Source organism: Lemur catta, chromosome 15 (assembly GCF_020740605.2).
Source record: "Lemur catta isolate mLemCat1 chromosome 15, mLemCat1.pri, whole genome shotgun sequence".
In the NCBI taxonomy this organism is placed as follows: domain Eukaryota; kingdom Metazoa; phylum Chordata; class Mammalia; order Primates; family Lemuridae; genus Lemur; species Lemur catta.
The window spans coordinates 39,354,445-39,626,094 of NC_059142.1; the positions used below are offsets into that span (position 1 = coordinate 39,354,445).

General features: G+C 48.4%; 11 protein-coding genes across 24 annotated transcripts; 2 read left to right on the top strand and 9 right to left on the bottom strand.

Annotated features, from left to right (window-relative positions):
• Nucleotides 1-4,098: 4,098 nt before the first annotated feature.
• DHX58 (DExH-box helicase 58) lies at nucleotides 4,099-17,461 on the bottom strand. Of its 5 annotated transcripts, none has more exons than XM_045526558.1 (14): nucleotides 17,367-17,461; nucleotides 12,524-12,642; nucleotides 11,617-11,785; nucleotides 11,210-11,411; nucleotides 10,687-10,877; nucleotides 9,894-10,010; nucleotides 9,149-9,275; nucleotides 8,814-9,005; nucleotides 7,902-8,155; nucleotides 7,193-7,342; nucleotides 6,938-7,099; nucleotides 6,068-6,258; nucleotides 4,952-5,048; nucleotides 4,099-4,672 (listed from the first exon to the last, which is right to left on the bottom strand). In XM_045526558.1, the coding sequence occupies exons 3-14, from the start codon at nucleotides 11,782-11,784 to the stop codon at nucleotides 4,487-4,489; spliced, it is 2,037 nt and encodes a 678-aa protein (XP_045382514.1). In that variant the 5' UTR covers nucleotide 11,785; nucleotides 12,524-12,642; nucleotides 17,367-17,461; the 3' UTR covers nucleotides 4,099-4,486. The 5 variants fall into 5 exon arrangements, with proteins under 5 accessions (XP_045382514.1, XP_045382511.1, XP_045382512.1 ...); XM_045526555.1 differs by having other exon boundaries at nucleotides 12,524-12,690; nucleotides 17,367-17,454; XM_045526556.1 differs by lacking the exon at nucleotides 17,367-17,461 and adding an exon at nucleotides 14,339-14,353 and having other exon boundaries at nucleotides 12,524-12,690.
• A 412-nt stretch (nucleotides 17,462-17,873) lies between these two features.
• On the bottom strand, nucleotides 17,874-25,582 carry KAT2A (lysine acetyltransferase 2A). The gene is made up of 18 exons (XM_045526561.1): nucleotides 25,063-25,582; nucleotides 24,802-24,925; nucleotides 24,314-24,459; nucleotides 24,122-24,211; nucleotides 23,661-23,842; nucleotides 23,368-23,559; nucleotides 22,366-22,472; nucleotides 22,071-22,181; nucleotides 21,842-21,978; nucleotides 21,549-21,757; nucleotides 21,193-21,319; nucleotides 20,199-20,309; nucleotides 19,628-19,771; nucleotides 19,244-19,358; nucleotides 19,118-19,154; nucleotides 18,971-19,034; nucleotides 18,758-18,842; nucleotides 17,874-18,605 (listed from the first exon to the last, which is right to left on the bottom strand). The coding sequence occupies exons 1-18, from the start codon at nucleotides 25,489-25,491 to the stop codon at nucleotides 18,412-18,414; spliced, it is 2,604 nt and encodes an 867-aa protein (XP_045382517.1). The 5' UTR covers nucleotides 25,492-25,582; the 3' UTR covers nucleotides 17,874-18,411.
• Nucleotides 25,583-26,478: 896 nt separating this feature from the next.
• On the top strand, nucleotides 26,479-27,239 carry HSPB9 (heat shock protein family B (small) member 9). The gene has a single exon (XM_045526562.1). The coding sequence runs from the start codon at nucleotides 26,661-26,663 to the stop codon at nucleotides 27,141-27,143; it is 483 nt and encodes a 160-aa protein (XP_045382518.1). The 5' UTR covers nucleotides 26,479-26,660; the 3' UTR covers nucleotides 27,144-27,239.
• A 712-nt stretch (nucleotides 27,240-27,951) lies between these two features.
• Nucleotides 27,952-50,237, bottom strand: RAB5C (RAB5C, member RAS oncogene family). 2 transcript variants are annotated; one of them, XM_045526565.1, is made up of 6 exons: nucleotides 50,092-50,237; nucleotides 32,587-32,840; nucleotides 30,760-30,911; nucleotides 30,399-30,521; nucleotides 29,405-29,498; nucleotides 27,952-28,867 (listed from the first exon to the last, which is right to left on the bottom strand). In XM_045526565.1, exons 2-6 carry the CDS (start codon nucleotides 32,750-32,752, stop codon nucleotides 28,752-28,754), a joined length of 651 nt encoding a protein of 216 aa, XP_045382521.1. In that variant the 5' UTR covers nucleotides 32,753-32,840; nucleotides 50,092-50,237; the 3' UTR covers nucleotides 27,952-28,751. The 2 variants fall into 2 exon arrangements, with proteins under 2 accessions (XP_045382521.1, XP_045382522.1); XM_045526566.1 differs by lacking the exon at nucleotides 50,092-50,237 and adding an exon at nucleotides 50,002-50,020.
• Nucleotides 50,238-52,757: 2,520 nt separating this feature from the next.
• Nucleotides 52,758-69,423, bottom strand: KCNH4 (potassium voltage-gated channel subfamily H member 4). Its single transcript, XM_045526563.1, has 16 exons — nucleotides 69,348-69,423; nucleotides 67,261-67,494; nucleotides 66,800-66,946; nucleotides 66,546-66,673; nucleotides 65,632-65,875; nucleotides 65,148-65,305; nucleotides 62,059-62,266; nucleotides 60,416-60,610; nucleotides 59,775-59,974; nucleotides 57,869-58,118; nucleotides 57,088-57,332; nucleotides 56,426-56,464; nucleotides 55,903-56,255; nucleotides 55,519-55,625; nucleotides 54,841-54,914; nucleotides 52,758-53,567 (listed from the first exon to the last, which is right to left on the bottom strand). Exons 1-16 carry the CDS (start codon nucleotides 69,421-69,423, stop codon nucleotides 53,172-53,174), a joined length of 3,054 nt encoding a protein of 1,017 aa, XP_045382519.1. The 3' UTR covers nucleotides 52,758-53,171.
• A 2,660-nt stretch (nucleotides 69,424-72,083) lies between these two features.
• HCRT (hypocretin neuropeptide precursor) lies at nucleotides 72,084-73,462 on the bottom strand. Its single transcript, XM_045526567.1, has 2 exons — nucleotides 73,355-73,462; nucleotides 72,084-72,552 (listed from the first exon to the last, which is right to left on the bottom strand). The coding sequence occupies exons 1-2, from the start codon at nucleotides 73,373-73,375 to the stop codon at nucleotides 72,178-72,180; spliced, it is 396 nt and encodes a 131-aa protein (XP_045382523.1). The 5' UTR covers nucleotides 73,376-73,462; the 3' UTR covers nucleotides 72,084-72,177.
• Nucleotides 73,463-75,664: 2,202 nt separating this feature from the next.
• Nucleotides 75,665-80,012, bottom strand: GHDC (GH3 domain containing). The gene is made up of 10 exons (XM_045526568.1): nucleotides 79,924-80,012; nucleotides 79,658-79,744; nucleotides 79,196-79,476; nucleotides 78,752-78,873; nucleotides 78,118-78,619; nucleotides 77,532-77,724; nucleotides 77,358-77,429; nucleotides 77,151-77,284; nucleotides 76,710-76,795; nucleotides 75,665-76,450 (listed from the first exon to the last, which is right to left on the bottom strand). The coding sequence occupies exons 3-10, from the start codon at nucleotides 79,461-79,463 to the stop codon at nucleotides 76,232-76,234; spliced, it is 1,596 nt and encodes a 531-aa protein (XP_045382524.1). The 5' UTR covers nucleotides 79,464-79,476; nucleotides 79,658-79,744; nucleotides 79,924-80,012; the 3' UTR covers nucleotides 75,665-76,231.
• Nucleotides 80,013-87,063: 7,051 nt separating this feature from the next.
• STAT5B (signal transducer and activator of transcription 5B) lies at nucleotides 87,064-145,556 on the bottom strand. Of its 5 annotated transcripts, none has more exons than XM_045526571.1 (19): nucleotides 145,464-145,556; nucleotides 109,774-109,911; nucleotides 106,114-106,270; nucleotides 104,478-104,567; nucleotides 103,389-103,563; nucleotides 100,316-100,446; nucleotides 99,911-100,062; nucleotides 99,274-99,429; nucleotides 98,665-98,844; nucleotides 98,234-98,321; nucleotides 98,017-98,139; nucleotides 97,355-97,447; nucleotides 94,874-95,080; nucleotides 93,606-93,700; nucleotides 93,385-93,515; nucleotides 92,358-92,528; nucleotides 88,155-88,206; nucleotides 87,767-87,871; nucleotides 87,064-87,313 (listed from the first exon to the last, which is right to left on the bottom strand). In XM_045526571.1, exons 2-19 carry the CDS (start codon nucleotides 109,899-109,901, stop codon nucleotides 87,187-87,189), a joined length of 2,361 nt encoding a protein of 786 aa, XP_045382527.1. In that variant the 5' UTR covers nucleotides 109,902-109,911; nucleotides 145,464-145,556; the 3' UTR covers nucleotides 87,064-87,186. The 5 variants fall into 5 exon arrangements, with proteins under 5 accessions (XP_045382527.1, XP_045382525.1, XP_045382526.1 ...); XM_045526569.1 differs by lacking the exon at nucleotides 145,464-145,556 and adding an exon at nucleotides 145,094-145,302; XM_045526570.1 differs by lacking the exon at nucleotides 145,464-145,556 and adding an exon at nucleotides 120,725-120,978.
• Nucleotides 145,557-153,648: 8,092 nt separating this feature from the next.
• Nucleotides 153,649-174,220, top strand: LOC123620959 (signal transducer and activator of transcription 5A). Its single transcript, XM_045526574.1, has 19 exons — nucleotides 153,649-154,354; nucleotides 155,140-155,277; nucleotides 155,612-155,768; nucleotides 156,876-156,965; nucleotides 159,519-159,693; nucleotides 164,020-164,150; nucleotides 164,404-164,555; nucleotides 165,036-165,191; nucleotides 165,621-165,800; nucleotides 167,946-168,033; nucleotides 168,134-168,256; nucleotides 168,637-168,729; nucleotides 169,173-169,379; nucleotides 169,980-170,074; nucleotides 170,161-170,291; nucleotides 170,714-170,869; nucleotides 171,504-171,555; nucleotides 171,838-171,942; nucleotides 172,863-174,220. Exons 2-19 carry the CDS (start codon nucleotides 155,150-155,152, stop codon nucleotides 173,023-173,025), a joined length of 2,382 nt encoding a protein of 793 aa, XP_045382530.1. The 5' UTR covers nucleotides 153,649-154,354; nucleotides 155,140-155,149; the 3' UTR covers nucleotides 173,026-174,220.
• A 1,266-nt stretch (nucleotides 174,221-175,486) lies between these two features.
• STAT3 (signal transducer and activator of transcription 3) lies at nucleotides 175,487-231,495 on the bottom strand. 5 transcript variants are annotated; one of them, XM_045526575.1, is made up of 24 exons: nucleotides 231,206-231,495; nucleotides 200,915-201,065; nucleotides 199,852-199,996; nucleotides 199,125-199,223; nucleotides 196,002-196,097; nucleotides 195,754-195,835; nucleotides 195,461-195,555; nucleotides 195,139-195,290; nucleotides 192,403-192,561; nucleotides 192,157-192,249; nucleotides 191,304-191,363; nucleotides 187,648-187,677; nucleotides 187,455-187,548; nucleotides 187,304-187,351; nucleotides 185,352-185,435; nucleotides 184,504-184,602; nucleotides 184,275-184,410; nucleotides 183,489-183,541; nucleotides 183,168-183,262; nucleotides 182,898-183,037; nucleotides 182,194-182,406; nucleotides 178,584-178,626; nucleotides 178,186-178,298; nucleotides 175,487-177,588 (listed from the first exon to the last, which is right to left on the bottom strand). In XM_045526575.1, the coding sequence occupies exons 2-24, from the start codon at nucleotides 201,040-201,042 to the stop codon at nucleotides 177,533-177,535; spliced, it is 2,313 nt and encodes a 770-aa protein (XP_045382531.1). In that variant the 5' UTR covers nucleotides 201,043-201,065; nucleotides 231,206-231,495; the 3' UTR covers nucleotides 175,487-177,532. The 5 variants fall into 5 exon arrangements, with proteins under 5 accessions (XP_045382531.1, XP_045382532.1, XP_045382536.1 ...); XM_045526576.1 differs by having other exon boundaries at nucleotides 182,197-182,406; nucleotides 231,206-231,426; XM_045526579.1 differs by lacking the exon at nucleotides 175,487-177,588 and having other exon boundaries at nucleotides 178,186-178,248; nucleotides 182,197-182,406; nucleotides 231,206-231,426.
• Nucleotides 231,496-242,349: 10,854 nt separating this feature from the next.
• On the bottom strand, nucleotides 242,350-257,654 carry CAVIN1 (caveolae associated protein 1). Its single transcript, XM_045526581.1, has 2 exons — nucleotides 256,795-257,654; nucleotides 242,350-244,687 (listed from the first exon to the last, which is right to left on the bottom strand). Exons 1-2 carry the CDS (start codon nucleotides 257,473-257,475, stop codon nucleotides 243,989-243,991), a joined length of 1,380 nt encoding a protein of 459 aa, XP_045382537.1. The 5' UTR covers nucleotides 257,476-257,654; the 3' UTR covers nucleotides 242,350-243,988.
• Between the last annotated feature and the right edge of the window lie 13,996 nt (nucleotides 257,655-271,650).

Sequence of the window (271,650 nt, forward strand, 5' to 3'; positions counted from 1 at the left end):
ACAGTCTCATCCCCTTGGCCCTGCTGACTCCTCACCCCACAGGGAAAGGGAGGTGGGAGGAGGCCACAGTGAAAGCCCATGAAAGCACCCAGCTTAGGGCATGGGCACTCCCTCCCTTGCCCAGGTTTAAGGGTGCTACTGAACCCAGCCTTCCCTGGCAGCCTCCAGAGCTCAGGCCAGGGTAACTTGGACAATCACCAAAGAGGACTGTCAGTCACTTGTGCTATTTATCTTCTTGGAAAAATTCAGTGCAGCTTGAACCCAATTTGTAGATTTCTGGAGTTGGGGAGGGCAAGGAGGTGATGACAACAGGGCATTTTTTTCAGGTTGAGTCTCCAAGCCAGAGCTTGTTCCACTGAGGCACAGCCCCACATGGGCTCCTGCTGCTACTGGTCCCTGCCCTGGTGGGGCCTCTCTCCCCGCCCTGGAGACAAAAGGCAGCACAAATAGGGCAACTATGAGAAGAGGGGTGAGGGGACCCGGGCAGCCCAGACAGGTCCAGAGATCCAGGGACCAGCAGGGAGCAGGGGCTGGTGGTGCAGGCAGCAAAGGGCATCGCTCTCTCTGGCCAGGCTTTAAAAAAACTTAAACTACCCTGCCCCGTACCCCCCCGCCATCACCCCCCGCAGATGGGCTTTGCTGTCCTACACATGAGGGGACACTTATACTCCTTGAGCCCTCGCCAGGCGCCAGCACTGTGCTAAGCGCCCTACATGCGTATTCTCATTTAATCCCCGCAGCCACCGTATGAGGTGGGTTCTATTATTATCCCCATTTTACAGGTGAGGGAGCAAACTCAAAGAGGTTAAGTAAATTGTCCAAGGTCACACAGTAGGTAGAGGTGATAGAACTCAAGTCTAACTGGCCCCAAGGCCCCCACTCTTTCCACTGTAGCACATTGCCTCCCAGAAGCAAGAAGCTAGCACAGAAGCAGATGGGATGAAGGTCAGATATGAGAAAGAACTTCCTGATAATGATGGTTTGTGTGATGGAAGAAGGCAATGGAATGGGGACTCTAAATAGACAAGGAAGCCCTCCTCCCCCAGTTGTCACTTGTGTCTGTCCAAAGGCTTGTGATGATCTCAGGAAGGTCCCTGGGGTCTCCAGATGGGAGCATCCTGACCTCCTTCTGTTCTACAATGCAGGGTCCTCTGCTCTACCCCAACCCAGCACAAAGGCACAAAGACTCAAAGGCTACCTCTCCTTTGTGGCTCAGACCTGTCAGCCCAGGTCCTCCTCTTCCGGGAAGACTTCCTTGAGGTGCTGGGGGACAGAACCCTTTTCCTACAGTCCCAATCTCAACACCAAGTGCGCAAACGCACCCCATGTCTACAATAAGGCCCACTTCTGTGATCATGTCCTCCCCTTCTCCCTGGGCTCTAAGACACGGACACAGAAAAGATCTACTCAGTTCCCAGGTTCTCTGGGGTCCCCAGGCCATCAGGTGATCCCCTGCTCACCCTCTTCATCCAAACACATCTGTACCCAGTTGTAAGTAAATGATGCAGGTGCCCCGGGGATTCACCAGAAAACCCAGGCCCCAGCTCAGCGGCTCTTACCTCATTTGCCCACAGAACAGAAGCCGGTGGGTCACCGCATCGCTCCGTGCCGCGGGGAAAGATGCTGCACTTGGACGAGGCACAGAGCACTCTGAGGTTCCTTACTCCGGAGTCACCGTCCCCAACCTGCTCTCCTCCAGAAGCTGCGTGCCTAATGCCCGGCTCTGTTCTTCCCCACCCCTCGGAGCCCGCCTGGCCTCAGGGATAGTCAGTCGGGATCTTCTAACTTCCCCAGAGTTTAGTCGCACCCAATAGATGCCCAACGTGGGCGCGCAAAGCCGAGATAGGGATGTTCTCACTGTCCCTTGGGGTCCCCAAATTTTGACACTAGGGGACTGAACAGGTGGAAGGGGCTGCCTTGTTCTCCCGCGCTGCCCTCGAGGTCCTCAACGTGGACCAGCCCGCGTCGCTGTCTTACCTGCGGGGCAGAGACGGAGCCCGCCGCGGCCACCTGCTCTCGCCTCGCTCGGAGCGCGGCTGCTGCAGGCCAGCCGCGGAGGGGGCGGGGCCAGGCCGGGGGCGGGGCCGGGAGCGGGGGCCGCGGCCCCGCCCCTCCTCGAGTCTCCGGCGGGTGGGGTGGGCTGGCTCACCCAGGTGGCGAACAGGGGGCAGGAGGAGCATCCGGGCCACTACGGAGGGCCAAGAAGTTAGGACACCTGGGTCCCCAGGACCTCCGTAAATCCCCTCCTTCAGGCAGCCTTGCCCAGATGCCCTGGAGCTAGTGACTTCATATAAAGACCCCTCACCGAAGAAGAAGCCCAAAACCTCTCCTTGCCCGAGTTCCCCTTCCATCTGAGCTCAAGAAAGCTCTCCGGGCCTGGCAGGCTGGGTGGGAGATGGGACACCTCCTCTAAAGGTAGGGTTCCCCCTCCGATGGTCAGCGGTGTAAGGGCTTAGGCCACTGAGGGGACCGTTAGGCGGCCAGGACGTCTTTATCCTCAGCCCATCTCTCTCCCTGCAGCACAGCTCCCCCTCTGTCCCCAGTGCCAGCTCAGGTCGCTCAGCTGTCACTGTTTAGCCCTGGAATGACAGGCGTCCGGACTCCGTGAGTCTAGCCACATTCAAGGCCATTGAGCTTAACACCCCTGAGCCCCTGCCCCCCTCCCTCTGCCCCTAGTCGCTAATTTTATTGACACGTAAAAGGCAGGTTGCTGGCGGGGGTGATAATAACTGAAGGCAACGTAGGGAGCAGATGGGCCTCAGCGTGGAGGTGCAGATGGGACAGGAGGAAGCAAGAGGGGGACCCCTGGAGCCAGGGCCAAGGACACCTGGAGAGGAAGGCGAAGAGGGGCCCTGGGAAAGGCAGGTACACTGTCTGCGGAGATGGAGGCCAGAAAGATTGGAACTGGAATTTCAGCCCTCAATCAGAGAAGAGGCCTACTGAGAAAACAAAATGCTGGGAGAAAGGAGGGTGCGTTATTTCATACCTACCCCAAGGCAGGCCCAAGGATGTAGCAGGAGGGAAGCAAGTTAGATGGCAGAAAGGACTGGCATCCTGCTCTCACATCTCTGCCCTAGCCCCCTTCCTTCCTCCTGAAGGTGACTCCTGCCTGCTGGGCCTTTTACTACAGAAATAGCCCTTTCCCTGAAGAATCAACCTAGATCTTGCTTTTCTCTTTATTTTTTTCTTGTTAAAATGAGAACAGAAAATTTAGGCCTTTGTAATTCTCCCCACCCCCCCTGCCTACCTGAGCCCACCCCTCAAATCCCAGATCTCAGCCTCTCCCCAGTCCAAGGGAGATGACCTGAGGGTTAAGTGAGGATGGACAGGGGAACATTGGGGTTGGAACCTATTATGGGGTGGCAGGGCAGGAAGGCCTCACATTCTTGATGGGCCTCAAATTTAGACGGCTGATGCTTTCGGAATAAGGCTATAGCATAGCCGTTGTAATGAGTTATCTCACTTGATTGTTCACAGTCAGTTACAGATTGAACTTCTTGTTCTACTACTTTCCCTTCTCACTATTGCACTTGTAAAAAAAAAATTCATTTTTATTTATTTATTTATTCTGAGACAGTCTTGCTCTGTTGCCCGGGCTAGAGTGCCGTGGCGTCAGCCTAGCTCACAGCAACCTCAAACTCCTGGGCTTAAGCGATCCTCCTGCCTCAGCCTCCCGAGTAACTGGGACTACAGGCATGTGCCACCATGCCTGGCTAATTTTTTTCTATATATATTTTTAGTTGTCCAAATCATTTCTTTCTATTTTTAGTAGAGATGGGCTCTCACTCTTGCTTAGGCTGGCCTTGAACTCCTGACCTCGAGCGATCCTCCCGCCTTGGCCTCTCAGAGTGCTAGGATTACAGGCGTGAGCCACCGTGCCTGGCCCAAAAAACTTTTAACACAAAATTACCACAGAGCACTTCAGTGCCTTGGGGAGGGGCGAGAGGTGGAGAAATGTGGATTGCGATAGGGAATGAAGAAACTGTCTCGATTGTGGAGGAACATACACACATTAACACTTATTGAATTGCACACTGTAAATATGTGCAGTTTACTTTACATCTCAATGAAGTTTTAAAAGTATCACACATTTCTATCTCATTTTTCCATTTCTTTATTTTTAATTTGTGAGGAGCCTGAAAAAATAGAAGCAGTCTTGGCAGGGAAGGGATGTCATGATTTCTGGTACAATGTGGCAATTCTCTTGCCTCGGCCTCCCCCTTCCCCATCCTGTGCAAATGAAAGTTGTCTATGTACATGAGGTACCTCCAGGGTTGAGTTGTGGCCCTCCACTTGCTTCCTCATTTGGGGAGCCTAAGTCAGCCTGGGCACCCAGGGCTCCTCTGAGGCTGGTCAGCTCGGTGCCCAGAGCTGGTGACTCAGGAAGGAGGGGCCCAGACCCAGGGTTTGTCCAGGGGAAGGTGATGGCTGCTGTGGACTACCCTGCCCCCTGCAGCCTGAGCGGAGCACTGCAGCGACAAGGTGGTCAGTCCAGGGAGAGGTCCTGCAGGTTCTGGGCACAGTGCTGCAGGAAGTCGAAGTCAGGCACAGGGAAGGGCACGCAGGACCACTTTTTGGCCTGGATCCGCCCTTGAGGGGTCTGCAGCAGCATGCTGCGGACTTTGAGCGCTGGCAGCTTCACGGACTTGTAGATTATCTGCATACCCCAGCCCTGGGGGTGGGACAGAGAGGGTAGGGTCTAGGTCTCTGCCTTCAAACTGGGCTTCTCTCCTCATATTGGAGTTCCATGCATACAGGGCCTGCATCTCCCACTGAGACTGAGAGTTAGCATCTCCATCACACTGTGGGCTCCCTTAGGCAAGGGCAGGACCTCCTCAGACTGGGGATGCCTGTGGCAGGGTTGTCCTCCCATCCTAGTGAGGGCTCCCTGAGGGCCTCTGAAGACTGGGGCTGAGGAGTCTGGTGTCTAGGACATAGCCCAAGTACTTGCCTCCCCACAGTTCCTGCAGCGAACAGCACCCCCGGGCTTCCAGTCCTTGAAGACTCTGTTGATGACCACAGGCTCCTGGGAGACAGTGTAGTAGATCCTGGAGAGGAATGGGGGTGGCCACAGACCTCATTGACACCCCCCCACCCCTGCCCCCAGATCTCATGCCCTCCTGCTGCCTGAGCCTCCGCCCCAGGGCCAGGAAGTCCAATCTTCTGCAAGTTCTGCTTATGCTGCCTCCATTGCACTCCCTTCTGCCCAAGTTCAGGCCTGAGCATCACCCACCTGGATGAGCTCCAGTCTCCCAATGGATCTCCCAGCCTCATCCTCACTCCCCAAACCATCCTTCCACTGACTGCTAGAGGGATCTGAAATGTCAATCTGCCCTGACATTCCCTTGTTCAAAATCCAACCAAGATTCCTAACTGGGGAGCCTCCTGGATAAAAGGCTAAACATTGAGGCCTAACCTTCAAGATCTAGTCTGTCTCCTCCTGAATCTCATTATTCACAGTCCCTTCCTCACAGGTCACCTGGAGTCACCCTGTCCTCTGCTTTCCATCGTCCTTACCTGCACTCATCTTCTACTTATCTTTTCACATTCAAACCCAGCCCACCATCAAGACCTAGCTGAGATGCCACCTCCTCAAATGAGAGAACCTATGCGAAGATCCTTGGCACAGTGGCCTGGCACACAGTGGGTACCGAGCAAATAGTCACTTAATGAATGGATGCAGGATGGGGGACGGTTACTGTCTAGGAGACAGAGCATGGGGAGTGGTTCAGGGACAGCCAGCTTCTTCTGATGTCCTCAGAGCAGCTAGGACCAGGGGCCCAGTGTGTGGCCTGTCAGCATTTGGTATCCTGAATTCCAGTCCTTATTCAACCACATATGGCTGTGGGAACTTGGGCAAGCCCCTCTAAGCCTCTATTTCCTCACCTATAAAATGGGGATCGATACAAAACCTGTCTAACCAGACTATTGTGAAAATGCAATATCAGTACTTGTTAAAATGCTTTCACCTCCCAAAGCTTCAAAGCACTTCCTGGGTGGGATGGATTCTTAGTCCCCATCCTACACCTCCTCCCCCATCCTGACAGCCCCTTCCCACAGGTCTCACGAGAAGTTGGGGTTCACATTGACGTGGTGGGCACCCTCCACCTTCTTCAGGTCACTCCCGTGGCCCACGGCCACCATGCAGTTGATGCAGAGTAGCTGCACATGCTCTGCGGAGAACTGCTGCCGCCGACTCTCCCGCTGGGCCACCTGGGCTGCCCGCTTGACCAGGGCTGCCTGCTGCAGATCCCGGATCTGGGGTGGGAGGGGACACCTGGGTAAGGCTGGGACCTAGGAGAATGCTTTCAGGAAGACAAAGGGCTACCAAAGACCTCAGATCATTTGTACCCTGAAGGGACTTTCCTTAGCCCTCCATGGAGCTTTTAGAAGCAGCTCAGTGGAGAAGAATATTATGGGAGCGGAGGCAACAGTGGGTGGGGAGCAAGTTTTCTTGCTGAATCTTTGTCCCATCTTTGGCAGATTTCAAACCTGCTTCTTTGAGTCTGTCCTGTGGCATCATTAATAATAATTACGCTGGGACAACAGGGGTAACCAGGGACCACTGGACAAGGCTGGATGACAGTGACCCTGCCTCAGGGCCACTGATGGTAGACGTCCTGGTTCTGGACTTATCTAATGCGTGTGTCTTTGTTTGCCCCCTGCCTGGTTCCAGCAGGGCTGTAAGGCAGCTCTCGCAGATACACAAAGTACCTGGTGGCAAGGATAAATTCAAAGCCGAGGACAAGACCTGTTCCCAAGGCCTTTTGGAGACCAGCCACTGCCTTCTCTGGTGGCCCCAGCCCTGGCCTCTGTCCTTCCCTGTCTTCACACCTTCCTCAGGTGGCCCAACTTAGCCTTGAGAGGTAGAGGGCCTGGAGGAGTGCACGTGTGCAGTCAGCACCCTCCCCGCAGGGCGTGCCAGCTGCCCGCAGACCTTGGCCTGGTACTCGGCCTGGTCCATGTTCTGCACAGCAGCCACTGCCTGCTCCATCAGCGTCTCCAGTGCCTCGTTGGTCAGCTCCCGCCGCAGCTCCCGACTGCCCTCAGCCGCTACAAAGGAGTACACGCTCTGACCCGCCCGGGCACGGCCCCTTGCCTGGGGAGGGAGATGAGGAGGGTCCTGAGTGGGGCTGGAGTCCCGCATGGGATCCTACAAGGGCCGCTTCAGGGAGGGGCGATATTTGAGCACCTGGACCATGGAGATCTCATTGGTCAGGAGCCCATAGCGCACCACCACGTTGCACTGGGGGATGTCCAGCCCCTCCTCCGCCACGCTCGTGGCCACCAGAAGGTTCAGGGTGCCATCCCGGAACTTCTGGATCACTTCTTCCTGGTTACTCTTAAGGGAAGGCGGGGAGTAGAAAGAGGCTGGCACATGAGGTGGCTTCAGCCCTACCCACCTGCCAGAGTGGCCTCTCTTGGTTCAGCACTTATTCACAATCTTGGCCCATATCTCTCTAGGGACTTTGATTCCCACCTTTATCCCCAAGAACCCCCAGGATCTTGCCCTCTTCCCAGGTAACCATCCAAGCCCTATCTCCCCCTAGGGTCTCCTAAGGGAACCTGCCCCTTTACCCTAGGGACAACTCCCAGGCCCCATTCTTTTCCTGCGAAGGACCCCAGACTCCTGATCCTCTGCCCCAAAGAACCATATCACCCACGTCTTTCCCTACAGACCCCCAAGCCCCTGCCTCTCTGGCCCCCAAGGACCCCCAGACTGGGGGAACCTTCAGCCCCGGGGATCTCAGTGTCTGCGCCTCTCTCTCAGCTCTCTGTGTGGGGATATTCAACCCCCTCTCTCCCCCAGGGTCTCCCTGCCCCCATCTCTGTGTGCAAAAGACCCTGTTCCTCCTTCTGTCCTAGGGAAATCCCTCATTATCTTTCCCCAAAGCCCACACCTGGGTCATGTGGGTGCTTTGGCTGTTGTTCCCGGCCCCAATCAGCAGCTGGGCTCTGATATCCATGGTCCGCAGGCCCGGCTGCTGGTGGAGCCAGAGCAGGAGGGAGTGAGCGCTCTGGCGGGTGCGGGTGAAGATGATGCCCCGGGGGCTGTTGGGGCTTGAGAACTGCTTTCGAAGGATCTTTTCCAACATCTCCAGTTTTGGATTCTCTGGGCCGTGAGTTGCCAAGCGGGCCAGTGCATTCTTGTGGTCTGCCAAAAACCCCAAAGCAGAGGCACAGGACTCAGGTCTGGGGGTGGGTGAGGCACCAGGAGGGGTGCTCACAGGAAGGGGACGGCAGGAGTTTGGAGGGGCTCCGGGGAGGACACCCATTCCTGCTTAGTTCCCCCAGAGCAGGTACCAAGAGCACATTTAAGGACACCCTGTGCCACACTCACTGTCAAGGCTGGCCTTATACCAGGGGCGCACGGTGCAGAATCCTCTGCTCACATACCTCAGACCAGCACCCCTCTTCAACCCAGCTACCAAGGTGACCACGCAGTTCTTCACGCTGACCTCTGCCACCCAGGATTGACTCGACCTCAGGTCTGTTGAGCTAAATTCACCCTCTGACCTTCAGCCTCACTCCCCCAGTCTAAAGGAACCACACAGCCCAGACTTTCAGGGGCCATTCCAACTAAATGTTTTTAAAAAAATCTTTGTCAATAATGTCAATTAATTTTTACAATTATGCAGACTTTCAGAAATGAGCAAATAAATCCGTCATATCCATGGCCTTAGATTTTGGTTAGAAAAACAGGTTCCCAGTACCCTCGCCGGCACCTTCCTATCCCTCGTGGGCACCTGAGCCCTTTCTGGCCTCCGACTGCTCATCCAGTTCCCATCACCCTGCCCCAGCACGGCCCTCACCATGGAACAGCGCCAGCAGCCAGCGCTCGGCACACAGGATCTGGGTTTTAGTGATGCGCTCCCTGTCGTAGAAATCCTGCAGCGTGTCCAGGGCGTCCACGGCGCGGACCGTGTCGTGGATGAGCAGCGCGTCGTTGTAGCGCCGCAGGTGAAGTGCATGCACGCGCCGCTGCTGCAGCCCGGCCTTAGCGGCTGCGGGCAAGGGGACGGGGTCTGAGCAGCCCACTGCCGCTTGCCCCGCCCCCGCCCCGCCCCCGAGCGGCTAGGCCCCTCCCTGAAAGTCCCGCCCCTGACGGCCCCAGCAACTCCCCCTGGCTGGAGGGCCGCCGTCTCACCGTCCTGACTCAACTCCATCACTCGCTGCTCATAAGTCTGCGTCCCAAAGTCCCGGCTCAACTCAGGCATCTCGAGGTGGTCATGGATTTGGCCCATGAGTTCCTTTAGCAAGTCCCCAAATGGATCCTGGGCAAGAGGAGTGAGGGTGTGAGGGGATTCCCGTGCACACTGGAGGATAGGCACCCAGTGGGAGCGCTAACCCCGGCTTGCACCGCACGCTACTGCCATCACCCATCTGTCTCAGCTGAGAGGTGAGGGGTGGGGGCTCCAGAGGGAGGCTGGCTGGTATGGGCAGGAGTCCCGGCTGCAGGCAGGGACCAGGTACCTGCACCCGACTCCTGCTCTCTCACCTGCTATGTCCCCTTGCACCCTCTGCCCTGGGCACAGTGATGCCTAGTCCTTGTCCAGCCCTGTCACAGCAGATACCAGGCAGTGTCCACACTGAAGGAGAGGGCTTGGTACAGACTCAGTACAAAGTGTCCTAGCTCTGTGGTTTGCAGAGCACTTCACAGCATGTCAAGGGCTGTGACAGACAACCTTGATGCCTTCTGAGTCAATCCAAACAGCAGGCTGTGGGCATGGGCTGCATCTGCCCCATTTCACAGAAAGGAGAAATGGAGGCTCAGACAATAACCAAGTGCCCTGAAGTCACAGAGCTAGTGAGGGTGGAATCAAGGCTCAAGCTGAGGTGCCCTAAGTTCACACGGGACCCTACTCCCACCCTGTGCTCCTCCCCTCACACACCTGGCTGCGCCTGTTGCAGAGGTCATACTGTTTGCAGGGCCGCTGGTTGTGCTCCTGCAGCTGGGGGCGGGAGTTCTGGGGTGACATGATGCGCCACGTGTCCAAGTTGGCACACAGCTGGGGACAACAGAGAGGGCTTCACTGGAAAGGGGGGTCCGTGGGGACAGCAGACTTTTGGGGCAGGATGGATCCCAGCTGAGAAGAGCAGAGCCTGAGGCAGGGCCACTGGGGGTGTGGATTCATTCACTCTGTGCCAGCACTGTTCTAGGCGCTGGGGATTCAGAGGCATGTAGGTTGGAGTTAGAGAGACAGATGATGAACCAGCAAAGAACAACAGAATGAGGAGTTTCAGACAGTGTTGACAAGCGCTGAAGAGAATAACGGGATGGGATGGAAGAAAGTAGAGCAGGTAATCAGGGAAGACTCTGAAGAGGTGGCATTTAAGCTGTTCAATGAATGACAAGAAGGAGTCAGACGGGTAAAGTTCAAGGCGAAGGGCATGCCCGGCAAAAGGAATGGTAAGTGCAAAGTTCCTGAGATGAGAACAAGCCTGACATGTTCAAGATATAGAAAGGCCAGTATAGCTGTAGCACGAAGGGGAGGGGTAAGGGGCTCGGTCACATGGAGCATTGTAAACCAGGGCAGAGAGCTGGGCATTTATTCTACGTGCCATAAGAAGCCATTGGAGGCTGGACTCCTCCAAGGAGAGCCTGGGTAGGGCTTGTGGGAAAGGGTAGAGGCAGGGAGGTCCCTGATGGCCTGGTGGTGGGAGGGCCACAGGGGACAAGCTCACCTGAAGGATGTGGTCAATGGCCCCATCGAGCTTAGAGGCCCTGCCGGTGCCTGGGGAGGCTGTGAGACCCAGCACCTGGGGTATAGGGCATGCCCTCCAGAGTTTGTTCTCTAGGTACCGGCTCAGGATGACATTGTAGACAGTATCCTTGTGCGTGTGGTGACACTCATCCACTATGAGCAGGGAGAAGGCTGGGGGCACATGGGGAGGCCGTGACTGACGTTTGCAAAGCCCCTCCTCCCTGCAATTCATCCAGGAATCCCTTCTTCCTTCCACAACTTGCAGCCAGGCTCCAGGATGAAGAGCTAGGCAGGGATGGTTCCTCTCCATTTTACAAACTAGTAAACTGAGGCTCAGCTGAGGGAAGGGACTTGCCCAAGAGCCTACACTGTAGCCAGGTCTGTTTCCACTCAAGCACATGCTGGATGGGGTTTGGTGAGTGGAAAACCTCTCACTCCCACAAACACCTGTACTAGAGGAGGTGCCCCAGGTGCACATCCTTTCCCCTGCCCACGGCTCTCACCGGTGAGCTCCACGTGCTCCTCCTCCTCAGTGCTAGTCAGTGCCATCTGCAGCAGCTGAGCTGTGCAGATGAGCAGGTCGTGGCACCGGGCCAGGTGGCCAAAGCCAGCACGTGGCCCCATGTCTCCTCGCAGGGTTGTCATGGTCCAGCGTCCGTCCAACATGCGGCTGAACTCTTCACCGTGCTGGGTCACCAGGTGCACCTGAAGGTGGAGAATGAGATGGGGAGAGAAAGCTGGATTCAGGGCCAAGGGAGTGGGAAGGAGGTAAGGTGACCCTCAGGACATGGCTGGGTCCGGGGCCAGGGTGAAAAGACAGGTGAGTTTAGGGATGGGCACAACAGCTCTGGAGTGCTGGGGGGGCCTGAGAGCCACCTGAGATCTGCTGAGGGGAGGGCTGACCACTCACCCTATTGACCAACACAACGACCTTGGCTCCATCCACAGTCTCTAGATGCCTCTTGGCCACGTAAGCAGCTGCCCGGGTCTTCCCAGCACCCGTGGGCAGCCATATGATGATATTCTTGCCCTCCAGGGCAGGCATGATCACTTCCCATTGATAGGGTCGCAGCTCCATTCTGGGAATGGCAATGGACTCACATTCATAGCACCTACACCCCCCTCTACCCCTTCCAGCTCCTGGCCCTGGTGCAGAGACCTCCCTTTGCCCAGGACTCCACCCCTCTTGAGGAAGGGCAGGGAACCCTCAGGACCCAACAGGAACCAGCTCTGGCCGAGAGACGGGAGTAACACAGTCTATGATAAGGAAAAGCCCCATCTATAACTTGGCGCATCAGCCACCTGAGACCCCCCCCACCCCTCACGGAAGACCCGCATCAGCATAATACTAACCTATCACCTGGCGTATCTACATAACACTAAACCTATTACCTGGCTCATCAACTAACCTATTACCTGGCTCATCAACTAACCTATTAACTGGCGGCAAGTTAGCCACCTGAGACCTCCACCCCTAGGACCACCCCAGCTTAACAAAAGTGGGAAAAATCAGGTAGATGGGGCTCAGAATTTGGTGGTGAGACCCCTCTGAGCCCGCCGGCAAATAAACTTTGATTCTCCACCTCTCTGTGTGCGGCCTGGTTTGTCCTCGGGACCACCCACTGTAATACTTGCTGTAACATTTTGGTTCCCTGACTGGGAAAACTGACCACGCTGGCCCCTTGAAGCCCCTGGTTCGGGCCGGGCACAGTGACCGACGGGACCTCGGTGACAAAAGCGAATGGGTGCCAACCGCCATTTTGCAGCATATCTTCACTCCTCAGTAGCTCCCACCGGCCACGGAGTCCCAAACTCACCCGGACACGCCGGAAGGACGGACAAGTCAAATCAGGTCTGGAAGCATCGGACCAGGTAAGGTCCCGGGACCCGTCCGAGGCAGGCCCATCAGAGGATGGAAGAGGAGCTGGATCACCTCCTGAGTGCAGGGAATTCCCAGGGGGGGGGATGTGTAACCTCTGCCTGTCTGAATGAGTGAGTGAAGAGGGAATGCAGAGTGACTGTGGTTCCATGGCTATGGCTATGGAACTTGAGTAGGTCCTCACCTGAGATTCTGCAGCAGCATCTTACAGCATAGTTCCCCTAAAGGGAGCGACCAGGCCCGGGGTTTATATGGGCACACCTTTGCCAAGACTCACCTAAGTTCCCGAGAGGGATGCAGCCAGGCGGACACCTGAGAGAAACCCCCTTTTGTGAAGAGTGACTGTTTGCAGTTCTATGATTACGGCTACGGAACCTGAGTGGGTCCTCACCTGCAGTTCCGCAGGGGTGTCTACGTCATAATGGTGATTCTCTCCCCTAAAGGGAGCGATGAGGCCTGGGGTTTATACGGGCACACCTTTGCCAAGACGCACCTAAGTTCCTGAGAGGGACGCAGCCAGGCAGACATCTGAGACAAACCACCTCCCTTTGTTAAGCTGCAACACCATTCCAGGGTCTAGGATGGGTAGCGTAGAATCTAAGCCTACAGTCCTTAGATGCATGTTAAAGAACTTTAAGAAGGGCTTCACAGTAGATTACGGTGTCATAATGAGTCCCAGTAGACGTAAGGTCCTCTGTGAACATGAATGGCCCACATTCGGGGTCTATTGGTCCACAACAGGAACCCAGACCTCCCCACCCTGCGAGCAGTTTGGAGAATCGTGACCGGGACTCCCCGCCACCTGGACCAATTCCCTTACATAGATTCACGGCTAGAGATTGCTCAGACCCTGCCCCCTTGGGTCTGGTTCTATGCTAATAAGGGACAGAGCAGACTTTTTGTGGCCCAAAGGACCAGAGACTCCAAACTGTCCAAACCCATCTATCAGGAAGCTCCTGAAGAGGATCCACCACCACCGCCCTACAACCCTACTGTGACACCTCCTGAAGTGCCCCCGAATCCATCAGACACCTTGCCACCATCAGTCTCCCCATGGCCAGTTCCAGACCAAGCAGGTACCGGCACTCCCATCACCCACTGGCTATGGTCAGCTCAGGCCCCGAGTTCAGCCCTCCAGATGCCCTTGCATGAGGTGTGAGGTCCGATGCAGATTACGGATGATGGGTCTGTTCAGCCAGGTCAGCTGGTCCTGTACTACCAGCCCTTCTCCACCACTGACCTTCTGGACTGGAAGCACCACACCCCGCCTTACTCTGAAAAACCTCAGGCCCTCATTGACCTCCTGGAATCCATCTTTCAGACCCACCATCCCACTGGGGAAGACTGCCACCAGCTCCTTCTGACCCTTTTTAACACGGAAGAATGACACCACATTGTAGCTGGGACCTGGAGTTGGCTCCAGGACCAGGCTCCAGCAGGGACCTTGGACGTGGAGCAGTAGGCACAGAGAGCAGCACCTGAGACCAATCTGGATTGGAATTTCAACTCCCCGAGTGGACACGAGGCACTCGGAAGGTATCGGGAAGCTCTCCTCCATAGGGTCTGGGAGGGAGCCAGAAAACCAACCAACATGAACAAAGTCGCTCTGATCACTCAGAAGCCAGAGGAATCACCAAGCGAATTCTACGAGCTCCTCTGTGAGGCCTACCAAGTCTACACACCCTTCCACCCAGAGGCGGCCAAAAATCAGAGGATGGTGAATGCCACATTTGTTGGGCAGTCCTATACTGACATCCGACAGAAACTCCAGAAACTTGACGGGTTTGCAGGAATGAACATCACGCAGCTGATGGAAGTAGGGTGCCGACCAGTAACATTCATGGTGGACACTGAGGCAGAATATTCGAATATTCGGTGGTAACAACCCCGGTGGCTCCACTTACAAAGCGGGAAACTGCCATTGTGGGAGCCACTGGAACTCGAGTAGCTCGACCCTTCTGCCAATCCTGAATATGCCAGATGGGGGGCCACCAGATAAAACATGAATTCCTATACATGCCAGACTGTCCTGTGCCCCTCCTAGGTCAAGATCTCCTGAGCAAACTAGAAGCCCAGATCACCTTCCATCCGGAAGGGACCGTAAGCCTCATGCTCGGCGCCCCAGAGATTCTCATAATGGCGGTCACCCTGCCCCGGGAATCAGAATGGAAGCTGTACAACGAGGCTAAAGAGGAACAGAACCCGTCTGACTTCCGGCAGAATTTCCTGTTGGTATGGGCAGCGGACAACCCCTCCACTCTTGCATGCCAACATGCACCCCTGGTGATCAAGATGAAACCAGGAGCCCAACCGACCAGGAGACGACAGTACCCCATCCCCAAGGAGGCTCGAGAGGGAATTCAGGAACACATCGATAGGCTGGAGCAGGAGGGGATTTTGGTGGAGTGCCAATCCCCATGGAACACTCCCCTCCTGCCAGTCAAAATGCCCAATGGAGGTGGATAGCGGCCCATCCAAGACCTGCAACTGATTAATGAGGCTGCAGAGACTCTCCACCCAATGGTACCAAATCCATACACCCTCCTGGGCCTCATTCCTCCTGATGCTGCCTGGTTCTCCTGCCTGGACTTAAAGGATGTCTTCTTCTGCATGCGGCTTGCTCCGAAGAGCCAGCCCCCGTTCACCTTCCAGTGGGAGGATCCTCAGATTAGAAGGAAAACCCAGCTGACCTGGATGAGACTACCACAGGGATTTAAAAATTCACCAACTCTATTCAGGGAGGCCCTAGCCACTGATCTTGGGGTTGTAGTGACCTTACTGGAGATCGGACTCTTCTCGGTAGCTCCGGGAGATTGGACTAGACTGCAGAGGGCATCTCTAACTGTGGTATTTTGGCTAATTATAGGATGTCTACTCCTGCCTCAGTCCCTACCCTCCTCCTGGTTGGGGCACTCGCCCTAACAACTATGGCAGAGAAATCCTGCCCTGAGGCTTGTTATGCTAGAACTGGGATCCCTCCATTAACGGGATTACTGGAGACTTATGGACCATCGGAGGTTTCACAGTCTGCACCTACATGCCAAAGACATGTTATAGTCAGGCTCAGGTGTGCCACAGCGGGGGAACCGCTGGCACTGGACTGGCATCATTACAGGTGATATTTGAACCTGTATAGCCTCAAGGGGCAAACCAGCTTGTTGGACTTACTACACCCACTGGGGGATGTCTGATGGGGGAGGAGTCCAAGACCAGGCTGGAATCCAACAGGTGGAAGACACAAAGGCTCAGCTAATTAAGATAGCCTCAGTAACTGAGTCAACTTATAAGAGGCCAGATCTTACAGGCATACGAAAGATCACTGAATCCCTGGAAACCTCTTCCCTAATAACCTGGTTCCTCAATATGACCCTCCAGGCCCTACCCAAACATACTTCATGTTGGGTCTGTTTACCCCTCCAGAAACGAGTCTATATTGGGGTCCCTGTGCCTCTGGGCTGGAACTCCAGCATCTTGATCCCAGGCCCAAACAAAACATCCCTGGGGAGTCGAGTAGCATACAATGTCCGCTTAGCCGTAACTTCCCACCTGAATATCACTTGCATTACTAATGCAGGAGAGAATGAAATACTGGGATTCATGCCAGGTGAACTCTGCACAAATAACCAAAGCTTACCCAGGAATGCCACTGCCACCTGCTCCTGGGATGGCATATTCTTTCTTTGTGGAGACATTGCCTACGTCTGCCTCCCAGGAAACTGGACCAGGACCTGCACCCAGGTCTTCCTCAGCCCAGATATTTCTATCTTTAAAACCCAGCAACTGGAAGCTGCACTAAGCCCCCACCCAAACACCCGGAAAAAATGGGCCTTACTAGCATCAATCCTCATAGGGAGAGGAATTGCTGCTGGGATAGGAGCAGGAGTAGGAGGCCTAGACACATCCCTGAGCATCTACCCCAAGTTATCCCCAAGAGCTAAATGAAGACATGGAACGAGTAGCAGATTCCCTACTGGCCCTCCAGAGTCAACTGAACTCAGTAGCAGCAGCAACCTTACAGAATAGACGGGCCTTAGACCTACTCACTGCTGAAAAGGGGGGGACCTGTATATTTCTACGGGAAGAGTGCTGCTCCTATATAAACCAGACAGAAGTAGAAACCACAAAAGTCAGGGAGCTAAGAGAAAAAATCCAGAAAAGAAACAAGGAATTAGAACAAACCTGGGGTTTTGACTTAGGACAATGGATTTCATGGCTACTGTCTCTGGCTAGGCCACTAAGAACTATTCTCCCTGTCACTCACTGTAGGCCCCTGCATACTGAAAGCGATTATAAAATTCGTAGAGACAACTGTGACCCGGAGAGCAATAGCTCACATGATGGCCTTACGAGGCTGTCACCCACTGGGAAATGATGCCCTATAATAGATATGACATCAACGGGGAGAATGATAAGGAAAACCTCCATCTAATACTTGATGCATCAGCCACCTGAGACCCCCACCCCTCACGGAAGACCCGCATCAGCATAATACTAACCTATCTCACCTGCCCCATCAACTAACCTGGCACATCAACTAACCTATTACCTGGCGGCATGTTAGCCACCTGAGACCCCACCCCTCGGACTACCCCAATTTAATAAAAGTGGGAAAAATCAGGTAGACAGGGCTCAGAATTTGGTGGTAAGACCCCTCTGAGCCGGCCGGCAAATAGACTTTGATTCTCCAACTCTCCCTGTGCTGCTCAGTTTGTCCTTGGAACCACCCACTATAACGCTTGCTGTAACATCTACACCTGACCCCTGCCCAGGCTGGGTCTCACCTGTACCACCGGCTGGGACTGGCCTGGCAGCCCCACTTGGCGTAGCCTGCTGGCTCCCGGCTGCTAAGCTCGGCTCAGAGGTGGGAAACGGAAACTGAAACCGAGGGGAGGAGCCAGCCGAGTCGACTGAGGAATCTCCCGTTTCTGCCCGCAGAAAAAGAACCGTGTATGCTAAGAGGAAAGCACTCTCCTCTTGTGGCTCTGGAGTCTCTGCCCCTTTTACAGTCAACAGTAACCACGCCCACCCAGGTTGAGGTTAAAGTGGGAGGTGCCCCTGGCATCTGGACCAGGAGCAGCTGGGAGCAGAAGTGGGTGGGGGGCCGCAGCCAGGCAGGACCCCAGGAGCACAGGACTAGGCCTGAGGCTTGCTGGGGAGCACAGCCCCAGCACGGCGTGAGGCTTAATAGGCTCCAGCTTGCACGTTGCACGAGATATTGGCTAAAGGGAGGTACTGGCGGCAGTAAGCCTGCTAAGCCTGAGACTACTCCAAAGAAACAATCACACAGATGGAAAAAAAAAGTTTTATTGTTCCCTCCAAGGGATTAATGCCAGGGAATGAATGGTCCCTAGGCCCCCTCACCCCTGGGGGATAGGCTGACTGAACAGTGCAGGGCAAGGTGTGGCCCCTGCAATCAATGCAGGCTGAACTTCCAACCCCTGTAGCCCAGTCATTCAAGCTAAAATTAGCAGTCTTGGCCCTCGGGGAGACAGCCAGCTGGGCCAGGCCCAGGACTCCAAGCCCCTGTAGCTCTGTGGGGACCAGGTCTGGGGGCTGCCAGGGCTGGGCAGGGTTCATCTTCTGGCCACCAACCACTCTAAAGGGGCTGGGCCCCAGACCCAGGAGACCTTGCAGACACAGTGAAGGCTGGGACAGGGCTGCAGGCTTGGGGTGCCTGAGGGTCCAGAAAGGGCTGCAGGATCAGGGCCCTTGGCTGGAGCGTCTCAAGCTGAGAGTCGGGACCCGGGGGGTCAGGGCACCCCTAAGAATCGGATCAGATCCGAGGTGAAGACATTCGAAGTCAGGGCTGTGGTCCCAAGCTGGGGACTACTTGTCAATGAGCCCTCCCTCCTTGAGCTTGAAGTAGAAGAACTTCTCCAGGGCACTGGCGCAGCGGCAGTACTCGCTGTCCGGGGGGTTGTACTCGCGGCAGTTGGCGATGACTCGTTGCAAGTCAGCCACAAAGAGTTTCCGAGTCACGTAGTAGCGGCTGCGCAGCCGCTCGGTCATGGTCTTCAGGTCTGGGGCGCAGGAGGGGAGCACAGATCTCAGAGGCAGCGGCGAGCAGCAGGCTGCCCGAGCGGTGGGCCCCAGGTGCACGGCCCAGGGAGGGCAGGAACAGTCAATTCGGGGGCAGAAGAGGAAGGAAGGGCAGGGAGCGGAGGGTCCTCACCGATGGGGAAACGGATGACCTCGTAGTAGTCAGGGGCCTCCGACTTCTTCACAGGCTCCATGAAGGGCCAGGCACTGGGGTGCGACTGGAGAAGAGGGCGGAGCTGGGACAGCCCCACTCTGCCCGTGCCAGCCCATGACTCCCACCCACCCCAGACTGGGTCGTGAAGCCACAGGTACAGGGACCCCCAGAAGGGGAACTTGTTCTCCCCACCTTAATCTGGGCCAGCAGGTTTTTGAGGGTTGTGTAGAGCTGGTCAGGGTCCTTCAGCTCCTTCCTGGCACGAGAGACACCGAGTCTGAGGCTCCGGGTCCCTCTGCCTTCCCCGCTCCATCCCCACTCCCTTGACGGAACACTCACCCCTTCTCCTTCCCCAGTGGCTTCCAGCCTGTCTCTCCTGCAAAGTAGGGAGAACGTCCCTAAGAATGCCCGTCCACACCCCGAGCAGTACGCCCGCCTGCCCCCTCAGTCAAGTCCCCTGCTCACGAATGCCAGGGACGCTCTCCACGGGGATCTGCCTCACACCCTCCTTGAAGCAGCTGAGCCCAGGGTAGACCTTGCGGATCTGGGCCTGTTTGCGCTCAATCAACTTCTTGATGATCTGAGGGAAGGAGGCGTCTGAGGGGCCAACTCCAGCCCCAGCAACAACCCCTCCCAGGGCCACCGTCAGAGCCCACAAGGGGAAAACCCACACTGCACTGCCACCGAATCCAGTGCCTCCCCTCCTAACTTCCCCTACGAGGCCGAGCAGGAACCAAAACCCTGGTGACACACACACATGCACGTATGCACGGTGTAGGTCTACACGCATGTGTGCACCCTCCACATGCATTCACGAAAACCCTATGGACGCGCACGCGGGCTCACAACCTCTTTCTGCTTCTTGATGATGTGGGACAGCTCCGTGTAGGGGATCCGGGGGTTCAGCTCACACTCCATCAGTGTTGCTCCCTCGTAGTCCTTGATGTAGCCCAGGTAGCGGCTCTTGGGCACCTTGATGTCCTTGGAGAAGCCCTGGGGAGTGGATGGTTATGACCTAACCCATCAGCAAGCATTTCCCAACTTTCCTACTCTACGCCCACACCCCGGCCACCAGGAACACCTGTAGGGCAGTGCATGCCATGTCCCCTCTCCCCTCCTGAACCTCCTCTTATGGTACTGTGAGGGCTCAGTCTGTCCCTGGAAAGGTTCCAGGTCAGCTGACACCTCCCAACTCACCCCAAGAGCCTCCCAGTTCTTCTGGCCTGCCCTACTGGCCCCCCAGGCCCTATTCTCCACTGGGGCAGCAGCAGGAGGGAAGGTGGGTATGAAGGTCCTCTTCACAGGTGTCAGGTGGGATAGGGGTCACAAAAGGACTCCCACTCCATCCACAGCAAGGGGCTGGACAGAATGACCCCTGGCTCCAGGCAAAGGATAGGTGTGGGGTGAGGCCAGAGGTCACCTGCTTTTTGAAGTAGCCAATGGCGTACTCGTCGGCGTAGGTGAGGAAGTAGAGGATGTTGTGTTTGATGTGATACTCCTTCAGGTGGTTCATCAGGTGGGTCCCGTAACCCTGCAGGGAAGGGAGCAGGACTTACAGGGGAAGGGGACAGGCCTGGCGCTAGAGAGGTCTCAGGAGGGCCCAGAGCCCAGAGAGGAGGGGGCAGACTAGAGAGGAGGTGGAGAGAGCGAGGGGATCCAGGGCAGGGAGGCGGAAAGGCAACCGGTGGAGGAAGGCGGTTCGTGGGGAGAAAAGTTAAGAACTCTGGAGTTCTAAGTGCCTGCGCTGGGCCAGGTGTGGTGCTTGCTGCTTTACAGCACGCTCTCGAGTTAACCCAGGAGGCAAGTGTCATTCCCTCTATCTTACAGAAGAGAAAACCCGAACTCCACTATGTTAGGCAATGTGTCTGAGGTCAGGCAGCCAGCCACGGCACCGCCAGGTCCCAACCCAACACAGGCCACTGATTACCAGTCCTGGGCCTCGGAGCTGGGGGACAGGGGAGAGGCCTGCTCATGGCAGCATCCGAGCCCTGAAGTGGCACTGTCTCCCACACGTCAGGACCAAGCAGGCACCACACAGATCCAGGGTAGGTGACACAGGGGAACAAGGGACCCTCCACGTGGGTCTGTTGCGACAATTAAAGGACAGAAGCCAAGACTTTCAGCATAAGGATAATGTAATGACTGCTCATTCCCTCCATGTGTGTAAATGTCCTCATGATAAAAACACAAGTCCACAGGTGCGTTCAAGTGTTGGTGATCCTTGGGTGCCACTTGTCAACAGGTGTTTTCCTAACCCAGTTATCAAATTACAGCTGCCACCTTGTGAGGATGTGAAGAACTGTCCGGCCGCTAAAAACAGACAGAGCTGAGGGCTGCTGCCTCCCACAGTCCGGCTGCCCTGACCTGGTCCACACTCAGAAGCCGGCGGGGGCAGGGCCAGGCGCTGCGCTCACCTTGACCTGCTCATTGGAGGTGACGGCACAGAAGACAATCTCCGTGAAGCCCTGGGTGGGGAACATGCGGAAGCAGATCCCTCCGATGACCCGTCCGTCCTTGATCAAGGCCAGAGTCTTGTGCTTCCTAAGAGAGAGGGGACTCGTCACAGCCCCTACCTGTCCCCGCTGCTCCCCAGGTCCCCACACCTGAAGGCTGGAGCTGGAGTCAGAGCTGGGTACTGAGGAGCAAGAATGCTCCAAGGTTGGGCCTTGGCAATGGGGGGAAGGGGCCCCCAATTTTGAGGGCTGGGGGGCCAAGGAAGAGAGGCCCCGGGTGTGGTGTCCCTGGGGTAGGGACTCTCCTGGGGACGCACGGGTCAAAGACGAGGCGGGCGATATACTCCTTGGGCATGCGCGGCAGCTGGTGGGAGAAGACGTTCTGCAGCCCCACGAGCCACAGCAACACCCGCCGGTTGGCCTTGGGTGTCAATGAGTTGCCGATGACGTGGAACTCGATGATGCCGCGGCGCTCCTCCAGGCGGGCCGTCTCGTCCCGGGCCGCGTTGGCCGACAGCAAGCTCGTCTAGGCCCAGAGGAGGGGCGATGAGCTAGGGCCTCAGGTGGGTGAGGGCCCCTCCCCCTACCGGTCAGCAGGCCGGCCACCCACCTCAGGTCCCAGCATGGCAGCAGGGTCGGTGATGGTCAGCATGACCTCATTGACCAGCTCCATGGGGATGTCACCCATCACACGGAGCCGCTTGGCATCCTCCAGGGTCAGATTCTCCGGGAGCTTCCTCTTCTCGCCTGTTGGGGAGGTTGGCAAGGTTGCCCAGGGACAGCAAAAAAGGTTGGGAGAGGGGTGAACGACAGTCAGAGGTCAGGGGTCAAGCACCTACCTGGCATGGGCTCGGCCCCTGCAGAATCCAGACTCAGCGAGCTGTTGCTGCCGCCCCCCATGGTGGGGCTGAAGATGGGGGCGCTAGGAACAACCGCTGCACTGACCGTAGCTGAGAAGGAGAAGTCAGGAACAGGGGGCCGAAGCTGTTGGCAGATGCCTTAACAGGATCCAGGCCCTCCGACCCAGCTGAGCCACCCTGCGTTTCCCCACTGTTGCCATTCCCAGCCCCTCTCCTACCCAGGGGGCTTAGCTCAGTCACGAAGGGCAGGCAGAAATCCCGCAGAGGCACATACCTGGCCGGGGCACCAGCTGTGTCCCCTCTGAGGGTGGCATGGTGAACCCTGACTCCCAGATTGGAGAGTTTGCCCCATAGATCTCCTCCTCCAGCATGGACAGAAATCTGTAGGGAGGGTACAATCTGTCCCACAACTCTGTCTGCCAACCAAGGATGCAGGCTGGGCCAGGCACCAGAGGGACTGCAGGCTGGTCAGAGACAGACCCTGCTCTTAGGGAACTGGGAGCCTGGAAGAGGAGGCAGCTTCTGCCCTCTGGGAAGCCCTGGTCTGAAGGGGGAGGCACAGGCCCTTGCCTTCCGGGGTCCTCTAACTGAAGGCAGGTCTCCAGATGGAGACCACAGAGGCCCAGTTGTGCCATGCTGCCTGGCACAGGGGGACACCTCTGAGCTGATGCCCTCCCGCACTGTGTGGCCAGGCAGGGCAACACATCACCTTAAGTCCCCTCACTTCCCTCCGCACCAAACAGGCTCAGAATCCACCCCATCTTGCTACCTCTTGTTCCCACCTAGTACCCGGGGGCACTAGATGGCCAGGATTAGTCAGTAAAGGCTTTTTGAACAGCAAAGTTATGACCCAGATTTAAAATGGGAGAAAGGTATGGCAGAACAGAGGAAAACTGTACAGAAAAGACTAGAAGAAGAGTGGAAACTGATTTCACCTCAAGTGTAAGCTCTGGTTCTTGGGCTACTATGGTGGGAAGGATTCTGAAGCTGTGTCCAGGCCCCCACGGGAAGCAATTAGTACCGTCTGCCAGGGGCATGGGAGGGGGTAGCGTTAGCTCGGGCCATGTACCTGCCATCCCCAGACTAGTACGTGCAAAGGCAAATACTAGCAAGTTGCTTCTGGGCCATGGGCAAGTCTGCCAGGTAGACGCCCAGATCCCAGAAGGCCCATGGAGGGAGAGGAGGGACCAATCCAGGAAGCCTTCCTGGAAAAAAGGGGACAACAGCGAGGATGTGAACTTGGGGCAAAATCCCAACAGGCCAGAATGAGCCTTACTTGGGGAAATGAGTGAGGATGAGGGTCCTCTTCTCGGGCACCAGCTTGTCCTTCTCCACTCGGAACTTTTCCAGCAGCTGCCGGCGGGTAACGGTGAAGATGGACCGGAGAAGGCTTCGCCCAAAGACGTGAGTAGTTTCGTAGCGGGGGAGGCTGTCGCAGCTCTGGGGCACATGGCAGTAACAGAGCCATCTGGGGTGGGGGAGTGGGGACGGTGGCAGGTGAGGGTGGAAACCACTGGACCCAGGCTGGGCCTACAATCCTCCTCCCAACCTGCCCCTGGCTGGGCCTACCTGGTGTAATTGACCTTGTAGGTAGCCACATCCTCGGCCTGAGACCTCTGCCGAAACTGGGCAGGCGTCTCAAGCTTCCAGTAGTTAAGGCAGAGCAGGAACATCTTGGAGAGCTCGAACATCGTCTGCCGCTCCCGGGGAGCCAGATGACTAAATTTGTACTGCACAAAGTTCAGCACACCCTGAGAAGCGGTGGGCGAGGGATAGAACGAGCAACAAGGTGTGAGCAGCCAGCAGGGGCTTCTTGTCCGAGGAAGCTGCTACCCGAGGGCAGGGACAGGGCTCTCCGTGAGGGGAGCTATGCCCCCTCCCTACTCCCGCTTCTACCCTGAGGTTAGCACAAAACATCCTCCCTCCTCTGGGTGTCTCCCCTGTTCTCAGCTTGAGGGGGATGGCGAACACAGGCTCCCTCCTCCTCCAAGATGCCCTCAGTTCCCCTCTTACCACTTTCCCCAGCCCACCTGCTCAATATTAGGCTTCTCAAATGGGGGGCTGCCCAGGGACCCCTCCACCACGGGCCGGGTCATCTGCAGGATGCATTTCCGCAGGAGCTGGAGGGGAGAGCAAGGGGGAGTAGAGGCACAGGGCTCAGGGCTGCAGATCCCCCAACGCCTCACCTCCTTCACTCACACTCTCCTTCCGTGCAAGCTCACCTTGAAGAGGTAGAAATAGACCTGCTTGGTGTCCGTGTCCTCCTCCTTGTGAACAGACATGAACAAATTCTCCACGTCCACCACCATCCCCAGCAGCCGGTTAATCTCATCCTCTGACACATTCTCCAAGTGGGATACATGGTCAGCTGCAAGACAGACAGGTGGTAGAGTTGGGGAGAATGGAGAAAAGAGACCAACTAGGCTCTTGCACCTCTTCACAGCCAGCCAAGACACACCCTCAGTCCCTCTGACCACTGTGACCAACAGTGAGACTGACTGCTCCTACAACAGCCCTTGGGTGGCCCTCGCCTCTTCTGGGCTGGCAGATTTCCTTTCTCCTTCCCTGGGGAATACATACCAACCCACTCCACCCCTAGGAAGCATCTTTGGTTTTTCAGAGATGAGGCTTTGTGGCACTTAGGTCACCCTAAGTAGAACCCAGCACCTGCTCTCTGCACCCCCAGCTCCAAGGGCGCTGCCTGCCTTACCCAAGGGGTGCTCACAGCTGCGGCACAGCTCACTCAGGTTGGCAGCTGGCTGCTGCAGATCCATGCGGGGTGCGGTAGGGGGTTTGGGGTTTTTCCAGCCATTACACTTACAGGTTTCATTGGTCTGGAGGCAGAAGGATCAGTCAGTGACCTGTATCCCTGGGGCAGGAGCCGTTCCTCGGCCAGAGGTTTGCCCCGCTTCCCACCCGAGCCCTAGGATGCCCCAAGCCCCGCCCCTTTCACCCCAGACCCCGCCCCCACCTTGCAGGCGGAGAAGACCCCTAGCTTCTCAAGCTTCTTGGCGCGCGGCAGACCCCGGACTTGCGCCTTCCTCTGGCTGGCGCGCTGCTGCTGACTCAGGCCAGGTCGAGCCGGATCCCCCCCGCTCCCGGTCCCCCCACTTCCTACCCCGGGCCCCCCAGTCCCTGTGCCCCCGGCTGGGGCTGCAGCTGGGGCGGGGACTGGAGCCGGAGTGGGAGCTGGAGTCGGGGCTGAAGCCGGGCTGGGCGCAGGAGTCGGAGCTGGGGCAGGGGCTGGGGACTGGAGGGGCCGGGGCTGCGCGGCCGGGGTCGGGGCCTGGGAAGGTTCCGCCATGGCCTCCCCCGCAGCGGAGCGCGGCGCCGCGCTCCCAGCCCTAGGGCCGCATGGGCAACCGGCACTCAGTGCGCAGGCGTCGCTGCGCCGGCGCATGACGGGAGTTGTAGTCTCCTGCCGCCGCGCCCCTCTCCGTCAGCTTCCAGACTTTTCTGTCCTGTCTCTTGGTCTCAGACAGCCAAGTGAGGTCTGAGCGAGCCCCTCAGATTGACCCCTCCCCACTTCTAGTCTCGAAGTCGTCCGGGGTAGTCACGATTGCTGTCCTCTTGGGTGCATGGAGGCGCGTCTTGGGGGGACCGAGGGCTCCGCCCCTCTCACAAGCCCCCAAAGGGAAGCGGGGGCCTGGGGTCAGCTTCCTGGCGCTCCTCTCTCCAGCCCCCACCCGCACCCCCGGTTGCCCCTCGCGACTCCGGACGCGGAATTGCAGCTACAGAAGAGATGAGATGTAGCCACACTGGTTGAACTGTGTGGTGGTTACATGGGTGTGTTTGCTTTGTGACATTCAACTGTACCCTTTTGTGCACTTTTCTGTGTATCTATGTATATGTTATACTTCAACAAAGAGTTTATTATCAAAACACTGAGCACCAGAGGTGTAGCCCTACGAAGAAGGCCACTGAGGTGGAGGGTGAGGCCGAGGAGAGCCGAACCTTTCCTGCGTGCTGGGCGCGGCCCTCCGCGTGTCCTCAAGCCCCCAGCCGGCCGCACAGGAGGGCCCAGGGGCGGAGGAAGTAAAGACGCCGGAGAGACCCCAGTCCCTGGGGTTGGGCACAGTCAGGGAAAGGCAGGGCGTTTCAAGAGTGGATGGCCGGGAAGGTTGCTGTCCCTTGGCTCTATCCGGGGAACAATCCTTCTTGACCCAGACCTGGTTCTTAGCGGGCAAGACAGCCCCCTTCCAGCCTGGGGCTCACTCTGATGTGGTCTCTGCCTGGGTGACTGACTGCTCTGGGATCCGGCTCCCGCCCCGTGTCTAACCTCGTTCAGTCGATCCGCTTCCGTCACAGCTTCGGCGCCCGGGCCATTGGCAGGTGGGAAGGGCAGAGAAAGAGGCAGGCTGCGGGATAAAAGCAGCCGCAGCGCTGACAACCCGACCCTTGGAGGTAGGACGGGCACGGCTGAGCCCGGAACTCCCGCCTTGGTCTGCAGAAGCCGAGGGAACAAAGGGGAACAGAGCTGAGCGCGACGGGGACCGCGTGGGAACCCTCCTCGAGCCGAAATCCGTGTTCTCGGAGGCTCGCGCCCCTGGACAGCAGTTGCTCACTCGGATGCAGCAGGTCGGTAACAGCTTCCCCACCAAGAACCGGGTGGCGTCCAGGCGGCCCAGCGTGGCCCTAGCTGAACGGAACCAGGTGGCCACGCTGCCGGTGAGGCTGCTCCAGGACGATCCGGCAGCTGCGCAGGGAAACCACCATGCCGAAGACAGTTTCCAAGTGAAGATGGACGCCCATGGCTTCACCCCCGAGGAGCTGGTGGTGAAAGTGGACGGCCAACGCCTGATGGTGACCGGCCAGCGGCAAATGGAGGCCAGCGACCCAAAAAGGGGCAGTTACCGCATGTCGCAGAAGGTGCACCGGCAAATGCGCCTCCCGCCCGACCTGGATCCCACCGCCATGTCCTGCTGCCTGACCCCCTCCGGCCAGCTGTGGGTCAGAGGCCAGGGTGGGGTGCTGCCTCTCCCTGAAGCCCCAGCCGGACCGTCCTCCAGACTCCAGAGCCGCGGCTCAAAGGAGGGTTCCAACCTACCCTGACCCAGTAAACAACCCCGGCAGTGTGCAGCATCCTTAAAAGCCACGGCTCAAAAGAAGGTTCCAACCTACCCTGACCCAGTAAACAACCTCCGCGGTGTGCACCATCTTTAAAGCCCGTTGTCTTTTCTGGGGATGGGGTCAGAAGTGGAGGGACTGGAGCCACAGGGAGGGGGAGGCAGGAAAGGAACCTCAAGGTGGTGGTCCACTGGGAGTCAGGCCTTTGTGGCCCCAGAAGGAACTGCAGGGGACAGTGTGCCCCTAGCTGAGAGCAGCAGCTCCAGCAGGGAGCAGCAGAGAGCTGGGAGCGCCCAGACCGCCCGACTGCAGAACCAGCAGAGGGCCCTGTGCGATCCAGAGGGAATAGCTCAGACCTGGCCTGGGGTGCTGCAGCCCCACGGGTTTCCTTCCTCTTCGGGGAAGAGAGCAAGAGGATCCAGTCCCTCATAGGTGTGGTACAGACCAACCAAAAACTCCAAAGAGGCTGTTCAGAGGCCAACAGCCTTCAAACACAGACTGCACATCACCCCAGTGTAATCTGGCAGGCAGGGAGGGGGCGGTGGAGGAACAATTGCAAGACCCTCAACTTCAAACCTGCTCAGCCCAGGTCGGTCTGGCCCCACCCCCACCGCATTAGAGCTGCTAACAGTAGGGGCCTCTTTCTCTTGGTTACCATGACCACCAGCATCTCCTCACATTAGGGAGGGAAGCTTTTGTTTAAAAAGATTCAGTGGTTCATTTTAAATTAACTTCAAGTAAACTAGAGAGGACATGGTCTGATAAAGACAGAGAAAGACAAGGAAGACAAGTGTGAGGTCGATTGATCGGCTGACTATATTGACAAGATACTGATTGGTTACATGTTGAAGAAAACATACAATACAAAATACAGAAAAAGTTGGTTCCATCCCCTCCCACTCCCCCCCTTCCCCGCCCCACCCCCCAATACTCATCATCGTGATTTGGTCAGAACAGGGCTCAGAGCCAGAGGTCAGGGTGACCAAGGGTGGAGGGACTGTGGGCAATGGGTTTGTGGCTGTCACAATAATGCTGTGGTAATGCTGTGGCTTCTCTCCCAGCTGGGAGTCAGGGGTGGGGAGGGGACAGCAGCCTGGTGACAGCCAGCTGAGAGAAGAGCTGCCTATCCCTTCCCCAGCCCCAAGGCCTGCCCACTGCCCAAAACCAAGACCACTCCAAACTAGGTGAGGATGCCAATGCTCCTGCTGAGTCTGCCATTCAGCAAGAGGGAAAGGAAGGGTAACTGCTCCATCCCCTGCCCCCATATAAGGGTGGGGGGAACAGAGGCATGTGGCTACTACCAGCAAAGGAAAAGTGGGGGAGCAGTAGAAAGGGGAGGAAGTGGGGAGAGCAGAAGATCATATATATTAAAAAAGTGACTTAAGACTTAAAATTGAATTAGTATTTGTACAGAAAGGTGCAGGTGGAATAACTCACTCCGGCCTATGATCAAAATTATATGGAGAAATCATGGTGGACCCCTCCCTCTGCCCCCCCAGTAGTGGCCCGAGTCGTTAAGTGCGATTGGTTAGAGTGGATTCCAGTCGGGTCATTCAGGCGGAGGAGGCGGGAGCAGTGGGCAGGTGAGGGGGTTCAGTTGCTGCAGCACTGGCTCCGGCTGGCTGGGTTGTTCTCCTGGAGGTCCACTCCTCGGTTCCGGCCTGGAACACCAGCTGCATTCTGGGGCTCGTTCTTGGGAAGTTTCTTAGCTGTTTGGGAGGAGAGGGAAAAAATACACCTGTGGGGATACCCCAATATTTTCTCCCAATTCCACTGGAGCAGAATCTGCCCTGTGCTACCCAATCAGTGATCACTGACATACTGAGGGCTTCTAATGCGCCAGGTACGTTCTGAGTATTCCAGGAAACTGAGGCAAAGAGAGGTTAAATAAATTGCCCAAGACCACAGAGCTCCTAAGTGGCACAGCCAGAATTTGAACCTCGGCAGGATAACTCCAGAGCCAAGTGAGCTAAAAAACTCCTAGGAAGTGGGTAAGGGAGGTGACGGTAGGCTCTGAAATGGGTGGCAAGCTAAAGGGTGAGAGTGAAATGTTGAGTTTGGCCCAGGCGTTAGGAACCTCTGGGGTGAACTACCCACATCTGGGAGTCAGATGAAGAAACCAATTTTATCAGAATGTTGAAAATGGTGAAAGATCTATTGGTGAAGACACCCCACAGACCCAAGGAACAGCAGACAGGTGACGTGTCCTTGGTGGTGGGGGGGGGAGGGAAGGAGAGGCAACTTACCTATTGCCATGAAAATTTCATTCACATTCATTGCAGTCTTTGCTGATGTCTCCATGAACAGCAAACTGTTGTCGTCTGCATAGGCTTGCGCTTCCTGATTTGCATGGAGAAAGAGGGTGGGAGGGCAAAGTTGATGGGGCGGGGCCCAGAATAAAACCCTTCCCTGGGCACAGTGCCTTACACACAACAGAGACCAGCTGGACAAATGCAGGGGTTTTCAGACCTAAGGCTCCCCCACTCACACACAGTACCTCTCGGCTCACAAACACCGGCCAATGTCTTACATAGGCTTCCCTAGGTCCACTCTGCCTTCTTATTCTTCAAAATCACTAGGGTAGGAAATACTTCTAGAAAATTTTCCTACAAATACATTTGCACATTTGGACAAAAGTATGTGGATGTTTACTGCAGCACTGTTTTCAGTCTTTTGCTATTACAAACAATCTAGAAGTCTAGCAATTAGGGACTGGTAAAAAATGGTAACGAATTATAATATGCAGTGTGTACACATATTCCCATCTATGTAAAGATGGAGATTCATAAACATGTGCCTATTTCTGGAAAGCCAAAAAACTATGGGGTTTCTTCCAGGCTTAAAGGTGTCAAAAAAAAAGATAAACTATGGGGAACTTAGGGGTAGAGAGGCTGAGTTTTCAGGTTAGAAGACTTAAATTTCATTGTATATACCTTCTTGTAGTGTTTAAATTTTACTATGTGTGTGTATTACATGAAAAAAGTATTTGTTTTTCAATAAGTTTAATGAAAAAGTCAGTTTATAAGAAAAAATAAGCACAAGCTTCACTGTCTATACACACACACATTACCCCCACTGCCGGGGAACCAGAACAAGGGAGAGGCAGGTGACAGTCCTTTTAGACCCGTGCTTGAGTCATGAGAGGACAGCAGATGGAAGTCCCCTGCTGCCTCCCAGTGTGGCCCAGGGAGCTGGGTGGAGCTGGCTTATTCCTTGCCCCAAGACTGGCCATCTCCCCACCTGGAATTCCACAGCTCTCTTGCTGGCCAGGTCCGCCTTGTTACCCGCGAGCGCAATGACGATGTTGGGGCTGGCCTGCCGCTGTAACTCCTTCACCCAGTTCTTGGCCCGTGCAAACGTATCCTGAGGAGACAGGGCCAGAATGTCAAAGGTACAGAGGAGGCATTCTGCCCAGAGACACTCACTATAGAAGCTTGAGCTGGTACAGCCAGAGTAAGACACTGTCACCCAAAGATTCTGGTGAGATGTCCCCAAATAATAGAGAAAACCTGCCCACACCCCACCCAGGAACAGAGGGTGGAGAGGCCTGAATCAGGGCTTCGAGAAGATGAAGGGAAGAGAGAGAAGGGAAGATCTTTACTGTGTTGGTGATGTCATAGACCACGATGGCAGCTTGGGCCCCCCGATAGTACATGGGGGCCAGGCTGTGATACCGCTCCTGTCCAGCTGTGTCCCAGATCTCAAACTTGACCGTTGTGTCGTCCAAGCAGACAGTCTGTGTGAGGAAGGCCGCTGGAGGAGAGAAGGTTGTGTCAGCAGGCAGGGAGGAGCTAGAGCCACCCCCACAAATTTCCACTATTGCTTCCAGGCTCTGGCACTGAGAAGCTTGCTGCTGAGATGGATGAGATAGACACAGAAAAGCCCTCAACCAGCAATGCAGGCAGAGTTTGTATTTTTTTCTCTATTTTCTTTTTTTCTAAGAGACAGGGTCTTACTATGTAGCCCAGGCTGGTCTTGAACTTCCAGAAGCGATCCTCCCACCTTAGCCTTCCTAGTAGCTTGGACTACAGGTGTGTGGCACCACGCCCAGCTTCTTTTTCTTTCTTTACAGAGGTAATCGAGTTAGAGTTTGTATTTTTATGTACATGTCTAGGGGACGGGGACTGCACAGGCCTTACAGCCTCACCCCAGGCAAGCCTGCTGCACTAGGCCATGTCGGGAATACTCCCAGAAGAGGAATCCAGCAAGCGGCAGGAGGGGGAAAGCCCAGGGGAAACCGGACTCCAGGCACAGAAGGGTGAGCACCCCATCCTCCTCTTCCTCCTCCTCCCGCCACTCAGAGAGAACAGTCCAGATGGAGACCTCTCTAGTCCTTCAGCTTGCTCCAGCCCAGGGGTGTCACTGACCTTCGGTTTCCTGAGGACACTCTCACACGCTTAGCTATGCTGGGGAAGTACACACTGTTCCACTGCCAGGCTCAGCCCGGGTGGCCGGCTTCCCGACTGCCACTGCCATCTCTAGGCGCTCTGGGTAGCCACCACCCCCGGCTCTGACCCACACCCATGCCTGTTTGGCCACCCTGTGGCCTGACTTGCTGGGGAGCACAGTGATGCTATCTCAGGGAACACAGGGCACTTGTGAGTATGCTTCAAAGGAGGAGTCCTGGAGCTGGAATCGACAGGTGGAGTCCCCTTAGTCCCCACGGCTGTATGGTAAAAGCGCTCTCCTTATGTGCCCTCCCCTGCCTCATGGAGGGGCCTGGGGCACCGCCTCACTTCCCCTCTCCAGCTCCTGACCCCAGCGCTGAGGAGGCAGCGGGGAGACTGCTGACACGGCCCATTTCATTTCCAGCTGCCTGGAAACCTCCTACCAACCAAGAGAGTACAGAAAGGATGACTCAAGTCCAAGGTTGGCCCTGGTCTCTCGAGGTTTGTCCTGGTCACTGAGGCAGAAGGCTGAGTCTAGACCCTTATTCACATCCTAAACGCTGACCACTGGAGAATCGACAACAGGCTCTGAGCTCCAGAAAGGGTAGAGGTCAGCTTCAGAAATGCCAGCCTATCACCCCACTACGACTCACCGGGCCATTCCCCCTTTTGGAAGCAGGAGAGGTCAGGGCGTATGTACTGCCCGTTACAGTAAGAAGGACCCTCAGAGATCCAGAGCCAGCCTCTCCTTCCCCACGTCCAGGTCAGAGGAAGGGTTTTAGTCAAAGGCACACAAATACAGAGGCAGAGCCCAGATGTGAAGCCCGTTTTCAACTCCCAGCTAATTCCTACCCGCAATGCTTGCTGGGCCTCTGACACGGACACCAGCTATTGGATTCGATTCCAGGGCCCAGATGAGGATGAGGTGCTACTGCCCCAGGTGTATTTAGTCTCTGTGTGCAGGCAGCTTCCCTTCTCCTTAAGGTCAAGGCATCTCTCTCACATCCCTGGGCCATCCCAACTCCCTCGTGCCCACTCACCTCCAATTGTGCTCTCCTGGTACTCGTGGAATTGTCCCTTGACAAAGCGGAGGACGAGGCTGGACTTGCCCACCGCAGACTCCCCCAGTAGAACCAGCTTAAACTGACAGATCTTGTTCCCAGCGGCTGGTCCGTTGGGTCGTGCTGCGCCTCCCCGACCCGCCATTGCCCGTCCAGCTGTAGAGGTACCAGAGAGCGTGGGGGCGGGGCCGGTGCTATGCAAAGAGGCACTTAGTGGGGAGGAGGACCTCCAACTGCAAGGGAGAAATGAGAAGGACTGGGTTAGTTCAGAGACTGTCGCCCAGCAAGGCCTCCTTAGACCACAGGTCTTTCCCTGTGGCCTCCCTTATGACCTGGCTGACTGCCTCCCATCACCTCATGCCCTGCCCTCCACCCCCAGAGGCTAGGAGAAGAGCCCTCACTAGGCTGCACTAGGTATCTACCGGTTCTACAGCCATCTGAGTGGTAAGAGGGCTCCCAACTTCAGGCTCATGGTTCTGAGCAAACACATTGACTTCCTGATCCCAAATATGTACATTCACCTACAACTGAACACACACAGGAGAGGCATGGATACACACCAGCCTGGTGACAGCTAAGTCAACAGGCTTTTTGGGCTACAGGATAGAAAAAAAAGCTCAGGAAGACATTATGACTTAGGTCAACAAACAATGAACTTGCAGTGTGGTAGCGCTCGCCTCTGTGCAGAGCCACAGTGGGTGGTGAGGCAGACAAGGGTACAGAGAGTCCTGGTGCAAAGCTCCTCAGATAAGGTGGCTGGCCAACCTTGTGGGTCCTCGGGGACCAGGGCCAGGCCAGTGCAAGCCATTATCAAAACAGCCACTTTTCAGGAGGATTGGTGGAGCCCAGGAGTTTGAGGTTGCAGCGAGCTATGATGACGCCACTGCACTCTAGCCCGGACAACAGAGCGAGACTTGGTCTCAAAAAAAAAAAAAGCCATCTTTCTCCTGCCACCTCCAGAAGGACTGTCCAACTTGCTCAGTCTCAGGCTGGGCTGTGCACCTCTGTGCACCAGAGCATGGCTCCCTCTCCCCCATGCTAAGCCTCTTGCCCGGTTCTCTCATGTTTGATGGGCCAGAAGTCTCACACACATTGAAAAACAAAACACACACAAAAACAAACACACACCAAAGTCAGCTCCACCGGCAGTCAGAACAGCTGCCAACTTTCCCTTTTAAATACAGACCTCAGTTCCATTCTCTGCTGGCAGAGGCGGGGGTGACGCAGAGACAGAATCAGGGGGAGGTGTGAGGGGCAGAGGCAAACACGCGGGACACCAAGACCTGCGCGCCCCCAACAGAGGGTGTTCCAGACTCGACATCTTAGTCACTCAGTTGGTGACAGCTTCGAAGGCTCAAGCTTTTTTTGTTGTTGTTTGTACATTTTGGAATCGCAAATAAGGATGAGCAGCCTCTCTCTAGAAGCCGCCGGAAGATTTATACCAAAAGATACCAGAACATATACAGCATGTTTTACAAACAAGTACCGTGAGTAGGTATCAAGTACTGAATGCTCTGTTCAGCGTCTGAACCCAGTGTGGAAAGAAAAGGTTTTTATTAGACTGCTCTTCGCATAATGGAGTCTAAGATCCCAGGGAGAGCCCAACCTGCCCCTGAGCGAGGGGAATGCATTCCCTTAGTCAGGGGACAGGGGCGTGAATGAACAGGGGGTGTTTGTGGGAAGCAAATGGTCCAGGCTTATGCAAGAAGCTGACAGCAAAGGGCTTGCTTTGTTCAGCCTCAAATCGTTTTCCACGTCCAAGTTCTCCCAGCAACTCGGTTTAAAAAGTGAGCTTCAGGAAGAATGATTCACTAACCAGGAACAACGGTTTCCTTTCTGGACAGCACCAAAGGAAAAGAGGTTTGAAATGGGGCCCACCTCTTCCCCAAAAGTATAAGGAAGGAAGTAGGAGGGGGTCTCAATTAGTAACTAGAAATGCCATGTAAATATGTCACAGTTATGCCACGTCACTGATTCGTGGTTTAAGATGCTTGCTCATTTCACCCCCATCCATGAGGCAAAGTCTGTGCTTTCTGCTTCTTAGAGACACCTTCCTCGATGCCTGTGTCCATACTAGGAACTCAAAGAGTGCTTACCAAATGAAATAAGTTTGAAACACAGCTAACATTTACTCAGCACTGCCAGACCATCATCTCCTTTAAGCTTTACAACCTCCCATTTTTCAGAGAAATAACTTGACACTCAGGTACTAAATCCTCTGCTCAGGGCCACCCATCATATAGGTGACAGAACCCGGAACACTGCCATCCTCCCTGCTGCGGGAGAACAGTGCAGGCAATGCTGCCCTCCCTGTTGGGCTTTGGGTTGCTGGGTGAACGAGACTCTCTTTTTGAGGCAGCAGCTTTGCTGGCCCAGCAAGGCCTGGCTCCTGCGACAGTCACAGTGATCTTGCAGTCCTTGAGTACTCTCAACAGTGGGAGGAGCCGCCAGAGCCAGGCAGGGTGACAGTGACAGAGGGGAAACCACAGTGGAATTACAAGTTGGTCATTACCATGAATCCACGTGACACGCAACCTTGGCTGGGCGACAAAGAGTGGCTGGGGCACTAGAGGAGGAGGTAAGAACGAGTGGGGAGGGGGGACAGACAACCTCGTCCTGGATTCCAGAACACCAAAGCAGCTGGCGGTGAGGGCTACTGGCTTGGGAGTGTCCAGCACCTGCCGAGTCAAGAAAAATAGAGGTAGCACATCTAAGTCTTATCCCTACCAAGTGGGTTTCCAAACCTGCTCAGACAGAATCTGATTTTCTTAACAAGCCAGAAGGGGAGACAAACAGCTCTTACGCGGTGGTTCTTAACCTTGTACATCAGACAAGGACTCCTGTCTGTACATCAAAGTCATCTGTGCAGCCAGTCCCTGGAGATTCCCATTAAGCTTTGGAGCAGGGCCCATTATCTACAAGTGCCACTGAAGCACAGTCGGGGCTAGAGCATCGGGCACAGACCAAACGAGCACAGGCCCTGGCTTTGGACACCACAGGTGTGACTCTGTCTTGCCACTTCTGGGTCACCTGGTAGAAGCCACTTGAGCTGAGCCTTAGTGTTCTCATCACTAAAATGGGGTGCACCAGGGTTCACAACAGTGTTGGCCAAGCGTCTCTCACACACAATGTTGAATAAACAATAGCTAATAGTATTGACGTGATTATTTATAATGCTTACTCTTAGACTATTGGCAAATAGACCCTGGCCAGCCCAATGAACCAAGACAGGCTCTACCTGGCATAAACTGGCTGGTGACATGTCCTGCCTGGTCACTGGTCCTGCCTTCCGGAGATACCTCAGCAGGCACACACAGCACTTTTTACGGTCTGCTGCCTCATGGTTTTCCTGGCCCTGCTTAGTGATCACATGAGCAGAGGTGTCCAACCTTTCCAGGCAATAAAGCGCCGAGAAAGCCAATTTTGCCATGAAAAGTACACACAGATATACGGGGGTGTCTAAGACAGGTGAAGGCCAGACCCGGGGCCCTAGGAAGCTTTATGCCCTCCCCTCCCGAGACCGGGAAACAGAAGACAGAAGACGTACCCCTGGCAGGTCGTAAGGTGAATTCATTCACTGAGCTGTCCTGTCTCCCAGGGTGGCCTCTCACTGGGAATCTCTTCTCCTGAACCAGTGGCAAAAATTATCCACCGGGACAGTTAGGTGATGGGATTATAACCAAAAATGGCATAGTAAAAGTCTTCTTTGAGACAAAAATCAAATTTTCCTTAGGAGCTAGAGTCAAAATTTCCTCTAAGATACGGAATGGGCCAAAAAGATTCTTTGCCAGGAGTGTCATGGCCACGGCAAAGCTTTAGACCCTGGGTGAAACACCCCGGGCCACGACCCACTCCCGCCCTCCCAATCAGACCCTAGTTTGTTCAGAGGCCATTGAAAATGGGCACTGGGTCCTGACCTCATGTCTTCCACAGAAAGGGGGGAGAATGCAAGGACTTGGGGACACCGTGTTTGGTGTGCCTATTCCCACACTGCACATGACAGGCAAAAGAGATCCAAGGCCCTTATACACCCCGGCGTGCACAGACAGAAGAAAGAAAAAAGGACACTGCTCTTCCTTGTCCTGGGGTTTCCTCTGCTCTGGACGCTACAGGTCAGTGGGTCTCAAACTCTTTCTCATCAGAATCGCCCGGGGTGTTTAGAAAATAACCCTGACCAACTGAATTAGAATCTCCACAGGTGGAGTCCAGAAACCAATGTTTTAAGTATAAGTTCCCCCAGTGATTGTAAGCAGCCGATCAAAGCACGAGAGCTACAGTTGACACAGGAAGCGGGGAGAAATCCAAGAGACAGAAAGGCAGCCCAGATCAGCACCGTCGGGTCACAATACAAGTGGATCAAAAGTGGGGGGGTTCTTCAGGACCCCAAGTGCTGCAGCAGTGTCATCCCTGCCCCCCTCCATTTGAGATTTTCATCTTTCTCTTCTCTAATCCGTGAAGCTACCCACTTCATATTTTTTGTCCTTCCTGGTAAAAGGGTGAGCAATTCCAGCTGATGAGTGTCTCTTGTGCTTCCTGTTTGCTTTAGAGACTTCCTCTAGCTGAGAGCCCAGGCACAGCCTGGAGAGTGAGCTGATTAGGAAAACCAATCAGACTGTTGACCAGAGGGTAGGTGGTTAGCAGGGTGGCCAGAGAACCAAGTGACCCCGCCCAGGGCCCCTGGAGGTGGCTCTAGCCAGTGACCCTTCAGCTGCACTTCACTCAGGGGAAAAAGGCATTCCTGAATATTTAACACCACAAGAATCAGGCAAGAGAAGGCAAGAGCTAGAACAGAGGGAAACAAGGGACACAGGAGGAGAGGAAATTACGTTCCAAGGCTAAAGTGGAAGACATATTTTTAAAAAGACAAATGAAGCCAAGGTTTTGCAAATGCTTCACAGGCTCAGATTAGTTGGGGAGATGATTTACCCACAGATTCAAGAACACAACTATTCCTCAAAAGGGAAAACCACCACTGCTGGCACATGGGAATGGAGGACAGACTCACAGCAGGACTGCCCAGGTTTCTAGCCGGTAGCAGACCCAGAGGAGAGAAGAATCTGACGCAACACAAGCCATGAGCCACACAAGGTACCCACACTCTTTCCCCAGCATGACCAGCAGGTTAGGGCTTGGGAGGCTGAACTGGGTTTGGCTCAAGCCTGGCTCTACTGTTTAATAGCTGTGTGACCTTGGCCAAGTCACACAAGTGATCATTAACAGCTTCAGTTCTTTATCTAAAAAATGTCACTATTTAATACTAATTGCACAGGGTTGTAGTAAAGGTTAAATAATGCAGAAAGTGTACAGCACATTATTAGGCTGAAGGTAAGGTTCCGACAAGTGGCAGGTTTGTTATACCAGAGGCTAGCTTAACTAGCTGTGACTAGTTAGTTGAATGTCAGAGCTCAACAGGGCCTTAAAGACCTGATCCTATTCTTGACAACTACAGAGAAGGAAACGAAAGTGAGGTGAAGTGGCCTGCCCAGAGTCACACAGCCAGTTGGTGGCAGAGCCCAACCCTGCCCAAGACTCACAACAAGCAAGGCTTCCCTATCAGAAACAGAAAAAAAACCCAAGAATATTAACAACATCATTACATCTACTGAGAATAACGGGGGCTGCGACCTTCTATGGATGCCTTAATAAAATATGGCTTGGCTTTTAGCTAGGGAAAAATGAGTTTCCATCAACCTAAAAAAAGCACACTGATGGATGGAAAAGTTTTATATCTTGATTTGGGAGGGAAAACACATAGATGTAAACAAATGTAAATATCCATCGAAGACTGGCTGGGTGCAGTGGCTCATGCCTGTAATCCCAGCACTTTTGGAGGCTGAGGTAGAAAGACCCCTTGAGGGCAAGAGTTCAACACCAGCCTGGGCAACATAGTGAGACCCTGTCTCTACAAAAATAATTTTAAAAAAATTAGCTGGGTGTGGTGGGGCACACTGATAGTCCCAGCTACTCAGGAGACTGAGGCAGGAGGATCACTTGAGCCCAGGAATTCAAGGTTACAGTGAGCTATGACTGGGCCACTGCACCCCAGCCTGGATGACAAAGCAAGACTTTGTCTTAAAAAAAAAAAATCCATTGAGCTGGACCCTTAAGATTTGTGAACCTTATTAGACCTGGAGAGGGTGACAGAGTAAGCTTCACCCTGGAAGCCAGAGCTGACAGCTCAGGTTGAGGTTTGGTGAGGACTCTGACGGGGTGTGTTGGGCCAGGACTGGGGCTCCTTATCCCACCAGTAAGTAGGATGCTCACCTGACATGGCAGCAGGGGGGAGGAAGGAGGAGCTGCCTTTCCACACCCATAGAAGGATGACACCCTTTCCAGGGGAAAGTAAAATAAACCATCCCAGAGGGGAACTCAGGGTGAGCTGGGTGCCCTACCACGAGGACAAGCCCTTGAATCTGCAGGAGCACCCAACTCCCTTACCTGGGATTGGTTTCATTTCATTCCCCTTTCAATGATGAGATTTCTGAAGCCGAGTGCCTAGACTTCCACACCACAGCCAGGCCCCGGTGGAGTCCACCAGAGCCCCAGGTGTGGCCACCAACTCCATCAATGCCTGCGAAGGGAGCCAGTGTGCAGGGGCACCGAAGCCTTAGCCTGGACACACATTACCAGGTGGTCCTTCACCACGCACTGTCCATGCTCAGCCTGGAACTTTGCCAGGAGTCAGCCAGGACACAGCAGCACAGCTGGCCCCTGCAGCCTGTTCCCCTGTGCAGTAAGGCCTGCTGTGTCACTCAGGGCAGATGACAAGCTGAGTCAGGTAGAACACACGCTTGAGGGACAGACTCCCAGCTTCCCAGGACCCTGCCCTAGGAAGAACACCATGAAATCCTTCCCTGATCCCTGAGCTGCCATCCCAGCCCTCGATGACAGATGGGCTCCCCGGAGAGGAAGAGAGTCAGCACTGGATGGAGGCCTCCAGTGCCTGCTCCCTCCTTCTGTGCCCACAGGGAGGAAGACTGCTAAGAGTGGGAGGACATCTCCATGTATCTGCTGAGACAGCGTGGTCAGTGTGGTCTGCCTGTACCGTCCACAGAAAGGGCCCAGGATTCACAGGCAAATCTAGATTCTCAGTTGTCAGCCCTGCTGGCCAACAGGCGAGTCAGTGGGCTGGGAGGCAGGGTGGTGGCGAAGGCCCAGACAGGGGACTGCCTGCAGCTGCGCCAGGCAAGGCTAGTTCAGCCCACTGATTGTAACAGGCACTGGGGGGCCTGGGCCCTAACACTGATATTCGAGAGACACCACTCTCCCTAAGAGGCCCTGGCCTCCGACTCAGCACACCTCAGTCAGTAAGGTTGTGGCATATTCTCTGCCCCTGTCCCAGGCTGCTCTATAAGCCGCCTCCAGCAAGAGCTCAGCTTGACATTCAGTACTTCCTGCAGCCCAAATCCACACACGTCTCCAGCCACACAGCATAGTGAAGATGACAATGTGGACATGGGGTAGCTCACACCCCACCACTCGGCTCTTCACCTGCCAGTGACAGGTGGGATGCTAGGAAGAGAGTCGGCCAAGACAAAGGTTCTTCCCTGTCCCCAGCCTACACCTGCTGCTGTCCCAGGATGGGGGCAGGAGTCACATGGAAGCCAGTCCGGACTCATGCAGGATCCACAATCCTCGCAACTACCTTGCATTTGTTTTGCTCTTGCAGTTACTACGTGGTTGTTTTTTTTTTTTTTTTTTTTGAGACAGAGTCTCGCTCTGTTGCCCAGGCTAGAGTGCCGTGGCGTCAGGCTCACAGCAACCTCAAACTCCTGGGCTTAAGCAATCCTTCTGCCTCAGCCTCCGAGTAGTTGGGACTACAGGCATGCGCCACCATGCTTGGCTAATTTTTTTCCATATATATAATTTTAGCTGTCCAGACCATTTCTTTCTATTTTTAATAGAGACGGGGTCTCGCTCTTGCTCAGGCCGACCTCGAACTCCTGACCTCGGGTGATCCTCCCGCCTCGGCCTCCCAGAGCGCTAGGATTACAGGCATGAGCCACCACACCCAGCCTGCAGTTTACTATTTACTGAGGACATTTCTAACTGGAATTTCATCAATGCAGGGCTCCCCCTCTATCTCAGGAGGGGCTCTCCAGGGGCCAGGAGTGCCAACCAGGACATCTGCCACTTCTGCTGCTGCCCCAGGCCCAGAAAGACTCCAGGAACCTCTGGCTGAACATCAGGATAGCCAGCACCTGCTCATCCAGCTACTCACACCAACTGCCACCTCTCACAAGCCAGTTTAAGTCATTGCCATGGTTGTCTTGCCTTCAGCACCTAACTAGAGAGCAGAGGTCACGTTTGAGAGGGAAGCAGGGGAAAAGAGAATCAGGTATCAGATACTAGCAAACAAAATGCCTCCTGCTCAACACCACACACACACTGTGGTCAGAGGCTGCCCAATTAACTAGAACGGAGTCAAAGTTCTCACTGTGAGATCTGAGGGACAATGGCTGTCCTCAGAAGCCTGGCTGCCAAAGAACAATATTATAGACAGGCTAAATTTTGCTGAACAAACTGTAGAGTGGTGCCAGGTAAAGAGATCAGGCAATGAATGGGTCCAAACAAGTTGTAATGAGTGAATCACACGTCTGCTTTCATGGCCCCAAATTTTCATAAGATTACTGTAGGTGACAAGAGGTTGGAGAATTGGGGGGACTGAGGGTTGGGAGTGAGAAAGCAAGAGAAACTAAGGGCACTGTTGCAGATGAAAGGACATTACTAAATTCTCAAAGCCTGGACTATGGGTTTCCTTTGTGTTAACTGCACACAACATCAAGCCTGACACACAGTGGGCACTGTGTGTCACAAATATGGTGAACGGAGCATATGATATAGGTACTGCCGGGACTGCTTAGGCTTAGCAAATGAATGGGAGAGTTGAGGGCTTAAATATGCATCCACCTGCCAGGTGGCTCAGATTCCCCAACAGAGCCCTAGGCCAGCCAAGGAGCTGCCTCACTCCCCCAGGTAGGACTTGGTAGGTCCCTACTGCACAGGGGTTAAGAGCACAAGTCAGAAAAACTTCAGCTCAAGTCCTGGAACCACTCACTAGGGTGGCCTTGTGTTGTGTCACTGAACCCATTTCCTTACATGCAAAATGGAGAGACTAGTACCACCTGTTTCCCAGGGCTGTTGGGAAGACGATGCATGTAAGACTCTTAGCACAGGCCCCAGCTCACAGAAGCACTCAGCAAATGTTTATGGGACAAGGAAGCCCCTGCTCTGAAAGTCCCTGTCAGGGGAGTGTACTCCTCAATCCAGACGTTCAGACACCATTCTTGCATTCCTTTTATCTCCAGGTGCCCTAGACCCCATTCTTCAGCACCCCTCATTTAGAGAGAATGCTGGTAGGATGTCTTTCGTCTGTTTCCTAGAAGAGCGATCCCCAGCCTTTTTTGGCACCAGGGACCATTTTCATGGAAGACAATTTTTCCATGGACCAGGGAAGGGGGGAATGGTTTCGGGATGATTCAGGTGCGTTACATTTATTGTGCACTTTATTTCTGTTATTATTACATTGCAATAAATAATGAAATAAATCTACAGCTCACCATAGGTTGGGACCACTGTCCCAATGTCCGGGGCAACCCCAACACCGCAACCTTGTATTCTCTGAAGACTGGCTCCCAAACCACAATAATGGGGGGACCCATCTTCCAATAAATCAGCCTTGAGTTGAAGCCGCAACCAGGCAAACCATAACCTTTATTAAAAAAGCCCCAGAACACCAAGTATCTTAAAGACCAAATACCCTTCCTTCCATCTCAAAGCCTCTTTCAGGAAAGGGAAGAAGCAGTTCAGTTGTGGAGAGGGGGTGGGGACAGGAATAAGGCAGCTGACAAAGAAACTAGAGTTCCTTTTAAAACCCAGGCTGAAAATGCTGGAGGTTTGGAAATTGGGGTCATTAATCACCACGGCTATCTGAGCAGCTCAGAGAGCAATTTGATGACTAGGAGAACAGCCAGGGGTTAGGGAGGCCACCCACACCCTCCTCCACCCCTGGGACGCCTCTGCTAGAGCCACCTGCAGGGGACACACATAGAGCTATGAATAGAAGGCAAGAGGCTTGTAAACCAACTCCTGTTAAGATCCCAAGTGAGTGTTTCCAGCAGGGCTCAAGTTACACATTTTCAGAAAGATGACAGTAGAACGGAAGGATTTAAGCTATTCAATGATTCAGGATCACAGCTCAAAGTGACAGCCTGCCCTGAGCCTACCCTGAGCCAAAAACCCTGCACAAACCCTCCCCAAAGGGGCAGTCCACTTTTGAATAACAGCAAAAGATGCTGGCCTAGACCATGTGGAATCTCCTACGAGACTCAGAGTCCAGGAAGGTTTGGCTGGAGAATTTAACACCTGAAATACAGAACAATTATGTACATATACCTCCTCTTCCCAACTGGATAGTAAACTCCAAAGTAAATACCAAATCCGACCATTTTTTGGACTAGTCACAGTGTAAGGCAAGGGTAGAAGTACAAATGAGTGAGCAGAGGGGCAACAGCCTGCTACTGGGATCAACTCCCAGGACTAGAAGTTGATTCTCACAGCATAAATTCCCCAGGTACCTCTCCACCTTACCCAACTCTGGAGTCTTCAGTGACTATGACTAACCATCAAGAGAAGAAACAATGTGGCCCATCCACATAACTCCATGTCAACATCATGTCAAAAAGTTTGCTAAAAAGGCAGTGGTCTTGGAGAGCCAGCTGAACCTAGGACTGGGGCATCTTGTAGTGCCAAAAAGTAAGGAAGTGCTCAAAAAACAAAAACAAAAAACCTCACAATGACCAGGGTAGGTCAAAGAGAGCTGAAAGAGCAGCCAATGACCAAAGCTGAAACAATCTGAGCAAAAAAATAAAGTAGTACCGCAGTATAAACCAAAGTGTCAAATAAATATCCATGAATTCATATGGATATAAGGAACTGAACAAATAAATGAAGGGGAATAGGCAAATCTCTTGTGTAGAACAATTTAATAATTCACGTAGATACTCCACCTTCAAGGAGGGAAGCATAACTCCCCACTCCTTAAGTGTGGACCACACATAGTGACTTCCTTCCAAAGGGTACAGTACGAAAAGGGAAGGGGGGAGAACAACTTTACAGCAAAGAAAGCTGACAAACATCATCTCAGCCACGTGATCAAGGTTGACATTAACCATAAGTCATGTTATGTTGATTTTATGTATCCTTGACATGATGTGATGAAAGTAGCATTTTACCTTTGGGGTCTTCCTCCCAACAACTCCTAACCCCTAGTCACGAGAAAAACATTGGATAAATCCCATCGGAGCAACACTCTATAAAATACCCTTAAGTACTTTAGGAGGCTGAGTTGGGAGGATTATTTGAGGCCAGGAATTCAAGACCAGCCTGGGTAATAGCAAGACCCCCATCTCTACAAAAAATTAATAAAAATTAGCCGGGCATGGTGGCTCACGCCTGTAGTCCCAGCTACTTGGGAGGCTGAGACAGGAGGATCATTTGAGCCCAGGAGTTTGAGGTTGCTGTGAGCCATGATGATGCAGCTGCTCTCCAGCCTGGGAGACAAAGCAAGACCCTGTCTCAAAAAAAAAAAAAATTAAATAAACTAAAAAATAAAACCAAATAAATAAAATACCTGACCAGTATTTCCCAAAACTATCAAGATCCTCAAAAACAAAAAAAGTCTGAGAAACTGTCACAGCTAAGAGGAGCCTAAGGAGACATGAGGACTAAATGTAATGCAGGACTCTAGAAGAGAAAAAGGACATCAGGTAAAAGCCTAAGGAAATCTTAACAGAGGATGAACCTTACTGCAAACTATATACAAATATAAGATGTTAACAATAGAGGGAAACTGGGTGTGGGGATTTGTGAGAAAATATGTATTACCTTCAGAATTTTTCTCGAACTAATCTGAAAGAATAAGTTTATTAAAAAAAAAAGGCAGTGACCCATCTTGTGACAAAATGAGATCCAAGGACTCCAGTTCTCATCAACTCCCGTTGTTTTTTTTTTTTTTTTGAGACAGAGTCTCACTTTGTTGTCCAAGCTAGAGTGAGTGCCATGGCGTCAGCCTAGCTCACAGCAACCTCAAACTCCTGGGCTTAAGCGATCCTACTGCCTCAGCCTCCCGAGTAGCTGGGACTACAGGCATGCGCCACCATGCCCGGCTAATTTTTTCTATATATATTTTTAGTTGGCCAGATAATTTCTTTCTATTTTTTAGTAGAGATGGGGTCTTGCTCTTGCTCAAGCTGGTCTCGAACTTCTGACCTGAACTCCTGACCTCGAGGGATCCACCTGCCTCGGCCTCCCAGAGTGCTAGGATTACAGGCGTGAGCCACCACGCCCGGCCCAACTCCCGTTCTTGAAGATAAGGTAACTTTACATGGAGCTGGGCTGAGGGGTGGTGGGAAGGGAGGGTTGGGAGGCAGAGCAGCAGTTTCTGGGCGAGCAGAGGGTCATATCCAAAGGAGGCAGGCTCGGGAGCAGGGGAGTTTAAAAGCCACACCTGCGGAATACACACAGGCGGGCCCCTCTCACCACCAGCAGATCTAACAGCTGTTGCTACTACTTTCTCAAGGCCACCCTCGCTCAACAACGAGCCTTGTGCAGACACACAGAAGAGCAGCCATGGACAGAGTTAAGTCACTTCCACTGATCCCTGCGCCAAGCACTGGCCTGGGGTTGGTGCCGCCTCACCACACACAGCTGCAGAAGTTCAGCACGTTCCGCCTTGCCATCAGATACGCATGCTGGAGAAGCTGGTCTACAGGATTGTGGACAGCCAGAGCCATGCCCGCCTTCTCCTATTTAACCCTTCCCTGGAAATGGAGATTTGGAGAGCTTTCCCTACTGGAAATTCAGTTTGTGACCTGCCATCTCCATCATCTGTACCGTAACATTTATTCTATTTACCTCTTTGCTCTCCTATTTGTCTGTGAGTAATTTTTTGGAGGCTGGACCAAAGGTATGGCTCAAGCTTTAGAATCAGAAGGCTGGAAGTCTGAATCCCAGGTGTGTGAGTTTAAGAAGAATGTGTTAAAGGGAGAGGGCAGGCATTTGCTTCAAGCAGGTTTGAATATCTGTCCTTTCCTTTAACAACTTTAGTGGGGAGTCTACTGTGCTAAGTACTAAACATCTAGAGATAAAACAGGGCACAACTGTGCCCCTAAAGGGCTCATACACCAGGGAAGGAGGTAGACAAGGAACAATGAAGACAGCAGTGAGATGAAGCCCACAGCCTACTTGGGGCAAGGGAAGGCTTCAGAGAGGAAGTGACATTCAAACTAAGCTTGGGGAGAAAAGTAGGGAGAGGAAGCTTCCAGGCAGGTGAGGTAGAGAAGAGCCTTCTAGGCAAAGTGAACAGTACACATTTATTTAATAGCCCAGAGAGGGTACAAGGAGAGGTTGTATTGCAAAGTGACACAGGCACGGACTTTCCATTCTAACCCCTGCTCTGCTACTTACAACATTGTTCCTTGCTACAACATGGGGATTAAACACGGTACCTGGGGTGGTTGTGAGGACTAAATGAGTCAATACATGCTCAGAACTCTGAAAAGTACCTGGCACATGGTAGGCAAAGCTCAAAAAGTTTAGCTTTTATTTGTATTACTGTTTCTGTATACAGAAGACAGGGCCCTTTACTCTGAAAACTAATCTCTTATAATAGCTATTAATGCAGAGGACTCCTTCAAAAACACTGAATGCTCGTCTGCCAAGGTTCTTGAAAGCACTATTACCTGGATTTGGGGATGTCCTAAGTTTATAGATCCTACCTGAAGCAGTGCTTCTCAAACAGCCAACAAAAGTACCTCTGACTCATCAAGGGAGAGGAAATGCAAAAACCCAGGAATCTGAGAATTGAACCCAAAGCAGCCTGCTACAACCCAAATATTGTCTAAGTTTCCTGTTTTACCTTAAATTTATGCAAACTTTGTATTCCATCTATAATCGATCCAGAACTGTTTTAATATGAAAATGCTTACAACTGAGTAAAGACTGAAGTCCTAGAACATGCAAAGACCTAATTTAGTCTGTGGCTCTGAGAATCCCAGTGGGAGAAACACTGTTACAGCCTTAGCGTTCTTCTCCGTAAAATGGGAACACAACTCACATCGATTCTGTTCAACATCTACGAAATGAGACAATGTGTGAAATCATCAAGCATTGCCAGGCATCATAGAGGATATTTGGTACAAATGTTCAATCAGAATCCTTGGGTTGAATTGCAATGCACCTTCGAAACTCCATTTACTCACCAGGGGCAATTGCTATTTGGTGGGATCTATTATGTGCCAGGCTCTGGACTACCTCCTTTACCCTTTATTTCTATATCTGCAAGATATTTAGTATCCCCATTTTACTGGAAGAAACAGAGGCTCAGCGAAGTCAAATAACAAGCCCAAGGTCACACAACTGTTAAGTGGGAGAGTCCAGATGAGAACTCAGGTCCAACTGACTCCAAAGCTCTCATGCCTCCCACCCCACCACACTGCCTCTTCGTTTACGGACAAGAGTTAGAAGAAAAAGGTTCTAAGAAGTACTTGCTTGGTGGGGCTGAATTTAAATTTTTGAGCTTGCTCTGTTCCCATGTAAATTCTCATGATAGGAGCTCCAGGTGGAGAGCCACATTCTTCCCCCGTGCAAGCAGCAGGCAGCACCAAAGTGGAATCAGAGGGCTAATCAGAGGGAGGCCATCTTTGCTGGTTTCCTACCCCCTTAAGCCTGCCTCGCAGGACCCCTGAGTCTACCCACTTTTACTTTCGTTTTCTAGCCATCATGACTTTCAGGATCCCAAGAAATTAACAGTATGCAGATGTCAGCAAACTCCTGGGCCCTGAAGGGAACTGACTTGGGACTCCTAACCGTCATGGTCCCCAGAGGCAGAGGAAAAGAGGGTCAAGACAGAGAATAGAAGGTTGGGTAGAGGTGGAGGAAGAAAACAGAAGTAGAGGAGGAATGCCAGAGATGACGAAGGCTGAAGGGCTGAGTCTGCACTTGTGCCACTGCTTGCTCAACCTTCATGTTCATTCATTTAAGAAACAGACCAGACCAATGGAGGGCCCACTATTAGAAAAGATGAGGTCACTTCTGACCCCAAATCCCAAGCTCCAACTCTACCACTTTCTAACTACATGATCTTAGGCAATATATTTAAGTTCCTTCACTATCATCTCTGAAGTGGGATACAAATCTCACTATCTCCCAAGACACTTGTGAAAAATGTGTATGGAAAGAACTCTGCAACTTTAAAATGATTTATAAAAATGAACTGTCAGCCGGGTGCAGTGGCTCACAGTGCCTGTAACCCTAGCACTCTGGGAGCCCAAGGTGGAGGATAGCTTGAGGTTAGGAGTTTGAGACCAGCCCGAACAAGAGTGAGACCCTGTCTTTACAAAAAATAGAAAAATTAGCCGGGCATATTGGCACGCCCCTGTAGTCCCAGCTATTTGGGAGGCTGAGGTAGTAGGATCGCTTGAGCCCAGTAGTTTGAGTTTCCAGTGAGCTGATGACACCACTGCACTCTAGCCCAGGCGAGAGAGCAAAAGACTCTGTCTCAAAAAAAAAAAAAAAAAAAATTGTTATCACCCCTCTACAATATAACGGCCAACTAGTTGTGAGAGGCAAGAATGGGGAGAGGAACAATATGTTAAAGGAGGGGTTTCTGTCCTGCACAGAGCCCTGCCTCTTTCTGCCAAGCAGTGCAAAACCTCTTCTTGGAGTCTGTAATATCTGGATGCCAGAAGTGGCTGCATAACCACCCAGAGCACTGATGCCTTTCTTGTTTCTCTGAAAGGGAGAGCTTCTCCTTCAAAAGTCTGTTTCCGAGTCAGAGCTGGGAGAGCATGTCCAGACAAAGCAAAGAAGGTCCCCTTGGATGACTGCTCAGCCCCATCCCAGGACTTCCAAAGAGTGGCAAACCATAGTCCACTCTAAAGAGGTAAGTCTGGTCAGAGACCAATGGCTGGTGAGCACTCAGGCCTCTCTGCCTTGTTCCTTAGAGGCACAGGCTGACCAGATCAGAGACTCTCTCGTTCAAAAGATTGAAAGAATCAGACACTAGAAACCGTCCAGAAGTATAAGAAGATCTCAAGGCAAAAAACTTTAGCACTTGTAAGTAGCATCTGAGGGTGGTAAGAGTGGCCTAGAACACTGAAGAGCTGCAGAAATTCCCAAGGATTGCATGGCTTTCCCTCCCTTCCTCCACTGTAGATAGCAAGGGTCAGTCGTGGCCTCAGAGTCAGGCTGTTCCTCATTAAGGTACAGTCTCCGGCCTGTACTTTGGCCACATAACAAAGAAACTTCCAGTTTGGTCTGAGACAGCAGCTATTTCATATACCTAAGTCCCAAGAAATAGACAAGGATCATATGTCAAATTGGTTGAGGGAATGAACTTGTACTTTCTGGCATGTATGGGAATTCTTTGGAGTACAAAAATTAGCACATTAATAATCCAAAGCTGCCACTGTGAACTTGACTTATTCCTCTGTATTAAGTCTAAGCCCAGAAGGGACTGGAGACAGACCTGGTGTGGTGTGAACCTGTTGCTCAGGGTGGTTGGTGTATGTGCATGTGTTTGGGGGTGGAAAAGAGTTGGCCCTTCAATTCCAGACTCCTCATTTTTGGCCTTATTCTCCTCTTTATAGACCAGCAGACAGCAGTCCCAGGAGGAGCAGTCCCTCTAAGGCAGCTTGGAACCACTCACGTGCTCTGGGAGGACAGAGCTGAGCCTGGAGCAAGGGGGGAGGAGGAGGGGAGAGACAAGATAATGAATGGGCAGATCCACCCTGATCTGTGATCTGTAGCTAGGATTGAGCAAATCTCAGCTAAATTCTTCAGAAGCAGGAAGAGATACACACTTAGAGAAAAACATAACTAGAGGACTGGCTCCGACAAGAGGACAGTGCATTCCTAATAAGTGACCCAGATTTCAAACTCTACTGAGGTCCCGGTTGGCTTTCTGGCTCGAAAAAAGAGAGGAAGTAAAGAGTTGTGGAAGCGCAAACACACTTAAGTGCGTGTGGAACGGTCTCACCCAGACCACCCCGCCCCCAAAGGAAATCAAGATATTCCTCTAAGGCTGGAGGGGACACCAGTTCTGAGGGACGGGGGAAGGAAAACGGCGACAGACAGCACTCACTGCCACCTCTAAAGGAGAAGGGGGACAGGTTCCTTCACACCTTGGCAAAGATCCTCCAATTCTGGGAGCAGGGGCAACGAAACTTAGGGTCCCTCTCTCCCACAACTGGACTAGACAGGCCAGAGGAGAGCCATGGGTAGTTCCCCAAGGCTCACGAAAGGCAGGTAAGCGAGGAAGCCCCCTCCCCCTTTTGGTCCGACGCCTGGGGAATCCCTTAAGAGGGGGCTACGGGTCGGGGGAGGGGTCAGTACCCCCTAAGCTGGAGTTCGGCGGAAGGAAGGGCTGCCCTGGAGAGGCTTGAACGCAGGCGAGACACTGGATCCCGGGCCGGGCATACTCACGGCGGCTCCGGGGCGGCGGCGTTACTTGGGGCCGGGTCTCGGGTAGGCTCCGCTTTTCTTCCCCCCGGCGGTGTCCCAGGCTCCGGCCTCCACTTCCGCCTTTCAGCCGCTCCGGATCCGGATCTCCACCTTCTCCCCGCCCCTCTATACTCCCGGGTGACTGACAGGGCGGAGAGACCAATGGAAGGCACTCTTGGCCGACCCTGCAAGTGACGTCAGTGGGGCGCGAGAGAGAAGGGAAGGTGCGCGCGAGGCACGGCGGGACTTGTAGTTCGCAGCGCTGGAAGGAGCCGCCAGCTGCCTGGGACTCGGGCTTAGGGTGGAGCCGGCTGCCGGCGAGGCGGAGCCGCGCCAGGAACTTTTTAAGGCCAACCGTGCCAATCGCGTTACCGCGAGTTCCAGGCGCCCCGAGGGAAGGCGGGTGGCGGAGCGTTAGAAGAAGACAGAGAACTCTGTGCACAGCATTAGGAAGGGAAAAACATGGTGTGAATGAATATGCACAGGAGGCCGCGTGGACTAGCTCTGTGTACTCGCTAGCGCTAGCCAGGAGAAGCCCCTGTCCGCACTTGCCGGCCAAGTCAGCTCTAGGAGCCGGAATGCTGGGGGCTTTTGTGATCGGGAAGGCAATGAAGGCGCTGTAGGAAGGGTTCTCTGGAGGATACTGAGTGAGATCAAAGGGAAAGTTTCTGCCACTGCCTCCTACTTTGCCTGGGCCCCTAAACACACCAGGACCACCTCTGCCTCTGCCTCCACTCCTCCCAATCAGAGTCAGCTCTTCTCTCTGATGCCAAATACAGAGCTGGACAACCTCTGCCTCGGCCCTCCTCATGCATAAATATAGACTAAACCCCCACTCCCACACTATACGGATCAGGACTATTTCTGTTTCTTCTGCTCCCCTCAATATGGATCAGAGCCATTTCTGCCCACCCCTGTCTCCCAACACAGGCCAGTACCTCCGCTCTTTTGCATCTTACCCCACTCCCGGCAAGGAAACTACTCAAAACCTTTACAGAATCAAAGCTAACCCCACAGACAGCTGTGGTTATTGTGCCTATGACACTGGCCAACACCAGTTGAGTCTTGGAGCCTGAGAAGCAGAAATGACCTATCTGGGACAACCTGCCACAAAACTGCGCACATCTGATTCCATCGGATCACCAGGGTGCTTCTTTTTACAACATCCATAACCTCCCCTTCCCCTGGCAGTGATCCTCAAAGAAGTGAAAGGCAAGAGGGGAGAGAGGTCCTGGGAGGGCAGAGGGGATGGGGCACAGTGGCATTCCTAGGAGGTTCTTGGCTAGGACAAGCTCCTCCCCAGCCTGTGCCCTACGTAGCCCTGCAACAGTTCCTTATACAGGAAGGGTGGGGAGTCCCCTGGGCCCACCTTTCCAAGGAGGTGGGCCTGAGCCAGGACTGTGTGTGTGTATGTGGCCGTGACTGGGGTGGCGGGGAGAAGGGGGTATAACAGGCCCATAGTGACTCATTAAGGTTTCTCCCTCATCCCTGGGGCCCATTGGTGGCGTGAATATGGTGCCAAGTGGATTGTCTGGTGCCTTTGCCCTTCCTAGAGACAGCAACAGGGCCCTGGGGTATGGTGGGGGAGTGACTGCTGTGTTGGCTCCTCCAAAGCCTAGGAGCTCTCAGACCAACCCCCAGAAATGGCCAGAGCCAACAACTACAAAAATAAAGAGTTTATTTCCTATCCAAAAGTGAGCCCAGGGTCTTGGGTGGTTAAAGGAGACCTGGAGACCAGGGCGAGTTTTGGAGAAGTCCAGGCCCTGAGTGAGACCATGTTGGAAGAGGGGAGAACAGGCTTGGTTGAAGTCTGGGGGCGGAGGAAGGATAGGGAATGCTTCTGGGACTGTTTGCAGTTGCTGGCAGCAGAAGAGACCACCTTGAGTGACAGCCTGCAGACAGACAGAAACAGAGATGTTGACAGACCCAGGGCCAGGAGTAGAAGCAGACATTACTGAACCCAAAAAGCACCAGCCGGGCATAGGGACCTGGGAGCACCCTCTAAGGCAGCGGTTGCAAACTCAACCCCCAGCCCCACCCCAGACATTCCAAATTGGGTGGGGCCCAGGAATCTGCATTTTAATAGGTTCTCAGGGAGTTCTGCTAGACATTCAAGTTTTGGGAACTCCAATACCCACAGACAGCAGACAAAGATTTCAAAAGAGGAAAAGCAACTGGGTGTTAGGAGATGGTCCAGAAATGTGATGACTACGAAGTAGTCTAAAAAGGACAGTGGCTACCCAGCCCCAGCCGATTGCTGATTATTGCCGGTGGAATGTTGGCCCAGGGTGCTCAGATGTCCTCAGTTTTTTAGAGAACATGGAATACGTTCTGGATTTTTATGTGACCTGTCCTGATTTTTAATGTTGACAATTAATTCGTATTTTGAAAATGCTGTGAGAGCCAAAAAATACATGTCTGGGGCCTTCAGTTTGTTTCCTGTGTGGGCTACAGGACAAGGTGAGCCCCTCCAGCCTGGGCTGTTTGTGGGCAGCCTAAGAAGTCTTGGGTTATGGAAATGCCAGCCAGAATCTTAAACCTATCCCTCTCTGGACGACATGGCTCTCGGGGTCTCAAGCAGAGACCTGGGAACTGGGACAGAAGAGCTCTCGGTATCACTAAGCTATCTCCAGAACAGAATCCTGCAATCTATTGTAGTGGACACTGAGATCCTGCCCAGTCTTGCCTCAGCCTTCACCTCCCAGGTTGGATCTAGGGCCTTTGCCCATCCCCTCTGCTTCCCCATCTCTACCTGCCTCCAGGTCCTGGGGAAAAAGTAGGACATCTCGTCTGCCCAGCCCAATGGGCGCCGCGGTCCATCTCATGCCTGCTGGGTTCTGCAGCCACAGGCGGCTCCCCTCACAGAGGGGGAGGGTGGGGAAGGTTTGGAAAAGGGGACAGGGTCAGAGGTGACCACCCTTTGTGAAAAAGTCCAGAAATACACAGCCAACCAGACCAGCTGGTGGCTGGTGACCTCGAGATAGGAGGCCAAGGGACCCAGTTCCTCCCTGGATGGCAGGCAGCAATGCCCACCCCAGACAGGCCTGGGCCCGGGGCCAGGGTCAGTGGAACGTGTCTGACCTGGACCGAAAACTGTGCCTTGTAAGGCTTGGGGTCGGGGGTGAGGCCTCTGGCACTGGGGAGGGCCCCAGAGGGTCAGGTTCTGAGGGGTAGGGAGGCAGCATGGAAGGTCTCAGGTCCAGGGGGGCGGCCCCCATTTCTGCTGTCCCCACAGTGGCCGGGCAGTGGACCTCAGCAAGTGTAGTATCCTGGAGGCTGGGTGGTGGTCTGGACACACAGGGAGAGATGCGTGGTGGCCTCAGCTGGGGACAAGGAGGGCCTGGGGGCCAAGCTGAGACTGTTGGATGGCCTGAGGGACACAGCCTGGCCTGCAGCAGACTCATCATGTGCCGCAGCTCCCGGCTAAGCTGAGACACTTCCTGATTGAGACGGGAGATCTGTTGGAAACACATCAAGCTGTTTCACAAGTGCCACAATAACCAAGTGCACCCCCCTCTACAGTTTACAAAGCTCTTTCACAACCACTTGCAACTCAGGGCCACCCTGGGAAAAAGGCAGGGCAGGGGTTATTTTTGCCTAGATGTAAATACCTCAGTCTCTTTCCAAAGAGGATTTGGGGCAGCAGATATTGCCATTAACTACCCCCTTTTATGAGATATAGAAAAATGTGCTCACAGAGGCCACACGACTGTGAAGTGACAGTGACAGCCTTACTTTAGACAATCCCATCATACAAGCTTAAGTGTCTATATTAGTGGTTTTCAAATGTTAGTGAGTACAGAATCAACTGAGAAACTTTTCAAAATGCAGATTCCTGGGCCCCACCCTAGATATTCCAAATTGAGTGAAAGGTCCAGAAATCTGCATTTTAATAGGTTCTCTGGGAGTTCTGATAGACACTCAAGTTTGGGAAACACTGGCTTAGAAGAATTGGGGGATGCATGGGGCAGTGAGCAGAGAAGCGGGATTTGCCCTTGATCTCGCAGAACAAGGGCTGGCCCCACCCCAGCCCCAGGGCCCGCCCCAGCCCTCTGGGAAGCCCGATGTTTATCAGAACAGAAGAAAGGCGGACTCCCAGAGGCTGGGCCCGCTCCCTCTGTGATGACAATTCTGAGATCCCTCGGGGAGAAGGTGAAGGCGGCACCTGGCATATGATCTGGGCTCTTCCTGGCCGGGATTCAGACATCTGGGTCCAGGTCCCCTGGGTCTGAGGACCTCTCAGCTTTCCTGTCCTCTGCCCCCCACATCTGCTTAGCTCTCATTTCCCAGGGCTGGGGTAAGGGGAAAGGACTTGAGCATCAAGACTTCGTATGGGCAAGTAGGGTCCCCGGCAGGAGAGACTCCCATAGGGGTGGAGAGGGAAGAGGTCCTCTTTTCAGGTGGGAAAGCCTGAGCCAGTTGGTGGGGAGGCGGGGAGGAGAAGCAACTGTTACTGAGCATCTGTGATGTGCCAGGGACTGGACCAGGCATATATGCACTCTCATTTCATCCTCAGGACTCTGGGAAAAATATAATATTATTCTCCTTATTTTTAGATGAGGAAACTGAAGTTCAGAGCGGTTGTGGGACTTGCCCAGGGTCATCTAGCTATGGTGAATATTTGAATTCAGGACTCTGGCTCCAGAACCTGAAATGCTCTTATATCAGGCACTTCTCTGATCCGAAGATGATATTCTCCAAGATTGGAGGGGAGGAGCCAGGCCAACCCACCTCCTGGTTCAGCCTGCAGACCTTCTCCTTCACCTCCTCAGCCTCAGTGGCCATTTCCCAGCTGGGCCTGGTCCCTGCAGGCAGAATAGGATGAGCGGATGCAGGTGAGTTCACGGAGCATGAACACCTGAGCCTGTTACTTGGGCGGGACCCCTCCTGTCACTGGGTAGGCAGACAGCAAGGGGAGAGAAAGCTCTGGGGTCAGGGATATGAGAAATCCAAACTCCTTAGGCTGGTTTTGAGGCCCTATAACTCCCCCAGCCTCATCCTCTGCACCCCCTAGATCCGGGTACGAAGCTTCTCTTTGGAACCTGAACACAACACAACATCCCTTTGCCTTTCAACAACTGTCCTGCTCCACCCTTCAAAATCCTACCTACCATTTAAGAAGCAACCCATGTGTCCTCTCCTCTAGGAGGAAGAGTTAGGGGCATCTTCCTCTCCTACCACAGAGTCCTGTTCTTGTCTCAGTCATGGTATTTAGCACCCAGTCCTGGGATTGTTTATCTGTTTACACAGGTGTCTCCCCTGCTAGCCTGATGTGGGCCAGGCCTGGCTTATCTCAGTATCCCCAGAAGGCCTGCTCCTGCCCAGGTGCCACACCCGGTGCATGGTAGGCTCCTACTATATGTGGGACGGCTGGATGAATGGGTAACTGAGTTGAAAGCTGGTCCTTACCTGTAGGGGGGGCCTGTGAGCGGGGCCTTGGGGGCTCAGGCCTCCTGCTGAAGCGGAATGTAGAGGCCTCAGCTGTGCAGCCAGAATCCTCAATGCCGTCCACTATCCTGGGGACAGGGCAGTGCTCATCAGCACCATCCGGAGGGGCAAGGGCCAGAGCAGGGCTGGCAGGGGCTGAGTGGGAGCAGCAGTGCCAGGGGCAGGGGCTGGGGTGGGAGCAGTGGCCAAAATGGGATGGGGTTGCAAGCTGTGGCTGGAAGGGTGGGGTGGGCAAATGGGGCAGAGACAGGAAGGACCACTGTTTGGAACCCTAGGGAGAGAGCCCAGAGAAGGTTCTGGAAGCCAGTAAGGGTATGGGGAAGGCAGGAGAGGCTGGTGTCTCACCGGGGACTGAGGTCCGGAGGTCCAAAGGTCCCCAGTGGGGGAATGAGAAGCTGTGGGGGCTTCCAGACAGCAGAACACCTGGGGGGGCCGTGAGGGGAGGGGCTGTGGCCCTGGCCAGCCAGGGCAGGGGAGGGGGATGGGGATAAGGAAGGAGAGGAGACCAGGGCCGAGAATGGGGGCAGCTCCTCGCCCAAAAGGCTGACCAGGGAACCCCGAGGCCGTGCCGGGCTGAGGTTGGGCAGCAAGAGGGGCCGGCGCGGCCTGGGACCACCCCCAGGCTCCGTGCCACCCTCGGCCTCTGTGATGGATGGCAGCGTCTTGTCTGAGGAGGAGCCAAGGCTTTCTGAGCGGGGCTGTGGGCAGAGGGGGCAGCTGATGTCGCAGGATAGTGAACAACAGACCCCTTCGCTAAGCAGCAGCCTTCGCCCCATCCCCTCCCCCTTCTCCCTGCAGCAGAGGAGCCGCGGAGAGGTCCGCCCCCCACCCTCTGTGCAACTCAGCCCGCCCAGGAACGGGGTGTTACCTGGGAGAGGCGAGGGGATCGGGAAAAGCGGCCAAGGCCCTGTGGGGACATAGTGGGGTTCAAGCCGACGCCCACCTCCCCACTGCCCTGGGGCAGCCCCTCGTCCCACTCCACAGTGTTATGGGGTTTAGAATGGGAGCCCTTCTGTGTAACTGACCAGACACCCCAACTCCAACTCAGAGGCACACTGAGTAGCAAAGGGAGATTGAAAGGCAGCAAAAGACACAGCCCCGGGGTAGAGTATACAGGCCCGGCCCAGAGCCTAAAGCAAAGTGGGCTCAGGAAACATTTGGGAGTGGAGAAGAGGAAGTCCCAGCGGACAATGCCCAGTCCAGAGAGGACTTGAAGGAGGAGCACAGGAGAGGCGCTGTTTCCAAAGGGAGGGTCCTGAAGGAGTCTGGAGTGAGGTTGGGTTGTGGTCACAGGAGGTAGGTCAGTAGAGTTGGAAGTGGAGGGTGGTGAGAGGTGGGCCATGGGGCTGGGTGATGGCCAGTGGAGTAGGGTCAGGGAATTAAACACATAAGGGGCATTGGAAGAGGGTGCCTGGGTTGAGAATGACATTTTCAGGGTGGAGGGACATGCATGAGCCTCTCTGGCCAAGGGAGGTCTGCTTTGAAGGAAGGGACCTTGGAAGGGGTGGAGGCCATAGGGGGTCTACTCACACTGGTGTCAGAGCCCTGGCGCAGGTTGAAGGTGAGGTCCCGGGGCAGGCCGGCCCGGAAGGCAGCCCCATACTCAGGATAGAGCCTCAGGACCTCAGCCAGCCCTTGGCTGCTCAGCTGCTGCAGGCCACAGTAGGTCAGTGCTTTCACATCAGCGCTGGTCTTCAGCACGCAGCTTGGGCCTGTCCCCCACCCAGGCTCCTGCCCCGGCTCAGGGATGTCTGCCCCAATCAGGTCCCCCTTCCCTGTGGGGAAGAGATGGGCATAGTCAGCAGGGGCGGTGGGACCAATAGGATATTAGGGGGAGGTGGCCAGTGGATTTGAGAGGTGGTCAGTGTGTTTGGAGGGTGGTTGAGGTGGGACAATCAATGGGATTGGTAATAATCAATAGAGTTGGGAAAGTGTCAGTAGAGGATGACACTGGCAAGGTTGGGAGATAGTCAGTGGAGGATCAATTGGATGATCAATAAACAATGGCCAGAGGGGTCAGCTGAAGGGTAAAGGTCAATGGAGTTTAGAGTCATTGGAAAAGGATGGACTGAGTTGGGGGACAGTCACTAGGGCAGGGTTGATGGGTTGAGGGATGGCCAAGGGGATTAGGGGAGAGTCATAGGGGAAGGTCAAAGGGGGATGGTGGTTGGTGAAGGAACCCAGAAACAGTACTCCTTGGCAGGAATTCCAGGTACCCACAAGGGGTGTGCTGTTCCCTAGACTCCTGACCATTCCCAAGACCTCTGGGGAGGGTTCCGGGGTAGCTGGTGGGCGGTGGTGGGGTCCTCACCCAGGATGGCCAGCACCATGTTGTCTCGGAGCACCTCAAGTGAGCCGGAGCAGACGTAGTAGTGCGCCTGCAGGGCGTCCCCACGGCGCAGCAGGTACTCGCCCGGAGCACAAAATGAGGTCTTGATGTGCAGCGAGAGGGCCCGCAGGCAGCCCCTGCTTGCTGCTCCGAACAGCGGCAGCTGCAGGATCTCCCGATGCAGGTGCATAGCAATGTCAGCTCTCAGCTCGTCTGGGAAGTCACGCAGTAACTGCATAAGGGGCATAGGTCACTCTGGCCATCCCCTTGCAGCTACTACTCGGGTCTAAAAATGTGCTGATCTGTCTTCAATGAGGGAGCCCCAACTTGCCTTCTGCTTTGAAGTCACCCATTCCGGACCTTCAGAGTGGCTTCCATGTGTCTAACCTTAATTTTGCTTGCTATGTGGACCTCCCAACACGGTGTCTGGGCCACAGACCAGGTCTTCCCCCATCTGTTCACTGCCACGGCTACACACACTGGTCACTCATGCATGTCCCGGTTACTCAACCCCACACATTCCAGAGCCATCCCTGGAGGGTCAGCCTTCAACAAGGAGTCAGGAGACTAGGAGTCAGCTCTGCTCTTAGATCCCTGTGGCCCTTGGGCAATCCAGTTCCACTCTCTGGGCCTCACACCCCCGTCTGCGAAACGCAGAGTTGTACTAGGTCTTGAGCATCACCACTGACCTCTTAGGGCCAAACTGAATGTTCACATCTCCATCCTGATATAATGGAGCCCCTCAGCCACTCTGGCATGTTGACCTCTCCCTCTTGTCCTGCCTGGGCTCCTCTGAGGGACTCCCTCCCTGTCCTCCTCCCACCGCTCCGACTGCTCTGTCCTCACTTCCTCCCCAGGCCCCTCTTCCTCAGCCTGCCCTCTCCTCTTCTCAATTTCCACACTGCCCCTGCATCATGGCAGTGGCAGCCCTCTGTCTCCTCACTGCCTGGGCACCCGGAGGCCTAACTCTGGGTCCAGACCTGATTTCCAAATACCTACTGGCCAACCTCTACCTGGACCTCCCCCACCCTCTTCGTGGCCCAACCCCTGACTCCCACGTTCGTCCCTAAGCCCAATCTTCCCCCTGGAATGCCTCCATCCCACCCCCTTGCCCGAGCCAGAAACCGGGAGTCACTCTGAGCTCCTCCCGGCAACCAGCTGGAGATCACCAAGTCCCATGGCTCCCACCCCCAGAAATACCTCAGCAATCCCAGATCCTGCCACCCTCCAGCCTAAACATTTTGTAGGATACAATGTAAATCCCAGGCCATCCAAGAGCTGGGCCTCCCTCCTTCCTCACCAGCATTTACGCCATTCCTGAAGGCTCACTGAACTACTTTCAGTTCCCTCAACTCCCTCTGCTCTTTTGGGGCACCACTTCCGGGCTTGTGTTCCCATTGTTCTTTCTGCCTGGAATGGCCTCCCAGTAGCTGGCGAATTTCCTTCTCATCCTTCGTGATGTTCCCTCTATTGTGTGACCCTCCATGACTTCTCCCCCCCAGACATGATCAGGGCCCTCCTGCACCCACATCCCTCCTTCTCAGCCCTATGCACTGTCCAGCTCTTTGGTCATCGCCTGCCTCCCTCACCATTCTGGGGTCTGAGGGCCAGGGCTGAGTGTGATCATCTCTAAGCTCCCTGTGTCCAGCACTGAGGCTGGCCCAAAGCAGGTGCTCAGGAAATGTCGGCTGAAGAGGCCTGAGCTCCCTTTCAGATCCCATATTCAAGTGCAAAGAAAAAGGGATTTGGGTGGGCACGTGCCCTTGTGCACAGCATGTCATCGCCCTGGGCCCCATGTGCCTCCATTCCAAACCCGAGAGGCGGCAACCCTTTCCCCCCTGCACTGCCATGCAGTGGGCCAGTGCTGGCTGGGGACCCTGCACACTACCTCGTTGGCGTCGATGCCGCTGTTGACAGCCCATGTGGTCTGGAAGTACTCAAGCATGCGCTGCTTGAGTGGTCGTGGCAGGCGGTGCACACGGATGAAGTCCTTGAGGTCCTTCATGCGGCTGTGGTAGAGCGAGCGGCGCGAGTACATGCGCTGGATGATGGCCGTCACATTCCCGAACACCACGGCGTGCATCAGGGCTGCAGCAGTGGCAGCGGGCAGCCGGTCAGGGGAAGCCACCCCTCCAGCCGCCTCCCCTGCTCCCAAACCCACCCTGTCTTGGATGGGTCTCTGGGTTCCTGGGGAGGGGCAGGAGAACTAGTGGGCTCCTGCGTGCCTACCAGGTGCTAGGTGCTAGGTAAGGGGTGGGGAATAATAGAGAGTTGTCCAGAGTTGGGTCAGACCCAATGCACCTCTCATACCACCCATTAGGTCATGAACTTGGGTTTCCCATCCCCTTCACAAGAGGCCAGGCCTGTTTGTAGCATCCCCCAGGGCCAGCACATAGTGGGCACTGAGGAAATGTCAATGGATGAATGTCTGGACTTGGGTAGACACCTTGCCCTCTCTGTGCCTCAGTTTCCCCATGCTCACACTGGGCTTCACAGAGGCCCCCTGGGGCGTGGCGGGTCTGGCCTCACCGCCTATGAGCATAGTGCAGATGGAGAAGATCTTCTCGGCGTCGGTGTTGGCGCACACATTGCCAAAGCCCACGCTGGTGAGGCTGCTCAGTGTGAAATACAGCGCAGCAATGTAGGCGCTGCGCCGCGACGGGCCGCCCGCAGAGCCGTTGACGTAGGGCACCTCCAGCCGCTTGCCCAGCTCGTGCAGCCAGCCTGCAGAGTGGAGGCATGGAGGAAGCCCTAGATGCGCCAGCGGTGGAGAACTGGGATTCCCCGAGCTGCTTGCACTTGACCTTGGGCCAGTATTTACACGGTCTGCACGGGGTGGCACAGGAAAGGTTTGGAGCAGCCTGTGCCTGTGCCTCCCACCATGAACTGGTTTCAGTCGCAGTCCAAGGCCACCAGCTCCCTACACTGCTGACTGCTCAGGGGTCCCTTAAACTCTGCAATATTTTATTGTGCACCTCCTGTGTACAAGGTGCTGGGACTTGACCAAGCCAGACACTCTCCCTGCCCTGGTGGAACTTAAAATCTGGAGGGGAGAGTGACATGAAATAAATCGTTACAGGTGGGAGGTGAGTTACTAAAAGGAAAATACTGTATAGGGTGTGTTAGGAATCCTAACAGGTTAGGGAGAGCCAACACAGTTGGCAGTAGGGGGGTGTGAGGGATGGTTCCTGGGGGGATCCCTTAGGACAGGGCATTTTGGTTGAGACTGCAAGGAACAGAAAAGTCACCTAGGTGAAGAGAGGAGAGACAAAAGAGGGAGGATTCCAGAGAGGAAAACAGCACGTTCAAGGCCTAAGGCGAGAAAGCAGTACATCCTTGGTCCAGGAGGGAGGCCAGCGTGGTGGCATCACAGGGAGCATGGGAGAAAGGGAAGCAGGTGGGGACAGAGAGGGTGCAAGGCTGCCCAGGGTGGGTACTGAGAGTGGACTTCCTTTGGAGGGCAGTGGGGAGCCACTGAAGGAGTCCAGGCAGGGGTGTGGCAGGTAAGCGTTGATTCTTGGAAGACCAGTTTGGCTGTGGTGAGGAGGGGTTGGATGGAGATGCGAAGGGGGCAGGGAGGTCAGTAGGAGGCTATTGCACGAGGCTGGGTGAGAGAGGGAGGTAGGTAGACAAGGAAGGAACAGAGGGTGGGGAGAAGAGGCCAGACCCAAGGGATAGCCAAGCGGTGGTATTGACGTGGTGGGCTAGGAGTGGAGTGAAGGAGAGGGAGGTGTCAGGGATGATGCCCCGGATCTGACATGCCTTTCAGGGGGACACTGAGGGCCTGGGGCTGTCTCCTGGCCAGTGGCCATTAAGCCTAGAGAAGGAGGGCTTGATGCAGGCGGAGAAGGGACAGGCCAGACTTTCTGGGCTTTGCACATGCTGCTCTCTCTGCCTGAAACATACCCGTCTGCCATCAGAGTGTTTCCTACACTGTATTTTGATCACCTATTATTGGTCTGGTTCCCTTGCTAGGCTGTGAGTTCCCCTCAAAGGCAGAGCCCTTGTCTGCAAATCAATATTCCCACGCCTGAGCCAGCAAGTGCTCAGTGCATGTTTGTAGGGTGAATGGAGGCATGTGGGATGGTGGGTGTGGGTCCTGGTGGGGGCATCAGCTTGGGGACAGGACAGATAAACAGATGGTCAGTGACAGTCTGGGGTCAGTGGCTCACCAATGTCCCAGAGCAGCGGGTCATTGGCCTCCATCTCCCGGCGCCCGATGACATACCAGATGCAGGCCATCCAGTGGGCAAGGAGCGCAAAGACCGACATGAGCAGCGTGAGCACCACAGCACTGCACTGCGAGTACCGCTCCAGCTTCTGCAGCAGCCGCAGCAGCCGCAGCAGCCGCACCGTCTTCAGCAGGTGCACCAGCGAGGTCTGCGGGGTGTGGTGGGGTGCGGGTGTCAGCAGGCACGGCTCCTTGGGGCCCTCACACCCTGTCCCCTCCCAGGGCCTTCCCACCAGACACCCTGGAGCCAGGGGAGGCTGCAGCAGGAAAAACATCCCCACTGTCCTGAGAAAGTGGCCAGAAAATGCAGCAGGGAGAGAATAATAATACAACAAATAGCAGCTAACACCTAATACTCCATAACTGCATCGGCACTGTGCTAGCGTTTGTAATCCTCACTAAAAAGTTTCAAAAAAAAAAAAAAAACACTTATGCCTTTAGTTCAATTATCACTGTAATTCCCAATTTGTAGATGAATAAACAAAGGCTCAGAGAGGCTAGTGACTTGCTCAAGGTCACATACCAAGGAAATGATGGAGTCACCCATTTGGGACTCAAGGTGGGTATGTTTGGGCTGCCTGATGCCAAAATCCATTTTGTGCTATGCTGCCTCTAAGCACTGTGGGATGGCGGAGGAGCCAGTCCTGGTCAGAGCCAGGATGATCTCTGCAGAGCGCCTGCTCAAAGCCTTAGCTAGGCACAATCAGCTGTGGACAGGAGCTAGTTGTCAATGATGACAGTTAGCAATGGTAATGGGGACTGCCCTGGAGACACGGGGAAGCATGGTGGAGTCAGGCCAGGCAAGAAGCTTGAGGACTGGGGAAGGTCTAGGGCCCCATCCCCTTGCGGATCAGCTGCAGACGACAGTCACAGAGAAGAGCTGAGAGCAGGAGAACAGGGACTGAGGGAGCCTGGGCTGCACTAGGGGACAATGGAGCTAATGGCACCTAGTAAGGGTCCTGTAAACATTTACTTAATATCACTGCCACTACTATCTTAATTGTAATTTATTAATACTTCAACTAGCCCTTCCAATCTTGGAAATGAGGAGGGAGCAGGTGGGGGCTTGTCTTCTGGGTGGGGGCAGCTTGGCTGCTAGGAGTGGAGGCTCCGGGGCAGTGCCCAGGAAACTTGGTGTGAAGGCACCTCACTGTCCCTTCTAGGGCCTCTGGGAGCATCCCCTGCACCCCTGGCCCTATGCTGCTCCTGAACCACCTTGTGCAATTATCTCTAATTTCAGGTGAAGAGCTGGGAAGGAGGTGGCTCTGATTTCCACGTGGACCCTCTCCAGGGTTTAATGCCTGCCCCCAGCTCCCAGAGCTCCTGGCTGCAAACTTGAGTCCTTCAGAGATTCCCCAGTCAGCTACCCTGGGCCCCATCCCTTTGGGGACTCTCCTCTCATTCTCATGGACTAGAACGTCCCAGGCCTGCCTCCATCTAGTCTGCAGCTCTGCCAGTGCCTACTCATCCTGTCTCTGTCCGCACCTCTCTGGCCCCCCGTGTCACTCCTCATCTCACCTTAAGCCAGACCATCCACTCAGGCACCCTGGCTACCTGGGAAGCAGGGTGGTATGTTGCAAAGAATACTAGAACAGGAGTCCGGAGATCTGGTTCTAATTGCCTGCCTGCCACTGCTAGCTGTGACTTTGAGCAAGTCACTTAACCTCTCTGAGCCCTTTCACCTACCTCTAGAAAAGAAGGATAAGAGAATCTGCCCTGAAGAGGTAGTGGGAGGCCCCATGTGATGATGCGTGTAAAAGAATGGGGTGAACTGCAAAGGGCTCCCAAAGGTACCGGAGGAGGGGGGACTGCCTGAGAGGAGGCACAGGGGCCTCTCTGCAGCTCTCTGTCACCCCAGCTGATAGTGCCTGGTGGGCACAGAGGGGTGGGTGCACTCCTAGGGACGGGTGGGGAGCTCTGCTCAGAATGGCTGGAGCCTCGGGGCAGACGTACACACATGCACGTGTGTGGGAACTTGCACACACGTGTGCACAGCTAGGAGCGGAGGCCCACAGCCCGTTGGCGGCTAGTTAAATCCGGCTTCGTGTAGGTGGTTTCCTGCTATAGCTGGGTGCAGCGGGGAGAACACACAAGGAAACTGCTCCCCACTTCCCTACCCAACAGCCGAGGGGGTCTGGGGACACAGGGCAGGACTGCCTCACCCTGGACTTGAGAAGACCTGCCATCTGCCAGCTGGGTCCACAACTTGCCGCTCAGGGCACCTCCAGGCAGTCCCCAGGGAGCTGGGAGGACACAGGTGCTGGCATTCTGTGCTTCCAAATCCACCCCACAGCCTCTACCTTCTTATCTTGGCTTACTATGCTCCCCCCAAATGCTCTCGCTCCTCATCTCCTGCCAGCCGGTTCCTACTCACCCTTTAAGGTCTAGCTCTGCTCCCACCTCCCGCAGGAACTCTTTCCAGACCACTCCAGCCTCTGCCCAGCTGAGGTGCTTTTGTCTCCCAGGTGCTGGCTAGATTTCAGCTTGTCTTTACGCATGCTCAGGTTCCAGCCTAGAACTCCAAGGTCAGCCCAGCCCCCATGCAGCAATATGTGGGCCCCATCCTCTCCCCCCGCCGATCACCTCTTCTGTCCCTGGCGTCCCCTCCAGTATTCCTGTCCCGCCACCAGTTTAGTTGCTTAGAGTCTGAATCTATGTTCCCTTTCCCCACAGTGACCAGGCCCCGCACAGTGCTCTGCAGACAGCTAAATGCTCATCAGTTGTTTGTTAAATAAAAATGTGAAAAGTACCACTCATTGGCATCAGACCAATGCCGCCTTGGTAGCCATAGTTAGCTTTTCATTTGTCTCAGCTTCCCTCAAAGACTGTGAGCTGAGCTCCCAGGAGTGCAGACCCTCTCGGATTCTCCCAGTACCTAGCACAGGGCTGTGCCCATGGCAGGTGCCTGGTAACTATTTGCAGATGGATTCATGGGAAGGGCTGCATCTGGGTTTGGGGTTGGGGCCCTAATGGGAGAGGCTGGGCTGAAGTTGGGAGGCTAGGCGGCATGGCAGGATGGGGGTCACTCACCACGGTGATGTTGAAGACGTAAAGCAGGTCAAAGGGCAGAGCAGCAATAAGGTCGACAAAGAACCAGGTGGCCAGGTAGTGGAGGCCAATGGAACGAGGAGCAGAGATCACCTGGCCGGACTGGGACACATAGGTGGTGCGGAAGTTCAGGATGATATCTGGGGGTGCAAAAAGCTATTACTAGGGGGTGCTGGCCTGGGGCCAAGGAACTGGGAAAGCTGGGAACAAGCCTTGGAGAGCCAGAATGGAGGGGAAGCAGGAATGGAGAGGACAGCTTGGGCTTCTGGTCCTTAGGAAGGAGAGGTCACAAGGATGAAGGCTGCAGGGGTCAGGGGCCAGGGCACATGGGCCTCTGGGACTTCAAAGACCCAGAAAGGGGAGGGCTCTGAATGCCGGGGTCCTGCAGGCCCAGGATGGAGTGAGGCTTGGCCGAGTGGGTCCCCCCCAGCCCACCCACCAGGGTGGGTGAGGAAGAGGGTCTGACCCAGGATGAAGAGCATCTCCACGGCAATGTCGCTGACAAGGGTGTGTCTGGAAGTGATGGGAGAGTCGTCATCGCCCGAGAAGCAGACATTGTAGGGGACGGTGACCGCAACGTAGAAGGTGGCGAGGAGGATGAGGCCATCCCAGATGGCCTTGGGGACGCTGTAGTGCAGGAGGAGACAGCGGGCGCCCCCCACGGAGGCCACCTTGTACTCGGGCACTGATGGCTTTGGCTCAAACACATTCTAAGGAGAGACGGGTGCTGGTTGGGGACACTTCGGAGAAAGAGAGCCAAGGCTGGGGGGAGGCAGAGGCAGGGGCAGGGGAAGGTGGACACTGCAAGGGCAACCATGGGAGGAGATAGAAGGCACAGGAGCGGGTTCAGAGGCTGGCACTGACATTCTTTCCTCCTGCCAATCTACTGCCCAGGCCCCCTTTTGAACCAATCATGTTTTGTGGGGGATATTTATAAGGCTTGGCTCTCACCCTATTTGAGAAGGAGATTATGACAGATCGGGCACAGCTGCACACCCCTAACTTGAGGGGTCACTAACTTTTCCCTCAAGTTCCTCCTGGTCAATGGGGGCTTTCTCCCTAGGACCACAGCAGCTTGTGATTTCACCCCCCCCATGATTTAACCCTGTCACCCAGGGGTGGGTGATGTAATTGCTGCTAGAGCCCCATCCTGTGACATCATCAGAGCAATGTCCATCACCTAAGGAAGCAAGGGAGGCCGGAATGGAAGGAGGTAGGTGGGGGACACAGAGTGGAGCAGAGAGTGGTACATGGGAAATGGGTGGACAGAGGAACAAGCCCATGGATGGAAACAAGACAGGGAAATGGAGAGACCAGCAGGGGTGCCTCAAAATCAAGGCTGGAGGACTTGGGAGAGGTTGGGATGGGACTGAGACTCACATTATTGGCCTTCATGCCTCCCTGGCCCCGGCGGCCAAAGTGGCTGGTCAGTCGGTGTAGGACAGTACGGCTCTGCCTTCTGGCAGACTGAAGTTTTGACCTGGCTCCTCTCCTGCCAACGGAGTTTTCTGTTGGGCAAAAACATGTGGCGATAAGTTAGGGTGCATCCCATGAGGCTGCGCAAGGAGAGATTTTGTGTGACCTTGGGCAAGGACTTCTGACTGTTCATGCCTCCTGCCCAGACTTGCAGTTACCATGATTACTGTCCCCATGGCCTCCTTGGGGGCCAAGTCCTGAGCTTCCACTCTGAGTGATGTCCTTGAAGGAAAAGAGGAACAGTACGACCTCCCCCATCTCATTCTTGATGGGCAGCATGTCCAGGAGGCACCAAAAAGCCGAACCTGCAGGCGTGGAGAGAGGGAGGGAGGAGCGTGAGCAGTCCCGTGGCCCGCCTATCTCCCCAATCCCCCTTGGTTGCTAGACACAAAGAGCTTGGCAAATGTTTAGAACTGAAAGGAACCCTAGAGATTCTGTCAGCTGAGCCTTCATCTTTCAGATGGGGGAACTGAAGCCCAGAGAGGGTCAGAGACGCACTCAGTCACACAGGCAGCTCGTGGCAGTGTGAGCACGAGCACCCAGATGTCTACTGTGCCCGGTGCACACTGGGTAAGGCCCAGGGTCTGGGCAGGGCTACAGGGCAGGTCCCGGCCCTCACCATCCTTGCGGTAGAAGCAGATTTCAGCCCGGTGCTCTTGGTGGCCCTCCAGGGCTTTGTGTAGTCGTTGCAGGGCTGGCTCACTGGTCTCTGGACCGTAGAGGAAACGGCAGCTGCAGGTTTTCTGCATGACCTCAGTGCGACCGTAGCCTGTGAGCTCGCAGAAGCCGTCGGAGCAGTAGACAATGGGAAAGCCCCGTGGGCCCTGTGCGTTGGCCAGCAGGAAGTTGCTGTCTGTGGGAAGAAGAGGTCAAGGTCAGCACAAGGCCAAGAGTGGAGAAACAGCTCCCAGGTGGGCAGCACCTCCTTAATGTAGTCAGGGGTCACAGAGCCAGAAGCTTCTCATGCTTCCATGTGGTTTCTAATCCCCCTCTGGGATATTCTGAAATGGGAGTAAGAAGAGATAGAGCAAAGGGACAAGCACTCAGTAGTGGCCTAGAACTGAAGCAGGGACTACTTGGGGGTTGGAGAAGGAACCCCAAGAGCTTATGCAATCCATCTCCCTGCCTTCAAGCTAGTGAGCTGCCAGTGTAGAAGGTAGCATAGCATGGTGAGTAGGAGGCTGGGCTCCTGCACCCCTCCCCTGCCACTTACTGACTGTGTGTCCTTGGGCAAGTTAATTATCTCTTCTGTGCCTCAGCTTCCTTATCTGCAAAATGGGGCATAGTAGACCTTCCTCACATGGTTGTTGTGAGAGTTACATGAGTTAACTTGGAGAGAACAAGTCCCGGCACATGGTAAGAGCTACCCTCAGGAAGTGAAATGATTCCCCAAATCGCTTGGCTTTCAAAGCCACCATCTTGTCATCCCATTACAGAGTGAGTAGGGCAAAGATTCTGGTGCTATCACACCCATTTTACTGACAGGAAACCAAAAGGCAGAGATTATCCAAACTCACAAATCTCCTTAGTGAGGGGGGAAGACAGTGATGAGTAGTGTCTTCCTTCCCTGCCTTCCAGGAAAGGTTCACTTTTTAGCATTCCTTTAGCTATTTTCAGGGGGTCTGTCCCCAGTGCTCAAAGTCTGACATATTGAGGGTGTAGCTCCAGCCACCCCCAGCAGCAGAACCTGAGCTGGCTCCCTCCAGCTCCAGTGGGTGGGAGGCCACAGGGGGGCTCCTGTGGGCCATCCAGGGACAAAGTCTCAGCTAAGGGATGGGGCCTGAGACACAACCAGTCCTGTCTGGGGTGACTGTCTGGGGGCTGATGGGGACACTGAAGGTGCCTGGGAGGCGCTGGGCTCTGGGCACAGCCTCCTTCTTCTATCCCAGGGCCTGTTGCCCCGGTGATGGGCGCTATGGAAACAAGGGAGGTGTGGGGGGAGGGGGGGAGGCGGGTAGAGCCCCGCTGCTCGGTTCCGCCCTCGGGTGCCGCTCCCCCACCCTCTAGATCCCGGCCAGGGTTCCCAGGGGAGGCAGGTTCCAGTGTAGGAAGAGGGAATGGCGGGAGAAGAGGCGGAGAAGGAGTGATGCGGCTGTCCAAGGTGCTGAACCCGGAACCCAAGCTGGGGTGGGCGAGCAGGAAGTTCCCTCCGTCGCACGGACCGCCCCCCTCCTCCTGCCTCACCCACTTCAGACACAGACGCCCCACGATTTGGGGGCGTGTGACCTTAATCCAAGCTGGGTCCTGCCAAGTCTGATCTTCTCTCCTTTTTTATGGAGGAAGTGGGGGCTGGAGTCGTCTGGGAGTGGACCCCAGAACGCCCAGCCACTTCGTCCGTCCCACTTCCATGTCTCGAATACCCCCATACACGCCCCCAGCACCGCGCTGCCCGGGAGTGGGCGGCTCCCAAGGCCCCTCCTCTGTTTTGCTGCACAAAGAGCCTCTCCTGCCTCGAGTCACACCCCCTAACCTCAGCTCCCCCGACACCCGCCCCCCGTGCTCTTGCCCCTTTCCCCTCCTCCCCTCGCAGGGCTCTCCCGCCCCCCCCCCCGTTCCTTCACAAGAAGCGGCTTCGGGAGTTCCTAGACCCTCAACTCCATCCTCTCTCCTCGCCGGGGGTCTCACCACATCAGGAGACCCGAGCCGGCCCCCAAGGATACTTGGTCTTCAGCTTGTGCCCCCAGCCCCAACCTCCGCCCCACTCACGCGTGCCGTCAAAGCGGGTGGCGATGGTGTCCAGGAAGGTGTTTTGCGGGGCCAGCAACCCCTTCATGACCGGCATGGCCCTAGGGCGCGGGTTCGAGGCACGGCGCCGGGGAGCGTTCAGCGCGGCCGGGCCGGAGGGGGCGCGCTGCCGGCGGGGCCGGGGCGCCCCATGCGCCCGCCTGCCTCCTCCCCTCCTCGCCGCCGCTGCCGCAGCCTCCTCTCCGCTCCGAACCCCGCAGCTCTCGGCTCCGCTCAGCACCGCCTGGGTTCCCCCCTCACCTCCCCACGGGCCAGGTTCTTCCCCTTGGGCTCGGCCCGCACCCGCCACGTGGCCCCGCACGGGGAGGGGCCGCTAGCGACACCCGCAAACCCCTGGGCGGCCCTCCTCCCAGAGGGGAGCGGCCCACGCGTGTCTCTCGGGGAGAAAATTCGGGACACGCCCACCGGGAGGGGGAGGCCTGAAGTGGTGGGGCGGGGCTTGAACGGCAGACACGCCCTCTTTACTGTTGGTCACGCCCCCACACGTGGTTCCCTGGCTGCTCCTTGTGGCTCCACCTGGTGGGTTTTCCCGCGTGCCGCCCACGCTGGGGCTGGTGTCTGGTTCACAGTGCCGCCTGCTGGAGTTGGGCTATTTCGCGGCACCCCTAGCCTTGTTGCTCCAGTGTGAGACTGCAAGGGTTAAAAGGCTAGTTTTGATGGTGGAGAATTCATGACAGGAAGATTTGGAACCCCAACTCCTAAAAAGCACCACTAACTCTCGCCTTCTGCCTCAGTTTGCCCAGGGCATCTTGGCGAACTCTGCCTCTGAGCACAGTGGGCTGGAATGAAGAGAGCTCTGGAGTCCACCGGGTAGAGACCCGGCTCTGGACACTAACTGTGTGACAACCTCTCTAAGCCTCACTTTCCTCATCTGTAAAATAGAGCTAATAATTCTTACCTCATGCAGTTATTGTTAGAATTTAATAGCATAACGCATGTCGTTGGCACAAAATAAGTGTCTTGGAGGGCAATGGCCTCCCTGTTTTCCTTGTTTCCACCATGTTGATTTAATCTTCTCTGCTGCCCTTCAAGTGGAAGAAAGGTTGGAGGTTCTGGAGGCAAGTTTGGGACTGAGAAAGATAGTTTTGAGATGGCAGAGTCATGGTTTGCAAATCTCCATGGGCATAGAGGTGAACTTTGATCTCTGTCTTCTCCAAGATGGGACCAGTGCAGCAGGAAGAGGGACCCAGGTGAGACTAGACACAAGACTTTCTCACTACCTATGCAGAAAACTATTGAGGCAGCTAAATGTGGTGGCAGAGAGTAGCTGCTTCCCGGGATAAACCAGCTAAAGCCAGTGAGAGTGGGTGAAGAAGGTAGGCTAAATGGTCCCCACCCTCACTCCCAGGGTCTAAGCTGGGCATTATCTGGGATGTTAGATCAATAAAAATGCCACATCTTTCTGTGTCTCTACCTTTGGATGTTATATCAGTTTTCTAGGGCTGCCATAACAAAGTACCACAGCCAGCATGGTGGCTCGAGCCTGTAATCCAAGCACTATGGGAGGCCAAGGTGGGAGGATCACTTGAGGCCTGGACAACATAGCAAGACCCCATCTCTAAAAAAAATTAGCCAGGCATGGTGGAGTGCACCTGTAGTCCTAGCTACTTAGGAGGCTGAGGCAGGAGGATCGCTATGATCCTACCACTGCACTCTAGCCGGGGCAACAGAGTGAGACCCTGTCTCGAAAAAAACCAAAAAAACAAAAAACTCCCACAAACGGGTGGCTCAAACAACCGAAATCGATTGTCTCACAATTCTGGATGCCAAAAGTTCAACCAAGATCAAGGTAAAGGCAGGGTTGGTTCCTTCTGAAGGCTGTGAGGGAGAATCTGTCATATGCCTCTCCCGGAGCTTATATTTGGTGTTCCTTGGCATGTAGAAGCATCACCCCAATCTCTACCTTCATGTTTACATGGGTTCTCCCTGAGTGCATTTGTGTCTTAATTCTATCTTTTATAAGGACACCAGTCATAGTGTATTAGAGGCTCATCTACTCTAGTATGACCTCATCTTAACTAATTACAGCAGCAAGGACCCTATTTCCAAATAAAGTCACATTCTGAAGTGCCAGGAGTTAGGACTTCAACATATGAATTTTGGGGGAACAGAATTCACAATAACAGGTGTCTTCGGCTAGAGGTGCAGAAGAAATCTTGCCCTACCCTTACTTAAGAACTTCCCATGACTCTGTTACCTACAGAATAAAGTGCAAAGCCCGATGATGTGTGAGGGCCTTCACAGTCCTGGCTGTACGGACTTAACCGCCTCCCTTCCAGAGCCTCACCGCTCCCCACACCCTGCACCCCACGCCGCAGCCACTCTGGACGATTCATTCTTGAAGCTCATATTCTCTGCCTTTTCGGCAGGCAGGCCCGACTCCCACGGCTACCCAGCCGGATCCCGCTCCTCCGCGAAGCCTTCCTTGCTCCGCTGCCCCTCCCGGGTTACAGAATGACTAATAGAGCATCGTCGGACGCATTTGTCCCGCGTCCAAGCATGCACATGTGAGGTTCACTCTGCACCCCAAGGCCGTGCACTGGAGCTCCCCAACCAAGAGCGTTCCAACGGCGCACGGGCTGAGGCTGGCGCCCCAGAGCCGAGCTCCCAGGGCCTCAGCCTTTATGACTCTCAAGACGCTCTCCCGCCCCCTGGAGGGCCGGACGCGACCACGCAGGAAGAGAGACCAGCTACACGAACGGAGACTCGCCTTTATTGCCGTTTTGCTGGGGGCTGATGCCAGGTGGGCAGAGGGGAGAGGGCAGGGCCAGGACAGGGCCCGAAGAACGGCTCAGACCTCAGACGGTCCCTCAGGCGCGACGGAGGTGGCCGCCGCGGAAGGACAACGGCGCCCGGGACAGGGGCGCAGCGCTGGCTCTGCGCCTGCGCGGCGGCCCATGGTCAGGATGCCGGCGGCGTGGTTGCCGCTGGCCTGCAGGAGGCGGTGCAGCCGGCCCTGGAGACCCGGGGGCCCGGGTCGTCGCTTGCCAAGCGTGAGGATGCCTGCCGCGTGATTGCCCGCGCCGTGCAGCAGCTCGTAGAGGCGGCAGGAGCACGTCTTCTGGCGACAGCAGTCGGGCAGGGGCTGCGCGGCCGCGCCCGGCGACAGCAGCGCGGGCGGCAGCAGTAGCAGCAGCAGCAGTAGCGTCACGGCGGCCCAGGAGACCTAGGGAGGCGGAGACAGGGCTCTGAGGGTCCCTGCGCCTAGGACCCGCCAGCGGGCTCCGTGCCCCCTCCGCGTCTGCGCTCCTCCCTCGCCGCCGTGTTCCTTCCTCTGCGCCCTTGCTGATATCTGGCTCCTTTACCTGCTCCTCCTTTAAGACCCAGCAGAGCATCTCCTCCAGGAAGATGCCATTTGAGACCCACTGGGCAGAATGAATCCCTCTCTCTTCTGGATACCCTTAGTCCATTGTACCCCCAGTAGAGCACTTACCACTCCACCTGCAAACGGGCGTGTCTGACTCTGTCTGCACCAGAAGTTGTAAACCCAGGAAAACAGAGACCCTACTGAGTACCTCCCACTCCCCATCCACAGCAGGCAAACACGTGGAAATTGGGGACCGGCAGGACTCCCAGCTGTTGTCTCATCTGCCTGCTCCCTTGCAGGGGTAACTGAACTCCATGGCTTTGGACCAGTCTCCTACCTTCTCAAGGGTCACAGCCTCCTCCCCTGTACACTGGGTATTAATTCCTACTGTGCACGGCTGCTGGGAGGAGGAAATGAGATGACAGGTGCCAACATGGTACCTGACATAGTAATGTTCAATAACCATGAGCTCTTAGGAGAACAGGGCACAACCCAATGTTAGCCAAGGCAGACTCGGCTACGGGTGTGCCCAGTCTCCTGCCTCAGAGCACACGTGGGCAAAGACTAAGAGTAGACACCTCTGGCCTTTCTTCTAGCCCCCTAAGCAAGCACTCTCCTTGCCTCTCTGGTGTGAGTCACCCCTCGGTCCCTGGGCCTTTACCTTTGTGGAAGGAAGGTTCATAGTGTCTGGAGCGCAGGGTGGGGCAGCCAAGAAAGGAGGTGTCTGCGGTGGTCCAGATAGCCAGGAACCTTGAGGCCGTCTACTGTGACCCACTACCAGGGGCTTGGGGTTTATAGTGCTCTGAGGTGGCGGGGAAGAGACGGGCACTTGCGTCTACTCCGGGGCCAGACAAAGGCAAGTCTAAGATTAGCGTTGTGCAGGGGGGCCGTCTCCAGGCCAGGCCCAAGGAATGGCCGCTGAGGCGTTCAGAGGCTGGGGTTGGATCACTGTGCCCCTGGTCCCCCCCTTGTCTGTCTGCCTGCTCCCTGGAGATGGGCCGGTCTCTGGGCACTAATGAGGCCACCTTGCACCGAGGAATCCAAGAGCACAAAAGAGGCCTCAGCTGGGGCGCTGGCCTGGGACAATATGGGGGGAGGGCAGCTGCTAATTAGGAACAGGAAAAGAGACGGTAGTGAGACCCACTAGCCACATTGTGTGTGTGGTTGGGGAAAGGACAGACACTCAGCAGGTCTCGCCTCCTGTCCTTGTTGCTGCCCCAGGGGTCTGCCAGGCTCTGGGGCCTTCTTCCTCCATTGAAAAGGTTACCTAGCTGCCCTTCCTTTTCCCAGCTGTCTCCTTCCCTTCTGCCCCTTCCGCCAAGATGGAAAACCTTGAAAGCCCAGCCTGGACAGTGAGAGGAAAGGAAGCCCAAACCAAACCCAGTTTCTGCCAGAAGCTGGTGGAAAGCGTCTACTTCCCCAGCTTTCCCCCTGGGTCACGTTGCATGGAGGGGAGGGATGTAGTTCTGCTACAGCAAGTGCTACAGCGGGTGGTCCCGAGGACAAACCAAGCTGCACATGGAGAGTCGGAGAATCAAGATTTATTTGCCAGCCAGCTCAGAGGCGTCTCGTCACCAAATTCTGAGCCCCGTCTACCCAATTTTGACTACTTTTATTCAGTTGGGGTGGTCCGAGGGGTGGGGTCTCAGGTGACTAATGCCTGCCAGGTAATAGCTTAGTTGATGTGTCAGGTAATAGGTTAGTATTATGTTGATGTACCAGGTAATAGGGTAGTTGATGCACCAGGTAATAGGTTTAGCGTTATGCTGATGTGCCAGGTAATATATTAGTTGATGGGCCAGGTGATAGGTTAGTATTATGCTGATGCGGGTCTTCCGTGAGGGGTGGGGGTCTCTTGTGGCTGCTGTGCCAAGTTATAGATGGGGCTTTTCCTTATCAGTTAGTCCCACTCCACCAACAGGGAGTGAGCCATCGTGATGTGAGGGACACATGTCATCTCCAGGCCTGTTTACTGAGCTCCTGCTCTGTGCCAGGCCTGGCACTGGGCGTGGGAGCAACTGTGCACAGGACCTGGCCCAGTTTCCCAGGAGCTCCTAAGTCCAGGTGGGAGGCAGTTTGGGCATAACGATAGTTCGGTGGGGGAAAGGACTATTGCAGACCTTGGCAAAGTTGAGCCAATCACTGCTGCCTGGGGCGGGCCAGGGGGGCCTCTAAGGCCGTGCATGAGAAGTAGCTTTCTAGCAGGTAAGGGTGGGGGAGAAGGCATTTCACAGAAGGCACAACTTGAGCAAAGGCCTGGCTGTGACAGAGCATAGCTCCGTTAGGATGGGGGTGTGGGGTCCTCATAGCCCAGGCCTTTTCCCCAGCAAGGGGAGAGAGGCAGCTGGACAAGTAAGTGGGGGCCAGGGTCACAGGGTCTTATAGGCCAAGCTGATTGGTCTTAATCCTGTGGGGGAGGGGAGAGCCTTGGGAGGATTGTAACAGGAAGTAGTCCTGGGGGCTGCTGATGTGAGGGCAGGGTGAGTGTGGGGCAGGGGCCTGGATGTGGGGACACGGAACTGAGAAGCAGGGAACAGGTGTTGCCTTTACTTCGGGGGAGCTGCAGGGCTTTGGGCAAGCACCCCAAGCTTGTGGAGGCTCAGTTTCCCCACTGGTAGGGACAGTTAGCCCAGCTGGTCTCTGGGGTCGCTTCCTGCTGTGATGCTTTATGACATGAAGTGTACTCCCCGCTTTCCTACCACGGAAGTGATCTGTGGGTGCTGGGCCAGGAAAGGGACCAGTGCTAAAGGAGGGTGGGGGAAGTTGGGGAACAGCCCCTCTGCTGTTAGGTTACACTTGGGATGCGGGAGGCAGGAGGAGGTGAGTCTGTGTCTGCCGGGTTGACCTAGGACGGCTGCTGTGTGCACATACCCAAGTGGGGCAGGGAGAGAGCCCAGGCTGCGGCCGGAGCAGAGCGAAGGGGACCGCTGCATGGTTTCCCCTAAGCAGACTCTGAGGCAAGAATCTGGGTGCAAGAGGTTTATTCGGGAGCTGATCCCAGGGGGCACAGTGAGGGGGTAGGGAAGGGAGGGAAAGGCGGAGGCCCAGTGAGAAGCCGGACTCCATCCTGTGGGGGACCCTCTGAGAGACTATGTCGAAAACTCTTCAGAATTGTCCCACTCAAGGACAATGACACTGAAGTCTTTATTCACCGACTCCTGTTCCTTATTGACAGACGGTTGCCCCTGGGGACCCCCCAACACTTCCAGCCTGCCCAGTGTGCTGGCCAAGCACAAAACTGTGGCCAGAGAGCACTGTCAGGCTGAGGGGCTCAGGGAGCCATGGGTGTGCGCTGGGACGCTAGCAGTGCCCTCCAATGGGGGGCCACGGAGGACCCCGGCAGGGCCCTGCTGGCATCCGCTGAAGCCCTGAGCCCATGCCTCAGGGCTGGCCTCCCAGGCCAAGGCCTCCCTAAGGCCCAGAGGCTCTCATAGGTAAATGTCAGGTGACACAGAGTCAGAGACCCCAGCCAGACAGGCCCCAGAGGAGAGAGCAAGGTGGCCTCTGAGGGGAGCTGGGGCCACGGGCAGGCCTGGGCTCAGGACACCACTCTCCTCTGCAGGAACTGGGCCAGCTGCCTGTGCCGAAGGACCCGGGGCATCTCAGGAGGGAAGGGGGACGAGGGGTAGGCGGCAAGGGCTGCCCGCAGTGCTCTGAAGGCCCCCTTCCCCACCAGGTGGACTCTGGCAGGGCCCACGCTGCCCCGGAACCGCAGGGACTTGTAGCGGGCAGACACTTCCTGAAGACAGTGGTCCAGCTGGGAACAGAACGCCCGAGTGAAGCGGGTGTGTGGCCGGGAGCGTGCACGCAACGTGCGCACCGCTGTGCTTGGCGTACGTGCGTTTAGGAGTTTTGTGTGTGCCAGTGTGTGTCTGCGGGACTCACCCCCTGCTTCCCAGAGCCCCAGGGACCCCTCCTCCCCAGCCCCGCCCTCCCAGTCCCACCCCTGTCTCCGAAGCGCCCTGGGGGTGTGCAGAGTGAAGAAGCCACTCAGACCCTGTCCCTGTCTCTTTTACCTTGTCCCGATTTTCGTCTGACAGATTCCTCAGCCCCCTCAGCTCCACGAACACCTCATAGTGGGGAGCAGAGCCCTCGAAGGAATCTGTGGACAAACCCCACTTCTGGTGAGCAGGGCAGCTTCCAAAGCCTCTGCCCCATCTGTTCTCCACTCTGACGTCCATGGAGGAAAAAAACTTTTTGGTGGGGAGTGGGGTAAACAGAGAGGAACCGGGAGCCTAATCCTAAATGTGAAATAGGTCAAGAAAGAAAATGGGTAGAAGCTGCAGCAGGAGGGATGGGAGTTAGACGTGGGGAAGGACTTTTGTTAGGAGCAGCAAGGGAAGCTGAGTCTTCTCTCTTTCCTAGTTCTGAGAGGTCTCCTGGCAGGGTAGGTATGGGATGGAGGGTAGCCAACCTGGGAATGGGGGGCAGGAGCCGGAGGTGGGGGGGAAGCTTACCCAGAATGCTGCTCTCCACACAGCCGTGGTCCAACAGCTTGGCCCCCGGCCATTGCCCCACCGCCCGGCCCAGGGCCTCAGAGAACACGTCCTCACCGATATCTTCTCCTCGAACACTCAGGGCCTGGCCCAGTCTGGGGAGAAGGAAGGGGAGGAAGTGAAGCCCGGGACACAAGGATGGCCCCTCAGCTCCCCAGGGCCACCTACCTGCAGGTGAACCTGACGACGGGACACTGATTGTAGGTACCCACCACGCGCACCACATCACCCAGGCGGCACCTGGTGGGGCAAGTGGGAGTGAGGTCGGGCCCAAGGGTCCGTAAGTCCATGCCCAGCAGGGTCCCAGGGACCTGAGGTAGCAGGGGCCGGGCAGGTGATCACCTGGAGAGGCTGACACGGTCAGTCAGCACCAGCTCATACTCCTTGCCCTCCTGGGCCTCGGCCAGCAGGAGGGTGGAGGTGGCCTCCTCCTGGGCTCCTTCCTTGACGGGGAGCAGCTCAGTAAAGGGGGCTCCAGGGGGCAGAAGGTAGAGCCCACCGGGCTGCTCTGGCCATAGGTTTAGGGCCACCACCCCTGTAGGGAGCACACAGCTTCCTCAGCATCTGGTGGGGCTACTGCTGTCTGCGACCCACCCCCAGGCCCCAACCCTTTGAGCACATGACCCTGTTGCTGGCCTTCCTGGCACCCCCTGCTGTCCGGCTGCCCCAGGCTCAGCCGCTGCATCCTGGGCAGAAGCAGAGTGCGGTGGTTCAGGAGGCAGCGGACCTTGGAGGAAACCCTGCTGCGTGTGAATTTGTGCAAGATCCTTAACCTCTGAGGCTCCGTTTCTTCATCTATGAAAGGAAGCTGCTAATCCCCAGGTACACGGTGTGGGGGGATTAAGTGAGATGATCATGTAGGGCTCCATCCACGACTCGCTATGGACCTCTGCCCCCGCCCCCACCTCTGCTCTTGGGTCCTGCTGACCTCCAGAGGCAGCGTAAGCGGGAGAGAAGAAGGCTAGCCCTTGGCACCACAAGGCCCCGAGGGCAGCGACAGCCTCAGCCTGGCCTCCGGCGTCCAGAGTCACCACCACCTGCAGCTTTGGCCAGAGCCGAAGGGCCAGTCCTCGGGGTCCCTGCTGTAGGGCCTGCCGCAGCTCAGCGGCCCGTCCGGGGAGAGGTGCTCCTGGGTTCCCGGCAGCGATCGCCCCAGCCAGCTCTTCGCCGTCGGCCTCCAGGGCCAGGAAGACATCCAGGAGTTCGACTGCAGTCCCTGCCTCCAGTGTTCTCAGCCCTGGGGACCTCAGAGCCTCCAGCAGCAGGGCCACAGGGTCCTTGGCTCCAGTGGGGCTAACCCGGCCCAGGGCATGGCCAAGCCAGGGGAGGGGGCTGGGCCAAGGGGATGTGAGGGTTACACAGGCAGTGCTTCCTGGAGCCAGCACTTCGGGGTAGGCCTTGTTTAGGGCTACCAGACCCAGCAAGGTGGCCTGGAGGGAGAGAAAAGAGGGTGTTGATCTGGCCTCAGATCCAGTCTGGGGGGTCTTTGCCCACCATGATGGGGGGGGTTGGTTGCAAGCAGGGGTCTCTGGTGGGGCTGGGCTCTGGCCGTCCCACCTTACCTGCAGAGAGGCCTCCCCCGGGTACTGGGGTGAGGTAGCGGGTGGGACCTGCCTGCCACTGTCCTCCTCTTGGGCCTGGCTGGCTTTGGTCAGAGGGAAATGATTCCGGAAGGTGCTCGTGTCTGTAGCCCCAAAGACACCAGAAACTCCTCAGGAAGCCACAGTTTCCCAAGAGTTTCAAGCAAGATGGGTGAGACCCTTGAGGGAGGAACCTGACATAGGCCTGCGGGGGAGGGGCTCCGAGGGCCCCGGATGGGAAAATTCCTCTGGAACAAGAGAGCCAGTCCCAGGCTGGAGGGGGTCTCCGGGTCAGGCCACTCTGTGTTGGCAGTGGGGGGGGGGAGGGTGGGGCAGGTGGGAGGCAGGAAGGGGAAATTCACATCTTGGAATCTGATGTCTTGTGGGGTTTTTCTTTGGGTCACCTTCCCAGACCCCAAAACAAACCTGTGCTCCCCCTGCGGGGACTGCGGGGACCCTGGGCTCCCTGCAGACACCACCTCAGGGCCTGCTGCTGGCTCTGGCCCACGTGCAGCGTGCTCTGCTCCAGCTTCCGCCGCTGCCAGGCGGCTGCCCAGCCCAGGGCACCCCATGCCACCTGGTGCTGGAGGCTGGCAAGCCAGGCCCACCTGGCATGCTGGGACCGCTGCTGCCGGAGCAAGGCCAATGGCAGCAGCAGCAGCAGCAGGAGCAGGAGGAGTGGCCACAGCAGCATCCCCAGGCAGCTCCTGGGAGGAAAAAGGAACCAGAGTGTGGGGGGTGGGGGGCGGTGAGGGGATGACCCAGTCCTTCCCCCGCACTCTGCTGCACACTGGAAAACCGAGGAAAAATGAAGTTTGGGAAGAAGGCAGGACACTGTTGGCAGGTGATACAGAGGAGAGACCATGGAGGCTTTTGAGTCCCACTGACCTGAGTTCAGATCCTGCCTCTGCTGCTTGTGAGCTGTGGGGCCCTGAGTAATTCAGTGGCTGCGCTGTGCTCTGTCTCGCCTGCAAACTGGGAACACGAATAACCCCCTCAGAAGGCGTGGAAAGGCCTGGGCACAGGGCCTGGCACATAGTGGCTGCTGAACATCCCTTGCCCACTCCTGAGTGGCTTTGCTTTCTCTGGGGATCCACCCTGTCCCAGCTGTGTCCCTCCTGAGCCCTGGACAGTGGGTCCATGCCCACATGCACCTGTCACAGCCCACTTCTGCCTACTCCCAGCACCAGGGCCCCTCGGTGTCCCTGCCTCGGGTCTCAGCACACATTGGCCAGAAAAACAGCTGGTGGCTTTAAAGGGCTGGGCCACAATGGGGAAATCCGGTCACCAGCCCGAAGGAGGAGCTGAAGTGGGGGTGCTCTTAAAGGGGCAGGTCACCTAGGGGAACAGCGTGCTGGGTGCTGGCCCAGGATGGCAGATGGGGAGTTAGGGCCAGGGTAGCATGGTCCTCAAACTCGCGCAGGTGGAGGGAGAGAAAGTTGAGCATGGAAAGAGCACTGGTGAGCCGCTTGAACCGGAGTGCAGCACACTCCATCCTGCGGCAGGTTCAAGCTTGAGAACTATTAAAAACCCAAATCTTTTCCCTACCCAGAAATCCTCTTCACAAAGGTAGTGGAGAAAGAAAACAATTTTATTATTGAATACGCATTAAACCAGAATGCAATACTGCACATCTGCTAAGAAACTGCAAAGACAGAAAGAAATCTCACCCTGTATATAGCCAACCACATACAGCCTATTACAATCATGTTTTCAAGATAAACAATAACCCATGCTCAAGTAAGAGGACTTGACAGCACTACTGCCACATATACTTCAGCCTAACTTTACCTGGTACTTGGGGTGACCATCTGGGTTAGTTTATCCCAAGGAAAAATCACAAACTTCTCATATCTTTATGATGGGAAGTAGTTTTGCAACTTGGAGCCAGGTGCTTGCCAAAGTGAGACTCCTACCCTCCCACAGTAAAGTTCGAGAAGCTGTGCTGTGGGAGGAGGTTCCTCTGCTGCCTTGTTAAGCCTCCTTCCACCTGTGCTCTGGACCTAAGCCCTCAAAGCACTAAAACCCTTCCCTCTACCCCTCACCACCTCTTTTCTCTGCACAGCTGAGCTTCTTTAAATAGATCTGCTCGCACTCTCTGGCTAACTCACCTCACTTTCACCACTTTCACTTTTTTTTTCTTGCTGAGATCTTGCATTTGCTCTTTTTTTTAATAACACCTTTATTAGAGATAATTCACACACCATACAAATCACCCATGTAGTGTACAATTCAGCGTCTTCTAGTATATCCCCAGATACATGCAACCAACACCACAGCCAATTTTATAACCTTCTCATCACTTCAAAAACAAACCCAATTCCCTTTCAGTATCACCTACGAACACCTGCCCAACCTCTGAGCAACCTCAAATCTACTTCCTGTCTCTATAGATTTGCCTATCCTAGACGTTTCATAGAAAGGGAATCATATAGCATGTGGTCTTTTGTACCTGACTTCTTTCACTTAGCATGACGTGTTCAAGGTTCATGCATATTTTAGCATGTTTCAGAATTTCCTTCCTCTTTAAGGCTGAATAATATACCATTATACATATATCACATTTTGTTTATTCATTTATCCATCAATGGATACTTGAGTTGTTTCTACCTTTTGGCTATTGTGAATAATGCTGCTATGAACATGGGCGTACAAACGTGTATTTGAGTCCCTGCTTTCAATTCTTTTGTGTATATGCCCAGAAGTGGAATTAAAGATGGTAATTCTATGTTTAATTTGTTGAGAAACCATCATGTTTTTACAGCAGCTACACCAGCTTACATGCCCGCCAGCAGGGCACAAGGACTCCATTTCAGCTTCCGGGTAGCTGAACACGTGGTGGAGATTCCTGGGGGCTGGTGTGCCCAAGGAGGGCAGCTCCACACCCCTTCCCCTATGCCTCTCCCCGTGCTTCTCTTCATCTGTACCCTTTGTAATATCCTTTAAAATAAACCGGTAAACAATTATTACCAGTTAATGGACTTGTTGCAAGGCAACAGGACATCAAGGACAGACAGGACTATGTGAAGTTGATGGACATCCCAGACTCCTGCGATGGTGCTCAGCTGCAGCATCCTCTCGCTTTTACCTTTTACCGATACTGATTTACTTCCTGAGGCCTTCAAGCCATAACAGATATTTCATGCTGCTCATTATGTCTTAAAGGTGCCTTTTTTTTCTTTTTAGAGCGAGGGTCTCACCCTGTCACCCAGGCTGCAGTGCAATGTGTGATCATAGCTCCCTGCATCCTCGATAGAGGTGCTATTTGTTATTTGAAACCAAGAAAGTCCTGAAGCAGGCACTGAATTTCACTCATGTAAATAAATACCTTTCCCTCCAGAGAGGTTAAAACAGCCTGCAGTGAGTCGTATGGGGAACTGGATAACCTTTTTTTTTTTTTTTTTTGAGGCAGAGTCTCACTCTGTCACCCTGGCTAGAGTGCCATGGTGTCAGCCTAGCTCACAGCAACCTCAAACTCCTGGGCTCAAGCAATCCTTCTGCCTCAGCCTCCCGAGTAGCTGGGACTACAGGCATGTGCCACCATGCCTGGCTAATTTTTTTCTATATATTTTTAGTTGTCCAGATAATTTCTTTCTATTTTTAGTAGAGATGGGGTCTTGGTCTTGCTAAGACTGGTCTCGAACTCCTGACTTCGAGCGATCCTCCCGCCTGGGCTTCCCAGAGTGCTAGGATTACAGGCGTGAGCCACTGCAACTGGTCTCTCTGTGTTCTTAAAATTGCATAACCCCTATCAATTTGTCTTCAAGTTTGCTAATTCTTCTGCCTTTTCAAATCTATTCAGACCCTCTGGTCAGTTTTTCATTTCAGTTATTGTAGTTTTCAACTCCAGAATTTTCATTTGATTCTTTTTTAATAATTTCTATCTCTTTATTGATAGCCATTTGATGTGACATTGTCACCATACCTTCTTTTATTTCTTTAATCATGGTTTCCTTAGTTCTTTGAACATATTTATAGGGCCGGGCGCGGTGGCTCACGCCTGTAATCCTAGCACTTTGGGAGGCCGAGGCAGGTGGATCCCTCGAGGTCAGGAGTTCAAGATCAGCCTGAGCAAGAGCGAGACCCTGTCTCTACTAAAAATAGAAAGAAATTATCTGGCCAACTAAAATATATATATAGAAAAAAATTAGCTGGGCATGGTGGCACATGCCTGTAGTCCCAGCTACTGGGGAGGCTGAGGCAGTAGGATCACTTAAGCCCAGGAGTTTGAGGTTGCTGTGAGCTAGGCTGACGCCACGGCACTCACTCTAGCCCGGGCAACACAGCGAGACTCTGTCTCAAATTTTTTTTTTTTAATTTTATATATTAAAACAAAAAGTTTTTTGAACATATTTATAATGGCTACTTTGAACTCTTTGCCTGTTAAATGCAACATCTGGTTGCTTGGTTGCCTGCTTTTATTTCCCAGTGTATGGGTCATACTTCACCACTTCTTTGCATGTCTTATAACTTGTTGATAAATTCTGGACATTTAAAATAACATATTGTATAATAGCAAGTTTGGGTACTGCCTCTTTCCCCCACTCCAGCTCTCAGGCTTGTTATTGTTATTTGGTTTACTTGTTCAGTGAGTGGTTGAATTATTCCAGTGACTCTATCTACCCTCTACCCCTACTCCCCAGACACAGTGTGAAGCCTCTTTCTTGGGAAGATGTTCTTCAGGGGAGTTGCAGCCTTGAGTATACTCACAGTTATCCTAGGTGACAGGGGCTTCAGGGGCTCTCTTTCATTGTCTCTGTTCTTGACCACATCCAGCTGTCAAGCTCACTAATTGTTAGCTGATTGCTCCATGCTTTTTGACAATGCCCTAGAGCATAAATTACCCCACAAACTGATCCAACCAAATTCAGGCTCCTTTGAAAGGATGTGTCAAGCATTTGAGCTTAGTTTTGACCCCAAGAGGGCTCCTCCCAGCTGTCTCTTTCTCCCTTCTCTCCGGCAAACTGGCAGGCCCAGTTTAACCTCTATCTCCAATGAAGCTCTCATTTTCCTCCCAATTTCCTTTCACACAACCTCCACTGTTTTTGTGCGCATCCTTAAGCTTGAACTTCTCTTGTAAATAAAGTCAGTTCCTTTCAGGAAAGATTTGGAGCTCTCTGTTCTGCAGCCTGGGCCCCTGTGGTCTCTCCCGTCTGCTTTCCAGCTTCACCACCTACCAGAGCCCTTCTCAAAGTGTGGTCCCTAGACTAGCATCACCTGGGAACTTGTTACACATGCAAATTCCTGGGCTCTGCCCCAGACCCACTGACTCAGAAACTCCAGGGTGGGGCCCAGTAACTTGCACTTTGACAAGGAGATTCCACTGGGAGGTTCTGACGCACACTGATGTTTGAGAACCACAAAGCACTCCAGCCACATCATACTACCCTCTGTCTCTAGGCCTTGGCTGTCTAGGCCTCTAGCTGAATGCCGTTTCCTTTCTTAGCGCCTATTTGTTCTTTAAGAACCAGCGGGAGCAGTCCTGTGTTCTTCCTCTACGTTCTTTTGTATCATGACCTAGGATGCCTTTCTTGCAGCGTGAGCCAGTTTCCTATCATAATCAGCTGTGTCAGCTGCCTTTGTCCAGCTGGGACCCTCTTAAGGGCAGGAACCATTTCTCATCCCACACACAATGCCTGGTTCAGGGATATATTCTAAATGTGCTGAATTTTAAGGACGAGCTTTCAGAGGTCAGGAGGCTAGAAGATGAAGACTATCGTTCTAATGTTCAAAACATGACCTGAGCGGGAAGGCATGAAACGCCCCCATCTGACATCAAAGCTAACGAAACAGCCAACTTCCAACTAGTTCCCTTTTTCAGGGTCACATCGATGACTGGAAACTTTCCCCTATCGAAGCCACCCTCCCTCAGCATGTGATGAAAAAAAAAAAAAATAAAAACAGACTCAACATTGTCCCTTCAGAGGAAGCCTTTATTGTAACATAAAATACACAATTTTGTGACTGCCCCAAATTGTACATAATACTTTTTGGGTGGCTATATAACTAATCTGCCTCGACACTAAAATATGTATCTGAAATAATTTCACAGAGTTTTAAAAAGAAAAATTATAAAAAGTATACTTTCATTTTAAGTTATATTTGCTTCTAGTCTCCCCCCACCCCCTACAAAACCCTGCACATACCACACACTGAGCTGAAACATTTGAGGGGGCGCGTGTGTGTCTGGGAGCAGGTGAGAGGCTGAGCGGGTCTAGACTCGCCATGGCCCCTTCTTGTGGTTTGCGGGAACAGGGAGAAGAGAGAAGATAGAACGCAGACAGTGAGCGCACCTCTCAGTCGCAAATCTCCCCCATCTCTTGGCACAGTCTCAGTAGAACTGAGGACAGCTTGGCCACTGTACCAGCAGGGGAACCCCACGCCCAACCCAATGTCCACTGTGAAGTTAGCTTCGAGCAGCCAGGCACGGCCACACTGCTCTCCCCTCAGCAGGCCCCGGGCTGGGTCCATCCCAACCTGAAATTGTGTCAACCCCCTCTCCAAAGCGCTCTCCCTTCCGCCTCAGGGTTGCTGGAACAAAGAGGGTGACCTCAGAGGCAGGTGCTGGTGAAGCATCTCTGAGTGACCAGCAGGGAGGGCTCTTTGAGCCTGGGTCTCCAGGTACCCAGGCTTCCCTTAGCACCCCATTCCCTCACACACCCTATCCCCGTGGTAGGAATTTTCATCAACTCTTGCGGGGTGGCGGGGGAGGGAGCCTAGCAGCCTCCTGCATCAGTGCTGGTATCCGTGGAAGGCTCGCCTGCTCCTCAGAGGCAGAGAGATTCTACTGCCTGGCATAGAAAAATAAATCAGTGTATGAAACCAAGCCAAGGCAAACAGCAGCTTTTAAAAAGTCATCTTCCAATAAATAATTTACTACAGAGGAATATTTTCCTTTAACAGCAAAAACACTGATAAATTCAGAAGTTATTTTTGTAAAAAAAATATCTATTTACTCACATGTATAAAAATAAGCTTTTTAGGGCCATCCTCTCCTGGGTGTGGTCATGCCCTTCTTTGGAGAGGGGGGACCGGAGGTGGCCTTGTAGGCCTCGTCTGTAAGCTACACCTGCTCACCACCCCCACCCGCGGGAGATAGCCATTCCTTCCTTGTGGGGTAAAGCTACAGAAGAAACTGTGGAACAAAATGACGCTGAGGCTTTGCTGTCTTGTTTTTATAGTTCATCGGCTCTCCCAGCAGACCCGCTGACCGCCTTCCCCACATTATGGGGGCCTGACACCCAGCACTTGCCAGGAGGGTGAGCCCCTGCTGGACGAGCCGGCCCCTGTTCAGACCACATTCCTGCCACCTGCTCCTCAAAACATCGCATGTGGACAGTGACGGGAAATGAGGGGACCTGGGTATGAACGACCCTGCACGGATGCAGGAAGACAGAATCTTGATGCCAAATTAGGGTGGGAATGGAAAAACAAAAAGGATCCAATTTAGAAACAAAAACACTATTTGACATTTGCAAAAAGCCATTATCAATAAGCCTTGAGAAAGCCCCGGGTTGTGTCGGCTCAGAGGGAGGGTGCGCAGCTCCCTGGGTAACAAGGCGACATGCTCGGCGCAAGCAAGTCAGGGTTGGGCACTCCACTCTGGCCAAACACAAAGCACATCAACACTGTAAGCTCTCAGGTATGTGACCCTCTTTTCCTTCCTCTATTTTGCCAAATGTGTCCGCATGTGTACACACGGAGGAGCTGAGTGGCAATTCCAGGGGCAGGGAGAGGAGGGGACGGGAGGACCAAGAGAGAATGTTAAGATGGGTTGAGTGATATGTAAAAAGCCAGCCCCCATCTGGAAACTTGTGACTTCCTTGCCCCGGCAACCTTTGTAAGCTGCCCCTCTTTCCCTCCCTGTCCAAGAGCAGAGGGGCGGCGGGAGGGATGGAAGGAGGACTGGCTTTCTCTGTCAAAAGGCAGTTTCCTACATTTCAGAAGAAAAGCAGACACGATCACGGTTATGTATCACGTGCTTGGCAGACAGGGCGATGGAGACTTACTAGGGAGGGGGGCTCTCTCCTCCCTTTGTCCTTCTCTTACTTGAACAGTCACAAGTCAAAGTTCAGCCACCCCTAAGACGCCTGGCCAAGTTCCAGGTTTCATGGAACTAACTGCCTTTTTGCACATGGTAAAAATAAGCACAGCCTCGGTTCGTGGCCCCCGCTGAACTCAGGTCAGCAAGAGGGAGGGACACCACAACGTGCAAACACACACACATGCACACACGCACACACTCACGCTCCCTTCACTGCTGCCACCATGCACAGAAACACTAAAGTCACAACTAGTAATAACACTTCACATTATGAGTATTGTTTCCAAAGAGAAGCGATTCATGGAATTAGAACATCCACAAGAGTGACTCCTCTGGCACGGACGAAGAAGCTGAAGATGGCGAGGCCGAGGGGTCACGACTGTGCGTGAGGGATCCACTGACTGTCCATCGGGCGGCCGAGGAGCTCCTCCACGCGCCGCGCCACGTCCATCGTGTCTTCCAGATCGAAGTCCCCATCGGTCTCCAGGACTGAGTCAGGGCTTGGGAGGGAAAGAACGGAGATGAGAGAAAGGTTGTTGGAGACCACCCCAAGCCCACAGCCCACCAGGGGGGGCGGCCTATGATAGCCTGTCGTGCCCGGCGTGGGGCCTCACGGGAGGAGAACCACTGGTCTGAACGCTTTGCTTGCTGGCTTTCCAGAGAGACTCAGACTAGAACACTCACCCCCGTGGCCTCTGACACTGCCCATCCAGACACATGGAAACCCCATTCAGTCCTTACACAGAGCAAGAAAAATCTCCATTTTCAGAGATGGCATTTGCCCAACCCCACTCTAAGCTACCAAAATCTTCTGGTCGAATCTCTCCCTCCCACGCTAGAGCCGGAGCCTAGGCTGGGCGGCCTCAGACCTAGAGGAGCTCTGGGTTCCTTTGCCCACCAGCCCTGCAGGGGGCCAGCCTGGGGCGAGGGCCCCCCCTAAGAACACCACCTACTTCTGTGGGTACATGTTATAGTGAGCCTGGGGGCACACAGATGGGGAGGGCGCCTGGTCCATGTATGTGGTGCTGGCCCCGGCGTCCGCAGACACGTTCACAAACCTGCAGGAGGAAGCAGGACAGAGCCTCAGTCGCCAGGGAAGCCCAACTTGGGGAGGGGCTTGGGGGACATCTTTATGTCTTTCTCAGGCCTGGGGCTCTGGCTGCAGGACTGGGCCCTGGGTACTGGCCACAGCATAGCCAAGCCCAGGTCCCTCCCCTGGGCCGAGTCAGCTTTCCCCGGGGGATGGGGTACGGAATGTGGGGGCCCAGGAACAGGAGGGACGGCAGTGACTGGGGAGGAGACAGGCGGGAGGAGAGCCAGAGCCGGGCCCTGGACACTTACTCAGGGACCACTTGCTTGATCTGTGGCTTCACGTATCCGTCAACCGCTTTAGCTGCCAAGGGGAGAACAGCGGTGAGAACCAAAGTTCTCAAATGAAATAAAAATGCGATCTCCCTTAAGAATCATACCTTTTCTTAGGGCAGAACACATCCACATAATTTTTTTTTTTTACTTTTTTTTTTTTTGAGACAGCATCGCACTGTTGCCTGGGCTAGAGTGCCTAGCTCACAGCAACCTCAAACTCCTGGGCTCAGCGATCCTCTTGCCTCAGCCTCCTGAGTAGCTGGGACTACAGGCACGTACCACCATGCCAGCTAAGTTTTTTTATTTTTAGTAGAGATGGGGTCTCGCTCTTGCTCAGGCTGGTCTTGAACTCCTGACTTCAAGTGATCCTCCCGCCTCAGCCTCCCAAAGTACTAGGATTACAGGCGTGAGCCACTGCGCCTGGCCACAACCACACAATCTCATCTTAGGACATGATATAAACACTTAATATTTCCATCTGTTAGGAAGACCTGGTAGAGAAGCTCAACACTAAAACTGAAAGTCAAGATATCTTCCAAGTCGGCTTGTATGTTTTAATAAATTCTTCAAATCACAGAAGATAAGTACTTCAATACAAATCTAACTCAAGCATTCACTGCGTAGTAATTCTAGAAAGAAAAATTATATTTAAAACCTTAAAGTAGAAGATGCAGCAGAGGGAGAGGATTTGCTCCATCTGACCCCAGGGACAAAATTAGGACCTGCGCTGGGAGGGCACGAGAGGACACAAGATTGTTATCACAAGCAGAACTGCCCAAAAAAGAAACGGGCTGTCTTGGGATGAAATTATTTCCTTATCACTGTAGGTTTTCAAGCGGGGAGTGTACAAACACTTGCCGGGGTCGTACAGAAAAATCCAAGCCTTACAGAGGAGTTGATTTGACATGATGGTGCCGGGGTCACTCTAACTCTGAATGTCTGCTCTTTCGGGAAAGGAAATGTCACTTTTTCCAGCACCTGCATGTTTCTTCGTGCCCTGGGGTTTCTGCATTTGGGGGTAATCTGGTGGCCACTTGTCCTAGTGAGTGTCGTCTGTGCCTGGATGCTGAGGTTGTGTCCCTCACGCTCCATGGAATCCTCACTGGGGGACCGCGGACTACGGATTAATCCAAATGTGATCTGCTCAACCAGTTGCCTTTCTAGAAGACTGAGTGTGGGAATCCAGTTAACTAGGTAATAAGAATACAAGAATTTGACATAAGCAAATGACGTCTTGTTTCCCAGGTATGTGAGTGTGGAAGTATAACTTTATACCAGACAAAGAAGGTCACACTATGATCTGCAGGGTCATAAACAGCCCGAGAGTGAAATGCTACAAGGTTCACAAATTGCTTGACATCCTAACTTGCTTCTGGGGCTTCAAGTGTCAGGAGCTACCTTTTTGTAACACCTCATGCATTTTGTGCTGAACAGTCTACAGAGAATTTTATAGATTAGCTGAAAACCAAAGAAATGCTGTAAGAAATAGGATTTTAAAATCTAGATTAGCTGTGCTAACAAAAAGAAGCAGTGATATGGATAATCCAAAATACCACATAAATTTAAGCACATTTTGGCCTATTTTCCCACCTGGAAACCATCATCTTAGGATGAGAAGGAATGAGTCTATAAAGGGAAAAGCTTGACAGACTGGAATTCTATAGAAATTATAGGTCTTTGCACTTCAGCAAAATAAAGCGTAAGTGTTTTTTTTTTTTTTTTTTGTGAGACAGAGTCTCACTTTGTTGCCCGGGCTAGAGTGAGTGCCGTGGCATCAGCCTAGCTCACAGCAACCTCAGACTCCTGGGCTTAAGCGATCCTACTGCCTCAGCCTCCCCAGTAGCTGGGACTACAGGCATGAGCCACCATGCCCGGCTAATTTTTTTGTATATATATTTTTAGTTGGCCAGATAATTTCTTTCTATTTTTAGTAGAGACGGGGTCTCACTCTTGCTCAGGCTGGTCTCGAACTCCTGACCTCGAGCGATCCACCCGCCTCGGCCTCCCAGAGCTAGGATTACAGGCGTGAGCCACCGCACCCGGCCAAGTGTAAGTGTTAAAAGAACAATAACACACTGAGAAAAACATTTGCTATATGTAATAAAAGGTTAATATATTTACTATAGGAAAAACACACATCATTAAGAAAAAAGTAACTCCAAAAGAAAAATGAGCAAGGAACATGAACATGCACTTCACAGAAAAAATACAAACGGCCAATAATGTGGTTAAAAAATATAGGGTCTGGAGCTAGACTGAATTCAAATCTGGCCTGGCCACTTCCCTAGATGTCTGACCTTTGGCAAATTATTTTACTTCTCAGTGCCTCAGTTTCCTCATCTGTCAAATGGGAATAATAATAGTACTGACTTCAGAGAGCAATTTTGAAGATTAAATGAGATACTGTATGAAAAGTGCTCAGAAAAGTACCTGGCACACAGTAGGCATTCAACACATGTTAACTGGTATTATTATTATTCTATTTATTATTATTGTTATTATCATACGAAAAGATGTTTAGCCTTACCTAGAATCAAAGAAATAAGAGTCAGACCAATAAGGTACCATTTTTATGCCAATCAAACTGGCAGACATGAAAGCAATGACTGGAACCTCGGCTTGGCAGGAGGATGGAGAAGGAGATTCCCTAATGTGTGGCTTGAAAAGGGATTCTGCTTTCTGGAGGGCAACTCTGGAAGGATGTGTCAAAAAGCTTAAATAGTATGTACCCTTTGACACAAATTCTACTTTAGGAATTTATCTCAAGGAAACAGTTGAACAAGATGCCGGTTACCAGATTATCTCAACATTAATCCTAATAAAACATGTGAATAACTTAAGTTGTAAGTATCTTAAATAACCAACATGGAACACGTCATGGAATGGCCATACCATGGGATTCTATGCGACTGTCAAAGTGATGTTGGAAGACTGCATTACTGAGCTGTAACTCTGTCTAGGATATATTTTTAAGTGGAAAAAAAGAATCAGGTCACAAAAGACTATGTACGGCATGATGCAAAGCCCAACCTGTCACTGTGGACTCCACGCCCTGCCATGCTCCGACCTCGGCTCCTGCGACTTCCTTCTCTGCTCAACAGCTCGAGCTTCTCGGGCCCTCCTGAGGCTTTTCAGACTCTCAAAACTCACTCCCACCCCAGACCCCTTGGCCTAGAATGGTTTTCCTCTAGATCGTAGTAGGACCAGCTTCATCACTTCCTCATGAGATGCTACCTCCATCCTTCTCCCTGACACTTCTCTATCCCTCTACCTTGCTTTTTCTTCAGAGCATCTATTGCTAAATAGATACATTGTAACCTCCACACAGGAAGCACTCAATAGGCACCGGGTGACGGGATGAAGGAAGGACCCGTATCTCTAGGGAGTGGAAGAGTAATTGTTTACAAAGGTTCATCTCTACAAGGCAGATGTGGGATGTGATGTCTGCTTTCTTTTACATGCTGTGATGTGTTTTCTCAAATTTTACAATAAATACATAATACTTCTAGGCAAAGCCATAAAACTATCTGTGTTTTGAAAAACAAAATTCTGCCTTCCTAATTTTGTTTGGTCTAACCTTGTATTAAAAGCAATTTGTGGCCGGGTGCGGTGGCTCACGTCTGTAATCCTAGCCCTCTGGGAGGCCGAGGCGGGTGGATCACTCGAGGTCAGGAGTTCGAGACCAGCCTGAGCGAGACCCCGTCTCTACTAAAAATAGAAATAAAAATTATCTGGCCAACTAAAAATATATATAGAAAAAATTAGCCGGGCATGGTGGCGCATGCCTGTAGTCCCAGCTACTCGGGAGGCTGAGGCAGTAGGATCGCTTAAGCCCAGGAGTTTGAGGTTGCTGTGAGCTAGGCTGACACCACGGCACTCACTCTAGCCTGGGCAACAAAGTGAGACTCTGTCTCAAAAAAAAAAAAAAAAGCATTTGTTTCCTTCGATTTGATATTTGGGATTAGTGGCAGATGTGTTTTTGGTACGACTAAGGAATACAGGTTTATGTCTGCCCTGGAGAAAGCTCAGGCAGCAGGAACTGGGTGCTCAGTGTGTAGGTTCTCATGCAAGAGAGATCGATCTCTCTCTCTCTCTCTTACACACACACACACACACACACACACACATGAATAAACCCCAGATCGCAATGAAATCAAATCAGAATGCGAACATTGTTACCGGTGGCAGGTTCGCAGGGCACGGGCGTGTAGTATTTGGAGTACACGTCATCTTTGGGCCGATCGGGAAACACATAGATAAGGTAATTCAAGTCCCCCAGGCGGTCGGCCAGGGACCGGATGGAGAAGTCTCTGGTGGTGAAAGGCATCAGATTCCAAAACATCCTCTCCTCTGGATCAATAAACAGAACAATCCCATTCTAAACATGATTTCCTAAAGCCCAAATATACTACAAATTCAAGCGCACCATTAAAATTGCCCCAATAGGAGTCTCCATTTTAAAATTACCACGGGTTATAGACAAAGTAATTTTTAAAAGCCCTGGGTGTATAAGCAGGTAACACGTACCTCACTTCCCTAGAGACCCAGTGACCTCAGGGAATTTCGAGTTCAAGCAGGAGTTTGTCCCCCACTAGAAGAAACAGTTCCTATAGACCCCAACCCCTGGTTTCCCATATAAAGGTATGTAAGAGAGCTGGGAAGCAAGCCCATAGCCAGAGAAAGCATATCAAAATCTTTATGTCACAAAAAACAAACTAGCAAGCTACTCTTATTGGCAGAGGGAAGAACTCACATTCTTGGATGGAAATGGTCAATGGAGACACCCTTATGTCAATTAGGATAAAGGAATGACTGAAATAGCATATTATTACTACTCAAAGTACTCAAAATCATCAAAGTAGTTCTTCACTGAAATAAACTCCAGGCTGAGTGGTAATGAGGCCAACATTTCAAAAGGGGGGCGACTGAGCTCCGCACCAACTGCTGTATCACAGGTACCCATGTCATGGCTATACTTTCACGTTTCCCAAAATTAGTAACTGTGCTTCCTATCAGAATACTTTTCACAGGCTGCTGTATTATGAGCAGCTATGTCATGGTTATACATTTGTGTCTCCCATAATTGGTACTGTCCCCAACAAATAAGTACTCAATAAATTGTCTGCTAAAGTAATTTTGCAACAAAAGCGGCTAACTTTGGACACAAAGCCAAGCTTTGTCTTAAAAAAAAGGGATGGGCACCCACGAGAATCAAACTTCCACGCAATGGTGATGCCACCAATTTCCGAATCACTGAATCTCAGCAGGAAGGTCCCATCTGGCTTGTTAATGAGCAGGTCGTGGGCCTGTTGCTTGTTCACGAACCCCAGAATGGCCCTGAATCACAAAGGACAGAAGCAGAGTGTGACGACGTATCAATGCCAGAAAGATGACCTTCATCCTAGATTGGGAAATGACAATTCTCACCCATCGTTCCAATGAGGCTTGAGATGTTTTTTTAACACTTCCATCACACCGTCAAACCACTGCCAGAAAGTGTAATTCCGTCCTGGTAAATTCTCCTGGTTGGAGATACAATGGAGATAAAAAAATGATGAACACAAGAACGTAAGAGTAATCCTTGGAATATTATCTGCACATATTTTAACTGGAAAAATGGAACAGAAAACAAACATTGTACTGTCAGAAGCACACAAATATAAATGCCTGCCAGAGTTTCACCTAATGGCCCTACAGCCAAACACAGAAATGGAGAGGAAAAGAGGGAGGGAGGGGAAAATACCAAAGTATCATTTCCAACAACCAGTGGACTCTTGCTGTTAACACAAACACTTTCACCTGGATCTGGGCTGACTGGTCCCTGGCTATTTTTGATGTCTGGTCTATGACCAGTAGCTTTAGCATCGCCTGGGAGCTTCCGAGAAATGCAAATTTTTCAGGCTCCATCTCGGACCTGCTGAATCACAGCCTGCCTTTTAACAAAATGCCCAGCTGATTTGTAAGTATGAACTGGATTAGATCACATCGTAAGGCCATGGGTGTGGCTCCATCACACAGATGTTCCCAACGGTCATCAGCAAGATGCGGTTAGTTACCTGGTTCTATCGGGAGGAAGGAGCCCTACTGCAAAGGCAAAGTTAGACGATTGAGACCTCCTGCTTCTCTTATCAAACCTATCAGCAAAACTGTTGGCCAACTTGTTAACACAAAACTCTTTAAAAGACTCAGACCATGAGCTCTCTGACCTAAGGACATTTAAAACACTTGGCTATCTCAAAAAAAGATTTGACTTGTGACATCTGAATTACCACATGCTGGAGGAGAAGTTTCTTTCACGAGCACCCCATTTTGTGGACTGAGGGTCCCATGGGAGCCTGCCCTGGCACTATACATCAGCAAACACCAGAGAGTGAATGGGACACAGCCCCGGGATTCCAGTCATCTCAAAAGCCTCGCTTCTCCTGAGTGACACTGACGTTTGCTTTGCTCTATTTCCTTTATAAAGGGAGAAAATGCACTAATGGCACATAGAGCCCAACTTACTCAAAATATGCAAAGATGTAATTTTGTACATGAGACCTGACTAGCTGTCAAGTTGTCCATCTATTCAGAAGCTTCTATCGCTTTGGGTACATTTTATTAGAGACAGGAAGAACAAGGACCCGTTGCAGGGAGACTCCTGGAGGGAGCCAGAAGCACTGATCTGACAGCAGTTGAGGGCCCGGGCTCCTCACCCTGTTGAACTGGGACCAGGACACGGACATGCTGTTGTAGTCCTCGAGGTGGCTGCTGCTGCTGTTGAACAGTTTCTGCGCCAGGAACACGAGGTTCTCCTTGGTCAGGCCCCGGTTGCTCTGCACTTCGGCCTTGAATTTCATGTTGAGTGCCTCGCACAGCTGCGGCCACAGCACTTTGTCGGGCACCGCAAATGGCACCCTGCCCTGAGAGGGAGGAAAGCCAGCATCTTATGAGAAAACAGTTGCACGACTTATTCCCTCAAGCCACAGAAGAAAAACATCGATGGCTGGAAGTAGTTATAAACATTTGTCTTGCGGAGCCCGAGAATAAATTCGAACTTTCTTGGGGCGTGCAGTTCTGTGACAGGCAGAAGGTTCCATCTTACCTGCTTTACACACAACTAGAAGGTGAGCTCGTGCTGTCTGTGCTGCTTTGTAAACGAGCTGCTGAACCTACAGTCCAATCCTACGTTCTAATGGCCACAAAAACACAACATAATCAAGGCCTGGCCCTTTAGTGGTAAAGCACTTGGGAATGTGGAACTCTAACACTGGTTCCTTAGGTACAGAGAGAGAGGATGTGTGTATGTGTGTGCACAGTGTAATAATGCTTGCCCTCGACTCCTGCCAAGAACTCTAGCTCAAAGTGAAACATCTTGGTATGCGACGCTGGAAATTTCGAGTTGGACAACTTTATTGAGAAAGAGGTTAGAATGTGAATTTTTAATAAACTGCTTTTCATCCCATTCAGCCGTAGTACTTTTTAAATTTTATTATGACATTTTTATTTTTTATTTTATTTATTTTACTTTGATTTTTTTGGCAACACGGTCTTGCTCTGTTGCTCAGGCTGGATGGAGTGCAGTGGCACACTTATAGCTCACTGCAGCCTCAAACTCCTGGGCTCAAATGATCCTCCTACCTCAGCCTCTGGAGTAGCTAGGACTACAAGTGCATGGTTCTAAAATTTTTTTTTTTGAATAGGAGATTCCTTCTCATGATATAAAATCCAAAAAACACATATGGGTATACTGAGAAGTCACTTCCCTATCCCTGTCTCCCAGAGACCCAGTTCTTTTCCTCAGAGGCATCTAACCTAGTTTCTTGTACATACTGCCAAAGATATTCTATGCATGCCAGCAATTACATATAATTTTTCCTTTCCTTTTTTTACGTAAACGGTAGCATAAAATCCACAGGTTCTGCATGTCTTTCTTTTCACTTAATAGTGTATCTCGGAGATCTCATATCAGCACATAAAGAAATTTCAACAGACCCACACAGACAGGCATCTATTAATATATAATAGCCTCTGAGCTCTAGCTATCATAAACAATGCTGCAATGCACTTGTGTTATTTGACACATGCACATTTATCTGTAGAATAAATTTCCACAAGTAGTTGTTTTAAAATAGCACAAGATGTACACTAGTCATTAACATAACTGAAAATGTTAAAAATGCTTATTTATTTAGACAAGATACCTGGGTAATTACATGTTGCAGAAGATGCCAAAGTTATGCAGAGAGTTAGAGCTATGGACAGGCAGGGAAGGAAATGAGAGAAGACGTGACGATCTCCTCTAGCAGGCTTATCAGGACAAGCTGTAGGCAGATATGTTCAAAAAGGAGCCTCCAACTGGGGTTTGGAAGCCCAAGTATGGTAGAATCTCTGATAAAAATCTCACCTTTGTACTAAAATATTGTTCTCCAAAAGAGGACTGCTGGGAATATTAAGACTGTTCACGTAGCCATTACAGAAAGACATACTTTTACATCCCAAATAATGATAACCCTTTTATGCTTTTAAGGGGTAACACATAGCCTTTTGTCTACTGAAACGTTTTGAAAGCGCTCATCCTGTAGCACACCAGTGCTATTTGGATAGTATTCAGGTGCACAAATCCACAAAATTATATCTGTTCCTTGAGACAAAGCATCTTAGTTTCCATGAAAGACCTGGAATGAATCATAGAATCTAAAATTTGGAAACGACATTTAATGGTATTTCATTTATTAGGAGGAAGATGACATGAAGCAACTTCTGAGCTGAAGTAACCTCTTGAGAGATCTAAAGTCCAAAAGGAACCTGGGGTCCCAAATCCCACTCATGGTTTCAGCCACGGGCTGTATGATAAGAATTTTCTATGTTATCTCATTTAATCTTCCTAACGATGCCACGAAGCACCACTGTCCCCGTGTTGCAGACTCTTACTGGAAACTCAAGCTCGGAGAGGCAAAGGGAACCGCCTGTGGTCACAGAGTGAGGAAGTGGTAGAGCCTGAATTCAAACCCTGGCCTGACGCCCAGCCCTGGTTCTTCCTACTTTCCACATTCCTTCTGTTCCGCCTCCCGCTGAGGAAAGCGGCATTTCTTTCTATACTTTTTCTGGTGGGGGGTGGGAGGATAATACATGAAAGAGATTCATGACACCAGCACCGAGATCTTGAGACCCACACGCCCAAGAAATCCACTCACAGGCTCTGCGAAAGCATTGTCCCAGAGAACGGTGGCCGTCGCGTTGTTGTCCTGGCTGCCGTGCACGATCACCACCACTGGGAGGGACAGGGTCTAAAACGACACAGATGAGGAGCTGAGTGCCCACGAGCCTCAAGTTCTTCTCCTTCTCTTCTTTTGTTCTTATAATCACAACACTTTCCTTTTTTTTAAGCTTCAGATAATGTCACTCTCAGACACAGAGTCTGAATGATTCCAGGAATAATATGACTTTTCACACTGGTACAAACTAGAAATTTCTGGTATTTAACAAGCCATGCTGCTGAAGGATGGACTAAGTTTCTCAAAGTTACATGGAGAACAAGAGAGAGAGTATGGAGACATTTCTTGGAAAAAAAGACAAGTCACCAATGTTTAAAACGTATGACAATGTTGACTCAGATTCATCCTGAGCAATGTTTCTCATGATCCGTTGTTTCCCTATCATGCTGGTGATTTCAGTTCATTAGCTGTTCACATCTTAAAAGAATCTAAGAGCTACAGGTCTAAGAATGAGGTCACCCCATTTTCTGTTTGTCAGTCAAAAAGACGACTCTATGTAATAAAAACAGTTCTTTTGTGACACGAGGTACACGTATACTACAAGCACACACACAACACACACAGCGCAGGGAGGGCTTTACCTTGACTTGAAAAACCAGTTCATTTCCACCAACACTGAACTGTGATTCAAACAGGATTGTAAATTTTTCTTCTGTTACTGACTCTGCCCCACGACGGTCAGACCTCTTAATTCGTTTCAGGGACTGCAAAGGACAGACATGAGATGAAACATAAAATGAGAGTCGGTGGCCTCAAATAACCAGGAAAATTTCATTCCTCTTCGCCTCCCAGCCTCACCATGTTCCTGAAGTGGGCGCTGAGGGTGCCCATGGCTTGGTGATACTCCATGACACAGCAGTTGTTCAAGATCTCACCGCTGTAATCACTGTAAATCAGACAGACAACATCTCTAAACCCATGCCAGGGTCTCCGCATACACGAGGGAAAGAGTATATTTGGAGTAGGAGGAAATGAAGTTTGCCAAAAGTGTAGGTCATTTAGAGGAAACGTTAGCTATGTATAAAATATACAAGTGATTTTCTTGGATGTATCCCTGGTAAATGAAATGAGATCATATGATCTTCACGGAAGACAGTTCTTAGAAACTCCTGATATCTGTTCTCTGAGATCCAGAGAGGTTAGAAGGGCAAACATAGGAGGCAGAAGGACTTTCTTCCTACCCCAAGGACACAAGGAAAAGTGCAGGGAGTGCGAAGCGGCACAATTACTTGCGGGTGTTCTCGTTCTTGAGCAGGGACTTGGCCTGCTGCTCGCTGATGATGGTGGCCTTCACCTGGGGGGGGTTCATGTGCACATTCAGCTTCCCGCCCACCAGCAGGCGCACGGTGGCTGCGAACTTGGTCTGGGTCTTCAGGACCTGAGGGGGCTGCTTCTCGATGATGAACGTGCTGCGGGGACACAGTGGCCACACGGACCATGAGATGCTGGCTCAGGGAAAGGGCTCCAGGGCCCTCTGGGTGTCGGGGGCAGGGGCGGGGGCTGCCTCCCACGGGCTCAGCAGGTGAAGGAACAGCACGTGGCACAGCGCTGCCCCCCAGGAGGCAGGAGATGCTGGGGAGAGGGAGGGACAGGGACTCAGCAGCTGGCAGGGGCTGCAGGGCCTGAGGGCACCTCTTACAGTGTCCACAATACACACTGGGCAAGGGCGGTGCCAGCAGCCACAGCAACTGGAGGTGGAGCAGGCAGGGGCGAGGCAGACAGAGACAGGAGGGAAGCAGAGCTCCTGGTCTGGAAAGCCCTCCTGCCCTCACACCCCATAACCCCCGCAATGGGAGCTGGCCCTGCCCCGCTGGGTGTAGCCGAGAGGCAGCAGTCACCTGGTCACCAGGGCTGAGATGATGTCTGTGATGGTGGCATTGACCTCGGCCAGCATCTCCTCCACTGGCCCGGGGATGGGCAGCTGCTGGCAGAGGTGCTCAGCCCTGCGGATCTGCTGCCGGTTCTGCCAGATGATCTCAGCCAACTTCTCACACCTGCACGGGAGCCCCAAGGCCAACAGGAGGACGATGGCTTCTCCCCCAGACCCCAGGCCAGAGCCTGGGAGGTTCCAGGTCTGGGGAGAACCCCCAAGACACAGCTCCACCCTCACCCAGCACCAGGCATTGTGCTTTCCCCACACCTCCAGCCCACTGGCGCAGAGCAGAGCTCCCTGCCTTCCAGAAGTGCAGAGAAATACACAGCAGGGTGACCCTGACTTAGGCCCAACCAGCCCGAGTCACACTCTGCACACGCCAGCCCTGCCCTGTTCCCCAGGACAGTGACTCCCCTCCTGGGGGAGGTGGCACTGATGGGGGACCAAGGTCTGTATCAGGAGCCAGGCCCGCTGGTGAAATAAGAGCTGTCACAAGGCTGGGGGGGCGGGGGGGCATGCTGCACGTGCCGGCGCAGGAGGCAGAAGCAGCTGGTGCCACCCCCCGGCCCCTGCCTGCCCCACGCGCCAGCCGTGCCCATTACCAGGACTGCAGCACGTCCAGGCTGCCCTCGGGGGGCCCGCCGTTCCCGGCCAGCTGCTGCCGCCGCTTCCACTGGATCAGCTCGTCGTCCAGAATGATGGTCTGCTGCTTCCGCAGCAGCTGCAGGGTCTTCTGGTGCTTCTCGGCCAGCTCCTGCAGAAAGGTGGGGACAGCAGGCCCTGCTGGGCTCCCACAGACAACTCTGCAGGGCCCCGCTCAGAAATGGTAGGGCCTGGGCCCAGGCCTCCCCCGACCTGCTCCCCCTCACACCCGCCCCAGGAAAGACAGATCTGGACCCCTGGTCTCCTGGGTCCGGCTCTCATCCTGACTCTACCCTCTGTCGGGTCCCAGAGACTCAGGACGTGGCGCTCCATGCCTGGGAGGAGGGACCCGGCACCCCACTCACCACGCGGTACTGCTGCAGCGTCTGGGCCTCGCGCTGCAGCCAGGCCTCCAGGGACACCTGCTTCTGCTGCAGGGCCGTCTCCCGGCTCAGGCGCTCCTGGGGGCTCAGCTGGGCCAGCTGGGCAAACTGAGCTAGAGGAGGGGACGGGACACCACGGCCGTCAGCGCCCAGCGTCCGGCAGGAGCCAGAGGAGCCCACTCACTGTTCCGCGGGAGGACCCTCAGGGGGTCGGACATCCCGTCAAGGGCAAGTCGGGGTTCCTGACAGCCGGGCTGCCGAGGTGAACGGCTCAGAAGGCAGCCCTGGGCCCTGTCACCGGCCCCCTCACTCTGAGCTGCCCCCGGGGCACTCGCAGTGCAGCCCAGGGCGAGTCCTGCCCGTCTCCCGCCTGCCACTGCCCCACAGGGGCTGCCAACCCCTCTCACGGGCCCAGCCTGGAGCCCGGCTGCCCAGGTGGGAAGTGCGCCCGCCACTCTCACTAGCTGGGCGAACGTGGGCAAATCGCTTTACTTTCCCGTGCCTCGGTCTCCCCGCATGTAAATTGGGAGAATGGCGGCACCTGCCTCAGAGGGCAGCTGAAGGTGAAATAAGTGATGAAACAGAAGATGCTCGAGAAACAGCCCGGCAGGCGCGAGTCTGTGTGAGATTGTCCTTCTCGGTCACGGGCGACCGGACGGGAATGAAAGGGTGACAGAGACCAGAGGCTGCTCAGCCCCCTCCTACCCACAGCAAAGCCCCCCGGGGAGGCCCCTGCCCCAGCGGCTCTGCCTTGTCCCCTGAGCTCAGCGCTGTCCCCTGGGAAGGAGTTTCTCCGGGTGCTGGAAGGCGCCTGACACGTCTGTCCAGGCTGGTTGCTGTGAGCTCAGAGACAGACGGACAGAGAAGGGAGAGTGTCCAGGGCCCACGGGGGACAGAGAAGCAGCAGGATCCCCTGAGGACAGCGAGGGTGGGGGCAGCTTGTCCCCACACTGGTGTGAGGAATCCCATCCAGGGCAGGAACGGGGAGTGGGGCGGCCTTGTTAACTTCTTTCAAAATATCTATCATGCAATACTCAGGACACATGGAGGGTGCAAAGAGTAATACAAGGAACACCTGCGCATGGAGACCCCAGCCTAAGAAATCCGACGTTCCCACAGTTACTGCCACCTGTGCCCCTCCCTAGCCTGCAGCCCATCCCTCCCTCACAGAGACAAGCACCATCCCAGATGCCGGGACTGCTGCTCCCAGCAACAACCTTTCTGAGCAGCCCACGTCCTCGCCCCGCTGAGTCGAGAAGATGTGCGTGTTGGCACGTCTTGGTCTCGTTCCTGGCTGGCCTCCGAGGGCCATGTTGCACTGACCTTGTCCCTGCCCCATGGAATGCACCAGCTGAGACAGACAAAAGCAACTCGAGACAGCCAGGAAAAGCCCAGACCTGGGACTCAGAGAGATGGTTCCCATCTCACTGCAGGGTGCTGAGCAGAACAGCATCGTCAGGCACAGAGCGTATCCGAGTAGGCTGGACGGCCACCTCGGGGGTCCTGCAAGGACCCTCCTAGTCCCTCCTGGAAATCTGCAGCAGCTTCTGGGCAGGAAGCCAGGGAGACGTGGGGCAGCTGTTCTGCTCCCCTGGAGGGAGCTGAGCCTTCCCGGGCACAGGCAGATCCCCAGTCTGTGTCTCTGATTCATGAGCTCGATAAAGGAGACTGAACTGACACTGCACGACGGCTACAAACCCAAACCAGAATCCAAACCTAATCCCACGCACAGGAAACAGAAAACCAAGTACATGCTCAGAAATACTGTCAACAGTCAAAGGACTTGGGTAGAAATAATGGTCTAAAATTCCTGTTCATACTCTCACAGGCGGCTGCTCCTTTTCTGGGTTCAGTCTCAGACAGATTCCGAGCAGAGGAAGACCTGCTAGAATCATCCTGCCAACGTTTATTCAATACCTATGATGTTCAGGCAATGTGCTGGCCTCAGGGTACAGAGTTAAAAGATCCCTTCTCAGTGATGTATAGTCTAGTGCGGAAGACAGAGAGTAAACTAGTATCACTACAGTTACAAGATGGAGCCCACACACACGGTGGTAGAGGAGCACGTGCCATGTGTGTGGTGTGTGTTTCTACACCACACCACACACATGGCTGGCTGGTGGAGCCCAGGCTTCTGGGAGGTTGTGAGCGGGGCACGTGAGCAGAGAGAAAACTATTATAGCTCAAGCTGCCAAATTGCTACAGGTCAAGAGGGGGCGCTGGTGGGACTCCACACCCTCAAACCTGACTGTAGTTCTCTATGCACACAAGTACCGAGCTAGGGGAGCTTTGTTTACAAAGTCTACCAGAGGTGCATAAGTGTATTCTGTCCCAGGAAGCCTCTCTGAACAACTGTATAGAACATTAAATGTGCAGGGCAGTGGGGAAGGGAGGGACCTTGGGCCTCAGTCCCCAGGAGAAGCCTGTGTCAGCTCCTACACTGGGCTAAGACCCCAAAAGCTAAAGTTTGCACTGGAATACAGGCCCTTGACCCTTATAGTGTCCCTGCTTACAAAGGGGTTTTTAAACATGTAATTATGCAATTTCTACTATCACTTCAGTAAAGCAACAGCTATAAAATACCTCCTATATACAAAAGTATTATATCTGGTTCTATCTATATATCTATCTGTCTATCTAATGAGACAGGGTCTTGCTATGTTGCCCAGGCTGGTCTTGACCTCCTGGGCTCACGCAATCCTCCCACCTTGGCCTCCCGAGTAGCTGGGACTACAGGAGCACATTACCGTGCGGGCTCTGGTGCTGTTTATTTAGACTGTGAGCTCCTTCCCAAAACAGGAAAGGCCTTCCCAGCAGCCCTGGACTCCCCAGTGTGGGAACCCAAGCGAGACCCCACAGTCTCCAAGGGCAAGCACCACGTCTTCTGTTTCTAAGCCTCACCCTCCCAGCACTGTCTTAAATGCAGATGATTCCCGACTACTCAAAGAAAGGTCAACGCCTCAGAATGGGAAAGGGGTTCTCCTCCAGTCTGACCCGAGCTGCTTTCTAGTCCTGTTCCCACCCCGCAGCACACGGCAGCGCCGCCCCTCCTCACCCTGGATCCTCAGGCTCTCCTGGTACTGGATGATGAAGTACTCCTGCGTCTGCTGCAGCTTCTTCAGCTCATTCTCTGTGTCCTGCGTGACCAGTCGCAGCTCCTCAAACGTCTGGTTGATCTGAAGGTGTTTCTGGGACATGGCGTCCGCAAGACTTCCAGCGGGAGAGCTGCCCTGCAGGCAGGCCGGGGGAGAGTGCGGGGCAGTGGGGAAGGGAGGGACCTTAGGCCTCAGTCCCCAGGAAAAGCCTGTGTCAGCTCCTACACCAGGCTAAGCCCCCAGAAGCTAAAGTTTGAGTTGGAATAGCAAACGTCTATGAGCACCAGAGTGGCGTGGGGAAAGTGAGAAACAGGTGATCTGACAGACTGCAGCACCTTCATGAAGCATCATAGAAACTTCTGTTTCAGATCTAGCCTCCACTAGAGCATCCCAAAGAGGATTCAGCCAATTCCCTTTGGAGAGACTAGAACTCATCATATTCCGGGTTGAATTACGTGGGTTTCCCTGCTAATGATGCTGCCCCCCATCCCACACCCATTCACTGGCCCAGGGCCACGACTGTGCTAAACACTGGGGACACAGTGGGGAACAGGGGTGAGTGAACACACGTCATCTGTGTCCTCACTCAAGACATCTTGTGATGGGGTAATTTGATCCGGCATGGAAGAGGTCAAACCTCCCACCAGCATCCTGAAGGTGCTCCGATGAAGTTATGGAGGAGGCATAAGCAAGGCCTCTGTGGACCCAGCCATTTAAGTGACACCGTTCCCTCAACACCTGGCTCAGGGGGCCAAGTAGAAGTCTTTCCTAAGGAACCTCACCTGAACATGAGCATGCCTTTACTAAAAAAGTATTCAGCTGGGGTTACATTATTTTGCACTTGTTCATATTGTTTTGTGGTTGCAATCTCATCAAGGTGATAAATCATTTAAGATCAGAGACCATGTCTTCTATTTCCTTTGTGCCCCTTAGGACAATGTTCACTTTAAGGAGATACCAAGAGGTGCACAATGAGTCCCCTTGACAAAATTGGGAGGTGGATAAACAAGGACCTCCCACCTCCCCTCCCCACACCACGGGACACTCACATTGTTGGCTTCCCGGACCAGCCTCTGTTCATTGTACAGGATGTGGCGGATGCAGCGGACCAGCTCCATGGGGCAGCGGTTGTATGTGCTCTGAAAGAATCCGAGAGCAGATGTCACTTTGTCCCCCTCCCTGCTACAGGGTCTAAGCCTGCCTCAGGACAGGGGCCTCCTGATGGAGAGGACTCCTGGGGACACGATGGCATAGTCATAAGAGATGCCGCTCCCCCAGTTCCAACAAGAACAAGAAAGCACATCGTAGAAAACCCAATTACAGTGAAAAGGTAAGATTGTTTTATTTCTTGCATCTTAATTTGCCTCAAGGACTTGGGCAACATTCTTGGATACAGGATAAATAAGTTTTAAAAAGGCCACACCAGAGGAGAAACTGGATACCACCTTGACTGAGCAATGAAAATTATCATCACCAACAAGGGGCACATAGACATTGCATGTCTCTGGATGTGACACTCTAAGAAGGACAAATCACTCAGAGTTGTCCCTTGGTATCCAGGGGGGATTGGTTCCAGGACCCCCCTCGGATAACAAAATCCGTGGCTGCTCAAGTCCCTGATATAAAATGATGTAGTATTTCCACATAACCTATGCACATCCTCCTGTCCACTTTAAATCATCTCGATTATTTATTATACCTAATGCAACGTAAATGCTATGTAAATAGTTGTTTTGGCAGATTGTTTTTTATTTGTATTTTTTATTGTTGTATTGTTACTTTTTTTATTTTATATTTACATTTTTATTTTTTCATTAGGACAAATTAAATTGTTACTTTTTATTATTATTTTTTCCCTGAATATTTTCGATCTGCAGTTGGTTGAATCCGAGGATGTGGGACCCCTAGACGTGGAGGGCTGACTGTATTTAGAATTCTGACCAGAGATACATGATGTGAATCTCAGCATGAGAAAACATCAGGCAAACCCCAAATGAGGAACATTTTATCTTTAAAAAGTAGGGAGAATTATTTTAAAATGTCAATGTAATGAAAGACAAAGTAAAGTTGCAAAATGATTCCACATCAAAGGAGACGAAAGAGATGTGATGACTAGATGCAATATGTAATCTTGGACTGGACCCCAGGCTGGAGGAGGAAAAATGCCCTAAACAATACTTTTGAGTTAGTTGACAAAATGAAAATACAGAAGAGTACCTAAAAGTATGGTATCAATGTTAAATTCACTGAAGTTGATAAGCGTAAGAGAAGGTTCACATTTTTAGAAAATGCACACTGAGTTACTTAGGGGTGCAGGGACATGATGTGTGCAACTTACTCTCAAGTGACTGAAAAGTGTGTGTGTGTGTGTGTGTGTGTGTGCAAAGAGAGAGAGCAGGGAGAATAGGTCAAAGCAAATGTCAGCATTAGGTGAATCTGGGCATAGGTAAGGATTTTGTTTCATTTCTGCAACTTTCTATAAGTTTTAAATTTATTTTCAAATAAAAAGGCCTTTTAAAAGAAGTCCACAACCACAAAACCAAACCATAAGAACCCTGTGCATGTAACACATAATTCAACAATGTTGGCTTGAAGAAGAGAAAGAAAGTCTCTCTAGGAAGCACTCAAAGAAGGAATAAGCCCCCTGCAGGACAAGAATTAAGTGTGCCCCGGGTCCACACCCACCTGGAGCTGGGTGGCGTAGTGCCCCAGCTTGATCTTCAGTAAAAACCCATCTTCCCCCACCTGGTGCTCCGCCTTCTTCTGCAGCTCTTGCACCAGGCCCTCCAGGAGCTGGGTGGCCTTAATGTTCTCCTGTGGATTATCAAGATCTATTGAGTCCCTAGGGGAAAAAAATTACATAATCTGTATATATACATGCACATGAGCCTGTACAAATGCAGCCTCAACATATGACACTTTTTCTTTGACTAAAGATTTCTTCTTAATGCTCAATGCAAATTTTAAGAAACAGCCCAGCATAAACGGAATAAATGCCTACATCAATCTATCTGTAATCTACTAATTATCTTAATTGGATTGTACAGTGTATTTTTTTCTTTTTCTTTTTTTTTTTGCAACAACTTAATGCCCATTCTCCTTCCTCCTACTGACTTGCGCTGGTGCTTATGCAATCTCTGCGCCTAGAACTGAAGGGAAAAGCACAGTGCCTTGCATGCTCTGAAGGAAGTAAGGACTTGGATAATTTCCTATTTATTTTATTTGCTATTCACACCCCTCAAGTGTGTAAAGGGAGCACAAGGTCAAGACCCTTCTAGGAGTCCTTTCCAGCCTCAATAAGTTCAATGTCTGTGCTGCTCGTTTCACACGGAGTAGTTCTTAAGCAGAGGCAGGTGAAACACATTATTGCTATTTCTAAGAAGCCCTGGAAATGAGAAGAAGGTGCCTACAAGTCCGACATTTGTATCACTTGCTGCAGATCTGGGACCCATAGGCAGTGCTAACTTTCAGTGGATGAGATAAACCAGTCTACAGACTCTGTGTTAATTCATAGCCATTTGGCTGGTGACAGGGATGGGATAGTCTTCCTCCCTTCTTTCTTTCCTCCTTCCTTCCTTTCTTTCCATAACTTAGGCAACAATTGCCGCTGGGCAGTGCTGAATTACTTAGCTCACCGAAGAAACTAAACAGCCATCAGACTGAAATAATATTCAGTTACTGCCAACAAGGTCTGGAGCCAAACAAGATAGTGGTAGCTGAAAGGCTCTGTCATCCCTAAATCCCTGAAGTTAGTTAGCAACTGATTTCAGACAGAGGCACAAACAGGTATACCAAAACATCGATATTACACTTTATCAAATAGTACACCCACATCTGCACCTCGGGAAGGCAATAAAGAAAGTCAAATTTTAAACAAGTATGCTCTATGTATTAAATAAAATAAGCACTAAATAAAACTCTGGGAGGACTGAGGGGCAGCCCTGCACCTCTGTTCCTATGGGCAATAGTGTTCCTGGTCTGGGGCACCCTGTCTTGAGAGGATCCAGTATCCGAGCAAAATTCATTGAAGTCAAGTACCAGTTCTTTACTTGAAACCTTAATTCTTTGCTAAAAAAAAAAAAAGACAGACCCAGGCATGGTGACTCACACCTGTAATCCCAGCACTCCGGGAGGCCGAGGCAAGAGGATCACTTGAGCCCAGGAGTTCAAGACCAGCCTGGGCAACATAGCAAGAACCTGTCTCTACAAAAAATAGAAAAATTGGCCAGGTGTGGTAGCTTGCTCCTGTAGTCCCAGCTACTTGGGAGCCTGAGGCAGGAGGATCGCTTGAGCCCAGGAGATCAAGGCTGCAGAGTGAGCTATGATGGTGCCACTGCTCTCCAGCCTGGGCAACAGAGCAAAACTCTGGCTCTTAAAAAAAAAAAAAAAAAAAAAAAGACTTCATTAGGCAGCTTTAACATGAAGAATTGAATATTTTTAATTAAAATCTCTACATTCCGAAGAAAACCAAAACTAAATAAAATTCAGGTTTTCCTTAGTATCAACACGAGTCTGTTAACACTCAGTAAGAAGACTACATGGGAAATCTGCTAAGTGAAACTGTAAATGAACAGAAACTGCCTACTAATGTTTTTCTACATCTTCCCGATCATTAAAACAGAAAAGAAAACGAAAAGGGAGTGGAAAAGCACTAAACAAGGTGCAGTTGACATTCTCATATGTAGCTCGGTTTTTTCCTCACTTAATTACATGAAGCTGAGATTTTTTTAATTGGCTAGAAAATTGCCCGCCTTTGGTTGCTCTCTAGTTTCTGAACAGAAATCTGCTGCTGACGCGCAATAGCAATTATTCCAAGGCAACATCACAGACAGGTACGTGGCCCTCTTCAAACAGTAGCATCAAGGCTGGCTTCTCCCAGGGGCTGTCGAAGAGCACCCCTGCCCACGATGGTCTGAAGTATCTATGTCAGAGGGACCGGCAGACTGTCATCAACCAACAAGCTCCCAGGCCCGGAGCAAGGCAGTGTATAACCTGCTGCCTGGTGTGTAATAATGGTGTCAATTAAAAAACTGTGCTGTCAGATGCATTGTACTAACTCTAACAGAATGTTAAAACAACTCCTCCCTCCCCCAAATAGTAATCGGTAATTTGGAAAATAAACAAAAATTAAAATGCTTCTTAAATCTACCACTGAAATGTAATTATTGTTAATATTTTGCTATATTTTCTTTTATCTTTCTGTGTACATATAAAATACACATAAATTAAAAAACATCAATGTCTCTGCTGTTAAATAATTTATTTTATTAAATATTAATTTTATTAGATATAAATTCATTAATTTAATAAATGTGAAATAATTTACATTTAATAAATTACAATAAAATTATATGCATATTCATACCTTATCTACCCCATTAAACACTAAATTCTCTGCCTTTTCTTTTTTTTCTAAGAGACAGGGTCCTACTATGTTGCCCAGGCTGGCCTGGAACTCCCGGGCTCAACTGATCCTCCCACTTCAGCCTCCAGAGTAGCTGAGACTACAGGTATGTGCCACCAGGCCAGGTGAAACAATTCTTTGGAGACAAGGGCTTTAATTTTTTCATTATATACTCTACTACCTGTGACACTGCTGGATATGCTATAAGCACTCAAAACATATTTGGTGATTTCTCTTTATTAATAGCAATATTCTAATGCTTTTAGCATTTTTTTTTATTTTTTTTAAATAAGAGATGGGGTCTCTGTCACCCAGGCTGGAGTACAGCGGCCTGATCATAGCTCACTGTAACCTCAAATTCCTGGACTCAAGCCACAACACCCAGCTAATTTTTTAATTTTTTGTAGAAATTCGTTCTCACTATGTTACCCAGGTTGATCTTAAACTCCTGGCCTCCAGCAAACCTCCTGCCCTGGCCTCTCAGAGTGTGGAATTAAGGTGTGAACCATCATGTCCAGCCAGTATTTATTATTATAATATTAAAGGGAAGAAGTCCTGGCCAGGTGAGGGGGCTCACACCTGTAATCCTAGCACTCTGGGAGGCCAAGGCAGGAGGATTGCTTGAGGTCAGGAGTTTGAGACCAGCCTGAGCAAGATCGAGACTTGGTCTCTACTAAAAATAGAAAAAATTAGCCATGCGTGGTGGAGCATGCCTGCAGTCCTAGTTACCTGGGAGGCTGAGGCAGGAGGATCCCTTGACCTCAGGAGTTTGAGGTTGCTGTGAGCTAAGCTGTCACCATGGCACTCTAGCCTGGGCAACAGAGTGAGACTCCATCTCACTCAATCAGTGAATCAATGAAATCAATATCATGACATCTTTCTAATCAAACTTCAATATTCTTGTGCTTCACAAAATGATATGAAAATCTCTGTTCACCTACCAAGCTTGGCTTTCAATCCACTGGGATAAATAATGCCGCACCTCAATGGGGAAATGTTGGCCATATAACGCCTGCATCTGATGAAGGGCTTCTCCTTGGAGCTGCTGAGCTTGTATCCACACAGCCATGGTTTACAATCTGTTGAACAAACAATCAGTGGTTTGGTTGTTTTTTTCTTTACTCCCCTTTCAAATCTACTAAATATTCACACAGTTACAAAAGTAAATGTTTTTAGCCCTTTTGGTACACTAAAGACAGTATTCTTGAACTGAATTTCAGCTTTAAAATTTCAAAATGTAGACACTCAGCACGGCCATGGAAAGGTCCACAACTGCGTCTATGAAGCTCTGACTATAAAAATGTACTGAACTTATAAACAAAAATACAAAATCAGCATTAGGGAAAGAACTGCTGTTAACTTTGATATCATAGATATATTGGATACTTTTGTTCAAAATTGTCAGCAATGGTAAGCAGCATTTTAACAGTAATAATAATTAGCAGAGAGATTGTTTTTTAAAAATCACGTGTTTTAGATTTGGTATTTTGACCTTAAGAAATGTAATAAACACATTGCCATTTTGAAAAAGAGCCCAGTAAAAGAAAACAGAAAATATCTAAAGCATGGATCGAACCCTACGTATTAGCACGAGTAACCTAAGCAGCAATGTTTTGCACCCAAAGAGCACAGATTTATCTGGAAAAATGCCCCAAGGTTCACTTTCTAAGTTACCTCTAAGGAATTTATGAAGCAATGTTCTGTTCAGTGGTTCCCGACCTTTTTGGCACCAGGGACCAGTTTCATGGAAGACAATTTTTCCATGGATGGTTCGGGGGTGGGGCTGCGAGGAGCTCTGCGGCCCAGTCCCGAACAGTCTGCAGACTGGGGTTCGGGGACCTCAGTGTTAAATTATAGTATTAAAAAATCTTTCAGACACAAAAACAATGCATTCCAACTAAGAGTCAGAAACAAGAACCACTATACTCCAATAGTAGATAGGTTTTTTAAACATGCTCTTGATATTCAGAAAAACAGATTTATAAAAGTACCATGATGTTCCCTCAGATTCAACTGACAATTTTTAACTCACTCGGCAGAGACTCTCAGATTAACCAGACTGGGGCAGAAACATTACTTCATGCAACTGCGGGAACTAAAACTGAATCTTGCTCTCACACTATTTTCCATAATGTGGAATTTGGTGTAAGGCAGGGTTATCTTGAATTCCGTCCAGAATGATTTGACTACTGATTTGCACAATTCTCCTAAGAACTATGTTACAGTTAGGGTCCAGGGAATTGGACTTGGATTTTGTTTACTACCAGAGACTGCACATGTGTGTTAGGAAACAAAAATCCCTTCCCTGATAGTTCTAGTTGTCTGATCATGTAACACTGAGCTATTTATGGAACAAGTCAGTTAGCCAACAATGAGGTGTATGTGTGTGGGGCGGGGGCCAGTTACCTATTTTAGACTTGTGCAATGCTATAGAACACTTGAGCGGTGTACAGCTTTATTTAGGGCTTTTAGGCATTAAGGCTAGGATCACTGTAAGATCACCCAAGACATCAAATTTCAATGACTGTGAGTTCACCAGAAGAAAGACTTGGATAAAAGAGCTCTCTCCAGAAGTAATTCTACTTTATAATCAAACATCTGGAAGGCATTTAATTGCACAATATAATTTTAATCAAATGAATCATATCCCAAGGTTTTGGAAAATCAAAACAGATACTAAATCATGATTTTTGGATGAACAATAAAGAGATGGATGGAGGAAGGTGCTTAGGCACTTAAGTATGAGGAAGAATGACGAAGGAATGAAGAGTTTAGGTATTAATCTTTCTTAGTGGTAAAGAATAAGAGAGAAGTAGGACCTCACCATAGCTCTCTTAATATGTGAACAACACCAACAGATACAAACCTGTTCTTGTATGTGCATTTGTAAGCTGAATTGACCCACAAGACAAAAGACAGAAAACTGTGGGAACACATTTATCTCCTCAGAGATTCCTTCCCAGTCCACCCAAATAAAATAGCATTCTGGTTCCTCTCTATCTTCTTAATCTGCTTTATTTTTCTTCTTATCATTTATCACTTCCTGACGTTTATCATATACTTGTTTTTTGTTTTTTTGAGATAGGGTTTTGCTCTGTCGCCCAGGCTACAGTACAGTGGTGCAATCACGGCTCACTGAAGTCTCGAACTCCTGGGCTCAAAAGATCTTCCTGCCTCAGCCTTGAGTAGCTGGGACTACAGGCGCACGTCACCACTCCTGGCTAATTTTTTTATTTTTTATAGAGATAGGGTCTTATTATGTTACCCAGGCTGGTCTTGAACTCCTAGCCTCAAGCAATCCTTATGACTTGGCCTCCTAAGGTGCTGGGATTATAGGCATGAGCCACCACACCTATCATAAACATTTAAATACCCAGCGAGAAAAACATAACTTTTTCCCCAATTATATGAATATACCCTAAAATCTAAGTAAAATCTCTTCACCTGATTGCTACGCTATCTCCATACCTGGTATGTGCCGATTCCCTGTCCCGACCTGCTAGCATTCATCCAACCACCAAATGCTACTCCCCATCTGCAGTGACTGCCCTCTGTCCCTGGACATGCTCCCTTCTGCTTATTTACAGGCAGCTCCATCTTAAATGCGTGATGCTCTGACAAGGGAAGTGGTTTGTATCTTTGGTAAATCATCACAGGGGATTCTCTAAAGACTGGGAAGTGGATCCACAATCTTATTTTTAGGCCAAAGATGAGAACTCTTTGAGCTCGGCTTAGTTGCACTCTCAGTGTTCACAAGTATTCCAAAACAACCGAAAACAGCCTTGGCTACGGAGAGCATGCTTATGCTACTTTCTGAAAGCATAGGGTCTCTACCTCGACCTTACACATCTGGATGTATCCAAGGGCTGGGAGTACCAAATAAATCGGGCCCTCAGGCACTTGTTAATAAAAGTTTCAAAGTCTAATAGCCCACAATGTTACAGGCTTACCAAAAACTATAGAAATGAATGTCTACTACGTAAATAAATGACACAGGTATGTTGGATTTAAGGATAATTTTGCATCAGCAATAAATACCGTTTTATCAGATGCTTTCCCTTCCTAAAAGTAAAATACAAACTTTTACAAACAAAAACATTACTCTCTCTGAAGACTTCTAGAACACTGTAGCCAAGGTCTTGCCATAGCTCAACTGTGGGGAGAGAGAAGTATGGAGGGTCTAACATTAGAAGGGACCAATGCACATCTGTCAACTAAGTGAATGAATTTTTGCTTGGGGTGGGAGTGAGGGTTTAATGTGCATGTAGAGATTTGCTTTGTTGGGTTCATGTGTATAATTTAAGATCCTATGATTTCCATTCTCCATCCCATCATCTTGCCCTCATCACACCCCAGGGGCAAAGTCTCTAAAATGGGATAAAAATTTTTGAGATAATGCTGAACTCACCTAAATATTATTCTGCAAAAGATTTAACCACTTTGGCCTCTCTGTGCCTCAGTTTTCTTATTTGTAAAATGGGAATAATAATATTTACATCCCTCAGGGGGTTGTTGTAAGAATGAGTTAGTTTTGTATAAATACTTAAAATAATACCTGGCTCATAGTAAATGCTCTGTAAGTACTATTTTTTTTTTTCTTTTTAGACACAGGGTCTTGCTCTGTCACCCAGGCTGGGGTGCAGTGGTGTCATCCTAGCTCACTACAATCTCAAACTCCTGTGCTCCAGTGATCCTCCTGCCTCAGCCTCCCAAGTAGCCAAGACTATAGGCACAGGCCACCATGTTATTTTTTAAAAAATTTTTTGTAGAGACAGGGTTTCACTATGTTGCTTAGGCTGGTCTTGAACTCCTGGCTTCAAGCAATCCTCCCGCCTTGGCCTCCCAACACTGGGAGCTGGGATTATAGGCGTGAGCTACCACATCGGTGTGCTCACTATTATTCTTACTATTACCTTAAAGTTACAATCCTCATCTCCAATTTTAACTCAATTTAATGAACTTCCTTTTCAAAGTCCACAAATAGCTCTTGCTATCCCTCTCCTTAACCAATACCTTGCAGCATAAACCTTACCTTCCTTTTAAATAATTGTATTCAGTCAGGCCTGGTGGCTCATGTTTGTAATTCCAGCATTTTGGGAGGCCCAGGTGGGAGGACTGCTTGAGCCCAGGAGTTTGAGACCAACCTGCGCAACAGAGTGAGACCCCATCTGTACAAAAAAATACAAAACTTAGCTGGGTATAGTGGCATGCGCCTCTAGTCCCAGCTACTTGGGAGGCTGAGGCAGGAGAATAGCTTGAGCCCAGGAGTTTGAGGTTGCAGTGAGCTCTGATGACACCACTGCACTCTAGCCTGGGCGACAGAGTGAGGTCCTGTCTCATAAATGAATGAATGAATGAATGATGTTATTTCTATTTCTTTTCTTTTTTTCTTTTTTTGAGACAGAGTCTTGCTCTATTGCCATGGCTAGAGTGTCATGGCATCAGCCTAGCTCACAGCAACCTCAAACTCCTGGGCTCAAGTGATCCTCCTGCCTCAGCCTCTCAAGTAGCTAGGACTACAGGTGTACCTATTTTTAGTAGAGATGGGGTCTTGCTCTTGCTCAGGCTAGTCTCCAACTCCTGACCTCAAGCGATCCTTCCACCTCAGCCTCCTAGAGTGCTAGGATTACAGGTGTGAGACTCCATGCCCAGCTGGTATTTCTATTTCTTAATCAATTTCACTGGCACAAGGACTTCTACAGATAAGAACTGTTGGGAAGTAGCGGAAAGGCGCTGTGAGCTCTGTTCCCTTACGTCTCAATGACAGAACTTAGAATTGTGAAGGGTGAAGGCTGGTGTAACAAAAATAAGACTTTGCCTTTCCCACATATACACGAAACTCTAAAAATAATAATCATAATAATAAACCACCCATTCAGATGTGTGACTAAGCCAGCAGGGAGCCGTGACTTTACCCATTCCTTTTAAGGACATGTCTGATGACTCCTACTAATTAAAGTACAAAAGACAACTAATGAAATGTGAAGTTTTCATTTATTACACTGCTTTATGAATTACCCACAACAAATATTTCAATTCATTTAATAAAAATAAACCAGAAATAATAAGGTTGAGAAATACAATAACATTTATCAGTGTTATTATCCACCACCAGATTTAAGAGCTAATATTTACTGAGCACTTACTATATTATTTATAGCAAGTGCTTCTATGAACCTACTTATTTAATCCTTACACAAACTCCTGGGAGGTAGGCACTATTATTATCCCCAGTTTATAGACAAGGAAATTGAGGTTTGGCAAGATTAAGTAGGATTGTAAAATGGTGTAGCAATTTTGGAAAACAATCTGGCAGTTCCATAAAAGGTTAAACATAGAATTACTATATGATCAAGTAGTTCCATTCCTAAGTATATCCTAAGAGAATTTGAAACATATGTCCACATAAAAATCTGTACACAAATGTTCATAGCAAGATTATTCATAATAACCAAAAAGTACAAACAACCTAAATGTCCATCAATGGATAAATGGATAATATGGATATTAATGGATAAGTAAAATGGATAAAATGGAATATTATTCAGATATTACTATACATGTTACAATATGGATGAACTTTGAACACATTATGCAAAGTGACAGACATAAAAGGCAACATATTGTAAATTCCATTTTAATGAAATGTCCAGAATAGGCAAATCCATAGAGACAGAAAGTAGACTGGTAGTTGCCAAGGGCTGGGGGGAGGGAGAAAGGAGGAGTGACTGCTAATGGGTTATGGGGTATTTGGGGGCAGGTGAGGGATGATGAAAATGTTCTGGGATTAGATAGTGGTAATGGTTGTATAACTCTGAAAATATACTAAAACATCCCTGAATTGTATACTTTAAAGGGTAAATTTTATAGGATGTGATTATATCTCAATCAAGCTATTTTTAAAAAGAGAGAGATGTGAAATACTTGCCCCAGGTCCCACACTCCTAAGGGGCACCATCTGAGCTGGATCTACCCCAGAACCTGCTCTTTTGCCACTGGACCACACTGCCTTTGTGCCGAGGGCTTGTGGCAGTTTGTCCTATTATTCTCTGTACTTTTCTGCATGGTTGTTATATTTCATAATTTAAAGAGAGGGAAGAATAAGAAATTAAAATTAAAATTATAATTAAAATAATATATATATATATTTTTTTTTTTTGAATGGGTCAATCTCCATGAGTGGAGAAAGACCCTAAGAAAACCGAATATTGAGAGGCTTTTATTTTGGCAAAGGTTAGGGCTGGGTGGCAGTTGAAAGAGAAGATGTGTAAAAATTGCTTCTGATCTGAAAAGTATATGGCAAGGAGCCAGGATTCCGAACTATTAAAGATACCAGCACCATTTAATGACTAAAGGGCTATGGACAGGATGGAAAGAGCAGTTCCCTGGTTAGGGTTACTGGCTCGCTGTTGATATTAACATTGTTACATGCAGTAAGCAGTGGTGGTTACCCAGTAGCACAGACTGCGAGGGACAGAAAAATAGTGAGTAGCAGCAATGAAGGATGAAGACTCTGTTCAGATTAAAGTTGGCCAACCATCAAGTAAGAAGGGTAGAGTAAAACGATCACATCTAGAAGTAGGTCAATACCAGAGCCATCCGCTCTTTAAAAAACCAAAACACAAAAAATGTCTAAATACTACTTTATAAGCAATCAGGAAGGCAATTCTCTTTTTTAAAAATCATATTATTGGCCCTCTTATTACCATAAGGGCGTCTGTTCATCGTTCTGTGGTGAAAAAGTCTTGCTCTTGCTCTGTAAACTTATCCTGTCCTTCCTCAATAAACTTTGTTTCATGCTTGCAAAAAAATAAAATAAAATAAAATAAAAATCACATTATTAAACAGATGGGAAGAGAACAGAAAGAATAAAAGCATTTGGCCCACAAAGAAACAAACAAGGAAAAATTTGCCCAGGCAACATAGAGATGATAACATTCTGGGAAGACAATCAGTCATAAATCTTCATGTCATAGCCAAATCATTACATATTACATCGGGAAGAAGAGTGAAAGGAGGGAAAAGGGTGGGGGTGGGGGGAGGTGAGGGGGAGGGAAGGAAGGAGAGGGTAAGGACAGGAGTTATCTGCTAAATATAAAAATCGAGTCTTAATCAGCAGATTATCAAGTATTTAGAACTCTCATCTAAATATAAAGTACACTGGGCATGGTGGCTCATGCTCAATCCCTTTGGGAGGCTGGGGGTGGGGAGGATCACTTAAGGCTGGGAGTTCAGGACCAGCCTGGGCAACCCAGCAAGACCCCAAGGCTGTGTCTCTGGAAAATACAAAAAAAAAAATTAGCTGGGTATGGTGGCACGTGCCTGTAGTCCCAGCTAGTCAGGAGGCTGAGACAGGAGGATCTCTTGAGCCCAGGAGTTTGAGGTTGCAGTGAGCTATGATGATGCCAATGTACTCTAGCCTGGGCAACAGAGTGAGACCCTGTCTCTAAAAAAGTTTTTTTTAGTAAGTAAATAAATAAAGATGTAAGATCTTGGCCAAAAATGCACAATCTCAAAAATAAAAAGAACAGACTTAGACAAGGATCATACCTGCTAAAACCATTAGATAGTTAAGAGGCAACAAGATATTCACATCGTCTCAAAGCACTACCTCATGTATTACTTATGATTCACGAAGGGGAAAAGGTATTCTTCAGTGGATAATGTGGAGGACAACAGCTTAACCAAGTGATCAAACATCTCCAATCATGGGACAAACTGATATTATGTGCCTCCAGATGTGATGTGCTGAAATGAATATATAAACTAAATCATGAAGAAACACGAGGAAACAATCAGACAAATACAAATTGTGAGACTCTCATGAAGGATTACAACAAACAAAAAGGTATTAAGAGAACTATTCTAGATTAAAAGAGACATGACAACTACACTAAGAGCATAATTTATAAGAAAAAAACCCAAAACACACGCTTTAAAGGACATTACTGAGACAATAAAGAAAATTTAAATATGGCCTGTATATTAGATATTATTGTATCAATATTAAAGTTCTTGAGAGTGATATGGCATTGGGGTTGTATAGGAGAATGCCCTTGTTCTTAGCAAGTACCTACTCAAGTATTGAAGGGTAAATAGTCACGTTGTCTGCAACTTACTCTCCAAGGAGAGAGGGACGAGTGGCCGTGGCAGGGAGGGTGATAAAGCAAATACAACAACTGCTAACAGTTGGCCAGTCTAGGTGAAGTGTATATTAGTGTTTATTGTTCTATCCTTTCAACTTTTTGGTAATTTAAATTTTTTTCAAAATCAAAATTAAGGGCAAAAAAGAAAAACTAAATAATGCAATGGGGTTTGACTTTCAACTTGAAATTGTCCCTGGCAGTACAAAAAATCTGGACTTCTTAGACTTTGCATTGCAGCTGGTAGGCTGCCTGCATGCAAGTTGGACTCTCTCGTGCCGTACTGGCCCACAGCTTGAATGCATGTGCATTACCATGGTCTCCACACCTAAACCCAGAAAGCAACTTGAACAACCCATTTGGGAAGAAGCTAATAGCATTTTCCAGATAACTAAAAACATTTGCTGTAGCCCACAAATAATGGCCATCTGCGTTATGGAAACATAAGACATGATTTGAGGCTGCAATGTAGTCCTATGTTAACCTCAGTATTTCTAATGAAGGGTTTTTGGTTGGTTGGTTCTTTTTTTTTTTTTTTTTTTTTTTTTTTCAGATAGGGTCTCACTCTGTTGCCCAGGCTAGAGTGCTGTGGCACCATCATAGTTCACTGTGACCTCAAATTCCTGGGCTCAAGCAAGCCTCCTGCTCAGCCTCCTGAGTAGCTGAGACTACAGGTGTGAGACACTATGATCGACTAATAGATTTTTGGTAGGGTTTTGTTTTTTTTTTTATAGAGACAGGGTCTTGCTCTTGTTCAGGCTGTTCTCGAACTCCTGGCCTCAAGTGGTCCTCCTGCCTGAGCCTCCCAAAATGCTAGGACTACAGGTGTGAGCCACCGCAACCAGCCTCTAATGAAGGTTTTCATCTGCACCCATTTTATATTGTTATTCAAGATCAACTCATCTTTGAATGTGTTTCTTGTACAGTTCATGGGAAAAACAATTCCTCAGCCACTACAATTACTGTTTCTGTACTATTCAGATGTAAGATAATCCCTTCCCTCTTGTTCTGAAGTTAAAAACAAACAATTTAGTAATAGATCTACATGTTACCAATATTCTTCCCCATAAAATTTCACAGTCTCCCTGTTACCATCAAGAACTACAGTATTAAGTTTCTACTTAATAAAATTTGCTTTGAAGAGTACCTTACATTAGTCAACTCCCAGGGACAACCACTAGTCAGATAGTGTAATACATTAATACAATCAGGAGAAACTGGAAATAACCAAAATGTCTCGAACAGGGGGTGGTTAAACTATAGCATATTACTCTGATGAAATACGGTACAACCATTTAAATGAAATATAAAACCTATGTTGAAATATAAAGGCCAAGTAGTGGTTGAAGACTATTAATAGCTAAGATTGATTTGTAATTTTGACACCTATTTATGCATATTTGTGGCTCTTTTTTCATCTTTGATATGACTAAGCAAACCTGTACTAACTGTAAATAGAATAAAATCTACGAAAAGCCACTTGCAATGATACAAGAATTCCTTTAAAAAAAATACACTTCCCTTACTTCTAATCACATACCCGAACACAACTGGCCTATGTGAAGGCCCTTGATACAGTTCAGGAGTAACAATTCAAGGCTTCTAGAAAGCTACAGTTACAAGATCAGATCACAGAAAACCTCAACTGTTGGTTCCTAACTTAGCATCTACTCAAAAGCCAACAGAACTGGGGGAAAATCTTCTTATTTTGTTGATATCAATTTATTTGGTACCAAGAACCCATACCTAAACCAAAGCAGGGTTTGTATTCCCCCTGGATTCTTCACTGTCTTAGGAAGGTTGAACAGGTAGACCAGTTTCCAAGAACAGAAGACAAGTACTGTAGGGCAACCCTGCTCAGGAGGCGTGGAGGTAATTCTCCCTACATTATTACTCTCTACATCTTTTATGTGCATGAACACACTGACTTTCACCCAATAATCTGCCACCAACAGTAAATCTAGGAAAGAGACCAATAACACACCGGAAAAGCACGTTTATCCACTGAATCCAAACTAAACACAGAAGAACATGGCATTTTGCCCCTTTTTTTCACGTATCTTGCCATGAATTAACATCTACTTCATTTTTTGCTTACAGACAGTAACTTGAATATAAGTCCTTTAAAATAGCAAAATAAAAAATGAACATAAATATGTTTTGGTTAAAACAACAGAAAACTAAAATCTCCTCTTTTAGGAGAGAAATGCCTCATCAGCTAGTTAGTTCCTTTGTTTGCTTACTGGGTGATATTCCATTTATGAAGCCCAGCTATAGCTCCCGGAAGACAAACACCCATGTGTGGAGTATAGTACTACCTGTGTTTAAGCAAAACAAGTCCTACAGAAAAGGTAAAACCAACGATGGGTAGCAGGTGTGTTAAGAAGCTAATTCTAATTTCTGAGAAGAATTAGACATTTAAATAAGAGCTCATGTCTTAGAAAATCAAAATGTTTGTCCTGTGGGGGGGGGTTATCCAAGTATAAAAAAATAACACCAATACGAGGACATTTAATGTTCAGATGAATTAAAATTATACACAATGTAATTGCCCACATTTAATACATTAACACTGGGACCTTGCAAAAAATATATATACATGCAATTACTTTTGCTAAAACAAACTGCTTTTTCTGGTAACAGATTCCCTCTCACTATATACCTCCTGGGATACCTACAGACAATTTAGCACCGTAAACTTGAGTGCATGGTCCTACAGCATGCAACAGATGCACTGAAAGGCTCCCACCTCTTAACTAACAGCTTATGCCCCAAGACATCAGCCAGGATAACGGCAGAACCTTCTGTGTGTATGTTCTTTCGCAGGCGGTACTGTTACAGGAAGAAGCAAAGAGCAGCGATTTCCTTCCAAAAGGTCAGCTGCCTCAGACAGACCAAACAGAAAGCAGTTAATTCTTGCCAACTTCCCCTTCTGCTTCTGCAGCTAGTACGCAACAGCACTTGGTTTCCAGTAAAGCTCCAAAGAAAAACAAAGCAAATGTGAGACCCAGAATCTATGCAATGTAAGTGTCTCACTGCACCAAATTAAAGGCCGCAAGATCACATGGACCTACACTTTTAAAACAGCGGCGGAAGCTTTAGGAACTACCAGGTTTAATGGGAGATTAAAAATGTGAGGAAAAGGGTAGGAACAAACCATCCTAGATTTTATACTAATGCTCCAGAAGTCTCCATCTAAAAATAAAACAGTATTATGGAGATAATAAATGCAATAACGTATAAGGTCCCTAGCTGACTGATAGAAAAATAAATTTGTAGCTTTTCTCTTTGCAAACTAAAGTCAAAACAGTCATCCAACACTCCAGGGCACTGGCAGGGTTTAATACTGACAATCACCAGAAGCACCTACACAATAATGTATAAATTTCTTAGATTAGATATGGAGAAAAGACTCTAAAACTAACAAGAAAAAGGGGAAGAGAACAGAAAATAGGATTTTAAATCTTCTTTAGGTAGCAACCCCAAATAATTACAGAATAATATTGAAGACCCCACCCACACCCTCAGAGAAACTGTATTCTTGCATAGACTTCTTTAAGAGAGCATTAAACTGCAGGGAAGACTGTATTTAATCTTCCTAGAGGAGCAAAATTAGGTCTTTTTGAGTGTAAAAATGAAGAAGGAAGGAAAAATGAAGATTTTCAAAGTGTTCTTAACCAGAGAGGCTCCTGGCTTAACTACCTACATACAACTTGCAAGAAAATGTGACAGGTTCTTCCGAAGGGCTCCTACAGCATGTCATCAGGCTCTGTGTGGTTTCTAGCTCGTTAGTTTCAAGTTGTGGTGGCAACAGAGACAGGAGGCTTTTTGTGAGACAAACTCTTGTCTGGGCTTTGATGATGGAGAGTGTTTAACCCCACTCTGAGAATACCTAGTTTGAAATGAAGACAGTTTGGGGTTCAAGGAAAATCTTAATAGCTACTCACACTAGAAACTGTTTCAGGTTGGAAACAAAACAAACTACTTAGTTTCCAAGCCTTCCCTGTAATTAATCACCAAACCTTAAATAACAGTAAAGGACTTAGCATGGGAAAGGAGAAAAATAAAATACCAGTAGTAATAGTAACATAGTAAAAATAGTACTAGTAAATATTCAAGGAGTTCCGTCCACCTCCAGAGCTCAGGCTCTTAACTTACTAAAAATCCTCACCTAGCCAAATGAATTTTTCCTGACAACGATACCTGCGGTTTAAGACTGCTTTATGGTAAAAGCTACAAAAGGGATTATCACAGAGTGCAACTCACAAATAGATAAGGAAATATTTTTTGACAATCCAAAAGAAGGCTTTAAACGAGACTCCCTTCCCTAAGGGTCACAGAGTACCAAGAAGACAGACCTTCAAACAACCAAAGGAAGACATTAGGGGTTTGGAGGTTCACCTTCATTCTTTCAAATCAATCAGAAATTAGCTAAAAGCTTTAGATTGTAAAAGGGAGTGGGAGGAGAATAACAAGAACTGTTCTAGGGGTGGGTACCTTTCCAATAAGGCCAAAACCTAGATCCTGACCACTGTGGTCAGAATTAGCCATGTGACATTTCTCGTAAGAAGCAGAGTTGTTAAATTTGTTATATTTGTCCCTGAATTCCTTACTCGGTTTCCATTAGTTACATTATTATCCATTACCAATATCTATAATAAATCATCTGAAACTCAGGTTTTCTCATGACAGAGAACATTCCTCATAAAAGGACTATATCATTAATACAAATGAGAAAACAACTTATAAAATATTCCGGTGGGTAAGACAGGATAGTAAAGGATACTGAAATCAGCTGTAATCTGGATACCTGTTCATATTATACCAATAATTTTTTTTTTTTGAGACAGGGTCTGTCTCTGTCTCCTAGGCTGGAGTGTAGTGGTGTCATCATAGTTCACTGTAACCTCAAACTCCTGGGCTCGAGTGATCCTCCTGTCTCAGCCTTCCAAGTAGCTGGGACTATAGGCATGCACCACTATACCTGGCTAACTTTTCTATTTTTTATAGAGATGGGGTCTCACTCTTGCTCAGGCTGGTCCCAAACACCTGGGCTCAAGTGATCCTCCCGCCCTGGCCTCCCAAAGTGCTAGGATTACAGGCATGAGCCACCATGCCTGGCCTGTACTAGTAATTAAACATCAACTTACCTAATACTGATGTGCATATGAAGTTGCAGTCAAGATGTAAATGATAAATTCCTGATATTTACTAAATATTAAAATGAAAATCCATAAATAACTATGCTACTGTGGTTGGTGTATATTAAATATTACTTGAATGCTAGGAGATCATCTGGTTTCACCAAGCCACGCCACTAAAAAGTAGACACTGTGATATGGAAGACAACTTCTTTTTTTTTTAAAGAGACAGGGCCTCACTCTGTTTCCCAGGCTGGAGGGCAGTGGCATGATCATAGCTCACCACAGCCTCCAAATCCTGGGCTCTAGCGATCCTCCCACCTCAGCCTCCTGAGTAGCTAGGACTACAGGTGCATGCCATTGCACCAGGCTAATTTTTTTTTTTTTTTTTTTTACAGAGACAGTGTCTCTTGCTACATTACCCAAGCTGGTCTCAACTCCTGGCCTCAAGGGATCCTCTTGCCTCGACCTCCCAAAGTGCTAGGATTACAGGGATAAACCACTAAACCAAACCTTATATGGAAGACAATGTCTGAATATAACATTATTGTGCAACATGTTAAGGGGAAATTTGGGACAAGGACACCTGGCAATTCTCTATTCCTACAAAAGGTGCCTTATACAATATCTTTAACACCTTTAACTAGAAATAGAATCAACACAATATTTGTATCCAATGCCTTTTATCATTTTGATTACCCCATTTGTAAAAGATAGAATGCTTTTCCCCTCTGGGAATAGAATTTACCCTACACTCCAGACATAAGAACCAAAGCAATTGCGAGATATCCGTCGGCCAACTAATAGACTTGTAAGCTATTCTGGAGCGAGAACCATGTCTCATGCATTTTGATTTCCTTAATATAGTACTTGGTACATGGCACGTATTCAGTAATTGTGTGTTAAATACAATTCTGGTAGATTTCCATGTTACAAAAAGAACCGAAATTGGGGGAAATGGAAAGATGTTATTTTTAACACTGTGGAAGTCATTAACTTGAATCCTTATTACAGGAATAATGGGAGTGAATCACAAGTTATAGAAATTGTGACGGAGGTTTTGACTCATCATTGTTGCTAATCAAGGTAAATATAATAGCAAGCTGTGCCATCCATAAACGTGACAAGTTTGTAAAATAGAGCTAACACTCAATGCAGCAATTTCAAAGAGAAGAATTACATGAAACATGATGATGCCAATACAAGCCAAAATTCCAAAGAAAGCTTCTTCTCTAAGCAAACTGTTTCTTTTAATTATATCTCAAGAAAGATGTCGAGTATAAATGAAAAGCACATTTGTCAACAATTCACTCCCTCAGTTACCATGTATGCCACTGAATACAATCCAGAAAGATTTATTATTGTGCCAAAACAAGAGGATGAGGTTCTACACCCAGAATGTAGATTAACGTTAGAAGGATGACTCAGGACTAATGGCATTGGTCTGATAGACACTGAACCTATTTTTTTCTTCTTTTTTTTTATCTCCAAGAGTTCTTCAACTACAAGATAGAATGCCAACTCAGGAAGATAATTCAGTAAATACAGCCACCTTTGACTACAGACTATTTTTTATTCAAGATATATTTCCATGTAGCAAGGTAAATTTAGCAAATGAAAATATAGTCTTGACTTGCTATGGATGTCCCCTATCCCTGCCAAAAATGACAAGCTGCTTGCTCAAAAGCTGTCACTAATTAGCAGCTGCTGTTGTAAAGAAAACCAAAGTAAGTGCCAATAAAAACATATTGAACTGAAAGAAGGCCCTATGACAAGGAATGGGAAATGCAAGAATCTCTTTGTGACTAGTAAACTTACATAAATACTGGCAATCTAAATTTTGGAGGCGTGGGGGTAGGGTAATAATGACAATGTATGTCTGTCCATGCTTAAACAGGAGGGACTGCAAGATTTTCCTAACATCCTGAAAGTCACAGAAATACCAAGGTGCTAATGTTACTGAATTCCATCACAACCATTTCCACCCTTCCAATAGGAGCCAGTCTTGGTTTTGAATAATTTTTCTTTGTCAATACTTTTGCCTCTGGCATCTGCATTTGTAGACATCATAAAAATTGAATTTTAAAAACACCATTCATGTCTAAGGAATTTGAAGGGCCAAACTCTGATGGTTCCAAATCTAATTGTTGACCCTTCATTTTACAGGTTGAAAATAGGAAGTAAAGTAGAAGTGATCTGCCCAATGTATATGAACAGGGAGGGAGGGAGTGGTAGAAAATCACTTTACTAGCTCTATGTTCAATGTTCTGTTTAAGAGGCTCTAAAGATCCTATTTGAAAGCAAATTCCACAGACTACTTTTCAAATCATTCTCCAAAGCTCTCCTCTCTCTTGCTCCTTGTTTCTACCAATCAGGTAGAAACTTGATCCCAGTATATTTATCTTTTTCCTCAACAGGTTAGTTTCTGTCCTTTAAAAACAATTAAGGCCATTTCCCCACTAGTTGTCGTTTTTTTACTCTCTTTTTCTCGCTCCCTCCAGGTAGACTGCTAGTGAGCTATGATTATTTTACCTGTATTTGGACCCATAGGGTCAGGTTGTCTCTGTAGCAACTACTCAGAGAAATGAGATGAAAAAGAAAGAAAAAAAGGATTAAAAGAAAGGAAGGAGGGAGAGAGGAAATGAAAGAAGGGAAAGCAATAGAGTGAGAAGAACAGACTGGCAAGGGAGGGAGGGAGGAAGATATAATGAGAATAGAAAAAAAGTGAAAAGAAGTGAGTATAAGCACATAATTCCTTAATGAAGCTGCAATCAAAACCACTCTTGTAGCTGAGGTCCCCTACGTAGAGTACGTCTTAATGTCTGTATAAGCAATTACAACAATGTATCAGTGATTTTCCAGTTCCTAATCAGGCTATCAGAAGAACAATTTATTTTATGAAACATGGGGAAAGACTAATCTCTGATATTATTGTCAGTGCAGGTTTATCAGCAAGACCTGGAGTAGATGAACCTACAGACATACAGATTAGGAATCACATTTTCAAAGCTTTAATAACCCCCTAGTGGTATGCAACAAGATTGAATTAAGTTGTCTTTGGATACTCATTGTGTATGCATCACTGGCTAGGTCTAGGTACAAAGCAAAAAGTAAACCACCAGGGGAAAGAAAAACTGTTAAGTCTCCAAGCAAAAGGGTCATGTTGAAAAAAAGAGAACAAGCCAGACACAAAGGGGTAAATATTGTATGACTCCACTTACATGAGGTACCTAGGGTAGTCAAACTCACAGGGACAGAAAGTAGAATGATGGTTGCCAGGGGAGGGGGAAGGGAAATGGAGAGTTATCATTTAATGAATACAGAGTTTTTGTTTGGGATGATGAAAAAGTTCTGGAGATGGATGGTGGTTGTGGTTGCACAACAATGTGAATGTTAATGCTGCTGAACTGTCTGCTTAAAATTGGTCAAAATGGTAAATTTTCTGATATATCTCTCTCCATAATTTTTTAAATGGGGAAAAAAGCCCGTTTTTGCCCAGTAAACTCCCATTTCCGTCTTTAACTCTGAAATCCAAAGGAAGCAAAGAGATATTGACTTTCCCCTCTCTTTTCCTTCTCCCACAGTAAAGGGCATACTTGCAGTCCTGAGGGCTGAGGCTCTCTGGATACACCCTCTCTACTGAAATTAAAGGGGAATACAGCAGCCCCCTGTATCTGCGGTGTCAGTTACCTGCAGTACCGTACAATAAGAGACAGTATTTCAAGACAGACCACATTCACATAACTTTTATTACAGTGCAGTGTTATAACTGTTCTATTTTATTATTAGTTATTGTTGTTACTCTCTTGCTGTGCCTAATCTCTAAATTAAACTTTATCATGGGTATGTATATATAGGAAAAATGTAGTACACATAGGGTTTGGTACTATCTGAGGCTTCAGGCATCCACTGGGGGCCTTGGAACATGTTCCCCAGGGATAAGGGTGGCGGCTACTGTATGTATTTAACAAATAGTTATTATTTATTTATTGTTTTATTTTTTTGAGACAGAGTCTCACTTTGTTGCCCGGGCTGGAGTGCCGTGGCGTCAGCCTAGCTGACAGCAACCTCAAACTCCTGGGCTCAAGCAATCCTCCTGCCTCAGCCTCCCGAATAGCTGGGACTACAGGCTTGTACCACCATGCCCTGCTAATTTTTTCTATATATATTTTTAGAAGTCCATATAATTTTTTTCTATTTTTAGTAGAGACAGGGTCTCGCTCTTGCTCAGGCTGGTCTCAAACTCCTGAGCTCAAACGATCCTCCCGCCTCGGCCTCCCAGAGTGCTAGGATTACAGGCGTGAGCCACCGCGCCCAGCCAGCAAATAGTTATTGAGGACCTCTTTCAGGCCAGGCTCTGTTCTAGGTACTGAGGATACAGCAGTGAACAAAACAGACATGGCTTTATGGAACTTAGATTCTAGTATTTACTATTAAATACTTTAATTGTACCTCTGCTATAGTTCCTAGTGTTTGTTTTTAATTTTTTTCTCTTTATTTCTGTTGGGGCGAATAGGATACCACCTGACTCTAGAATCTTCAATATTTGGGGTAAAGTTTTAAAAGCATCTCAACAACACCAGACTAACAGGGGGATTACTGGCTTTTGTGAAGCCTCGGCAATGTGCAAGCAATTTCTGATAAAATCAGGACATCTGTTCATCCCTGTTGAAAGCTGATTATCTTTATGGAGCTATAGTAGGTGCAAAACAAATGGGTCCAATCAAATTCCACAGTTAAGATCATTTTAGTGTGGCTTTTGTCCAGGACACACAATTTCATCTAGAGGATAACTTTCATGCTTGCCACAATCAAATCAAATCCTTTATCTTTCAAAGATGATTTGCAGATTCAATCTCCACAAGGCACTAAAAATATGAAATGAGAAGTTAAAAATTCACAAGGGGACTCAAATTTCTACTCATAAATGAGTAGCACCACAAGAGATGATAGGTGGCTAAAAACATCAGTTTCTTCTTTTTCCCAAAGAATAAAATATATGTCAAATACTAGTAAAATGACAAATATCATCCAGTGAAAACCTGGGTATAACAAAAATATTTTTAAATACTTGAAAATGCCCACCTGTTTCTCAATTCAACACAATACAGTTTTGTAGAATATTATAAATTTTAAGTTAAAAGAATCAGACTCCTTGGAGCATAGCAACTTTTATATTAATATATGCTCTTAAGTTTTCATCTTTAAGGAAATATTTTAAAATATTTCAAAATAGGCTATCATGTTATATTTGTAAGAAAGGGATGTTTTTTCACCTCTATGGTGATTATCTTCAATTTTATTGAGGAATCATTTATATTCAATAAATTGCTTCAGGATGTTTTAAATATTATACTTAACCTATTTTTGGCACCATATTAAAATAAAGAGGTCCCTATAAAGCCCATCTAGTCATAAAAGCTCTCGACTATTTTGTTTAACATTAAAAAAACCAACTTAGGCTTAGATGTTAGGCAATAACCCAAAGTAACACAGAAGTTCTATCCATTTCTTCAAAGGTTCCTTCTAAAACCAGGTATCTAAAAAAGACCATTAAGATAAACCAAGCAAGGGCCAAGGCGGGAGGATTGATGAGGCCAGGGGTTCGAGACCAGCCTGAGCAAGAGCAAGACCCACCTCTACAAAAAATAGAAAAATTAGCTGGGTGCAGTGGCACACACCTATAGTCCCAGCTACTCAGGAGACTGAGGCAGGAGGATCACTTGAGCCCAGGAGTTTGAGGTTGCAGTGACCTATGATGACACCACTATACTCTAGCCTGGGCGACAGAGCAAGAACCTGTCTAAAAAAAAAAAAAAGAAAAACAAACAAAAAACATAAATTAAGTAGGAAATAGGCCTGAAAAGTGGAGGAAAGTGGAGTTTAGGCATTACTTAGATTCCAGAATCTCTCTACAAGTCGCCTTTCTGAAGCTGTTTAGTCTTCCACATGTATTTGGAGTTAATAGCCATGCTGGGAACTTGGCAGTATAAGTGAGGCTACTGCCCATCACCTCATCTAAGGGAATTAAAATTACTTCCTTCCCTTAAGTATTTCCTAAGACTAAAGCAACACAGGGAGGGAAATCTCTTTTGAAAGGAAAAATGTCATCTGCAACTAGATTTCAAATTTCAAGTATCAACTTTATATATTTCATAAAAATGAACAGTAACTAAGACAAAAAGATGAATATGATTTTTTTTCTAGGCAAACAGTTTCAAAAATGAAGCAAAACCAACACACCCAAAACAAACAAACAAATAACAAACACCCTACCTAAAAGTGATTCGACAGTCTGAGGTACACCTAAAACAGGATGGGCTGTTTTCCAAAGTGGTGAGCAAAGGCCACGCAGACACAAGAGACACTTTAGGCTAATGCATCATAACTCAGTACTCAGGCTTCTGCACTTTTCTGTAATATTAATAAAACCAACAGGCAACCCTAGCCTCTTCCTCCCACCCCCTTTCCAGTCCCCTTACAAAAGGAGCCATATTCCAAAATTATTTGCACATTTGTTGTTTGGAACATAGAATATTTTCTCATAGAAACAAAGTTATAGAGAGATTAAAAAAATTCCTAAGTAAGCCCCAAAACCTCAGTTGATCTATAATCCTACAAAACCTTATTATCCTTTATGGTTTTGTTTCTGAAGGAAAAGTTAGAATTTCTAGCCACAGAGATCAGGAATAATAAAAGAATCTCTCTACTTCTGTCTGTTCCCATCCCCCTGCAGAGAGGGCTTTTCTACTCCCAAGAAAAGAGAGGGCTTCTGAGAAGAGGAGCTCCAAGGACTTGGGCAATGCTTCAACCATGCATGGTGCAGGAGTTTGCAAACAAGGGAGTGCATCTGTGGGTGTCTGTGTGTGTTTTGGAGTAGAGGTCTGATGGGAAGCTTTAAGAGTATCGCCTTCTTCAAAAAAGAGATTCTTTTGCTCCCTTAGAGAGCAGTGGCTTCAGTTCCCATAGGGCAAGAGACCCCATCTGTATTCGTGCTTGTAAGCTACATGTTATACAGCAGGAGACAGTCTATTCTCTTTCGTTTCTATAACTGCACTGTCCACTATGGTGGCTACTAGCCATGTGTGCTACTGAGCACTTGAAATGTAGCCAGTGCAACTGAGAAACTGCATTTTAAATTTTATTTCATTTAAATGTAGATTTAAAAACTGGTGCTCAATTTCATTACTGGAAACACTTTTTAAGTATGTTTGGAAAGAGTTGGGTATGCAAATCTACTTATCAACTAAAACTTTTATGAAATTCGAACATAGTTCATGCATTTCTGGTAAAAATTTTGTGGCTAAATTGAGATATTTTGTAAGTGTAAAATACATACCAGATTTCAAAGACTTAGTACAAAAAGAGGAATGCAAAATATCTAAAATATTCCAATAATTTTCATATTGATTACATGTTGATATATTTTTATATATTGGCTTAAATAAAACATATTATTGAAATTAACTGTTTCTTTTTACTTTTTATTAAGAGCAATAAGAAAATTATATTTGAGGCTCACATTATATTTACACTGGATAGTACTGGTCTACAACATAAATATTTTACATATTCCTATACAACTCTTGCTTACAGTTTTCTAGTTTATATATACATTTTACCTGTAACATTTATAACTTTCCTTCTATTAATGTTTTGTTTAGAAAGGAGAAAATTTTAAAAACAGTTCTATGCAGGTCTTACTATATTTATTCTAACATTTTAAAAATAAAATTATACTACTTGAGTTGAAAATGTACAGAGTACTATTTTTAAAAATTGTTATTCTGTTACATACTCTCTATAGAAAGATATGTTTAAGAAAACTAAATCTAGTGATTCTCTAATGGTGAGTATCCACCATCTGTTCAAGGAATATGAAATTCATTTTGAGTCTCATTAAAAATCTATCATAACACCATATTTCAAAGAAAATCATTATAACAACCTTACCTCTGTCTTTGAAAAGATTTAATGGCCCAAATAAAATGTCTAATAATTAAAATGATATATTCAGAGACATACTGATCTACAGAACAGAATAGAAAAGAAGTAGATCTGAACACATATGAGAACTTAGTATACGATAAAGATGAACTTTTGTTATTAGTGGCAAAAAGAGGGAGTTGGTGGGAAATGGCAGATTTTGGGGGGATAACTGGTGAGCCATTTATAATTGATTCAGATTAAAATTGTTAATATACGTGAAACATTTAGCTCAGCACTTGACATACAGTGAATGTCAATAAATATTAATTATTGTCATTAGAAAAAATATAAAGCTAAATTCCTACCTCACTTCCTATCACAAATAGAAAAAAATAAAACCATAAAATATTTTCAAAGAAAATACAAATGAAAATTTTATAATCTTTCGGTAAGGATATCTTGATAACCAGACCAGAAAAGACTATTAACTAAGCATGTCTTGATAACCGGACCAGAAAAGACTATTAGACTACATAAGTGTGGATTTTTTTGTTTGTTTGTTTGTTTGTTTGAGGTGGGGTCTCACTCTATTGCCCAGACTAGAGTGCAATTGGCATGATCACAGCTCACTGCAGCCTTAAACTCCTAACGTTTTTGTACAGCAAAAAAAATATTATGCAAAGTTAAAAGCCAAAAAACAAAAATGAGATAAAATTACTTCTAATATGTAAGACAAAAGAGCTCTGGGAAAATTAAAACACCTATAATAGAAAAACAGGCTAATGATATAAAAAGGCAAATCACAAAGAAACAAAATGGTCAATAAACATATGAAAGCAATTTCCAACCTTGCTAGGAATCAAAGAAATACAAACAAATGTGAGAGACTGGCAAAGATGAAAAGGTTGTCAACACTCGGTTAAGGAGGACATGGAGAAACGGTCATCACCTGTATACTGGTGGGCAAGCAGCCTGGGATAAGCCTTCTGGAAAGGCAGTTTGGCCCTGTTTATCCAAGTGACTCAGCAAATCCACTTCTAGAACTTACAGTTGGGAGATGTGAAAAATACCTACTCAGCCTAAGAATCAGCATCACAGTGTCGTTTATAAAAGTGAAAAACTGAAAACAACCTAAATATCTATTAATAGATATGAGTGATTAATTATAATTATGTTAGGGCTATACAGTGGAATACAGACCTTAAAAATGTTGAAGTAGATTGATATTTATTGAGGTTCCAGGGAAACAAGTCCCTACTGAGCCCCCAAACAAGATCAAACTAGAGGTTTGTTTTAATCATAAATTTGGACTATTTGTTATCTTTTCTCCATATTCCCCCACCTGTTACTTTTGTTAATGGAGAACTGATTATTTATATCAGGGGATCTTAACTGGAGTCCATTAATCCCTTACTATGTATGCAAAATTTTACGTGTAAGTATATTTTACTGGGAGGAGTCAATGGTTTCAACAGAGCCTTGAAAAGTCCCCAAATCCCTAAATGGTTAGGAACCACCATTGACATATACACAACCCCAAAAATTCCTCTAGCAGCTAAGAGACAAAAAGCAGATTAAAGAGTTTCAAATAAAATAATATCATTAACTTCTGAAAAAAGTAATTTTTTTTAACAGTCTTTTGAATCTTTTGAATTTGAGATCCTTTAATAGAGTTAACCTTAAGATTTATGGTCTTGGAAACAGACTTATCTTGGTGATGATATCCAAGTTCTCAAAAGCATACAAACACTAGAACAAAATCAAGTAACTAGTTCTAAATGAAGTAATAAATCATTTTATATATTAATTTTTAAAATGTTTTATAAGTTACTGATGCCCTATTATGAAATATACTGTGAGGCCAGGCGAGGTGGCTCACGCCTGTAATCCTAGCACTCTGGGAGGTGGAGGCAGGAGGATCCCTTGAGGCCAGGAGTTTGACACCAGCCTGAGCAACAGCCAGACCTCATCTCTATCAAAAGTAGAAAAAATTAGCCAGGAGCGGTGGCTCATGCCTGTAGCCCCAGCTACTCGGGAAGTTGAGGCAGGAGGATCACTTGTGCCCAGGAGTTTGAGGTTGCTGTGAGCTACAAACACACCACTGCACTCTACTAGGGAGGGTTGCTGGGGGGACGGGGTGGGGGGGAGTGAGACTCTGTCTCAAAAAAAAAAAAGAAAAGAAAAGAAATATACTGTGCCAAATATGAGGCCCTAAATTTACATGATTTTTAAAATATCTCATGGTTTGGCAAAAATGATTCAGATACATAGAGAAGAAAGGAGATTATTCTAAATGGTCACACTAATATACTGATAAAGCAGATTACAAGGAAAATCAGCAACTGTAAATGAACAGAAACCAAAGGAAAACATAATTTTGAATTAAATGAGATGATCACACTTTCAGGAGGTAAGCAGTAAAAGGCAAAAAAGAACCAAAAAATCAACAGAATGATTCATCTTTGTAGGCATATTGAGCAATATATGTTTATAGTTTTATCTTTAATATATAAAAATACTTATTTACTTCATGCATCTTAATTAACTACTTATGGATTTAGGTTTCAAAAGCACTAAAATGACCATATGATTTCTTTTATGTTTTAGTACACCTCAAACTGGCTTAAAATAAAATTCTGTTATAGCAATTCAACTGCAATGAATAACAAGGCATAATCCAAGTTGAGGTAGATTTTTTACTTAATTAAATTTTACATGAAATAAGTAGATCTGCTGGGCTAAAAATATACATATATATTTTTTAAGGTTGTAATTTTACTTGCTGCAAAGTGATCAGACCTAAATAGTTGTGCTCCAGAATTCTCCTAAAACATCAATTAGTAATTTATTTTTATTCCTCTTCTTTGAACTCCTTAAAATGTTAAAATGCTTTTAAACACTAATTCTAGTTACAACGAAACTGTTTAATGTGAATTTAATTAAGACAGAACATAAGTCTCTGGTATTAGCAATGACATATACCCGAGAGAAAGTATCTTTCACTAGAGATTTCCTTTACCAGATATTCCCAAATGAATACCATAATAAACATTTAGAGAAGTCATTAAGTATGACTAATTGAATTATAAGAAAAAGAAATCCATGAGCCTAGCAGCCTTCATAGGTATCATGAGGAAGGAGAAAGTAGTACTAAAGCCAATGCAGAAAATATATTGAAATAATAAAAGGTTCAGAGTTGCAAGAAGTTAAAATAAACTAGGCCAAATTTTGTTTTCAAAAGTTGAAAAAAAACCCTCAAACACACATCTCCAACATGAAATGAATGGTAACTTAGCAAAGCATATATACATATAAAACAACATAATTTCTTTAATTACATGTACAAAACAATGTAATTCTTCATTAGCTTCTATGTAAAAATACAGGACATACCACCAAATATAAGAAATAACTCAGTCCTAAAGTTGAAATTATTTTAACTCTGAAAATGTTAAATACAATTAGGATGGTTTCAATACAGTTCGTTAACCAAACGTATCACATAACAGTATACTGGCCAGATGTAGTGGCTCACACCTGTAATTCCAGCACATTGGGAAGCCAAGGTGGCAGGATTGCTTGAGCACAAGGGTTTTTGAGACTAGCCTGGGAAAAATAGTGAGACCCTGTCTCTACAAAAAATTTTAAAAATTAGCTGGGTACGGTGGCATAGGCCTATAGTTCCAGCTACTTGGGAGGCTGAGGCAGGAAGATCACTTGAGCCCAGGAGTTTGAGGATGCAGTGAGCTATGATGATGCCACTGTACTCCAGCCTGGGAAACAGAGAGTGAGACCTTGTCTCTTAAAAAACAAAAGCATAAACAGTATACCATACCAAATATTTAACATAAACATCACAAACAACTCATTTCTCTGTTCCTAAAATGAAAACACTAACTGAAAACAAAAAACAGGTTTTGCATTCTAAGATAAATAAATATACAAAATCCTTTTTCAAAATAACTTTTTTGTGATCACAAAATGATTCCCTATTCATTATTATTAGAGAAAAATGGAAAGATACCAGAAAGCACACACACTCACATAAACACACCCCCCTAGAACTTCACAACCCAAAAGAAATCCTTTTTCAATGCCTATTCTTTTTTCCAAGAACAATTATATGTGATTGTTTTGTAACTGGACTTTTCATTTAGTAATATATTGCAAACTTTTATGTAAGTCATTAAATATTGTTTTTATAACACAATTTAAAAAAGTTGAACAGTATTCCATTGTATAGATATACATAGATGTAATACATGTTCTGCATTAAACCTCTAACACAGAACACTGAGGTTGTTTCCAATCCAATGCTATTTTAAATAACACTGTGAAGAACATCCTTTTATACAAATCTTTGAATATATTTTGCATTATGTGCTGGAATGAAATTCATCTAAATTTAACTGCTCAGTCAAAGGGTATACACACTTTTTAAGGCCCTCAGTACTTATATCAAACTGCCCTCCAAGAAAAGCATCAATTTACATCCTGACCAGTGAGTATGATTCTCCCACAGTCCCAATCAACACTGCTTTTAGTTTTTTTATTTTTAATTTTTATTTTTTGAGACAGGGTCTCAAAAACAATCCTAGCCTTTGGGAGGTGGGAAGGTTGCTTAAGACCAGGAGTTAGAGACCAGCCTGAGCAAGAGCAAGACTCCATCTCTACAAAAAATAGAAAAAATTAGCCAGGTATAGTGGCATGTGCCTATAGTCCCAGCTACTTGGGAAACTAAGGCAGGAGGATCACTTGAACCCAGGACTTTGAGGTTGCAGTGAGCCATGATGACACCACTGCACTCCAGCCCAGGCAAGAGAGCAAGACCCTGTCTCAGGAAAAAAAAAAAAATTCATATGCTTTTCTCTAGCCTTACAAAGTCAAGGAATCATGCTTCATCACCAACTCAGCATGTGAATTACAGCTATGTCATTCAGGAAGCCAAAGCCTTCCATTTTGTTTTGACAGCTTCGATAGTTAAGAAGAAATGCCAATCTCTATATACATTACAAAGAAACTAGTATTATATTTTCATTTGTTATTTAAGCTCACTGCAAGATAAACTCATCTTTAAAACACGACTACATTTCTATATTCATTGTTTCCACATACAGAGTCACGCGCTGTGGGACATTCCGATCAACAAGGGACTGTGTATATGACTGGTCCCATAAGATTGTAATGGAGCTGAAAAATTCCTATCCCTAGTGACGTTGTAGCCATCACAATGTGATATATATGTCTCATTCATGTTTGTGGTGATGCTAGTGTAAAAAAAACCTACTGCACTGCCAGTCACATAAAAGTATGGCACATACAATTATGTATAGTACATACTACTTGGTAATGATAAATGATTTAGTGGTTTATGTATATACTATATTTTTATTAGTATTTTAGAGTGTACTTTTTCTACTTATATATAAAAAAAAGTTTAACTGTAAAACAGCCCCAGGCAGGTCCTTCAGTAGATATTCCAGTAGCAGGCATTGTTACTTTAGGAGATGACAGCTCCGTGTGTGTTGTTGCCCCTGAACACCTTCCAGGCGGACAAGATGTGGAGGTGGAAGCCAATGATATTGATGATCCTGACCCTGTGTGGGCCTAGGCAAAGGCATGTGCTTATATTTAAGTTTTTAACAATAAAGTTTAAAAACCAAAAAATAAAAAATGTTAAAAATAGCAAAAAGGTAGTAGAATAAAAATATAAAGAAAATATTTTGTACAGCTATACATGTTTGTGTTTTAAGTGTTGTTACGAAAGAGTCAAAAATTTGAAAAAAGTTAAAAGTTTATAATGTAAAAAAGTTACAGTAAGCTAAGGTCCATTTATTATCGAATAAAGAAAAAACTTTAAATAAATTTAGTGTAGCCTAAATGTACAGTATTTATAAAATCTACAGTAGTGTATAGCAGTGGTCCCCAACCTTTTTGGCACCAGGGACTGGTTTCATGGAAGACGATTTTTCCACGGACAGGGTTGGGGGGAGGGGGGAGGTGGAGCTCAGGTGGTGATGCCAGCTATGGGGAGCGGCTATAAATACAGATGAAGCTTTGCTTCCTGGCTTGCTGCTCACCTCCTGCTGCGCCCCAGCCACAAGCTCCCCCCCACTCCCAGTTCCTAAGTTTCATGGAAGACAATTTTTCCATGGATGGGGGGAGGGGCCAGGGGGCAGAGCTCTGCAATCCGGTCTCTAACAGGCCACAGACCGGTACCGGTCCACAGCCCGGGGGTTGGGGACTGCAGGTGTACAGTAATTTCCCAGGCCTTCACATTTACTCGCCACTCACTCACTCACTGACTCACCCAGAGCAAGTTCCAGTCCTGCAAGCCCCATTCATGGTAAGTCCCCTATACAGGTGTAACTTTTTAATTTTATCTTTTATACTGTATTTTCTGTATCCTTTCTATGTTTAGATATGTTTAGATATACAAATACTAATCACTGTGTTACCATTCCTGCAATATTCAGTGCAGTGACATGCTGTACAGGTTCGTAGCCTAGGAGCAACAGGCTACACACCAGGTAGCCTACATGTGTAGTAGACTATACCATCTAGGTTAGTGCGAGTATAGACTATGATGTTCACACAATGACAAAGTCTCCCTAACAATCTATTTCTCAGAACGTATCTCTGTTGTTTAGTAATGCTTGACTATAGTTACATAATGGAAAAAAGAAAAAGATAAAAATACAAAGAGGGACTACTTGCATTGTTGCCCTACATATTAAACCTTCAAGACCTTTTGGGGTAAGGCTCTACAATATCTAATTCTCACTATACATAATTCTCCCTCACTTTCTATGAGAAACAGATCACAAGTCCTAAAAACAAATCCACAGGGTGAACTGTTTCATTCTGTAAAGAGCTGTATATTGCTGTAGATCTCTAGTTTGCTACTTTTCCCAAGCCTAAAAGATGACCAAAAGATTAAACATTAAACAAAAATAACAAAAAAATAGAAGTAACATTATTTCTAAGAGAACATTTTACCTATTTGAAACTATAAATATCTTATAGAATGCTATGCTACACAGCTGGTAAATTCCAACTTTTGGTGCCTTAAGAGGTTAAATACTCAACAATTTCCTTTTATACGTGCTACAATGACATTTGTGAATGTAGCTTATTTAAGACATTTAGCCCAGGCTGGATTTTTAAAATCCCACTCTTCTAAAAACAGTGATTTGCTACCAGCTATAGGCTCTGAATTTTAGACCACGCAAACTTTTCACAAACTTTCTTATTTACCCTCACCTAAAGGCTGGAAAACCCCACTGAAGACTTTTAAAACTCATCAGACATAGAAAAAAAAAACAGCTTTAATTGTAGGATCTCACTGACACAAACATAAGGAAATTCTGAGTTACAGATACCCCACATTAAACTTTTTCCACTGACATTGTAACTTCTGTCAACATTCACAGAAAATTCAACCCTGGTCAAAGGTGACAGTTGACAATCCTGGAAGTTAACATCCTCTGTTTATTTGAACAAGTTATACTCTCTCTCTGCACAGGGAATTGAAGTTTTTCTTGTTCGTGATTTGATCTCCAAAATTGAAATCACTACACTTTAAGTGTTATAAATTCTGTCTCCAAGATTTAACTTCACAATCCAACCCCAAGGAAAAGTGCTGAGAGAAAATAAGCATTATACATGAAAGCTAATACATTTCTGAGACTCATTTCTAACAGCCTGTGCAGAGTTCCAGACACACAATAATTAGGTCAGTTGCCTTAAAAATTAGCCCAATAAGTGAACACCTTAAGTCTGTCTCAGAAATCACAATTAATAGCCCTAAAAAGCTTCAATAAAACAAGCATACACCATAAATCTCTTCAAAATAAAGTTATAAATAAAATGAGCTGAACACTTGAATTTCGGTACCGATGTGTATATCAACATGAACCCACTCCATTGGTGCAAATGATCCTTTTGTTTGTAAACAGAGGCCAAGGAGACAGCTTATAGTACTTCTCCTATGATGTATACGGTAACACTAGTAGAAGAACAACATAAGGCAACTTAGAATAAAAATGAAGACTTTCTCTGTATTAACATCATTTCTATCAAGATTATGGGAAAAATATTTATCACCACCTCCATAAATGTAAAAAAGAAAATCCCAAACATAAAAATATGTTCTATTAAAAACAAAGGAGTCCATTTTGGAATACAAATAAATATAAGCCTTAAAGAAATAAAATGTCTTATTACAAAGTTGCAGGGCAGTGGTTAAGGATGCAGCCTTTGAGTAGGATCGCTTAAGCCCAGGAGTCTGAGGTTGCTGTGAGCTAGGCTGATGCCACGGCACTCACTCTAGCCCGGGCAAGAAAGTGAGACTCTGTCTCAAAAAAAAAAAAAAAAAAAAAAAAAAGACCAAAAAAAAAAAAGGATGCAGCCTTTGGAATCGGCTCTGCCTGGGTCTGGATCCAGCCCTGCCATGACCCAAAAATGTGACCTTGGAGAAGTTACTTAACTTCTCTGTGGCCATTTCTTCATTGTTTATCTGAAGAGAACCCACTCCTCTGAGGATCATGACTTAAAACATGGCAAGAGCTTACAACAGAGTCTGCTTGGCACACTGTAAGTAAACAGCAAGTATTAGGTCTTATTTTTACTATCTTCATACTTGAAGGCATTGGAACATTTTCTCAAATTCTGGGTTTTGAACATAACTTGAAGTATTTTTAATTAATTAATTTTCTGTTCACTTCTTGAAAGAGGGCATAAGAATTATTCTATAGATAATTAGTGTATCTTCCCAGATGAGCCCGTAATGGTGAATAGTTATTTTAAACAGAAATCATGGATGTGCCTGTTACTGGTAACTTTGGCTTGATTTCCCAGATGCAAAGAAATCCCCTACCAGGGGAAAACAAACAGTATTAGAAAATTCTGGGTTTGTCCTGTTACCATTGCAGGGTAAAGCCAAATTCACATTTACTAGCCTGATGGGCATTGAAAATATTAGTCACCAAATTAATCCCAACAAACAACAATAATTGATTGGCTCATTGATGTATTTCCCCTTGTCTTCCCCAACCTTTCTCTAGTCAGAAAGGAAAGTTTTCATATTTTCTGAGAATCTCATTACTGCTCTCAAACCATGCTCTATATCTTAGTATAATTTTAAAAAATGAGTCAGCACAAGCACCTCAAAAAACTGAATACCCAATATGGAGCTATTTCTCTTCATAATAGAAATGTGCAAAAATAATAAAAAAAAAAAAAAGGTTATTCAGAGTGCCAAAGGTAATGGAAGAATACATGGAGAGTGAATTTTGCAGATTTTGCAAGGTAGCTTCCAAAAGTAGGTAGAAAAAGGTAAATGTTCTTTATCAATCAATACATGTGTTTTTCATCTGAATGGTATAATCCATGGGAAAATGGACATAATTACTATGGATAAACCCAAAGAAGAAAATACTGTGTATATGACAAATTACAACTTCTCCTTTCATGACTACTAGGGTGGGGGGAGGTTAAGATACTCCAAATATTAACTTCACTTGCAAATTGCACTGTACATAGCTGTGCACCATGCTACTGCAATACTGCTTTTCGTAATGTAATCCAAAAGAAAATTTCGAAAAGGTAAACTGCCCCTAAACTGCAAACACATTTGAATACCAATTCAGTTAGGAGTCTATTTAGACATTACCCTTCTTAGAATAAAGTGAATTAAAGGCCAAAAAGGTAAACTGCCCCTAAACTGCAAACACATATGAATACCACCAATTCAGTTGGGAGTCTATTTAGACATTACCCTTCTTAGAATAAAGTGAATTAAAGACCAGGAAAAGACCACTGGCTTTAATCAGTGAAACAATACAGACTTCCCAAGGCTCCACATAACTCATTCTCCACCATTTTTATTAAAAGTGACCTACCACCTAAAAATTATCCGGGAGGGTCAAGAAAGAATTGTAAGGCTGAAGTGCACTCCTCCAGAACTCTACTACTATACCCTAAATTTCTCCTTGTTCTTATTTAACTCTTCCATAACACTGTGTATGGTTTTCAGATGAGTTCAGAAAAAAATTGCTATCGCCACTGCTTAATACATGGATTCTGTATCATATAAACCGAGGGCAGTTCCTCTTTAAAGCTCTGACTTTCAAGGGTCTATATAACATGTTTCAACTCTATGTTAGTGCTGTACGTTTTCCAGGTACCTGGGAGGAAACAGATAGCAACGGCCTCATTTTTCTGTTAATTGCGCTTTTGTTGTTTTTGTTGTTCTTGATGTTTTAAGACGCCTTCCAAGGCTGTTAGACCTTGAAGAGAGCTGGCGAAAGATTTAAGGATGTCTTGCCTTCCAGATTGGGTATTCGGGCTTAGCTCAGTAAAGCTGTCGTGAAGCGGTACGATGGGTCTCAAAGACAAACCACGTGGTATCTGATGTTTGTCTTTATATGTTTAAAATAAAAATGTGACACTACAAGAAGGTTAACATGTGGACCTAATTTTGAAAATACAAACAGGAAGCACCCCCACCCCAATATTACCATTTAAAAAAAGGAAACCAAACCTCAAAGATACCTTCCAAGGAAGTCATGGGTGTGACCAAAACTAACAAAAGTAATAAAACGTCATCTAAAACCCTGAAACCACCAAAAGTGAGGGTCTCATTCAACCAACTAAAAATCTAACACCTGTAACTTACTCCTCTGTTTTGATTAGTAAAAAGAGCATAGATTTAGATACGTAAAATCTTCTCCACACTGGCTTAAGTCTTTCAGTAGTAAAGATCATCATTAATAAAACATCCAATGTCAATATTAATCATAGTGGCCTTATTTGAAGTTTTTTTTTTAACTTCAAATAAGGCCACTATAATTAAGAGTAAATACAATTTTAAAAATGTTTTATCACTGTGATGCTTACAATTTAAATGTACAAAAAACTGTCTGCTCAATGGAAACTAGATTGTTAAATTTGACTTTCTTATTCCCAGAAATAAGCATAAAACTGTTCTGTTTCCAACATTGCAGGGGAAAAAACACTTCTGATTTTAGAACAGTTCTATTCACAAAGCTCAGGTTAAAAAATTATTTTTCCTTTAAACATCACACATTTGAGGACAGTGATACTTTAGAGCTAACTTTTAAACATTATTAAGTTCCAGAGCCAAAGTATTTTTATACTTTATTATATAGTAAAAGGATAGTCTTCTGAAGAGCTCAGTAACCTGAAATTGTCAGACAGCTTTTTAAAATGTTGCAAATGCTCAAAAAAAAATCATAAAAACTGGGTTTTTTTTTCCCCTTCCTTTTGTAGGAATAATGTTGTAAGCTACACTCTAAGAGAAGGGGGAAATGTGTCATTGACAGTTAGAATATCCAGAAATCTGTGAATAACTTTAGGAGATACATACGTGTTTGTAGGGCATGTAGTTAGGCTTCCTTTGATTCTACAGTCAACCTGCATCTAATCTTGACCATGTTATTCACCTGTTTATGACATCTTCCTTTTATAATAAGATAACACCACCTGTAGCACCTACCTACATAACAATAAGCCAAATAAACTACAAAAAGCATATTCATAAATATAAGCCTAACACAAATTACAAAAGATTTGAATAGTAACAATAATATAATTTGAAAAAAATTGACATTAAGTATCCAAAAAAGCAATACATGACAGCTTTAGTCTTTGTGGCTTTTGCATATGTAAATGAAATAAAAACAAAATCAATTGAGAGGAAGAAAATGGAGATTTTAAAAGTCAGAGCAAGATAGGAAGTATTGACCAAAATATTTATGTTGTAACACTCCAAACAATGATAGCACATTTTTCTCCTACTAACAAACGTATCATGAAGTACACATCTAAGAAACACATCCACCTTCAATTTCTTAACACAATCCCTATTAATATGCTGTTAGCAAAAATACAAATACGGAAAAGGTGAGGGCTAGTGAAAAGGTGGGAGAATTTATTAAATTAGGTATATACCGCAAAGATTTTGTGCAGAGTTTAGCTCCAAGTTATGCAATAACCAAACTGCTGGTGATAGAAATCAACCCTCTTTTTTTTTCCTGATGGTTTAAAAAACAAAACACAACAAAAATTCTCCATTCCTTCTCTGTATCTCAACCTGGTGCTTCAAATTGTCATCTTGTAGAAGCTACAGAAAACAAGTCATCTACTCGATAACACTTACCTGACCAAAGGTGTGGTGTTGTTTTAATTCAATATGACAGAAATCGCAAATTGCCACATAGTAAATTTTTCTTAAAATCAGCAGCCCCCTTTCCCGTTTAGCCTTATCAATTCTAACAACTGTGATCTTCCATGAGATGGGAACTGGTACCAAATGGACAAACAAGCAAAAAACCTGAAGCCTTAAACATAAAATAAATCGATAGGACTCCCCTTATTTGAAATGATCAGAACCAATTCAACGTTCACAGGGTTACAAAATGCAATTAGAAAAACATAAAAGGCACACTAAATAAAATATATCCGCCTCTAGGAACTAAAGGCAATGAATATGAAACAATATAATACAAACGAATGAACAATGATAGAATGTTGGGGGGAAAGACAAAGTTCTATTATCTTAACTGAACGATAAAAAATTATTTAAAATAATGTAGACTCAACAGCTGAAAGCTTATGATGGCCCAGGCGGCTATCCAATCACTTTGGAAACCTCAGATACAAGCAGACGATAAACACCACTTGAAGACTGAAAAAAATGACATAAGCCCAGTGTAATATTTGGTGACACACTAGCCCTTTCAAGGGGCATTCCCCGAGGACATTCCAGAGAAAAAGTTATGGAATCGTAATCAGACAAAGATCTATATACTTCACGGTGCTGTGGGAAGAGCGCTGATCTGAGAGTCGGAAAAGTTTCAGTCCCTGAACCACTAACCAGACAACTGTGTGAACTGAGCAGGGCACTCAGTCCACCTACGTAGGCCTCAGTTTCCTCATCTGTACAATAAAAGAATGTGGCATAATCGCTCTGGTCCTTCCAGTTCTAACATTCTACGACCCACTTTTGGCACTATTTATTCAATACAAGGTATGACAGGATCACAGGGAACAAGAAGAAAAAGAAGTGGGCATGGCTCTTTGGGAAAGAGAAAATCCGTTATCTCTTTGAGCCTTTAAAATTCTTGTGGTTTTGATTAATCCCACCTTCCTAAAAGCTGGCACTTGTTTGCTCCTGTGCCTTTCTCATCACTGCTGGCTACAAGTGTTTGCAAACGCCTCTTGCTCCACGCAAATTCTGTCCTCCTTGGTCACCCTGACCATCTTGCCAGATTCCTTTAGCCTCAGACCAGCTCTGTGATACAACGACTCCCCTTCGACTCTCCATATCTACCCTCGACACCAGGAGCACTTTTTTACTCTCTATCCCTGGCTAAAAAAAAAAAAAACAACTACAACACCGCATCCCACTGCCACACGTACAAGCCCAGGCCTGGCGGGTCCTGATGTGGGGTCCCGCCCCCCGGAGCCTTATCAAAATGTTCGTATTTGTTGTCTTGACTCCTTATAAGGCACTGTTTCTGGAAGCTCTGCTGATACCCCCCACCGCACTGGGCACCCCCAGGCTCATCTCATCCCCGGGAGTAACAGGCACCTCTTTTCTAAAAAAGACAAAAAAGCAGTGAGACGACAGGGGCTATTCGGAATGGCAACACGAAGGTGTGAGGCGGCCGACAGCGGCCCCCTTCGCTCTTAGGGGTTCGGCGGGGGGTCCTCACACACCCACCCAGACACACGCGCACGCAGTCTTCCCACTGCACACCCTCCGCCGCCGCAGCGTCCGCCCGATCCCCCTCGCGCCCCGACACTGTCCCCCGGCTCGCCTGCAGCCCGCCCCGACTCCCCTCTGCCCAGCGCACCCCTCGCCCAGCGAGCAGCCACTGTGGCCGCCTCGCCGCCCGGGGAGCGATGGCGGCGGCGCGGCCCTGCCGGGCTTCTCGGCGGCTGGAGAGCGGGGCCCCGCCCGGGCTGGCTCCCCGGCCTCGCTGCCCCGGCCCCGGGGCCAGGGCTCGCCCCCCGGCTCCTACCTCGCTCAGCCCCTCGGGCGCCAGCGGCCGCTCCGGCCCCGCTCTCCGGCTCGCCCTCCCGCTCGCTCCCTCCCTCGGCCGGGCCCCCGCGCGTAGTAGGCTGCGCTCGGTCCCCGCTCGGGGTGACGGCTCCGGCCGCCGACTCTCCTCCCGCCGGGGCCCACGGGGGCGCGCGCGCTGCTCGCGCGCGGAGGCCCGGGGGCGCGCGCCTCCCGCAGCCCCGAGCGCGCCCCACGCCGGCGCGCGCCGCTTCCTGGTTCCGCCCGGCGCGCGCTCGCAAGCCCCGTGGTCCCTCGCGCCCCCTGCGCGGCCGCCCTGGACGGACCGGGAACCCCCTCGGCGCGCTCGGCGGGGCCGGCGCCGCGCGCACCTTCTTTCCGCGGAGGTGGGATGGCTTCCCCGCTCGCCTCCCCGGCCGGGCCCCGGGGCCGCAGGCGCATGCTGCTGTTTGGGTAGCGGCGACCACCACCGGCCACCGGCGGGCCCGGGCCTTGATGATTGGCCCTCCTCCGCGGCCCGCCTACCTCCGTCCCCCGGGGCTGAGGCCCGCGTTCCAGGTCCTCTCCCTCCCAGGCCGAGGTCAGAAGTCCACAGCACCCTAGATCAATAATTATCCCGGGTTTGCACTCGGGAGGGCGTCTCAGCCCGGGCTCCTGTCGCTTACTATCCGGACGGACGGATGGCCGACGGGCGGGCAGGCGGAAAGCCTGCATGGACACAGCGGTTCACAATCGCCTGGGCCGATTGGATTCGTCTACTGCTGCAGGGTGAATCTATGGGGAACCGAGGCGTTTGGGGCCATTTCCCTTCCTGGGGAACCTTGCTAACTCCCACCAGTCAGGGCTGCAGGGGAGACTGCTCTGTCCAGAGAAGAAAGAATAAGCAGGGTCACCTCGGAGGATTCAGGGGAAGGGAGTCTCCGAGATCTTTCCCATGCCATGGGGAGGGGGTTGCGGTGTGTGAGAAGGCAGCCTGAGTCACCCACTCTCCTCCCCTCCAGCTACATCTCCAGAGCTGGCCCACAGTTTCCCTGGCAACCCTCAAGGGCCAGCACCAAAGCAAGACATATCAAAGCTCCAGAAAGCCCGCTGCAGGGGGCAAAAGAGGGAGAAGGACCCCTTCCCAGCCCCACACATACACACAGAGCGCCCCTTCCCTACAGTCTCATAGAGGTTGTCCAGCTGAAAATTCTCATGTCCAACCAAGAGCTGCCAAGTTCTCCCATGAGCCTCCTTTGGCAGCTTTTCCCAGCAGCCTTCCCTTCACCTCCAGAGTAACACCAGCCACAAAGGTCTTTGTGTCTGTAGCCGATCACAAAGCCCTTCTCCCCCACCCAGGCTACTGCTCCTGTCCCACACTCTGGGCCAACAACATCTGGCACAGGGCTTTGCACAGAGTAGGTGCAGGCAGCTTGGAGGTGGGAGCAGGAAGCAGGAAGCTGGACAGATGCACCAGCCCCGAGCTCTCTGGCAACCCCTCTGACAGTCACTGCCCAAGATGTTTGGACGTTTGTGCACCCCATTTCTCTTTCTTGTAAGCTTTCATACCTGCACACATGCTGTTCCCTCTGCCCAGAATGTCCTGCCTTCTTGCTGCCTGCCCTTCCATGACATTTGCTCCAGGCAGCATGAACCCCACGAGGGCAGGCACAATATCCCCACTCACTTTTAAATCCCCCCACCCATGCCCTGCCCACAGCAGACACCCAATAATATTTATGGAACAAATCCTATGTTCTAGGAATGGAAATGAAACTATAAGGACTATGTAGCCATTCAGAGTACAGGGTCTAAAACCAGACTATCACGATGCCTTGAGCCCTATGACCTTGAACAAGTTTTCTGCCTCTATCTTCTCATTTGTACTGTGGTGATAGTAATAGTACCTACCTCATTATATCACGAGAATTGAGTTAATACAAGTAAAGTGCCTCAAATGCTACAAAGCACTGTATAGCTGTTAACTATCATCATTGTTATTTTTAGTAACCTCTTCCTAAGACTGGCCAAGTTCTAGGACTCAATCCAGCTACCAGGGCCGCTAGGTTAAGGGTCCTGATGGGTGGGGCGCACGTGCCTCTTTGTTCCTGCATCTCACAGCGCATCCCTGACTGATTGCTAGGCACCAAGCTAGACCTGGCTGGCTGTGTGCACAGACATGGAAGATGGAATGTTCTGGATGACTACCTCAGCAAGACAGACTGTTGTCATCCTGGGACAGGAAGGAAGGTCCAACACCTACCTCTTTCTGCTTGACAATTCAGATAAGGTGAGACCCTCTTCTTCTGGGCCTCAGGGACATATTCCCCTAAGTCGAGGGGAAATCAAACTGACACATGACACTGAAGGAGTCCTAGAGAGGAAGAAACTGGATAGGAAGCTAGGATCCTGAAAGACCCCACAGAGATACCAGAGAGAAAGGTCCCGGGAGATACCTGGGGATGCAGAGATGTCCACAGGAGGGTCTCGTCTCTTATTCCACCGTGGCCTGACCCAGGAGAGAAACAGGCTTGAAGGATGAGCCTAGAAGTCTAGTGCACAGCCCTTGTCCCTGCGTGCCCCTACTGGCTACAGCCTCTTCCCCTCTCTCTCATGGATGAACATGTGGCTCCAAGAGAGGGCAGTTCCCCTATGTCACATCCTCCCTCACTCCTGCCCCACCACAGGGAGATCATGAGGCCATTTTCTGGGAACGTAATTGAAACCACAACCATGATCCCCTCTAGCCAGAGGCCAGAGATCCACACTAATGTGACTTCCCTCTGCAGACCTCTCGGGATCTCAGGAATCAGGCTGGCCCCAGGGTAGCGCCGGCCACATGTTAGCCAAGGGAGGGCACATGTGAGGATGAGTCCTTCCATATGGGGATAAGTCAGTACAGGCCCCCGGAGCCAAGGGGAGGAGGCGTGGGACACTCAACAGAGACCTCAGATCTCCAGGGCCTCAGAATGAAGTTTTGTCACAGCCAGTGGTTTGGGAGGGGCTCTGTCATACCAGGCTGACTTCTGCCAGGGCATGGGTGGTGAGAAGAGCCAAGTTTTACAGTTAGATCTGGTTCCAAACTCCAGCTCTGCCAACTTACTAGCTGTGCAACCTTGGTCAAAGTACATAATATCTCACAGGGCCTCAGTTTCCCCTCATGTGTTAGAGTTAGGAGGAAAAGTATAATATATGTTTATAAATGCATAGACTCTGGGAGTGCACACAAGGCCCTAGGAACTGACATTGACCCTCCCGAAGGGACCTGGCAGACAGGAACAGGGAGAGACTAACTTTTCACTGTATAGCCTTTTGAATCTATTGTGTTTTGTACCATGTGCATGTACCACCTATTAAATTGAATCTTTTGTGTTTTGTGCCATGTGCATGTACCACCTATGAAAGCATTACTAAAATAGACATTTTTTTAAAAGGGAAAAATAGAGAGAGAGTGTTTGTGAAAGTCACTAAGCACTGTGCCTGGCTTATGGAAGGCACTGGATAAATGAGCGTTTTCTCTCTTTCTTTCCCTCAGCCCAATCCCAGCCAGTCTGCTGGGCCAGGAGGAACGTTGAGGGGAGGGGTGGAGTGGGGACGTGAGCGAAGCATGTGCAGGTCCTTGCAGGACTCCCCACCTGGAGATCCTTACGTGCTCTGCTCCCAGTCTTGCTCCCGTGTGCCTCACCTGTCTGGGCTCCCTTCCAGCGAGAGCCAAACGGTTGGCTCTCCAGAAAGCCTGAGGATACCCCCCAACCCTGCCTCCTGGGACAGGGTCACCGTGTCCTCTCCACCCAGAGTCCCGGGGCGATGTGGCATCATCCAGGGAGGGCAGGGCTGGTGAGGAGAGCAGAGTGCCACTCCAGCCAGTGTCTTCCTGGCTTCCCAGGCAGGTTAAGAACCCAAAAGTCAGCTCGGCGCCAGGCAAAGATGAGGCTGCCTGGGTGGAGAAGCAGGTCAGGAGGACCAGGCAGGCAGAGGCCAGGGCGGCAGCAGGGAGAGCCTTCTGGGTGCTGTGGGTTGTGGTGAGAGAGCAGGAGTATGCCCTGAACTGTCAGAGCTCTGGGAAGCCCTGAGCTGTTTTAGGGACCTTCATTAATCCAAAAATATCTATGAAAGTTCTGTTACAAACAAGCAGTAGGACACTGCCCTTTAGGCAACTATTAACAGTTAACTCCATAGGGAGGGGCCTGCAATGCAGATGGGACTGAGGGCAGAGGAGAACATGCCTGGCGCTGCTGGCTAATGTCCCTGAGCACCTACTATGTGCCAGGCACCAAGTCTTAACAGTAATCCTGGCAGTGTCCTCCTTTTACAAATGAGGATGCTCAGTTCAGAGAGGCAGATTCACTCATCCAAGATCACACAGCACAGCTAGGGTTTGTACCTAATGACTCCAAAGCCCTTGTGTTTTCCTCTAGGCCACACTGACCCTATGAAAGACGAGGAGGATTTCACCAGGTGGCCGAGGGAGGGAGGACCTTCCAGGTAGGTGGAATGGAGGGGTAAAGGCTCCGAGTTGAGAGGCCAGCGTGAGGGGGAGGTGCCTGGCTGAAGCACGAGGTGAAGGGAAGGCTGCACTCTCTGCAGCAAACGGAGACCAGGCCGCCCCAGAGAGGAGGGCACAAGCCCTGGCCCAGTCTTCATTTTGACGTATATCCTCCACTTGCTTCTGGGGCTGGAGGGCCCATTTTTGAGGCTTGGAACATGGAAGATGTGGGTGGGTCTGAGACTTAAGAAACCAGGGAATGATGAAAAACAGAGATGTGAAAAAAGAACCCCCTCCAGTTCAAAGGAAAGCGGCAGAGTGCCGGGGACAGCAAGGAGGCAGACGGGCAGCCCTCTCCCACACAACCCCCAGAGGGCTTGAGGTCGGTACTGGGCTGGCCAGGGCACAAAAGACTTCTTGTTGGCTGGAAGAAGGAGAAACTAGCTTAGCAGGAAGAGGGCACTGACAGTCATCGTGGATGAGGATGACAGCCCCGGCCCAGGACTGCTCAGGACAGTGGCCAATCCCACGAGCTGCTGGCTCCGCTTGCCCACCCTCCACCCTCTCCCCCTGGCTCCTGGGCCTGCCTTGCTATGAGAGGGACTGCAAAGGGTGGGCTCCTGCTGCCCACCTGGCTGGCCAGGCAGTGTGCCCCCAGCACAGATGCTGCACCCTCCTCTCTTTGTCCAGACAGAACCCCGCCTGCAAGCCTCTCCCCCAAGGCAGGTGGGCAGAGGAGGCAAGATTCCCCCTCCCACCCACCCCGTCCAGTCCCGCACCCCTCCCCTTACGCTATTCCCAGAAACAGAGGACAGTCACTATGCCTCAGGCAGGATGGCCTTGTGTTCTCTTGGTGACTTCACTGTAAATTGACTTCCCTGAAGAGTGGTAGAGGACAGGGGACAGAGGTGGGGACAGGCTTCACCCCTGATCCAGCGACTCCTTCCCCTCCCCCAAATCCACACAGAATTCCTCTCCATGTGCACACACACCCTCCCTAGGTCCTGCTCTGTCTTCAAGGACAAGAATGGGGACAGCATTTATACGGGGAGGTGCTAGGGTCTGGTCTCAGAGGTAGTGTGTACTCTGAGCATGGGCCTGTGGCCCCACTTCTAGGAGCCTTGGGGGTGGGGGTTGGATGGAGGTGGACATCCAAGCAAAGGCAGGTGGAGGTGAAGCAGGATGTTTAAGAGCCCTAGGGCTTCAGCTCTCCCCTCTCTGCCTCAGGCAAAGAGATAACTTCCTGGAAAACCTCCAGCTTTCTTGGGAAGGCCCTTCACCCCCACCTCACCTCCCTCTGACTCCCACGCAACAGGAACGCTCCTTGAAGAACGGACTTGGAGCAGAAGAGACAAAGGCATCTCTGTACCACTCCCTCCACTGCCCCGGGAAGGTCAGGTCAAGGTGACCTCTACCTGTTCTTCCCAGGGTAGAGGCATCTGCAGACCTGGTCTCCAAGGGCAGGGCAGAAAAGGGATTTGGGATAATTCTTCTCTTTGTCCATAAACTCAAACCCACCTTCAAATAGGTCACACTGCCTCATTCAATAGAGCAGGGGCATAGGCGGGCATGGGGATGGAGGAGCCACGCTCCACACCATAGAACAACTTTGGGCTAGCCCAGCCAAAGGAGACCTCTGCCGCAGTGTGCTGGGGTTGGGGAAGTTTAGAAAGGTTGTCCTAAGTCCCTGCCCAGGACCAGAGCAACTTGGATCCTGGTGCCAGCTGTGTGCTTATTAGCCAGACAGCTTTAGCCAGGTCTCTTTCCTGCCCTAACACAAGGGGCTGATTCTGGCCCCGATCGGCCTCAAGGTTGTTGCAAGGACCAGTTGAGTAGAGGAGTCCAACCGTGTTTGTATACAAATATGCCCCGATTCAGTTCAGGATATGTATATAGAGTGCTACCTGCAGACTAGGCTGTGGATTAGTAGTATTCCTAATAAAATATGGTCAATCATCTTTTGAGGAATATATTCCTGTAAGTTTTTTTAATCCTTCCTCACTCCCCACTTAATGCTGTGACTTAGAATTGAGGGTGCAGGGGAGTTGGGGCGAGGAGGCCAGCCTCGGACCCCAGCCCAGCCAGACCCTAGGCAGTTTCTGATCTTCCTGTACCCCATCCCCTAGGCCTGTTTTCTCCTCTGTAGCCTGGTCCCCAAAAACCACCAGGGTGCTTTGTGGTGGGAAATAGCAGAGACCAAAACAGGGGACTGAAAGCAAAGAAACCCCAAATTTGACATATCCGGGTAGTTGTGTTATCCGGAGCCACGACCACAGTCACCTCTGCCCCCAGCCCAACTCTGACACCCGTCCCTCCTCCAAGGGTGCCCTTTGCCCATCCTGGGAAAGCTTCAGGCTCCTCCCCTCCCCCACTGCATCTCAAAGGGAGAGTGAGCACAAAGAAATGGAGAGAAACCCAGACAGAATCAAACACAGAACCAGATAGAGACCCAGAGAGAAAGAATCAAAGCAAGAGGAGGGAACATGCCACGAAAGACATGGGGATTCAGGGCTCTAGAGACAGAGACCGAATGTGGGAGAGCCAGCAGCTGGCCCAAGGAGCAGCGCTGGACATAGGGTGAGGGTGGCGGGGCACAGGCAGGCTCTGAAGACACTAATGCATACCCTATAAGGCCAACCCTTCCAGTTCTGTTCACTGGCACCTCAGTGCTAGATTTTTAGGACTCAAAACTACCCACACCCTAGCCAAGCCAAACCCAACCCGCCAGATGTTGGTGGGTGGGGCTGCCCACTGGAGCAGCAGGCCCCTGCAGGCCCCGGGGAGGAGTCTGGAGAGGCGGCTGCCTGGAAGGGGGCAGGCAGGGCCCCCACTCTTAAGTGGATGCCCTATGCCACCCCAACTCCCAGGTGCCCAGATGTGAGTGCATGGCCAAGGTGGTCCTCTGCCTCCAGACCTTGCTGAGAGGACTTGGAAATGCAAGGAGTTTGCTCCCATCAACTGACTTCCATATCTGTCCCAAGGTTGGAGGGCACAGGTGCCAAGTGGGGCCCACCCATCATGTGGCAGTGAGTTTGGATCCGCCAGACTGTGTGACACTGGCCAAGTCACTTCCCCTCCCTGGCCTTTGTTTTCCCATTTGTAAAATCTTCTTCATGGTCACGTCCAGCTCTGACACTTGACTCTTATTCCAGGTGAGCCCCTAGCTGTGTCTGACCCTCCCCTGTCCAATCCATTTCACAGAACAGGGAAAGGCAGGGAGGGACTCTGCTTCCTCTTCTCAGCCCCTGCAGAGCAGCTGGGAAGCAAGGCTTCCCTAAATGCTCCACACACCCCCTTACAGTTTTCAATTCCTTCCTTCGTGATCCTGCCAACTAAGACACTACGACCACACATGGAAGGTGGGGAGAACCCAGACATTCCGGCTACTGCAGCTTTAAACTTCATTTATTCTCTGAAGAATGAAACAGGGGGAGGTAGTGAGGGGCAAGAAGGGAGAGTAGGCGTGGGGGAAATGGAGAGAAAAGGGCAGATCCAAGCAGGATTTTCAGGGGGAGGGAGGGAGGCAGATGAGAATGATTCCCCCCAGGACACGCAGTCTTGGCCCTGCTGGGCTGTGAGTGGGCAGCAGCAGGGCTGGCCTGTCCCCTGGTGCTGCCAATATCAGCTGCCAGGCAGGGGGGAGGCCCAGAGGAGAGGGACGCTGGGCAAAGGGAATGGGAGGCTGCCAGCCCAGCCTTGCCCAACCTCTTGGGCCTTGTGGTGGTGGGCGGGGGGGGGGGGGGGCTCTTGGGGAGGGGACTGTGACCCAGGCAAGGCTCCAGGGAGGATGTTCACTGCTGTGGCAAGGCCTATAGGCAGTAGTGTGGCTGGCAGGATTGGAGACAGCCCCTCCCTGGACTTTTCTGAAGGTAGGATCAGCCTCAGATGCCATTGGGCGGGAGCACATGGAGGAGCTGGACAGTTTATGGGCCACAGTCTGTTGGGTAGGGCGAGTGCCCACTGTGTGGCCCTGGGCAAGCCCTTTCCTCTCCCTGGACTTCCATTCCTTACCTGCAAAATTGTGGAGGGGGGAGAGAGGTTGAAATATGACTGCCAAGGTTCCTTCCTGTTCCTCCTCCACAGGTGATTTTAGGTGGTGGGAGGGATGGAAGGAGGGAGGTGGGTGTTGCGGGGCTGCGCTTGGCCTCTCTGAAATCCCCAGTCCTTCCACTCCCTAGGGCTTTGCCTCCGAGGTCACAAAAGCTGTGGCCCCCAATCCACATACACACACACACACGTTTACTTTTTAAATCTGGAGACTCGAAAGATGACACACGCCAGAGCTGGAGGGCATCTGCAAGGAGCGGACCCTTCCCTCCTCCCTCTTAACACATGGGAAAACTGAGGCCCTGGTTTGGGATTTCCCGGCCCTCCCACTCCGTCCTCCGGCCTCTTGCCCGCCAGGGTCCTGGGACGCTTCCGCAGAGCCGCAGGCGAGCGCAGGCTGGGGCTCCCGGGGGTCCCCGCCGTCGGGGCAGCCCCTTCGCCCGGCGCCGCCCCGCCCCGCCTCGCCGCCCGCCCGGCCCGGCCGCCGCCGCCGCGCACTCGCCGGGAGCCAGCGACCGAGGGCGGAGGCGGGGAGGGAGCGACCGAGGCTGGGAGGGGTGTTGGCGAGCGCTCTCGCGCTGTGTATGGTCTATCGGAGGCAGCTGACCTTTGAGGAGGAAATCGCTGCTCTCTGCTCCTTCCTGTAGTAACAGCCTTCGCCGCCGCCGCCGCCGCCGCCAGGAGCCCGGGCCGGAGCGAGAGCCGCGGGGCGCAGAGCCGGCCCGGCTGCCGACGGCTCGGCCCCACCAGGTGGGTGGCGGCGCGGTGCATCCCGGGCGGCGCGCGCAGAGGGGACACTCGCCTCCCGCCCCTGCGCCGCGCCCCAGCCCCCTGGCACCCTTGCACCCCGGGGCCCGACGGCTGGGCGCAGGGCAGGGATCAGTCCCCGGCGCCACCGGGAGGGAGTTTCGGCGCAGCGCGGGCTAAGGACGAGGGACGAGGGACGGGGATGAAGGGAGGCGGCCAAGAGTGGGCACTGTCCCTGCGCGCGATGGAGAGAGCGCTGGAACACAGTTGAGGGGCGCGGCCGGAGGGGGTGGCGTCGACCCCCCCAACCCTGTCTCCAACAGCCCCAGCCACGTGCCCGCGAGGGCCAAGCCGTCAAGTGGGCGCCTTCGCTGCGTTGCCGTAACTTTGGCTTGGAAGATCTCCCCTTCCCAGAAGCTGCGACTCGGGATCCTAGGCAGGGTGGGGGGATTCTTGCAGCCCTCTCCAGAGGGCCTGTGGGCCTCCACTGTCAAGTTTCTCTTTCATTTTCTAGCCTCCCCACCCCCTCTCCCCGGGAAGCCCCGTGGGGCCAGGAGAGAGGAAGACAGGGAGGGCACCTGCCTCTCGAGAGCCCCCCTCCACCCCAGCTTCAGCGGGTTCCTTGTGGGAGGAGACGAGTGCCTTTCCCTTCCTCACCATCCGTGTTCCCGCACAGGAAAGCGTGTCTGCGGGAGGGGAGGGGCCTGGCCTGACCGCGGTCCAGGGATGGGTAGGCATGGCAGGGCCTCTGCCCGGGAGGTGCCTCTTCAGCCCTCTGCTCGTCCTAGGTGAACGGCCATGGCGGGCTGGATTCAGGCCCAGCAGCTGCAGGGAGATGCGCTGCGCCAGATGCAGGTGCTGTACGGGCAGCACTTCCCCATCGAGGTCCGGCACTACTTGGCACAGTGGATTGAGAGCCAGCCATGGTAGATGCCCCCTGCCCTGTGCCCTCCTCTGCAGGTCCCTACTGTCCAGGCCCCTTGGCCACTATTCTACTCATTATGGTTTGGTGTGACTCTGGTCCTGTCTTCTGTGCCCAAGGGGCGGTGTCCCTGGGAAAGGGGAAGAGGGAAAGGGGAGTCTGGGAGGACAGAGAGGATGTTTCCAGACTTTGGTGCCTGTGGAGTTGCCAAGAACAAGTCTTGTGGGCCCTGGACTGCCCTTAGTCACGAGCCTGGGATTTCCACTTCACTCTTGCTGCCTGACCTCCTTAACCAAGGAGGTGCCGCAGCAGATTTCCCTCTCCTGCCCTGCCCCAAGGGATGCCATTGACCTGGACAATCCCCAGGACCAAGCCCAGGCCACCCAGCTCCTGGAGGGCCTGGTGCAAGAGCTGCAGAAGAAGGCGGAGCACCAGGTGGGGGAAGATGGGTTTTTACTGAAGATCAAGCTGGGGCACTACGCCACGCAGCTCCAGGTGGGTGTGGACCCGGGGCCACCTGCAGGGAGGCAGCGTCTGTTCTTCTCCTTACAGCATCAGAACCCCTGGGTTTTTTCCTGGCCTGGCCACTGACTCACCATATGACCATGAGCTTATTGGCAACTTTTCTTCAATTTCCCCCACCCCCTCTTTCTAAATCAGACCTGTCCTTTAGCATATTACAAAGCGAGGGTGGGTGGTGGTTGTTCCCAGCAGAAGGGGGATGGGCGAACTGACATTATGGACAGATGAGGCAGAAGGGATGGAGGTGGACTGAGTTAGGGTTCCTTTGTTGGAGAAAGGAAGACTGGCAGATTCTAGAAATGAGGGAAGGGGCAACGAGACCTCCCTCTTGGGCTCTTTTAAAGGCAGGAGGGGAGTAGAGCTGCCCTGGAGGCAAGAGCTGGACACAAGGGCTTCAATTTAGGGTTTAGAAATAGGATGTACCTTCTCCTTTACACAGGAGGTGGGGGGAGCATGGAGGAAGAGAGGGAGTTTTGTGGAAGCAGGAAAGGGGTGTGGGTGGTAATCAGAGTCAAGCATTTATTGGAACTCACTTGTGTTTCTTAGAGAGCCCTTCTTAGACACAAACAACAGAACGCTGGGGAAATAAAAGTCCATCCCAGAAGAGGGAGGAAACAGGATAAACCGGAGGGGAAGCCAAATAGGAGCCCAGGGTCAGGGGTATAGTAGAAACTACCTTGACCTTGGCCTCAGATGCCCTGAGTATAAAGTCATCTGCTCACTTACTTGGTTGTCTTTGGACAAACATGTAACCTCTCTGAGCACCAGTTTTCTCATCTGTGAAGCAGGGATTACAGTTTCTGCTTATGTCATGGGGTTTCCATGCTGTGAGAGTCAGAGGAGATGATAGATTGGAAGTGCTTTGTAAACTGTGGGTTTCTGATTCACTGCAAACCAAATATGAAGATCTGGGAGGGGAAATCAAGGAAAGAAGAGACAGAGGTGTCCCGAGCCTTCCTCCGAGGCTCCCTGGGGAAGCTGAGGCAGAGGCTGAGGGAGAGGAAGGGGTGGGCATGGCATGGGGACAGGCATGGCTGGGGCAGAGGGTGGCCGCTGGGAGCTGCTCTTGGGCTTTTTCAGAACACGTATGACCGCTGCCCCATGGAGCTGGTCCGCTGCATCCGGCACATTCTGTACAATGAACAGAGGCTGGTCCGAGAAGCCAACAATGTGAGTGTCCCGTGGTATGGGGAGGGGAGTTGGGAGGTCCTTCCATATGCCTTTCTGTCCAGATACAACTGTGTTTACATAAAACACTGGCATGAGGAGAGCACCAAAGAAATAGAGGACAGGAGCAAGTGTGAGAGGCAGCATTACATGGTGGTGTGGAGTGACCCCCCTGGGTCCAGTCCCACTTACTAGCTGTGTGACCTGAGCAAGTTACTTAAGCTCTCTGAATCTCTGTTTCTTCTATTGTAAAACAGGGCCAGTAATAGTACCTACCTTATAGGGTTACTATGAGGATTAAATGAGATACTATGTGGGCCAAGGATAGACAAACCAACCGACTGAATAGAAAAGCAGGCCCTAAACACACGTACACACACACACACATGCACGCACATAGACACACTCCTGGAAACTCCATCTGTGTCAGAGATGACATTACCAATCGCCAGGGGAAAAGATTTGACATTCAATCAATGGGGCTGAGGCCAAAATGAAAAATGTACTCTGGTATGTCCGCAAGGAGGAACTGAGCGAGGCGGACTCAGAGAGGTGAGGCCCAGGGAGGGGGAACAGGACTCATCTCTCAAGTTCTGAAATCATGAGGGCGTTAACATCTGCATGGACAATGGTATAAGTGATGTATCATCTGCAGTAAAGCAAAATGAATTTCATACAGTGGTGTAGCAGTTAATAATCTTAGAATAGTGCCTAGAGCACTATTTATTATTATTTTATTATTTATTTATTTTTATTGTTGTGGACACTGATTTCAGGAACTTTACAGTTTGCTCAGTAAACATTTATTGAGGTCCTATTGTGTGTCTGATGCTGGACTAGGACTACAGAAACAGATAAAGGCCTGGTCCCTGCCCAGAAGGAATTCTGGTGATGATAGATTCTCTAAAGGTGAGCTGAGAGCTAAGGTGGCATATATGGAAAAGTACCTAACTCCGATTGGGGCCTGCTGGCAAGACAGTGTCCTGAGGACTGGGACATCTGAACTACAGTGGGGAAAGAGGGAGGGAAGGAGGAGGGATGAGTTTTCTAGTCAAAAGTGACAATAAGCTGGGTGCAATGGTACATAACTGTAATCCCAGCTACTTGGGAGGCTGAGGCAGAAGGATCCCTTGAGCCCAGGAGTTCAAGTCCAGTCTGAGCAACATAGTGAGACCCTGTCTCTTACAAAATAATGGTAATAACAACAGCATATTTGAGGGTGGGAAGGCACGAGCCATCTTATCACATTTGAAGTCTTGCAAGTAGTAAGAGTAACTGGGGTGAAGGAGCCAACTGTGGAGCTGCAATAGATAAAAACAGATAGAGGGGCAGAAGCCAGGTCACAAAGGTTCTTCCAGCATGACCCCTGTGTCCCTGACTTCCTGCAGTCACAGAGCTCCCTGTGAACGGACAAGCGGATTCAGCCCTGATTGAGAAATACCTGTTCATGGTGCCGGTGTTGTCTTGGTCTGAGGGACCATTCCTTCTCCCAGCCAGAGAGCTGTTCTTGAACACCCTGATGTGCTAGACCTTGGGGGTTCTGTGCTGCACGGGACAGACAAGGTCTGAGCACTTGAGGGCCTCACATCCTCGGGCAGGGAGACAGACCAGAAACAAGTAAACAAATACAAGAACAAGACACTTTCAGATAAGAGCAGTACTACTGCGAATTGGCCCATCAGAGAAAGCCCCTCTGAAAAGGTACCAGTTCAAGTGCTTGCCTCGGGAGGATTTGGTGCCAGAATGTTCCAGACTGATGGAACAACAAGTGCAAAGGCCCCGAGGCAGGAACATGTCTGTGTGTTCAGGGAATAGAAACAGAAAGCACACATAGCTGGCGTGCTTGGGCAGCAGGGAAGCGGGAGGTGGAAGCAGGCAGGGGCTACCAGCCAGGACCGCAGACGCTGTGGGAAGGAGTTTGCATTTTATCCTGTGAACAGTTCATTGGAAAGTCCCCTGTCGGCCAGGTGTTGAAGGAATGGCTGGATCCAAGGAGGCCTTGTTGATAGCTCCTCGTCACTTCATTTTTGGGTCTACAGGGCACCTGTGGGAGGTTCTACCTCTTCCCACTTCCTCAGTTATAAGGAGGTCTTGGGTGAGGCCGCAGATGACATGTGTTCGTGCAGCCCTGTTCCCCTCCACTTCCCCAGAACCTACCACGGCCGTGGCCTTGGGTCAGTGAATGGATGTGGGATAAGGGGGCCGTCATCCTTAGTAGGGAAACCCATAGGACACCTGGGACGTGTCGAGCACTAGTTGTTCTGTGGGCAATTAGATGGACCCTGTTTGGAACACTCTAGTGGAGGCCAGATCTGAAATAGAAGTTTGTACCCCGAAGGTGCCATTATCGGCAAGCTCACTTGTTTTTGCTCTCTTTCCCCTTTCCACCCCAATTCTGGCCAATGACTATCCTTCTGACTCAGAGAACTCTCCCTTCTCACCCTAGATTTGGAATTTGGGGTTTGTAATATCAGCGCTCCCCAAAGCCTGAGGTTTTCTCCCATCCTCTCTGCCCGGCGCGCTGCCTCTCGTGACTGCCGCTCTGTCTGTCTCCAGTGCAGCTCTCCTGCTGGGATCCTGGTTGACGCCATGTCCCAGAAACACCTTCAGATCAACCAGACGTTTGAGGAGCTGCGACTGGTCACGCAGGACACAGAGAATGAGCTGAAGAAGCTGCAGCAGACGCAGGAGTACTTCATCATCCAGTACCAGGAGAGCCTGAGGATCCAGGGTGAGGAGGGGCGGCGCTGCCGTGTGCTGCGGGGTGGGAGCGAGGAACATTCTTTGAGCTCCTGCAGGGTAGGGACTGGGGCGCTACCCATCTCCTCAACATCTTGCCCAAAGCCAGGTGGAAAGAATGGCTCCCAGAGATTGAGCCCCTGCTGTGGGCCAGACTTTAGGCTAAGCCCTTTGTGTGCATTATTTAATGCAACCCTCACAACAAACATATGAAGTGGATAGTTTATGTTATCCCCACTTTGCAGATGGTAACACTGAGGTTCAAAGAGAACAAATAACTTGGCCTAGGTTGCCTGTAAGTTGCAGAACTGGATCTCAACTAGAGATATGTCATAAAATCCCTGTACTGTACTAACCAATATCCTCTCCTTAATTTTAGGTATTTAAAGAATATCTGAATAAATATGAGCAAAGTGTTTCCTAACTCACGGGAGGGCTTGGGCTGGGAGTCTCGTGGTTGAACCAGGCTGGGCCAGGGGTGCACCTTCTTGAGCCTCACAGATGGGATGCAGACTTGGGGGACAGGGTGACAGTGGAAAATTCTCCTATATCCTAGGTCTGTAGTTTGCCAATAGTTGTAAAGATAATAAGGATGTGGGGATAGAAAAAAATTCCCTCCCAAGGAATTAACCCCAGGTACAATTTGAGGAGTCTTGAGACATGGCCCATCTCCTTCCCACTCCAGACTGACCCCACAGATATGTCACCCCATCCTAGTGAGAATAAGAAGTATCAAATTGCCTTTTCCTTTGCTCTTTTTAGTCTGGTTTCTCAAGGTAAAATCTTAGATCATTAATTTTAGACCTTCTTTTCTAATATCTATATTCAAAGCTATAAATTTCCCTCTAAGCACTGCTTTAGCTACATCTCATAAATTTAGAAATGCTATGTTATTCACTTTGAACTATTTTATAATTTCTCTTGTGATTAATTCTTTTATCTATATGTTATTTAAAAATGTGTTTAATTTCTGTTTTCTTCTAGATGGCATATGGTTATTGATTTTAATATCATTATTGAATTCTACTGTGATCAGAGAACATACTTTGTATGATCTCAGTTCTTACAAATTTCTTGAGACTTGTTTTGTGGTCCAGCATGTGCTCTATCTTGGTGAAAACATGCACTTGAAAAGAATGTATGTTCTGTAGTTATTTCATTCAAAAAATCAATAATAAATTCAATAATGTTAACATAAAAGGTAAAGTTTTACAAAAAACAAACAAACACAACATCTATTCATCTGTTTCAGGCTACTTTCCAAAACAAAACTTAGTGAATAGAGTGGCATTGCATTACATATTTGCAAATCTTTTTAATGTTAGGCTTAGTAAGAGATAGCTGGATCTTGCTTTCAAACTGTTGTAGTATAACACATCTTATAGTCTCTGGAAAACTCCATTGGATACTTATGTGATAGTAAGAGTGAGAGAGGCAAATAAGGTCTTATGAAAATAGTTTTGACTTTGTGGATACCTATAAGGATCTTAGGAACCCTCCAGGGATCCCTGGTCTATACTTTGAAAACCACCAATCTGTGTCTTTATTGATTTTTTTTTTCCTAATTGCTTTATCTGTTGCTAGAAGGGAGGTATCAAAATCTTCTATTATCATTGTGAAACTGTCTACTGCTCCAATTCTGTAAATATTTTCTTTACATATTTTTAAGATTTGCTATTAGATGTATCCACACTTATAATTATTTTGACTGTCTTATCAATTGACATCATAATCATATGAAATGTCTGTCTTAATCTATGTAATATTCTTTGTCTTGAAATCTACTTTATTAGATATTAATATAACTAACTCAGCTGCCTTATTTTCCATTTCATATGGCATATCGTTATTCTTTTTAAAACAATTTTAAAATGTAGTTATCATATATTTGAGTCTTGCTTTGTATTTATTCTGACAATCACTGCTTTTAATAGAGATGATTAGTCCATTAACATTTAATGTAATAATTAATATAATTATATTGAGGCCTACTTTTTTAATATTTCTTTTCTGTTGTGTCCCTTTTTTTTTTTTTTTTTTTTGACAGAGTCTCGCTCTGTTGCCTGGGCTAGAGTGAGTGCCGTGGCGTCAGCCTAGCTCACAGCAACCTCAAACCTCTGGGCTTAAGCAATCCTACTGCCTCAGCCTCCCGAGTAGCTGGGACTACAGGCACGCGCCACCATGCCCAGCTAATTTTTTCTATATATACTTTTAGTTGGCCAGGTAATTTCTTTCTATTTTTAGTAGAGACGGGGTCTTGCTCTTGCTCAGGCTGATCTCGAACTCCTGACCTCGAGCGATCCACCCGCCTCGGCCTCCCAGAGTGCCATGAGCCACTGCGCCCGGCCTGTTATGTCCCTTTTTGATGTTTGTTCCTGTTCTTCCTTTTTTGCCTTTTTTTGATCACTTAAATTTTTTTTAAGTTCCATTTTTATTTAACTATTTAAGGTCTTTTCCTAACCCTGCCCTGTCAGGGCTTTCTATGCCCTGTGATGAGCACAATGCCTTAAACATCCCAGGTTTTGAGTAAATATGGGCAAGATGATCTAGCATATCTTCCTTCCATCTGAATTCACCCCAGAAGGACCTCAGAAAAAGGGCAGCCCCTTCTGTGCGTGGAAATAGAAGATTTCAGACCATTATTTCTGCCCAAGTCCTTTGACTGTTGACAGTATTTCTGAGCATGTACTTGGTTTTCTGTTTCCTGTGCGTGGGATTAGGTTTGGATTCTGGTTTTGTAGCCGTCGTACAGTGTCAGTTCAGTCTCCTTTATCGAGCTCATGAATCAGAGACACAGACTGGGGATCTGCCTGTGCCCGGGAAGGCTCAGCTCCCTCCAGGGGAGCAGAACAGCTGCCCCACGTCTCCCTGGCTTCCTGCCCAGAAGCTGCTGCAGATTTCCAGGAGGGACTAGGAGGGTCCTTGCAGGACCCCTGAGGTGGCCGTCCAGCCCACTCGGATACGCTCTGTGCCTGACGATGCTGTTCTGCTCAGCACCCTGCAGTGAGATGGGAACCATCTCTCTGAGTCCCAGGTCTGGGCTTTTCCTGGCTGTCTCGAGTTGCTTTTGTCTGTCCCAGCTGGTGCATTCCATGGGGCAGGGACAAGGTCAGTGCGACATGGCCCTCGGAGGCCAGCCAGGAACGAGACCAAGACGTGCCGACACGCACATCTTCTCGACTCAGCGGGGCGAGGACGTGGGCTGCTCAGAAAGGTTGTTGCTGGGAGCAGCAGTCCCGGCATCTGGGATGGTGCTTGTCTCTGTGAGGGAGGGATGGGCTGCAGGCTAGGGAGGGGCACAGGTGGCAGTAACTGTGGGAATGTCGGATTTCTTAGGCTGGGTTCTCCATGTGCAGGTGTTCCTTGTATTACTCTTTGCACCCTCCATGTGTCCTGAGTATTGCATGATAGATATTTTGAAAGAAGTTAACAAGGCCGCCCCACTCCCCGTTCCTGCCCTGGATGGGATTCCTCACACCAGTGTGGGGACAAGCTGCCCCCACCCTCGCTGTCCTCAGGGGATCCTGCTGCTTCTCTGTCCCCCGTGGGCCCTGGACACTCTCCCTTCTCTGTCCGTCTGTCTCTGAGCTCACAGCGACCAGCCTGGACAGACGTGTCAGGCGCCTTCCAGCACCTGGAGAAACTCCTTCCCAGGGGACAGCGCTGAGCTCAGGGGACAAAGCAGAGCCGCTGGGGCAGGGGCCTCCCCGGGGAGCTTTGCTGTGGGTAGGAGGGGGCTGAGCAGCCTCTGGTCTCTGTCACCCTTTCATTCCCGTCCGGTCGCCCGTGACCGAGAAGGACAATCTCACACAGACTCGCGCCTGCCGGGCTGTTTCTCGAGCGTCTTCTGTTTCATCACTTATTTCACCTTCAGCTGCCCTCTGAGGCAGGTGCCGCCATTCTCCCAATTTACATGCGGGGAGACCGAGGCACGGGAAAGTAAAGCGATTTGCCCACGTTCGCCCAGCTAGTGAGAGTGGCGGGCGCACTTCCCACCTGGGCAGCCGGGCTCCAGGCTGGGCCCGTGAGAGGGGTTGGCAGCCCCTGTGGGGCAGTGGCAGGCGGGAGACGGGCAGGACTCGCCCTGGGCTGCACTGCGAGTGCCCCGGGGGCAGCTCAGAGTGAGGGGGCCGGTGACAGGGCCCAGGGCTGCCTTCTGAGCCGTTCACCTCGGCAGCCCGGCTGTCAGGAACCCCGACTTGCCCTTGACGGGATGTCTGAGCCCCTGAGGGTCCTGCCGCGGAACAGTGAGTGGGCTCCTCTGGCTCCTGCCGGATGCTGGGCGCTGACGGCCGTGGTGTCCCGTCCCCTCCTCTAGCTCAGTTTGCCCAGCTGGCCCAGCTGAGCCCCCAGGAGCGCCTGAGCCGGGAGACGGCCCTGCAGCAGAAGCAGGTGTCCCTGGAGGCCTGGCTGCAGCGCGAGGCCCAGACGCTGCAGCAGTACCGCGTGGTGAGTGGGGTGCCGGGTCCCTCCTCCCAGGCATGGAGCGCCACGTCCTGAGTCTCTGGGACCCGACAGAGGGTAGAGTCAGGATGAGAGCCGGACCCAGGAGAGCAGGGGTCCAGATCCGTCTTTCCTGGGGCGGGTGTGAGGGGGAGCAGGTCGGGGGAGGCCTGGGCCCGGGCCCTGCCATTTCTGAGCGGGGCCTTGCAGAGTTGTCTGTGGGAGCCCAGCAGGGCCTGCTGTCCCCACCTTTCTGCAGGAGCTGGCCGAGAAGCACCAGAAGACCCTGCAGCTGCTGCGGAAGCAGCAGACCATCATTCTGGACGACGAGCTGATCCAGTGGAAGCGGCGGCAGCAGCTGGCCGGGAACGGCGGGCCCCCCGAGGGCAGCCTGGACGTGCTGCAGTCCTGGTAATGGGCACGGCTGGCGCGTGGGGCAGGCAGGGGCCGGGGGGTGGCACCAGCTGCTTCTGCCTCCTGCGCCGGCACGTGCAGCATGCCCCCCGCCCCCCCAGCCTTGTGACAGCTCTTATTTCACCAGCGGGCCTGGCTCCTGATACAGACCTTGGTCCCCCATCAGTGCCACCTCCCCCAGGAGGGGAGTCACTGTCCTGGGGAACAGGGCAGGGCTGGCGTGTGCAGAGTGTGACTCGGGCTGGTTGGGCCTAAGTCAGGGTCACCCTGCTGTGTATTTCTCTGCACTTCTGGAAGGCAGGGAGCTCTGCTCTGCGCCAGTGGGCTGGAGGTGCGGGGAAAGCACAACGCCTGGTGCTGGGTGAGGGTGGAGCTGTGTCTTGGGGGTTCTCCCCAGACCTGGAGCCTCCCAGGCTCTGGCCTGGGGTCTGGGGGAGAAGCCATCGTCCTCCTGTTGGCCTTGGGGCTCCCGTGCAGGTGTGAGAAGTTGGCTGAGATCATCTGGCAGAACCGGCAGCAGATCCGCAGGGCTGAGCACCTCTGCCAGCAGCTGCCCATCCCCGGGCCAGTGGAGGAGATGCTGGCCGAGGTCAATGCCACCATCACAGACATCATCTCAGCCCTGGTGACCAGGTGACTGCTGCCTCTCGGCTATACCCAGCGGGGCAGGGCCAGCTCCCATTGCGGGGGTTATGGGGTGTGAGGGCAGCAGGGCTTTCCAGACCAGGAGCTCTGCTTCCCTCCTGTCTCTGTCTGCCTCGCCCCTGCCCGCTCCACCTCCAGTTGCTGTGGCTGCTGGCACCGCCCTTGCCCAGTGTGTATTGTGGACACTGTAAGAGGTGCCCTCAGGCCCTGCAGCCCCTGCCAGCTGCTGAGTCCCTGTCCCTCCCTCTCCCCAGCATCTCCTGCCTCCTGGGGGGCAGCGCTGTGCCACGTGCTGTTCCTTCACCTGCTGAGCCCGTGGGAGGCAGCCCCCGCCCCTGCCCCCGACACCCAGAGGGCCCTGGAGCCCTTTCCCTGAGCCAGCATCTCATGGTCCGTGTGGCCACTGTGTCCCCGCAGCACGTTCATCATCGAGAAGCAGCCCCCTCAGGTCCTGAAGACCCAGACCAAGTTCGCAGCCACCGTGCGCCTGCTGGTGGGCGGGAAGCTGAATGTGCACATGAACCCCCCCCAGGTGAAGGCCACCATCATCAGCGAGCAGCAGGCCAAGTCCCTGCTCAAGAACGAGAACACCCGCAAGTAATTGTGCCGCTTCTCGCTCCCACTGCCTGCCTCTCCCCGAGCTCGGGTTTGGGGGCTGCTTCTATTCTATAGCTGTTGGGGTCCTATGTGGTTGGGGACAGTCCTGCCTCCCTCCCTTTTGGTCTCCCTAGTTTACTCTGTTCCTGTACATAGATGTTCCCCAACTTACAATGTGGTTACATCCGGATAAACCCATTGTAAGTTGAAAAAATTGTTAAGTCAAAAACGCATTTAGGACACCTAAACACGCAACGTGATAGCTTAGCCCAGCCTTAAATGTGCTTAGAACGCTTACACTAGCCTACAGCTGGGCAAAAGCATCTGGCAACATAGTCCACTGCAGGGTATTGGTGGTTTGCCTGGCGATCACACAGGCGAGTGGAGCTGCGGCTCGCTGCCACCGCTGGCATCAGAGAGACTAAGTTCCGCCTTCTGCTGAGTGGCCTTCGCGCCATGGTAAAATTGAAGAATTGTAAGTGGATTCATCATACATCAAGGACACAGGGTATATACTACACTCTTCGGGTTCAGAGGCCTTCCCCAGGCCTTGCCTGTGCCCTGCACATAGTAGGTCAGTAGTATTTTGCTGCTTAATGTTCCAGTACCTGTGCTAAGCAGTGGGGACGCAACTGTGATCCCGGCAGAACTTAGCTCTCTCCTTGCCCAAGCTGTGGACTAGCAGAGTAGGCAGCAGACAGTGAGAAACGAGTACTGGGGAAGCCGTGTGACCAGGGAGATTCACAGGGCATGCGGAAGGCGTCAGGGGGCAGGAATGAAGAAAGGACAATTAGTCTCAGGCTACCAGCTGAATGGAGGTAGCTAGTGACGGGGTGGAGAGAGCATGTGCCGTGAGCTGAGGGAGGAGTACAGAGAAAGAATATAGTGGCCGAGAAGGGGGTGGAGGGGGCCAGGGTCAGGGCAGGTCTGCCACAAAGTATGCAGTGGATGAATGAATGAGTGAGTTGAATGAGTGATGTAGGAGACTTGGTTCCTCCTTTGTCATCCAATTAAAAATGTTTACTGAGTGCTTGCCACGTGGTCTGGGGATACGATGAAGAAGAATATGAACAAGGCTCCCACTCTCTTAGAGCCTGCATTGTAGCTGGGGAGAAAGACAATAATGCACTTTGAAAAATAAGGCAGCGCCAACAAGTGATAAACTCCAGAAAGAAAATGAAAACATGCCGGGCGCGGTGGCTCACGTCTGTAATCTTAGCACTCTGGGAGGCTGCGGTGGGAGGATCACTTGAAGTCAGGAGTTCAAGACCAGTCTAAGCAAGAGTGAGACCCCATCTCTACTAAAAATAGAAAGAAGTTAGCTGGACAATTAAAATATGTAGAAAAAATTAGCCGGGCATGGTGGCGCATGCCTGTAGTCCCAGCTACTCAGGAGGCTAAAGCCAGGAGGATTGCTCGAGCCCAGGAGTTTGAGGTTGCTGTGAGCCAGGCTGACGCCGCGGCACTCACTCTAGCCCAGGCAACAGAGTGAGACACTGTCTCAGAAAAAAAAAAAAAAAAAGAAAATTAAAATAGGCCACTATCCTGGCATCTGGATGTGTGTTCGGGGCGGGGTTGGTGGAGGCCAGTGTGGTGGGCAACAGTAGGTAGGTGGACGAGGGGCCCGTTTCTGAGGGGATCTCTGAGCTGAGACCCAAAGGAGGAGGAGGTCGGGAGTGTTTAGGGTGACAGGAAGAGCAAGTGCAAAGGTCCTGAGGTGGGCACCAAGCTTGGCCTGTTCAGCAGCCAGCCAAGGCCGGCATGGTTTTCGTGTGCAGAGTGAGAGGAGAGGAGCTCAGCGAGGCCAGGAAGGTGAGCAAGGGTTGATCACAGGTGTCCTCATAAGCTGTGGCTAAGAATTTTAAGTGCACCAGGAGCTACCAGAAGCCCACAGAGGTCCCACAGCAATCTTGGTGCCCAAGGAATTTCAGGCTAATCACAGAGGTCCAGACCCCCACCCTTGGAGGACCTGGTCTTGGGTACTCTCAGGCTGATGGACAGAGAGACACTGAGGAATGTTCTTGGGGGTGGAGGGCACAGGCCACTGGCAGGGCTGACCAGGGGAAGACCCCAGCCCAAGGCACGGAGGGGACCGTGCTCCTAGCCCGGACCCACGTGGAGCTGGGCCTCCCCTGTCCTTTGCAGCGAGTGCAGCGGGGAGATCCTGAACAACTGCTGCGTGATGGAGTACCACCAGGCCACGGGCACCCTCAGCGCCCACTTCAGAAACATGGTGAGGACAGCGCCTGGCTCTGGAGGGAAGGTCTGCCCAGAGCTGAGTCCTTGTAAGCCGCCGCCATCTCCCTGTCCCCCTCTGACCTCCCGCTCTGTAGTCACTGAAGAGGATCAAGCGTGCTGACCGGCGGGGCGCAGAGTCTGTGACGGAGGAGAAGTTCACTGTCCTGTTTGAGTCTCAGTTCAGTGTTGGCAGCAATGAGCTTGTGTTCCAGGTCAAGGTGAGTGTCCCCAGCCCTTCCATCCCTGCAGGTCCCCCAGAGAGGCGAAGGGGTCTGGCTGGGGCCACCTGCCTGGTTCGGGGAGGCCAGAGTGCTGTGAGTCCTCACGTGAGTCTCTGTCCAGTGACCCTGTGATGCTGAGAAACCCGCTTTAACTCTGCGGGTACCTGTGTGCTAAGTTGTCATCTGGGACTAGCGCACACAATTGAGGCAATGGGCTCAGAAGAAATAGGTTGTGTTTTTTTGTTTGCTTGTGCCTAGGTTTGTTGGGAGGGGCTGTGGTTGGCACTATGGGTGAGGCAGGAGGGCTGGTGTCTTGCCTAAGTGGAGAACAGATGGTGGTCATACCCCCTCAACTGTCATTCCTTTGACTCCCGTAGACTCTGTCCCTACCAGTGGTTGTCATCGTCCATGGCAGCCAGGACCACAATGCCACAGCCACCGTGCTATGGGACAACGCCTTTGCTGAGCCGGTGAGGCCCCTTGGGACCCCCACCTCGGCCCCCCAGGTCCCAGGCCTCTCCTGGGGTCAACCCCAATCCTCCTGAGCCCCTATTGAGTGGTCGTTCCCCACCCAGGACAGACCAGACCTAGGGTGAGCCAGGAAGGGCACCTGCCCTCGGGCGTGTCATTGGGCTCTGCCTGGGTTGCGGGTTTCTGGATTGGAGTCTCCGGGTTCTGGGGACCTGGTCTCGGATCTTCCTTCAGCTGTGGCTGGGGTCCCGGGTCTCTAGCCTGCATGCTCAGCCCTCGTCTGCCCCGCCCCCACTTCCTTTCCCCTGTGTTTGTGTCACCTTTCTAGATCTTTCTCAGTGTCCCCGTCTCTTGGTGTCTGTGTATCTCCTGTGTGTGTGCATGTGTAAACATTCCCAACTCCCTCCATCTGCCTTTTCCCCCGCTCTTCCCTCCCTCTCAGGGCAGGGTGCCATTTGCGGTGCCCGACAAAGTGCTGTGGCCGCAGCTGTGCGAGGCGCTCAACATGAAATTCAAGGCCGAAGTGCAGAGCAACCGGGGCCTGACCAAGGAGAACCTCGTGTTCCTGGCGCAGAAACTGTTCAACAGCAGCAGTAGCCACCTCGAGGACTACAACAGCATGTCCGTGTCCTGGTCCCAGTTCAACAGGGTGAGGAGCCCGGGCCCTCAGCTGCCCGCCCTGGCCCACGGGGTCCTGTCCCTGCCCTGCCTCCCAGACAGGTTACTGCCCAGAGCCTAGCAGCCCACCCTCCACGCCAACCACCCTCTCCCACCACTGGGAGAAACGGGGGCTCGTACACCTGAGAAACGCAGGCGGGGGCTGCGGGAACTGTGCTCCGCCATGAGAGCCGGAGTGGGATGACAGAAGGACCCAGAGCCCAGGGAGTCGGGATCCACAGACTCTAGTCTCCTAGACCTGTTCACTGATTTGCCAGGCCCCTTCCTTGCTCCGTGCCTCCGTTTCCCCATCTGTAAAATGAGGGGATGGGGCAGGAATGACTCTGCAGGTACCGTCCTCACACCTGCCACTCCTACCCGGGGGATTGTCTCGGGCGCCTGTGTCGTAGGATTGGCGTGAGGTTATTCTCTGGGTCCCGAGGACCCGAGTTTGCAGAACGCCAGGGTGTAGGGGCGAGTTGGGGTGAGGAATTAGGAGAAGGCTGGGTGGGGACAAGAGGGCACTGACTTTCCTGGGCCACCTGTGACCCGGGACAGCAGCCCTGACTCGGGGTTTCCTGGGGGCCCCCAGGAGAACTTGCCGGGCTGGAACTACACCTTCTGGCAGTGGTTCGACGGGGTGATGGAGGTGCTGAAGAAGCACCACAAGCCCCACTGGAATGACGGGTGAGGAACGGGGCGGGGAGCCGGCCTTGGGCTTGGGGACAGTGGCTGCTGGCCCAAGCAGTGACACTCAATGCTCTGTGCACCAGGGCCATCCTCGGCTTTGTCAATAAGCAGCAGGCCCACGACCTGCTCATCAACAAGCCCGACGGGACCTTCTTGCTGCGCTTTAGCGACTCAGAAATCGGGGGCATCACCATTGCCTGGAAGTTTGACTCCCGTGAGTGCCACTTTTGCCCACCTGCGGCCTCAGAGCCCTGGCCCCCGTCCCCTTGCTCCCCTCCCTCTGTCCCTCGGGCCTGCATCCTGAGAAGGTGCCCACCGGGAAAGCTCGGGGCTGCGCTTAGTGTGGGGAGTTCTGCTTGGAAATGTGCTCCCTTTCTATCATTTTCCATTTGGGAGAACGTAAAATCGCCACCCCGTGGACTCCACACCTCCTGGGCCGAGTCCTCCGGCAGCTTCATGCTCTCGCCTCTGCCACCACCGGCCTGTCCGTATCTACTCGCCCAGGTGCCGAGTAGCACGTTCCCGCGGCGCAGGCTGGTAACAGCCCGGATTTCTCTCAAGTCGGCCTTAAACCCCCACAACCTGGCCCTCCTCCTGCTGGCAGTGGTTGTGGGAATGAAGTTGTCCTTTTCGCAGCGGACCGTAACCTGTGGAACCTGAAACCGTTCACCACTCGGGATTTCTCCATCAGGTCCCTGGCTGACCGGCTTGGGGACCTGAGCTATCTCATCTACGTGTTTCCTGACCGCCCCAAGGATGAGGTCTTCTCCAAGTACTACACTCCTGTGCTCGGTGGGTCCCCCTGGGCTCTCCCCCAGCCCAGAAACGGAGCCCATGGGCTGGGCAGGGGGTGCTCCCCAAGAAGAGCCCGGGGCTATTTCCCCTGTGGGTTTTGGCCCATGGATGGTGGGGAGGATTTGTGGGCTCTCAGCTGAGGAGAGGGAAAGTGAAACCCATCCCAGCTCGCTTGTGGGCAAAGTGAAAGCTGCGTGGATTCTCACTTCTACACCCTCGCAGGGAGCTGGGCAGTCCCGCCCAGTCCCTGCTCTGCTCCCACCTCCACTCCCCACCCTCACACCTCCCCCCAAGTTGAGCGTGGGATGAAAGAAGCATAGGTTTTTCCTCTTCTGCCTGTCCCAGATCCATTGGTTGGGTTTGCTTCTAGTTTGGCAGGGGTGGGGGCAGGGAGAGAGAAAGCAAACGGCCAGAAAAGGAACCAGGAGCAGGACTGGGGTTGAAGCTGGGGTCTCGGGGACCCTCAGACTGGATCCATCAGCAGGTGTTTTTGGGGAGTCCTTGGGAAATCTCATCCCTGCTGAGGCCCCAGGGTGGTGTGGGCAGGAGGCAGACTGCAGAGGGGTGGGCTTCCACCCCACCTGGGACTTCCCAGAGAGTTTGGTTCTCACCACTGTCCTCCCCTTGGCAGTTAAAGCAGGTGACGGATACGTGAAGCCACAGATCAAGCAAGTGGTCCCTGAGTAAGTGTCCAGGGCCCGGCTCTGGCTCTCCTCCCGCCTGCCTCCTCCCCAGGCACTGCCGTCCCTCCTGTTCTGGGACCCCACATTCCGTACCCCATCCCCCGGGGAAAGCTGACTCAGCCCAGGGGAGGGACCTGGGCTTGGTCGTGCTGTGGCCTGTACCCAGGGCCCAGTCCTGCAGCCAGAGCCCCAGGCCTGAGAAAGACATAAAGATGTCCCCCAAGCCCCTCCCCAAGTTGGGCTTCCCTGGCGGCTGAGGCTCTGTCCTGCTTCCTCCTGCAGGTTTGTGAACGTGTCTGCGGACGCCGGGGCCAGCACCACATACATGGACCAGGCGCCCTCCCCATCTGTGTGCCCCCAGGCTCACTATAACATGTACCCACAGAAGTAGGTGGTGTTCTTAGGGGGGGCCCTCGCCCCAGGCTGGCCCCCTGCAGGGCTGGTGGGCAAAGGGATCCTGGGCTCTTCTAGGTCCAAGCGGGGCCGGGGTGCTGGGAAAGCAAGCTGAGCCAGGAAAACACACAGAGCATTTTGAAGCTAGACATGGCAGGAGCTGGTCCTCACTACAGTACTGACCAGCTGGGTGACCTCGGATGAATGATAGGGCCTCTTTGATGCTCAGTGTCCTCATCTGTAAAATGGAGGCAGGAACACCTACCTCGTGAGGTGGGGTGAGGGTTACATGAGACAGTGCAGGCAAATTATTCGCACAGGGAGGCTGTTGTGAGGGCTGGATACAGGCAGTTATTTATGGGGTGGTTCTCCATAAGAGTCAGGTGGGAATGGGGTAAAAACCAAATTCTGTTCCGGGAGTCACAAAGACCCAGATTCCAATCCTGACCCCACCACCTACAGCCAGGTGGCCCCGAGCAAGTTTCCTAACATGGTGTAGTCTGTTTCCTCCTCTATAAAGTGGGGTGAATGCCTACATTATGGGTGGCTGTGACAACTGCAGTCCTGTGGTTATACGCCCAGCCCGCTGTAGGTGCTTGGTGAATGGTGTGGTGCCTAGTTTCAGTGAATAGCATCGCAGATGGCCAGGGCTCATTGGCCCAGCCATGTGGCTTTACAGATGAGGACAAGGAGAGAGGGGGAGTGGATTTCCTAAGATCATTCGATGAGGTGTGAGTAGACTGGGGCGTCTCCCCAGGAGCCAGTGGCTGACCACTACCCAGCTTGAGGGTGTGTGGCCAGGACGAGTCCTATTCTCATGAGACTGGCTTGAGTGGGGAGCAGGAGGGGCTGCCCCCCAGGGTTGGGGCTGCGAGACGTGCCAGTTGCCTCTGACATCCTTCTCTCCCTACCAGCCCTGACCCTGCCCTTGAGCAGGACGGAGAATTTGACCTGGATGAGAGCATGGATGTAGCCCGGCACGTGGAGGAGCTCTTGCGCCGACCCATGGACAATCTTGGCCCTCGCCTCTCCCCCACTGCTGTTCTCTTCACTCCTGCCAGAGGCTCCCTCTCATGAATGTTCGAATCCCACGCTTCCCTTGGGAAAGGATATTCAATGTGAAGAGCTCGTGTTAATTGTGATTTTAGAATTGCTGTGCATACTGATGCCTTTGCAGGCAGCACGGGACGCGTGCGTTTGTGTGTGCTTGTGCACGAGGCGTGCCTGCCGTGCCGGCAGTCCTGGGGGGGATGTGCTGCAGCCGCCGCGGCCCTTCCTCAGATCCAGGCATCCAGGAGCCGGCTGGGTCTGTGTCTGTCGTGGAGAGACCGAGCCTCTGTCACTGCGGGTGCTCAGTGCAGGCAAGCCTGTTCCTCCTGTGACTTTCGTCTGCTCTGTAGCTATTTGAACGAAATTATCCAAGAAGGGAAAGGAGAACAGAGTCTCTAAGCTAAAGTCTCACTCCTGAGCAGCTTTGCCCTCCCAAATGTGTGTATGTCTGTCCGTGCAGCTGTCCTTACGCACACGCGTTGGTCTAATTGATTCTTTCCCTCAGGAGGGAGGGTGGGGCTTGTTTTTGAGTAATATTTTATACTTTAGTGAATGTGGACTCCAGACTTTGTGAGAACTGGGAGTTTGGGCCGCGGCCATGTCCTGAACATGGTAGAGCTGGGTTGAGTCAAGTCAAGGCTGTCTGGGCTGCTCTGAGTACTTACTTGGTCTCTTGTCCTTGAACCAGGAGGTTGGGTGTTTCAAGTCTGCCCCCAAAAATTCCACCAGGGATCCCCTCCCCTCCTGGAGGTCAGGCCTGACCTTGTTTCTTTGGCTTTTTGTTTATAACCTTGCTTTCTGGAGAGGAGAGAAAGACTGGTCTAGGACATGGTGGGCGAACAGGGGACCTGGGACTTGCAGAGCTGATCCCTCCCTCCTGGAAAAAAAAACTGCATCAAGAGACAAGTGGCCAAGCAGCCACTTGCTGCGTGCCTGTGGAATCTGGAGTGAGGGGTAAAAGCTGATCTCGCTGGGCTCCCCTGGGAGGTGGGACTCGGACGAGGCCTCCACTGTTGCGTAACTGGCTGTGGTCTGAGGCAGCCTTGCTCCCGCCCCACACGACCCGCAGCCAGGGGCAGCTGACCGCAGGAGCCCGGGAGTCCCAGGCTGAAACATCTCTGAAGGGAGGCGGAGACGAGAAGAGGGAGTCTTTTGTAGTTTGTACAAAGACCACACATTTGTATAAGTGTTTTTGAATAAAATGTTTTTTTTTTTTTCATAACTCTGCTGTGGCTCCAGGTTTGGGGAGCTGGCAGCGCTGGGGATCCCTGGAGCTGGAGTCGTTTGTTCCTTCCCTCCCTAGCATTAACTTTTAGCCTGAAGTGACAACTCTGCTCCCTTTTCTGTGGTTTTAAGGGTGCTAACCACCCCTGGAATACTGTCAGTGCTTCTCAGAAGGCTAAGGAACTAGGTTAGGGGCCACATCTTCCCAAGAAAGCAGGATACTTGAGGTTTTTCAGGAAAAGACAGGAACCCCAGGGCCGGGCAGGACCGTGGTCTGGCCTCTCCCCAGCAGCTACCGCAGTAAGTGGTCTCAAAGCTGGGGGCTGAGGGCCAGCGCCAAGGTGGCTCTCCACCCTCTGGGGCCGGGCAGCTGTGTGGACCACAGCAGCAGTCCCATCCTCCCTGGCCTCTTCCAGGGACCAGCAGGTGGCACCATCCAGCAGCTGCTGTGTTTTCAAACAGCTGACCCTGAGGGAGGCCGGGTGGAGGCAGGAGGACCAGTCTCCCATTTGGACACCCTGGCGCCAAGCTGCAGCCAGTCCGGGGCGTCCCTGGGGACCTTGGGGTGGGGGCTGGGGGAGTGAGGCCCTGCGGGCAGGTTTCTTCAGCGCTGGAGGAGGGCAGGGGCCCGGGGCTGGCGGGGGTGGCGGGGAGGGAAGCGGGCGCCCGCAGCACTAATCTCCGCTTCCATCTCTGCGAGGGAAGGCGCTCGAAAGCGCTCACGTCTCAGGCAGCGCCGGTCTCCATGGCGCTGGCTGGAGGGCAGGGGGTGGGGAGAAGCTGAGCTGAAGTAGCTGAGGTCGCAGCCCGCTTCCCTGAATTATCACTGCCCACTGCCCAGGGCCCCACGGTGACCAGCCAGTGAAATGTCTACGTGCTGTCCCCACCGTGAACTGAAGTGATAAAGGCACCAACTGTGGAAGGGGAGGCACTGGGGGCTGGGGTGGGAGTATCTACACCCCAACCCCTATAGGTAGCTTATCATCTGACCCCAGAAGGACACAGCAGCTCGGGGAGGGAGGGGCTAGGGAAGCCTCCACTGACACTGCTGGCCCTGAACTATGACCCCTTGCTTCTCCAGGTACCAGGCTGGTGGCTGACACAAGGTGGGGGGCCTGCGTCAGCTCAGGAATGAGGGGCTAAGGCAGCGCCTCCTCTCAAGACCCTTTCTGCTCCTAGCCCAGGCCCGACCCATGTGTGAGGTCCCCTCAGAGCTTGCAGGGGAAAAGGGAGCCTCCACCAGCCAGACAGAGCTGCCATGCTATCAGATGGTTCCTATATAACTTTTATTTCTGGAAGTTAAAGTAGATACAGCAATATACAAAAAAAAAAAAAAAACCACAATAATATAAATTTTTACACTATGAAGTATACATTGGAATTTGAATGCAGGGGCCAGGACAGCAGCTTACAAACCACCTTGTAGGTAGGTTAAGCGATCACGGGAATGCCTGGGCCGGGCGGGGGTGGGGAGAAAGCGGGCAGGTCCTGAGGACTCTCTTCTTTAAGGGAGGGGAACAAGTCTCAGCTCCTCTCAGAACTGTTGCCACAATCAGAGTTAAAACCAGATATACATGCTACCTACAGCCATGAACTTGACAGTGTCTGCTCCGGAGAAGCCCAAACCCTTGCCCTAGATCCCTGTGACTGAAACCCAATGGTAAGCCCAAGCCTCACCTTTCTAGATACTCTGTCAGCTTATGAGTTAAGCTTATCATGTACTAAAGAGTGTTGCTGGAGAAAGGAGAACTCTGTGTCACACATCAACCCTTTCCAAGCAGGAGGACAGCAATGGCCGTGGGGAATCCTGTTCGTCTTAGAGAGAAGGTCCTCTCCTCCCTAATTCAGAAGCTAGCTAATTTGGGTCTAACTAACAGAATTCCATGCCAACTCTGATCAACTGAGGCAAAGTGGTTTTGTGTCACCAAATTTAGCCATGCCTCTGGGTCAGAGAGGCCAACCTAGCACATGCTAAGTATTCCAAAATGCACGGTAAAGGCAAGCTGAGTGGCTGAGGCATAGGCCATGCGGAAGGTCATAGGTTGTTCTGCCTCACCTATAGGGCCCCTGTGGGAGGCCGGCTGTATACCCCTACATGAGGGGCAGACCTCGGGTTTATCAGTGAGCCTTCACCCTGCATTGGCCAAGCAAAGAGGCGATTACAGGTGCTGCTGGGAATCACCAAGAAACTGGGGTAAGAACCGTATTCCCTGAGCTCAACTAGACACTTCGCTGGGGCCCCATAGTCTGAGTCATGTTCGACCTACAACTCTCTTCTCCCTCTTCTTTCATGAGGTCCTGAGACCAGGATTCCCAAAACAATAGGACAAGCGACCTTTTAGACACTGGAAGGCTCCATGCCACTCGCACGGTCAGGCAGGCTGAGGGGGAAGGAAGCAGAATCATCCTGGCCCTGGCAAGGCACCCACAGAAACCGCCCCAGCTCCGTTCCGAACTAGGAGCTGAGGTCCACGGAAGCAGGGAGTAAGGTTGTCGGCACCCTCTGCCCAGCCTTACCCACCAAAAGGCCAACATATTATGGGGAAAATAAAAATCTGTTTATAAAAAAAGACTAAAATGCTTAGGTTCTCCCCAAACCTTCCTATTTCAATAGCAAAGCCTAGGCCACAGCTTCAGATGTCTTTTAAGAGTTTAATCTGAAGCCAATCTCGGGAATTACATAAATTATCAGCCTTAAGAAAGCTGAATGCTTAAAGCACCAAGGAGGCTGTTAACTGAGTTTTCTTAAATACAGAAAGGCTACGCTGATACAATGTTTTTTGCCCTTTAATTATTCTTATTTTTTAATTTAAAAAGAAACGTAGGGCTTAGATAGTCCTATCTTCTATTTGGATGTTAGCAAGGTTAAAAGTGCAATGCCAGGAGTACGTAGCTACAGGCAGCCTGTGGCATTAGCTTACAGAAACAGGCAGAAGGATGCCACTGGCACCAGGAGGCACTTGTCTAACAACAACAACAAACAGCTGCTGAGAAAGGAGGGCAAGGGAACAAAAAACACAAGACATTTCCTTTTTCTCCCTCAGCCACCTCCTTTCCACATCCCCTGATCACGGTCTCAGAGAACACATTCTTATTTGCATTTAGATAAAAGCGTATCACCCACATTCACTCATTTCTCTATTTTAAAAAGTGCCCAGATTGCTCAAAGATAGCAGGAGATAAAAAAAAAAAAAATCTGGAACCACAAAGTGAGGAGTCTCAGATGATCTGGGGTTTGGCTGTGTAAGGGGTGGCAGAACACAGGTAGGCGCCTCGGTCCTATCTCTCTGCAGCTTCCGTTCTCAGCTCCTCACATGGGGGAGGTAGCGCACTCCGAGGTCAACTCCATGTCAAATGTGAGGGACTCTGGAGGGACAGACAGGGAAAGCCAGTTCAGTCGCCTGCCCTCTGCAGCTGGCTGGGCACACCCCCAGCCCCTCAGAGGACAGGACTCAGGCCACCACTGCTATCTAGTCTCCTGCCCTGTAAGGCCAAGGCAGGCTCAGGAAAGTCAGATTTGCTCTTCTCCCTACAGGGCCTTGCCCTCTGGAAGGGCTCCTTCCTGCCTCAACGCAGTCCCAGCTCCATGTTTAAAGATCTAAGGCTGCCTGTCTAACACAGCGGCCTCAAGCCACACACGGCTACTGACTTGAAATGTGGCTCGTCCAAGCCGAGACGTGCTGTGGCTGTCAAAAGCCCAGTGGACTTCAAAGTCTTAGTATGAAATGACAGTATGTTGGGTTTACTGGGTTAGATACGTTGTGAAAATTAACCTATTTCTAATGTGGCTACTAGAACATTTGCACTTACACGCGTGGCATGCGTTCCATTTCTGTTGGAGAGCGCTGCTCTAGAACCTCCCCTACCGTTCTGGGTTACCAACTCTTAGCTCTGCACATGTGAGCACCACACAAAGGGGACTGACTTCCCTCGTAGGACAATGTCTGCCAAGCACATACTTACCAAACTGCCCTCCTGCTGAGGGTTCAGCACCTTCACCATTATTTCCAAACTGCATCAATGAATCTAAAGTGCGGGGGGACATCGGCAGGTCAATGGTATTGCTGCAGGTCGTTCTGTAGGAAATGGGGAGCAGCACAGGAGGGGGAAGGGCCGGGTTGACAAGACACAATGGAGGAAAAAAAAAAAGAACAAAACACACACACACAAGCCATCAAACTCTGGTCTCCAACGGAAAAATAAAAGCTCAAGCTTTTTAAACACACAAGGCCACTTTGAGTACTAAACATAGCCCAGGGGCTTCCAACCCTGCACAGGATAACTCTTACCCCCTGTCCTATTCCCAGGGATAACTGAGGACATTAGAAATGAAGGCAAAGTTGGGAAGGGAAGCCACTTACGGGGTCACGCAGATGAACTTGGTCTTCAGGTATGGGGCAGCACCTGGGAAAAAGAAAACGGGGCTTACTGACTGTGGTCTCCCTCTGCGTACAGGGCAGGAGGAAGCCGTCTGCCTCACCAGGGCTGATTGAAACTCACTCCATCCTTACACAGAGATTGTCTGGAAACCTCCATCTGCCCCACAGGGTTGCCCACCCCCATCGTATACTATTTGATGTCCTAGGCACTTGCAGCTTTGAAGTTCAATTCTTCCCACAAAGCTTTCCTGAGCTGCAGACACTTTTCAGCATACCCTTGTTCCACCTGAGCCTAAACTAATGTCACCCATGTGTTCATTCTTTCCCTAGATTATGCAAACGTTTAACCGTTTCCATGTGGTCTGAGGATTCTATTCTGGCCTGGTCGTATCTCTTAGATAACTCCTGTGCATACAGGAGCCAAACCTATGCAGCCTTTGCATGGTGTCCAGCACAGACACCAACATCCTCGTGTCTTTAAAGAACATGGAGGCTGCTGATGCTCGTGGTTCCAAAGCCGAGGGTTAGACCTTCTATCAGCACTAATCTCACTTTTTTAGATGAGGGCATTAGAACCGCCTGGTTGGATAAATCATCAGATAAAAAGCACCCTCTATATATATACAGGGAAGATGACTTTGTGGTACAGTACAATCCATTCAGCTAGGAGACAGGAGACCAGTATGTCTGTAATAGCTAAGAGACCTGGCCAAGGAGCTTTCTCTCTCATGCATAAAATAAGAGGGAGGGGGAAGAAGGAGGTGCCAGCTGTCTATGATCCCTGTCATTTATAATTCCTGTTCTATAGTTAGAAATATGAGGACTAGAATAAATTAATTTTAGACCCTGAATGCTTGCACCAAGAAGTCAAGGAGCCTTGGGGACGCTGGCATGAAATCTGGGAATTCAGATGAACAAACCACTTAAGAGGCGTGGGGCAGGGTGGGGCGAGAGAAGCGCAGTCAGGAAGCGTGGGGCTTAGAGAGAAATGGTGGGATCGAAAGCATGACGACCATCTGAGAGAAGGCATCGTGGAGCGGCTCTTGGACTGCCATCTGAGGTTATTTTTCGCAAAGAAACAGATTAATTCAGTGCAAAATCCAAAGGAACTCCTGAGGCAAGGTTCTAGTTCTATAAATCCAACCATTTTGACCCAGACCTGAGGGGAGCTGACACCCTAGACAAAAAAGGGTTTAATTCTCCAGGGATGGAGATAGCTGAGAAAAAACAGCTTCAGCCTGAGATGGGACAGTAGAAGCAAAGGAGAACTAAGGCTAAAAGCCAATTTACGTGTGGCTTCACGCAAGGTTGTAAATGCACTTCATCTCACTTGTACGTGGCTCAGAATCTGCCCCTGAAGCCATAAGGAAATACTGTGTGGGCTTTCGATGGAGAAGTATGGCAGAGAGAAGAGCCCTGGAGAGGGGATCTCTCTCTGAGAGTCTCAGGCCATAATACTCTTGCAGTGGAAACAGAGGAAAGGGTTGCAGGCTCATCTCCCTGAAGATTCCCACGTTAGCACGGGGCCCCCAGCTGCACCCCACTGCCAGGCTCACACCGAGCCCTCGGTGCCAGCTCCTCACACTCGTCCCTCCACCAGGCAGGCCAACCACTCGGGTCACCAGTTCCTTTCTCGTGATTAGCGCCCGCCGTGCCCCTGGGAAGGCACTGATGTTTCCAGGCAGGAAAGGACCTTGCCTCCCAGCGCATGGGAGGGGAGATGGTAATGGAGGATGCAGCCTCAGCCTGGGTGGGATCTTGAATGCAAAATTAGTCAAAACGACCAGCACTTGGACCTCAATGTCCCCTGCAGAAGGAACAAAAAGTAGTGTGGCAGGGGCTGATAAACAGATCTCCCAACCGAAGCACACGTGGACAGAGAGATAAGCAGCAGACAGGAAGTGAGAGCTAAACTCTTCTAAGCATGAACAAAACTCAGCACTAGAACAAAGGAGCAAGGAAAGTCAATTGTCAGTTAGCTCAAATTTCCTCTTCCAAGGCTCATTCTTCCCCACCCCAAGAAATTCCTCGGAAGGAATTCCTCAGAAAAAGTAGGAGGGACATTGGGGGGGGGGGTGTGCGCTCACGTGTGTGCGGGTATGCGTGTGCTATTTGGACAAAAACAGTTTTTTAAAAAGCAACTGGGGCAGAGAAGGATCACTTTAAAGAGCCCACTGCTGGCTCTATGATTAAGAAAAGTTAACTAAAGACAAAGAATGACAAATCAGAGACTCCTCATCAGGATCTGGACAGAGAACCCAGACAGTCAAAGTAGCAAGTTGCTGAACGGGAACAGGTCCGGGCTGCCCCTCCACACTGAGGATAGCCCCAGAGACTATAAGTTTAATGTAAAATAATTCATATATAACATATAAATACATATCCTCTCACACGTTAAAAAGTATCTTGCTGCGCACGGTGGCTCACCCCTGTAATCCCAGCACGCTGGGAGGCCAAGGCAGGAGGATGGCTTGAGACCAGGATATTGAGACGAGCCTGGGCAACATAGTGAAATTCCATCTCTACAAAAAGTTTAAAAATTAGCTGGACATGGTAGTGTGCACCTATAGTCCTAGCTACTGAGGAAGCTGAGGTAGGAGGATCCCTTGAGCCCAGGAGTTAAGGCTGCTGCGAGCTATGATTGTGCCACTGCACTCTAGTCTGGGCGACAGAGTGAGACCTTGTCTCAAAAAAAAAAAAAAAGAGAAATCTGCCCGGGCGTGGTGGCTCACGCCTATAATCCTAGCACCCTCGGAGGCCGAGGCAGGTGGATTGTTTGAGCTCAGGAGTTCGAGACCAGCCTGAGTAAGAGCAAGACCGTCTCTACTAAAAATAGAAAGAAATTATATGGACAGGTAAAAATATATATATATAGAAAAATTAGCCGGGCATGGTGGTGCATGCCTGTAGTCCCAGCTACTCGGGAGGCTGAGGCAGGAGGATCACTTGAGCCCAGGAGTTTGAGGTTGCTGTGAGCTAGGCTGATGCCACAGCACTCTAGCCCGGGCAAAAAGAGTGAGACTCTGTCTCAAAAAAAAAAAAAAAAAGAGAGAAATCTTATTTTCAATAGCTGCACATTCTAAATACCAACTCCACACCCCTCCAACCAGTCAGTCTTTCCCTTCAAACACAATGCTCCCCGTCCTCCAATGGTGCTAACAATCATTTCTTCCAGAAAGGGTTCCTTCAGTCACTTGACACCACATACGTGGTTCAGTGATGGGGGAAAGTATGCTGGACTGAGGTCTGGGTCTCACCCCTTGCAGCGTCTACTAACAAGCACTGCGCTAGCTGGGCATCCTGGTGCTAAGCAACCCTGTCCTCATTATCTCTTCCCAGTGTCTTGGGCATGTTTGGGGCATGTGTACTATTTCCCCCTTAAAACTCATGCACTCCCTGCAGGGCAGGGACTAGTGACTGATTCTTCTCTTCTCTCAAATCCCATTAGTCAACCCAAAAAGCACTCACTACAAAGTTCTTTCCCATTGGGAGGAATAAGGATTCCACAGGTTATGCAGTCTATCCCTGAAGGATCCTGCAATTTCCAACTTTTCCCAAGAATTAAATGCCAGGAACATGGAAAATCAACAACTACCTGGGTCAGCTTCAGGATGCTCCTGGCTCTCGGGCCGACAATATTTCCCAAATGCCTCCTCCTTAGGAATGTCGGGGTACAGATAGACCAGCGGAGACACGAGGATACTGGTAGCGTCCATGATCTTATAGCCCATGATGATTTCAGCAAATGACATGTTGTTCAGCTGCTGCTTGGTATATGGTTCCACCGACTGGATCTGGGTCTTACCTGTCATGGGATACGGGAAGGAAAGATGGCTGGGTAATCTCAGAGAAAACTGTTTTCTGCCTCAACAGGGGAAGACTTAGGCCAGCCTGGCACTCGAGACCCTGAATATCCTGCCGGGTGGCCTGGCATTGTAGAAATGTCCAGGCTGCCTTCTAATTTGGAAGAGGCTATCCTGTTGGGTCACAGGCAATAAACTTGAAGATAACGACTTGCATAAGATATATTAACAGGGTAAGTAAGAAAGGGGATGAAGAATAAAAGTTAAATTGCAAATTTCTAGACAAACATCCACCACTGGAGCAAGCAAAACAAACTGGCAAACCAATCCTTCCGCTGCAAGAATTCAGAGGAAAGAAGTCACCCCCAAGTCTCAGTGAGGCAGGGGAGCCGAGGCCATCTCCTCCCACTAGGGGGCAGTAGGTGCTTGGAACTAGTAGCAGCCCTGAGGCGGCAACACCAGCCACCAGGTGGGGTCGGGGAGCCAAGCTTACCGCTGATGTCCTTCTCCACCCAGGTGAAGGTGACTCCTCCTTCTTTGCTGCTTTCACTGAATCTTAGCAGGAAGGTGCCTGGGGGCTTGGTGCTCAAGATGGCCCGCTCCCGATCCTTACTGATGAAGCCCATTATGTACCTGGAGCCAAAGCGGAGGTACGACACTGTTTGGGCAAACAGGGTTTCCCCCGCTGCTGGCTAGCTGAGAGAGCAGGTGAGACTTGGTTACACCTGTGCACTGTCTGCCAGACACAGGAGTTTCAACCTACCCTTCATTCCAAAGGGCGAGGATGTACTTTTTCACAAGGTCAATGATATTGTCCAGCCAGACCCAGAAGGAGAAGCCCTTGCCAGCCATGTTTTCCTGGAGAAAAGAATGATGAGAAAGCCAAGGCTACCGCTGCCCCAGCCCTTCCCTTCCTTGGGGCACAGTGCATCACAATCCTCAGGCCCATCTACCTTCGGGCAGGCCCTACTGACCGCTGGACCAAGAGTGCAGGGCCTTCAAGCCCAGAGCCCTCCATGACAACCTTGCAGACTGCATTCTCACTCCCAAGAAGTGACCACAAGGATTTAACAAGATTTCTTACTTTGCAAAATTTAGCCCATGTGATCTGGCACCCTGAATAGTTCACACCAGGTCCTGAAGGAAAAGAAAAGAATAATGTAGTGAATTTTCAGCTTTGAATCAAGATGGTATTTCTTAAAACACAACACACATTTCTCCCACAATCGGCCATGACACCACTGGCTCTCATGTATGTGAAGGTCGCCAGCGTGTATATGCCATGCACAAACAAAACCCCACGCCCCAATCCCATCATATGCCCTGCCTGCATTTTATAGCACAGCAGAGGCAGTGGGTGTGTAGCGAGTCCCTCTGCTCTCCCCAGCCTCATGCGGTGGGCTGGGAGCAGCAGCACACACTAGCAGGCTGACAGCTGGTGTTAGAAGGTCATATTTGGTGGTGGCAGCTTTATTAGGACAAAGCTAATTATAGTACGGGTAGAACATAAAACAGTCTACTACTTTTTTTTTCCCCAGGGGAGAAAAATTAAAAACTAGCCTACAGTTTATTGAAGAAATGGACAGGGAATGTGAAGGATTTAGCTCCCTCTAAAATGCTCTTAAAAGATCTGAGGTTAGACAGAGTGGTAGCCTAGAAGGGCAAGGAAGACAGAGACTAGGGGAAAAGAAATCTGTCTCCCACCTCAAATAAATGACCATTGGGATACAAACTGCCGCTGCGGCCTGCCTCCCCGGCCTGACACCTTGCTCAAGGCAGATGCTCAGTAAACCTGGCCTGAATGAACAGCCTCACGGGCCAGATCCCTTTTCTGAGGAAGGTAGGAGGGAGGAGCAGGTAAAATACAGACCCAAGAGTTTCTCCGCCAGCGTAGTCAACTGCTCGATGCTCAGCCCTCGCTTCGTAGTGGAGGAGAACTGCCAGCTCAGCACCTCGGCCACCTGATCCCACGTTCCGATTGGGGGCTTGGTGAAAAAGTTCACGTTCTATGGAAAATAACATATTTGCTCATTCAGATGAGAGATGGCGCTAACGACCTGCACTAGTACCAAGAGATCACAGGAGGACGGGGCACTAACCTTGGGGTTGTTGGTCAGCATGTTATACCACAGGATTGACGCCCAGGCGTTTGGCATCTGACAGATGTTGGAGATCACCACAACTGGCAAGGAGTGGGTCTGTGGAGTCAGTGGGGAATGAGTCGGGGAGGCAGGGGGGCTGCCTCAAAAGTCTCTTCATCCATATCTTGCAGGGCTCAGAATAAAGGGATATACCACCAACCACACCTGCTGCCAACTCTAGGCGAGGAGTGTAACTGAGTCAGCTCAACGTCCAGAGTGGAGAGAATGCTGAACACCGGCCACAGGACGCAGGCTGCTATCTGATCATGAACATTCAGGTACAAAGTCTGCCTTGCTCAAAGCTTGACCCATCGGTCATGGAGTCCCTATTTCTAAGACTTGGAAGGCATTCTCCAAGAATTGAAGCTGTATCTTCCCATGGAAAAGAAAGGTCTCAGAAATCAAAGACTAAGAGTCCTGCTTTTCCAGGTATATCTTAATTTAAAATTCAAGAAAGTTGGGAAAAGAGAATGTATAAATACCACGATCTTCTGTATATAAAAACATTGGCTGCTAAGACTCTTTTGCCCAAACTTTATAAAGTCAGTCCTAATCAATTTCTGAGTATAGATTTTCATCTTGAATTTGCTGAAAGCTGAGTACACATGTATCTTCTAAGCACTATAGCAGGACTTTATTCTCAGAAGGGATACCAAGGATTTTTTTGGAGAAAAATAAGCAAAAATAAACATAGTACTTAGCAAACAGTAATCATTCCACTTTCTTTAGTAAAAAACCTACCAGAAGTTTTATCTACTGAGTCACCCTTGCACACAGACCCACGCTGATTCTGCTGCAGAACTCACCTCTAGGTCGATCTTGAGGCCTTGGTGATACACCTCAGTCTCAAAGGTGATCAGGTGCAGCTCCTCGGTCACAATTAGGGAGGCCTACAGCAATAGAAGGACACTCTTCCTCAGAGAGGATGGCATCCGGTGCTAACAGCCACAGCTGAGGAAAACTACATGCTACAGCCTTACTACAGCAAGAAGGGGAAGCCACCAGGGTGACCACAAACTGCCAGGGACACACCATGGAGCACATGCTCTCTTCAACACTGCCACCCTCCAATGCTATGTTCATCAGCCTAATCCTTTACTCCGTGTGTATGATAATATTACACAGATCCAATAGGATATTATAAAATGTGTGAGGCACAAAGAGTAACAATGAACACCTGTGAAACCACCACCTAGTTTAAAGAAGAAACCATTACCGCTGAAGTTCTCTAGGGGGCTTTCCCCAACCCTTTCCCTTTCCCTCCTCCCTTAGAAGTAACTGCTAATTTCAGCTGGGGATGGTCATGCAGGCCTGGGCCAGGAGTTCCAGACCTGGCTGGGCAACACAGTGAGCCCTGTCCCAAAACAAAAAAAAAGGTAACTGCTATTTTATCTTTTGGGTTTATCATTTCCTAGCTTTACCATATTTATTTCTCCAAACAATGTAGGTATTGTTTAGTTTGGGATGATTGTGAACCTTATACATATGTATTCTCTTATGACTCACTTTTCGCACAATGTGAAATGAATCCATGTGGTTGTGTCTGGAATTTATCCTTTTTCACAGCTGCATAGTATTCTATTGCATGACTACACCACAAACCATTCTAGTGTTGATAAGTATTTATGTGGGTTGTATTCAGAGCTTACAATCAGGCTGCTGTGACATTTTGTACAAGTCTCCTGACACACATGTGCAAAGATTTCTCTATTGTAAAATCCTGGGAATGGCAGTGTGGTTTACAGGGTATGTTCATTTTTTATGCCAAATTGTTTTCCAAAGTGACTGTAATAATTGCTAGTCACATCAGCAATATGGAAACCTTATTTTGAATAAGAATTACCAGTGAATTCTCAGAAATGGAATTCTAATTCCTTTTTAAAATACTTTTTCTGATTATAAAAGTAATAGATGCACCTTAAAATGAAAATATTACAGAGAGAATATAGAGTAGCCTCAGATATTAACAGCAGCACTAATACATAAGCACTGTTTGGTGTATATACCTCCAGAATTTTTTAATACATGTATATGAATACACATAAACAGTGTAGTGTATTTTTAAAATATACTAATCACATATTTTACATCTTGCTTTTTCTAAATAAACATGTCATACATTTTGCATATAGACTACTTCACTCCTTACTGTCAAGTATTATAAATTCTTTTTTTTTTTTTAAAGGACTGCTACATTTTATAGAAGAATGGCTCAGGGGATAAACATCAGAAAAAGAACAGGTGTCACAATTTTTTTAAATGACTGATAACTAGTTTGGGGGCACATTTATCTGTTAAAGTTTATTCTTGATACTAAGAATCCAATAATCTGAATTAATGAAAGGCAGAAAATAAATAAGGGGCACAAAGAACAAGACAAGCTTTTGTTTAATGGTTAACAAGGTTTGTTGCTTTTAAACCATCTATCACACCTAAGTGAAAAAACGCCAAACAGCATCAGCTGGCAGAAGTTGGAAGGGGAATTTGGAAAGTCCCCGGCAAGGTGGAAAGCTCCTTTTCTGCCAAATGGGTGGACATCTACTCAGCAAGGGACTTTCCACTTCTCCTTAGGAAGGAGCTAACTCCCAAACAATCATGGAAATGCTCCAAGCCAGAGATCTCCGTGGCACATGTAACTTCTGATCATGTCACTTTGGCTTTCAGAATGGCTACAGCTGAAATAGGCTGATGTTTCCAATTCTGGGCAATAAGAAGGGCTCTTTCTCCCCAGTTGGCTTTCACCCCCAACAAAACTTACGTCACAGTTGGCTCGGCCCCCATTCCCACATCGTTGCTCCCTCAGGGTCTGTAAGAAAAGACAAAGCCATCTGTCCCGGTGAGACTTTCCCCTACCCTGTCCCCCTCCCAGGTGCCCTTCATGAAGGGGAGTCTGGGCTCCTCCCACATACCAGGTGCTTGAATTCTGCAGAGAGGCTGCCATTGTTGGACTCTTCCATGTTCATCACTTTTGTGTTTGTGCCCAGAATGTTAAATTTCCGGGATCTGAATCACAGGAGACAAACCAACCACATAAGTGACTGAGTGGCCAGAGGATAAAGTTAGATTAAACAGAACAAAAGGAAGCCTCCAGGCTCAACTTACCCTCTGAGAGCTGCAACATCCCCAGAGTCTCTGTTAAGAACACAGACCATTGTTAATAAAATAGGTCCCATGTTTCTTCCAAAAGCCTACTTTGACTGCCTATTATTTACTGTCATGGGAAACTCCTGTGCTCCTGGGAATTTCTTTATTTTGTTACATTTTATATGTGCAACATAAAGCCCTATACATGCTTAAGAGTAGTAGGCACAGTTGACTGTCTCCCCAGTACTTACTTAACCCCTTCCTAACAGAACCTTGATTCTGCTCAAGTATCCTTCCCGTCTGCACCTGCAGGGGAATGCTGACCATTAAGTTCACCAGAACAGAGCATGCCACAGCAATGGTGCAGGGGTGAGGACACGACCTACATTGTCCCAATCAGACCAAAGGGAGGGAATTATACCCCAGCTCAATTTAGATTCCATAGCTTCAGCTGAACACATATAAGGAAGCATGTGGCCTTAACTGCTACAAGCAACCATGTAGCAACCCAAAAGGGAACTGTAGAGAGCAGGTGACACTTTTGACAGCAGAGAAGAGAGAGAGACAGGAGATGCTGGGTCCGTGAGGACATCATTGAGTCACTCACTGATTTCATCATCGTCAGGACCTTGCCCAAACTCTGCATTTCCAGTTATACTGGGTTTCAGATTTCCATATTACTTAAGCCACACTGGGTTTTCTGTAAAGGTGTGCTGTTACCTGTAACTAAGAGCACCCCCTCTGATAAAATTGGACATATTCTTCCTGGTGTGTTTACTCTTAACTCTGTGTTTTTGAATATATAGTTTTTTATATGGTCGCATTTCTAAGTCCTCCCTTTTTTAAAAATAATTTTGAGTATTGTATAAAAAGTCTATCTCCACTGCAACATATTAACCTATGCTTTTAGAATAGCTATTATTAAACAGAGTAATTTTTTATTATATATTTACTTATTCATTTTCAGAGATGGGGTCTTGCTCTGTCACTCAGGCTGTTGACAGTGCAGTGGCAGGATCATAGCTCACTGCAGCCTTGAACTCCTGGCTTCAAGTGATCTTCCTGCCTCAGCCTCCTGAGTAGCTGGGACTACACGTGTGAGCTACAATGCCTGGCACTATTATTTATTAAATAGTCCGTTCCATGTGAGTTTACAGATGAAAACTGATCAATTTTTAAATCATTCAGGAGACATCCTTCTATATATCACATTTTGGAACCTGACAGTCCTTGTTATCAGGAAGTTTTCCCTCATAATAGTAGTTTTGTTTTAAACAAGTAAATACATCTAGAATTTAATTTGATGGACTATAAAAAGTAAAATTCTAAACTTTCCACTCAAACCACTTACTAAATAATCCATCTTTTCCTCGTCAATTTGAGACACCACTTTAAACATATTAATTCCTTAATGTAAACCTGAGATCTATTTCTGAACTTTAGTGTTTTTTTTGTTTGTTTGTTTTGTTTTGTTTTGTTTTTGAGACAGAGTCTCGCTCTGTTGCCTGGGCTAGAGTGCCGTGGCGTCAGCCTAGCTCACAGCAAGCTCAAACTCCTGGGCTCAAGAGATCCTCCCAGCCTCTAAGTAGCTGGGACTACAGGCGCACACCACCAGACCTGGCTAATTTTTTCTATTTTTAGAGATGGGTTCTCACTCTTGCTCAAGCTGGTCTTAAACTTCTGAGCTCAAGCAATCCTCCTGCCTTGGCCTCCCAGAGTGCTAGGATTATAGGCATGAGCCACATCGCCCAGCCTGGACTTCAGATTTTATTTCAATGACCAATTAGTTTACTACTTCTCTAGTTACTAGTTTAGTAATACTCTAATTTAGTAACTGGAACTATGTGATACATTTTAATATCTGTCAGGGAAGCTTCCCATACCACACCCTCCCCCACCCCTCATTTTTATTTACTTAAAAAATTCTTTGGAAAGTGGAACAGTAGTTGCCAGGGACAAATGAAGAGCAGTTTTTCAATGGCTGTAGTTTCAGTTTTGCAAGACAAAAAAGTTCTGAAGACCCACTGCACAACAATGTGAATATACTTAACACTACTGAACTGTACACACTTAAAAATGGTTAACATGATAAATTTTATGTTGTGTTTTTTAACCACAAGTTAAAAATTTAAAAAAATAAAGTGGTTTACTATTCTTTGCTTACTTTGTCATCTAAGATATAACTTGAAAAGCATTTTATAGATGTTTAAAAATCCTATTGACATTTTGGTTGGTGCTACATTAACTGGGATGAATCAACATCTTTATAATAAAATTAAAAGTCTGCAATTCAGGAATATGATTTTTCTCATCAATTTAAAAAACAGCCCTCTCCCACTAAAATTTCACAGTTTTCTTCAAATAGATCCTAAATATTTTTAAGCTTATCACAATATATTTTTTACTTCTATTGCTTGTGAGATTATTTTTCTATTATAATTTTAATACATGATTAAAATTACCGATTATTTATTTATTAAATCTCCCACCTTTGTCAATTTCCTTATTTCATTAATAATTATTTTCCAGTTCATTCTCATGAAATTTCCTGATAATTACATTATCTAAAAATAAGTATAAGTTTTCTCTTTTCTAATCTCCTCAAAGGGTATGTGTATTTTAAATTCTGAAAGGCATCATCAAATTTTGAAAAGTATTTCATTATGTGGTAAATAAAGCATGGAACAATTAAAAAGGGTGGGGGGTGGATCCATTCTTTCCATATACAGTCATGCGATGCATAGCACCATTTGGGTCAATGACAAACGCATATACAGATGGTGGTCCTAGGCCGGGCACAGTAGCCCACGCCTGTAATCCTAGCACTTTGGGAGGTCAAGGTGGGAAGATCGCTTGAGGCCAAGAGTTCAAGATCAGCCTGAGTAACATAGCAAGCCCTTGTCTCTACAAAAAAAATAAATAAATAAATTAGCAGGGCATGGTGGTGTGTGCCTGTAGTCCCAGCTACTCAGAAGGCTAAGGCAAGAGGATCGCTTGAGCCCAGGAATTTGAGGTTGCTGTGAGCTATGATGACACCACTGTATTCTAGCCCAGGCAATAGAGCAAGACCCTGTCCCAACCAACAAACAACATAGCCTTTTCCTCTCCTCTAATTAATAAACAAAAAAAATGACAGTGGTCCCATAAGATGAATTCCTATCACCTAGTGATTTGTGTCACAATTGCCTATAGTATTCAGTACTGTAACATGCTGCACAGGTGTGTAGCCTAGGAATAAGAGGTGCACCATATAGCCTATGTGTGTAGCAGGATATATCATTTAAGTTTGTATACATACTGTACACTCCATGATGTTCAATGCATTTCTCAGAACGTGTCCGGTCATTAAGCAACACACGACTATATTCTCAGTTCTATTAATATATATAATATGCATAAATTACACGTATAAGTAAAAAACTAAAGAAAAAGAGGAAATGGTGGTCACAACAGCAATCACAACTCAAATCTGTACCACCAGCTTTGTGGTTTTGTTCAGGTATGTAAATGACAACGCACTGCAAGGTTTTTGAAAACTTTTGTTCATAAAATGAAGATCTCTGAATAGAGATAAAGTCTCTTGAGTTCAAATGGTGTCTGGCAAAGTTCTCATTTCTTTGTTCCTCATTTGAAAAAAAAAAGAAAGAAAAAGAGCTAAGATTAGGAGTACTTACTTGTCAATGCACACTTTAATTTTAAGCTGATAATTCAACTCGGGAAATTTGACCAGTAACCTATTTTTTAAAAAAAAAGTCCAGTTAAAAAAAGTCAGTAGGCTCCCCCCATAACCTCTTGTTGAAGAAATGTAAAAATCATAATTCTTCATTTCTAAGAGGTGGATAAATGACAATCCCAAATTCTTCCTCCAGCCAATACCATCGTTGACATCAAGTTGAACATAACCCCTTCAGGCCAAAAGGCACTGAAAAAAAGCCTAAGAACTCGGACAAAGTTGTTAGAGATTCACAAAAGGATGATAAGAGACATTTAATGAAAAATATTACAGGAACACATGCTCTACACCTGATAGTTTTTCTATTAAACCTGAAACCCCACACCGCACTAAGTTTCTGCGGAGGGAAATTTCACTGCAGAAGGGCAAAACCCCAGCATACCTGTTCTGACTTGAGTGTGAAAGTAACACTTCACCCACCTGCCCTGGGGCCTCTTAGCTTCTACATCACCAAGCCTTACTCTTTCCCTTAAAATCCTCAGAGAAAAGTAGACTCAAAGAACAGAAAATAACAGGACATTATTTTGTCCCTAGGGCAGAAGGAAAAGCTACGGCCTAAAACTCCAGGCCTGGAATCATAGGAACATGCCTGGGTAGCCTCAAAAAGATTACTGTTCTTTTGCTTTTGACATCAGAATCGATGAGTGAGTCGATATCATGCCAACAAATTCTACACCCACAACAATACTGCCTGTGACACCTGGAAAGAATAACCCCGGCCACCAACTCTGCTCTTACCCTACCAGTGTCCCTCAGTGAAATAAATACCAAAGCGTGGAAGTGCCGTGGCCCACCTGACTTTAGTAGTAAACTGGACACCGGTCTTGATGACCAACGGCCGGTCGGGATGCATGGGCATGCAGGGCTGCCGCTCAACCACGAAGGCACTGAAGGAAAAAGAACAGAGCTCACACGCGACTGCAGTGAGCGGTCGTCATCCCTCCTGTGAAGTCAGCCCATCTCTCACTTCAGAACGTGATTTTTCTTTTCATTGGGGAGTGGGGGTGGGAGGAGGGAAAGGGACAAGGGTTTTAAGTTACCTTTTCATCAAGTTTCTAAACAGTTCCACAATTCTCTCCTCCAGCATTGGTCTGTGCTGTACAATGGGGTCCCCTTTGTAGGAAACTTTCTGTTGCAACTCCTCCAGTTTCTTAATTTGTTGGCGGGTCTGAAGTTGAGATTCTGCTAATGAGGTTATCCTGCCAATAAATTAAACAAGTTACCAGCTACCTAAACGACTGCACACAGGTAAGTGGAAGAAAGGAAATGGAATACCATGGACAGAAATACCACTAAGAAGTCCCCTAGAATAAGAAAGGGAAACTTTTTTTTATTGTGGTAAAATATACATAGCATAAAATTTACCATTTTAACCTTCTTAAGTGTACATGACAGTTCAGTGGCATTAAGAAAAGGATAATTTATTTTGCCTTTTCTAAATTTTAATTTCAAGTTTTTAAGGCAGGGCTGGGCGTACAAGAATAAATGTTACAATTTATACCACGAGGAGGAAGCATCAATGAAGCGATCACTGGAAAGTGACAAGCATTGGCGCTCAGATACAGAGAACACGAAACATGGAACTTGGCACTTCCTTGCCTCATTCCAACTTGTCCACATGTACCAAAAATGTGCAGGCTGAGGAAAAAATAGGAGTAGACAGCCAAGAAGACTTGGGTTTGGGCCAGCTCCCCCGCCCACTGTCTGCAAGCTTGGCAGGCCCCTTCATCACTGAGGAACTTAGCGCCCCTCCGCATGACGAGAAGGGGTAGAACTGCCCGATGTCCAGTTAACATCAACATCAGTGGATGAAAGGACATGACATTATGTTTCAAAATATTATCACAGCATGTAGAAAAAGTGAACAGAGAGGGAGCAAAGCTGATTATGTCTATCTCCAAGAATAGAGAATACCAGTGTCTTTGATGGTCTACCAGTACTTTAATACAGACTTTGTCGAGGCCGGGCGCAGTGGCTCACGCCTATAATCCTAGCACTCTGGGAGGCCGAGGTGGGTGGATCGTTTGAACTCAGGAGTTCGAGAGCAGCCTGAGCAATAGCGAGACCCCGTCTCTACTAAAAATAGAAAGAAATTATCTGGCCAACTAAAATATATATAGAAAAAATTAGCCGGGCATGGTGGCACATGTCTGTAGTCCCAGCTACTCGGGAGGCTGAGGCAGTAGGATCGCTTAAGCCCAGGAGTTTGAGGTTGCTGTGAGCTAGGCTGACGCCACGGCACTCACTCTAGCCTGGGCAGCAAAGCAAGACTCTGTCTCAAAAAAAAAAGACTTTGTCGCAAAGAGAAAGTGAAAGGATGGGGAGGAGGACAGCTGTAGGGAATGCTGAGCTCCCTGACTCCCTTCTGGCACTTCCATCCCCCCATTGACAGAACTTAAGCTTCTTGGTTTCCTGATCAGGAAGCATTTAAAACTCCCTTCAGGGCCGGGCGCACTCTGGGAGGCCGAGGTGGGTGGATCGCTCGAGGTCAGGAGATCGAGACCAGCCTCAGCAAGAGCGAGACCCCATCTCTACTAAAAATAGAAAGAAATTATCTGGCCAACTAAAAAATATATATAGAGAGAAAAAATTAGCCGGGCATGGTGGCGCATGCCTGTAGTCCCAGCTACTCGGGAGGCTGAGGCAGTAGGATCGCTTAAGCCCAGGAGTTTGAGGTTGCTGTGAGCTAGGCTGACGCCACGGCACTCACTCTAGCCCAGGCAACACAGCGAGACTCTGTCTCAAAAAAAAAAAACAACAACACTCCCTTCAGTAAATTAACAACACTCAGGGTTAGTGAGGACATGAACAGACAGGCATTCTCATGTGGAGTTGTCCTAAATTTCCAGTTTCATGCTCCATGTATCTGGGTTCCCCCTCATGTCGAGTTTCTCCTACTTTAAGCTGGTGTAACACACTCACTAGTGGGCCTAGAGTGTGTAAGGTGTGCAATATAGATTTGCTGGATGGGCTGGGTGCGGTGGCTCATGCCTGCAATCCTAGAACTTTAGGAGGCTGAGGTGGGAAGATTGCTTGAGGCCAGTTCAAGACCAGCCTGCACAATGTAGCGAGACCCCATCTCTACAAAAAACAGAAAAATTAGCCAATCATGGTGACATGCACCTGTAGTCCCAGCTACTCGAGAAGCTGAGGCAGGAGGATCACTTGAGCCCAGGAGTTTGAGGTTGCAGTGAGCTATGATAACACCACTGCACTCTAACCAGGCAACAGAGCGAGACTCTGTCTCAAAAAAAAAAAAAATTTGCTGGATGAAAGTAAAAAAAGCAGTTTACAGAAGAGCGTATAAAGAACGCTCCTGCTAATGTAAACTTTTTCTATCTTTATACATATTAATACATAAATATAATGACAGATGTCTGAGTGATGAGTCACCAAAATTTTAACTACTGGTACCTCTGATTTTGTAAGATTTTTCTTCTCTTCATTAATTTTCTGTATTCAAATTTTTTTTCCCTTATAAAGAACATGTGGTTGTTTTAGATAACTGAAATACTTAAAATTAAAAATTTAGTCTATGTATTAAATACGGTTAAACCAAAAGCCTTAAGTCATTAAACATTTCAAATATAGTAACATAAACACATTTTTATAAAAAAATTTGTCCAAATAAATTAAAAACTTTAACTCTTCGACTAAATTTGAATACATAAAAGTCCCCTTAGAGATATAGTACTAGCTTTGTGGGCCGGTAGTTATGATCATAATTCAATACAGCTTTCTAGAAGGAAAGGAGAAGCTCCTCTTTCCTCCTTTACCAGTTTTCGAGACGATCTAGGCAGATGTTGGGAGGGCCCCCGATGCAAGCAATCTGTTGCCGCCTCTTCCAGTCAGCCAGCTCTTCATCCGTGAGGGTTTTCTGCACATACTCCATCGCTGACAAAAGCCCCGCCAGCTCACTCACGATGCTCTGATTGGAAACCAAAACAAAGTCTGAGAACATTTTCTCAGATCGTCTCTAACCACATTCTATAGTCAATTCCAGAGAAGGAATTTCCTAGAAACCAAGCAAGTTCTGCCACAAGATGCTGAATCCTGCAAGTGAGCAAGACACGGAGGAAGCGGCCCCAACCCCCTTACCCTCCGCATCTGGTCCAGCGCCGTAAGCATCTGCTCAAGTTGCTGCATCTTCTGCCTGGTCACTGACTGGTTGTTTCCATTCAGATCTTGCATGTCTGGGGAGGAAGAAGAAACTCCTTGACCTGCGGGAACACTCCTAACCTAATAACCAGGCTCCACTGGGCACCCGGAACTCCCTTGCACCGCACCCACAAGCATAAAGGCTACACAGAGTCGAGACAAACAAGTCCTTAAACTCAATAACACAAACTCACTTTCTACAGGAGATTTTAACGTCTCTAATATTCACTTGCCTCCTTGACTCTTGAGGGTTTTATAGTTGAAATCAAAGTCATCCTGGAGATTCTCTACCACTTTCATTTTCTGTTCTAGATCCTGTTTAAAACAAACAAAAACAGAAGTAAAAAAAGATTTCTTTGGGGAGAGGGAAAAGAAAGTTTCTGAGGAGAATTAAAATGAAGCCGAGACCTCAAAAAAGGTACATGCAGGACCCACATGCAATGTCCCCAAGACAAGGCTCCCTGCCCAAGACGTGTTTCACCTGCACTCTCTTCCGCACATCCTGGAGGTGCTGCTCCAGCATCTGCTGCTTCTCCGTCACCACGGCAGCTGTGGGGTGGTTGGCCTGGCCCCCTTGCTGCCAGAAAGGGGGTCAACACACATGTGAGCACATGAAATATGGGGAGAAAAATGCCTCTGTCCACTCTCTGTCCCACCCTACCCACCCTTCCTGCTTGGCTTGAGGTGCTGCTGCCACCATGAGAGGAAGGGAAACAGAGGCAGCGGTGCTGTCAGTGTGGGTCCAGGGAAGCCCTCACTCATGTGGTTTTACCTGTGTCACTGACTTGTTTCCAGTAGGTCATACTATACATCCACTCTGTGTACTGTACTAGGAAACCACACGTTATCCTAAGACATGGTGCCTGCCTTCAAAAACCTCATGGGGCCAGGCGTGGTGCCTCATCATGCCTGTAATCCCAGCACCTTGGGAGGCCAAGGTGGAAGGATCTCTTGAGGCCAAAAGTTTGAGACCAGCCTGGGCAATATAATGAGAACCTGTCGCTACCAAAAAAAAAAAAAAATTAGCTGGGTGTCATGGTATATGCCTGTAGTCCTAGCCACTCGGGAGGCTGAGGTGGGGGGACCAATTGAGCCCAAGAGTTCAAGGTTGCAGTGAGCAATAATTGCACCACTGCACTCCAGCCTGGGTGACAGAATGAGAACCTGTCTCCAAAAAAAAAAAAAAAAAAAAACACATGTGCAGTGGTAAAGACAGTATGGTAGCAGCCCAAGGACAGATACAGCAATCAATGGAGCAGAATTGAGAGTCAAGGAAAGGCATGATCCACCTGGTTTTCCAAGCTAGAATTCCTCCGGTCTCTGCTTTCTTCCTCGCTTTCACACTGAGTCACCACTCCTCCTGGCTCTATACTCTGTATCTCTCAAATCCATCTCTCCTGTCAGTGGCTCAGTTCAGGCCCCAACTGTTGATCTCTTTGCCTCTAATCTCTCTCACATCCAGTCTGTTCTCTGTAATGCTTTAGACGTCTCCAAAAATAGATCTAAACATGCCAGTTTTACAGGGAACCACACTTTCCGTTTCCCATGATCCCTATCCAAGCTCACGGAATACAAACTTTGTACCAGTTTTGGGAAGGCAACTCCCAACCCTATTTAGTCTCCCCATAGTGGGAGTGACTCCTCTGATAGGAGAGATGGAAAGACAGACCCTGTGCACGCACAGGTCTCCAAAGAGCCCAACCTTAAGTTGGCACCTCCCTCCTCTCACTCTTGCTTCCTGGGGCACATATGAGGCAGGAGCGAGGGCCTGTTTCTAGAAACAGTTCTAGAGGCCTGTCCCTCTGCATTCAATGGGTTCGAATCTATGGTTGCTAAAGCTCCATGTGGATGACTGGGGAGGTGCTGCTCTGCAGACTCCATCCCTCCACCCCAAGATCTAACTCAGGGACAGGCACTGGAAAGCCCCTATGGCTACCAGCTCAAGCCACGCTTTCCAGCCTAGTCTTACCAACAATACAGCTGCTGCTTTGATCTATATTCCACTCCCGTGTCTATTTCTCAACTGGTACTGCACTTAAAGGGGGAAAATAGATGTTATTATCACCCACAGAAACGCACCTCTTCGTAAAAACTTTGTTGGCTTCCCACTGCTTCCAAGTATAAACAGCTCAGCCCCACAAAGAAAGACATTTCACAACCTGATAACAACTTAAACTTTCCCTCCCTGAGCCTCGGTCGCCCTAAACTACCCACTCTTCCCCACATACAGCCTGTTTCCACACATTCCCTCCCCACATGCTATCTTCTCAGCCTGGCATGCACTCCTACCTAAGCACACCTAAACTCATGCACCTTCAAATTCATTTCCAATGTTCACTTTCCTATGAAATCTTATTCAACTTCCTTAGACAAAACGACACACATCCTCCTCTGTGTTTTCTCACTCTGAGCATTTGTGTACTTATAATCCCAACTAGCCTGAGAGCCCCTGAGTAGCAGGGATTATATCCATTCTTCTTTCTAGCTCCTAGAGCTTTTACCCATACTAGACACTTAAGAACATGCCAAGGCCAGTCACAGTGGCTCACACCTATAATCCCAGCACTTTGGGAGGCTGACACAGGAGGATCACTTGAGGCCAGGAGTTTGAGACCAGCTTGAGCAACACAGCAAGATCTCATCTCTATAAAAAAATTTTAAAAATGAGTTGGGCATGGTGGTGCACGCCTGTAGTCCCAGCTACTTGGGAGGTGAGGCAGGACGATCACTTGAGCCTGGGAGTTCGAGGTTGCCGTGAGCTATGATCATGCCACTGCACTCTAGCCTAGGCAACAAAGTGAGACCCTGTCTCAAAAAAAAAAAAAAACCAAACAAAGAAAATAATTTCTAATGTTAAACCATCCTTGTGTTCTTAGACTATAAGCCACAAGAATGCAAAAATCCTAACGATTTTCTCTACTTACACAGTGTTTTTTACGTTTTACTGAGGATTATATCAGCCTCATAAAATAAGCTGGAAACATCTCTTGTTTGTCTATAATTTGGAAGAGTTTGAATGATATTGTAACAACCTGTATCATGAAAAGGTTGTCAGAACAAAACTTTTAAACCATGGGGCCTGTTGGCCTTTCTTAGTGGGATAGAGGGTATAAATTTTTTTAAGTCTTTTTCAATGTATTTTTATGATTATTAATTTGGTTTTTTCTTCGTTTTTAGTATATTTAATAATTTTTTTTTTTTTTTAAGACGGAGTCTCACTTTGTTGCCCGGGCTAGAGTGAGTGCCGTGGCGCCAGCCTAGCTCACAGCAACCTCAAACTCCTGGGCTTAAGCGATCCTACTGCCTCAGCCTCCTGAGTAGCTGGGACTACAGGCATGCACCACCATGCCCAGCTAATTTTTTCTATGTATATTTTTAGTTGTCCAGATAATTTTTATTTCTATTTTTAGTAGAGATGGGGTCTCGCTCAGGCTGGTCTCGAACTCCTGACCTCCAGCGATCCACCCGCCTTGGCCTCCCAGAGGGCTAGGATTACAGGCATGAGCCACCGCGCCCGGCCAATAATTTACATTTTATTGCATTATGAAGTTGTTTGACTTTCTGTTTCTCCCAGACCAGTGCTTTGTTTCTTCTCAGGTCTCACCTGGGCTGCAGTGGCTGCAGTCTGGAGGAGGCGGGACTCTTCCCACAGGCACCGGGCCACAATTCGGGCAATCTCCATTGGTTTCTCAAGATACCTGCTCTATAGGTAGGAGAGAAAGAGAATGAAAATTAGCAGCAGACTATGAAGATATAGACTGAACTTTGCTAACTTAAAACTAATTTCCTCATCAACTGAGGAGAACATTACATTTATTACACGAAACAACAGAACAAAGGCCTTGGAGCCTGCATGAAATCAGTGGAGGACGAAGGGGAGAGGAGAAGAAAGGTGGTTAAGATGAGCTGTACTGTTGCTGTGACAGAAGCACATGAGTCTGAGTCTTTGGACAGTACATCATCCTGGTCTTACAGGGGGGTGACTGACTTGGTCAAGGAGCATCCCATTACAGTCAAACTAACATTGAAAAGTGCAAGTCATCTTCCTATGAGGGGACCTAGTTACTATGATGTTATTAACATGCTATCATAATATGACCAACATAACAATCACTATTACTTCTACTGTGACAAGAGAAGTGAATCTCAGGTAATGGTGCCTAAAGGTAAGTACACAGAGATTTGAGAAAGGGTTAATTACTTCTCCTTTGATTGAAAATACAAGATAGGTTCTCATTATTCAGCCAAATGAGAAAAGAAATGCTTCCAGGACGGAAAGCTAACACCCTGCTCCGCAGGCCCAGTTTCTCCTATGGAGTGTTCCCTCACACCTGAAGGAACTGCTTGATTCTTCGCAGATTGTGCTGATAGAGAACATTTGACTCTTGCAGGAAGCGGCTATACTGCTGGTCAATCTCACCCAGGAGATTATGGAACACCAAAGTGGCATGTGATTCTTTGCTGGCCGCATATGCCCTAGGAAAAGGAAGAACGATGAAGAATGATTTCTAAGCCTACACACACAGACACACACACACACACAGAAATCACTGTCAAGAAGGCAAAAAAAAAGAAGACAAATCTGATGTTATACTCCATCATTTTAGATCTTCTTGCTCAGCAACAACAAATGCCATCAATTTAATAATTATTAACAATTATCCCAAATATGATTAGCCACTTCCATAGTCTATATTTATAAAATATCTGAGCAAAGTGGATAGATATGCTGTTTTGCTTTAAATTCCCAGTCAACTCTCAGTAACTGGTGAAGTTATTAGTATAAACACGCAATCCCAGGCTATGATGGTCTATCTCCAGCATCTCTGAATCACCTCCATGGCCCATTACCAAATCAGGGTACGTATTCTGGAAAAACTAGGTCATATTGGCCTGCATTAACCAAAATCAGTAAGTGAACCTGAATACACTAAACTGAAAGAAATTGTTGGACTTCTGTGCCATGATCTCCTCCATGAATGAAGTCTATTTTCCTTATTCTGTGTCTCTTTCCTTTAATTAAAGGGAAATCACAAGTATAGACCCAAACTTCTTTCTGTAACAGAATTCTCACTCAGATAAAAAATATTTCTATATCACAGGGTATCTCCTCAAGTAAATGAGATCCAAATCAACCTTCAAAACATCTACCACCAAGCAGGCTGTTGCAATGTGCCAAAAGACAGCTGCCCATGTGTCCTTCAAATATAGAAAATGCTTTACAAGACCAAAGGATCTTCTCTTCATCTCCTGATCTTTTGCCCCATCACCTGTATCCATAATTTTTTCAATGACATAGCAAAGTGTGAAGTTAGAACAGATCTCTTGATTCAAACCAAAACAAATGCCTGGTATTCAGCATATAGTTTGGAGAGTGTCTAAAGAAGGACTTACCAATCTTGACTCTCAATCCAAGGGGCCAGGAACTGCCGTAGCTCCATCGGGAAGCTGTCACTGTACAGCTGATGAAGCTGCTCCAGGTACCGAGTGTCAAGCTGCTGTAGCTGATTCCATTGGGCCATCCTGCTGGAATCAGGTGTCCCAACTGCAAACCAAAGTGTTCATATGGTCACCACATGCCCCAGTGGGGGTAAACAATCTAGAAACACCCCATCTACCCAACACAGGTGGTCAGGTCTATGATTAGGGATAAAGATGTTCTGGGAAGGATCCTACATGTTTCTCCCAGTTTAGGACATGGGATACATAGTCACAATCTCTACCCCTGGAAGGAACATCACAGCTTCTTTTAAACTGAGAAGACAAGTAGGTAGGATGCCAAGTTCTAGAATCCATGATCTACCAGAGATATATGAAGCTGAAAAATTAACTTCCAGATTTCAATTTCCTCAACTATAAAATACAGATCATAATTCCCATCCTTCAGGGCTACTGAGAAATTTCTAAAGCACCCAGCTCAAGCCAGGTGTGGTGGCATGCTCCTGTGATCACAGCTACTTGGGAGGCTTAGGCAGGAGGATCCCTTGAGCCTAGGAGTTCAAGACCAGCCTGGGCAACATAGCAAGACCCTATCTCTAAAAAAAAAAAAATGTATATATGTATATAAAGTACCCAACTTAATGCATAGCACACAGCAGATGCTCAAAACATGTCAGTTCTTTTCTTTCCACCCCACACCCCTTTTAGGTGACCTGGGAAGTATATATAGTAAGCCTGGCTAAGATCAAAATGTGGAATGTGGATGTTCAGGGAGAACAGAAAGCTAATTCCAAGACTATGGGTTTAAAAGTATAAGTGAGGCTCTGCCTAGGATTCTCCTACTCAACAAAAAATAATTTTGTTTTTTTAATTTCTCAGTCTGGGATGAGAGAGAAAGGAAGCCAGATACCAGGCATGTGAGTTTTTCCCAGGTTCATGAATACCCCAGTGAAATGCTCAGGTATGAGAAGGCATCCCAGCTAATCACCTATGGTCCTCTTTCTGAATAGTTTGGGTCATGAAAATATCAATGCAGACCAAGTAGTTTTAAGAATTTCTATAAATAACTATGAGCAAGAGCTAAAGAAAGGTATTTACAGACCAAGCTATACTGAGACAGTTCTCTGGGACAGTCAGAACATTTAATGAAAGACTGAATACACACAAACACACTTAACTAGAGTTCTTGACTTATGTCTCAGAGAAAGTAGGAAGAAGCACCTAATTATGCATTGGCCCTTTCATAAAAATGAGTGAGCAAACTGGCGACAAAACCAACAGGCCTTCTGTCCTCAAAGCAGCACCTTTAAGGGTTGATAAGCGGTTCAGGATCAGGTTTCCCTGACAGAACCTGAGAGGGAGGGCTGTGCTGCATTCTCCCTCCTTCTTTTGAGAGGACAGACACAGAATAACCCCCTTGCTACTGCGAAGATGGTATCAATTTGTCGAGCTCTCAAGCACATATCCAGGCAAGCACATGTATTATAGTATCTCTCGGCAGTCTTTACATTGACTAATTAACAATCCCAGGCAGCACTGTCCAACAGCAATAGATTACAAGCCAAATATCCAATTTTAAATCTTCTAGTAGCCATATTTTGTAAAAAGTAAACAGTTGAAATTAACTTTGATAATATATTTAAGCTAATATAGCCAAAATGTTATCATGTCAACATGTAATCATACAAAAATTATTAAAGAGATCCTTTCCACTCTTTTTTTGTACTAAGTTTTCTAAATCTGGTGTGTACTTCATACTTACAGCACAGATCTAAGATATCTTCCCTCTCCTCAAATACCAAGGACTTAAATTCCACTGGTGAAAATGCTGAACAAAGCAAAAATATGAGAATGTCAGAATTAGACTGGCCAATCAGGCCGATATGTTTCCATAAATTAACTAAATCTTCCAACAATGTTAGAGAGGAATAAGTAAGTTTCATGGGTACTTGGGACTTTTTTTTTTTTTAAACAATGTCTTCTTTCCCCTTAGGCACCTCCCAACCATTTTTATCTACTGCTAGTTAGTGCTACTACTCACCATTGCCCACCCAGGACTCATCTGCCACACGACAGACACTGCCTGGGCAGTGGTCCATGTACGTTAAACACTATCTGGAATAAAACAGTGGCTGACGCAAATGCTACATGCTGAAGCATTATAACCAGGGTGTGTATTACCCTCGGTAAGAAATCAAAGGCTGTTAGATCTCCTTTACAATATTCACATTAGGGCCATGTTAAGATCTGCCTCACAGACTAAAATCAGGATCTGCCTCATGTTTATCAGGACCTGATTGACACAGAAATCTATATAGTATGCCAATCTGTGTGGATTCTACTGCATATAGATTTACTGAAACTCTAAACCTACACGGTCCAGTAGTCACTAGCCACATGTGGCTCCTGAGCACTCAAAATGTGGCTGCTTTAAACTGAGATACGCTGTAAGCATAAAATACACATGGGACTTTGAAGACTTAGTAAAAAAAAAAAAAAAAAGGAAGAAGAATGTAAAATGTCTCATTAATGTTGAAATGATAATATTTCGATACACTGGGTTAAATAAAATATATTACTAAAATTAATCTCACCCATTTCTTTTTACTTCTTTTAACGTGGTTACTAGAAAATTTAACATTACGTATATGACTTGCATCATATTTTTACGGGACAGTGCTGCTCTAGACAATGTAATCAAAAAGCCATGGTTCTTTTAATAAAGGATTTAAAGAAATAGTCACCTGTTTTTCATAATAAACTCTAGTGTTATAAATTTAAAATGGACTATCTAATTGCTTACCTTGAATACAAATGCAGACTATCACAGTCTACACCCTCAAGTTCCAACTTAAAACCATAGAAAAAAACCATAGCATCTCATTATACCTATTCAATTACAGATTAACATTAGGGTAATGCATGACTATTTGTATTTTCAAACTATTATACCATAAAAATTATAAGTTGTTGAAAATTGTCAATAACATTATTCATTTCCAGTCCATAACTAAGGATTGTTGCTATTTTGATATTTTTCTTGGAGACAAAGGAGGGCTAATAAATATTAACAGTACAATACTGTGTTTTGTTTTTTGTTTTTGTTTTGAGACAGGGTTTCATTCCATTGCCCAGGCTAGAGTGCAGTGGTGCGATCATAACTCACCACAGCCTCCAACACCTGGGCTCAAGCAATCCTCCTGCCTCAGCCTCCAGAGCAGCTGGGACTACAAGTACCCACCACCATGCCCGGCTAACTTTTTAATTTTTTGTAGAGACAGGCTGCTCTCAAACTCCTGGGCTCAAGCAATCCTCGTTCCTCAGCCTCCGAAAGTGCTAGGATTATAGGTGTGAGCCACTGGGCCAGGCCACAATATTCTCTTATTTCTTAAACCAGAGACCAGCTTGTAGTTTTTTTTTTCATTAAATTAAAAGCACCAAGAATGAATGATTTTGTGTTTTACTTCTTAGTCTAATCACCACAGACGATACTTTAATTGCTATCCTACATGAAAAAGATTATAATAAATTAAAGCCAAAGAGCAGACAGTCCTTTCAAGGACAGGATGGGCAAATACTCAAATAGCCATCTTCTTAAAGGCTGCTTAGCTGCAAAGCATATTTAATTAACAGCAGCCACAGGACAATCAGATCAAATCTTCTTCATATGAACAGCATATCCTTAAGAGATGACTAGCCAACTGTCTTAGGAAAATCACTGCCAAGCAGCTTTGCTGTAATTGTTTTACTGGAAAAAATTTTCACTGGAAAAAATTTAAAAGAACCCACCTTATTTCACAATTTTGATTCTGATTTTTCAAATTACAAGTTAATCTAAAGAATTACACTAAGTTCTAACTAAATTATTTATCTACAGAATAATTCTAAGCCTGTGATTTAATAACCACTTCACTGACCCCCAAAACACACAAAGTGATTTGAGTAACAATATGAGTGCCAAGTACCATTCTGGGTACATAGGAGAAAAGTCAAATCATTCCATGTAGTGGCTGGTTTAGGGCACGCAGTTACATAGGACTTATTTCAAAGCATTCACTAGGCTTAGGTTATTAGCAGATAGGAGATGCTAATTAATGTACAAAGGAAAGGTAAGTGTGATCCTGTTTTCTATAACTGAAGGGAAAAGAAAAATAAAAATGAAACAGCAAGTCATTGAAGACTTTTTGGACTTTTCACAACAGGAATTTCTCAGCCCCTTGGGGATAACCTACCAACAACAAGTCATAAGGCAAATAACTCTTGTCTAATGGGGAACTTATTACCGTAAAGATCACTAAAAAAGTTTATCCGAAGTCACAGTTCTCATTTACACACTTCAATCTGAAGAAACCAAGAGATATGTTGAGAAACACAGGCAGGACCACTTACGAAAGGGATTCATTACATTACTGCATAAAACTTCTCTTTAAATGAAGCCCTGTATTTCATATCCATGTATCAGCAGATTTATGATGGGGCAAGGGAAGGTGAAAAGAGACAAAAATCATGCACATACAATAACCCAGAACAGAAAATGATCCTAAAGATAATTTCTGTTCCACCTTGCAATGTGTCATAAGATTGTTCTTTGGGTGTTACCCATACTTTATATCAGACACATACCTATATTTTAAGTAGAACATATCTTATCTGTTGCCTACACTAAGCCCCTTTGCTGTAAGGACAAGCCTAGTGACCAAGGCAACCAATGCATGAAGTAACACAGAAAAATATTTGCACTTATTTCTATAGAAACCAGTCCTTTTAAGATGATATTGTTAAAAGATTACAAAATAATGTTCACTGTGGAAAATTTAGAAAAATGCAAAAAAGAGAAAACAAAAGATAAAATCACCCATATCCCACTGTCCAGGGCTGCAACTGACAAGTTGATGTAATGCCTTTTACTCTATCTCAGAGTGTGTGTGTCTTTTAAACTGGGATCACAGTATTAAATAGCTTCATACTCTTTTCCAGCTTTTTATAGACATTTTTCTATAAAAATATTTTTACATAAAGCCCACAAACCAAACTATTTGGTTTCTATTAATGTTTTCACTATAACCCTTCTAATCCCATTGAGGGCCACAGAATATATTTATATTTGCAAACTCTAATTTATTTATTCTCACCATACTACATTCCAAAAATAATCTGAGGTAGCTGCATGCTCCTTAAAGTAGATTAGGAAGGAAAAAAATGAGAATAGGCAAGAGAAGGCACTTAATGCTGGAGAAAAACATACAATCTTTGTGAAATTTTCACTGTAGGATAAAGGGATTAATGGATGGCAGGAAGTCCACATTTAAATACCATAGTTTTAACTAGTATAGCCATTCATAATTAACCATTCACAATTACTCTAGACATTAAGACATGGGAATTTCAAATAAAAGATAATTCAAAATAAGTACACTTAAATAGTAAACATGTAATTTCATTGTTTATAAATCCAAATAGTACCTTTATAAGATTTAAGACTAGGCCAGGCGTGGTGGCTCACGCCCGTAATCCTAGCACTCTGGGAGGCTGAGGCGGGTGGATCGTTTGAGCTCAGGAGTTTGAGACCAGCCTGAGCAAGAGCAAGACCCTGTCTCTACTAAAAATACAAAGAAATTAGCGGGCCAGCTAAAAATAAATATAGAAAAAAGTTGCCGGGCATGGTGGCACATTCCTGTAGTCCCAGCTACTCGGGAGGCTGAGATAGAAGGATTGCTTTGAGCCCAGGAGTTTGAGGTTGCTGTGAGCTAGGCTGACTCCATGATACTCTAGCCCAGGCAACGGAGTGAGACTGTCTCAAAAAAAAATAAAAAGATTTAAGACTAGATATTTGCCTTTACAAGAAGTCTGTATATAAATCTAGTTTTGGTTTCCTAAAAAGATAAAATATTAACACTTGAGTGCACAATCTGAAACAAATTACTATAATTAGCATAATGTTCAATATGTTCAATTACAAATAATAGGATTTGCTTTAAAGTTAGAAATCAGGCCGAGTATGGAGGCTCACACGCCTGTAATCCTAGCACTCTGGAAGGCCAAGGTAGGAGGATAGCTTGAGTTCAGGAGTTCGAGATCAGCCTGAGCAACAGTGAGACCCCATCTTTACTAAAAATAGAAAAATTAGCCAGGTGTGGTGGCGCATGCCAGTAGTCCCAGCTACTCGGGAGGCCGAGGCAGAAGGATTGCTTAAGCCCAAGAGTTTGAGGTTGCTGTGAGCTAGGCTGATGCCACGGTATTCTAGCCTAGGCAACAGAGCGAGACTCTGTCTCAAAAAAAAAAAAAAAAGAAAAAAGAAAGAATGGATACACAGCACTTCTCAGTGCTGGTGCTGGATACACAGTACTGCTGCATTTTCCACATGGCAGCCCTTTCATTTACATTTCTTATCCTAAATCCATGGGAAGCACTGAAACACAGATTAATCCATTAGATTCGCTAGGTGTTAAGTGAATAATCACTTAGCATGTAAAATACATGCATTTTAACATACCCTTTTGTGATATCCTGAGGGAGGGAGTTAGTAATGCTGTGATTTGGTGTATGTGTTTTAGGGGAGAAGGGAGGGAAGAGGGTTGGGTAGTGCCCTGATCAGTATCTCCATACATATTTCACCTAGGATAGCTCTAGGTCCTAAAAAGACTAAAGGCAAAAACACTAAGTGATGCTCAAAATGGAAAAAAAAAAAAAAAGATGAAAAATAAGAACCTTGGTTAAAGAACAGTCCAAATAAGTAACGATTATAACTAAATTATAACTTCTTACCTTATGTTAAACACTGTTTTCGGCACTTGACATATTTATTTAATCATTTCATCCTCACAACCACCCTATGAGACAGACGTTATTTTCATCCCCAGTTTACAGAAGACAAACTGAGGCACAGATTTTTAAGTGATTTATCCAAGGTCACAACACAGATAAGTAAAGGCATGGAGCTGGAATCCTAACCCATGTAGTCTTTTTTCAGAATTCCTGCTCTTAACCACTTTTGGTGTCTTAGAAAGTGGGAGTTTCAGTTGATTTTTAAGTATCCCAGGAGTCAACCATGATACCAAGCCAAGGTGACCTTATGGTATTTTAACACACATAACAGTGCCCAGATTAAAGGATCTATTAGTTCTGCATCTGGAATACTATTCTAATTTTGTGTATCACAGTTTAAATGGAGTCCCAAGAAAACAAACATATTCAGGGAGAGGCAATCAGGGTGTGAGGAGTCTACGACCTTAAACTTTTGCCCACAAGAAGAAGTAGACAGCAGGAAGTGGGGTTAGGAGAGAAAAGATAAATTACAAAAGAATGGTTCCTCAAATACTCGGAGATCTGTACATGAAAGTGTAAATCATTCCAGGACCAGAATCTCGTTTCCCTATAACATTTATTTCTGAATTCTGCCCCCTGGAATAATTCCTTCTGTGAACAGAGGTTGCACCCTGGCTGATATATATATATATATATATATATATATATATATATATATATATATATTTTTTTTTTTTTTTTTTTTTTTTTTTAAGAGATGCTTGGGAAACAAACCAGATGCCAAATTGGAATCTCTGAGGGTGGGAACCATGTTTCAAAATTCAAAAGCTCCTCAGATGATGTTAAAGTGCAGCCAGAATGAGAACCTTGGAATTATAGCAGAGATCAGGGCTCCACTCTGGATGCACATCAGAATCACCTGAGGAGCTCTGCAAAGCCACATGCTGGTCCTCAGCCTGGACCTACTGAATAATCACCTCCAGGGGTGGGGTCCAGGCAGTTGTAATGAGGCAGAACACTGTGGAGATGGTATAAGGAGATAAGGTCAGAGAAGGCTCTCCTATAAGTCATACCAAGAAATCTGAACTTTCTTCTAAGGGCAATGGGGGAAGTCTTCGAATGAAAAGTTTTAAACAGACAAATGACAATTTGATTTACATTTCAGAAAGATCCCTTAGGCTGCACTAACCCAGGTGTGAGACGGTTGTGCTGGACTTGCGTAGCAGCATTGGAAGTGTTTAGAGGTGGACATCTTCCAGAGACAGTAAAGAATTAGATGTAACTTGGTGACTGACTGAAGAGCAAAAGTGACTCAGAGAAAAGGAAGAGTAAGGGACAACCTTCCAGGTTCCAGATGCATTTGGTTTTCAAATGGAGGTCAAATGCTCACCCTGATAAATGTCACAGCAGCAATGCTGACACTGGGGGGCAACTGGGCTCCACAGCCTCTAAAGACTATTGTGTCTATAAATTACCCTCAGGCTCGATTCCCTCAAGACATTAGGTTTCAGCAATCCAAGAGTAAATGCTACAGGAAAGAGTTCAAGACCAGGCTGGGTAACATAGTGAGACCTCCATCTCTACAAAAAATTTAAAAATTAGCCAGGCATGGTGGCGTACACCTGTAGTCTCAGCTACTTGGGAAGCTGAGAAGGAAAGATCATTGAGCCCAGGAAGTTCGAGGCTGCAGTGAGCTATGCTCATGCCACTGCACTTCAGCCTGAGTGATAGAAGGAGACCTCATCTCTAAAAAAATTTTTTTTTGGCCGGGCGCGGTGGCTCACGCCTGTAATCCTAGCACTCTGGGAGGCCGAGGCGGGTGGATTGCTCGAGGTCAGGAGTTCAAGACCAGCCTGAGCGACACCCCGTCTCTGCTAAAAATAGAAATAAATTATCTGAACAACTAAAAATATATAGAAAAAAAATTAGCCGGGCACGGTGGCGCGTGCCTGTAGTCCCAGCTACTTGGGAGGCTGAGGCAGTAGGATGGCTTGAGCCCAGGAGTTTGAGGTTGCTGTGAGCTAGGCTGACGCCACGGCACTCACTCTACCCCGGGCAACAAAGCGAGACTCTGTCTCAAAAAAAAAAAACCCTGGTGCTTCCCCCAGAAAGGAGGCCAAGGCCAAAGAAAATCAGCCAGAAACCTCAGAGCCAAAACACACCTGGGCCAGGGCAAGCCTGTGAACTGTCCCCACATCTGCTTGCTCACCTCCAGGCCACTTTCCACACTGTGGGTAGAGAGACCTTTTCAAGACACAAACTTGATCTTGCCACTCCCTTACTTAAAACCACACTGATGACTCTATACCGTTCTTAGGCTGAAAAACCAAATTTGTAGTTTAAATTAAGGCAGAATAGTGTCATGCTTAAAGCATGGATCCTGGAGCCACACTGACTGGATTTGAATTGAGGCTCCACCACTTAGGTCACTTAGTTTGTAGCTACTGCCAGTTATTTACCCTCTTTGTACCTCATCTGGAAAAACGAGGAAACAGTACTTAACTCACAGAGTCACTGTACGAACTGAGTTAATGTACACATAGCACTTAGGACCAGCTGGCACGCAGCATGTAAATGTGGGCATTACTATTGTGACCCGCAGCCTGGTTGGCCCTGCACCTCTCACTCAGCTGGCACCAGCTGCTGTCAGAGCTCCTGGCACTCTGCTCTTCCTTCAGGTCCTCAGAAACACCAAGCTCCTGCCTGCCACGGGCCCTCATAACATGCCTTCCTCCTACCGCCATCACTCCGCTTGCACCTAAGCAATGTGACTCCATGACTCAGACTCATAACCATTATGCTCAACTGAAAGCCCCAGGAGAACAGGAAGAGCCTTGGCTTTTGCTCACTAGTGTGTCCTGCCTCCCACCCTAGCAGCCAGTATAGTGCCCAGCTCATAATAGGTGCTCAAAAAAATAGGTATTAAGGCCAGGCGTGGTGAATCGCACCTATAATCCCAGCACTTTGGGAGGCTGGGATGGGAGGATCTCTTGAAGCCAGGAGTTTGGGACCAGCATGGGCAACAGAGCGAGACCGTGTCTATATTAAAAAAAATTAGCCAGGCATGGTGTCACATGCCTGTAGCCCCAGCTACTTGGGAGGCTAAGGCAGAAGGATTCCTTGAAGCCCGAGAGTTCAAGGCTGCAGTGAGCTATGACTGCACCACTGCACTCTAGCAGCCTGGGTATCAGAGCGAGACCCTGTCTCTTAAAAAAAAAAAAAAAAGGTATTGAATGAATTAACCACTAGAGTGAATTATAACTAAACCGAGTAAGCCAGATTCTTCTAGGTGGGGATATTGCACCCAGTTAGAAAATATTCTGATGAGTAGAGCAACTCTCAGTTTTGCTGTTTGAAAAATTCAAGAATGGTCAAGAATCATTGACTCAAGAATTCAAGAATGGTCCTTCTGTGACCTTTCAATAAGAGTAAAATCACAGCACTCCCCAAGCTCAAAAACAGACACTAACTTCTCACTGCCAATCCAAAATATTTACCCTGTCTAAGGCTCCCTAACTACTCAGCCAACTTTAGCCACCTCCAGCTCCTCTCTCCAGCCTCAAGATGACTTTCATAAACATTGTCTTCCTTCAAGTCAACTTATCTCCCTCTTTCCCCGTATCTGCAGACTTTGTTCCTTTCTCACAGATGTTCCTGCCTAAAATGCTTTTTCCCTGGATGGCATTATCTGCCCCTTTCCTGTCTCAGTTTAACTCTCAATGCCCACAGGACTTATGTATGCATCTAAAGCTTTTTCCCATTGGTTTTGAGTCCATCTCCTCCATCTAAGGAGCAGCTTTCTGGGAGCAACCCTCATTTACCATTCTGATTTACAGCTTCCAACTGGACATACAACTTAAGATGCCAAATGAACATTTCCTTCACTCACTCTTGCTCATACCTCAGTGCAGAAATCTCTACTGAACAGACTGATGGCCACAGTACTGAAAAGCATGGCACCAACGTGGCAACTGTATCTAGAAAAATAATATCAGCTCTGCCCTGTATGATTAGTAATCTGGAATTTGGAAGTCTGTCTGGAGAGAAGCAAAGCATTTGTCTAATAAACTGAATGCGGAGGTACTCACACTCACAGACGTCAGAAGCAGGCTGCCAAACTTTCCAAAGGAGAAACAACTGTAGGTTGAGCAAGCAAAGTGTCCTGTCAAACTTTCCAAGCTTGAGGGCAACTTAAGGGAGACGGGCAAGTTGCTGGAAAAAACTTGTGGGTACTGTTATCTTTGACCAAAGCCCAAACAAAAGGGTCACAAAACATCCACTGATCTAAAATGCTATGGAAGTTATTAATATTCATCCAAGACAGGAAACCAAAATAAAGCAGATAAAGGGAACTTAAATTTCTGAACCTCAAAATCACAAACCTATAATATAGCTCAACATTTATTGGGAGAAGGAAAAACTTTTTCTCCAATTTATTCAGGTCATTTTTCCTGTAAGAGAGATTAAGGTAGTCTTGGTCACTTAGCATGGAGCAATGTATGTCTGGGCTGAGAATCCACACCCAGGGATCCTGTGTTAGGACTCCTTCAGTCAAAGTAACTATGGGGTTGGGGCAGAACCTCAAATTCAAAAGGCTTTTGTGGTGATTGGACAACATGGCCCCAAACTCTTTGACACTATGCTCCTCCCATTGAGGCGGTGGAGGGGGGAAGAGGGGGTAGTCTCTGTCCCCTTCCCTTGAACCTGGCTAAGTCATAACTGCACCAACCAACAGAGTGTGATGAAAATGTTAGGTTGTTTCCACCTGATTCGCTTGGGAAGGCTCATTCTCCAGAACCCAGCCACCATTCTGTGAGGAACCCAAGGCAGAAGGAGAAGCCACATGAAGGCACTTGATCTATAGTCTCAGCGGAAATCAGCCTTTGAATTGTCACAGCTCAGGCATCAAATATGTGAGCAAAAAGAATTCCAGATGATTACTGTACCCAGATGTTCACGTCTTCCCAGCTGAGGCCCCAGACAGCACAGAGCAAAGACAAGCCATCCCTGCTGTGCCTATCTAAATTCCTGCCCACAGAACCAGCAAACATAATAAAATGGTTGCTACTTTATGCCACTGAGTTTGAGGTAGTTTACTGCATTTGGTGACTAGATCAACATTCTTACTAATGGTGATCGGATGTAGTCTTTATATAGATCCAACTTCCATGAGAAAAGGACACAGTTTTAAAGGAAAAGTCCTTGCTATTAAAACTATTTTAATAATAAACCTCTTCTTTGTGCACTTGCTTTCTAGATGATCTATCCAGGCCCACTCCTTCAAAATGTCTGTATGCTGACAATCCCCAAATTTACATTTCTAGCCCCATCCTTGCCCATGAACACCAGACTTCCATATCCAACTGCCTCAATATCTCCACTTGGATGTCTAAAAAGCATGCCAAACTTACTGTATCCAAAACAACCTCTTCATTAAAAATCTCTCCCAGCTGGTTTCTCCTCCAATCTTACCCATTGCAGCTAGCAACAACTCCATTCCTACACATACTCAGGCTAAAAACCTTGAACTGAGCCTCTTTCCTCCTCTCCCCCACATCCAATCCATTAGTAAATCCTATTGGATCTACCTTCAAAACATATCTAGAAGGTGATCACTTCTCACACCTTCACTGTTGCAAGCTTAATCCAAGCCACTGGCATCTCTTACCAAGATGGCTGGACTAAACTCCTAACTGGTATGGATGTTTTTGCCCTTGTCTCTCTACAGTCTATTCTCCATATTACAGATCCTTTCAAAATTTAAGTCAGATCATTTCATTCCTCTGCTTAAAACCTACTCAGGAAAAAATCCAAACTCCTACCATGGCTGACCAGGTAATATATTTTGCCCCATGCCTCTCTGCCTCCTGCCCTGAAGCTCTCCCCTCACTCACACCCATCTCCTCTCTGCTCCTGGAACACACCATGCCCATTTCTGCCCCAGGTCTTTTGTACCTACCTTCTCTCCACTTGGAAAGCTCTTCCCCAAGACAGCTACATGGCTCACTCCTTCCCTTCACTCAGATCTCCACAGGATGCCCCTTGACACCCCTCTATCTAAAACAGCACATCTCTCTCTCTGCCGAATTTTCCTTCACAGTACTCATCACCCTCTGAGAAGTCATATGTTTCTTTTTTTGCTTGAGATCTCCTTTCATTACCACCAGCTAGGGACTGTAAGCTCCTTCTTCTGTTCACTCCCACTCCCCCAGCATCTAGAGGATGCTCAAATATTTGTTGAAGAAATGAATGAAAATTAAATAAGTTTGTAAAAAATGTGTAACCTACTTCTAACTTAGGGTGAACTGAAGTACCATAAGAGGATAATAATTAATAATTTCATATAAGGAGATAAGCTGGCCTTCCTTAAGCATGACCTAATTGGTACAATAATTCATGCAAATCTACACTAAGTGGCAAAGAAAATACAGTTTCCTGATGGAAGAGTTTATATTAAGATCTAAGCCTCACTCAGGCGCAGTGGCTCACGCCTGTAATCCTAACACACTGGGAGGCTGAGGCGAGAGGACTGCTGGAGTTCAAGACCAGCCTGAGAAAGAGTGAGACCCCGTCTCTACTAAAAATAGAAAAAAAAAATAGCTGGGCATTGTGGTGTGTGCCTGTAGTCCCAGCTCCTTGGGAGGCTGGGACAGGAGGATCACTGGAGCCTAGGAGTTTGAGGTTGCTGTGAGCTAGGCTGATGCCACAGCACTCTGCTCAGGGCAACGGAGTGAGACTGTCTCAAAACACAAACAACAACAACAACAAAAAAAATAAAAAAACAAAAATAAAATCTAAGCCTCAAAAGAAAAAAATGATTAAATACAGGCTTTTCCTATAAAGCTAAACTGTTTAGAATAGAGTTGTTTTTCCTTAAACTGCAAGAAGACTTTAAGTACCCTGTTGTCTTCTAAAAGGTTATTTCATGACATATGCCTGTTGATAGTATCTGAGAATCTAAGAAATTAAACCATAATTATAGAACAAAAATGAAGCATTTCATAAAACATAAAACCATCTGGATGAGGAAGTTTGAGACAGTCCCAAAATGATGGGTCTAAGGCCCAACCCAGAGTCAATAGTAAATCTCTTTAAACAGTGCATCTACTGCCTGCTTTTCAGTGCTGTACCCTCAAGGAACTTGAGTTTCAACTCAATAACAAAAAGCATTTTTTTTAAGAGCTCTTAAAATATATAAATCCAACCGCCTCATTTCACAGACACAGAAACAGACCATGTTGTGAGCCTCAGGAGCATCCAGCAGCCGTGCTCTTGACCTTCAGTCCTAGGGTTCTTCCCACCACAACAGGACATAAGAGGAAAGAGGTGAATCAAGCCCCCAACTCTATAACTGGAAAAATACGATTGAGAAGAAAAAAAAAATCTGACTACGAAGAGAAAATCATCTATCCAGTCAGAAAAATAGGGTCACAGTTGTTACTCTCCTGAAGAGAAATATTTTTTTGGTTGGGATTAAAAAAAAATGATCACATAACTGTGACCTCAGTAAATAAAAATACAGAGAAGCAAAATACATCACTTCTCGGAGGTTTTCTAGCCAACCTATAACATTTAGGCCAGTGTAAAGGTGTCATTGGTGTCACCAATGACAATTGGTGGCACTGTCACTTGAGTGCCTCTTCATCAGGTGCTTTGCTAAGCCCTGAGGAACACAGAGATGGAGAATTCAGAGTCCCTACCAGAACAAGAGGAACGTGCAACTCCAGAACAACAAGGTAAAATCTGGTCCCTGCTGTCAAAGAAGATACAAGATATCATTTTTTGTTAAATGGGATTTAAAAAAAAGAAAGAAAATACTGAATACTATTTTGAAAGAAAGGCAGACATATAATAAGACAATTACATAAAAGTGGGATAGGTGCTATACCACTATATATTTTATAAAGTATAGTGGTTCAACAGGAGAGATGGTGATTTTGGAGAGGAAGGGGTAACCAGTCTAAGTAGAGGGAACAGCATGTGCAAACAAGAAATGCTCGAGAGAATATGACATAGATTTTCTGGTTAAACATGACCCAAAAGCCTACTAAAATGACAGTAGGCCAGGTGCAATGGCTCACACCTATAATCCCAGCACTTTGAGATGCTGAGGCAGGAGGATCACTTGAGCTGAGGAGTTCAAGACCAGCCTGGGCAACAAAGCGAGCCTCCATCTCTATAAAAAAATTTTTTTAAATTGGCCAGCTATGGTGGTGGTGTGTGCCTGTAGTCCCAGCTACTTAGGAGGCTGAGGCAGAGGACTGCTTAAACCTAGGACATTGAGGCTACAGTGAGCTATGATGACACCACTGAATTCCAGCCTAGACTACAGAGCAAGACCTTGTCTTTTAAAAAATAAAATAAAGTGACAGTAAAACAGGGGCAATGGGTACAAACCCACAAGGACAAAAAAATGTGAAATGAGATGACAGTGAATAGAAGTTGGCAATAAAATTCTAGAATCCAGAAAGTGGAAGGATGGTAACTGACCTAGCACAGCTGAGAAAACTGTAAGTGCCTGCAGAAGGGATCTCTAATGAGCAATGTGCTGTATAACCCCCAAAAGCTCAACGTTGGAGGTGGTGGGTATGGTTGAAGGCAGGGACAAGAGGTTTGGCTGAAAATAGGAGAACTGGTTGAAAATCTGCATAAAGAACATTTAGATTTCCCCAAATAACTGCCTCTCTCTAAACTTAGCAGGTGATAATATGCTTATTTTCTAGAGACACCAGGCACAACCGAGGGCAAGGATGTCACCAAACTAAAACATGGAGATTAACATGGAGAGTCTATATACTTCAGCGCCCAAACACCTGGCAGCCAAGGTCTCCCGAGATCTCCCCACAGTGAAGCCCAACATACACACTCAGCAAGCACATAAGACCATGCTACTTTTTAGTGAGCAGAACTAAGAACTAACACACTTTTGAATGAAACCTCCAACATGAGAGATAGAGAACTCAAGAAAAAAGGAACTCAGGAATCCGAGAATATAAGGAACAGAGAAAAACTTCACAAAACTGTAAGATCCCAGAGAGGTAAAGTATACCCATTAAACAGGAATAGGATGAAGATGAAGATGAAGATGAAAATGACAACTGGAAAAAGAGCTCCTGAAACTGAAAATGACAGCAAGAATTTAAAATTAAGTAGATGGGTTGAAGGGCAGAGCCAAGGAAACTTCTAGAATGTAATCCATAACACAAAAGGATGGAAAATAGAAAGGTAAGGGGGAAACACTGTCTTAGTGGACTTATAGTTCCAGCTCCTTACCAAGACCAAAACCTTGTCTCCTGCCTAGAGTGGCTATTAACCAAAAATCCTTGGTATGGAGGTAGGTAAATCACATACACACACCCCACCCACCCCTATCATTATAGACCAGCTTTTTCTCCTTTCTTTGGTGAGATTATGGTTTTTGTTGTTTTAAACTAGTGATGGGGTCTTGTTATGTTGCCAGGCTGGAGTGCAGTGGCTATTCACAGGCACCATCCCACTACAGATCAGCATGGGAGTTCTGACCTGCTGGTTTCCAACCTGGGCTGGTTCATAGCTCCTTAGGCCACCTGGTGGTCCTCTGCTCCCAGGAGGTCACCAATATTGATGCCAAACTTAGTATGTACAGCCGATCCACATAGCACACCACAGCCCAGAAATCCAGGGCTCAAGTGATCCTCCCGCCTCCCAAGCAGCTGGGACTATAGGCACACCAGCAGCTTGTTTGGTTTTTGTTTCTGAAGACTTCCCTGTTTTTCTTGAAAGCTCAGTTTATCCAGCATTTCTAGGTGTTTTGTACAGGAGGGTTTTCAGGGTATCTAGTCTAACATGGAGCAGAAACCAAATTCAGGACAAGACGAAAAAAGGGAAAACTTTAGAGTTTAAGGCAGAAACAACAGGACTTTCCGATTTGAACTGAAGCAGAGATACAAGAGAACAGGGGAGTTAAGGATGGTTCCTAGGTTTCTGGCTTGCGCTAGGTGGTGATCTACCATGGATGAGGAGAGAGGCAAAAGCTTGTGGAGAGAAAGAGTTATGTTATGTTATGAGTTAAGAGTTATGTTTTGGACAAAATAAATAGGAGACAACTACAAGCTGAACAAAGGGAAATGTCAAGTAGCAGCAGGATGCAGGAACGGGGAGCCCAGAGATGTCTGGGCAGGAGATACACACTTGGTAGTTATCAGGGTGGTTAAAGCATCATCACAGTGAAAGTCAGAGTAACAGATGAGATAATCTGGACAGGGGCCTACGGCACTTCAACATTCCAATTCAGGTAGAGGAGGATGACCAGGAAAGAAAACTGGGAAGGACACAGTAAGACTGAAGGAAAACCAGGGGACTATGTTCTCACAGAAGCCAAGAGAAGACAATCAGGAGTGTATATTCAGGGCAACTTGAATCGATCCTCCCATTTAAAAAATAAATTAATTAATAAATTTAAAAAAGAGAGAGAGAAGACAATGTTTCAAGAAAAAAATGTTCAATTGTGTCTACCATCACCAAAAGGGTGAGAAAAAATGGCAACAGAGTAGTGTCCATTCAATTTGGTAATGCAGAGATCACTGAGGACACTCCAGCCCACCATCCCACCCCTTCCTTCAATGAGGCTCATGTTTCTCAATCCCAAGATAAATCCACCAAAAGTTCTCAAAGGCACTCAAGACACTCTCATTACTTTCTTCCTAGGATTGACTCCCTTAATGGCTCCCAGGGCCCCTTGGGAGACTGTCTTCTCACTTTTGCCCTTTAATCTGAACCCCACCACCACCAAAAAGTGATTGAAAAGAGCCCAAGAAGAGTAACCTCTAGAAATGGTGATTCTCCTCTCTCAAAAGATTATTTCTCCACTCTTCCAATCCACCTAGGCTCAGAAATGTTCACATGTTAATTAAGGAAGAATCAATACTCTAACCAGAATATAATGTATAAAAGAGCAGAGAGATTACTCTAAACATAGAGATCAGTATCTAAGTCTGTATTCCAGACTGGGGACCTATGGCCAGCCTTATCTACATACAAGAGAGTTTGAAAGTTAAAATCACACGAAAGAGGGAAATGCAAGTATCTCACTTCCTTGTCCACAGTACACATGGGCTTGAATTCTAGAAGAAAATTTTATGCCAGCTAAAAAGTTTTATGGGGGAAAAATTAAACATAGCCAAAATAGACAAATAACTCTTAAAACTCTCAACAATAAGAAAACAATCCGATTTAAAACTGGTCAAAAGATCTGAACAGGCACCTCACCAAACAGGATATATAGACGGCAAATAAGCATATGAAAAGATGTTCAACATCAAATGCCATCAGGAAACTGCAAATGAAAACAATGAGATACCACTACACAACTATTAAAATGGCTAAAATCCAAAACACAGACAACACCAAATGCTGGTGAGGACATACAGCAACAGAACTCTCATCCACAGCTGGTGGGAATACAAATGGTACAGTCACACTGAAGACAGTTTGGCAGTATCTTACAAAACTAAACATATTCTTAACATATAATCTAACACTTGCCCTTTTTAGTATTTCTCTAGAAGAGTTGAAAACTTAAGTCTACACAAAAACCTGTACAGGGATGTTTATAGTAGCTTTATTCATAATGCCAAAACTTGGAAGCAACCAAAACGTACTTCAGGTGAATGGATAAACAAAATATGGTATATCCATACAAAGGAATATTACTCACCAAGGGAAAGAAATGAGCTATCATGCCACAAAAAGACATGAAGAAACCTGGAAGCATGTTGCTAAGTGAAAGAAGTCAATCCAAAAAGACTACATACTGTATAATTCCAACTATATGACATTCTGGAAAAGAAAAAAAACTATGGAGACAGTAAAAAAAAAAAAAAAAAAATCAGTAATTGCCAGTGGTTCAGGAAAGGGATGAACAGGACCAGAATGGAAATCTTTAGAGCAGTGAAATTATTTTGTATGATACTGTAGTGGTAGATACATCATCATACGTTTGTCAAAATCCACAGAATGTACAACAGAGGGAACTGTAATGTAAACTATGGATTTTAGTTAATAATGTATCAATATTGACTTACCAGTTGCAACAAATGTACCACACTAAAGCAAGATGTTAATAATAGGAGAAATTGTGGGAGAGGGAGAGTAGGGAGTATATGGGAACTCTCTGTATACTTGCCACTCAATTTTTCTGTAATACTAAAACTGCTCTAAAAAAATAAAGATTAATTTTAAAAATGCACTGAGCTTTATGAAAAAGTTTTTTAAAAGATAAATCTGACCTATAAAGTTTAAATTATTCAAGATGGAGTATGAGCAATCTCCTCGGTAAGAAAAGCTTTTCTATGAAAGTGTTATAAAAATGACTAATATACTTAGAAAACTAAGTGACCTCATTGTACATCATAGCTATACATGATGTAACCACTCTTCAAAGAACAGCTGATCTTGTCCATTAGCTCCCACACAAGAGAAAGTTAAGAAAACTCCACTACTCATGAAATTATAACCTCACAATGTAAGTGAGGTGGTAGTCATGACTTAGATGAAGAATACATGCTTAGAAAGAACTTAGAAATACTATTCCGGGCCAGGCATGGTGGCTCACGCCTGTAATCCCAGCACTCTGGGAGGTCAAGGCAGGAGGATTGCTTGAGCTCAGGAGTTCAAGACCAGCCTGAGTAAGAGCGAGACCCCATCTCTACTAAAAATAGAAAAACTTAGCCAGGTGGGGTGGTGTGTGCTTGTAGTCCCAGCTACTCGGGAGGCTAAGGCAGGAGGATCTCTTGAGCCAGGAGTTTGAGGTTGCTGTGAGCTAAGCTGACACCACGGCACTCTATCCTGGGCAACAGAGCAAGACTCCGTCTCAAAAATAAATAAATAAATAAATAAAAAAGAAATACTATGCCAGTTAGTGTTGGGGGTAGATTCTATTAATAAAAATCACATCCATACAGAACGTGGCCTGAAGCACAAATTCACATTGGATTTTCCAGTCAATCACTCAGCCAAAGAGAATCCTGAGGTGGCCAAGATAATGCAACAACCCTAACAAGTAGGTGTTATTTCCATTTTACAGATAAGGACAGAAATGTTACCTAAGTACACTACACAAAGATAATAGTAGATGCAGAACACAACATGGAATCTTTAAACTCCAGGCTAGTGGAATCAAATTATCCTTTTTGTTTGTTGGTTGGGTTTTTTGTTTTGTTTTGTTATGTTTGTTAGAGACAGGGTCTCACTCTGTTGCCCAGGCTAGACTCCAACTCCTAGGCTCAAGGGATCCTCCTACCTCAGCCCCTCAAGTACCTGGGACTATAGACATGCACCATGACAACAGGCTCTCAAATTATGTTTTTAAGTCTTATCTCCACTATATGATCTCTGACAAGTAAATTTCTCTTTGAATTTGTTATACAAGCAATTACGAGAAAAAAGGAAAACAGGCTTTACTTATCTTACATGTAATAAGTGGAAAGTAACTTTATTAAAACATGTCTGAAATAAATCACACTTCTTATAAAATGTAAAGATTATTCTTTTACCAGAATTGTCTTTAGAAATTAAACCAAGTAGTCAAAAAGTACCTTAAAATGTTCCTGGATACTCTATCAATAAAACCAAACTGAACATTAATCTGGTAAGGTCATGACTCTTTAGTTAGTCATAATCCATCCTTGATTAATATTCAGGTACATAAATAAATACCAAGAAGATTAAACAGAATAAAAAGAACTCTCTAAAGCTTTTTCCCTTATTTACTACATGCCTACTCAACCATTTAACTTTATCTCCAAAACAAAAACGATTTCTAAACCCTGTGGATGTGACTTCACTAATCTGAAGACTTTATATTCTATGATCCTTGTAGAGTAGTGTTTCTCAAACTAAAGACCAAGGACCAACTGAATTAGAATATCTGGCATGCCTGTTAAAATGACCCCAGATAAACTAAATCAGACTCTCTGGGGCAGATCTATAGAATCTTTTTTTCTTTTCTTTTTTTTTTTTTTGAGGCAGAGTCCCACTCTGTCACCCTGGCTAGAGTGCCGTGGCATCAGCCTCGCTCACACCAACTGCAAACTCCTGGGCTCAAGCGATCCTTCTGCCTCAGCCTCCCAAGTAGCTGGGACTACAGGCATGCGCCACCAGGCCTGGTTAATTTTTTCTATATATTTTTAGTTGTCCAGATAATTTCTTTCTATTTTTTAGTAGAGACGAGGGTCTCGCTCTTGCTCAGGCTGGTCTCGAACTCCTGAGCTCAAACGATCTGCCAGCCTCGGCCTCCCAGAGTGCTAGGATTACAGGCGTGAGCCACTGCGCCCAGCCTCTTTTTTTCTTTTTTAAGCAAATAACACAGGAATTCTTATGCTAAAATCTTTAGATCACCAGTTCTCAAACTTTTTGCTCTCAGGACTCCTTTATACCCTTAAAAATTGAGAGGACCCTAAAGAGCTTGTGTTTATGGAGGTTATAGCTATTAGAAATGAAGAAATTGTCTATTGGAAATTATATGTATTAGAAATTAAAATCAAGAAATCTCAAAAATATTTATTATTTATTTCAAAAAATAAATCTATTACATATAACATAAATAACATTTTCATGAAAAATAACCATCTTTCAAAACAAAAAAATGTAGTGGAAAGAGAGGCATAGTTCAAAGGGACAGCTTCCCTTCCTTCATTTTCAACAAAATGCCTGTCAATAGCCCAGTTGGTCTGTCAGTCATTCTTTCAAGTAACAATGGTGTTTCATGGAAAAAGCAGCTAGTTTGAGATCACAACTCAATTTACAAGTGCTTTCCCTTCAGACAACCATCATAATTCAGTACACAGAAGTGCTTTATGCACGCCTCCCATTTCAGTACAGAATATCACAAACATACATCCTCAAGGGTTGAAAGACAATGAAATTAATATCATTTACTGTTTCATCATGGACATCTTTAAGTGTCTTTTCTGTGAGTACACCAAATATAATGACTACTAGTATAAGTGCAAATGTCAATTAAGTAAAAAATACAACTATATTATGAAAATAGTTTTGATCTGGGACCCCCAAGGGTCTGTGGACCACAATCTGAAAATTGCTGCCGTAGACAACTCAACAGAAGCATTAATAAGAAACCCATCCATGAGAACAATGCAAAAAGACAGACAAATCCCTCCCCACTTGCCAAAGGAGCAATGGAGTTTAAGATAAAGTTGAGATTAATGGGATGGGCCCTGGCACTATGGTATATGTACAGCAAGCTTTAAAAAAAAAAAATTGGTGTGGGGGGGGGCTGTCTCCACAAAAAATAAAAAGGATAGCTGGGCGTGATGGCAGACACCTGTAGTCCCAGAAACTTAGGAGGTGGAGGCAGGAGGATCCCTTGAGCACAGGAGTTTGAGATTGCAGTGAGCTATGATTGTGCTAATGTACTCCAGCCTGGGCAACAGAACAAAATCCTGTCTCTTAATTTAAAAAAAAAAAGGAAAGACTAGCATTAATCTTTCCTAGGGAAAGGGGGAAAAGTTTAAGCCAGAGATCATCTGGATCTTCTCTATCCTTCACCTCCAGTCCCATTCCCCATTAGTCAGAAAATATTCTTACTGGGTGTGAAGGAATGGCACCCTCATTGTAGAGCTTAGGGTAAACTGAGAGGAGATGCCCATGGACTCTATGGAGCACTTCTCACCCAGGACATCTCAGATATTTCTACAGAAACAGGAATCTTTTTTTTTTTAATTAATACATTTTATTTTTTAGAGCATTTTTAGGTTCATAGCAAAATTGAAAAGAAAGTACAGAGAATTTCCACATACCCCTATGTATCCTACCATACACATAGCCTTCCTCACTACAGACATCCTGTACCAGAGTGGTACATTTGAGAAACAGGAATCTTAGGCTGTTTTATAAACCTAGGACTCTTCAATATAGTAATTTGCACCCTAAAGTGTCCCACAAGCTTCTACCTACTTGCAATCTACTCTTATTTATTCACTCCAATGGAAAGGGAAAATAAAATACATGGGATTAAGTATTGATATTTGGCTACAGAATCCTTCAATTATCCCACCTGCCCCTATGTATAAGAGAGTTACTACCCTAATTATGTTTGGGGTTTTTCCTTATTTTCTTTTTTTTGAGACAGTCTCACTCTGCTGTCTAGGCTAGAGTACAGTGGCATCATCATAGCTCACAGCAACCTCAAACTCCTAGGCTCAAGCAATCCTCCTGCCTCAGCCTCCCGAGTATCTGGGACTACAGGTGTGCCACCACCACCCCCTCCACCCAGCTGATTTTTCTATTTTTTGTAGAGATGTGGTCTTGCTATGTTGCTCAGGTTGGTCTCAAACTTCTGACCTCAAGTGATCCTCCTGCCTTAGCCTCCCAAAGTGCTAGGATTACACATGTGAGCCACCATGTCTGGCCTCTAATTATGTTTTATTTTGGTTAATGTTTCAATACATTTGCTTTCCCTAAACATATTGACAAAAACAGGCCCATCTCCACTCCTACTGCTTCACTTGATTAGCCAAAAATTAAAAAAATAAAAAGCCCACCAAATACAAAACTGGTTTGTCAGGGAAAGTCAATCTGATTAAATATTTACTGTGTCTAAACCACAAGTAGAAAAAGATTCAAAAGCCAATTATTTTAATGCTAACTCAATGCAATATCGCACTTCATTTAGTGTACAGGACAGGTAATTACACAGCTTACATCTGGGTTTTGAGGTTTTAAGGATTACATTTGGGTGGGGGGAGAGAAAAGTGGAAAACAAAGGAAAAGTCTAATGCTTTTAGATTCTTTCAGAAAAAGTGTTTGCTAAAAAGGAAAGCAAAATTAATATTAGAGAAATGCATGTGAAAAACATGCATTTTAGGAAGCTTTCACCTAAGCAGGTGCTCAAGTTCAGACTCAAATCCTCCAACTCTCATAACAAGAATGAGAGGTCAGGATACCACAAACTAATCAAATCAATCAACAAAGTGGGGAAAACAGGTGGTTGACACCAGACTGGGCAGGGTTTTCCTAAATTGGGCTTACCTTCGCTAATCCAAATCAGTTTTCAGAAATGGCTTTTTACAAAAACTACCCAAACATCCCCCTAATAATTTGCACTCCTCCACAACAGGGAAGCCATTTATTTACCAGAAGGTTTACTTTCTCTTTCAAGCTCTGCTGGCTTCCTCCTGCCCCACATTCGGCCAAGAAACAACTGGGTTTCCATTCTTCCCTGCCTTCTCCAGTCCAAAACTGGAGAGTTGGGGTGAGGGAACCTATTTTATGGAGAAGCTGAGTGGTTCTTCTTTAACTGCAAGGTTATTCTGAATACAGATTAATTTGCAAAGGAAAATTACAGGATGAAAAATAAAGCTTTACTCCTCCAATTAACTCACATACATGCACAGTTACACACAATCATACACTTATACACATGTACACACACACAGATGTGAAGGGACATCCAATTCAGCTGAGTAGTGTGCAGCACATCAGCGACCAACTTCGTAAAGACCACCCAGGTAGGTCTCTTGGGATGCCTCCCCACTCCACCCGCCTTACCTGACTCTAAATAGGGTTCCTCCCATTGGCTTCTTCCAACTCTAATCACTCCTCTACCCCTCAAATCTTCAATACTATCTGCACCTTTCCTGTCATAAAAAACTCCAAGGGCAACTTTCTGAATGGTAATCCATTTTTAATGTGTTGAATATTACTTAAAATAAATGGGATGTAATCATAAATTTGGAAAATACAAAGACTTACCACAAGGGCATTTGGTAACGGGACTTTACAGTTTGCCGTACCTATGTATTGCTTTTACGTGATGGCCTCCCATCCACTCTACCGCAATGTAAATCCCCGGTCCCTATTCATTTAGTTGTTTCCCATTAGGTTAGACTTTCCCAATTACTCTTTCTTTCCTTTGGGTCACTAATGGCTACCATGAATCATAACTTGCCCAACTTTGTAGTTTAGACAGATATTGCAATTTTTAATAATAGTAATTATTAGCACTCAAATGTTAGCTATCTGCCAGGCACTATGCAAAGTACTTTACATGCATTATCTTGTTTAAGCCTCACAACTACTCCACAAATGAACCTGGTATCCACATTTTGTGAATAGAGAAACTGAAACTCAGCCAGGCGCGGTGGCCCATGTCTATAATCCTAGCACTTTGAGATGCCAAGGCAGGAGGATCGCTTGAGCCCAGGAGTCCAAAACCAGCCTGAGAAATATAGCCAGACCCCACCTCTACAAAAAATAGAAAAATTAGCCAGGTGTGGTGGTGTGAGCCTATAGCCCCAGCTACTCAGGAAGCTGAGGCAGGAGGATCGATTAAACCTGGGAGTTCGAGGCTACAGTCAGCTGTGATTGCACCACTGCACTCTAGCCTGGGCAACAAAACCAGACCTGTCTCAAAAAAAAAAAAAAAAAAAAAAAAGAGAGAGAGCGAGCCAGCAATGGACCCAAAATCTAAGAGGTGGCAGATCTGGGATTAAAGCCCAAGAAGTCTGACCTCATAACCCATTCTTTAAACTCCTATAGCAACTTTGGACCATGAAACCCTCAAACATACCGACCAAGTGTTTCAACACTACAATCATAGTTACCTAAGGAAAGCTCAAAATGTAAGTTCTTTGGCTGAGGCAGTTAAAAAGTGAAAGGTCAGGTAAAAGTTCAGTGATAGTAAAGTCATTTATTCTTATGGATGGAGGTAGCAGGAAGGAAAGCCAGATAATCCAAACATTGTTTTCTTCTGGGGGCAGATTTGCCTTCTTTATTATTCCTTTGTTAGGCTGTTAAAAGGAATTTGCAATAAATATATCCAAGATAAATTGGTAAACAGAAAAAGCTGCAAAAAAATCTAGAGAAATACACCAAACTATTAACAGGATATATATAAAATACACATCTTGTATATTTCTACACATTTAAATTTTTTATAATAGCATGTATTTTGTAAAAAGGACAAAAAACTTATTTTTTTTATTTCAGCTTATTATGGGGGTAAAAAAGTTCAGGTTATATATATTGCCCATGTCCCGCCCATCCCCCCGAGTCAGAACTCCAAGCGTGTCAATTCCCCAGACAGTGCGCATTGCACTCATCATGTAGTTATACCCCCATCCCCTCCCCCCACCCCCCAAAAAACTTATTTTAATGACATTTTAAACCCAATTATTAACAGAAGAGGAGGGGAAAGAGCTGTGGTTCTGTGGCCTCCTTTCCTCTCAGTTTAGTTCTCCTAAATTAAGAACTTCCACTTATAGCTCCCTGAACACACTACGCTGTTTAAAGCCTCTGCACATTCATGTTCCTTCAGCCGTGAATGCAACTGTTTACCACTCAACTTTGTTGAGAGAATTCCTATTCATCCTACAAAACACTATTCAGGTGTTCCCACTGGATGAAGCCTGTCTGTGATAAAGCCATTCTCTCACTCCTGAAGAGAATTACTCTTTTTTTTTTTTTGACATTTAATAAGAACTTAGATTTACAGAGCTCTTATTATGTGCCAGGCAATATGCTAAGCATTTTGTCTACATTGTCTTACTGAATCTTCAACAATACATACAAGGTAAGTACTGTTATCATTCTTTCCTTTTACAGATAAGAAAATGAGGCTCAGATTCTGACTAGGAAGTGGAATATCCAGGATTCCGTCCCAGATGTCTGACTCTGGAACCTGAGTCTTGAATTGCTAACCTGTCGTCTCCTCTGCCCTAAAGCCATACTGGTGCAGCACATACAATGGTCCCCATGACATCTCCAGTTCCATGAAAACAGGGACCATGTTTGATTATCCTTGGATCTCACCTGGCACAGTAATTGATTCTCAATATGTTTGCTGATCTGAATTAAGAGTTGTGATAAGCCTAACATGACAAATAAGGGCCATAATAGAAATTCATTCTTCCATATGCTATTCCTTTTACAAATTGGAGATATCTCAATTTTCCACCAAAGTACCACGTGGCCATCATAACTAAAGTGCACCACAGTAAGCCAAGGTGCCTAGCAACCTGTGTAACCAAGATATTGATTCTTTTCACCATAACCAAGAAAGACTGAGCTAGCCCAGCGATGTCATCCTGCTGGATCTCACTGAGGCTGCTCCAGGACACCAGGAGTTCTTCAGGGATGTCCCTCAAGTGCTCTTTTTGTGGTTTTTATAAATGACCCAAAAGTTATAGTAAAATTTTAAAATATGATTTGTAGCCGATCATAACTCCTCAAAAAGCACTTCTGCACTTAAGCACGCTATGGTTTTTTTCCACCCAGAGTACCAAATCAAATAAGTTGGGACACCTCCCTGTGCATGCTGGCCCAGTTTGTAAGGTCAGACTCAAGTAATAACTCCCCTAGGGCACAGGGCATGTGCACTAATTTATTTTGTACAAGTTAACCAACACCAGGCATGTGCCTGACATATAGTAGTCACGCCATAATTAAACACCAGCACCTGGCCTCAAAAGTTTTAAAAGCTTCCCCTACAAAAGAACAGAACTGAAATTTCTTGGTCTTGCATTCAGTGCCTTTTATAAGTAGGCACTTCTCTATCGCTTACCCTCCCCATGTTATATCCCCATACTTCCTCACCCCAAATTCTTTATACCTATCAAATTCCACTCATTATTTGAGACCCAGTTCAAATCCCTCCTTTGGCAAGAAAACTTCCTAGACAACTCCAAGCCTCATAACCTCTCCTTCCTCTGAAGACCTGTAGTGTTCAGTGTAGTACTGCCCAATGAAACATTACAGGGCAGATAACAGAAAAGTTCAATATCTGTACTATATTTTATACACAGTAGCTACTTTGTTGCACAGCACATGTGTAATGCCTCACCATCTCTTTGATGACAACATGTTGCATGGGATGGTTAAAGCATTTATCAAGTCACCCCAGTAGACTAAAATTTCTGTGAACAAGGTAAATCTTACTCTTCACAGCAACTTCACAAAGGTACAAAAAGTAAATATTTGCTGATTTGCATACCACCTCTGAGAAAATCATAAGCTAAGAAAGTGCTCAACTCAGATGTCTGGAATGAAGATGACCACCCCTGCCCACCTCACATCTGAATTTTAAGACACACAGAGGCAGGGAGGAGAAAGCAACTTTCTGGAGACACAAATGACCACTAATCAACCCACAAGGCACTCTGGTTTGTTTGTTTATTTTTAGAGACAGGAAATTGCTCTGCCACCCAGGCTGGAGTACAGTGGAGGGATCATAGCTCACTGCTATCTCAAATTCCTGGGCTCAAGCAATCCTCCCATCTCAGCCTCCGGAGTAGCTAGAACTACAGGTGTGTGCCACCTTCTAATCCTGGCACGCTGGTTTAAATGACATTTAGGTCACAACTGCCCTTCACCTAAAACTTGCCTAAATAAATATCTCTTTCCATTAGCAAATAGCTAAATTCTGATGGTAAATTATGATAACTTAAAAACAGTTAACTACTTCCCAAGTTAGACACATCAGTTAGATAGAAAAACAACCTAAGCAAGCCCTATTTGTATTTCTTTTTTTCATCTGTGTATTGAATATTTCTCTCTCTTGGAGTCTTTCCACCTATTGGTGGTATTTTACTGTCCAGATAGATATTAGAATTTCACTGATACTTTTCTCAGCTGGAACTACACTCACTCTAAATCAAGACCCTACAATTTAAGTATCAGTAGTTTAAAAAACACAAAATATACAGAAGGCACAAGTTTCACCACTATGGCTTTCTGCTGCCTTGAGCTAGTGTCTTGTTCCTTTGGCCTCAATTTCCTTATCTACAAAATGGGATTAATGTTATGTGAACTACCTACCTCACAAACCCCTTGTCAGTCAAGTTATTATAACTGTGGGTCTTTCTAAATGGTTATTCTTCCCACATAAGCTACGTATAAAAACAAAAGATTCATGAATTTGCGAACAGTTCTTTGTGGTGGTGTGTTAATATAGAGACTAAGATCAATGTTCCAACATCTACAACAATTTTTTTTTTTATTCCAGACTTCTTTCCCCCAATCCCACCGTGCAAATGCCTGAACAAAACTTCTGCTAGTGCTCCAGTTCAGTACATGTGATAAGGAAATAAGTATGTTGACTCAGGGAACACAGACATACTTAATAGAAAATAAAAAATTAGCTGAATCAGGTCATAACACAGTCTAAATCCACATATAAAAGACCAAGATGATTTACTGCTTTGATTTATTAAAAGCAATACTTTATCAGCACAGCCAGCCAAAAATTTACAACCCATACACAGAATAAACCCTTAGTTGCTCACACAATAAAAACCAGCAGGTGCACACTATATTTTTTTTCATAAGAAAAAATGACTAACCACTGACTTTCTCATCACATATACACTCACTTGATATAACACAAGAGTTATGTGTACTAAACATGGAAAAAGGAACTTGGGTGACAGTTTGAGTTTCGTTAACTTAAGTGCAACCACACCTCCCAGGAACACAGGTAAAGTTTGCACACATGGCTTTGCCAAGGCCAGCCTGTCTTTGTTTCCCTCTCCTCTGCATTTACCCAAGATCTTGGCTCTGAGACAGAAAACTCCCACTCTCGATTGGTTCATTCTGTTCTATGCAATTAAGCAACACCACAATCCAGTAAACGCAATGGCTCAATTATTTATCTTCTGGCCGAGTTTACCAGGTGTTTATAAAAGAACAATGTCAAGAGGTTTATTTCTCTCAAGAGCTGGCTTGACGAGTTGACAGGGGTTTTATTTTCTTATTTTGTCTTTTTTTAATTTTTTTTCTTTTACAAGGGCGGGGGGGGGCGGTGAGGGGCAGCATGGCTTAACCTAGAAAAAGATGGGAAGGAATTTAGAAAGAGTACAAGTCTGTCAATTTCCCTACAGGAAACTTGATTCTTATGCAATAATCCTACCCACAGCCAGCCAGTCCGTGAGGGTGCAGGGGGGAAGACACCTATTCCTACCTCCAAAGGGGCTACAGCTGGCTCCCGAAGGAGCGGCAACCCGGCAAGGCGGAGGAAGTGGCTCAGCCAGGAGCCGCCGGGCCCCGCCGGCGGGGCGGGGAGAAGGCTCCTTCCAACCCTCCCCCGCCCCCGTGATCTCCGCCGGCGTGACAGTCGCTCCTGTGGCCGGAACGTCCCCAGAGCCCCAGGGAGCAGGAAGTCGGGGGGCTGTGCCTCACTCCTGCACCCCCCAGCCTAACGCGCCCTCGCCCCGCAGTCCTCCCCTCGAGTTCATTCTCACTCATTCTCCAAAGAACCAAACTTCCTTCTAGCGCCCGTGTCCCTTCCGAGGCCCGCTCCTGTCATCCCGGGGAGTTAGGTGTCCCTTCAAGGCGACGCCCTGTGTCTCCTCCTATCCCCCCGTCCCACTGCAGTGTCCATTCACAACGCCCCGCAACGACCAGGGGCTCCGGCCCCTGCGGCGCCCCCCGGGACCCCCAGGCCTGGGGGTCGTCGAGACAGGCGGCCCCACCCTTCACCCCCTTCACCTGTTTCTCCGGCTGAGGCCGACAGGCCGGGGCTGCGCTTGCGCCGGGTGCGGGCGGCGGCGCTCCCTCAGGCCGCGGGGCCTCTTCTGGCCGACGAGAAGAGACAGCGCCGAGCGGGGCTGCTCGTCAAGGATCCGGTTGGGGCTTGTTCCCTCCGCTGAGACGTCGGAACCCCTGGTTCTCCTCCCCGTCTACGCCGCCGCGGCTCCGGAAACCGCTGAATTACAGTCCCTTCAGCCAATCCCCGCCCAGGCCCGGCCTGGCCGAGACACAGCGCTCATGCATAATTCATGAGACGGCCAGCTTGCTTGGCCACCCAGAAGCCCCAGTGCGTGAGCTGGACAGCTGAGGCCCCACCCACTGACCAATGAGGAGAGCCGATAGGAAGGGGCGGAGCCAAGAGAGGGCCGGGTACGCCCCCGTGCTGGCTGTTCCGAGGGCTAGTGCTCCTCCCTCCTCAGCAGCCGAGGCCTTGGGCACAGAAGCCCGGGGGGAGGGAGGGAAGATGACTGGAATGTCCTGCTGAAAACCCAGCTGAGTTCCTGGCAGCGCGTGACGTCAAGACACTTTAAATGCCCCTGGTACAGCTCCCTCCTGCTCGCTTTCCCTTTTCCCGGCCCTTGGCACCACGTGGGGGCGAGGTTGCGAGCCTCTTACCACGTGGGAATCAGCCAGTTAGAACTGTCCCCAGGTATCGCCAGGTCCTCAGGGGGCCTAACTCCTGAACTGGGTTTCTGGCGACAACAAAAAGAACCGGGGTGACTCCGCCTGCTTTGAACTTCAGTTTCTGCGTGAGTAGGGACACACACACCCGGAAACATGACGTGGAAATAGAGTAATTACTAGAGTGCGTGGGGAGACGGTAGTGGATTTAACCTCGTCCTCCGTTCCATCGCTTCAAACATCAAATGCCAACGGCTAGCCTATTGGCCAATACACGAGAATGCAAAAGACAGTATATATGAAGACTGACACGTACATATATTTAATAGTACGTGACTTTTTTTTTTTTTTTTTAGCTCCCTGCAAGCTCAAATTCCTGGGCTCAAGTGCTACTCCTGTCTCAGCCTCTCAAGTAGCTGGGACTACACAACCGGCTAATTTTTCTATTTTTAGTAGAGACTGGATCTCGCTCTTGCTCAGGCTGATCTCTTACTCCTGAGCTCAAGCGATCCTCCTGCCTCGGCCTCCCAGAGTGCTAGGATTACACGCGTGAGCCAGAGTTCCCGGCCAGTACGTGACATTTTTATGTGTCTGAGTTGAAATAACAATTCAACTCAGACACAATTTCATTTGTCTCTTTTTCTTTTCCACCTTGTCTACTTGATAGGCAAGTTTTACTGAATTGAAACCAGTGGCTCCTAGGAAATGTAGACATTTTGCCTTACATAAGAGAGGATGAACTTTGCATAATGGAGTGGTTTTTATGTGTGTGCCGGTACTATCAGGCTTTTTAAAAATACCAGTTGTTAATACTGCGTTTGTGTTTACTACAAAGCAATATAATGACAAAATCCAAAAAGGGCCCCATTATCTCACCAACCAGATAACCCCTAATGACAATTTTTTTTCAGTGAAACTAATACATGTTCATGGTTAGAAATTTTAAACAGTTCAGATAATACATGTTGATTTTACACCAGAGACTATGTCTTCCTGATTTGTAATAAAATACTTTTTAAAAAAGAAAAAAAAATTCAAATAGTCCAGAAAGGTCGAAAATTAAAAATGAAAATCTTCCTCTCCTTTCCCATAAGTCCTTCTCCCCAAGGATAGCTGTTCTTATTAATTTCTGGTGAGAAAAATCAATGACTCTTAACCTTGGGGGGGGGGTCACAGATCCCTCTGAGAGTCTGATGAAGACCATGGATTCTAGCCCCAGAAAAAATATACAGCATAAGCTTTTACTCACAAATTCACATGGTTCCCAGATACCTGAAGCCTATATAAAGACTCCAGATTCAGACCCCTTGTACCACCTTACATCCAAGTGAGAGGTGAGGGCATCTATGGGGCAACTGGTAGGGTCCCTGGTGATGGGATTGAGAGTCTCTCATTGCCCTCTTGTAGACCCAGCCCAGTGTGGAAATTGCTGTATTTATCTGTAGTGTATGTGTGTATTGATCACTCTGTTTAACTTGATCTTCACCCCAGGACAGATATCCCCCAGCTTACCTAAACTCTCTGTTAGCTGTTCTAGCCCATGCAGCTAACTGCCTCCCTGATAACATGGGGTCTAATATTTGCTTAGTGATTTACTACCTACAAAGCACTTACAAACTCCTTTCCTCTTTTTTTTTTTTTTTTTTTAAATAGGGTCTCACTCTGTCACCCAGGCTGAAGTGCTAAAGTCCAATGACATGATCACAGATCACTGCAACCTCAAATTCCTGGGCTCAAGCAATCCTCCCACCTTAGCCTCACAAGTAGCTGGGACTACAGATACATGCCACGCTGCCAAGCTAATAATTTATTTATTTGTTTATTTATGAGATGGGGTCTTGCTATGTTGCCCAGGCTTGCCTCTTTTTTTCTCACAACAATCATGTGTAGCAGATAGGAGAAGCCGTTTTATCCACTTATAGAAAACTAAAGCTAAAATAATATGATATTCTCAAGATCACAGACATAGAAGCACACCAGGTGGGTTCAGAGCCAGGTTTTTGGACGCCACATCCCATAGTTTTGTTCTAACCACTCAAACCCTGTCCTCCCCTGACTTCTCAGGAGCTCCTTTGTTTCCCTCACTGCCTTCCCCACCATTCACACATAAAATCTACCCTGGAGCCTGTTTGACATACAAAAACTCTTCAGCCCAGTCACTGGCCTTTCTCCACACCTCTACCAAATCCCTCTTGGCTAAACGCTGCAGTTTCACTTGCGCCAATGCTTTGGCCACTTCTTACTCCATCCGATCCTTCCCCTGACTGCCAGGGACATCATCGTAAAACTTAAATAAATATTCAATCATGTCACAGTCTGCTTAAATATCTCTACTCTTCTCAATTACCTACAGGATAAAATCCAAGTTCAATAAAAAATACTGACCATCTAACATAGTGCTGGGCATGTGGTAGGAGCTCATTCGCGCGCTGTTCGTTCTTTCCTATTCTTGATTTGAATCTCAAAATCCTACAAAGTCTGACCTAAACCTCCTTTTCCAGCTTCATCCCATACACCCTAAGCTCCCACATTAAATTATCCTCTTCATCCAAACATACCTACACCTTCTGTAACTTCCTGCCTCTGTGGATATTCTTCCTTCCACCTGGAATCGCCTTTCTTCATACGCCACCTGAAAGCTCTTACTCATTCTGCAAAGCCTGGTTTCAACATCACCTCCTCTGGGCTTTAGATTCTTCCTGGCAAAATTAATCTCTTCTGCTAGACTCCCTCGGCAGGTTGTTTCCCCATCTAGAATAGCATTCTCTACCTTGAACTGTAACGTATCCATTTATTGGCCTACTTCCAGATAAATAATAATTAACATTTGTTAGGTAATTACTATGTTCCAGGAACTATACTAAGCATTTTACATAGGTAACCTCATTTGATCCTCACTGGAACGAAGTGAGGTGGGTAATATTACAATTCTTATTTTAAAACTGAGGAAGCTAAGGCTTAGAAAGTGAAAGACTGGTCTAAGACTGGTCTCACGCCTAGAAACTAGGGGCAAACTCAGAATGAGAATCAGATGTGGCTGACTCCAAGGCCTGGACCCTCTGGCCACATGCTAGAAAACGTCTTCCCCTAAGTTTTAGGTTCCGGAAAGCTCAAACCCTTTAATGCTTGTTTTCATAAACTCAACATCTAGCATCTAGCCCAGGGCTTACCTAAAATTGAGTTAATTAAATATTAATAAATATGCATTGCATCAACATACCAGCAATAGCAAAAATTTATGGAGTTTTTACTATGCACTAGCCACACTATGAGTATGTAGTAAGTTATGTAATGCATCTGTGAACTTATTTAATCCTTACAATAACTGCATGAGGAGGACACTGATTTTTACAGGTGAAGAAAATGAGACTTACCCAAGATTAAGTGACTTACTCAAAAATGTAAAGCTGGTAAGTGGCAGAGCTAGTATTCAAATGCAAGTACAGTCTAACTCGAGAGCCTGAATAGCTGTTCTTCCTTGAGTATTTCCCCAGGTCTAACTTTCCTCTTTTATCCCCAAGGAAGCATCTAAAGGAGAGAAAAAGGTGAGGTCCCCACCCTTCTTCCCATCAAGTGAATAAAGGCAGAGCTCATATGTCCACAAATTCTTTGACACTTCTCCCATCTAAAAGTAGTCTCATTCCACTCCCTGAGTGACTTACTTGTAACAAATAGAATGCAGTAGAAGTGGTGTTGCATGACTTTCAAGGTTAGGTTTTAAAAGACCATGCAGCTTCCACCTGATTCTTTCTCATGGACACTCTCCCTTGCAAGCCAGCCACCATATTGTGAGGAAGTCCAAGCTATCTGCAGAGGCTATGTGAGGGTGTTCTGGCCAACAGTCCAGCTGAGACCCAGGTGACAGCAATCAGCTGTGAGGCAGCCTCTAACGATTCCAGCCTCCAGCTTTCAAGCTATCCTAAAGTAAGCCAAGCAGAGCAGAGATGAGCCATTTTTGCTGAACCCTACCCAGATTAAAAATTCATGAGCAAAATACATTGCCATTGTTTTATGCCACATAAGTTTGGGGTGGGTTACACAGCAATAGGAAACCAGGACAGTTTTCCATTTATCATCTCAGAGAGACTCAGGAATTATAGGCTAGATCAGGAACAGAAATTGACCAGACCTTATAAAGTTTTAGAACTTTTTGTTTATTCCCTCTTCCCTGATAGAATTATCAGTAAAACCCTAAATCAAAAAGGAAGGCATGGCAAGGAAGAGAAGAACCTTGGGGATGGTAAGTGGGTGGCAAGCCACCACAATGACCAAAGGGGGCAAGGGGCAACTTGTGTGGGTGATGGGACCCTCACGGGGCTTGGCAACAGAAAGGCTCACACAGGGCTGCCCAATCCCAGCTCGCTAACATCACAAAGAAAAGCAGGTCCGTGCAACATGAACTCCTCAGACCTTCTCTCTGCAAAAACACTTCTCAAGCATCTTCATGCATCTCTCTTTTCTTCTGTCTGAAGAACAGTCCTCCCCACTCAATATTTTCAAGGCTAAGTATTTTTCCTATACCACTTAAAACATTCATAGCCAGTCCTTCTGTTCCTTCAGTGGCTTCCCATGGGGCTTAGGATAAAGGAATTCTCCTTTATCTCACCTGCTTCCAGGCTCTGCCTACCCCGCCCCCCACACACACACACACTCCCTGCTGCCCACTAAATCCCATCCAGTCCATCTCCCAGCTCAGGGCCTTTGCATATGTTGTTCCTTTTCCTTCCCAGCTTTGGGGAGGCTGTTTCCTTCTCACCCTGCCCATCTTACTCAGAGAGGCCTTGTTTAACCACCCCCACCTAAGGTTGCTCTCAACCTGTTAATCTCTATTTCTGTAATATACATATCCCATTTCCTGTGGAACTCTTATCACAATTCTCATTTTATTTATCTGTTTACAGCGTTTCTTATCTCTCTCCCTCATTATACTGTTAGTTCCAGGAAAATGTACCTTGTTTTTTTTGTGCTTCCTTGTTTCCTCATTGCCTGGCACAGTGCAGAGCGAATAATAGATGCTCAATACATAGTGAATGCATGGAATTACTCTTGGTCCCACCCCTCCCCTCTCTGAGCTCTGTCATTTGTCTCCTCCCTCCTGACCTTCTCCACTTGTTCCCTTCCCTCTGTCTCTAAAGAGACTTCCTTCTCTTTCCTATGTTAACCCCCTGCTTCCCATCATTGCCCCCATGTCTTCATCCTCACTTGCTCCACCAAGGTGGCTTCTGCCCCCTCCTGTCCACAGGGCAGTGCTCTTGAAGGCCACCACCGACCTCCTCCTCATCAAAGTTGATGTCTTCTTCTCAGTCATTTAACTTAACTTCACTGTAGTATCTACTGCTGTTATCATCCCCTCTTCCTTCCTAGACAGTCTTTTCTCCCTTGACCATCACAGCAGTCAACAGAAGCAATTGCATTAACCTGAAAGCTGATGGGGGCTGAAGTGAGACATCCTGGCTCTGATACAGAATAAGCTGTGCAACCCTGGGCAAGTTCCTTAACCTCTCTGAGCTTTAGCACCCTCATCTGCAAATAGAGAACATAATTCTGACCTTGGTGAGTTTGTATTAAGTGTTAGATTTGAAGATACTCTCAAGTTGACTGTGCAGCATGGCAGATAAGAGCCAGGTCCACCACTCAGCTGCCCTACTAACAGCAGTGTGACCCTGGGCCAGTTGCTTAACCTCTTGGATCCTCAGTTTCCTCCTCTATGAAATAGGGAATATGAAAGCACCTACCTCATAGATGGATGTGAAGATTTAATGAGATAACCTAGAAAGCATTCAATATAGCATCTGGCACATATATATATATATATATAAACAAGGGGGGGAGGAGGAGCCCATTGGAAGATCTGAGACCTTTCCCAAGTTCCAGTAAAGTTGAACAACCATACCTTGGGAACAGCAGTTCCAGGAACCTCAGCAGAGGGAATTTGTGAAATGTCCCAATAAAGTTCTGCCCTTCCCTTGTTATGACTTGACTTGACGCTGCTCTGACAATGTTCAGTCTCTCTGTCTGTCAGCTTAAAATTCTAAATTCCAGGCAGAGAAGTGTTCATTTGTTCAGACAGGACCAAATACCCATTCTTGACAAAGCAGTTGTAGACAGGGGCTGGAGTCTCAGTCACCCAGCAGAGACAAAGCCCTGGAGGGCGGGGCCTTTTCTGATGAGGGGTGGGCATGCAATACACATCAGAATCACCTGGGACAATGTTTATGAGCGTGCCCTGCGCTGGGCAGGATGTTCTCTCTGAACGTCCTACAGTCTACTTTGCTGGTCTTGCCTTCCCTGCAATATCCCCCAAAGGAAGGCACTCCTGCCTTTAATTCTAAATTCCACCCTCTTCTCTCCCTAGCTCCCTCCCTTGGCAAGTTCATCTACTCCTAGCACTTCAACAACCACCTTTCTTTTCATAACTCTTTATCCTGAGTCTCATTAGTTGCAGAAATTACTTTCTCTTCCTAGGTCAGAGCAACTTCTGTAAAATGGCACCTTTTGTTTTCTCATCTGTAAGACAAAACCCCTTTTAGTTCTAACACACCACAATTCTATTAACTGATCGATCCTCAATTACACCTCAGCTCTCCTGGCCCTATGCCTTTCTGCACACTATTTGCTTCTCCTGGAGAACCTCTTCGGCCCATGTCACTGCTTTCATTTCATTAACTTGTATTGAGGACCTGCCAGACTCACAAGTCCTCCCTTCCTGGGAATTACTCCCTGCCCCCACCCCCAATCATACGCTGCAATGGGTCCCTTCAGGCACATCTGTATTATATGATTCTGTCCTCCTGGCCATCAATTATTAAACTCAGGGTGAACACTAGTATTAACTGGTTTGATCAGATTCTCTCTGCCAGGAATTTAGAATTTGAAACTGAAAGGCACTAAGCTCGAGAGTCCTTAGAGTTGAGTTCCATTAATGTCAGCACTTTAGAGAGGGCAGACCATCAACTCCCTCTGCAGAACTCCCTGGAGATTCCCTGATTCCTACTCTTCCTAGCCTGTGCTCAGGGATCCCTTGGAGTCCATAGGATATCTTGGCAGCCTTCCAACATAATTTCCTTTTTCCCTGTAAGCTGGCCGATGTCCTTTTCTTATACTTTCAACCAAATAACATTAACCAATACAATCGTGTTTGAGACACTTTTAGGCTCTGGTGACACAAAAATCAAGTAAAATGCTGTCTCTGCCCACCAGCAGTCCTACGCATGTTTATTTATTTATTTATTTATTTATTTTTTTGAGACAGAGTCTCGCTTTGTTGCCCAGGCTAGAATGAGTGCCGTGGCATCAGCCTAGCTCACAGCAACCTCAGACTCCTCGGCTTAAGCGATCCTACTGCCTCAGCCTCCCAAGTAGCTGGGACTACAGGCATGCGCCACTATGCCCGGCTGATTTTTTCTATATAGATTTTTAGTTGGCCATATAATTTCTTTCTATTTTTTTAGTAGAGACGGGGTCTCGCTCTTGCTCAGGCTGGTCTCGAATTCCTGACCTTGAGCAATCCACCCGCCTTGGCCTCCCGGAGTGCTAGGATTACAGGCGTGAGCCACCGCTCCCGGCCCCTACGCATGTTTAGAATCACAACTTAAAGGCCCCCTTCCTCCTTTAAGTTTTCCCATATTCCCCAAGCAGGATTAACCCCTTTCCAGTGTATGGCCATTGCACTGTGCTTTACCTCTTACAGAAGTCATTTCTTTGAGCTATTTTGGTTTTTTATTTTTGGGGGACAGGGTCTTACTCTGTCGCCCCAGCTAGAGTGCCCTGGCATCTCTTTGAGCTATTTTGAATATCTGCCTCTCCCACTAGTTACAAACCCTTTAAAATCAAAGACTGGATCTTGCTGTCTCAGCACAGAATCACAAACTGTTCATTTGGAAAGAACATCTGTTGTTTTGTCTGCCTTCTTTCTCTTCGTTTTCTGTTGATAACTTCAACCCAATTTTCCTTTGGGAAAAGAGCCCTCCTTCACTCTTGTGTCAACTTCACTGGAATAAGGAATACCTAGAGTAAGAGTGTTTCCAGAGAAGATTAGCATGTAAGTCTGAGTGGACTAACCGGCCCTTAGCGTGGGCGGGCACCATGCAATCAGCTGGACTGAGATAGAACAAAAACAGGGAAAAGGGTAACTTGGTCTCTTTCTCCAGGACTGAGATACACACCTCTTCTGCCTTGGACATCAGAACTCCAGGCTCTCTGGCCTTTGGACTTCAGCACTTAAAACCAGTGGCCTCCCAAGTTCTCAGGCCTTTGGCCTTGGACTGAGAGGTATACCATTGGCTTCCCTATTTCTGAGGCCTTCAGACTTTGACTGAGCCATGCTACTAGCATCCCAGGGTCCCCAGCTTGAAGATGGTTTGTCCTGGGACTTCTCAGCCTCCATAATCAAATGAGCCAATGCCCCTAAAAAACCCCTCTCACTTATGTATCTATGTATTTATGTATCTACCCATACATCAATCCTATTGGTTCTGTCTCTCTGAAGAACCCTAACTAATACAACTCTTAATTCCACATTTTAGCAGAGTTCTACAAGTGATCCCATGGTCTATATTTGGTCAGAGACATAATGATTTGGATATATGACTTTTCAGGACCAGTGAGTATCATATCTGAGATTCTGGCTGGAAGGATCTGGAAAGAAACTCTCTTCAGTGGGGTTGCTAACCTGTTAGGCCATAAGCCTGCAGCTGTTTTTGGTCATCTTTGCCACCATATGGGAAGAATCCTATTATTAGCAAAACAGACATAGTGGAAAAGAGAAGGTAGGAAGAGAGATTCCTAATGATATTATATCAGACCTGGTGTTAATTACATCAGCCACCCGGGGCCTATTTCTGGGGACTTTTTCAGTTACATCAATTCCCTCTGGGTTTGCTTTCAGCTTTGGTGTTTTCTTTCTTTTTACAGAAGCCAGTTTGAGGTGTTTTTGAGACTTGTAATGGAAAGAGTCCTGTAATTCATTCATTCATTCATTCATTGAACAGGTTTTGGGAGTTTTTCTTTGTTTGTTTTGCTTTTGAGACAGGGCTGTTGCCTGGGCTAGAGTGCAGTGGCATCATCAGAGCTCACTGCAACCTCAAACTCCTGGCCTCAAGCAATCCTCCCACCTCTTGGCCTCCCAAATTGTTAGGATTACAGATATGAGCCACCGCACCCAGCCTGACAAGTGTTTACTCACATAAAGTTCTATGAGAGTTCTGAGAAGATGATTAATATGACTACAGTCGAGGTGGGGAAGAGGTTGGTTTAGGAAGGCAGGAGGCTGGGGTGGAGCCCTAGAAATGGCATTACTTTTATTAGGGACACCCTTTGTCAGATGATTCTCATGCAAGCAGAACCGACATGATGATGCAAGTTCATTGCTCTAGGAAATCCATAACCTATGGGAAGGTGGGGCAGGCTGTTCATGGGGAAGAAAGTCTGCACAGACAGTAAAATAGGCACCTGTTGTAGTCTCTTTTCTGTTGCTATAACAGAATACCATAGACTGGATAATTTATTTTTTAAAAAGTTTATTTCTTACAGTTCTGGAGGCTAGGAAGTCCAAAAGCCTAGTGCCAGCACCTGGTGAGGGCCTTTGGCAGCATCATAACATGGAGGAAAATATCACATGGCAAGAGAGCAAGAGGTGGCGGCTCAGGTCTCTCTTCCTCTTCTTATAAAGCTGCCAGTCCCATCCCGGGGCCCCACCCTGATGACTTTCCCTAATTCAAATTACCTCTGAAAGGCCTTACCTCCAAATACCATCAACATATGAATTGGAGAAGTAAGTTTCCAACACTTGAAATTTGGGCCACATTCAAACCATAGCAGTTCCTATCACAGTGTTGGAGGGAGAATGAAATATGCTGTATGGATACAGCTATACAGCTAGCACGTACCATACGCTGGTACCCTTGCTCTACAACATCCAACCCTCTGAGATAGGGCCTCTGATTTTCCCCTGCCCTAGGCTGCTTCCTCCAGGCCTGGGATTCTGAAGGGAAGTTCAGGCTGAGTAGAGTAACTGGGTGTGTCTGGAAGGCTAAAGCCCTGACTGCCAGGGAGTGGATCCAGAGGGTTCAAGGTTACAGACTGTAAGCAGTAAACAGACTGTGGAGCTAAGCTGCCTGCCTTTGAATCCCAGCTCACTGCTTACCAGCCATGTGACCTTAGACAAGTCACTCTTTTTCTTCGTATCTAAAATAGGAAGATAATGATAAAATCTGCCTTATGAGGTTGTTATGAGATTAAATAAGCAATTGCATACCAAAGGGCTTAGAAGAGTTCCTGGCAAAGAGTAAGGGCTCAATCAATTGGCCATTATTTTTATTTCCTTCTCTCCGTCCCCCCCCCCCACCATTCCAAGCAAGTAAGGCAAATTTATACCAACAGATTTTTTTTCTCTCTCTGATCCTTCTTCCCTCCCTGGCTCTCTCCTATCCTCTGTAACTCATCCTATATAACTGCCTTGAGAGAACACAATCCAACACAGATCCTTTTAGAAAAGCAGGTTTATTGGTCAGGCTGCTCACCAGGACACAGCAACGTGAGAGGTTCCCTAGAGCCCGCAGAAAACTGCATCTGCCCACAACTCAGGCCCCTTCAGCCCAACAGCACCAAGGGACCTTGTCCCACAATCCCCATCCTCCCTCAACTGACATGTCTCCAACCATTCAGAGGAGAGAAGGGAACCCAGAAAAGGAAAAGAAAGGAGAAAAAAAAAAAAAGCAAAGCTTTGTATTGTATAAAAGGTTTGTGTCCCCAGCCTCCCTCCCCACCCCCTAAAACAATTAGCTGCAATTCTAAAAAGCTGAACAAGGAAGAATGGTAGGGGGAGAAGGAGGGAGTCCTCCAGCCCTCCCTTCAGGCTGTGACTTGGAGGGAGGGGTTGTCTTTGCTTCTGACAAACTGCCTTTAATGGGGAGGAACAGAGGGACTGAAGTGTCCTGAGGAGAACCTGGTCAGTGGCCAACAGATGTCAGGCTTCTGGACAGGAAGCAGCACTCCCCTCACCCCCCAAAGATTCAGGAAAGGCACCCCTAAGGACAAGGAACCGTGGATGTCTCAGCAAGTTCTGCAGCTCTGTGACACTAGCTCTAGGGAGGATCTAGAGAAGAAACAGCCTGCAGGAACCAGTGCTGTCCCACCTCCCCTCCAGCTCTCAGCTTGGTGGGCTGGCCATGAGGAACCCCCACCCCCAGCTCCCAGCCAACTGCTGCCCCCTTCTGGGACCCCGATTTTCTGGGCTTCAAGGAATAGGCTGCCCTGGGGGGCACCACCCAGACCCCAGTTGAGGGATCGGGTTAGGCTTACCTCTCTTTCCTCTTTGCAGCATCACATTCTCACACTGTTCTCCTTCCTGATTCTGAAAATGGTGCTGGTGCCCTCTGAGAACCCGGCAAGACGGGTTTCTCGTGCTGCTAATGAAACTTCTTTCTCTCTTCACCCATTTCCACCTTCTCCTGTTTGCCCATTCTCCCTCCCAAAGCCACAACCATGTGCTCCACGAGTGCAGAGGCCTGAACAGGTAAGTGTGCCCTACCCCATCCTCCCCCAGGGCTCCTCTCGGCTCCAGCCTTCCTTGTTGGGACCCTTTGCAGATAGAGCCTGCGCTGGACCCTCATCCAGGCTGAGGGCTCACTCTGCCCTCTGCCCCCACTGCCTCAGTTTCCCCCCAAAGCTGCTTTCATGTCCTTCTAGTAGGATTCACTCTCCTCTTTGGGTAATTTTAGCTTTGAAGCCCCAGGGGTCAGGAAGAGAAGGAAGGGAAGAGCTCTGTGAGCAGGGAGTGAGTGGGGGGAAACTGAGGGGGAAGGAAGCCCCGAAAGGGGGGCCCGACCGTGGAATCACGGCAATTTCCTTCAGGACCCCCGACTCGGACAACTGGGACGTGGATCACTCCCCTTCCCATTTCCACCCGTACCACGTCCAAACCGGGGCTCTCCGCCGTGGGGGGCGGCCTCCCTCTCCGGGCTTAGCAGCCGTAAGACCCGGAGGAGTGCTCCTTGAAGGCAGGTGTTTTAAATCTAGAAACCTCTCAGCCTGCTGGGGGCTGAGAGAGAAGGCGAAAGAGAAAGTTCAGAAAGGGACGGGGACAGGGCGGGGACGGGGAGAGGCGGGCCCGCGTCCTGCTCAGTCGCTGTCGCTCTTGTCCACCAGCACGGCGTCCGACTCCTCGGTGATCTCCAGCAGCGCGTGCACGTCGGGGCTGCTCCCGCGCAGCAGGTCGGCGGCGTCGCCGCGCTCGGCGCCCTCGTCGTCGTCGGCGCCCACCTCCACCATCTCGGTGGCCTTCAGCACCTCCACCTCGCCCTCGCGGATCTTCTTGACGTGGAAGGTGAAGGGCGGCACCTTGTACACCGCCGTCTTGGAGCGCGCATAGACCACGTGGTCGGGCGTGAAGGACTTGCGCAGCTTGTCGCGCGACGTCTTGAGCTTCTCGCGCCGCTCGGCGGGGACCAGGCGCGTGCCCAGCTTGTTCATGCGCTTCTCCAGGGTGTGGCGCGTCTTCTCCAGGTTCTCCTTGGTCTTGAGGCGGGTCTTCTCCAGGTTCTCGCGCGTGCGCACGCGAGTCTTCTCCATCTTCTCCTTGGAGAAGGCCTTCTTGAAGTCGTCCACGCGCCGCAGGCCGCTGCGCTTGATGCGCTCGGCGCGCGACTCCTCGATGACCTCCTCCACCTCCACCGCCTCGTCGGACGACAGCTCAAGCGCCGCTGCGTCCTCCTCGGGCCGCTCGCCCTCGCCCAGCTCGTCGCCCTCCTTCTCGGGCAGCGCCTCCGCCTCCTTCAGCGACTTGCTGATGCTCAGTTTGGCCGGCAGCTTCACCTCGTCCTAAGAGAGACAAGAGCGGACGTGAGAGGGGGCACAGGAGCAGGAGGGCCGGGCGGGGACGTGGGGGACGCCGGGCGACCCCAAGGCGGGGTGCTGGCTATCCTGGGGAGGGGAGGGGGCCTGCCCGAGACCCGTGAAATCCGCCTCACTTGTTTGCCATTGTGTCCCCAGCGCCTGGCAGAGCTGCGCGCGTCCTGGGCGCTCGTGAGTGTGTGTTGACTGAATGGTACAGACGGCGCGGGAGAGAACGGAGCTCTGGGTCGGAGATGGGCCTGCATTATAACTGAGCTTTGGCTAAATATCTCTGCAGCCCTGCAACCATGTCCTCGCGCCCCCTACCCACCCCTCAGACCGTGTTAAACCGTCGTGGCCTCCGGGGACACGGCTTAACCTTGGAAGTGGGCGGAGCGCCCCCTGGCGCCCGAAGTCGCACACTGCCCGAGCCGGGCCAAAGAGCAAGCGGCGGGAGTCTGTGGGTTGAGTTGGGGTGGGGGTGTGAGCGCACAGCCAATGTCAGGCGGCCGCCAAGTAGAGTGGCTTGAAGGTGAAGAAAAGAGGGTGCGTTTTCCAGACTCCAACCATTTCAGAACCATCCTCAGAGAAGGAGAGCTGTGGCTCGTTCCCCATCCCGGTTGGTGCTTGACCTCCTCATACTGTTTGGCCCCACTAGTGGTCACCGGCCCCCCCATGTAGAAATTGATGTAGGAAAGAGGAAGAAGCTGGCTAGAAGCCAAGGACGTTTTCTTCCCAGTATGGACATTTCTTCTGGTTCTGACTTCCCTGCCTTGGAATGGAGAGGAGGGATTACTTTTCTATTCTTGCTTTTTTTCCCAGGCCGGAGGTCAAGGGTCCAGGAATAGGAAGGTGGTCCCAGATTCCCCATGATCCTGGAGCTGAGAGCCAGCTCTTCACGTCTCCCTCTTCCCCCTGGAGGATCTGGCACCAGCACTGTTTTCCATTCCGGGAAGATATTCCAAGATCTTGACTCTGGACCAACATTTCAGAATCTCAAGATCACCCCCTCCCCCACCCCACCCCCTCAGAAGGTAGGGGAGGCTGAGCACAGAAAGGCAAAGGGGCATAACCCAGAACATCAACAGGATCTCCTCCTTGGCCCAGACTCTCTGTGGGGACTTCAGAATGAGAGAGAATAGTTTTTCAAAAGGGTTTTCTGAAGATCGTTTCCCAGAATTGTAAGAAAATCCCATCTCCTGAGAAAATGAGACATTAATCTCTCTCATAGACACACACACACCCCAGTACATAGACCACTCAGTATCTCTGCACCACCTGCTACAGAAATTCCTTCCCCAGCCCCCAGCCTCTTTCCTCTTCCCTCCCATCCACATCCCCCCAGAGTTTCCTGGTTTACACTGAAAACTAGGAACACCCGCTCCCAACTTCCTTCCCTCCCTGTCAATAGCATTAGCAGGGACAAAGAAAGAATGTGGCTCCACCTCTTCTCCCAACTGGGCACCAGCTCTGCTGGGCACCAAGCCACCTCCAGCTCTCTATTACCCTACTACACCTCCCAGCAGGCAAGGTGACTTGGACACAGGGCATGCTGGGACTTGTAGTCTCCACCTGCCATAGGTGGCTTAGTGGTATCATGGACATCCTAGGGCATTCTGTCCATCCCTCTGCCTCTTATCATTCGCCGAGGCATTGAAGGGTGTTTTTCTTGTTCTGAGTGTAGGACGGTCCCACCCTCTCTTAGCAGTCCCTCCAATTTCCAGGCGTACCCTTTGGGTCTCTGGCAATCACCCTCTCCCTGCCTGCTATTAGAGCAGACTTACACATTTTAGGATTCTCTAGGATCTAAACTCTCCACTACTTCTTCATCTATCTCCACCCAGTATTTACCTGCAGCCCCAGTATAAAAAAAATTTTTTTTTTCAGTTCTGATCTTGCCTTCATAGCCACCCAAACTAAAAAACTCACCCACGCTCCACCAAAGGGTGGAGGAGAGCCCCTCCTTTCACTAAGCTCAGACAATGTGCATGGGCTAGGGAGGGATTAAGGCTGACAGGCAGGGAATAGTCAGGAAACAGCCCCAGCTGCTGGAAAACAAATCCACATTGTCTCCCTGCCCTATCCCCAGCATCCTCCATTCTCTACCCACCCACCCCTGCTCCACCCCTACCCCTAAAGGCTGAGCTAGCTGGTTTTTCTGGCATCTGGCTTCCTAGATAAAGGTCTTTGGCAACTGAGCTTAGAAGTGAATGCGGGGGCTGGGGAGAGAGCTGCAGAGGTCTTGCTTGTAGCCAATCCCATCTTCCTAGTGCCTGAGGAAAGGTCTCCAACTACAACATCAGGGAGGAATCCCAGTGAGGGGAGGTTTATTCCTGGATTTGGGAGAGTCTCCCCAGACCAGAAAGGCACCTGGGGGACATAACCCCATTCATTGTAGGCTTCCCCTAGAGTGATGGCTTATACCAGAGGAGCTGTCTTCTTGGTGGCAGGTCAGGGGATAGAAGAAACAACTTGACCTGAATCCCCAGACAATGTCCAGGAGGCTGGCTCTGGAGAGGGTATACTACCATTAACCTTTTCCCTCCATTAATGGGTGTCTCTTTTCTCCCCCTTTCCAAGCCAGGTTTCCTCCATGACTCATACTCTTGGAGTGCTGTCTTGGACCCACCCAGTCTGCCTGTTGCTACAACCACCAACACAATCCAAAAGCACCTCCCCCCCACCCTGGGCACACAGGCCAAGCACCTTTGTCCCACCCCTACTTCCCTGGCAGACCTCCTAAGCCAAAGGAGGGGCCTCAGGGGATGGCAGAGAGGGAGGGCTGTTTGTTCTGTTTTCCCGTTTTCATTAAACAAAACCACCACTCCCAACAGGCTTGGTTTCCAGAGTTACCTTTAATGACCAGGTCTGAACAAAAACATGCACAGCTCGCCCTGCCCCTCGCCAAGCACACACCACCCCCACCCCAGGAAGGCCCTAGACCTGGATGGATTTAGAGGAGCCCCAGGGAGGCCCCCAGCCTCTTCCACTCTACCCCCCAACCCTGCTGTCTAAACTTAAGATCTTCTGGCTTAGGAAGATTTTTTAAATAAGATTATAATTTAATTGAGCACCTAACTATGCACCCAGCCCATGGCTAGGCACTTCACATTTGTTAGGGAAAAGAGATAGGTGCCGCATGGATCTGAGTAGGAGCCTTTCCTGACTTATAGCTAATAAGCACTGTCCCCAACCACTGCCCGGGAATAGCCAGAGAAGACACTGGAGAGGTAACTCAGAGCCCAGGGTCTGCCTAGAGTCTGTTAGAAAAAGATGCAGAAGGGGGAGAGGTGAAGGTCAGAAAAGTCTTAAAAACTCAGGGCCTCCGCTTTAGGTTGCCATGACAAGGAGATGAGAGACACCAAAGGCAGAAGGGTCCTTCCCTTCTCCTATGACATGCATTCTTGACTGGGGTGATATTGCCTCCACAAGGGCAAAAATCAATATCACACTGGTTCATGGTGCTCCAAAGAGCCACAGCACATAAACAGATAATACAGTATATCTATTGTACTAAAATTTCATGGGGGAGGTGGACAATTAGGTTAAAAATATCTAAAAAGGCTTCTTAGGGGGATGAGCATTGGGAAAAAGATGTTGAGAAACACTGTGCTATAGTGAGACCCAAGGATCCAAGCCAGAGCCAGCTATAATGTCCCCTTTTCTGGCCTCTCTGAGTTGGCAGCTTTTGGGTGCCCTGCCCAGGGCAGACTCTGGCAAACATAAGGGATCTCTTTGCAAAACATTTTCTAAAAGAACTGGAAAAAATAAGTGTAAATATTTTCCTCGGCTACAGGGAGGGGGCAGAGAGGGCACAGAACAGACCCCAGGCCTCATGAGGGCCCTCTCCAAGGAGGCGTGGAGCCAAGCTGGCTTGTCCCCCAGGACGTGGAGGCAGGGGAAGGGAAGAACGAGCAGCCATGCACAGTTTCATGCAGCGCAGCCTCCAGTAGGATGTTGTGAGCACCTACTATTAAAACAGAAACTAAGAGGTAGGGGAGGGCCCTGTCCCACTGCACACACCACATTTGCCTTAACTGTGCATACCACAAGAGTGTTTTCACAATGCCCACACCCAGCCACAGGGGCAGTGGTCTAGGATGGCGGCCATCCTGGCACTGACCACCAAGCAGTGGGCTGATGGTGGACCAGAGTGATACCCCATGTCCACAGCCCCATGCGACCCAGGGGACCCTAAATGCTCCCACCGGCTGTAGGCTCCTCTGGGGTGGGCAGGGGCCCCAGCTCTGGGTAATAGGGCAGTGTCCTAGGCGTCTGGTCAAAAGGTGGGGGCTCAGGCACTGTCTCAGGCTTCGGGTCAAAGGGCTCAGTCTCAGGCAGAAGGTCAAAAGGCACGATCTTGGGTGTGGCCAGGTCAGAGGGTGCATTCAGCTTCTTCTTGGGCTAAGATGAGGAAAAGGGGTTTAAATGGGGCTTGGGATGGGTACAGATGGGGTTGAGAGAAAGAGGCCTGGGTGACATGCAGAGGAGGGGCTGGTGAGTAGGGAGGGGACATATGTCTTCTCACCTGGGCCCCAGGGCTAAAAGAGGTGGGGCAAACCCAAGCCCATGAATTAATAAACAGACTTCAACTGAACCCCTCCCTTCCTCCCTCTAGAATCATCCCCAGTCCGATCCTTGGGCTCCCACCTTCTACTCTTACCCAACCATGGTGGTGGGGTGGCCATGGCTACTGGGGGGAAAGTGGCTGCTGGGGGTGGACAAGGAGTTTTCTGAGAGGCCAGTTGTTGGACTATAACCGGGGAGGCTCAGCTGTGTAAAAGAGAAGGCACGCAACTCTGTCACCAGAGCCAGAGGCTGCTAATCCCAGTTCTCCTTATTCCCAGGGCCGGGTGTCCACTGGGTGCCGCCCCGGATAAGCAGAGGGAGAGGCGTGGAAGAGGGACATCCTGGCCATTTCCCTTTAGCCACGTCCCCACCTCCTGCCTCCCTTGCACCCCATCCCCCACCCTCACCTCCCCACGGCTTGGGATATCAGACACTGAAATGCACAGAGAAATCAGGATCCAAAACCAAGCTATGGGCCGGGCGCAGTGGCTCACGCCTGTAATCCTAGCACTCTGGGAGGCCGAGGCTGGCAGATCGTTTGAGCTCAGGAGTTCAAGACCAGCCTGAGCAAGAGCGAGACCCCATTTCTACTAAAAATAGAAAGAAATTAGCTGGACAACTAAAATATATACAAAAAATTAGCCAGGCATGGTAGCGCGTGCCTGTAGTCCCAGCTACTTGGGAGGCTGAAGCAGAAGGATCACTTGAGCCCAGGAGTTTGAGGTTGCTGTGTGCTAGGTTGACGCCACGGCACTCTAATCTGGGCAACAGAGTGAGACTCTGTCTCAAAAAAAAAAGAAAAACAAAAAACAAAACCAAGCTATGTTTGTGACAGATGGGCCCATGTCCTGGGCACCCTGCTGCAGCTCTCAGTGCTGCCTCCTCAGGGGCTAGTTGCCACTCTTGCTTCGGGCAATCAGAAGTCAGAGGAGAGGGACAGTCAGGGGCACTATCAGACTCAGCAACAGCAGTGTTCAGTAAAGCCTGTAGTCACAAAAGACCAAAGCAGCAGATCGCCACCTGCCTCGAAGGGCACAGGGACGAGTTGGGAGCGGCAGAGAGGCCGAGGAGAAAGGGAACCAAAATGGCCCTCTCCTAGGCAGTCGCAGAGTCCATGCTGGGGCATACCATGGCTGGCCAGGAGCTCCACGCTGCCCACCCTGTACCCCTCCCCTCCCACTGCTACTGGGCCAGGTGACCACACATTGCCTCTACTTCAGCACCCATGAGGCTGAGCAGTTAACAGCCACCAATGTTGGCCACATGTAGCCAACACTGCACACACACCTAAACGCACACAAAGCAACCCCAATGCCAGGACTGTGCAACCAACTCCTACAGAAAATAAAGGAGGCAAAACTAACCCTGATTTCTGCTGCAGAGCTGGAGAACTGAAGGGGAGCGTGGGGAGCAGCGAGTGTGGCAGAAGGGACACACCTGGGTTCTGGCCCCAGCTTTGACCCCCAATCACTTGAGTGACAATAGGTTAGTGATTTCCTCTCTCTGAGCCCAGCTTCCCAAGCTACAAAATGGAAGACATGGAGATGATCTTCAACTTCTTTAAGGTATCTTTCAGCTCAAAAGGTCTATGACATCAGAATGATGAAATATTCACAACAGTATGGTTCCAAAAAATGGCACAAGCTAGCTGGCCATGGTGGCTAACACCATAATCCTAGCACTCTGGGAGACGGAGGAAGGAGGATCGCTTGAGCCCAAGAGTCTGAGGTTGCTGTGAGCTAGGCTGATGCCACAGCACTCTAGCCTAGGCAACAGAGTGAGACACTGTCTCAAAAAAAGATAAAATGAAATGGCACAAGCCACTGCTCATCTTTTAGACTGGCTGCTTAGAAATAATATTCCCTCCCCTCTTGCAATCAGTTGTCCACTCTGTGCCATCTCCTCACCTGTTTGACTTTGGCCTTTACAATAGTCAGATTTTACTTTAAAAAAAAAAAAATAGGAGAGGCCACACACCCTGGTTCATGCCTGTAATCCCAGCATTCTGGGAGGCCGAAGCAGCAGGATTTGCTTGAGGCCAGGAGTTTGAGGTTGCTGTGAGCTATGATGACACCATTCTATACTCTAGCCTGTGTGACAGAGCTAGATTCTATCTCAAAAAAACAAAACAAAACAAAAAACAATGGAGCAGGGGGATAGTGGTGATCTCCTTTAGTTCTGGGAATACCCCTCAATATACCCTCCCTGCTTTAGACTCGGTGATCAGGAAAAACAAGCCAAACTCAGCTGTTTGGAGGAAGGATGTGGTATACATGCTCTCCATGGCCACTAGGATTAAAAGGTGAAAGGGACCAGAGCCCCAAGTTGGGAATATTTTTGGACAAAGATTTGGGGTTCCTTTAGAGAAAGGTAGTAGCCCTGATCTGCCTTGAGTCCAGGAAGGAGTTATAGGTTGGGTTAGGATTTGGGGAGGAGAAGCCAGCAGGCCCTCATTTCAGCCCCAGTGTGCTCTCTTTTAATGTGATGAGACACCTAATCCCTTAAATGCTTCCTGGTCCTATCCCCATGCACTCAGAGCAGGTTTGATGGGTCTTAGTGGCTGGTCATGTACAGGTCACCAATTTTGCCTCCTCAAATCTGCTCCAGAGGCCAGGCACGGTGGCTCACGCCTGTAACCCTAGCACTCTGGGAGGCCGAGGCAGGAGGATCGCTTGAGCCCAAGAGTTTGAGGGTGCAGTGAGCAACGATGATGCCACTGCACTCTACCCAGGGCGACAAAGTGAGACTCTGTCTCAAAAAAACAAAAAACTGCTCCAGAAAAACATCTATAGTCATGCACTACATATCAACATTTTGGGCAATGACAGACCACGTATACAATGGTGGTCCCATAAGATTATAATGGAGCTAAAGAATTCCTATCCCCTAGTGACATTGTAGCCATCATAATGTCATATCTCAACACATTACTCAAGTATTTGTGGTGATGCTGGTGTAAACAAACCTGTAGTACTGCCAGTCATATAAAAGTGTAACACATACAATTATGTAGAGTACATAATACTTGATAATGAAGGATTGTTACTGGTTTATGTATTTGCTATAGTATACTTTTTATTGATACCGTAGAGTGTACTACTCCCTCTACCTACAGAAAACAAAAAAGTTAACCATAAAACAGCCTTAGGCAGGTCCTCCAGGAAGTATTTCAGAAGAAGGCATTGTTATCATAGGAGATGACAGCTCTGTGCGTGTTATTCCCCCTGAAGACCTTCCAGTGGGACAAGATGTGGAGATGGATGACATTAATATTGATGATCCTGACCCTGTGTAGGCCTAGGCTAATGTGTCTGTTTGTGTCTTAGTTTTTCACAAAAAAAGTTTTAAAAGTAACTTTTTAAAGGCTGGACTTGGTGGCACGTGCTTGTAATCTCAGCTACTCAGGAGGCTGAGGTGGGAGGATTGCTTGAGCCCAGCAGGCTGCAGTGAGCTATGATTGTGCCACCACACTGCAGCCTGAGTGACAGAACAAGACCCTCATCTCTTAAAAAAAAAAAGTTTAAAAATGTTAAAGTTTATAAAGAAAAAAAAGTTACAGTAAGCTAAGGTTAACTTATGTTAAGTGTATAGTATATATGAAATCTACACTAGCAAACAGTAATGCCCTAGGCCTTCACGTTCACTCACCCCCCTCACTCACTGACTCACCCAGAGCAACTTCCAGTCCTGCAAGCCCCATTCATGATATGTGCCCTATACAGGTATACTTCTGAAAAAAATCTTTTACATTGCATTTTTTACTGTATCTTTTCTGTGTTTAGATATGCTTTGATACACAAATACTTACCACTGAGTTACAATTGCCTGCAGTGTTCAGTACAGGAACAGGCTATACAGGTAGATTTGTAGCCTACAAGCAGTAGGCCATACCATATAGCCTAGATACGTAGTAGGCTGTACTATCTACGTTGTGTAAATACACTCTATGATGTTCACACAATGACGCAATTGCCTGATGACACATTTCTCAGAATGTATCGCAGTCCTTATGTGATGCATGACTGTATTTGCATTTTACAGCTCTCTCGCCATTTCTGAATTCTAAAAGAGCTCTAATAATATCCCATTGTTGCCTGGGAAAATTGGCTCTTTAACGATCATAGTTCTACCTTTTGCATGGTGTTTTAGAGCAACTGCCTCCATACTCACAATGTGGCCTGACCCTCCCGCAGCCCTCAGTCCACTGACTCCTATTACTAGTAGAATTCACCTCTCTCACTCACTAGCTGTTGTCTAGCTAAGTGTCGCCTGATAGGATGCGATGCCAAACTGCTAGTTTTTGTTTGGGAGACAGGGAGGGAAATGCCAGAGAAGGGCAGTAATGACTCGGAAATGAGATCAAAATGAGAGCTCTGATAAACCAGGGGTGGGAGGTGCTGAATTTTTTTTTTTTTTTGTGTGTGTGTGTGTGTGTGTGTGTGTGTGTACATGCACACACGTGTGCAGGAGGTCCAATGCCAACTTAACCTGTGAAATCATGTCTAGTAGTTCCTGGACTCTGGGGTGGGGCCACACAAAGGATTCCCTCCTTTTCCCAGGAATAGGGTGTGGGAGACCAGATGACTTGATCCCACACCTGGGGCTTTCCTGTCCCCTGGTGCTTCCATCCCACCATTGCCACGTCATCACCTCCCACATCTGCAGTAGGGAATACAGCATCCCCTGCCCCCTTCCCCTCCAAAGAACTCACACCATCTCAGGAGCCCCTTCTCCAAATCTCTCTGTCTCTTTGCCTGGCCACCCAAGCATCCCACCACACCCCCCTCCCAGCTGGACTTTTCCATAAATGCTGCTGCCCCCAATCTTCCCTATTAGGTCTGCCAAGGCGCAGAGCTATTTTTATCTCATTCTCTTCTCTGGCCTGCAGACCTCGGAGAGGAGTGGCCTTTGCTTTCCTCCAGCAGCTGAGTCCCCACCCCTCATCCCCACCTGGAACATCTGCTTTACAGCTCAGGAAGTTCTGCTTCCCCTGAGCCTCACCCCACTTGCTGGAATCTTTTCCTTACCCCTGAGTTCCTCCCCGGGGTTGGGACCATTTTAGTTCTTAGTTGTTTCTCCCTGTGGCTTCGGGATTCAATTTGAGTCATTCTTGCTACCTCAACTCTCGGCCCACCACTGGCCTCAGTTTAGTACAGATGCAGGAAAAGCCACCCTGGGATTAGAACTCACCCCCCTCTCCCCCCCCACACACAATATATAGACACATCCCTGGGGGATGCCACTGGCCTCTGCAGAGAAGTCTTTCTCCCTCCATACCTGTCCTCTCGGAATCTCCACCTTTGGCATAGGGAGGTTCACCTTGAGGCCAAGAACTTTCCTGGGTTCTATGGCCTGGGACATTTAGAGTGAGAAGGGTCACCCATACAAGCTTTTCATGGTGGCCTTATACCACACCAGGCTAGGGAGAAAATATAGAGCTGCCTTGCTGTCCCGGGCCCAAGTGGGGCGTGGTCCCCGGAGAAAGTTGGGTGTGGTGGCTCACGCCTATAATCCCAGCATTTTGGGAGGCTGAGGGGGAAGGGTTGCTTGAGGCCAGGAGTTTGAGATCAGCCTGAGCAACATAGCAAGACCCTGTCTCTACAAAAAAAAATTTAAAAACTAGCCAGGCATGGTTGTGTGCGCCTGCAGTCCAAGCTACTCGGGAGGCTGAGGCAGGAAGATTGCTTGAGCCCAGGAGTTGGAGGTTGCTGTGAGCTGTGATCACACCACTTCAAGCTCCAGCCTGGGCAACAGAGTGAGAAAGCTCCAATCTGGGTGACAAAGTGAGAGACCCTCTCTCAAAAACAAACTAAAAACAAAACAGCCCTTTTTGTGCCCTTCCTTTTGCTCTCCCTTTGCTGCGACAATGGGTCCAGTAGTCATCTGTGGCGTATGTACCATGCTCTGTAAACCTGTATCTTGCTCTTGCCCTATAATCCTATCTTTCTCTCCTCAATAAACCTCATTTTCGTGCTTGCCTTAAAAAAAACAAAACAAAACACCTCATAGGTCTCCCTCTCATCCTCCAATCCTGCTTGCTCCAAGCAGTTAGATAAATGGAAGCAGCTCTGGGCAAACGTTTTCTACCCAAATAGTGCTGTAAGTGGGGGGAGCAAAGCTTTTCAATGGCCAAGTAAATGCCTCTTGGGCAAGGGCGGGGAGGTGCACAAGTGCCATTTCTGCCCCTGTCCCACCACCACCTCCTCAACAGGTGCCAGCTGACCCACCTCCCTTAATTCCTCCTCTCTCTTAATTCCTCCCAGAGAAGCCAAGCAAGGACCTCCCCTCATCCCAGATGGTCACTCAGAACCCAGCTGGTACCAGGGTCAGTGGAATCACAGCTCCCTGACAGGGGTCTTCTCACGTGTGGGAAAGCTGGCCTTCCTGCCCCCATTCCCTTCAGTAGGGAGAGGTAGGGGAAGAGGGAGCCGACCTTGCCAGCCCCATGATCCCGCCTCCTGGGGTAGGAGCATCTACTAGGCTTTTGGGGAAAAGGGAGGAGGCAGGGCTGGGAACAGTCCCGTCCGGCCCAAGATCACCAAGCTCTCAGCTCAGACTCATCCCTGTTAGGACTGTGGAGAGGAGCAGCAGCCCTGAGACTCGCAGGTTTATTTGGGGTTAGGATACAAAAACTCCATTTTTATCCAGGCAGGAGGAATGGGGAGAGGTGCAAAGAAAGCAACAAGCCCGGGGCGCGCCAGCCTCCTCCCCTGCTGCTCCCGGCGCCCGCCCCCGCAGGCATGCGGGGTGATTCACCGCGCCCAGACCGCGGGACCCCGCGGGGGCTGCGCGCCCCCCTCCGCCAGCCGCCCGCGCACTCCTTACGCCCACCCTGCCCCGCCCGCTTCCAGGAGGCCGAGGAGCCGGCGCGCAGAGGGCTCGCGTGTGCTCAAGGGCCTGAAAGTGCCTGGAGGCCAGGGTCACGCCGCAGCCAGGGGACGGGGGCGGGCAGCGGAGGCTGATGCGGGGGCGTGGGGTCCGGGGAGGGGGGCTGGCGGTCGCGTACCTCGCCTGGCGCAGCCCCCGCGGGTGCGTGCCTGAGCCCTGAATCACCCGCTATATCGGGCCGGCAGGCGCGGAGGCCCCAGGCCCGGGCCCCGCCGCCAGTGTCCGTTTACAGTGGGGCCCAACGGCCACCAGGGGACCCCTGGCTGTCCCAGAAACTTCCCCCGAGTAGAAAGACGTTTGACAGAGCCAGGTAGGGAGCGGTCTGCGAGGGGCAGCTCCCCGAGTCCAGCCCCCTAACTCGGTTCTGCTACAAGTTTGAGACCCGAGGGACGGGGCTGGGTGGGGAGGTGCAGGGTGCAGAGCGCGCCCTTCTGCACGCCCGAGAGTCCGCCGCTCCCCCAGCCCAGCCCAGCCCAGCCCAGCCCAGCCTAGCCGCGCTCGCCGGAAGGAGGGTGGATCTCCCGAGCGCCCAGGCCAGGCTGGCGGGAGAGCCGTGCAGGTCTCCCCACCCCAAACCCCAGGCGGGGGACGCGGGCCGCGCGCAGGAGCTCGGGGTGCGGTCTGCCCCGCGGGCTCACCTGGTAGATCATGACTTTGAAGTTGCGGCGCCGCAGCAGCTCGGCCTCATTGACCTCCAGCTTCTTGATCTGGCCGGCCTGGCGCTCCAGGCTGCCGCGCACGGTCTTCACGTTGACGCTGACCTTGCGCACCTTCTCTAGCAACTTGCTCACTGTGTTACTCGTGGTGGCGTGTGCCTTGCTCAGCTTGCTCAGCTCGCCCTGGATGCTCTGCACTGCGCCCTCCATCTCCGCCTGCCGCTCCTCCAGCTGGGCTTGGGTCAGCTGGATCTGGTCGACGGCGCCGATGATTTTGTCCAGAAGGCTTAGCACCAACACGCCATTCACCTGGTCCGACTTGATCAGCTCCTCAGAGCCGGCCCCGGACGGCTCCTCCGCTGCCGGCGCCCCCACGGAGGAGGGCTCCGGGCCCTCGGGGTCGGGGTACCCGGGAAGCGGCCGCTCGACGATGTGGAGCGTGACGTCCTCCATGGCTACCCGGAGCCGTGCGGGGCCGGCCGGGTGGAGCTGGAGCCGGAGCGGGAGACCTGGAGAGAAGGAGGCGCGGGAGGGGGAGAGCGATCGAGAGCAGAGGAAACTCGAGCCACGTCCGTGCGCACCGGGACTGCGGCCAGAACTGTGGGGCGGAGGATCTGCGCGCACCCCGGCTCCCGGGCCAAACCCTGGAGTCTCGTCGCGCATTGGCTGGCCCCATCCCAGAAAGGGAGGGACCGGGGCAGAAGGGGAGACCAACGGGGGGGAGCAGCGGAGGGGGACCCGAGAGCCGAGCGCCCCACCCTTGCCAGGATGGTTGGAATAGTTGGAGCGGGAGACTAGGGCCTCCGCTGGCAGCGCAGGCAGCTGGAGCGGGGCTGGGGCGGAGGAATGTGAATTGAGGAGGGAAATCAGGTCTTAAGTGTGTTACGCTCCTTTTCTCTTTTTTCCTCTCCCGTTTTTTGCCCATCCGCAAACCGACTTGATCTTAAAGCCTTTTAAGATACAGAGCTGGGAGTTGGGTGGACCATGAGATCCTGAAATTATAGGCAAAACATTGCATTTGCCTGTGCCTAGTTTTCGAGCGCAAAGGGATCCCTGCCCTCCACGATCTTTTTCCACCACCAGGTTACCAACCCGCTGTTCTGAAAGCTGGAGGGGTTGTTTACGGAAGGGAAGAAAAAGTTAGGATCAAGTGGGTGCTGAGCGTCTGCGAAGCTCCTCTAGATTCCTCTTAGAATTGTCCTAACAGAGTAAGATTAAGATGGGCAATCAAACAGAAGTCAAACCCTTTCCCCCCCCCACTTTTCACCTCTCTCTAAAAATCACCTTTCCCCGTGCTACCCGCCCCCCGCAACCAGGTCTCGCTGACACCAGTCTCAGAGAGCAGGATCTGAGTCCATTCATCTCTCTAGATCCCAGAGACCAGCACTAAACAATCAGAGAGATCGGTGATTCCCGCCTCCTCATTTGACAGGCAGAAAAAGGTGGGCCTGGAGAAGGCAGGTGACTTGCCAGAGGTAACTCCCAGGTTAGTGTTGGCATTGGCACTTGAGCCCAGGTCTCTGGACTTCTGCTGTCTTGCTCTTTCTACCTTAGCTCTCTCAGCGTTTCACTGGGGCAGGGAGATGGGCAACCAGGGCCACCCCCATGGGCTGGCTGGAGCTTGCTGGCTTGAGGACTATCAATAAAACACATTTTCATTCCTGGTGGGTACAAAGGAGCAGTCAATTCTGAGCAGGCCCGAGAAGGGTCCATAGTAGAGAAGTCCAGAAGAAGAGGCTGCCCATCTTCCCCTATTTAGCTCCCTGGCAGCGCCCTGGCTCTGTGACTCCCCTGGAGCCACACCAGCTCCCTTTCCCACAGAAAAGCTGCAACCCTTTTCCCTGCTTTGGAAACCAAGCTTGGGTTTCCCCAGCTGGTTGGATGATGGTCTCGGCAAAAGGTCACTTCTAGTCTGACATCCATCGTCATTAGAGAGAGTGCAAAACTGCCCCGTGGGGACCCCAGGCCTCCTCAATCCAGAGAACCCACCGAGGCAGAAAGGAGTCCCAGCGCATAGTGGCTGAGATAGTGCCCTAACGACTGGTGAATAAAATGCTTCCCCTAACATTTCCATAGCTATTTCCTGGCGAACAAGCGGCTTTCCCATAGGAGATCCAAGTAGAATGAACTGGTATATAAAATCTTATATTCACATAGAGCTCTTAGAACTGGCAGATTACCAATTTATTTTAGAATTTAAGAGAAATGTATTATAGTAATTTAAGTTCCTTCTATTGAGGATTGATAAAGCTTTTAGAAAAAAAGAAGAGTGACAGCAGAGATTTGATTAGATTAACAGATGACATGCAAGGCACAAATGCAAATAGCACCCAAAGAAATAAAGTGAAAAAAAATTTTATTTCTACCTCTGTCTCTAGTAACTAGTTTGCTTTCCAGGAGTCATCAATTATACTATTCTCTTGTGGGATCTTCTATAGAAATTTCTGTACATATGATTATATATATATATAGTTTGACACTTTGCTTTTTTCAGTTATTAATATATCTTACAGATTGTTTCATACCAGTACATGTAGCACTGCCTCCTTTTCCAGTGTATAGATGTACTATATTTATTTAACCAGTTCTCTATCAATGGACATTTACAGATTACAATTTAAACTGGGAGGCAGAGCTGGGGGACATTGCTGAAGAGATATTTTAGTGGTTGATTTGGTTTGTGTGGTTACATGTTTGCTGAAAGGAATTAAGTCCACACCATTTTAGCTTTCACATCAGGAAAGTATTTCTATTCCTCTTCTTCAAAAAGGAATGTCAGAATTTGTGGATGTGTCAAGTTATGGCCCAGGGATAGTCCAGTGAATATATCTGTGACTCATTTGGTGCCTCCTTAAGAGAGAATTTTTGCAAAAGGGCTCTACCCTGCATGCCTATGTTGGAGAAAAATCTGCATCAACAAGTTTCTTTCACATTCCTCTTCTTACTAAATGCCAGCTAAGACCAACAGGGGGCATGCTGAGCCTTGGTGCACTAGCTTTACCAACACGGACACCCAACACTGGAGCAGAAAAATCCTTTCCAGAGCATTTCACTCCATTTCAGTAAAAATACACAGTTTCTCTTCATTTGTAAGTGCATTCAGCATGCCATTGCTTGCATTCAGGGTTGATGGTTTGCATTTTCCATTGCTCACTCTCCTTGCTGAAAGGCACACTGTTCCATTGTGTGCTTTCAGCTGCTGAGACAGAGTCCGTAAAAGGGATAGTGAGGTCAAACCAAATAACCCCTTTGGCCCAGAAAAAGAACACCAGGATGCAACCATGTCAGCAGCTAGAATTTCAGAGCTCTCTATCGTATTCCTCCATCCATCCATTTGTTCAATAAAGTGTGACAACTTACCATGAGCCAGCTACTGGGCTAGGGACTTTAATGAGGATGAACAAAGTCCAGTCCCTCCTGTTGAGAAGCTCATAGTGTAGCAAGAGAGACAAATGCTCAGTCTTTTTTTCTATCTTTCTTTCTTTCTTTTTTTTTTTTTTTTGAGACAGAGTCTTACTGTGTTGCCCTGGGTAGAGCGAAGTGGTGCCATCGTAGCTCATTGCAACCTCAAACTCCTGGGCTCAAGGGATCCCCTTGTCTCAGCATCCCAAGTAGCTGGGATTACAGGCACACACCACCACACCTAGTTAATTTTTCTATTTTTAGTAGAGACGGGGTCTCCCTCTTGCTCAGGCTGGTCTCAAACTCCTGAGCTCCAGCAATCCTCCTGCCTCGGCCCTCCAGAGTTCTAGGATAACAGGCATGAGCCACCACACCCAGCCTTAAATAAGTTTTAAAGCTTCCAAAAAAAGTAAAAAAAATTAAAAAGCAGTGTTATTGAGACAGAATTCACATACTACACAATTCACCTAAAGCATACAATTCAGTAGTTCTTAGCATATTCACAAAGTTGTGTAACAATTTTAGAAAATTTTGATCACCCCAAAAAGAAAGCCCTATCATGTAAAAAACAAATTCAGCCTTAGTAAAGAGAGACTTTAGGCCGGGCGTGGTGGCTCACGCCTGTAATCCTAGTACTCTGGGAGGCTGAGGCGGGAGTGATCACTTGAGCTCAGGAGTTTGAGACCAGGCTGAGCAAAGAGCAAGACCTTGTCTCTACTAAAAATGGAAAAATTAGCCAAAATTAGCTGAGAGTCTTGGTGCATGCCTGTAGTCTCAGCTACTTGGGAGGCTGAGAGAGGAGGATCGCTTGAGCCCAGGAGTTTGAGGTTGCTGTGGGCTAGGCTGATGCCATGGCACTCAGGGCAACAGAGTGAGACTCTATTTCAAAAAAAAAAAAGAAAGGGAGACTTTATTTGAAAGGATTTTTGCAAGTAGAGGAAAAGGATTGTCACAACAGGGAGGCTGTGGCCATTGTTAGGTCCGGAGCCAAGAGAGATACATGAAGCCTCATGCGTAGCAAAATGCTGTTTATTTTGAGCATCTGAGTGCAGATGGGTGGAGGCGAAACAGAAAAAGCGTCCACGTTCACCCCGAGGGAGGAGAAAGCCTTGGGTTTTATAGAGGGTTGAGGGGTGAGGGAGTAACACCTGCAGAGATAGGGGAGAGGCTAGCTTCAGTCCTTATCTGGGGGGATAGGAATGCTGGTGTTGCTGTAGCTATCTGTGGTCGAAGTTAGACTTATGACCTTGAACTCTCCAGACTCCTGTGGCTTTTGTTTCACAGGCTTTATGATATTTTTGGGGTTCCCACCTGGAACAAACCTAACAGCCATAAGGCAAAGAGAATTGTCTTTTACAGACAGCAGTCAACAAAGCTAGAAAGAATCAGGTGTAGGGAATGGGACGAAAGATGGCATGATGGGAGAGCAGGTCAGAGAACCTTTTACCCTGAAGTCAGCTTATCCTCTGGAGGGATTATGTGCTGGCTCAGCCTGAGTGGGGGTGGGCCAAAGTTCATGGGCTTGGAGGTAGAAGAAAAGCTTAAACAAAATTTGGTTAAGGGGCATTGTGTTCTGAGTGGTTAGTGGGGATAAGCAGTTCAGCCAGTCATTTATGAGACAAAGAATAGGGATCTGAAGGGTCTGTGTCTGTCACAGTCGTAGGTAAACAAGTGAGTCATATGGGGAAGGGTGGTTCTCTGCATTAAGCTGTTTTCCAGAGCACAAAAGGGTGGGGGGATTCCTTTGATCTTCCGCTGTTTTTTCCAGGAGCATAGGGTCTAGGTAAAATGAAACACTATCACCCCATACCCAGTAGCTGTCATTCCTTCCCCTTAGCCCCTGGCAGGCAGTAATCTACTTTCTGTTTCTACAGATTTTTCTAGGGTGTTTTTGTTTTGTTTTGTTTTGTTTTTTGAGACAGGGTCTCCCTCTGTTGCCCAGGCTGGAGTGCAGTGGCGGGATCATATCTCACTGTAGCCTTGAATTCCTGGGCTCAAGTGATCCTCCTGGCTCAGCCTCCCGAGTAGTTAGGACTACAGGCTCGCTACCATGCCTGGCTAATCTGTTAATTTTTTTGTAGAGATCAGGTCTTGCTGTGTTGCCTAGGCTGGCCTCAAACTCCTGGTCTCAAGAGATCCTTCTGCCTCGGCCTTCTGAAGTCCTGGGATTATAGGGCTGAGCCACCATGCCTGGCCCCTGAACAGTTCATATAAATAGAATCATAAAATCTGTAGCCTTTTGTGTCTTGCTTCTTTTACTTAGCATAAGGTTTTCAAGGCTGATCCACGTCGTAGCCTGTGTCAATACTTCATCCCTCTTTATGGCTGCATAACATTCCATTGCATAAATATGTCACATCTGTTTATCCATTCATCAGTTGATGGACATTTCAGTCCTTTCCACTTTTTTGGCTATTATGAATAATTCTGCTATGAATATTCATGCAATTTTTCTTTTTCATCCTATTTTCATAATTTAATATAGATTCTGCCTCCAACCTTTTGCTCGTCTTTCATTCACCTACCCTCTTTTCTTTTTTCTTTTCTTTTTTTTTTTTTTTGAAACAGGGTCTTGCTCTGTCTCCCAGGCTAGAGTGCAATAGCATGATCATAGCTCACTGCAACCTCAAACTCCCAGGCAATCCTCCTGCCTCAGTCTCCCAAGTAGCTGGGATTATAGGTGCATGCCACCACATCTGGCTAATTATTCTATTTTTTGTAGAGGGGGAGGGTCTCACTCTTGCTCAGGCTAGTCTCGAACTCCTGAGCTGAAGGGATTCTCTCGCCTCGGCCTCACAGAGTGCTAGGATTACAGGCATGAGCCACCAAGCCTGGCAGAAAGGCCTATTTTTTTAAAAATGAGGAAAAGGAAAAAAAAACCCAATCCACCAATTACAATGTAAAGACCTTATTTAGACCCTGATTTGAACAAATTGTATAAACAAAAAATGTTTATGAGACAATCAGGGAAATTTGAACACTGATTAGATAGGCTGACATCAAGGAATTACTAAATTTTAAGTATGATACCAGCATTGTGGTTAAGTTTGTAAAATAATCCTTATATTTTAGAGATACATACTGAAGTATTTACAGATGATGCAATATTACATCTAGGATGTGATTCAAAAATAATTCTGGGGAAGTAGATGGTATATAAATGCAATGAGCTTGGCCATTGGTAGATCATGGTTGAAGCAAGGTGATAGGTACACAGGGATTCATTATACAGTTGGGCCCCCTGTATCCTTGAGTTCCAAATCCGTGGATTTAACCAACCTCAGATGAAAAATATTAAGAAAAAAAAATTCCACACAATTGAAAAAGGCAAAACTTGAATTTGATGTGAGCCCAGTACTACGTTGAATCCACATCAATGAAGTGATGTGTAGCCATAGTTTAAGAAAACATACTAAGCTAGAGGTAATTTAAAATATATGGAAAGTAGGTTATATGCAAATAGTATGCTATTTTATAAAAGGGACTTGAGCATCTGCAGATTTTGGTATGGGGGTTGTGGGATGGGATCCTGGAACCAATTCCCCACTGATACCAAGGGACAACTAAATTATTCGCTCTACTTTCATCTACATTTGAACTTTCCCATAATAAAAAAATACTAAGGTTGTTTTGAGGATGAAATGTGCTGACATCTGTAAAGAAACATGAGAATGGTCGACACACAATTGATGACAAAAATGTGCGTGACCCTTTCCCTTTCTCTCACTTGAACCAGTCCAGAACTGGTGTTCAAGAAGACTTTCTGTTAAACCCATCCTATTGCATGTGAGAAGAGCCCCTTCCCTTCGACTTTCCAGTTGGAACCAAGACTAGATCTTTAAAACAAGCCACTCTCAGTAGACACAGTTAAGTGTTTAGCAGCTGTGTGCATTGAAGAAAAACCATTTCATTTGTGGAATCTGGCCCTTTTCCCAGGAAACAGTGTTTCCATTTCACCAACCTAACAGAACAGGAAGAGGGTGAACTCTTGTTCAGATACAGATTCCTTGTGCTGGGCTCAGATTTCCACATTTCCATTGTGCTCTGGGGGTGAGAGTCCAGCTGTGCGTTGGTGGAGTGACTCATTTTTCCACCAAGACACATATTTCTACGAATCCCAGGGGCCTCTGATTGGTGTGAAAGAGCAATCAGCACAGACTCAGTTCCTGGATCCATTATATGACTTTAGAGAGATTATTTAAACGGTTTTTCCATGGGTTTAAATTGAAAGAGGCAACTGAACTATTCAGATAATTCATGCTCCAAACCCTTTAGTGTTTACAAGTGGTTAAGAGTGGATACTTGATACCACAAGGGAATACAAAAGAATAGAAGAATAATCTGTATTGTTTGGGTGTTTAAAAATCTCATTGAGGGCCGGGCGCGGTGGCTCATGCCTGTAATCCTAGCACTCTGGGAGGCCGAGGCAGGTGGATCGCTCAAAGTCAGGAGTTCAAGACCAGCCTGAGCAAGAGCAAGACCCCATCTCTACTAAAAATAGAAAGAAATTATCTGGCCAACTAAAAATATATATACAAAAAATTAGCCGGGCATGGTGGTGCATGCCTGTAGTCCCAGCTACCCGGGAGGCTGAGGCAGTAGGATTGCTTAAGCCCAGGAGTTTGAGGTTGCTGTGAGCTAGGCTGACGCCATGGCACTCACTCTAGCCCGGGCAACAGAGCGAGACTCTGCCTCAAAAAAAAAAAAAAAAAAAAAAATCTCATTGAGGAAAAAATATGCAAGAAGTACAAGGATTCCCAAGTAATGAATGATATCTGATACAAATGGATAATGATGGATAATGGATATAAAACACATCAATTAATGTTTAGGAGCTCCAGAATAAGAGTAATCAAAATGGGAAGTGGCTGCCGGCGCGATGGCCTGTAATCCTAGCACTCTGGGAGGCCGAGGCGGGTGGATCGTTTGAGCTCAGGAGTTTGAGACCAGCCTGAGCAAGAGTGAGACCCCGTCTCTACTAAAAATAGAAAGAAATTATATGGACAACTAAAAATATACATAGAAAAAATTAGCCGGGTATGGTGGCACATGCCTGTCAGTCCCAGCTACTCAGGAGGCTGAGGCAGTAGGATCGCTTGAGCCCAGGAGTTTGAGGTTGCTGTGAGCTAGGCTGACGCCACAGCACTCTAGCCTGGGCAACAGAGTGAGACTCTTGTCTCAAAAAAACAAAATAAACAAACCAAAAAAACAAAATGGGAAGTGGCTATCTAGAAAAAACATTCACTTTTTTTTTTTTTTTTTTTTTGAGATAGGGTCTCATTCTGTCACCCTGGCTAGAGTGCAGTGGCATCATCATAGCTCACTGCAGCCTCAAATTCCTGGGCTCAAGCGATCCTCCTGCCTTAGCCTCCCAAATAGCTAGGATTACAGCTGCATGCCCCCATGCTGGGCTAATTTTTCTCTTTTTAGTAGAGATGAGGTCTCACTCTTTCTTGCTCAGGCTGGTCTCCAATTTCTGAGCTCAAGCAATCCTCCCACCTTAGCCTCCCAGAGTGCTAGGATCACAGGTGTGAATCACTGTGCCTGGCCAAAAATGCACTTTTAAAATGTTTAAATTATTTCAGATTTACAAAAATTTTTTTTAAAGTACAAAACATTATTTTTTCCTGAACATCTGAGAGTAAGTTGACAACATGATATGTGTTATCACCCTGAAATATATACATATATATTTATTTATTTATTTATTTATTGAGACAGGGTTATCATTATGTTGCCCAGGCTGGTCTCTAATTCCTGGACTCAGGGTATCCCCCTGTGTCAACCTCTTAAAGTGCTGGGATTACAGGCATGAGCCACTGCACCAGGCCACCTATACAACATACATTATGATATATAACCATAACACAACCATTAAAATCAGGAAATTAACATTGCTTCATACCACTAGTCCTCAGCAACTGATTGAATTTCATTATTTGTCCTAATAATGTCCTTTATAGCTAAATGATCTGAGATCACACTTACTGAGAATTTAGTTATCACATCTCTCTCTCTCTCTTTTTTTAACCAATGCCAGCAGAAAAGCATATCACATCTCTTTAGTTTCCTTCAGTTAGGAGTTCCTCATTCTCTCTTTGACTTTCATAGCCTTGACACTTTTGAAGATCAAAGAACAGTTAATCTGCAAAATGTTGCTCAATTTGAGCTTGTCTGATATTTCCTTACAATTAGATTTAAGATATGTATTTATCTTTTGCAGGAATAGCAGGAAAGGGATGCTGTATTCTTCTCATTGCATCCTATCTGGTGGCACATAGTTTTGATTTGCATGTTAACCTTGATCACTCAATTAAAGTGCTATGTGCCAGACTTTTCCAGTGTAAAGTTACTTTTTTTTCTCTCTTTGTAACCATATGTATTTCATAGGGTGATATTTTGAAACTAAGGAAATATCCCATTTCTCAACAAAATTTTACCCATTAGTTTTAGCATCCATTAAAGTGTCTTGACTGAATTAATGATTAGTATGATGGGTGCCAAATAGTAATTTTCTAATTCCATCATTCCTTCTATACTCAACATTGGTGTTACATTGTAAGGGAACACTTTCTATTTTGTTTGTATCAGTATGGATTCTTGGATTTCTATTTTATTTAGTAAGTTCTAATCTGTTACTATCATTATTTATTTTGATGCTCAAATTGTCCCAGCTTTGGCAGTGGAAGCCCCTTCATGCTGGCTTATGTGTCCTTTTGACATGTCCCCACTATTCCTCGAGCACTTTCATATATTTGGGTATAACAAGGTATTCCACGTGGTACACAGAAATCTTCATGAGCTGCCCCTTCCCAGTCTCACTTTGACAACTAAACACTCATAGCTTCTCAGACCTGCCTGCAAGTTCCAGCTTGTCCACCTGCATCTGCAGCATCCTCCCTGGTGCCGCTTCAGGCTGATGTGGTTAGTGATGGTTGGGTCTGTTCCTTTAAAAAAAGAGACTAAAAAAAACACCCCTTTACTGAGAAGTTTAACATCATACAGAACAACTACAAATCCTAAGTATGTAGCTTAACAAATTGCATAATTATTAAGAAAACACTTATGAAACCATCACCTAAATTAAAAAGTATAACATGGCCAGCACCCCTAGGAAAACCCCTGCATGCCCTTTCAGCACCCCAACAAATGTTTTTTCTTTGTTTTGAGGGGAACTCCCACGATAGTAAGAGAGGTTCATCCATGATGTAGCATGTGTAAGTTGTCCATTCCCTTTTATAGCTAAATAGTATTGCATGGTAGGGAGATACTATGTTTTGTCTCGAACTCCTGAGCTCAAGGAATACCTCCCATCTTGGTCTCCCAGAGAGCTAGGATTACAAGCGTGAACCACCATGCCCGGCCTCTTCTCTGAAGATCTTGCCCTTACACATATCCCCTTCATGTTTCCTGAAGGCTCCATTCCCCAGAGTTCTTTCTTTAAAATACTACACAAGCTCAGTAAATTGCTTTTATGAAACAAAAATAACTCAACAATAAAACACAGCAATCTTAAATAAGTATGTGATTATCAGTACAAATAACCCACATTAGTTTGCCACAAGTTTGCCCAATTTTGTTTTCTTTCTTTCAAAAATGTTTATTAAGTCTATACTGAATGCCAGGCACTAAACTAGGCCATGGGAATACCAAAGTCGATGAGAGAGACAGGGTCCCTTCCCCTCTTGGCGCTTTATGTTCTAGTACAAGTTAGATGTCTAATGTGACCAATGAATCAAATAGATCTTTTCTATTGGAATTTTCCAATGTATTTTTTCATTCTAGTCTCATCTTCTTTCTCCAAGTCACTAGAAACCCAATACAGAAACATTTGCCCGATTTTACACTTCAGAATTCTTGTTGAACTAGTTTCTCACTTTCCTGGGCAAATATTACAGGTCAAATGTCACACAGAGGCTTCTCTGCCTGTGTCACTCAATCCTTTCCTTTTTTCCCATCTCAGATTTTCTTACGTTTTCTAAATTGCATTTCTTTAAGAAGCCTATTTGTATAGCATTCTTAACTCTCACAAGAGGCTCTCTGCCTCATGTGTCTGTCACAGGAGTCATGAGGGTTGCATAAAATGTCACATGCCTTAGGCTCTTCATATCTCCTTGTCCATGCAAGCATTAGCAGGGCTAAGTGAAACTGACCTTCCTTTAGCTTCAAAAGAAGCCTCAAAATCTATTAAGAGGTTTTTACTTTTTACCAAAAGGCTTTATCTTAAACATTCACAGGCTTTGAAAGTAAAAGCAGAAGTGTTATTTTGAGGAACTCAGAGTGAAATTGTAAAAGGGACTATGTCCATGGAAACAAACTGCTAATCAACATTTCTAGAACAATGGTCAAAGGCAATACCAGGTCACCTAAAGGTTGTGGTAGGAGAATTCTCTCAACAAACACTCAAAGCAGATTCTTGGTAGAACAGTTTAAGAATTATAATTCATTTTTACATAAAAGGAAAACATTTTAAAAATTACTCCACTAAGCAAAATCATTGAACTGATCTAGGGATGCAGACAGGCTGGCACAGAGGCTCACTCCTGTAGTCCTAGCACTATGAGGTGGGAGGATCCCTTGATGTCAGGAGTTTGAGACCAGCCTGAGCAAGAGTGAGAACCCGTCCTTACTAAAAATACTAAAAATAGAAACAATTAGCCCGGCATTCCAACTGAGGGAGACTCCGTTTCCAAAAAAAAAAAAAGAATGCAGACAAACAAAAATAAAATTTTAAAATGACCTTTTGCTGTCAACCACTTGCAGGTAAACAGATGGAAAGTTATGCAGAGCAAAATTTCCTTCCCAAAATTGGTAAGGGACGTGTACTGGGTTGAACAGTGTTCCCCCAAAATTCAAATCTAACTGGAACCTATGAATGTGGCCTTATTTGGAAAAAGGATAATTATGGATGTAATCGAGTTAAGATGAGGTCATATTGGATTCAGGGGGCCCTAATCCAATCACTGGTATTCTGTAAGAAGAGGGGAAGTTGGACACAGAAACACAGAGGGAAGATGGGCACAGCAATTGGACATGCATATACAAGCCAAGGAACACTGAAGATTGCCAGCAACCATCAGAAGCTAGAAAGAGAGAAGGAAGGATTCTTTTCTAGAGCCTGTAGGAATATCATGGCCCCAAGGACACCTTGATTTCAGACTTCTAGCTTCAGAACTATGAGAGAATAAATTTCTGTTGCTTTAAGCCACACATGTTGTGGTCATTTGTACAGGAAACTAATATGGGAAGCATATGAAAAAGAGAACACTTGCGCAAATATGTATTTCAAAACATTTAACTTTAACACTCTCCTTTAGGCCCATCTAGAAATCTAAGGTAGAGGAGCAAACACAAGCTGACTCTTCACTGGTGGAAAATTGCACAATTGCCATGCATTCGTTCAGACTAAAAAATAAAGAGAAAGAAAAATAGAGGGAAAAAGGGAGGAAAAAACACATCTATTTTAATCATTCTGCTACAGTGACAACTCTTGTAACATTTCAAGACTCCGTTAGTTAGATCCCTGTCTCTGTTCTCTTTTGTCTTGATAGCAAAGAACCACTCTTTGTTGTGTAGACATTTATTTTCACAAATGCTAAGAAACAGCTCAGTTTAGACCCTCAAAAGCCTCATATGGAATTGCTCTTCTAGGGCTGTAGAGTATGGTCAATAGCATTTTTTGCTTTTTTTTTTTTTTTTTTTGAGACAGGGGTCTCACTCTGTCACCCAGGCTGGAGTGCAGTGGTGCCATCATAGCTCATTGCAGTCTTGAACTCCTGGCCTCAAGTGATCCTTCCGCCTCAGCCTCTGAGTAGCTAGGACTACACTTGCATGCTACCACGTCCAGCTAGCATTTTGAATTTGATGGACATATACCTCAATTCACCATTATCTGTTAAATAGGGATTATAATAGTATCTACCTCCTAGTGTTGCTGTGAAGATTAAATGAATTCATATTTACAAATCACTTAGAAATGTGTCTGGCACATAATCATTATATTAATCATTGCATTCATTTCTTTTTCTTCTAATTATTGGAAGTTTATTTCCATTGAACTGTGAGCTCCTCTAGGATAGGTACTATGCCTCTTTCATTTTCCTGTCCTTAGCACCTAGTACCATGTCTGGCACATAGTAGGTCCACAGCAAGCATCTGCTGCCTAAAAGGCACTATCCACCCGGCAGTATGAAATTCCATCTCTGAGCCTTGGAGAAGGAAAGCAGACGGAAAAATAAATATGAGTCCCACACACAGACATTTAAGCTTGACAATGGGCAAGACTGCCAAGGAAGAGAGCATGAAGGGAAAAGAAATAGAACACTGAGGCAAGATTGATGGCAGGAGATGAAAAGAGATAGAAAAGGAGCTCTGAGAGGGATATACTTTCAAGGAAGCCATGGAAAGAGTTCAAGGGAATTGAAGTGAGGCCAGAGGAAAGGCTGTCTCAAAGGTAGAGTATGAAAAATATGTGGTTAACAAGCAGCTGACTGAGGTTAATTTTTTCTTTTTTTTTAAGTCTCAGAGGAAGGAAATGGCATTGCGTAATGGTTTCCTAAAACTTGGCAGGCTTTCAAATGTGGGTCCCTATCTGCCTTGCCAGTAAAGTCGAGAGAGCTAGGGAGCAGGGAAAAGCAGGGTCTAGGTCTTTCCAAGATGCTGCTCCTCAAGAAAATTGTATCGAAGTCAAGCTGTATCTTCACTCACAATATGAGATAGAAAATTCAAATAAAATATCCATTTTTGCCTTTCATTATTTCACTTAAGCTGGTAAAGCAGGATTGATGTTCTTGCCAGGTAAACGAAATTATCAGCATCACGCTTTTATCTGAAATATCTCTCTCACTACACTTGACTCTCAATAGGGTTCCACTACTGCAGGAGATGGAATAACAGGTTTTCCGAGTTTTTCCGGATATGGTTCCGGTTATTACAAACGACCTGGGATCCCTACTCCTCTTTAAAAGATGGGCAAGAAAAGGGAATCAGTATCAATATTTGAGAAAAATGTTTTTTAAAAATAATAGGCATCACTTCTGTGTTTAAAATTTTTTTAAAAAATAAATTTGAGGAACTGAAAACTTTTAAGCAGTCAAATGAGCCCACATGAATACACCAAACAAGACAGACATTTACTTTCACAACATATGGTCTTGTGAGGTTTTTCCTGTTAGATGGAGAAAAATAGGTCCTGGGCAGTTGCCGGAAAGAATGAATCAAGCATCATTTTAAAGAGGGGTTTTTCATATTTAAGTGAAGGAGACGTTGTTTAAGGCTCTTCTACAGGAGCTATTTTAAGCAAGTAGCTCCCTAGTCTGTGGCTCAAATGTTTGCATCTGTAAAATAAGGGAAAAGGCTAAATGGATGCGCTTTCAAGCTCCCCTCCATCTCTGAGATCATTTCATAATGATGTCTCCCCCTTCTTTCATGCCACTT

Coding starts and splice junctions, on each gene's coding strand:
- GHDC (XM_045526568.1), bottom strand. CDS start 79,463: ATGCTGCTGTGGCCACTCCTCCTGCTCCTGCTGCTGCTGCTGCTGCCA. Junction 77,430..77,531: donor GACCGTGTCAGCCTCTCCAG/GTGATCACCTGC, acceptor TTGCCCCACCAG/GTGCCGCCTGGGTGATGTGG. Junction 77,285..77,357: donor GTCGTCAGGTTCACCTGCAG/GTAGGTGGCCCT, acceptor CCTTCTCCCCAG/ACTGGGCCAGGCCCTGAGTG.
- KCNH4 (XM_045526563.1), bottom strand. CDS start 69,423: ATGCCGGTCATGAAGGGGTTGCTGGCCCCGCAAAACACCTTCCTGGAC. Junction 67,495..69,347: donor CACCCGCTTTGACGGCACGC/GTGAGTGGGGCG, acceptor TTCTTCCCACAG/ACAGCAACTTCCTGCTGGCC. Junction 54,915..55,518: donor CTCACAGGCCCCCCCTACAG/GTAAGGACCAGC, acceptor TTCTGCCTGCAG/GGACCAGGCCCAGCTGGGAA.
- RAB5C (XM_045526565.1), bottom strand. CDS start 32,752: ATGGCGGGTCGGGGAGGCGCAGCACGACCCAACGGACCAGCCGCTGGG. Junction 29,499..30,398: donor AGAGAGCTGTGGAATTCCAG/GTGGGGAGATGG, acceptor CATGCAAATCAG/GAAGCGCAAGCCTATGCAGA. Junction 28,868..29,404: donor TGAAATTTTCATGGCAATAG/GTAAGTTGCCTC, acceptor CCTCCCAAACAG/CTAAGAAACTTCCCAAGAAC.
- DHX58 (XM_045526558.1), bottom strand. CDS start 11,784: ATGGAGCTGCGACCCTATCAATGGGAAGTGATCATGCCTGCCCTGGAG. Junction 7,100..7,192: donor ATGAGATCTCCATGGTCCAG/GTGCTCAAATAT, acceptor CTCCCTCCCCAG/GCAAGGGGCCGTGCCCGGGC. Junction 5,049..6,067: donor AATGTGAACCCCAACTTCTC/GTGAGACCTGTG, acceptor ATTCCTCTCCAG/GATCTACTACACTGTCTCCC.
- STAT5B (XM_045526571.1), bottom strand. CDS start 109,901: ATGGCTGTGTGGATACAAGCTCAGCAGCTCCAAGGAGAAGCCCTTCAT. Junction 103,564..104,477: donor TGGTCCGGGAAGCCAACAAT/GTGAGTGTCCCG, acceptor GCCTGCCTGCAG/GGCAGCTCTCCCGCTGGAAG. Junction 87,872..88,154: donor ATCAAGCAAGTGGTCCCTGA/GTAAGTGTCCAG, acceptor TTCCTCCTGCAG/GTTTGTGAACGTGTCTGCGG.
- KAT2A (XM_045526561.1), bottom strand. CDS start 25,491: ATGCGCCGGCGCAGCGACGCCTGCGCACTGAGTGCCGGTTGCCCATGC. Junction 22,182..22,365: donor ACAGCTGGTGCCCCGGCCAG/GTATGTGCCTCT, acceptor TCTCCTTCTCAG/CTACGGTCAGTGCAGCGGTT. Junction 19,359..19,627: donor TCATCAAGAAGCAGAAAGAG/GTTGTGAGCCCG, acceptor TCCTTCCCTCAG/ATCATCAAGAAGTTGATTGA.
- HCRT (XM_045526567.1), bottom strand. CDS start 73,375: ATGAACCTTCCTTCCACAAAG. Junction 72,553..73,354: donor TGAACCTTCCTTCCACAAAG/GTAAAGGCCCAG, acceptor CCGCCTCCCTAG/GTCTCCTGGGCCGCCGTGAC.
- CAVIN1 (XM_045526581.1), bottom strand. CDS start 257,475: ATGCGCGACGAGACTCCAGGGTTTGGCCCGGGAGCCGGGGTGCGCGCA. Junction 244,688..256,794: donor TCAAAGTCATGATCTACCAG/GTGAGCCCGCGG, acceptor TGTCTCTCTTAG/GACGAGGTGAAGCTGCCGGC.
- HSPB9 (XM_045526562.1), top strand. CDS start 26,661: ATGCAGCAGGTCGGTAACAGCTTCCCCACCAAGAACCGGGTGGCGTCC.
- LOC123620959 (XM_045526574.1), top strand. CDS start 155,150: ATGGCGGGCTGGATTCAGGCCCAGCAGCTGCAGGGAGATGCGCTGCGC. Junction 164,556..165,035: donor CTGGACGTGCTGCAGTCCTG/GTAATGGGCACG, acceptor GCTCCCGTGCAG/GTGTGAGAAGTTGGCTGAGA. Junction 170,870..171,503: donor GTACTACACTCCTGTGCTCG/GTGGGTCCCCCT, acceptor TCCCCTTGGCAG/TTAAAGCAGGTGACGGATAC.
- STAT3 (XM_045526575.1), bottom strand. CDS start 201,042: ATGGCCCAATGGAATCAGCTACAGCAGCTTGACACTCGGTACCTGGAG. Junction 192,562..195,138: donor CTAGATCGTCTCGAAAACTG/GTAAAGGAGGAA, acceptor ATTTATTGGCAG/GATAACCTCATTAGCAGAAT. Junction 178,299..178,583: donor AAGTTCATCTGCGTGACCCC/GTAAGTGGCTTC, acceptor CATTTCCTACAG/AACGACCTGCAGCAATACCA.